Source organism: Hypanus sabinus, chromosome X2 (assembly GCF_030144855.1).
Source record: "Hypanus sabinus isolate sHypSab1 chromosome X2, sHypSab1.hap1, whole genome shotgun sequence".
In the NCBI taxonomy this organism is placed as follows: Eukaryota; Metazoa; Chordata; class Chondrichthyes; order Myliobatiformes; family Dasyatidae; genus Hypanus; species Hypanus sabinus.
In genome coordinates, this window is record NC_082739.1 from 26,991,924 (window position 1) to 27,280,281 (window position 288,358).

The following is a 288,358-nucleotide window of genomic DNA, read 5'->3' on the forward strand; positions in this document are numbered from 1 at the left end:
CGGGCTACAGCGACAGCCTTCTGTGCCCCACCGCTGGTGGTAGAAGCACTATTGTTCATTGGTCTCCTCACCCCTGCCTCTGGGGTTAGTGGGCTTTGTGACCGGGCCTGGTCTGGTTTGCTGCTGGGAGCGTGGCCTGGTGATCTGTGCAATGGACGCCCCACTCTCCTTCTTGGCTTTCCACAGCACGTCTGCCCGGGCCGCCACCTTCTGGGGGTCGCTGAAATCCACGTCGGACAGCAGCAGGAGTATGTCCTTGGGCAGCTGCCCCAGGAATGCCTGCTCAAACATGAGGCAGAGTGTGTGTCCGCCGGCCAGAGACAACATCTCATTCATTAAAGCCGATGGAGGTCTGTCCCCCAAACCATCCAGGTGCAGTAAACGGGCAGCCCGCTCGCGCTGTGAGAGTCCGAAAGTCCGTATGAGCAGGGCTTTGAATTCTGTGTATTTGTCATCCTCCGGGGGCGACTGTATGAACTCCTCAACCTGGGCGGCTGTCTCCTGGTCGAGGGAGCTCACCACGTAGTAGTAACGTGTGGCATCCGAGGTTATCTGCCGAATGTGGAATTGGGCTTCTGCTTGCTGGAACCACAGGTGAGGTCGCAGCGTCCAGAAGCCTGGCAGTTTTAACGAAACTGCATGAACAGATGCGGCGTCGTTGTTTGGGCCGTCGGGGTCACCAATTGTAGCGGTGTGCTACATGCAGCGTTAAAATAACGACACATAGTCGGTGAGCTGCAGTTGCGAAAGAGGTTTATTCAAATTTCGCGGCCTCGCTTTAAAGCCTTCCTGATCCCGCCCTCCCCGGAGGGCGTATTCACAGTCCTGTCCCGCGTGCGGGCTTTTCCCATTGCTGGTGAAGCAGGCTTGGCGCCCTCTTTGGGACCGGCCTCAATGCCGGCGCGCGCCAATTTGTGAGCCAGTTCGAGTGCGCTGGGAAGTGGGTCGCCACATATAAACCAATTGTTTGGAATCAAATGATCTTGCCTGGTGTCTCAGGGCTGGGTGTGTCTATACCCACGCCACCCCCTGCCCCTGGCACTCCTTCCCTGCTACTTGACCCGTAACTGCATCACCCTCGCCTTTCCCAACATCCTTTGCTCCCGCCAGAGTTACAAACTTGCTTTCTGCTCTATGTTGACAAATACAGTACTGTGCATATTGATTTTGAAAAACCATCCAGGATTCTTAAGTCAAGAAAAAATTCTGATCCTTGTTCATCTCCCTTACTGATGATAGCATTGAAACACACACAATTCAAACCATCTGTCCCATTATGCCTGACCCCATTCCCTGCAGGGCCTCAGAACTGGTCACAGTCCACTGACCTGGATGCTGACCCTGAATGGTCATCTCCCCACCCCCCACCCTAGCCGTTACAAAAGTGGCCTTCTCTGAGGATCGTCACCTTGTCATGGTGCAGAGGCTTGTGAGTTACTGAGATCCTGAGAGCTATCGATACCATCTGGAGTTTATCCATCTTGCACTTTGCTCCTGGCAGGTGCTAAATTCAGTAGAAGTTTCCAGAGCAATCCAGCCAAGGTGTCAGTGGCGGAGCTGGCAGAAGGCGATGACACGTCACAACGATAGTGAAGACGGAAGAAAGCTGCGGCAGTGAAAGGTTACCAGTTATCTTGCATTGCTGACTCTGACCTGGTCTGTCAAGGGCTGCCCATGCACAGTCACACACAGGCATTCCTCATTAAAGGAATGCACCCTAACATCGCGGTTATGTGGATCCAAATCCTCCTCTATAGGTGGCTGAGGATCCAGTAATAGACAGCCTCTTTGGAGAATATCATACTTGACTCAAGTGGTTGCACTACTAATACTGTCTGCTAATACAGGAACTTTGTTGCTGGGTTACAGGCTACAGGCAGTGGAGAGGAAGAGAAGACTGGCTGACTTGCAGAAGGAGTAAGAGGAGCCCTTTCTGGTTGGCTGCTGGTGGCTAATGATGATCCGCAAGGGACCGCTACTTTTCAGGTTATATGTTTGCTCCGTGGCAAGATGACAATGGAGCAGTACGATTGAATGTTTTTGCTGAGTCACGTTAGCCATGGGGCACGCTGGGCAATGGACGGGGGGGGGGGGGGGAGCAATGAATCAGGCCTAAAACATGCATACTGTACTCAAAAGCCCGCGTGAAAAGAGGGAGCCCTCCCTGCATCGGAGGCCCAATCGATTCACTGTTCGACCAATCAATTGGCCGCATGAGCATCGGCCATGTCCTCACTATTGATCTGATACGGCTCACAGTTTGTGACCTGGATGGCAGAATTAATAGCCAAGTTTGTGGATGATAAAAAGCTGAGTGGAGGGGCAGGTATTGTGAGGAAACAGGGTGTCTGCAGAAGGATTTGAACAAGTTAAGAAAACGAGCAAAGAAATGGCAGATGAATATAGTTCAATGAAGTGTATGGTGACACGCTTTTGGAGAAGGAATAAAGATGTAGACTCTTTACTAAATGGGGAGTGAATTCAGAAATCACAATTTCTTGTGCAGGATTCCCAAAAGGTTAACTTGCAAATTGAGCTGGTGGTAAGGAAGGCAAGTGTAATTCACTTGCAGAGGATGAGAATATGAAAGCAAGGATGTAATGCTGAGGCTTTATAAGGCATCTATCAGACAGTATTTGGAGTACTGTGAGCAGTGTCGGGTCCCATATCTAAGAGGGGATGGACTGGCATTGGAGAGGGGCCCAGAGGAGGTTGACGAGAATGATACTGGGAATGAAAGAGTTAATGTATGAGCAGCATTTGATGACTCTGAGCCTGTACTTGCTGGTGATTAGAAGAACGCAGGGGAATCTCATTGAAATCTGCTAATTGTCAAAAGATTCTGAATTTCTTTAGCCTCCTGAGGAAGTAGAAATGTTGACGAACTTTCTTGCCTGCAATAGGTGGCAAGAACATGCAGGTGGGTAAAAGACAGCTAAGGAGAATGGAATTCCTGGATCCATCCCATGTCTTGGTGGCTTTAAGGATGAAGGAACAGGAAACTTGGCTTTGCAGGATTCCGCAGCAGACAAAATGAGCTCCTTGTGGATAGGTGGCCAAGCCAGGCGTGTGTGGGCGGGGTGGGGAGGGGGGGGTTGAGTGTGTTGGGGAGAGCAGGTGGACACATGATAGTTTCGTGTTCACGTATCACCTTCAACCTTATCCTCTCCACTCCACCTTTTTATTCTGTCATCTTATCCAGACCCAAAGAAAGGCCTTGGGCAGAAATACTGATTTTGTAGACACTGTCTCATCTGTTGTTCCTCCACATTAATGAGGCTGTCCATTGGTCAGGGTCGACCACGGATGTTGCATTCCAGCAAGTCAGGGCAGTACGATATGGAGAGCAAGCTTTCTCCCCCTCTACATGTCTCTGAGGGATCCAAGGGAATGGCAGACACCGATACAGTTTTACCCCAGCAGCATTGCAGGAGTTGCCAAAAAATATTGAACTCAGTGTAAGACTGCTTAGGGGCCCCAGCTCCGGGTTTTGCTTCACAGTTTACTCCCAAAGCCTTTCTCATGAGTAGGTATGGCCGCAAGGCACCAGAGAGTTGAGATGAGAGTTTTCCTTCTCCTCGATGAGCTGCCAACCACGGCTGATGATCCCCAATTGCCCAAAGTGACTGGTTTTAAGGCACCAGCAGCCTGCCTTTGCCACTTCTCCTGTCAGTAGAAATGGTTCCACTGGGCTTAGTAACCAAGTCACACATGAATGCCAGGAGCTGGACTTGGTTGTCAGAGGCTATTTGAGGTGCATGCCATTGGGAGCATTTAATAGGCAGTGGGAGCTTATCCACACTGCCAGCCCTGGCAACGTAGGTGACAACAGAGCTTCCAGATGAGCTCAATGACCTCTATTCTCACTTTGACCGTCAAAACATGGAGGAAATGTCACAAACTCTCACAGCCTCTGATGAACCTGTGATTTCAGTCTCTGAGGCTGATGTGAAAGCATCCTTTAAGACGATGACCCTACAGAAAGCCCAGGTGGAATACCTGGCTGAATACTTTGACCTGTGCTGCAGTGCTCACTGAGATCTTCAACCTCTCACTTCAGCAGTCTGAGGCACCCACCTGCTTCAAACAGCCTTCAATTACACCAGTGTCTAAAAACAACGTGGTAAACTCCCTCATTGCTTATCATCAAGTAGCACTTACATCCACTGAGATGAAGTGTTTTGAGAGGTTAGTGATGAAACATATCAACTCCCGCCTGAGAACTGACTTGGATCTGCCTGAACTTGCCTACCAAGACAACAGTTCCACAGCAGATGCCATCTCATTGGCTCTTCACTCAGCCCTGAAGCATTAAGATAGCAAAGACACATACATCAGGATGACAGCTCAGCATTTAATACCATCATCCCCTCAAAACTAATCGATAAGCTCCACTACCAGGGCCTCAGTGCCCCCTTGTGCAATTGGATCCTGGATATCCTCACTTGCAGACCCATTTAGTTTGGAATGGCAACATCTCCTCCATAATCTCCATAGCACAGGTGCACCACAAGGCTGTGTGTTTAGTCTCTGCTCTACTTGCTTTACACCTATGACTGTGTGGGTAAGCACAGCTCCAATGCCATATTCAAGTTCAATAAAGACACTACTGTTGTCGGCTGAATCAAAGGTGATGATGATCAGGACAGAGGAGGGAGATTGAAAATCTGGCTGAGTGGTGCCACAACAACAACCTCTCACCCAATGTCATCAACACCAAAAAGCTTTTGACTTCCAAAGGAGGAAACCAAAGCCCTCATTGGAGGATTAGATGTGAAGAGGGTCAGCAACTTTAAATTCCTCGGTGTTATCACTTCAGAGGACCTGTCCTGGGTCCAGCATGTAAGTTCAATGACGAAGAAATCACGCAAGTGCCTCTATTCCTTAGGAGTTTGTGAAGATTCATCATGACCTCTAAAACTTTGACAAAATTCTATAGATGTATGGTGGAGAGTATATTGACTGTCTGCATCACAACCTGGTATGGAAACACTAATGCCCTTGCATGGAAAAGCCCACGATAAGTAGTGGATATGGCCCTGTCCATCATGGGCAAAGCCCTTCTCACCATTGAGTGAAGTCCTCCCCACTGGAGTGCTATCGCAGGAAAGCAGCGCCCATCATCGATAACCCCCACCACACAGGCCATGCTCTCTTTTCGCTGCTACCATTGGGATGGAGACACAGACCCTCAGGATTAACACCACCTTGTTCAGGAATAGTTTACCAACCATCAGGTTCATGAACCAAAGGAGATAACTTCACTTGCTCCATTACTGAAATTTTCCCACAAACTTTGGACTCACTTTCAAGGACTCTTCATCTCATGGTCTCAATATTTATTGCTTATTTATTCATTATATTTCTTTCTTCTTGTCTTCTTTTGTATTTGCACAGTTTTTGTTGTCTTTTGCACAATCATTGTATTTTCTGCTCTGTTGGGTGCAGTCTTTCATTAATTCTATCATATTTCTTGGATTTACTCAGAATGCCTGCAAGAAAATTAATCTCAGCACTGTATATAGTGACATACATGTACTTTGATAATAAATGTTACTTTGAACTTTGAACTCTAACCTGGGCTTTCAGTATTTGATTGGTTTCAATATGATCCTCCCTTATTCTTCTAAACTCCTGCGAGTACGAGCTATCAAAAGCTCCTCATACATTAACACTTTCATTCCCAGAATTGTTCTCCTGATAAGATCTGTGACTAGGTCTGTAAAATACTGCAACTGGTCTTCCTTGTTGAGCTTTTGTTTGACTTTTCATTTGTCTCGGTGGATTGCATTAAACACTTCCCTATCAATTCTTCTGAACAGCCAACTGAAGGGACGAACTCATTGGCTTGGTCCAGTGATTTTCTGCCCAAAGTGCAGATTCCACAGGATGTGGTTAAAAAGCTGCAGCCAAACTGGCGCCAGACCAGCGCACTGTGTTGGGTATAAGGCTTCAGAAGGGGTATGATTCAGAAGCAGCCATTCCAAACAAGGCTCTGCTACCCTCCAGTAACATAGGGCCAACGATTTAACAGGAATTTTCGAAAGGACGCAGATCACTACTTGTGCCAAGTCCATGTTTCGAATGCGAGTCTGTTCCATCTGCTTGAATCCGAACAATTTTCCAGCCAAGTTCAGCAAACACAGCTCTGTAAATTCTCCTCCTCCCCTGAGTAAAACATATTGTTTCCGGTCAGTATGGCAGAGTACCGCCTGTGTGTGGCATAGCATGACAGGAGAAACTCCTGGGTGAGAATGAGAGTTGTCACCTCACTGTGACTCGGGTAACAGAAATAAATACCAGGGTGATTTCTCATCTTACGAGAACAATTAACACCAGGAGTCACACATTCTCCCCAGTTGGCAGTGAATCCCACCACCCCCCAACCCAGTTGGGGGTTCAAGAGTAACAGTTTATTGATACTTGTAACTGACTGAGTGGGCTAAAACAGGGTGTTTCAGGAAACCATGAATGAAGGTGATGCTGAGAAAGATTTGCAGAGGGCTAGAAGGATCCTAGGGGTCAGCCTGGAGAATTAGGCCAAATGCTCTGATTCTGAGCTATACATTTTTATTTATTGATTTGGAGTTACAGCATGGTAACAGGTTCTTCCAGCCCAACGAGCCCGCGCCGCCCAATTACACCCAAATAATCAATAAACCTGCTGGCCTGTACGTCTTTGGAACGTGGGAGGAAACCAGAGCATCCGGGGGAAATCCACGCAGTTATGGAGAGAATGTACAAACTCCTCACAGACAGAGATGGGAATAGAACCCTGGTCGCTGGTGCTATTGTGCTGCCTTGCACAATAATGGATACACCAGGTCTTTTCCTTTGTCTTGTTCAGAAGACATAACAGTGCCAAGAATACCCAACCTATCATCTCTCCTAGGTAGCAGCACAGCCCCCATGCTGGCCGCACATCGTCCAACACCCCATGCCTGTGAGCCTGGAGGCCCAGAGGCCTGTCCTGCGGTTGGAGGCCTTTCTGTGTGTGTGAATGGTAGGTGGATGGGAGGGAGGAAAAGGCTGAACATGGTGGACATGCTATGTTGGCATCGGAATCTGTGGTGACACTTGTGGACTGGCCCCAGCAAATCCTTAGGTTATGTCAGTTATTAACACAAACAAGGTATTTCACTGCATGTTTCAATGTACATGCAGTACATGAATCTGAATCTGCACCTCCAAAAGCCATTTTGTGGCTTGAAGGAAATGGATTTTAGAAGCAGATTCAATGCAGGGACACATACATGTTTAGCCCTACATTCTGGGAATAAATTTCAAGGCAAGGTTCTCAACTTTAGTTAGATCAATCAAGCTGTTAAGGACTAGTATCAATGACCCCAACATGTTCAATTTTAATTTTGAAGTTTGAACTTTGACTTTTTCCTCAGTCTACTGCAACTGTTTTGTATACACAACAAATCAACAGTTAAACACAATTGCATTTGATAACTTAACTTCATACTTGTAAGTCACAAGTAATGGAAGAACTGCAATTTGGGTTCGGAAGAAAGCAGTTTTCTTGGAGGTTGTATGGCTGGAGATCAAAGAGAAGTCAAAGGCATGTTCAGATACAGATTCTGATTCATTTAGTTATCACATGTACAAGTCTTAGGCACATGGATATAGCTAAGGTACCTAAGACCTTTGCACGTTACCGTAGTAATTTAATGTATTGCATTGTAATGCTGCAAAGAAAATTCATGACATATGTGAGTTATGATAAACCTGATTCTGATATGGGTCTGTATTGTGGAATGAGAGTGGGAAGGGGGCAGGGAAACCATAAGTCTGTAAGACATAGGAGCAGAATTAGGCCATTCAGCCCATCACATCTGCTCTGCCATTTCATTGTGACTAATCCCACTCAACCCCATACACCTGCCTTCTCACCATATCCTTTGACGCCCTGACCGACCAGGAAACTACCAACTTCCTCCCACAGACTTGGCCTCCACCGCGGTCTGTGGCAGAGCATTACACAGATTCACTATTCTCTGGCTAAAAAGTCCCTCCTTACCTCTGTTCTAAAAGGTGCCCTTCAATTTTGAGGCTGTGCCCTCTAGTTCTGGATACATCCACCAGAGGGAAACATCCTCTCCACATCCACCCTATCTAGTCCTTTCAACATTCAGTAGGTTTCAACGAAATCCCCGTGCATTTTTCTAAATTCCGGTGAGTATAGACCCAAAGTTGCCAAATGCTCCTCATATGTTAAGTCTTTCATTCCCAGAATCATGCTCGTGAACGTCTTCTGGACTCTCTCCAATGACAACACATCCTTTCTGAGATATGGAGCCCAAAACAGTTGACGATTCTCCAAGCGTGGCCAGACTAGTGTCTTATAAAGCTTCATCATTATCTCTTTGTTTTTATATTCTATTTCCCTTGAAATAAATGCCAACATTGCATTTGCCTTCTTTACCACAGACTCTACCTGTAAATTAACCTTCTAGGAGTCTTGCACGAGGACTCCTAAGTCCCTCTGCACTTCTAATGTTTGAACCTTCTTCCCATTTAGATAATACTCTGCACTATTGTTCCTTTCACCAAAATGCAATATCATACATTTCCCAACACTGTATTTCATCTGCCATATTTTTGCCTATTCTTCCAATTTGTGTAAGTCCTGCTGCAATCACATTGCCTCCTCAGCACTACCTACCCCTCCACCTATCTTCATATCATCCACAAACTTTGCCACAAAGTCATCAATTCCATTAATTAAATCATTGACAAACAATGTGAAAAGTAATGGTCCCAATACTGACCCCTGAGGAACACCAGTAGTCACAACAGTCAACCACAAAAGGCCCCCTTTATTCCCACTCACTGCCACCTGGCTGTCATCCATTTCACTATCTATGCCAGTATCTTTCCTGTAATGCCATGGGATTTTATCTTGTTAAGCAGCCTCATGTGTGGCACCTTATCAAATAATTTCTAAAAATCCAAGGAAGTGATATTCACTGCCTCTCCTTTGTCCACCCTGCTTATTGCTTCCTCAAAGAACTCTAACAGATTTGTCAGGCAAGATTTCCCTTCACAGAAACCATGCTGACTTTGACTTATTTTATCATTAGTCTTCAAGTGCCCTGAAACCTCAACCTTAATGATAGACCCCAACACTTTCCCAACCACTGAGATTAGGCTAACTGGCCTATAATTTCCTTTCTTTTGCCTTCCTCCCTTCTGAAAGAGTGGAGTGACATTTGCAATCTTCCAGACCATGCCAGAATCAAGTGATTCTTGAAAGATCATGACCAATGCATCCGTTCTCTCTTCAGAACTCTGGGATGTCATCTATCTGGCCTATGTGACATTCACCTGAAGACCTTTGAGTTTGCCTAGCACTTTTTCCTTTGTAATAGCAATGACACTCACTCCTGCTCCCTGACACTTATGGACCTCTGGCACACTGCTAGTTTCTTCCACAATGAAGATTGATACAAAGTACCCATTACGTTCATTTGCCTTTCTTTGTCCCCCATTACTACCTCACCAGCATCATTTTCTAGTGGTCCAATATCAACCCTCACCTCCCTTTTACAGTTTATAGGACTGAAAAAGCTTTTAGCATCCTGCTTTGTATTATTGGCTAGTTTGCCCTCATATTTCATTGTTTCCCTTTGTATAACTTTTTAGTTACCTTCTGTTGGATTTTAAAAGCTTCCCAATCATCCAACTTCCCGCTCACTTTTACTGTTTCATATGCTCTCTCCTTGGCTTTTATGCAGTCCTTAACTTCAGCCACTGTTTCCTACCGCTGCCATTTGAAGAATTTCTTCCTCTGTGGGATATATCTATCCTGCACCTTGTGAAATATTCCCAGAAACTTCAGCCACCTCTACTCTGCCATCGTCCCCACCAGTATCCCCTTCAAATCCACCTGGCAAGCTCCTCTCTCATGCCCCTGTAATTCCCTTTATTCCATTGTGATACTGATACATATGACTTATGCTTCTCCCTCTCAAATTGAGAGGGGAATCATGGGGGTTGGGAAAAGGGGAAGGGAGAGCAGAGGGAGCAGGATGCACCAGTGAGACATACTGTAATGATCAATAAACCAAATGGTGTCTCAGGGCTGAGTGTGTCTGTACCCGCTTCACACTCCTCTGTCCCTGGCACTCCTTCTCTGCCACCTGTCCCATACCCTCCCACGGTGCTCCACCTTCATCATTCCCAACATACTTTGCTCCCGCCAGATTTACAAACTCGCTCTCCACTCCACATTGACAAATACAGTATTCTGCAAAAGTCTTCGGGACCTTAGCTATACATACAAGTCTAAGACTTTTGCACAGTACTGTACGTTGAAACACAGTTACCAACACAACCTAGGGTGTGCTGGGGCAGTTCGCAAGTGATATTGTGGAATAATGGAGTCCTGCCTGATGTTAGTAGCAAGAAGACAGCATAGTGTGGATGATGGAAAGAAGAATAGTTTTCTATGTTGAAAAGCTTTAAGACATTGAAAACCAGCAAAACTGTTTGAAAGTGTTGCAGGAAAGATACACAGCAGACGATATGTAAACAACAAGCTCCCAGAAGCAGCACCTTGAGAAAATCCAGAAAACAGTCTTGCTTGAGGAATGAAAATTGGCTTAAATCATGAAAACAGCAAAATAAATATAAATTTTTAGAGTACAGATAAAGTCCACAGGGACTATACAATCAAGTAGATAATGAGAGTGAATGCATTTCAAAATTCTGCTTCTTTATTAAATTATGGCTAATTTTTAAACAGACAAGTAGAGGAATGATGTTAATGGATTAACACAGTTAATCGTTGTTATGAATGAGACTCCAAGGACACGCAATTTAGCTGAAAGATGTTCTCCAAACCATGAGCAGAAGCCAGATTGCAGAGCAGTGTAACTGCACGGACATCCAGTTCAATCAGATACATTTCTCTGGCAGTAGCAAAGAAAATGACAACATATATAATTGCTAAACTGTCTGGGGGTGGGGGTGGGGGAAGGATGATCTAAATGCAAGGTTGAGACCTGTCTACAAGTTTAGTACATTTTGTATCAGATCATGTGCGTGCTTCCAAACTGCAGTGCAGCCAAGACATGTACAAGTTGTCCATGATGTGCCATAATTGACCCCATTATCCCACAGCCATTCTGTTAGACTCTGTGTTGACATACATTTTCAGCCACCCAGATGTGCATTCAGGGGAATGAGAAGCAGAAGCAAACGAAGTTTAATTTGCCTGGTCATATGCAGAGCCGAGATTAAAGCACATCTATTATTCAGATTCATTTTTTCATTTATTTATGAAACTTGCAGTGAAATCCTCCAGGCTCGGAGGTTTAGCTCAGTGCTAACAACCCTGACTGGTAAACAATGTTCCCCCTAATTTATAATGACCAGTGTGCGCAAAAATCTTGCGCTGTGCAATCTTGTGCCCAGTGGCGACAATATGTGTGCTCTGAATAATTTCTTCAATAAAAGCAGCCTAAGTAAGCCAGTTGTAAAATCTGCAGACAAGTCATCACAAACTCCACATCGTTAATACCACCTGCATCAGAAACTGGAAAAATAAATGTAATTGTGTACGATCGTGAAATATACTTAACATGCCAATGAGGTAGAGGGTGACAACCTTTTGTGCGCAGTTTAAATTCCTTTGCGTGCCAGCAGCAAAAGATGTGTGCGTGTGCAAACCTTAGAAGGAACACTGCTGGTAAAACAAAATTGTTACTGAAACAGCAATGGAGAATCCTTCTGTATTTGAGTGTGACGGTATTCCTGAGTTTCCGCTTGGATTTGCATGACTGACAGTAGTGAAAACTGAGAGGAAGCTACTGACACGATGAAGGAAGCCAGGAACACTGTCAGAAATGGAGGACCTTCATTGCTGCCCTAAATGCCAATGACATGATGGGCAGAAAGTTGGTATACAATGAAATGTGTCATTTGTGTAATCAACCAACACAATCTAAGGACAGACAAAGTACACTGCAGATGCTGTGGTCAAATCAACACGTACAAACGCAGACTGGGGACCGCTTCGTTGAGCACCTCCACTCCATCCGCCACAACAGACCGGATCTCCCGGTTGCCACCCACTTCAACTCTGCTTCACGTTCCCATTCAGATATGTCCAAACATGGCCTCATCATGGTTGGAGGAGCAACACCTCATATACCGTCTGGGTAGTCTCCAGCCCCTTGGCATGAACATCGAATTCTCCAACTTCCGGTAATTCCCCCTCTCTCTCCCTTCCACCATCCCACTTTCACTCTGCCTCCTCATCCAGCTGCTTATTACCTCCCTCATGATTCTTTCCTCCCCCCCCCGCCCCCCCCACACACAGACATTCCTCCAACTCCAGAATAGTCCTCCAGTCTCCAGTCTTCAGCCTTTGGGATTTGACTTTCCAACTTTGGGCTTTGGTGTTCCTACAGTGAACATCTCCAGATTCTGGATGTTCACCCAGTACTTTGTATCTCAGTAGGGTAGTGCTGTTTCAGAACTGGTCACACATCATCGCACAGCACAGCACTTCAGCACTCCTTCAACGTTACAGTTTTATACTGGACTACAATTCGGTCATAGCAGTATTTCGAAGGGGCTTGTTATGTTTTGTAATTCGAAAACATAAAAACTAATTGAAAGGAAAACATGTTAGGAGCCGAGAGTTGTGAGTCTTTGGTCATGTTTTTACTTTAAGTGAGGTACTTACATATGATGTGGTGGTGAGATAATGTAAGCCATTCATGTACTTTTACATATAACCCATAATGAATTATTTAAATTAACAAGATTGCTTAATCAAACAGTATATTTACAATATTACTGAAATGTTAGATACACAACAGGGCTGATAATGTGAGACAAGAGGGGGTGTGTCAGTATTTGGGAAGGATTGGGATATTTTCCCTCAATGGGAAGCTATTATTTCCCTCAAATGCTGTCACTATAAATCCACAGTAACACCTCAATGTTCTGGCTCACTGTTTAGCTATAGCTGTATTTAAACAGTATTAACAGAACTGTCAACTCAGGATCCTGCAAGAGGACCACAATCTTATCATGGTTTGGAGGTTTGTGTGCCTCAGTGACCCAGAGAGCTATACTGGCTGGAGTCAGGGATTTATGTTTTGGCTCTTGGTAGGCTCACCCATGCTCAACAGGTCAAAGGGTAGAGGCCAGACTATAAGTGATCCAGGTTCAAGGTGCAAACAAAATTATTATGGAAACAGCAATGAAGAATCCTTCTACATCTGAGTGTGACGGTATTCCTGAGTCTCCATCTGGGACTTGCATGACTGACAGTAGTGAAAACCGAGAGGAAGCCACTGACATGATGAAAGGACCTTAATTGCTGCCCTAAACACCAGCAGCATAATGGGCAGAATGTCAATTGAGGATGCAAACTCTTCAGGTAAACTTTGACACCGAACCACACCACATGATTTTAAGGCAGCTGACCAAAAGCCTTGCTAAAATTGGACTGGCTCAGTAGGTTCTACAGATATTATGGAGAGCATTTTAATCGGATGCATCACAATCTAGTATGCTGGCGCCATTGCACAGGATTAGGCAAAGCTGAAGAGGGTTGTAGCTCAGCCAGCTCCATCATGGGCACTAGGCTCCCCAGGATCGAGGATATTTTGAATAGGTGCTGCTTCCAGAATGTAGCATCCACCATTAAGAACCCTGACCATCCAGGTCATGCCCTCTTCTCATTATGACCATCAGAGCCTAAAAACCACACACTCATGTTTTAGGAACAGCTTCGTCCTCTCCATCATCAGCTTTCTGAACAAACAATGAATCTATGAACACTACTTCACTTTTTGCTCTCCTTATTTACTTGTTATATTTCTTATTGGAACTTCAATAAAATTTTAGATATTGCACTGTACTGCTACTGCAAAACAAAAAAATTCACAACATGTGTCAGTGATAATAAACCTGTTTCTAAGGTAGTGTACAGGAAAATTTGCATTTCATTGAACATAGAACATAGAATATAGACCATAGATAAGTATAGCCCTTTGGTTGATGATGTTGTGCTGACCTGCTAACCTACTCTAAGGTCAATCTAACCCTTCCTTCCCAAAGCTGGAGGAACTCAGCAGGTGAGGCAGCATCTATGGAGAGGAATAACCAGTCGATGTTTCAGTCTGAGATCCTTCATCAGGACTGGAAAGGAAGAGGGGAGAAGCCAGAATAAGAAGGAGGAGGGTGGGGAAGAAGGTCTAGCTGGAAGGCGATAGGTGTAGCCAGCTGGGTGGGAAAGGTAAAGGGCTTGAGAAGAAGGTAATTGATAGAAGAGGAGAATGGACTATGGGAGAAAGAATGAGGGGCACTAGAGGGAGGTGATAGGCAGGTGAGGAGAAGAAATCTCCTTACCTGCTTATCTCCCAAATAGCCTGCCATTTTTCTATCATCCATGTGTCTATTTAAGAGTCTCTTAAATGTCCCTAATGTATCTGCCTCTAACACCCTCCTTAGCAGTATGTTCCATAACCCACCACTCTCTGTGTAGAAAAACCTACCTCCACCATCCCTCCTATACTTTCCTCCAATTACTTTAAAATTATGCCCTCTCATATTAGCCATTTCCACCCAAGGAAAAAAGTGCTGACTGTCCACTCTATCTCTGCCTCTTCTGATCTTATACACCTCGATCAAGTCACCTCTCATCCTTCTTCGCTTCAAACAAAAAAGCCTGAGCTCGCTCAACCTATCTTCATAACACATGACATCTAATTCAGGCAACATCCTGGTAAATCTCCTTTACACCCTCACTAAATCTTCTACATCCTTCCCATAACGAGGTGACCAGAACTGAACACAATACTCCAAGTACTGTCTCGCCAGAGTTTTATAGAATTGCCACATTACCTCGCAGCTCTTGAATTCAATCCCCGACTAATGAGAGACAACACATCATACACATTCTTAACCATCTGATTGACCTGTGAGCAACTTTGAGGGATCTGTGGACATGGATCCCAAGATCCCTCTGTTCCTCCTCACCGCTGCAAACCCAACCAATAACCCTGAACTTTGCTTTCAAGCTTGACCTTCCAAAGAGAACCACTTTACACTGAACACCTACGCTCTGTCCGCCAGAGAAAGCAGGATCTCCCAGCGGCCACACATTTTAATTCCACGTCCCATTCCCATTCTGATATGTCTATCCATGGCCTCCTCTACTGTCAAGATGAAGCTACACTCAGTTTGGAGGAACAACACTTTATATATTGGCTGGGTAGCCTCCAACCTGATGGCATGAACATTGACTTCTCTAACTTCTGTTAATGCCCCTCCTCCCCTTCTTACCCCATCCCTGATATATTTAGTTTTTTCCCCCCTCCCCTTTTCTCTCTTTCTCTCTCACTGCCCATCACCCTGCCTGTTCTCCTTCTCCCTCTGGTGCTCCCCTCCTGCTTTCTTTCTCCCTAGGCCTCCCGTCCCATGATCCTTTCACTTCTCCAGCTCTGTATCCCTTTTGCCAATCACTTTTCCAGCTCTCAGCTTCACCCCACCTCCTCCAGTCTTCTACTATCATTTCACATTTCCCCTCCCCCTCCTACTTTCAAATCTCTTACTATCTTTCCTTTCAGTTAGTCCTGACGAAGGGTCTCGGCCCGAAACGTCAACAGTGCTTCTCCCTATAGATGCTGCCTGGCCCTGCTGCGTTCCACCAGCATTTTGTGTGTGTTGCTTGAATTTCTAGCATATGCAGATTTCCTCATGTTCACTTTACACTTTTCTGGATTGAACTCCATCTGCCGCTTCTCAGCCCAACTCTGCACCTTGTCAATATCATGTTGTACCAAAAAAACCTTAAATGCTATCCACAACTCCACCAATCTTTATGTCATCAGTAAACTTACCAACCCACCCTTCCACTTCCTCATCCAAGTCATTTATAAAAATCACAAAGAGCAGAGGTTCCTGAACAGATCGCTGTGAAACACCACTGCTCACCAGTTATAATAATGCCACCCTCTGCTCCATCTACTACCACCTTCTTTCACTTCTATTTTCTGTCCTGCTACAACCTCTCTGACCTTGACCTCCTGCAGCTCAAGAGAAACAGAGCAAATGTGTGTGTTACAGCTTCTGGTTTCCAAACTAATCTCAACAACCAATGATCCTGCAGTTTCCATTTGCACCTTCTCTTCTTACTAACACCTCCAGCCCCCCTTATGGCCCCACATTTGTCTTCCTCCGTCACCTGCTCCATCAATTAACCTCTTCTGCTTTCCACCCAAGCAGCAGACCTGTCTGTTTCTCCCATACTCCCTTTTCCTACAACTGATACTGGCTTTATGAAGAAGAAAGATTAACTTTATTTGTCACATGTACATAGAAATATCAAAACATACAGTGAAATGCATCGTTTGTGTCAACAGCCGACACAGTCCGAGGATGCATTGGGGGCAGCCCGCAAGTGTCACCATGCTCCTGGCACCAACATAACATGCCTACAATCTACTAACCCTCACCAGTATGTTGAAGGAAAGCTGAACACCTGGAGGAAACTCACACAGTCATAGGGACAACATACAGAATTGTTACAGGTAGCAGCAGGAATTGAACTCTGATCGCTGGTGCTGTAAACTGTAATGCTATGCTACCGTCCCACCCAATCTCTAACCTTTCCTCTGTTTTCTCTCAACTCAATGTATAAAAGCATGTAGACATGGTCAAGAAGATCAGTTGTTGTTCAAACCTAACATCAGAATGGGGTAGAAATGTGATCTAAGTGACTTTGATCACGGAATGATTGTTGGTGCCAGATGGGGTGGTTTGAATATCTCAGAAACTGCTGATCTCCTGGGATTTTCACACACAATGGTCTCTAGAGGTCATAGAGAATAGTGCAACAAACAAAAAGCATCCAGTGAGTGGTAATTCTGTGGGTGAACACCTTGTTAATGAGAGAGGTCAGAGAAGAATGGCCAGACTGGTTCAAGTTGTCAGGAGGGTAACAGTAACTCGGATAACCACGTGAAGAAGAGAATCTCTGAATGCACAACACATCGAACCTTGAAGTGGATGGGCTACAGCAGCAGAAGACCATGACCATACACTCAGTGGCCACTTTATTAGGTACCTAATGAATTGGACACTGAGTGTAAAGCAGCATCAGCTAATCCAGTGTATCTGTGACCTTTCGCAGCTTCTGGTTTACAGTTCAAAGGTCAACATAGCCGAATGCCATCAACCCGAGTTGTCACAAGCAGAGTTTTCAGGACAGAACTCAAAAGGGATTTACAAGCCAAGACATGATGAACCACAATGCAAAATAGCAAAATGCATGATTAAAAAAAAATCCCAGATGGAATGTCACACAGGCCTTATTAAGTAAATCACTTCTGGACGATTTGCTTGGCTCGAGCAGCTTGCTTATATCAGTGCCATTGCTAGACACAGAACTCCAGACTAAAGAGTCCCTTGATGATCATGAAATCCAACTGACACCTGCGGTCTGAATTAATTGAAGCAAAATGCGCAGTTTGTAAGAAGAGGAAAAAAACTGATCGAAAGCATCTGCTAACATTCCTACATTCCAACTCAGTCACATTGAGTGAGCAAAAACCGTTCCCTTGCTACTAAATGTCAGAAGATCTGCAAAGCATATCTACTTAAACGCTAGCATATGTTAGTAAACACTCCACATTCTTAGCTGTCCATATTTTATATTTGCACTATGTAAAACAAGATGTAATAGCTTAATTGTCAAATATCATGAGTGTTTTTTTCCCTCTATGGACCGGGTTCCATGCAGGAATTATTTGCTGTGTTTTGGTTCTTTCACAAGTAAGAGCATTCATAGTTTTCCCCTCATTGTTCTAAGATAGTGCTGGGCCTCTGACTTGATTGGCTGATGGGTTTTGAACTAGTGATGTACACTCAGTGACCAATTCATTAGATACGTCCTGTAGCTAATAAAGTGGCCGCGAAGTGTCTGTCTGTGGTCTTCTGTTGCTGTAGCCCATACACAACAAGGTTCTAAGTGTTGTGCTTTCAGAGATGCTCTTCTGCAGACCACTGTTGTAATACGTGGTTATTTGAGTTACTGTTACCCTCCTGTCAGCTTGAACCAGTCTGGCCATTCCCCTCTGACCTCTCTCATTAACAACGCTTTTCACCCGCAGAACTGCTGCTCACTGTACATTTTTTTTTGTTTCGCGCACCTTTCTCTGTAAATTCTAGAGACTGTTGTGCATTAAAATCCCAGCAGATCAGCATCTTCTGAGATACTCAAACCACCCCGCCTGGCACCAATGATCAATCCACAGTCAAAGTCACTTAGATCACATTTCTTCCCATTCTGTTTGATTTGAACAACAACTGAAGCTCTTGACCATGTCTGCATGCTTTTATGCAGAGTTGCTGCCACGTAATAGGTTGATTAGCTATTTGCATTAACAAACAGGTGTAAAGTCATACTTAATAAAGTGGATAGTGAGTGTCTGTTAGTAGGCACAAAATGTCAACTGGACACAGGTTGACCACACAGGAAAAGGAGAACATACTTCTGCTGAAAAGTCACAAAATGAGGCTATTTACCCAATCAGTTAGACTATGGTTAATCAAACTGCCCTTGTGAAATATTCGTTGTCCTGTGCTAAGGAAAAATATCTATCAGTTTGAGCTGAAAAATCATACCTAGCTCCACAGCTATTATAAGACCTTAAGGTATATGAGCAGAATTAGGCCAGTTGGCCCATCGATGCTGCTCTGCCATTTCATTGTGGATGTTCCAATTTTACTCTCAGCCCCAAATCTCCTGCCTTCTCCCTGTATCCCTTCATGCCCTGACTAATCAAGAACCTAACAACCTCAGCCTGAAATATACATAAATCAGCCGACTGTGGCCAAGAATTCCACAGATCCACCACTCTTTGTTGAAAGACATTCCTCCTCATTTCTCTTCTAAAAGGACACCCCTCTATTCTTAGGCTGTGTCCTCTGGTCTTAGACTCTCCCACCATAGGAAACATCCTTTCCACATCCACTCTATCAAGGCTTTTCGCCATTCACCATGTTTCAATGAGATCACCCCTCATTATTTTGAATTCTCGTGAATGTAGGCCCAGAGCCATCAAATGCTCCTCATACATCAAGCCTTTCAATCCTGGAAACATTTTTGTGAACGTTCTTTGAATCCACTCCAGTTTCAGCACATCCTTTCTAAGATGAGGGGCTCACAATACTCCAAGTGAGACCTCACCAGTGCTTTATAAATCTCACCATTACATTCTTGCTTTTATATTCTAATCCTCTTGAAATGAATACTAACATTGCATTACCTTCCTCACCACAGACTCAACCTGCAAATTAACCTTTAGGGAATCCTGCACAAGGACTCCTAAGTCTCTTTGCATGTCAGCTTTTTGCATTTTCTCTCCATTTAGAACACAATCAAACCTTTAATTTCTTCTACCAAAGTGCATGGCCAGACACTTCCTGACACTGTATTCCATCTGCCATTTATTTGCCCCTCCTAATTTGTCTAAATCCTTCAGTAACTTCTCTACTTCTTCAAACCTAGCTTTTTAATCTGCAAACTTTCCATTATCCAAATCATTGACATACAGCATAAAAAGAGGTGGTCCCAACACAGACCCCTATGGAACATCACTAGTCACTGGCAGCCAACCAGAAAAGGCTCTCTTTATTCCCACTCTTTGTCTCCTGCCAATCAGCTTTATCCGTGCTAGCACCTTTCCTGTAATACCATTGGCTTGTGGCTTGTTGAGCAGCCTCATGTGTGGCACCTTGTTAAAGGCCCTCTGAAAATCCAAGTACACCACATCCACTGCATCCCCTTTGTCTATCCTGCTTGTTATTTCTCCAAAGAATTCCAACAGATTTGTCTGGCAAGATTTTCCCTTGAGGAAAACATGATAACTATGACCTATTTTATCATGTGTCTTCAAGTACTTTGAGACCTCATCCTTAATAATTGACTCCAACATCTTCCCAACCACTGAGGTCAGACTGACTGGCCTATCATTTCTTTTTTTCTGGCTCTCTCTCTTCTTGAAGAGTGGAGCGACATTTGTAATTTTCCAGTCTTCTGGAGCCACTCCAGAATCTAGTGATTCTTGAAAGGTCGTTACTTATGCCTCCACAATCTCTTCAGCCTCCTCTTTGAGAACCCTGGGTGTATACCATCTGGTCCAGGTGACTTGTCTACCTTCCGATGTTTCAGCTTCCCAATAACCATCTTTCTGGTAATGGTAACTTCACACATTTCATGATCCCTGACACCTGGAACTTCCACCATACTGCTAGTGTCTTCCACTGTGAATACTGATGTAAAGTTCTTATTTAGTCAGTCCACCATGTCATTGTTCCCCTTTACTACCTCTCCAGCATTGTTTTTCAGTGGTCTGATATACACTCCTGCCACTCTTTTACACTTTATGTATTAAAGTACCTTTCAGTATCTCCTTCAATATTATTAGCTAGCTTCCTTTCATATTCTACCTTTATCTTAAGACTTTTTTTGTTGCCTTTGCTTGATTTTTAAAAGCTTCCCAATCCTCTAACTTCCCATTAATATTTGTTCTATTATATGCCCTCTCTTTGGCTTTTATGTTGACTTTGACTTCTCTTGTTAGCCACGGTTGTGTCATCTTGCCTTTAGAATACTTCCTCTTTGGGATGTATATATCCCATGGCTTCCAAATTGCTTCCAGAAATTCCAGTTATAGACTCCATACAGCACAGAATTAGGCACTTCGGCCCCACTACCCTATGCTAACCAAGGTTCCATCAGGCCATAAGACACAGGAGCAGAATTAGGCCATTTGGTCCTTTGAGTCTGCTCCTCTGTTCCATCAAGGCTGATTTATTATCCTTCTCAATCCCATTCTCCTGCCTTCTCCCCACAATCTAGGACATCTAAGCGAGTCCCATTTGCCTGCATTTGGCCCACATCCTATCCATGTACAGCTCCAGGCACCTGTTAATGTACCTGCCTCAAACACTTGCTCTGGCAGCTCATTCCAAATATTGACCACCATCTGGATGGAAAAGGTACCGCTCAGGTTCTTATTAGATCTCTTGCTTCTCACCTTAAACCTGTGCCTTCTAGTTCTTGATTGCCCAGTCCTACGTAAAAGACAGTGCACATTCACAATGACCATCATAATTTTAAGTCTGTTGAGAGGAAATTTTAGAATATAGAAGTTCTGCCTATAATTTCTCCACTGAGTAAGCTGGCAATGCAAACTAAGATTCAGAATCAGATTTAATATCACTGGCAAATACCTTGAAATTTGATGTATTGTGGCAGCAGTATATTGGAATATACAATAAAAACTATAAATGACAGTAAGAAATTTAGATATTAAAATAAATAATTAATGCAAACAGAGTTTAAAAGAAAGTAGTGAGATAGTGAGGTTCATTGTCCATTCAGGAATCTGATGGTGGAGGGGAAGAAGCTGTTCCTGAATCACTGAGTGTGTGTCTTCAGGCTCCTGTACCTCCTCCCTGATGGCGGAGGGGAAGAAGCTGTTCCTGAAATGTTGAGTGTGTGTCTTCAAGCTTCTGTACCTCCTCTCTCATGGGATCTTGAATGAGAACATTTCAAAGTTCAAAGTAAATTTTATTTTCAAAGTACGTAATGTAAATGTCACCATATACAACCCTGAGATTCATTTTCTTGCAAACGTAATCAAAAAATCCATAATAGAATCAATGAAAGACCATACCAACTTGTGCATTCAACCAGTGTGCAACAACCTCTGCAAATACAAAAAAAAATTAAGAAAAAAAGCAATAAATATTGAGAACATGAGATGACGAGTCCTTGAAAGTGAGTCCACAGGTTAAGGGAATATTTCAGAGATGGGGTGAGTGAAGTTGAATGAATTTATCCTCTCTGGTTCAAGAGCCTGATAGTTGAGGGGTAATTATTGTCCTTGAACCTGGTGGTGTGAGTCCTGATGCTCCAGTACCTTTTTCCTGATTGCAGCAGCAAGAGGAGAGCATGTCCTGGGTGGTGGGGTCCCTGATAATAGAGCTGCTTTCCTACAACAGCACTTTATGTAAATATGTTCAATGGTGGGGAGTGCTTTACCTCTGATAGACTGGGTCGAATCCACTACTTTTTGCAGGATTTTCTGTTCAAGGGTATTGGTATTTCCATACCAGGCTCTGATGCAGCCAGTCAATATACTCTCCATCACACGTCTATAGAAGTTTGTCAAAGTTTTAGGTGACATATTGAATCTTTGCAAACTCTTAGGAAGGCGCTGTGAGATTTCTTCGTAATTGAATTTGCATGCTGTGCCCAGGATGGTCCTCTGAAATGATAACAACTCTGACCCCCCCCCCCCCCCCCCCCCACCGATGAGGACTGGCTCATGGGCTTCTGGTTTCCTTCTCCTTAAGTCAATAATCAGGTCCTGGTCTTACTGACATTGAGTGAGAGGTTGTTGTTATGGAACCACTTTGCCAGATTCACAGTCTATGAAAAGGGCATGTTCTGGTTAATGGGGGTCCTCAATGATTGAAGATGTCCTCAATGTTGTGGAGGCTAATGACATGATGCAACTGGCTGAGCCTGCAATGTCCTGCAGGTTTTTGCCAGCTCATATATCTGTCTAAATGCCTTATAAACAATTTTGTCTTGTGTGTTTCCACCTCAACCACCGGCAGCAAGTTCCAGGCGCCAACCACCCTCTGCATTCAACACCTGCCTTGTAAGTGCCCTTTAAACTTTCTCCCTCTCACCTTAAATGTGTGCCTTCCACCTTGGGAAATAGGCTCAGATGCTCTTGCTGTCTAGTGGACCTCTTAAATGTGAACAATCCATGGCCTCCTCTACTGTCGCAATGAGGCCACACTCAGGTTGAAGGAGCATCTGGTCTGGGTAGCATCCAACCTGACAGCATGAACATCGATTTCTCAAATCTCCGGTAATGCGATCCCTACACCCCCACCCCCCTCCACCTTCACCATTCCCCATCCCCTTTCCCTCTCTCACTTTATCTCCTTACCTGCCCACTGCCTCCCTCTGGTGCTTCTTCCCCCTTTCTTCTATGACTTTCTGTTCTTTCCTATCAGATCCCCCCTTTTCCAGCCCTATATCTCGTTTACCAATCAACTTCCCAGCTCTTTCTTTCCCCTCCCCCTCCCAGTTTCACCTATCACCTTGTGTTTCTCCCTCCCTCCCCCACCTTTTAAAACTACTCATCTTTTTTTCTGCAGTCAACTGAAGGGTCTCCACCTGAAACGTTGACTGTATTTTTTTCCATTGATGCTGCCTGGCATGCTGAGTTCCTCCAACATTTTCTGTGAGTTGTTTTGGATTTTCAGCATCTGCAGATTTTCTCTTGTTTATGATTGGTTTACACCAGATGACTTGTTACAACCCAGATGTCATCCTCTGCCAACAGAGCAAATACTTTTGTAAAGAACTCCGACTCAAATTCAGATTTATTTATTATGTACATCAAAGCCGGAATCAGAATCAAGTTTAATATCATTGGCATCTGTCGTGAAATTTGTTATTTTGCAGCAGCAAGCAGAGTGCATTACATAATAAGAGCTATAATTTAGACCAGAAGACCATAAGACATAGGAGCAAAATTAGTCTGCTCCACCATTCCATCATGGCTGATTTTATTATCCCTCTCAACCCCGTTCTTTTGCCTTCTCCTTGTAACCTTTGTCACCCTGATTAATCAAGAACCTATCAACTGCCGCTTTAAATATATCCAATGACTTGGTCTGTGGCAATGGATTCGACAGATTCACCACCCTCTAAGTAAAGAAATCTTCCTCATCTCTGTTCTAAATGGATGTCCATCAATTCTGAGGCTGTGCCCGCTGGTCCTAGACACCCCACTCTAAATAACCTCTTTCCACATCTACTTTATCCAGACCTTTCAATATTAAATAGGTTGCAATGCAATTCCCCTCATTCAAAAGCAGGATGTAATGTTGAGACTTTATAAAGCACTGGAGAAGCCTAGGTTGGATTATTATGAACAGGTTTGGGCTCCTTGTTTTACAAAGGATGTGATGAAACTGGAGAGTGTTCAAAGGACGTTCACAAAAATGATTCCAGGATTGAATGACTTGTCATATGAAGAGTGTTTGATGGCTCTGGATCTGTATTCACTAGAATTCAGAAGAATGAGGGGTGACCTCATTGAAACCTATTGGATGGTGAAAGGTCATGATAAAGTGGATGTGGAGAGGATGTTTCCTATGGTGGGAGATTCTAAGACCAGAGGACACAGCCTCAAAATAGAGGGTGTCCTTTTAGAATAAAGAGGTATTTCTTTAGCCAGAGAGTGGAGAATCTGTGGAATTCATTGCTACAGGCATCTGTGGAAGCCAAGGCTTTATGTATATTTAAGGAAGAGATTGATAGATTCTTGATTGGTCAGGGTATGAAGGGATATGGGGAAAAGGCAGGAGATTGGGGTTGAGAGGAAAATTGAATCAGTAATGATGAAATGGCAGAGCAGACTCAATAGGCCAAATGGCTTAGTTCTGCTCTTTTATCTTATGGTTTTATTCTTCTAAGGTCCAGCAAGTAGAGGCCCGGAGACATCAAATGCTCCTCGTATGTCAACTCTTTCATTCGTGGGATCGTTCTCATGAACACCCTTTCCAAAGCCAGCGCATCCTTTCTTAGATAAGGAGCCCAAAACTGCTCACAACACACCAAGTGCCATCTGACCACTGCCTTATCAAGCTTCAGCTTTACATCCTTGCTTTTGTATTCTAGTGTCTTGAAATGAATGCTAACATTTCATTTGCCTTCCTTACTACTGGCTTAACCTGCAATTTAACCTTCAGGGAATCCTGCATGAGGACTCCCAAGTCCATCTGCAGGACTACGGGATATTACAAGAAGAAATATAAATAAAATTAAATAAGTAATATAAAATAAGAGCAAAGAAAAAGAAAAAAAATACATAATGAAATGTGTCGTTTGCATTTACAACCAGCCACATGTTCTATTGCCAACATATCATGCCCCCAATGCTCGGCAGAACAACACAGAACACAACAAGCAACAAAACAACACAATGAACCAAGTTATTTTCCACACATGTCAGATAACTTCATGGCCACTCATTTACTGATGTTGTTTTAATTCTACCTCCAGAATTTTGGATCCAGTTTAAATTCTCAAAATGCCATGCTGGGATACGAACTCACATTCCTAGGCCTATTAGTCCTGGCCTTTGGGTTATTCATTTAGTAACTTTAGCTCTCACTCCCTTACACTAGTGTTCAGATTCAAACCGCAGGAGTGTTGGCTTTCTTAGTGTTTGTAGAGCCAGGATTCTCATATTTTCTTGTTTCCTCCAGGGGACATTAAAGAGTGTATAACATTACAGAAATATGCTATTCACTCTTCCTGTGAGTAGAAAATGCTTCCCTCTTATGTCCAGTTATAATACGATTGACGTATGTGAAATTAATGTAAGTTTGCATAAGAGAAAAGGCTAAAGAGATGCCAAGTTCTTTCCAAATTGTGCTAAGAATTTTACTTTTCAATTCTTAGATAGAAAGGACAAGATTGCGAGCAGATCATTGGAATGTATCAAGATAGCAGATGTTTTTCAAAAGAAAAGTAATTTAAATATATCAAAAAGGTCAGAACACAAATAATGAATCATTGGGTCATTCAGCATGGAAACATGCCCTTCAGTCCAACTCATCCAAGCTGACTTTGAGGCATGGTGCATTGGTCCCATCTGCCCCAAGGCCTTCCAAACCCTCCTAATGATGTTTTAAAAATGGGAATAACTTCATAGTGATAGATTTGATAGAGACACATTACTGTCCAAAACTCTTAGGCACATATACATAGCTAGGGTGCCTAAGACTTTTGCATAGTACTGTAGTACTGCACTGTACTGCTGCCACAAAAAACAAATTTCATGACCAATGTGAGTGACGATAAACCTGATTCTGATATGGGTCTCTTTTGTGGACTGAGAGTAGGAAGGGGGCAGGGAGAAGGGAATCAAGGTTGGGAAAAGGGGAAGAGAGAGGGGAGGGAGCAGGAAGCACCAGAGAGAAATTGGTTAATAAACCAGTTACTTGGAATCAGATGACCTTGCCTGCTGTCTCAGGGCTGGGAGTGCAAGACTGGAGAATAAAGATGAGGAGTCCATCAGGACTGGAGAAAAAAATGCTAAGTCAGAGTCTGAGTCTCAATCCACATCATCTTTTCTGCTGAAGGGTCTCAGCCTGAAACATAAATTGTACTCTTTTCCATAGATGCTGCCTGGCTTGCTGAGTTCCTCCAGCATTTTGTGGAAATTGCTTGGATTTCCAGCATCTGCAGATTTTCTCTTGTTTGTGATCCTTTGCTCCTGCCAGATTTACAAACTTGGTCTCCGCTCCACGTTGACCAATACAGTACTGAATTGTGCAAAAGTCTCAGGCACCCTAGTTATATATACGTGCTTATGACTTTTGCACAGTACTGATTATAAAATTGTGATAGGTAGAGATAAGGTAAATGCAAGCTGTCTTTTTACACTGAGATTGAGTGAGACCGGAACTAGAGGTCATGGGTTAGAGTGAAAGGTGAAAAGTTTACTAGGAACTTCTTCCCTCAGGCGGTCGTGAGAGTGTGGAATGAGCTGCCAGCAGAGGTGAAGTCTGTGAGCTTGATTTTAACACTTAAAAAAGGTTTGGATAGGTACGTGGATGGGATGGGTATGGAGGGCTGTGGTCCAGGACTAGGCAGAAGGAACATGTTTCTGTGCTGTAGTGCTCTATGACTCTATGGTTCAAAAAATGTAGCAATTTAGCTGGCAGCTGCAAACAACTTCAATTAATTAATTAATATTTGAATATTGCTCATTGCATCAGCCTGAATGCTGTGTTTTCAGTGTTCTATGTAATACAGAGAAAACTTCCAACTATATTCATTGACATTACACAATATCGGTAACTTTGATCTATATCTTTTCAAATCTAATCTATCACTTTTGAAATATTCATACTGGAAAGAAAGATGCTATTTTAAGATGTTTTATCATTTGTGGTGAAAGGAATCGGCGATTGGATTTTTTTTTATTTAGAGATACAACATGCTAAATGGCCATAACTGGCCTGACAAACTACACCCATGTGACCAATTAACCTACTAACCTATACCCCTTTGGAATGTGGAGCGAAAATCACACAGACATAGGGAGAATGTACAAATTGCTAATAGACAGCAGCAGGAATTGGACCCAGATCACTGGTGCTGTAAAGCATAATACTAGCTGCTACATGGCTGAGCTTTGCAAGGGGAAGGTCTTAATCAGAAATATTTTGTCTCAACGTTTCAGAGAAGTTTGGATGGGTATATAGATGGTAGAGGTGTGGAGGGCTATGGTCTGGGTGCAGGTCAAAGGGAGTAGGCAAGGACAGCAGGGACTAGATGGGCTGAAGGGCCTGCTTCTGTGCTGTACTTTTCTATTACTCTATGACATAGAAGGAACCAATAATCATGCCACACAGCATAACCAATGTGTTAGAGATTAAATGATCTACTTTGCACCAACCCAAAAAGCATCAGACCGAAAGCTGGACACAGATCTTCAGGGTGTTTTTAGCCTACAACCTTGAGGCTCCTGAATCAATGTGGATAACTTCATTCACCTCAACTCTGAACAGATTCCACAACCTATGAACTCACTTTCAAGGACTCTACAACTCATGTTCTCAGTATTATTTATTTTCACAGTTGGTCTTCTTTGCACACTTGTCATTGATTCTATTGTATTTCTTTGATCTACTGTGAATGCCTGCAAGAAAATAAATCACAAGGTTGTATGCACAGCACTTTGATAATAAAATGACTTTGAACTTTAATTTTAGACATTTAGAACTTTAGACATTGAATGCTTAACATTAAAATGCTTGGAATTGAGGCAATGATACATTTCCTTGTGGAGTATTTCTCCACACCATCTAAAATACAGTACTAAACAACTAATGAACATCATATTATCAGAATGCCACACAAGATTTTGCTTCTGTATATAACTTGCAGCCAACATGGAGAGGTAAGTGAGTTTGTGAATCTGTTGGGAATGCTGCAGGTGGAAGAGAAGGAGTGCCAGGAGTGGGGAGGAGGGGAGTGGCATGGATAGATTCATCCAGCTCTGAGACACCAGGTAAGGTAATTTGGTTTATTGATCAATACAGAATGTCTCTCTGGTGCTTCCCACTCCCTCCCCTCTCCCTTCCCCTTTTCCTAATCACAATTCCCCTCTCCCTGCCCCCTTCCCACTCTCAGTCCACAATATAGACCCATATTAGAATCAGGTTTATCATCACTCACACTTCATGAGATTTATTTTTTGTTGTGGTGGCAGTACAATGCAATAGAATGCAATTGCAGTACTGTGCAAAAGTCTTAGGCATCCTAGCTATATACAGTGCCTATAAAAAGTATTCACCCCTCCCTCTTGGAAGTTTTCATGTTTTATTGTTTTACAACATTAACTCACAGCGTATTTAATATGTTTTTTTTTGACACTGATCAACAGAAAAAGACTCTTTCATGTTAAAGTGAAAACAGATCTCTACAAAGTGATCTAAATTAATTACAAATATAAAACACAAAATAATTGATTGCATAAGTATTCACCCTCTTTGAGTCAGTTATTTAGTAGATGCACCTTTGGCAGCAATTACAGTCTTGAGTCTGTATGGATAGGTCTCTATCAGCTTTGCACATATGGACACTGCAAATTTTCCCCATTCTTCTTTACAAAACTGCTCACACTTTCAGATTGCACGGGGATCATGAACGAACAGCCCTTTTCAAGTCCAGCCACAAATTCTCAATTGGATTGTGGCCTGGTCTCTGATTTGACCACCCCAGGGCATTAACTTTGTTGTTTTTAAGCCATCGCTGTGTAGATTTGGCTTTTTGGTTGCGGGTCTCTGTCTTGCTGGAAAACAAATCTTCTCCCAAGTCACAGTTCTCTTGTAGACTGCATCAGGTTTTCCTCCAGGATTTCCCTGTATTTTGCTGAATTCATTTTACCTTCTACCTTCACAAGCCTTCCAGGGTCTGCTGCAGTGAAGCATCCCCACAAAATGATGCAGCCACCACCGTGCTTCACGGTAGGGATGGTGTGTTTTTGATGATGTGCAGTGTTTGGCTTATGCCAAACATGGCATTTAGTCTGATGACAAAAAGCTCAATTTTGGTTTCATCAGACCATAGAATCTTAATCCAGCTGACCTCAGTCTTTCACATGCCTTCTGCCAAACTCTAGCCAAGATTTCATGTTAGTTTTTTCCCCAACAGTGACTTTCTCTTTGCAACTCTCCCATAAAGCTGTGACTGGTGAAGCACTCGGGCAACAGTTGTTGTATGCGCAGTCTCTCCTATCTCAGCCACTGGAGCTTGTAACTCCTCCAGAGTTGTCATAGGTCTCTTGGTGGCTTCCCTCACTAGTCTTCTTGCACAGTCACTCAGTTTTTGAGAACAGCTGCTCTGGGCAGATTTACAACTGTACCATATTCTTTCCATTTCTTGATGATTGACTTCACTGTACTCCAAGGGATATTCAGTGACTTGGAAATTTTCTTGTATCCATCTCCTGACATTTCTGTGGAGTTGCTTAGAGTGTTCTTTTGTCTTCATGGTGTAGTTTTTGCCAGGATACTGACTCACCAGCAGTTGAACCTTCCTAATACAGGTATATTTTTGCTACAATGTATTGAAACAGCTTGATTGTTCACGTAATCTCCATTTAACGAATTATGTGACTTTGAAAGACAATTGATTGCACCAGTAATGACTTGGTGTGTCATATTAAAGGGTGTAAATACTTGTGCAACCAATTATTTTGTGTTTTATATTCGTAATTAAATTAGATCACTTGTAGAGATCTGTTCTTACTTTGACATGAGTCTTTTTCTGTTAAATCAGTAAAAAAAAAGCCAAATTAAATCCATTGTAACTGAATGTTGCAAAACAATTAAACATGAAAACATCCGGGAGTGAGGGAGGGAGTGTGTGTGTGACTTTTGCACAGTACCGTATGTAAAATTATTCAATGCATTTCATTGGTCAGAAACGCTTTTTGTGATGGTGTTAGGCAAAAGCTGAAAATAACACTAACCAGAGGATTTGATATTTACATTCATCTTCAAAGCTTTATTCTACAAACTTTAGTGCACAATCAACATCATAAACTATAGCTCTTTTACAAAACCGAGCACATTGTTCTCCATACATTTTCACTATCAAGTACAATACAAACCGAGCTGACTGGAACAGCTGTTCACCCATGTAGCACTCTGCATCATTTTCCTTCCAACCAACATTAGCCCGTCAAGTTTGCTCCATCACATCTGATTTATTATCCCTCTGAACCCCATTCTCCTGCCTTCTCCCTGTAACCTTTGACACCCAAATTAATCAAGAACCTATCAACCTCTGCTTCAAATATACCCAATGACATGACCTCTACAGTTGCCTGTGGCAACAAATTACACAGATTCACCACCCTCTGGCTAAAGAAATTCCTCCTCATCTCCATTCTAAATGAAACCTCTAATCTGAGATTGTGTCTCTGGTTCTAGACTTCCCCTCAACAGGAATATCCTCTCCACATTCACACCATCCAGACCTTTCAATATTTGATAGGTTTCAATTAGATCCTCCTTCATTCTCCTAAAATCCATTGAGTACAGACCCAGAGCCATTAAACACTTCTCATATATTAACCCAAACAAGAGAAAATCTGCAGATGCTAGCAATTCAAGCAACACACACAAAATGCTGGAGGAACTCAGTAGGTCAGGCAGCATCTATAGAAAAAAGTACAGTCTACATTTTGGGCTGAGGCCCTTCATCAGCACTGGGGGGGGGGGGTGGAAATAGATGAGTCAGAGTAAGAAAGTGGGGGGAGGGATGAAGTAAAGAGCTGGGAAGTTGATTGTGAAAGAGATACTGGGCTAGAGAAGGGGGAATCTAATAGGAGAGGTCCAAAAGCTATGGAAGCAAGAAAAAGGGGAGGAGCACCAGAGGGAGATGATAGACAGAGAAGGACATATGAGGGAAATGGGAATGGTAAATGGTGAGGGGGGGGGGGCATTACCAGAAGTTTGAGAAATTGACATTCATACCATCAGGTTGGAGGCTATCCAGACAGAAAATAAGGTGTTGCTCCTCCAACCTGAGTCTGGCTTGATCATGACAGTAGAGGAGGCCATGGACCGACTTGTCGGAATTGGAATAGGAAGTGGAATTAAAATGGGTGGCTACTGACAGATCCCACTTTTTCTGACAGACGGAACGTGCTCAGTGAAGTGGTCTCCCAATCTATGTCAGGTCTCACCGATATACAGGAGGACACATCAGGAGCACCAGATACGATAGATGACCTCAAAAGGCTTAAAGGTGAAGTGTCGCCTCACCTAGAAAGACTGTTTGGGGGCCTGAATGGTAGTGAGGGAGGAGGTGGAGGGGCAGGTGTAGCATTTGTTGCGCTTGCGAGGATAAGTGCCAGGAGGATAATCAGTGGGGAGGGATGAATGGACAAGGGAGTCTCGTAGGTCACGATCCCAGCAGAAAGTAGAAAGTAGAAAGTGGGGAGGTGGGAAACATGCTTGGAGGCAGCGGAAGTTAGGTTGAATTACGTGCTGGACGCAGAGGTTGGTGGGATGGTAGATGAGGACAAGAGGAACCCTATCCCTAGTGGGGTGGCGGGAGGATGGGGTTAGAGCAGATGTGACCAAAAGAGATGGTAGAGGAAGGGAAGCCCCTTTCTTTGAAGGAGGAGATCTTCGTTCCAGAATGAAAAGCCTCATCCTGAGAGCAGATGCGGCTGAGACAGAGGAATTGAGAGAAGAGGATGGCGTTTTTACAGGGTGGGAATAAGTGTAAGACCTTTTCATTCCTGGAATTAATCTCGTGAATCTTCTCTGGACCCTCTCCAATGCCAGCACACCTTTTCTTAGATAAGGAACCCAAATCTGCTTACAATACCCCAAATGCAGTCTGACCAGTGCTTTATAAAGGCCTCAGCATCACATCCTTGCTTGTATATTCTAGACCTCTTGAAATGAATGTTAATATTACATTTGCCTTCCTTAGCATCAACTCAACCTGCAAGTTAGCCTTTCGGGAATCCTGCACAAGGACTTCCAAGTCCCTTTGCACCTCTGAATTTTCAGTTTTCTCTCAATTAGAAAATAGTCTGTGCCTTTTACCTCTCATCCCTTCACTTCTCAGCTGCTCATCACCTCCCCTTCCCTTTCTCTCATCCCTTATCAGATTTCTTCTTCTTCGGCCCTGCACCTCTTCCATCTATCACCTCTCAGTTCCTTACTTCATCTACTCTGCTCCTACCCATCCAACTTCCCCCTTATCCAGTCTTACCTATCATCTGCCAGCTTGTACTCCTCCCCTCGCCCACTTTCTTTTCCTGGCTTCTGTCCCCCTTCCTTTCCAATCAAGGTAAAGGTTCTCGGTCTGAAACATTAGCTGTTTATTCATTTCCATAGATGCTGCCTGACCTGCTGAGTACCACCAGTATTTTGTGAGTGTTGTCCATGGGAATATGATGTTTTATGTTTGATGAGTTCAGAGTTCTTCAGAAGCCGCAGGTTTCAGTTTTGCAACTGGGAACGCCCACTGAACACTTAACATTGGAGACAAATAATAACACAACATCCGAGACTAAAAATTGAGCAGGCACTGCATATTTATGCATACACACACTATAATCCATGCTTACCCAACAATATTCTGACACAGAACAACGGCACTGAACGTAAGTGTCATTTTGGAACAACAGAAGTGCTTAAAATAGCACCTTGTGTATCTGCCAGTATGGGTTTTCATTGTATTCAACCGGGGTCGTGCCAGTGGGCTCTATGACAAAGCATTTCAGCTTCTCAGAAATGGCAATGCACTTCAGCAACAGCATTGAATCTTTAAGTGTATTTAAAATGTATTTTAACCAGGGCATGGAAGTGAATGTCCCAAAATTGTGATGCAATGAACAAAAGCACAAAAAAAGATAAGGTGAAAGAGAATGAAGAGAGGGCAGATAGCACGCTTCACAGCATCAGTGATCCGTGGTCAATTCCTGCCGCTGTCTGTAAGGAGTTTGTACGCTGTCCCCATGACTGTCTAGGTTTCTTACAGGTACTCCAGTTTCCTCCCACAGTCCAAAGACGTACACATGGGTTATGATCAGTAAGCTGTGGGCACCAGAAACACAATGACTCTCACAGACTGCCCCCAGCACATCCTTGCACTGCATGTACAAGAGATAAATAAAATAATCTTTAACATTCAACAAATAATTCTGTTTATTATTTGGGCCAATCCTCCTCATGACCTAATTACATCTGGTCCTTGCTTTTTTTCATATCCATCATCTAAAATTTATGATCAGTTTCCCTGATATGAAACTAGCTGTGTTAAGATCAGCTTTAGGGACTTTATATATAGTATAAAGAATAACAACTCTTTCGCACCTTCATGGGGTGGCGGGGTGAGATACATCGCTCTCCTTCCCTCCACTAGCCTGCAGGTCATCCTTGGGTAGGTGTAGCACCTGCTAAGCCCACCTGATCAGGGTCATGTGAAGCCATGGAAGCAGGAGGTGGATGGTCATGTGAGCAGCCAGTGCAGATCACAAGTCCTGGTTATGCAACCACTGATAACCAGCAGGCAATCTCTGAACAGTATTGATAATGGCTGTGGTCACCTATCTTGTAAAGACACTGCCCAGAAGAAGGCAATGGCAAACCACCTCTGCAGAAAAATTTGCCAAGAACAATCATGGTCCATATCATAGGGCACGGCACGTAACATATGAGCAAAACAGCCTCAATAGCTGAAGAAAGATCACTCCCTGAAAGAGAGATTTAGACATTTAGTCTTCTTATAATAATTAATTGTCCAGATCAGGAAACTTAAGAGGCAGAACCTCGACACTATATGGACCAAAGAAAGTCGGGAAAAGGCTGGCAATTAGGAAAAGCAGCTGGTGAGATTCTGAGGACAACTGGATCAACTTGAATTTCCAGAGTATGACCGCATGGTTCTATTATACATGGGAGGGCTACTAAACAGGGCTCTGGTTTTTGAGAGTTAGTGTTTATATAAACTAAAGACTTGAACTGATCAACTGGCAGGAGTGTTCACTGATATCGTTAACCTCTCACTTTGGCAGTCTTAAGTACCCACGCTGTCACAGGCCGAATCAAAGGTGGTGATGAAAGAGCATCTAGGAAGGAGACTGAAAATCTGGCTTTACCTATCATTCCGAAGCCTGGGTATGGATGCTACTAGTTTCACACCTGTTTGATACCTCTACTGAATACTTAAACCAAACAGCATTCCGAAAGTTAGTTCCACTTCTATATCTAACAGCAGGCTCAAAAAGTTAGAACAGAATGGCTCTTAGTGAATTCAGTGAATGGTTTAACCTTGCATTTGAGTTTTGATACTCTTCTTTATTTCACTCTGTCCACAGAAGACAGATTTCTATATAGATGATTCTTAAAACTTAACGTAGAATGATTTGATACATTTGGGCACCTACTTCTATCTTCAAGGTGTGGCCTTAAAATAAATATTTAATGAAATAAGCAACCAACACCAGCTCACTGTAATTACAGATACGCAGAAGAGTAGATGGAAAAGAGGAACAAGACCAAGTGGTTGAGCACAATACTTCAACCAGACAGGAAGCATATTTCACTCTCCATCAGTTATAAATTACAAATGACAACTGAGGTAAATGAAAAACTGTAACACAGGTAATAGAGATATTTAACCTTCACCCAAACTACGTCTAAGTGAGATGAAAATATAACATCTCAAACATTTTAAGGTGCTATAAATATCAAATTCACAGAAACATAAAATACTGCACTTGCTGGAAATGTAAAATGAAAATAAATACTCAACAGGTCACAGTTTGAAGAAGGGCCACTGAACTATTTGTTAGTTATGTTTCTTTCTCCAATGACGCTGCTCATACTGCCGAGCATAGTGTCATTTAACATCACAGACTCACGTCTAGTCAAAATAATGAAGGAGTAACGTCTTGTACAGCAGCTTCTCCAGATAGTCCAACTTGCACATAGCAGTTAAATTAACAAAGCACTTTTGTCAATTAGGTCTTAAAAAAAATTGATTTTGATGACTTCTGCTCCATTCCAGGACATATTGTGACAAACACAGGGATGGGCTCTCAAACAGCATATTGGACCAAGGATATACTGCAGCTTGACTGTTTACCTGAGAAATTCCTCAAAGCTGTTCCTCTGATGAAAAGGCAGAGGACGAACCATCTAACACTTCTACAGAACTTCCTCCACTCTTATACAGTGCTCCTTCCACACTTATAGAGAAGGTCCTCCACACTTAGAATCCATAAAAGGTGAAATGAAATGATTCAGAAGAATTTCATGATCTTGGTGCCCAGGAAGTATTGAACAGTAGGTGCTCATTGTGCTATTCAGTGCCAGTATTTCTGATTCAGGAATGTTCAAATAAATATATCTTAATTAGTGCATTTGTGGATACTGGCCTTGATAGGTCAACCATCAGTCATTAATTGTTGAGAAGGAATGATTTAGAAGCCTATTATATAAACCTGCCTCAGAAGTAATGAATTTAAAACCATTTAAAACTCACATTTATGTGAAGTACTTGTTAAATATCAAACATGACAATCATCTTGATTTCCTTGCGCACATTTGTGGCACTGAAGAGGGCCAGTACAGTGTAAAATACTCATTCAAATCATCTCCGATCGGCAAAGTTAAATAAGGCGCAAGATAATTTCTAACATGCATTAACATTTTCAATAAATAGCTGATTAGTGCTGCCATTATACTATGAATGTGAAGCTGAAATCTACAGGATTTAGGCTAAGCCTTTATCTCGCATCCATTTTGGTTATCTGATCTCTTTTAGCAATGTCCCAGTAATGTTCTTGAGATATGCTTCCTTTAATATTCAGTTGATGGTTCTTGGCTATACAAGAAAGAAAAAGTACAAGTCAATCCAAAGGTAAACCTTGTTTCAACTGTGAAGAAACAAACAATTCTTTACAACTGTAGAAGGAGTTTCAAGTTCAAGTTTAATTGCCATTCAACCAAATGAAACTGTGTTCCTCTAGGACTAAAGTGCAAAACACAATACTAACAGCTCACAGCACATTATAGTTACAATAGCAGAAATACATACAGTCACACAAAGCATACAGTCCAAGTCCCTGAGTGGCATTGATGGTGTGTGGGATGTTGTCCTGGTCCAGCTTGTCTTCCGCTGGTCACAGTCTTTAAAGTTAAATAGACTTTAATGTGGAGAATTTGGCCTGTAAATTCAGATGATTAGACCCTTTGATTCTTTGCTATGCAAGAACAAAATTGCTTATTCTGATTGGTATGTGACAGTGTCTCTGCTATGCAGGCACAATTGGAATTCCTACCAACAGGTTTGTGGCTGAAACAAGTACTAATATGCCACTGTTGATCTGAGAAAATTAAACAAAAACAGAATAGACATTTGGAGTTTATTACACAATGGAACAAATTTTAGATTGAAAGGCAGGCAGGATTTCTTTTAAGTGGCTTATGACTTAAAGTTAAACTTTAGTCATTTAAGAGTTAAGGAGAATCATTCTGGATGTCATTGTTGATTCACAAGTGCTGAACTGAGCTGGACTGCTAACTACAGAAAGGAGTTGGTATATTGATTACAATGTTTGTTTCTTGGGATTGGTTGCTTTATCATAATGGAGGACTGAGGACTGTGTGCCGCCATGACAATCAAAGTAAATGGGTGCTGGCCATCAACATCACAGCACATTAAATTTCATTCAGAGATACAGCACGGTAACAGCCCCTCTGGCCCAATGAGCATGTGTCACCCAATTACATCCATGCAATAATTTAGTGGCTAGCACAACGCAGTGATTGGGTTCAATTCCTGTCGCTGTGTCTAAGCAGTTTGGCACTCCCCCATGACCGAGTGGATTGCCTTCGGGTGCCCCAGTTTCCTCCCACATTCTAAAAGACATACAGGTTAGGGTTAGTGAGTAGTGAGTTGTGGATATGCGATGCTGGTGGCTGGAGGTGTGGTGACACTTTAGGGCTGCCCTCAGCACATCCTCAGACTGTGTTGATCATTGACACCAACAATGCATTTGACTGCGTGTTACGATGTACATGTGACAAATAAAGCTAATCTAATCTGTGGGAGGGAACGTACAAACTCCTTATGGACAGTGATGATATTGAATCCGGGTCCCTGGTGCTGTAATAGCATAACACTAACTGCTATGCCACCATGCTGGCCAAGAGGAACTGCACAGAAGAGAAAACGCCATCGAAAATTTCTGCAAATCAACTGCTTACCTCATCCCAGCACTTTCTCTGAGCTTCCTGAAGCCAAGGTTAACAGAGATTTTTGGAACTCCTCATTAGAAGCTTCAGGGATTAGGAACTCTAGCAGCAGATCCCATATGCAGTACACAAGATGTCTGCCGAGAAATTTCAAACACAGCAGAGTTACAGCAGAAATAAAACAATGCGATCAGAAAGGAAGACAGATTTTCAAGAACGGTTTTAGGGTATAAGTATTGTAAAGACAGAGCTACAGGCAACAAGTGCCTGAGTACAAAAGCAAGCTGGTGTCAATAGAACACTACAGCAGAACACTACAGCTTAGTACAGGCACTTCAGTCCACGATGTTGTACTGACCCTTTAACTGACTCCATGATCAATCTAACTCTTCCCTCGTACATAGTCGTCCATTTCTCTTTCAGCCATGTGCCTATCCAAGAGTTTTTAAATGCCCCTAATATATTTGCCTTTACAACTACCCTGGAAGGGCGTTCCATACACTCACAACTCTCTATGTAAAGAACTTATCTGTAACATCCCCCTATACTTTCCTCCAATCACCTTAAATAATGCCCCCCTGCCACTTCCACCCTGGAAAAAAATCTCTGGCTTGCCACTTGATCTATGCTTCTTATCATCTCGTATACTTCTATCTCTGCTCCAAAGATAAAAAGCAAAGCTCACTCAACCTATCCTCATAAGACGTGCTCTCTAACTGGCAAATATCCTTTGCATTCTCTCTAAGGTTTCTACATCCTTCCTATAATGAGGCGACCAGAACAGAACACAATATTCCAAGTGAGAAATGGCTGGAAAATCTCAAAAATTTTATGAATTGACATCTATAAGCAAATATTTAATACATATGAAGCTCAGAGAAAAGGAGAACTGCGGAATTAAATTTGCCCAAATTGTCCATTTCCACCGGAATGAGATATGTCCTCCAATTAACCTCCCTTTGAGATTCCAGACACACAGATGTCCACTACAATATTTCAGCAAATTATTTCACTGTTTGGACTTCAGCAGCTCACTGTTGCCTTCTCCGGGCAATGGGGGATTGGCCAAAAATGCCAGCCTTGCCGACAGTACTTGGTCCATAAATCAATGAACTATATCTATTACCAAAAAAAACAGATGTCAACATTATTAAATTGCACAAATAAAAATCGCCATTCAGAATTGAGAAAATGAGGTGGGGAAGGATTGATTCATGTGGGGTACCCAGAATTAATGGAACAGGCTCAGGAGAATAAGCCATTGATAATGGAAGTTATTAATGACTGGATACATTACAATCTGGAAGTCTGACACAGGTAAAGCCCTCCCCACCATTGAGCACATCGACAAGGAGCACTGCTGCAGAAAAGCAGCATCCATCATCAAGGATCCCACCATCTAGGCCATGCTGTCCACTCACTGTTGCCGTTAGGAAGGAGGTACAGGAGCCTCACGACTCATACCACCAGGTTCAGGAGCAGGCTCTTGAACAGGTGGATGATAAAAATCTATCACATCATAGACTGCAGACAGATTCAGCATGGATAGATTACCATATTTTGGAACTTAAATTGGAATATTATTGTTGTGTCCTTTGTGCTGCACTGGATCCAGAGTAACAAATATTTTGTTCTCCTTTACACTTGGGTACTGTACATGACATTAAACAATCTTGAATCTTGAAACATGTACCAAGATACAGTGAAAAGCTTGTCTCATATGCTGTTCATACAGATCAATACACAGTGCATTGAGGTAAAACCATAACAGAATGCAGAAAAAAGTGTAACAGAGAAACTGCAGTGCAAGTAGATAGAGAGGTCGATAATAATAGACATAAGGAGTTAGATTGTGAGGTCAAGAGTCCATCTGACTGTACAAGAGATCCAATGAGATACAAGCTGTCAACGAACCTGGTGGTCCATGCTTTCAGGCTTTGTATCATCTGCCTGATGGGAGAGGGGAGAAGATAAAAAAGAAAAGAAAGCCATTCACATTGGCCTTCATAAATCAAAGTATTGTTTAAGACTTTGGGGAGGCCTCATTTGGAGTATTATGTGTAGTTTTAGTCATCTACCTACAGGAAAGATGTACCCAAGGTTGAAAGTGTACAGAGAAAATTTATAAGGATGCTGCCGGGTCCAGAGGACCTGAGTTTGAATAGGTTAGGACTTTATTCCTGGAACATAGAAGATTGAGGGGAGATTTCATCGAGGTATACAAAATTATGAGGGGCATAGATAGAGCAAAGGCAAGCAGGCTTTTTCCACTGAGGTTGGATGGGACTTCAACTAGAGGTCTGTATGAGTTAATGGTGAAAGGTGAAAAATTTAAGGGGAAACTTCTTCTCTCAGAGGTTCCTGAGAGTGTGGAATGAGCTGCCAGCACAAGTGGTCCATGAAGCTTAATTTCAACATTTAAGAGAAAATTAGATAGGTGCACAGATGGTAGAGCCGTGATCTCAGTGCAGGTCAGTGGGAATAAGCAGTTTAAGTTGCTAGATGGGCCGAGGGGCCTACTTCTGTGCTGTACTTTTCTATGACTCGAAGAGAGAATGTCCATGGTGGGAAGAGTCTTTGATTATGTTGACTGCATTATTGCGGCAGCGGGAAGTATAGACAGAGCCCATAGAGAGACAGCTGGCTTCCTTGACATGCTGAGCTGTGTCTACAAGTCTCTGCAGTTTCTTGTGGTCATGGGCAGATCAGTTACTGCATACCATGACGCATCTAGATAGGATGCTATGGTGTATCGATAAATTTGATAAAGGTCAACTGGGACATGCTAGATTTCTTTAGCTTCCTGACGAAGTAGAGACAGTGGTGAGCTCTCTAAGCCACGGCATCTACGTGGTTGGACCAGGAGGAGCTATTGGTGATGTTCACTCCTAGGAATATAGTACACAGAAAAGGGTAGCTTATACAGTCAAACAAGATGACGTTAGCGATTTTAATCAGGGCCCCTTTTCAACACAGCAGCAACAACAAATATCTGACTGAGGGATTCATACAAACAAGGAAATTTGGAGAAGAAAAATCAGCTTGCAAGGGCTAAGACTTGTGTGAACTGGTTTTTTGAGAAAAGGGCTGATGACAGGAAATTTGAAACAGAGCAGAAGATAAAGATTAATTTTATTTGACACATGGACGTCAGAGAACCTGGAGGAAACCCATGCGGGAAAGGGAGAACCATGAACGACATCAGCCACCGTGGTGAAGATGGGTTGAGTGAGGGCCTTAGTAAAGACAGGAGAGAACCAAGGGAAATATACAAGCGGGAACTCTTGGCAGACAATAGCAGGATCCAACTGCACTAGATATAGTTAAACCAGAACTCATATCTCTTGTTTTGTCATGACAAGGACATCTGCCTAAGACACCTACGCTAGCTCTCAGAAAACTCCCAGCAGTCTATTCACCCACTTATTTCCTGAAAACCTACAGTACTGTGCAAAAGTCTTAGGCACATATATATAGCTAGAGTGCTTAACATTTTTGTACACTACTGTATGTTGGTTAAAACAGGAAGGTGGTTGGGAAACAGAAATAAGAGTATTTAGCTTTGTATTAGCTCAGCAATATGAAGTACTGGTAACTGGAAAGACATTATATATGGTACTGTGCAAGTCTTAGGCAACCTAGCTATATACTGTGTATGTGTCTAAGACTTTGGCAGAGCACTGTTTCTTCATTCACATGCCCAACAACTCCCCTCACCCCAACAATTCTCCTGGCGCTATAAAGCTGATAATTATCTGTTGCCACCTCTGGGGGGAAAAAAAGATTAGCTTTGTTTGTCACACATACATTGAAACACACAGTGAAATGCGCCGTTTGTGTTAATGCAGTCCGAGGATGGGGTGGGGGGCAGCCTGCAAGTGTTGCCATATTTCAGGTACCAACATAACAAGCTCACAATTTAGTAAACCTTAGCCTAACCCGAACATCTTTGGAATGTGAGAGGAAACCGGTGCACCTGGACAGAAGGCATGTCTTATGAGGATAGGCTGAGTGAGCTGGGGGTTTTCTTTTTAGAGTGAAGGAGGATGAGAGATGACTTGACTGAGGAGTACAGAATGACAGGAGGTATGGATCGAGCGGACAGTTCAAAGTCTATTTCCCAGAGTAGAAATAGCAAATACACAGAGGTATTATTTTAAGGTGATTGTTGAAAAATAGAGGGGGAATATCAGAGGTAGTTTTTTTTTTGAACACAGATAGTGGTAAGTGCATAGATGATATTCGAAGCAGATGCATTAAGGAGATTTAAGAGACATCTACTGTTGATAGGCACATAGATGACAGAATCTTGGAGGGCTATATTGGATGGAAAGGTTAAATTCGATTCAATTCAATTTTAATTGTCATTCATCCATTCATGAATACTCATGAATACAGCCAAATGAAACAGTGTTACTCTGGAGCCAAGGTGCAAAACACAGTACCAACAGTCACACACAACACAAAGCACGTACAAGATATCAACACATAAATGTATCAGTAAGATACAGCCACGCAATAAAAGAGTCCAAACTCGAGCCATAATGCCACAGAAATCTGCAATGGACCACAAAAGAGTTTGTCTTCTGCCGAGTGAACACTGGGGGAGGCAGCACCGACTCCAGCCTGGACGCTGCACCACACTGCCCCTGGTGGAGCATACCGGCTCTGACACCTCTAGAGTAGGTTAAAATATTTTATGTTCTTTGTTCAACTTGGGGAAACTCACCTGGTCAGTGCAAAAATGTATAAATCCTACACAGACAGCTCCCTATGTCAGGAATGACCCTGGGCACTGGAGCTATGAGGTAACAGCAATAAATATTGCACTAATGTGCTGGTACTTAAGCATTGAGCCGAGTCAGTTACGACAGTTGTGTTGTTTCATCCTGGATCCAGTGAGTCTAAGCTGTGGTTGAACATGATATACAGAGATTGAGGAAAGTACTCTAGCCCACAGCACTACATCTTAATTTAGTAGAATCAGAGACTTTTCTCAGGCACTGGGTCAAAATTTGAAAAATCCAGCAATACCCAAAGAGACTCTTGAAATGTGTTTGTCTTTGAGGACTCTCAAAAAAAATAAAAAGAAACATCATTATTTCTGAACACTGTATACATTGTCCTCAAAGGGTTAGGAACAAAAGGCAGCTTTCCACCATGTGGTACAGAGTGACTGGAGGCTGAGGTGAGTGTGAAATCTTGACAGTTCTTTGAATGCAGCTGAATTTCAATTTTAGTCCAAATGAAAGTTTGAGGTATTTTTGATTAAAAATGCTTTACGGTGACTGGAATCTTGCGCCAAATACATGCTGTAAATGGTGTCCAGTTCCTAAATAATTGGCATTTGGATCAAACTTCCAGGAGGTAGTGGATGCGATCCAATCAAATTTTAAAATGACTTTAAATATGAGCACAATCGATATACAGATCATAGCATTTACTTGTGTGGAAAAGCTACCTCATCTTCCATTGATTTAGACATAAGCTGATATCAAACCAATGTGCAACGTGATATTGAATCCGGGTCCCTGGCGCTGTAATAGCATAACACTAACTGCTATGCCACCATGCTGGCCAATGTGGAACATTGCCCAGGTACATGATATTCAGAAAAATCAACACATATCAAATCCAGGTAATTACCATTTAATCAGCTTCTTCTCAGTCATGTGTAAAATGATATATGATGTCATCATCATGTATCAGCTAGCACAGACCCACACCAAACCCCAAATCCAACGCCCTATTCAAAGCACAGTCACAGAATACCAGGCAGACAGTGGGCAAGATCCAACCACGTGCTCAAACATTCCCAGCTGAACACTGGGATTCTTTGGGCCACGAACACACAAGTGATGGAAGGGATGGACCATCTCACGACCATCTATCCAGCCCAAAGCACCTCCTGCCTCATTTGTGTCAATCAGTGCCTAGAGGACCAGAGGTGGAAGCAAGTTCCCAAGGAACAGTTCAAGATAATAACATGCTCATGAAGTCCAGTTCTAGGTTTTTGCTAATTCACATCACAACTTGGTCCAAACAGCTGAATTTCAAAGGTGAGGTGTGAATGACTGCCCTTGACCAACGAGTACCTAACAAAATGTGATATCAGGAGGCCTTAATAACACTGACATTAATTGGTAACAAGGAGAAAACACTCCAATACAGTCGGCCCTCCTTATCCGCGGGGGATTTGGTTCTGGGACCCCCCATGGATACCAACATTCGCGGATGTTCAAGTCCAGTATTTAACATGTATCAGCGAGGTGGTCTTTAAGACCCAGTGGAACCCCAGACTTGATTTAACAAGTCTCCATACGGTGGACATTAGGACCTGGCGGCACAGCTCTGAATCTGCAGTGTGAATGAAAATAAGGTGGGAAGTAATACCGTGATTGGTAAGAGGTGAACTGCCATCAGTAACTGGAATAGCGTTAGGTTACAGTCGGTCAACGATTGGAAAAATTTTAATAGAGAATGTGAAAGGCCCTGCCCCAATGAAAGCTACAATTATTACTAAGCAACACAGTGGTTAAATTATTAAGTGTTTTATATGCATAGAAAGGTAAAATATGTACTGTATACTAAGAAAAATGTTTGACTAACTGACGCTAAATAATACCGGATGTACCCGTTCCAACTTCAAATCCGACTTAAAGATGGACTCAGGAATGGAACTCATTCATAACCCGGGGACTGCCCGCACTTTTAAGACATTTCTGGATTACTTATAATACCTAATACAACGTAAATGCTATGTAAATAGTTATTATACTGTATTGTTTAGGGAATAATGACAAGAAAAAACAGTTTGTACATGCTCCAGCAACGAGTGCTGGAGAGAGAACTTCCGGGTTTTCCCGATCTGCGGTTGGTTGAATCCGCGCATACGGAACCCGCAGATAAGGAGGGCCAACTGTACTTGGAGTTAGGCAGAGAACAGAGAGCAGTACAATACAGTACAGGCCCTTCACCCCACTATGTTGTGCCACCTTCTCAACCAACTCCAAGATCAATCTAATGCTTCCCTCCTGTACTGCCCTCTAGTTTCCTTTCATCCATGTGCCTAAGGGTTTCTTAAACATGTCTCACGTATCTGCCTCTACCACCATTCCTAGCAGTGTACTCCACATTCCCAACACTCTGTGTAAAAGACATATGCTGCATAAAATGAAGGTGAAAGTTAATCATCTATATTATAAAGACACCTAACCCTTTCAGGAGAAAGGTTTACACTGCAAGTGTAGTAAATAATTTTCCCAGAGTTGATTTCACTGTGTTCTGCCTCAAGAGGCATTGTTCATTCTATATGGCAATTTGTTTTATACAAACATCACTTCCTGTTCGTAAGTTTTTTTTACATCATTTCCTATGTGGGTTAATATTAAACCATATTTGGCAATGAAAGCATATATTTGGTATGCTTTTCCTACTAACCTTTTGAAAGGGACCCTAAAAATCTAATGCTTGAAGACATATCCTGCCCAAGAAATGCTCTACTTAAAGCAACATAATCACAGCCATGGTTTATTGGTTTACTTAAATGCAATCCTGCATGCAACATCTGTCCACAATAACAAATACTTAATTTCTAATCAATTTTTTAACATAATACAGTACTGTACAAAAGTCTTAGGCACGTATATAAAGCTAGGGTGCCAATGGCTTTTGCACAGTAGTGCAGTAATACAGACGGCCCTCCATATCCATAGGATCCGCATCTGCGGATTCAATCAACCGCGGATCAAAAATATTCAAAAAAAAATTCCAGTAAGTTCCAAAAAGCAAAACTTGAATTTGCCGCGTGCCGAACATTACGCTGAATCCAAGCGAATAAAGTGATGTGTAGGCATACTCTACTGTAGCCTCCCACCATTTCACAGATTCTCAGTCTCTCTCCAGCACTCATTTGAGCATTGTTTGCCTCGCGTCTCGTTCGTTCGCTACTTGTGTTGTGAGCAAGAGGAAGGAGTTTAAGGCTAGCAAGGGATGGCTGGCTAGCTTTGTAAAGTCCTCAGGAACTTAAAGATCACGGGAGAATCAGCATCGGCTGAAGCTGAGGCAGCATCAGTGTTCCCAGAAGAGCTATGATGGTTGCGTCTGTACCGAACATGTACAGACTTTCTTTCCTTGTCATTATTCCCTAAACAATAGCATTTACATTGTATTAGGTATTATAAGTAATCTAGAGGTGATTTAAAGTATACAGGAGGATGTGTGTAAGTTATATGCAAATACTACGTCATTTTATATAAGGGACTTCAGCATCTGTGGATTTTGGTATCCGCAGGGGGTCCTGGAACCAATCCCCCATGGATACCGGGGGACGACTGTATTATGTTTTGCACTGTACTGCTGCCGCAAACAAAAAAAAAAACAAATTTCATGACATATGTGAGCGATGATAAACTTGATTCTGAAATGGGTCTCTGTTGTGGACTGAGAGTGGGAAGGGGGCAGGGAGAGGGGAATCATGGTTGGAAAAGGGGAAGGGAGAGAGGAGGGAGCAAGAAGCACCAGAGAGACATCTTGCAATGATCAATAAACCAATTGTTTGGAATCAAATGACCTTGCCTGGTGTCTCAGGACTGGGCGTGTATGTACCCACGTCACACCCTGCCTTTGGCATTCTTCCTCTGCTACCTCACTCATACCCCTCCTCATCATCCTTTGTTCCTATCAGATTTACAAACTCACTCTCCGCTCCACATTGAGAAATACAGTACTGTGCAAAAGCCTTAGGCACCCTAGCTATATATATGTGCTTAAGAGTTTTGCACAGTATTGTATCAACTAAAGCTTTCCAATAAAAAAACTGACAAATAAATGGCTCCAGGTCCTTTCCTATGAATGAGATTTTTTAAAATGTTTAATGAGCTATGGGTCACCTGAAAACTATATCCTACAGAGCTTTCCAAGGCAGAGCTACAAAGCTAGACTTTTCCTCTGCACCACGAGATGTCTCCAGAGTCCTGTAACACCTATGGGCAGCCAAGAATACCACACAAAAAAAATTAACTGCAGATTTCATTTGGTCTCAGGAAGATTGGCAAAGTAGACAATACTGCTACCAAACATTTGGTTCAACTTAGGTACAGTAATTTCATACAATTTGATATGAACTGAATTTTAATTTACAGTTGAGGCCAGATTTTCTCAGGACTTCTGTACTGAGAGGTTCTGCAGTCAATTTTCACCATAAACTTTCTAATGAGAACATCCGTCCGAGAGCACTAGTGAGAAATACAAATCATTTTTGACTGTCACGCCTCAGTATGCTCTATTGGAGAGTCACTGTGCATCTGCAACATGGTTGGGGAGTTTGTGCCTTGAAAAGTTGGGAAACTGACAACACTTGCACAGCTCACGTGCCCGCATGGTCAGCTAAGCAAAACTGGAGAAGCTGAGAGCATTCGCAAAAAATGAGAGGATTATCAGTAAGATGCCACCAATTAGACAAATGAAATTGTAAAGCAGCCAAACCTTTAATTTTATTGTTTCTTTAATGATCACTGGCAAATATATCAGTGTTTCTGCTTGTTGTTTCACTCAGTAGATAAATGCAGTGCTCAACTTGCTTAAATTGAATCAGAAACAGGTTTAATATAACTGACATATATCTTATTGCATTGAAATAAGAAATGTGTTGATTTGCAGCAACAGTCCAGTGCAATACATAAAACTATAATAAATTACGATAAGAAATGTTTATTAAAATTTTAAATCAATTAAGTAGTGCAAAAAGAGAGTAAAAACAGTGAAGCAGTGTTCAAGAAGATTCATTATCCATTCAGATATCTGATGTTGATAGGGAAGAAGCTGTTCCTAAAACGTTAAATGTATGTCTTTAGGCTCCTGTACCTTTTCCCTGGTGATAGCAATGAAGCATGTCCTGGGTGATGGGGGTCCTTAATGATGGATGCCACCTTTTTGAGGCATTGCATTTTGAAGATGTCATCAATGCTGATCAGTTCGACCCAGTTGACCGTCTAATCCATCTTTGGAAAGTGGGAGGAAACCGAAGCAAATCCACATGGTCATGGGACAAATGTACAAATTCCTTATTACAAAGAGCTTCGGGAATTGAACCCGTGTCACTGGCACTGTACAGTAATAACATTATGCTAACTGCTACACTACAGTGTTGCCACAAATGTTGAGACCCGAGTGAGATTTGAACTCACGACCCCTGGTTTACAAGACCACGCTCTACATCCTGACCTATGGAATTATGTCGATGGTAATTTATTACATTGCAACAGTGACCATACTTCTAAAGTTCTAAATGCTATTTATTTAGGAAAAACATGCAGATGCCAGAAACTAGAAATAAAATGCTGGAAATATTCACAAGATCAGGCAGCTCCTCAGGAGCGAAACAGAGCTGATGTTTCAGGTTGATTGTCTTCCATTAGGTCAGATGAAAAGTCATTAAACTGAACATATAACTGTTTTCCTTTCTCCAAAGATGCTGCCTGACCTGTTCAGCACCTCCAGTATTCTTTGCATTTACCTTTTTTTTCATTTATATACAGGAAATTCATCCTGGGATTGATGCCAAGGATCAAGGCCTGAGGATGAATTGGAAGTCGAGGCCCGTTGTTCAGAGCAGAGTCAGCAAATCTCTGCGAGTCCACGGGGAGGTTGAATCATGATGTCTGCAGGCCCAAGACCATGTCTGCTGGAGGCCCGTCCTGGCGTTAAAGGACTATATATATATATATAAATGGGTGGGAGGGAGGAATGAGGCTTATTTTTGCTGTTGTTGTTGTGTTCTGTGTTGTTCTGCCGAGCATTGTGGGCATGCTATGTTGGCACCAAAGTTCAAAGAAAATCTATTATCAAAGTACATATATGCCATCATGCACAACCCTGGGATTCACTTCCTTGTAAATCCAAGAAAAACAATAGAATCAATAAAAGACCATACCCAACAAGATGACCAATGTGCAAAAAAAACCCAAACTGAGCAAATAGAAAAAAAATAAGCAATAAATATTGAGAACATGAGAGGGAGAGTTCTTGAAAGTGATAAATGAAAAAGGTGAATAAATAGGAAGGATGTTGAACCTTTTACTCAATGTCAGCAAGACCAAGGAGCTAATTAGTGACTTCAGGTGGAGGAAACAGGTGATTAATGAGCCAATCCTCATTGGAAGATAAGAAGTGGAGAGGCTCAACAGCTTTAAATTTCTTGTTGTTACTTTGGAGGACCTGTCCTGGGCCCAGCACACAAGTTCAATTCCTAAGAAAGCATGGCAGCACCTCTACTTCCTTAGAAGTTTGCAAAGATTTGGTATCACATCCAAAAATTTGACAGAATTCTATAGATGTGTGGTGGAGAGTATATTAACTCTCACAGCCTGGTATGGAAACACCAAGGGCCTTGAACAGATAGTGGATATGGCCCTGTCCATCACGGGCAAAGTCCTTTCCACTGTTGAGCACATCTACGCAGAGCGTTATTACAGGAAAGCAACATCCATCATCAGGGACCCCCACCACCCAGGTCATGCTCTCCTCTCACTGCTGCCATCTGGAAGGAGGTATAGGAGCCTCAGGGCTCACACCACCAGGTTCAGGAACAATTATTACTCCTCAACCATCAGGCTCTTAATCCAAAGGGAATAACTTCATTCACCTTCACTTGCCCCATCATTGAAATGTTCTCACAACCTATGGATTCACTTTCAAGGACTCTTCCTCTCATGTTCTTGGTATGTTTTTTTTTATTATTTCTTTCTTTTTGTATCTGAATAGCTTAGTGTCTTTTGCACACTGGTTGCATGTCCAAGTTGGTGCAGTCTGTCATTGATTCTATTATGGTTATTATTGATTTATTGAACATGCATGCCTGCAAGAAAATGAATCTCAGGGTTGTATATGGTGGCATATATGTACCTTGATAATAAATTTACCTTGAACTTTAAATAAGCACTAAATTATTGAGAAGAGTCGGTGAAAGTGACAAATGAAAATACATCCTTGGAAACAACTGACTTTTTATTTTACAAGTTGAACTGAGTAAGAAAATTTCCAATTTTATGTAATATTAAGCCTAAAGATATCCATATCATTTTGGCTGCATCATATAAAGAATAAAATACAAGAACAGGCATTTACTAACATGAAAATAAACATGTTTAGAATCTCAATATCCAAATAAAGCACTGCAAATTTCATTGGAACCAGATGGAAAATCAATTTTCTAATTGGCATTGCTGATGGGGGAATTATTTTTTCCAGTTTTATAGTCTATGGGACTCATTTTTTAAAGTTTAATGGTACAATGTTGTAGTGTAGGTGGCTTGTGGTGAGGTTAAATGAATCACCTGAATCTTCACTGTAAAGTAACTTTATCCAATAACGGCTACTCTCTGCTCTAATGAAGGACTATCAAATATATTTTTGGACCTGACTTCTCAGGGAATATTGGGAAAAGCAACTTTCCCATATGGAAACCATCCTCCTTTCTTTCTCCTATGATTATAGGTCCCTAAACATTTTCAAATAAATTTTCACCATTTTGGAGGATGCGACACTCAACCAAAAAGAATTTTTTTTCTCAACTATTGAACTCTCAGCAGTTTGAAAATCTTTCTAATAGTCACTTACTATATTTTTAAGTTGTGTTAAAATACGAGGGGTGATTGATAAGTTCGTGGCCAAAGGTAGAAGGAGTCAATTTTAGAAAACCTAGCACATTTATTTTTCAACATAGTCCCCTCCTACATTTACACTCTTAAGTCCAGCGATTGTGGAGCATACAGATCTTGGACCACCAGAAAGTGTCTGCAGCAGGGGTGATTGATAAGTTCATGGCCTAAGGTAGAGGGAGATGAGTGATACAGCTCTTGTTACATGCACGTGCAGTTCAACAGTTAGAGTGATTATGCATAAAGTTTGAAGTTAATAGCTCATCATGGATGATTGATAAGTTTGTGGCCTAAGGTAGAAGGAGATGAGTTATTAACTTCAAACTTTCTGCATAATCACTCAAAGAGCTGACCTGCATGTGCATGTAACGAGAGCTGTATAACTCATCTCCCTCTACCTTAGGCCATGAACTTGTCAATCACCCATCTGTGGACACTTTCTGGAGGTCCAAGATCCGTATGCTGCACGACTGCTATACTTAGTGTGTAAATGTAGGAGGGGACTATATTGAAATATAAATGTGCTAGGTTTTCTAAAATTGACTCCTTCTACCTTAGGCCACAAACTTATCAATCACCCCTCATATTTAGACCATTAAGACCATAAGATACAGCAGCAGAATCAAGCCATTTGGTCCATCGAATCTGCTTCACCATTTCATCAAGGCTGATCCATATCCATCTCTGCCCTAATCTCCTGCCTTCTCCCTAATATCCCTTCATGCCTTGACCAATCAAGAAGCTATCAACTTTTGCCTTAAATATACCCAATGACTTGGCCTCCACAGCCACTTATGGCAACGAATTCCACAGATTCACCACTCTCTGGCTAAAGAAACCATTCCTCATTTCCATTCTAAAAGGATGCCCCTCTATTCTGAGACAGTGTTCTCTAGTCTTAGACTCCCCACCATAGGAAACATCCTCTCCACATCAAGGCCTTTTAACATTTGACAGGTTTCAATGAGATCCTGTGCTTATTCTTCTGAATTTCAGTGAATACAGTCCCAGAGCCATTAAAAGCTCCTCACATGATAAGCTTTTAAATTGTGAAATCATTTTTGTGAACCTTCTTTGAATCCTCTCCAATGTCAGCTAATCCTTTCTGAGATATGCGGCCTAAAACTACTAATGATACTCCAAGTGAGAACTCACTAGTTCTTTATGTTATATCCTAGTTTTTAAAAGTTTTTTTAATCAGCTTTACTATATCATTCTATTTATTTATTGCTTGTTTGATGAATTTGCACAGTTTGTCTTTTTCCGTCTGATACAGGAATTGCAAGGCATCTGGCTGCAAGACTCTACAGAGTATTGCCAGAACTGCTGAGAGGATCATTGCAGTCTCAATTCCACCCATCAGAGATGTTTATCAGGAGCACGGCACATGTAAGACCTTAACATTATCAAGGATCCCTCCATCCCACCATCTCTTTGATCCCTTATCATCAGGCAGGAAGTACCGTAGCATCAGGACAAGAACGGTTAGGATGGGAAACAGCTTCTCCCCCCAGGCTGTGAGATTACTGAATTCTCTGCCACCATCCAGATTTCATCATTTATGAAGTGCCAGTAGCATTATACTGTTTACTTTTGACTTGTGTTGTAATGTACCTTATGCTAAATGTCAATCTGCTGGAATATTATTTGTCAATTTATTTGTGGTAATATTACTTTATGTGTTATGTGAGAGTTATATGCACCATGCTGTGCACCTTGGTCCAGAGGAACAAGGTTTCGTTGTGACGATATACATACGAATGGTTGAATAACAGTATACTTGAACTTAAAACTTAACTTCTGCACGTTGGTTGTTGGTTGGTTGTATGTAGTTTTTCACTAATTCTATTGGATTTCTTTGTTCTACCATGAATGCCCACAAGCAAATGAATTTCAGATTTGTGCATGGTGACATATATGTACTTTGATAATAATTTTACTTTGAACTTTAATCAGTTGTGATTTTAATAAGAGCTACATAATGTGGCTATTGTGGCTTGATGATTTGAATTATTTTGCCTCGAGCATAAAATCAAAATTCCAGCATGTTTCCATAAAGTCTTTAAACCACCTTGCCTTACAGTTGAATTTCTGTACCTGAAGTAAATCATTGCCTTGGGTTAAACTAGTCTGAGTTATAGGGAAAGGATGAACAGGTTATGGACTTTATTCACTGGAGTGTAGGAGAATGACGAGAAACTTGAGAGAGGTATACAAAGTTATTGATAGGGTAAATACAAGCAGGCTTTTTCCATTGAGATCGGTGAAACTAGAACTCAGTGTCATAGGTTAAGGGTGAAAGGTGAGCTATTTAAGGGGAATCTGAGGGATCTTCAATCAGAGGGTAGTGAGTGTGTGGAACACACTGCCAGCACACGTGGTGGATCTGGGTTCGATTTCAACACTTAAGAGAAGTTTGGATAAGTACATGGATGGGAGGGGTTTGGAGGGCTAAGGTCAATGGGACTAGGGAGAATAGTAGTTTGGCATGGACCAGAGGCACCAAGAGCCTGGTTCTGTGCCATAGTCAGCGCCACGGTAGCATAGCAGTTAGCGCAACGCTATTACAACTCGGGGCATTGGAGTTCGCAGTTCAACTCCGGTGTCCTCTGTAAGGAGTCTCTATGTCCTCCCTGTGAATGCATGGGCTTCCTCCCACAATCCAGAGACAAATCAGTTAATAGTTTAATTGGTGATTGTAAATTGTTCCTTGATTAAGCTGGGTGGGTTGCTGGTGGTGTGGCTAGAAGGGCCTATTTTGTGCTAGATTTCTAAAGAAAATAAATGACTCCATGACTGTAATGATGTAAATATGATTCAAACATATGAAACTACATTTTAATAAATGTGAGCTATGAGGAGGCGAAGGGGCTCCAATGTTAGGTGTTACAGACATGTCAGATGAGTGGAGAAATGCAACTCAATATGGATAAATATGAGATAAATACTTCAAACATTTATACAAAAAAACATACCAATCTAAGAATCTTGCTCCTTGTAAAGCTGAATAGGTTATTTCAATTCCAAGTGGATTTTTCTGTGTGCCAACCTGTTTCTAAATACAGAAATGAACATTACAATTCTCAAATTCTGTGTTGGACCCACCTGTTTATCAGCGGATCTTGCAGTGACTCCAGCACTAACTGCCAACTTTTCTCATAACCCTCCTCACCAAGAACTTCAGGAATCAGAGCTGTCAAAACAAAAGAACATTTGTTTAATTAAAAGATACAAAACTAATCATTATTTAAGTTAGAGCAAGAAACAATTTTGCTGGAGGAAATCAACTGGTTACCTATGGAGAGAAAGGAGCTGTTGATATTGTGGGTTTAAATCCTGCACCAGGAGTGCACAGTATTACTAAGTTATTTATCACATATTATATATGGGACCCTTACCTAAGAAAAGATGTGCTGGCATTGGAGAGGGTCCAGATGAGATTACAAGAATGATCATGAGATCAAAAGAGTTAACATATTAGGAGTGTTTGATGGCTCTGGGCCTGTACTTGCTGGAATTTAGAAAACTAAGGGGGTGGAATCTCATTGAAACACCGAAAGGTCTAGGTAGAGTGAACAGGGAGAGGGCGTTTCCTAAAGTAAGGGAGTCTAGGATCAGAGGGAACAGCCTCAGAATCAAAGAACATCTCTTTAGAACAGAGATGAGGAGTAATTTCTTCAGGCAAAGGGTAGTGAATCTGTGGGATTACCACGAGCAGCTGTGGAGGCCAAATCATTCAGTATATTTTAAGCAAAGTTGATGGGTCTTGATCAGTCAAAGGATACAGGGAGAAGGAAAGAGAATGGGGTTGAGAGAGATAATAAACCAGCCATGATGAAAATTTTAACTAACTTACTTCCTATCTTATTTTTACTACAATCACTTCAGCAACCCACCCAGTACTCACCTTTAAGCACTCTTCATCTAATGTTCTCGACATTTATTGCCTATTAATTTATTATTATTTATTTTTGTATTTGCAGTTTATTCTCTTCTGCACTCTGGTTGAACACCCAAATTGGACAGTCTTTCACTGATTCTGTCATGGTTATCTTTCTGTTGATTTGTGGAGTATTATGCCTGCAAGAAAATGAATCTCCGAGTAGTTTATGGTGACACATATGTACTTTCATAACAAATTTACTTTGAACTTTGAAAGGCAAAGTGAAAGTCAAAACAATTTTTTAATAAAACTATACTTACCCTGAGATTCATTTTCTTACAGACATTTGCAGGAAAATAGAGAAATACAATAGAATTTATGAAAATGTGCTAAAGAAGACAAAGTGCAAATAATAAAAGAAGATAAATCAATAATATTGAGAACATGAATTGTTGAGTCTCTGAATGAGAGTCTTGGCCAATGGTGCCTACGGCATCATTAACAACTCGCATACGCATGATGCAATTACCCAGAACTGCATTGGACCACTTCCAGGTACTCCACCAAATCAAACAGCATCCGGATCAAGACCCTAGAACGGCATTGTGACACCTCCCCACTCACTTACTACAGTAGGTTATCAGGGCAGTGCACAACCCCTTTCCAAAAGGAAAATGACCTCACCACAGATGCCCAAACTCTGTAAAGGTATAAAACAACTTGTTCATAGTAAATGAATGTACACAGCTGAATCTAAAATTTCAATGCCTGCATCAATATCACAAGGAATATGATTGCAATAAGTGTGGAACCATCCAAACCTTGCCAAGGCATCAATGATGTTACTGTATGTACACAAGTACCCTTGTCTCAAAGAAACAGTCCAAATGTTAAAAGGCCTGAATAGGTTAGATATGGCAAAGTTATTTCCTGTGGTACGGGAGTCCAAGACAAGAGGGAACAACTTCAGGAAAAAAGGACATCGTTTTAGAACTCAGATGCAGAGAACTTACTTTATTCAGAGGGTGGTAAATCTATGGAATTTGTTGCCACGAATGGCTGTGGAGGCCAAGTCATTGGGTTTATTTTAGGCAGAGATAGATAGGTTTTTGATTAGCCAGGGTATGGGGTGAAGGCAGGGGAGTGGGGATGACTGGAAGAATTGGATCAGCCCGTGATTGAATGGTGGACCAGACTTGATGGGCCGAATGGCCTACTTCTGTTCCTATATCTTATGGTCTTTCCAAGGTGGATCAGAGTAATGTGTTTAGTACACGAGTAACCTTGTCTTTCCAGGAGGGGCAGAGGAATGTGGTTTAGAAACATAGAAAACCTACAGCACAATACAGGCCCTTCGGCCCACAAAGCTGTGCTGAACTTGTCCTGACCTTAGAAATTACCTAGGGTTACCCATAGTCCTCTATTTTTCTAAGCTCCATGTACCTATCCAGGAGTCTCTTAAAATACCCTATTGTATTCGCCTCCACCACTATTGCCAGCAACCCATTCCATGCACTCACCACTCTGTGTAAAAAACTTACCCCTGACATCTCCTCTGTATCTACTCCCCAGCACCTTAAAACTCTGGCCTCTCGTGCTAGCCATTTCAGCACTGGGGAAAAAGCCTCTGACTATCTACACAATCAATGCCTCTCATCATCTTATACACCCTTATCAGGTCACCTCTCATCCTCCGTCACTCCAAGGAGAAAAGGCCAAGTTCACTCAACCATGTTTGTAGACTAGTATCTTGTCTTTCCAAGGTGGGATAGACAAATGTGGTTTGCACACGAGTACTATTATCCTACTGAGTTGATCACAGAAATATGGTTTGTACACGAGTTCCCTTGCTTTTTCTGAGGTGGGGCAGAGAAATGTTTGCACACGAGTACCTTTGTCTTTTAGAGTTGGATCAGAGAAATGAGATCTGTGCATGAGCACCTAGTCTTTCCAATGTGGATTCTAGAAACGTGATTTTTACCCGAGTACTGTTGCCCTTCCGAGGTGGTGCAGAAAAATGTGGTTTGTGCATGAGTACCCTTCTCTCTCCAAGATGGGGCAGAGAAATGTGGCTTGCACATAAGTACTATTACCCTTCTGAGGTGATTAGAGAAATGCAGTTTGTACATGAGTTCCCTTGCTTTTTCTGAGGTGGGGCAGAGAAATATGGTTTGCACACGAGCACCCTTGTCTTTCCAAGATGGATCAAGAAATGTGATTTGTACACGAGCACCCTTGTCTTTCCAAGATCATGCCGAGAAATGTGGTTTGTACACAAGTACTGTTGGCCTTGGGGTGGGGCAGAAAATGTGGCTTGCACACCAGTACAATTGCTCAGAAGGCGATCAGTAAAAGGTAGTTTGTAAACAAGAACCTTTGTCTTTCCACAGTGGATCAGAGAAATGTGGTTTGTACAGAGTATTATTGCCCTTCTGAGGTGAACAGAGAAATGTGGTTTGTTCATGAGTACCCTTCACCTTTCCAAGGTGAGGTAGAGAGATGTGGTTTGCACACAAGTACCCTTGTCTTTCCAAGGTGGATCAGAGAAATATGGTTTGTACACGAGTACTGTTGCCCTTCTGAAATGCAGTAGGATCATTTTATGATTCTCTATAAAATATGATCAAGTAGTAACTGCAATAATTAACCTCCTTTAAGAAATAAAAACCCAGCAAACCCCTGACATGAGAAGGTGCCAACACTTGTCCCTTAGATTCATTTATTTACTAAAATGTACAGTAAAATGTGTAATCTGCGCTAAAACAACCAGCACAAACTAAGGATGAGCTGGGGGCAGCCCTCATGTTGCCATACATTCCAGTGCCAACACAGCATGTCCACCATTTTTGGAGAACAACACAAGCAGCAATAGCAACAGCAACAAAAAAAAACCCCACTCACCCACTTCCTTCTTACCCACCCAAACACCGACAATTCTCCAAAACCAGGACAGGCCTTCTCCATGTCTTCGGCCTCGTTCATCAATCTACTAAGCACACATCTATCGTTGAGGAAAAGCTCCTTAAAGAGACCATATGATCTCAAGGCCATTGGCAATGTTCTGTGGATTAGAGGGATTTTTGACATCAATCCTGCAACATGCAGAGCCAAAACTAACACTGGCTGCAGATACACTAGCAACAATATTTTTTTCAGAAGTTGAATGTCCAACTCAGCCGCAACGAGCTCACGCTGCCCAGCAACCCACCTACTTAACCCTATCCTAATCATAGGACAACTTACAATGGCCAATTAACCTATTAACTGGTACTTCTTTGGTCTGTAGGAGGAAACCACAGCACTCAGAGGAAACCCGTGTGCTTACAGGAAAGATGGACAAACTTCTTACAGAGAACACTGTAATTGAACTTCGAACTCCAATGCTCCGAAATGTAATAGTGTTACGTTAACCACCGGGCTATTGTGGCACCCTCGTTTGATTTATTTTGCTAGACAGTTTAAGACAGCCTTTTTCACACAAGATACACATTCAAAGTAATTCAAAGTAAATAATAATATTTACTTGTTGTTACTTTTCATGCCTTGAGGCACACTGAGCGGCATTTTTGCCGTTTCCATAGCATCTGTCTTTTCGAGGCCCATGTTGTTAGCTGGATGCTCAACCCAGCACAGATGGAAAATGTACAAGGAGCCGGCCAGATTCAAACCCAGGACCACTCACTTCGAAGTCCAGTGCAGATGCCACTACACCATTGGCCCGCATAGTGTTTACTTGCACGAGGATCATTTATTATATAAATACTTTACATGTGTATATCTACATAAATACAACTGTACAATAATGAGGCATTTAGTGTAAGGCTTTACAGCACCAGTAATCTTTCTTCTTTAACTGCAGTACAACAAACTTGTTAAAAACCTTTTTCCAGACATTTAGAAATATGTAATCAGGAACATTGAAAACCAATTAAAATTGTGAGAAAAAAACAAAAAATTATAAATGCAATTTAAACAGATTTTGTTGTTAAACAGTTAACTAATAATTAGGATGCTAATCAACGTCCCCTACTCTCCTTCAAATAGGGGTTACTACAGGGTAAATAGGGCGACACGTAGTGGTTAGTGTTACAGTTTGCACATTTTACTCATGACTGCATGGGTTTCTCTAGGTGCTCTGGCTTCCTCCCGTATTCCAAAGAGGTACAAGTTAGGGTTAAATAAGTTGTGTGCATGCTATGTTGGTGCTGGAACATGGTGACACTTGCAGGCTGCCCTCAGGACATTCTTGGACCCATGTTGGTCATTGACAAAAATGATATATTTCACTGGACCTATGTTTCAATTTACAGTACTGTGCAAAAATCTTTTTAGTTCCTCTCTGCGCCTTCTTGGTGCATCAGGTGGCAACCTTGCTGTTTCTTTAGCATCTGTCTGTTTATTTACGAGGTCAATTTGCTAGCTCAACGCCCAACCCAGCACAGATGGAAAGCATGCCAGGAGCCAGAAGGATTCAAACCCAGGACCACTCGTCTCCATGTCCAGTGCAGATGCCACTACACCACCAGTCGGCTAATGTGCAAAAGTCTTAAGCACGTGTATATATATTAGCTAAGCTGCCTAAGACTTTTGCACAGTACTGTAGTAATTTTACGCATTGCACTCTATTGCTGCCACAAAAAAAAACAAATTTCATGACCAATGTGAGTGATGATAAATCTGATTCTGATATGGGTCTCTAATGTGGACTGAGAGTGGGAAGAGGGCAGGGGGAGGAATCATGGTTTAGAAAAGGGGAACGGAGAGGGACATCCAGAGAGACATCCTGTAATGATAAATAAACCAATTGTTTGGAATCAAATAATCTTACCTGGTGTTTCAAGTCTGGGTGTGCCTACATTTGTGCCACCCCTCCACCCCGGCATTGCTTCTCTGCCAGCTGTTCCACACCCCTCCTGTGGCGCTCCACTCTTGCCATTCCCAATATCCTTTGTTCCCGCCAAATTTACATACTCGCTCTCCGCTCCACGTTGACTAATACAGTACTCTTGTTTTATATATTTGCCTCAGACCTTTGCACAGTATGGTACACGTGACAAATAAAGCTCATCTTTAATCTCCACACATCAGGCTGATCAGCCCTTGTTTTAACTTCCTCTCCAAGAAGCAGGATTACATGCTCAGTTCCCAAAGAGGATCAGCATGTGTAATTTTATGGTTCAGAAGCTCGACTCCTGTCATAGCATCACACTGACCTTTCACATCGGATGGGAGAGTTAGTCAGAATGTTTATTGGCTCACCATACGCATTTTGCCAGCATTCCTCAAGGATCATACAAGATTAAATTATCTGAGAAAATGCAAGAACTATAAAAAAGCCATAAACATTACAGTCAATACAGGAACAGGCGAGTGCATTACATCAGTTACTCCGTCAAATTAATTCAATTTGCAGTATCTTAAATTTTCCTTCCTTGGGAAACAGATATACTATATTTTACCTTATTGTCTTTTCAAAATGACATGTCAGTATAACATGAGGAAAGCAATCCTATAATGAAGAGAAAGTTTTTTAGAAAATCACAGGATACAGGGGGCTTCAGATTTCTGCTTCAGAAATAAAAGACTAATCTTAAACTGATATTTTTAAAACGTTTCTAAAGTTTTTAATTTCATTTTAAGACTTAAGAAATTTTAAAAAATCAACAAAGTATTTTGCCCTCAGGTTTTATGCTGGGAAATATTCTGTTGCATTTAGTGATGCAGAGCGCCACTGTAAACTGTTATACTAAAGTGGCCATTTTATTCGGTACATCCGTACTCCTGCTCTTTAATGCCAGTATCTAATCAGCCAATCATGTGACAGCAATTCAATGCATTAAAGCATGCAGACATGGTCAAGAGGTTCAGTTATTGTTCAAATCAAATATCAGAATAGGGAAGAAATGTAATTTAAGTGACTTTTACCATGGAACAATGGTGTCAGATGGGGTGGTATGAATATCTCAGAAACAGCTGATTTACAGGGACTTTCATGCACAGCAGTTTCTAGAGTGTATAGAGAATGGTGCGGAAAACAGAAAACATCCAGTGAGCAGCAGTTCAGTGGGTGAAAATGCCTTGTTAATGAGAAAGTACAGAAGAGATTGGCCTGAATAGCTCAAGCTAACAGGAAGGTGACAGTCACTCAAGTAAGCACGCGTCACAATGGTGGTGTGCAGAAGAGTACCTCTGAGCATAAATGTTGAACCTTATAGAGGATGGGCAACAGCAGCAGACTACGAACATACACTCGGTGGCCTCTTTATTAGGCACCTCCTATAGTTAATAAATTGGCCATTGAGTGTATATATTCCTTATTGATCAGTGAAATTGATAAAGGTTTTGTCAACATGAAGGTGATAGATAAAATTTTTGAATATATGTCATATAAAGCAAACAACCCCTGTCAACATTGTCAGTTGGTTAGCCACTGGATGAATGTAGAGCTGGAGAAAGTTTCTCAATCTGGTTAGTGACTTTTTGATTTTAATGACCTTTAGGGTGGTCACAAAGATGAAAGATTAGCTTTATTTGTCACATGTACAGTACATTAAAATATCGAAACATACACTGAAATACAATGTTTGTGTCAAGTCAAATCAGCGAGGATTGTGCTGTACAGCCCTCAAATGTTGAAACACTTCCAGTGCCAACGCAGCATACCTAGAACTCACTAACCATAACCATATGTGTTTTGAATATGGGAGGAAACTGGAGCACCCGGAGGAAATCCACACGGTCATGAGGAACACATATAAACAATGATGGGAATCAAAACCTGATCGGTGATCACTGCCATCTTAAGGCAACTGCAGTCCCATGCCACCCCTATTAATAATACCTGTCGTATTTTGCTGGTGAAGTCAGTCGATACCAACACAACACAAAGTTGGTAATAAACAGATAGCGCTTTTACGCAGCCTAGAACTAGTAACTGCAAGGAAATATGTCAGAAGTTAGGTCTTGACGATAAAATAAAAATCTGGCAATTAACAAACTTGTTGCTGTAAATGTGAAGTCTCTCTTTCAAAGAGAAAAATGGATTAAATTTACATCAAATTGTATTGGAGTTGACAGGAACATATTAATAAAATTCAAAATGCTGAAGGAACTCAGCAAGTTAGGTGGTATCTATGGAGAGGAATAAAGAGCCACTTTTTTGGACCAGGACACTTTATCATGAAAGGTCTCAGCATGGAATGACAGCTCTTTACAAGTGGCCCGTTTCCAAACATTCGCTTTACAACACCTCGCTTTTACCAAAGACCTACATTAGTTACCTGTTTTCACTAACCAAAGAGTTTTTGCTTTTACAAAAAAAGGCAGCTTGCGCTCCGAGCAGCCAATGTCCTACCTCGGAACTGCATTCAGCATCAAGCCGCCATAGCTTAAACATGTGCCTGTGAGCATCTGTGCTTTATCTGAATTTATTTTGTGCATCCGTTAGCAAGAAGCGTCCTAAGGTATTGAAAAAGCCTAAGAGAGCTCATAAGGGTGTTATGCTTAACGTAAAACTGGATGTAATTAAGCGTTTTCATTGTGGTTTGCCAGTACCAGCATAATCTCTTACATTTATGCTAACAAAATTATTGATTTAAATTGAACAAAATCTGACAAAATTATCAGCTGATTATGGTCTACAGAGCTCCTTCTGTTCTTTCAAAGACTTGCATTTTTTCTCCTTGTGCACCACAGTTGTTTAGGCAGATGCTCTTCTACAATCTTCCTTCTGAGAAAACAAAACTTACTGATACCAGCCAGTCAACTTCAACTACTGAAAGCAGAAGTGGAGAAACGTACAGAAGACTCAGCTACATATATCCTTTGCTCCCACCAGATTTACAAAGTCACTCTCTGCACCACAATGACAAATACAGTACTGTGCAAAAGTTCTAGGCACCTGAGCGATATATGTATGTATAATGTTTATATACTCTATGTTTCAGAAACAGGTAAACAACAACGTTATCAAATTGCCAACTGTCTATCAGTACTCTGCGCAGCAAATTAATTGCCAAATGTGCAGAGAAACTCTGTCAGGTCAGCAGAAAAGGTTGCAGTCTACCATCACTGCAGGACTTGTACCTGTATGTGTCCAGGACAAAGAAGCAGGCAGGAAAAGTCACTGTGGACATTACCCACCCGACAAACTGCCTGTCCAAATGTTCCCTTCTAGAAAGTGCAATAAGGCTATTAAAACATAGCCTTCATGCTATTTTATAAGTTCTTCCCCAGGCAGTTAATCTGATCAACTATTCTAGTTACATCCTCCACCCCTCTCTATTACCCCGTCACTGCACTGTAAACATTTTAAACCACTATTATGCTGCTGTTTACATTGTAAATACATATTGGTATTTATGTATTTATGCACATTTTATTCCATGTCTGTACTTTAACCTCATTTTATATGCTTCTTTATTTTATATATTTCTTTAGGCAGTAATGGGTTGATACAGTGAAAAAGAGCTTTAACCAGCGATCACTCAGGACATCGGAAGTTTTGAGAGGAGGGGACTTCAGTCAGGTCCACTGCCCAAGTACAAAAGGCAGCAGAGGGTTGGTACAGTGAGAAAGAGTTTTGACCAGCGACCAATTGGCATTTGCGATTGATTAGCAAGAGCAAATTAAAGGAAGGCAGGGGCAAGTGCTGTGGCCGTCATCTGGGTGGACAGAGTCAGAATGGTGATCTTGAGGCTTTAGCTCTTCGAGGCTTCAACAAAGAGAGGCTTCAATCAGTGAAGGCAAAACAAAAGAAAAGCTCAATGTTAAGTTTTTTTTCCTTCCTTTCTTTACATTTGCTCAGCAAGGACAGTAGAGACACCAGACAGGATAGAGGAATACTCTTGCAGACTATGGGAAGGCAAGGAGACTCCCAGTGTCCCCAACAACTACTGCGAGATGTGCATCCAGCTGCAACTTCTAACAATCCGTGTTAATGAGTTGGAGCTGGAAATGGATGTACTCAGGATTCCCTGAAAGTTAATTTGCCCTTTGAGTCAGTGGTGAGGGAGGCAAATGCAATGTTAGCATTCATTTCAAGAGGACTAGAATATAAAAGCAAGGATGTAATGTTGAGGCTTTATAAAGCACTGGTGAGGCCTCACTTGGAGTATTGTGAGCAGTTTTGGACCCCTTATCTTAGAAAGGATGTGCTGACACTGGACAGGGCTCAAAGGAGGTTCACGAGGATTGAATGGCTTGTCATATGAAGAGCACTTGACAGCTCTGGGCCTGTATTCACTAGAATTCAGAAGAATGAGGGGTGACCTCATCGAATGGTGAAAGCCCTTAATAAAGTGGATGTGAAGAGAATGTTTCCTATGGTTGGAGAGCCTAGGATCTGAGGACACAAGCTCAGAACAGAGGGGCATCCTTTTAGAACGGAGATGAGGATGAATTTCTTTAGCCAGAGAGTGGTAAGTCTGTAGAATTCTTTGCCACAGGCAGCTGTAGTGACCAAGTCTTTATGTATATTTTGGGCAGAGGTTGACAGATTCTTGATTAGTCAGGGCATGAGGGGATACAGGGAGAAGGCAGGAGATTGGGGCGGAGAGGAAAACTGGATCAGCCATGATGAAATGGTGGAGCAGACTCGATGGACCGAATAGCCAAATTCTGCTCTTATGGTCTTTTTTTTCTGTATAATTCTTGATTACTGTTTTCGTTGTATAACATTATCGGGCACCACAGTGGCATAGCAGTTAGTACGACACTATTACAGCTCGGGGCGTCGGAGTTCAGAGTCAAATTCTGACGTTGTCTGTGAGAAATATGTCTGCTCTCTCCATGAACGCATGGGTTTCCTCCAGGTGTTCTGTTTTCTACCCACCTTCCAAAGGTGTACCAGTTAGTAGGCTAGTTGGTCACTGTAAATTGTCCTGTGATTAGGCTAGGGTTAAATTGGTGGGTTGCTGGACGGTGTGGCTCATTGGACAGAGGTGCCTGTTCTGTGATGTTTCTCTAAATAAAATAAATTCCTAATACATGTAAATGTACACGGTGAATAAAGTTGTTCCTAGAAATAAAGCAGACTTCAGAAAACAAATTGATATTACAGAGATGAAAACACTTTGGATCAGTTACAGAAGTTTCAGAAAAACATTTACTTTGGCATCAGATAAAGGATTATAAGTTTCATCATTTAATGACAGAGGTGAAAGATTGATACGTACATTGTTAAATCATGGTTGAATTTGAGAGTCTGGGACCAAATTAATACTTTGCAGAAGTGAATCAAAACATTCAAGGTGTTGGGGAAATACATTAGTATTATAACCAAAGGCTTTTGTCAGGAAATGCTGGAATTATATATCAATATGAATGGAAAGCAAAGGTCGCTACTGCATGCAATTTCAGAATTAGCACAAACACAATAAAATCTGCAGATGCTGGAGGAACTCAGCAGGTCAAGCAGCATCTATGGAAAAGAGTAAACAGTTGATGTTTCGGGCTGAGACCCTTCTTCAGGACTGTTGCTCCAGAATCATCAGTTTCAGTTCAGATTTAGAAATTACTTTTTTTTTTGGCTTGTCTCAGAATCAGGTTTACTATCACTGACATGTCATGAAATTTGTTGTCTATGCAGCAACAGTACAGTGCAATGCATAAATAATTTTTATCAGTTACAGTAAGAGATATATAAAATATAAATAATAGTGCAAAAAGAGAGCAAAACAGTGAGGTAGTGCTCATGGACCATTGAGAAATCTGATGGCGGAGGGGAAGAAGCTAATGGTAATAATGAGAAGACAGCATATCCTGGATCTGAGACTCTTTAATGATGGATGCCACCTTCTTGAGGCACTGCCTTTTAAAGATGTTCTCGATGGTGGAAAGGCCAGTGCCATGATGAAGTTGGCTGAGTCTGCAATTCTATGCAGCTTGTTCCGATCCTGTGCATTGGAGCCTTCATACCAGGCTGTGCAACCAGTCAGAATGCTCTCTGTAGAAATGTGCTAGAGTCTTTGGTGGCCTACGTAATCTTTTCAAATCCCTAATAAATTATAGCTGGTGGTGTCTAAATTATTTAAAAGAACCTTAACAAAAACTAAAGCCAAATGCAGAAAGTACCTGCTGTCAGGAAGGACATAGAATCTATTGGACAACCATCTCCACAGACCCAAGACAACATTATTGCTTCATAGGTCAACCAGAGCAGATAGAGTGAGACCCTTCACCTGCCTTGGAGTTCACCAAATTATTTGAAACATTCCATTCAGAAAAGCCTGCTTCAAATGACAGGCCATTTATTCCTCAACCTATAAATCAAAATCATCTGACTGACTTACATGTAGGAACTAGTGTGCAAATGCAACAACTCTGATTGTAGTTCAGTTGCTGTGAAACAATGAGGTGTGCTAGGGAAGAAGCAAAACGGAGTAAAAGAAACAAGGCAACTAGAATGAAAGAAAGATTAAATTATGCACAGATCCCTAAACAAGCAGTGAAAAAATGACTATGCCCTAGAGTTAGAGAGAGAAATGTTGGGGAAGTTCTCTAATTCTTTTTAAAATTAGCTTTCCAGCATTTTAGAAGGGATGTCAGAGGTAAGCTTTTTCACATAGAGTAGCGACCGCTTGGACCGTGCTTTCCAGGGGTGGTGTTAGAGGCAGATATATTAGAGCAGCAGTTCCCAACCTGGGGACCACAAACCCCTTGTGTAATGGTATTGGTCCATGGCATAAAAAAGGTTGGGAGCTCCTGCATTAGGGGCATTTACAGGACTCTTAGGTAGGCCACATGGATGATAGACAAATGGAGGGCTATGCAAGAGTTAAGTGTTAGACTGAACTTGGAGTAGGTTAAAAGGTCGGCAAAATATTGTGGGCTGCAGGGCTTGTACTGTGCTATGTTTTATAAACCTTGAAACAGAAAACAATACCTTAGAAATGTTACAAATTACATACACTTTTATGATCCTAAAAGAGATTTATTGTATCAGCTTTAGAAAGACAGACCTTCCAAAGCAAATGATGAGAAGAGCTTGGAACTCAAGTAATGTTTAGCTTAATTGTAAAAGTGCCTCCACAGCAAAATGAGGCAAACAATATCCTTGAAGTAGAAGTACAGTTTCCACAACTGGAAACCAGAAGAGATATTAAGTTAACCATAAAAGTGCATCTTGGCAGTTTTAATAGAAGGGATGCAGAGCTAACAAAGCAGCAACAAACAGAACATTGGGTCAAACTGTAATTAAATTTATAACCAATTAACATTTTGAAGATCACAGTAAAATTGCTTTACATTGTCCAAATATATTTAATATATTTATTCTACTCATAGTATACTGTGGGAACATGCTAAGGAGGTCCGACAACTAATTACTACAGCTGAATGTCATCTTGTACAAATGGAGAAGTAGTTGCAATGTTCAATTAACTGAGTGTCAAACAACATCTTCAATATTAGACCTTACGACAGAGGAGCAGAATTGGACCATTCAGTCCATCACATTTGCTCTGCCATTCTATCATGGCTAATTTAATTTTCCCTCTCAACGCCTTCTCCCCAGAAACTTTCATACCTTTTCTAATTAAATACCTATCAACGTCTGCTTGAAATTACTCAATGACTTGGCCCCACAGCAGTCTGGGGCAATGAATTCCACAGATACACCACCTTCTGGCTGAAGAAGTTTCTCCTCATCTCTGTTCTAAAGGGACACCACTCTACTCTGATGCTGTGCCCTCAGGTCCTAGGCTCTCCCACTATAGGAAACATCCCTCAAAGTCCACTCAATTTCTGTTAAAGATAGAGCTCTATACTTAATACAGTACCAGAAGTATAGTTTTCTCCACACTTCTGCAAATATTTTGTTACGCCATTATTATAAGATCAAATGTACGAAGGTGACAGATGAGGGAGCAATTTCTGAAGCATCTTGGTTAATGAACAATGTCCTTACTTGGAGCCTATCATTAATCAACAACACTCCACAATTACATCAGAAGTTTCCCATGCCAAACACGGCCATAAAGATATCAATCTGAGCAAATATTCAAACCTACCCAGGTCATAAAAGTAGTGGATAAACTGAAATATTTTACAGTTAATCAAATATTCCAAAATCATTGAGTTAAAGAATGGGCTACTGTGAGAAATGGATTTCAAACAAAAGATAATTTCAAGATGCATAGACACAGGCATATAAACAGGTTCATCATCCCAGCTTGTCCATGTTAATGAAGATGCCCATATAAGCTAATCCCATATGCCTGCATTTGGTCCATATCCCTCTGAATCAGGGGTTCCCAATCTCTTTTATGCCAAGGACCTCTACCATCAACTGAGGGGTCTGTGGACTGCAGGTTGGGACTCTCTGCTCTAAATGTTACCTATCCATGTACAAGTCCAAATGCGTTTTACGGTTTGTAAATGCACCTCCTCCACCACTCCTGGCAGCTCAATCAACACCTTCTGTGTGTAAAAGCTTGTCCCCAAGGTGCTCTTTAAATAATCTATGCTCTCTTTAGGCTTTCCTACTGTGGGAAAAATTACACTGTCTATGCTCCTTATAATTTAATTTGCAAATTATCCCCAGTGCAAGTGAGTGGTTTGAGAATCAGGGTTAGTGTGTTGGGAACTTGAGAAAGAATCCTTACAGGGATACAAATGGATGTAGATTAGCGTAGTTTCTTACACGTACATCAAAACATGCAGTGAAATGTGTCAATGACCAGCACAGTCTGGGGACGCACTGGGGGCAGCCCACATGCTGCTGCTGCCAACATGTCATGCCCACAACTTACTAACCCGAACTGTACATCTTTGGAATGTGAGAGGAAACCCAAGCAGACATGGAGAAAACGTAAAAAATCCTTACAGATAGTGGTGGGAATTGAATCCAGGTCATTAGTGCCGTAAAACGTTACATGCCCACCAGGTCGAAGGGAACTGACATGACAGCTCTGAAAGTTGGCATGGACTCAATGAAATATCAAAGACTTCTAAAATTGTAAGGAAATCTGGAAAATGTTAAAAATGATGAAGAAAATCACCATCTTGCCCTTTGAGTATGGCTTCATTCTGATTAAGGAAAAATATTTCACCATTAAGGAATGGAGGGTTATGGGCTGAGTGCAGGTCGGTGGGACTAGGTAAGAGTAAGTATTCAGCACGGACTAGAAGGGCCGAGATGGCCTGTTTCCATACTGTAATTGTTATATGTTACATGGTTATATTCAGATTTGGAAAATTTTAATTGGATAGACATGCTGCAAAGTACAACTTGAACAAATGAGTGTTCCACTGGCCCTGCGTCCAGCAATCAATGGCTCTGGAGTCACAATGGCTGAGTAAAAAGGTTAATCAAATCTTCCTTGGTCATTAACCAAAATATACTTCAAGATCTTTGGGTCATTACTCCTTTCAACCTAAGATACAAAACTACATCTTGCTTCTGTCCCATCTGGCTGTCATTTGATTCCCCATTACCCTTCACAGTTCACTTGGACCCATAGAGCCCACCTGGAATCAGGGAGTCAAAAGGTGAGAGACCCAGACAGGTGTTGTACACAAGTCTGCTTTTCCACACCCCCTATCCAGATCCAGATTCAGCTGGGTACTGTACTGAGGGCACTGATCCATCGCTGCAAAACACTGGTCCACTGGTCCACCATAATATCTTAAACAGAGCTGGAACAGCCACACTGGCGGTAAGATTCATCCTCCCAGATTTTCTACTTGTTATAGAATGGCACATGTATGTACCTAAACTTCGAGGTAAAACTATTATTAGGAATCAAAATGACTATTGATCTTGGACAGATAGGAAGGATCTGCCCATAAGAGGAAGGCGAAACATGGTAAACATTTCAAATTGTAGAACTGAGAAGGAAAGACTCTCATTGGCTCTGATATCTAATGCCAGATTTAGAACATAGAACAAAGTTCAAAGTAAATTTTACTATCGAAGTTCATATGTCACCATATACAATCCTGAGATTCATTTTCTTGTGGACATATCAAATCTGTAGAACAATAACTATAACAGGATCAATGAAAGACCGCCCTACTAAGGCATTCCACCAGTGTGCAGAAGACAACAAACTGTGTAAGTGCAAAAAGAAGAAACAATAATAATAAATAAAAAAGCAAAAAATATCGAGAACATAAGACGAAGAGTGTTTGGAAGTGAGTCCGTTGGCTGTGGGAACATCTCAATGGATGGGCAAGTGAGTGTAGTTATCCCCTTTTGTTCAAGAGCCTGATGGCTGAGGGATAATAACTGTTCCTGAACCTGGTGGTATGGGTCTTGAGGCTCCTGTACCTTCTTCCTGATGGCAGCAGCAAGAAGAGAACATGTTCTGGGTGGTGGAGTTCCTGATGATGGATGCTGCTGTCCTGTGACAGCACTTCATGTAGATGTGCTCAATGGTGGGGAGGGCTTTACCTGTGATGGACTGGGCCATATCCACTACCTTTTGTATGATTTTCCGTACAAGGGCATTGGTGTTTCCATACCAGGCCATAATGCAAACAGTTAATATAGTCTCCACTACACATGTATAGAAGTCTGTCAAAGTTTTACATGTCATGCCCAATCTCCACAAACTCTTATGGAAGTAGAGGCACTGCCGTGCTTTCTTCATAATTGCACTTTCAAGCTGGGCCCAGGGCAGGTCTTCTGAACTAATAACACCTAGAAATTTAAAGTTGCTAACCCTTTACACTTCTAATCCACTGATAAGAACTGTCTTGTGGACCTTTGGTTTCCTTTTCCTGAAGTCTACAATCAGTTCCTTGGTCATGCTGACATTGAATGAGAGGTGGTTATTATGACACCACTCAGCCAGATTTTCAATCTCCCACTATATGCTGTTTAATCACCACCATTGATTTGGACTATGACAGTAATATCATCAGCAAACTTGAATATGGCATTTGAGGTCTGTTTAGCCTCACAGTTATAAGTGTAAAGCGAGAGCCATGACGTTGTGTCGACCTTTCAACCTACTCCAAAATCTATCAAACCATTCCCTTCCACATAACCCTCCATTCTTCTGTCATCCATGTGCCTATCTAAGAGTCTCTTAAATGTCCCTCATGTACCTGCCCCTACCACCAGCTCTGGCAGAGAGTTGCAAGCACCCACCACTCTCTGTGTAAAATAATCTACCTCTTACAGCCTCCTCTATACTTTCCTCCAAATACCTTAAAAGTATGTCCTTTCATATTAGCTATTTCTATCCTATTTCTACTCTGTCAATGTCTCTTATACACCTCCATCAAGTCACCTCTCATCTTCCTTTGTTCTAAAGGGAAAAGCCCGAGCTCACTCCATCTTTCCTCATCAGACATGCTCTCCAATCCAGGCAGCAACCTGGTAAATCTCTGCATCCTCAATAAACCTTCAATGCTTTTGTTAAAGATCCTTCAACCTTTAAAACAGACTCCTTTACTGATGTTTTCTGTTTGCTAAATATTTCCAGCATTTATATTTTTATTTCAGATTTCTAGAACTGCAGTCTTATGTTCATTAACTTTTGTGTACTCTGCTGAGAGGTTTGGAGTTTTCGCTTCAGAATTTACTGACATGTTAGGGGTTCCACAGGGTATTAGCACCGGTATGGCTTTTCATTGCACCCTGGTAAACATGGTAATGAACTAATCTAAATCTGAAGATTAGCTAAAACCAGTCCCTCCTGAGTGGTCTCTGAAACTGGTCTCTATGAAAATGATATGCGGTATTGACTTAGAAAATAGTACATTTTCATCCTGTTATTTAGTTAGGGAGATTGAAGTTACAATGTATTATGGCTCTTCAGCAGATGCATTTTTTTTCTTTTCAATTTAATCAAAAAATCATGTAATATAGGTTGCTGAATCTTGCAGTAATCTTTTCTTTCACCTTAACAAGCATATTCAATTTTGCCTTAGGACATATTATTGCCTCTTCTCAGCCACATATTCAGCATTAGAAAATTATTCTTAATGTGAGACAGCAATCAACTCTTTCAATTATTAAAAATAAAATTATACTAACCTGGGAGCATCCTCATCAGGCATTGTAAAGCCAGTTCCTGGGTCTGGATTTTCTGCTCTTGAGTTCTAGCAGGTTTTGGCCATTTCGGTAAAGTTCCTCCAGGCCAGATTGCCTCCTGTAAAAGCTTGAGGTATGCAACCCAGTACTGAGTGCTTGTCAGGTTAATAATCTGAACTTCAAGCCACCTGTAATGAAGAAATATACAATCATATACCACAGGCATCACGAATAAAATCTGTCCAATTATACCAATTACAAATAAAAATAAAGAAACAGATTTTGGTAGATATTACTACCTGTAAGTTAAACAATCCAACACCCCAGAATGAAGCAAGTTCTATCAAAGCTCAAAGTAAATTTCTTATCAAAGTATATATACCTCACCCGATGGTACCTTGAGATTCATTTCCTTGCAGGCATTTACAGATAAATAAACAAATACAATAGAATTTATTGGAAACCATAAATAAAGACTGAGAAACAACCAATGTGGAAAAGACATTGTGCAAATAGCAAAAAAGTAAATACCGATAACTCGAGTTGTAGAATCCTTGAAAGTGAGTCTATAGGTTGTGGAATCAGTTCATTGTTGAGGTGAGTGAACTTATCCATGATGGTTGTAGGGTAATAACTGTTCCTGAACTTGGTGGTATGGGACCTCTTTCCCAATGGCATAGCGAGAAGAGAGTATGGCCTGGATGGTGGGGCTACCTGATGACGGATGCTGCTTTCTTGTGGCAGTGCTCCTTATAGATGTGCTAAAATGGTGGGGAAGGCCTTGCCTGTGATGGACTAGGCTGTATTCACCAAGTTTTTGTCACTTTTTCCATTCCTGGGCATTGGTGTTTCTATACCAGGCTGTGATGTGACGTAACCAGTCAGGATAATCTCCAGTGTACATTTATAGAACTTTGTCAAAGTTTGAAGTGTTAAAGGTTTCCTTCCCTATCTAAATTAGGAAAGTAATATATTGAGCTTCACAGAGAATATAGGTTAGGCATCTATGGGCGAGAGCCTGCAATGTAAAAGCAGCCATATAAGAGAATAAAAGAGTAAGGATGTAATACTGAGACTTTATAAGGCATTGGTCAGACCGCACGGAGTATTGTGAACAGTTTTGGGCTGCTGATCTAAGAAAAGATGTACTGGCATTGGAGAGGTCCAGAGGAGGTACATGAACCATAGAACATTACAGCACAGAAACAGGCCTTTTGGCCCTTCTTGGCTGTGCCGAACCATTTTTCTGCCTAGTCCCACTGACCTGCACCTGGCCCATATCCCTCCATACACCTCTCATCCATGTACCTGTCCAATTTTTTTTTGAATGTTAAAAGTGAGCCTGCATTCAGCACTTCATCTGGCAGCTCATTCCACACTCCCACCACTCTCTGTGTGAAGAAGCCCCCCCTAATGTTCCCTTTAAACTTTTCCCCCTTCACCCTTAACCCATGTCCTCTGGTTTTTTTCTCCTCTAGCCTCAGTGGAAAAAGCCTGCTTGCATTCACTCTATCTATACCCATCATAATTTTATATGCCTCTATCAAATCTCCCCTCATTCTTCTACACTCCAGGGAATAAAGTCCTAACCTATTCAACCTTTCTCTGTTACCCAGTTTCTCAAGCCCTGGCAACATCCTTGTAAACCTTCTCTGCACTCTTTCAACCTTATTAATATCCTTCCTGTAATTCGGTGACCAAAACTGCACACAATATTCCAAATTCTGCTCCATTAATGCCTTATACAACCTCACCATAACATTCCTACTCTTATACTCCATACTTTGATTTATAAAGGCAATGTACCAAAAGTTCTCTTTACTACCCTATCTACCTGTGATGCCACTTTTAGGGAATTTTGTATCTGTACTCTCAGATCCCTCTGTTCTACCGCTCTCCTCAGTGCCCTACCATTTACCTTGTATGATCTACCTTGGTTTTTCCTTCCAAGGAGCAATACCTCACACTTGTCTGTATTAAACTCCATCTGCTTTTTTTCAGCCCATTTTTCCAGCTGGTCCAGATCCCTCTGCAAGCTTTGAAAACCTTCCTCACTGTCCACTGCACCTCTAATCTCCAATGAGGATGATTCCAGGAATGAAAGTGTTTGATGACTCTGGGTCTGTACTTTGCTGGAGTTTAGAACAATGAAAAGGGATCTCATTGAAACCTATTGAATATTGAAAGACCTAGATAGAGTGGATGTGGAGAGGATGTTTCCCACAATGGGGAAGTCCAGGACCAGAGGGCACAGCCTCAGAATAAAGGGATGTCCACTTAGAATAGAGGTGAGGAGTTTATTTTTATCACATGGTTGGTAATGCTTCTCAAACCAGCTTCAAAATATTAGGTTTATTTAATGCAAAATTATATCTTGAAGTTCAACAATATCAGAATTGAAACTAGAACTAATTATGAAGAAGTTTTGAAGGTGGCTTACAGGTTCCCACAAAAATTATCTAAATAAACTGATTAAAAATTCAACATAAACACAAGACATTCAGCAGATCATAAACACAAAATATTCTGCAGACGCTGGAAATTCAAGCATACATAGAAAATACTGGAGGAACTCAGCAGGCCAGACAGCATCAATGAAAATGAATTAACAGTTGATATTTCGGACTGAGACCCATTTTCAGGACTGGAGAGGAAGGGGGAAGATGCCAGAATAAAAACACAACATCCTCCAAATGACGGTGTAAAAATATTAAAATTCATTAAAATAGGGCTCTAAGTTTAAATTCTGACAGCAAAATTAATTTATTGCTCACTAATTTTGATTAAAGACTTCCTCTTTAAACTAATAGTCACATAACGCAAAGTAGACTAACTGTACTCACCACTAATGGTTGGCAATAGAATGAAAATGTTTCATCATGTGCTACTTATTTCAGCTGCAGGACGTCATATTGATGTTAGCAATCCATGTAATCTTGGATTCCCGGTGGTACTTACATCACCAATGAAGTTAACTGATGTGCAAGCCACATTAATATAAATATACCAACAACATAGAATATTACAGCACAGAACAGGCCCTTAGACCCACGATATTGTGCCAACCTTAACCTACTTTAAGATCAACCTAACCCTTCCCTCTCACATAGTCCTCCATTTTTATTTCATCATGTGCCTATCTAAGACTCTCTTAAATGTCCCTAATGCATCTGCCTCCACCACCACCCCTGGCAGAACGATCCACACACCTACCACTCCCAGTGTAAAAACCTACCTCTGTCATACACCTTATATTTTCCTCCAATAACCTTAAAATTATGCCTGCTTGAAATAGCCATTTCCACCCTGGGAAAAAGCCTCTGCCTGTCCATTCTATCTATGTTTCTTATCATCTTGTACAACTCTGTCAAGTCACTTCTCATCCTCATTTGCTCCAAAGAGAATAGCGCTAGTATGCTCAACGCAACCTCATAAGGCTCTCCAATCCAGATAGCATTCTGGTAAATTTCCCTTGTACCCTCTCTAAAGCTTCCACATCCTTCCTATATTGAAGCCATCAGAACTAAACACTTGAAGTGTGGGTCTAACCAGGGTTTTATAGAGTTCTAACTTATTTCGGATATGGGCTACACATATTAACAACATTATCTACTAAAACAGCAAACACTGTTCATAGTATCAACTGACTAGCTTTTCAAAATGAGGACTTGGGATGGTTTTATAGATTTAAGATTTTTTAAAAAATCACTGAAAGTTACATAAAATTGTTGAAAGAATCAGTGAAATAAAAATCTAAAGGGGAGAAATGGATACTGATTCAGTACAAGGATACTGTACCCCATTTCTCAAATTTGTTCCATTATGCTGAGGGAACTGAATTTCAGAAACAGAGCTAATATTGCCGGCACAACAGAAATGCACATTTAGCGCACGTAATTCGGGAAGAACAATCACTCTTCTGAAATTACAGACTTCAGTCTGAAAAAAGACAATTTAACAAAAGAAACTCTGATCCATTTTTTAAATTAATAATATAGAAATGTGACCAGTGATTAAAGCCAGCAGAATCTTCGGCCTTTACCTCAGCAACAATGAAGATCAACTCATAAAAGCGAGTGTGAAGAGGGATATTCAGAACTTCCACACTGCTGTTGTTGTCAAGCCCAATGCTTTCCAATACTAGACCACTTAAGTGTTCAGTGCCAGACAGATCATAATTGGTGTTACCATTCTACAAATAAGAATCTCTATTCTTATAATGACTTTATTAAAATGTTTTAAAGTCCATGTTCCCCGTCTAAACATTTGGAGTGTTGTGAAAATTGTATTCAGGTTTGGAATTTAAAGAGGTCATATTCCTTCCCTTTCCTCTCTGCTGTATTGTTTTTGTGGACATGTTATCTATTACCGTAAATTCCGGACTATAAGCCGCTACTTTTTTCCCACGCTTTGAACACTGCGGCCTATACTACGGTGCGGCTAATGCATGTTTTTTTATCATGCCGCCAAAAACATTTTGCCTCGTAACAGTAGACCAATAAAATTGATGAGTAGTTCACAGAGGTCCAATGAAATTGTACGATAAATCAAGTGCACTTTCACAATTAAATTATTGTAAATCAGTCATTTGTACTCACCCTCATCAACATGGAAAACACTCGAAGAAAAGCATATGATGCAGCTTTTAAGTTAAAGGCGATCAATCTGGCGGTTGAAGAAGGAAATCGAGCTGCTGCACATAATCTTGGCATAAATGAACCGATGTTGAGACGGTGGAGACGCCAGCGTGAAGAACTGAGTCAATGCAAAAAGACGACAAAAGCTTTCAGAGGTAATCATAGCAGATGGCCCGAACTTGAAAACTTTCTTGAAGACTGGGTTAACACACAGAGAGCAGGCGGCCGCGGTGTTTCCACCGTGCAGATCAGACTGAAGGCTAAAGCAATCGCCACCAAAATGAAAATCGAAGATTTTAGAGGTGGGCAATCGTGGTGTTTTAGATTTATGAGATGAAAAGGCCTGTCCGTCAGGGTACGCATGACTCTGTGTCAGCAGCTCCCTCCCGACCATGAGGAAAAGCTTGCTAACTTCCGCACATTCACTCAAACAAAGATAGCGGAGAATTCCATCGGGCCAGATGATATCATAAATATGGATGAAGTACCTTTGACGTTTGACCTGCCTCTCACTCGGACTGTTAATAAAAAAGGTGACTCGTCCATCACTCTGAAAACAAGTGGCCATGAGAGAACGCATTTTACTTGTGTTCTGAGCTGCACAGCATCCGGACTAAACTTCCACTGATGGTGATTTTTTAAGCGGCTGACAATGAAAGTTCAGTGAAAGCTGCCATCAAGAGTACAAACTCAATTCCAGCTGTGATTCCTGGGGGCACCACAAAGTATTTGCAGCACTGGACATCAGCGTGAACCGGGCATTTAAAGTGGCGCTGCGCGTTGAGTGGGAGGCTTGGATGACGAGCGGCGAGAAATCCTTTACCAAAACAGGATGCACGCGAAGAGCATCTTTAACTCAAGTCTGCCAGTGGATCCTAAATGCGTGGAGCCGTGTCACAACATCCACCATCACCAGCGGGTTTCGAAAGGCTGGACTGCTGCGTGATGAAGAGGACCACATGCGCTCAAGTGAGAGCAACAACGAAGAGACTGAAGTGAATGACGAGATCCTGAGGTTTTATTCAATTCGGACACTGAAGAAGAGGACTTTGATGGTTTTAGTGCGCAGGAGGAAGATGAAGAAGGCGATCAATAACTTTTCCTGGTAGGTTGCAGTATATATATTTTTTTTACCAGTCGTTAGGAGATATTGGAATGTTGTTCGTGCACTGTTCAGTAAAAAAGTATACGCAACGTAATTTGTGTGTTACCGATACGTATGTATATTTAAAAGTAGCTGTGTTACAGGCACTGTTCGAAAAAAAGCATTTGCAATATATATTTATGTTACCATACGGATTTAATTAAAAGTTAAAAAATCCTCACGTGTAATAACTTTCTGTGTAAATATCTCATATTACAACGTGGGACACCTGTGGCTTAAAATCCGGTGCGGCCTGTACAAGTACAAAATTGATTTTCTTTCTAAAATTAGAGCGTGCGGCTTTTAATCAGGTGCGCTCTGTAGTCCGGAATCTACGGTACTTAAAGAGGACAAATAATGTTCTCTGTAAGAAAGCTTATACGTTCTTCCCATGTACACATGGGCTTCCTCTGGGTACTCTAGCTTTTCCCCTCACAGTTCAAAGACATACTGGTTAGCAGATTAATTAGTCATTGTAAATTATCCCATGATTAGGCTAGTGTTTAGGTGGGTTGCTGGGTGACGCAGGGTGATGGGCTGGAAGGGCCTGTTCTGCACTATACCTCTAAATAAGTAAATAAATAAATTTCTTTAAGTGCATGTGGCAAAGACAGAATTACATCACTGAAAGCTGTATACTGTTAACTGTTATTAATGCCTTATTGCACTCCTGAAATCATGTTAATATATAACCGACCTCAGTTACTTTACTGGATCTTCCCCTGGGTAGTGTGATGTTGTAAAAAAAAATAGCAGTCTTACATAGATATCACATCTACAAGAAATATCACACAGTACTTGACTTTTTCGGAAAGTACAAGCAGCCTTTTGGGCATGGGAAAGAGGCAATGACATTTGACAATGGGCTGGAGGTAGTGGGAGGACTCAAGGATTACAAGGGCATGCAAACTGGAAAGGATAAAGAGTAATTGTCCACAAAATGCTGAAGGAATTCAGCAGGCCAGGCAGCATCTATGGAAAAGTGTGAACAGTTGATGTTTTGGGCCAAGACCCTTCATCAGGACCTTGTGAAATGTCATTATCTCTTTCCCATGCCTGAAAGGCTGTTTATGGTTTCCAAAAAAAAACACCACTTTGTGGTGTTTCTTACAGATATGATATCTATGTAAGTTTTTCATTCTTTGCATGTCTCGGCCTAAAACACCAACTGTGTACTCTTTTCCATAGATGCTGCCTAGCTAGCCTGTTGCGTTCCTCCAGTATTTTGTATGTGTTGCTTTGGATTTCCAACATCTGCAGATTTTCTCATGTTTATAAACAGTAATTGGACTGGGAAATACTCAGGGAAGAGAGATGGGTTTTGATCCTGAAGGTCCTAAAGTGAAGATCGGCAATCAACAATCAAGATGAAGGTGGCTGGGTCATTGATAAAGGTGGTCAGCAGATCCACAGTTCGGATGCTGGCGGGTCAGCCATTAGGGGACCAACAGCACTGCAGCATAATTATGTTCATGTAGTCTCTGCTTTTGGAAATCAGTATAATATTAGCCAGCACATGCTACTGCCTTTCCTTCGCTGGGAATGACTGAATAATAATAAAAACTGGTAAACAAATATCTGTTGAATACTACTGTGTTTGATAATGACATACTGTATCTTGTAAAAACTCCAGGGCCAGCATCTTAAAATTCAAGCATACATGTAAAATAAGAAAACTACAACGTTTTAAAGTATCTTCACCTTTGATCTAATAAAGCTGCAATGGTAGAAATCCACTGTTTTAATTTCAACAGAAAATGTACAAAAACCACTTAAAAACAGACAGGAATGCTGCTAATCTCTACTTGCTAGAAAGGTGCATAGGCCCTAAATCAATTGTTGTTCAATTCTCTTAGCAACCTGCAGACTACATCCTGAAGTCCAGACATTCAACATGACTGGTTATTGAATTAAATATTGCATCACTTAAACACCACATTGTACGCAATTGGGAAACAGACAGCAAGTGTCAGATTTTATATGCTGGTTTATAAACTTGGGGATTATTAAGTTTCAGCATTACACTTCAAACAATGTTTTTGGTGAAATTCCTTATTTGAGAAGTTACACAATGCTGTCTTATAAAGCCCTAATGTGCTTGTCAGTTACACTCTCAAAACATAAACTAGTTGTTCTGAACCTTTGCCACCTTCATTTAACAGATGAGGAGCACAAAAATAATATTTATTAATTGGCACAATCAGAAGAACGTAAGTGATGGTAATATAAGCTAAACAGAAATTATTTCTTTGGCTCAACTAAATGCCAAGATACTACTTCTAGCTGTTCAAAAGCCTACTTCAGAAAATGTTCATTATATCATGAGCACCATTGTTATCTTGAAATGTCATTCAACAAAATCTAATACAGAGTAAAACAAAGCTTCAGCTTTTTTTGAGCCTGTACATACAGTACTGTGCAGAAGTCTTAGGCACACACACACACACACAGACATATATATAGCTAGAGTGCTCAAGACATTTACACAGTTTTGTATTTATCAACGTGGAATGGAGGGCGAGTTCGTAAATATGGTGGGAGCAAAGGATTTTGAGAGTGGCAAAGGTTGTGTGCTGTGGGACAGGTGGCAGAGGAGGAGTGCCGGAGCGGGGAGGGATGTGGGTACAGACACACCCAGCCCTGAAACTCCAGGTAAAGTCATTTGATTCTAAGCAATTGGTTTATTAATCATTATAGAATGTCTCTCTGGTACTTCCCACTCCCTCCCTTCTCCGTTCCCCTTTTCCCAACCATGATTCTCCTCTCCCTGCCTCCTTCCCACTCTCAGTCACAATAGACACCCATATCAGAATCAGATTTATCATCACTCACATATGTCATGAAATTTGTTTTTTGCAGCAGCAGTATAGTGCAATACATAAAATTACTACAATACCCTAACTATATAGGTATATGTGCTACCACACAGTACTGTAAGCAAAAATACACCATTCCCCAGTCAGTGTAAAATAATGCTTTTACACGAGATCTTTTAGATTTTAACCCGTGCAACTGTGTTCTACAATTAAAATGCATTTTTCTTTAAAATCAAAATCACTATGCGCACTTTCCAGTCAGGTACCAGCATCATTTCCAAAGGGTGAATTTACTGATTGTCTTGCATCTCATTTTTCTTAAGACAATAGGAGGCCATTTTGCACATCAAACCATGCTAGCTCTCAGCGTAATTCCACCCCCCCCCCCACACACACATACCCCCATTTTGTTTCTTGTACCTTTTCTTTCACATGTTCACCAATTACTCTTTATATTCTCCTATCCCAAACCTATTCTAGGAGCAGTTTGCATTCCATTCTTTGGATCAATATGTGATACATGACAGAGATGGCTGTCTTAGCACGCAGAATCAACTCCAGCAGACGAGGCAGATGAGATCAACAGTGAGATCTAATGGACAGGGAGACAATTCTACGTAGCTTTGTGAAGAGCGAAGGGCATGACAAGGCCGTGACCGTGTGGGTTTCCTCCGGTTGCCTCCCACAGTACAAGATGTATTGGTCGATTGGTCATTGTAAAATGCCCCTTGATTCAGCTAGCATTAAATTGGGGGTTGCTGGGCAGCACAGCTCAAAGGACCTATTGTGCACTGCATCTCAATCTTCTGGTCAAGATGGCGCCAGCGAATGATGATTCCTCGAGTGTCATCTTCCAGATAGCAAACCTCTCCAACTATTTTGCTTTTTCTACACCTTCTAGTTCTTCTTTTTGTCTTGTTTGTGTTACAGAAACTCTTGGTGCCTGTGATGTACAGTTTGGAACTTAATTGAGAGCTGCTTCATGGAGATCAGAGATCAGAGAGGAGAACCCAAAAAGGACTGGGAACAGGAGCCAACTCATGGAAAAGACCACAGATGAGACGCAGAGTCATGAACAACTCTATCTCGAAGCGGCGAGGAAGACTGAAGCATCAAGGTGAATGCGGAGAGGTCAGCGATGGTTCCCAATGGCAAAGGTCAACAGCCGGATTGGCGCGCTGGGCCCCGGATAGACAGTCTTTGGAGCCGGGTTGGCAGTAACTCTTTGTGGAAGGACTGAGTTTTTGCAGCTGCTCTCCTCGTATGCAGACAAAAAGATACTTCCGATATTCTGAGATGTATGTGATTATTGGACTGTATTCCTTCACTTTTTCGGTGTTTTTTTTTCTTGTGGATGATTGGTGGGAGGGAGTTGGGGGGTTTGGTGCTACCATCGCTGTTTTTTCCTGCGAGTGAGGGGATCGGTGACTGTTATTGTTGCTGTTCTTTGCTCCAGGGGAGGGGGATTTTGGGGTCTGTGAATTTTGTTTCTTTTCTTTTTCGTGCCGGGGAGGGGGGGTGAGTTGGTGGCTTTTCTTTCATCAACACCCATGGTCTTTCTGTATTTCATGACTATTTGGATAAGAGAGAATATCAGAGTTGTATTGTACATGCATACTTTGACAATAAAATGAACCTTTGAACCTTTAGACAGACAGATAAAGAGATAAATAAAAGTCATAGTCATTCACTGCAACTAAGGAAGACTCCAGCTATGCCAACTACTTGTACAACTGGACCCAGACTCCCCAGATCGAGAGTGGAACTGTCCCAGTGCAATGGCCTTTCCACTTTAAAAACTTCTCACTGCTGTCATTGTTGAATACGAAGGACAACCAATATGTGACATGCGGGAGGTGGGGGCGAGGGACAAGCAGAGCACCAGGAGGAAGAAGCCCATGCAGTAGCAAAGAGAACATGAAAACTGCACACAGACAGTATCAGATATCAGGAATGAATCTAAGGCTACATCCACACTAGACCGGATAATTTTGAAAACGCCGGTTTTGCATAAAAACGATAAGCGTCCACACTAGGCGTTTTAAAAAATATCTCTGGCCACATTAAAACGGGTATTTGGGCAAATCTCCTCCTACTGCGCATGCGCAGTGCACATCTACCAAAAACGAGACACATTTAGTGTCGAAACTCGCCCTGAAAAAGTTGGTGTGCGTTTGTTCAGTTACAGACTAGAAAAACTTTAAACGGTGGACAGCTGTTGGCTCTTGCACAGGAGAAGTAAAAAAAAACACAAATACTGGAGTGTACGGAGGCAACCGACAGGGAGTTCACAAACAGTATGACCCGGCTGATGACAAACATTGAAAAACTGACGAACTCTGTTGCATTAATAAAGCCCCTTGTTAAATGTATAAAACAAGTCTGCATCAGTATTATCTTGTATTTCCATACAATGTTACATTAGGCTGTTACACATCTATTGTCAGAGAAGTACTTGCATAAATAGGTAAACCACCTTCATACGAGCAAGGACAGAAAACATGGCAAAGTGAGTATACTTATTTATTCAGTAAGTTATGGGTCAAAGTATTTGGTGAGAGTACATTTCTAACTCTTCTGGCTTCAGTCTCATTGCCGTCTGTTCTGAAATTGTTAGGTTGCGTTCAAGAAAACAATGAAATGGCGCGCTGCCGTCAGAATCTGTCCCAGCATGTCATGACGGTGTTTTTAGATTTCACTGGTTACCCTGTCCACTCTGATTTGCCCAAGAGGCGTTTTCAAAATTACACACTCTGGAGAGCGTTTCTGAAAAGCTCCGTTTTCAGGGGAGGAAAATGCTGTTTTAGTGTGGACGGAGGGTAAAAACGAAGAGAAAAAGCTTTGGTTACAGGTTTATCTGGTGCAGTGTTCACAGCGCCTAAGTCGTTGGAGCTGTGAGGAAGCATTAGCAGGCTACACAGCACTACCAGTTGTACCACACTGCCAACTCGCAGAGAATTCAGCTCTGAAAGTTTAAATGAGGAGCTTAATGCTGAATGGAACACAAAGTTAAAAGCCTGAGCTATTTGACTGAACTCTTGAATCTATATTGAATACAGGAGTTTCATGCAGATGCTGGAAATCCAAAGCAACATGTACAAAATGCTTGAGGAACTCAGCAGGTCAGGCAGCATAAGACCATAAGACAGAATAGCAGAATTAGGACCCATTTGGTCTTTCCAGTCTACTCCACCCTTTCATCATGGTTGATCCATTTCTTTCTCTACCGCACTCTCCTGCCTTCTCCCCATAACTTTTCATGCCCCGACTAATCAAGAAGCTATCAACCTCCGCTCTATATACACCCAAGGATGTAGCCTCCACAGACACCTATAGCAATAAATTCCCACAGATTCACCATGCTTTGACTAATGTAATTCCACCTCATTTTCCTTCTAAATGGATGTCCCTCTATTCTGAGGTTGTGCACTCTGGTCCTAGACTCTGCCACTATGGGAAACATCCTCTCCACATCCACTCTATTTAGGCCTTTCAACATTTGATAGATTTCAAAGAGATGCCCCCTCATTCTTCTAAGTTCCAGTGAGTAAAGGCCCAGAACCATCAAACACTCCCTTCTAGTCCCAGAATCATAGTTTGAACATCCTTCAATGCCAGCACATCCTTTCTTAGATAAGGAGCCCAAAACTGCTCACAATACTCCAAGTGAGGCCTCACCAGTGTCTTATAAAGCCTCAGCATTACACTCTTGTTTTTATATTCCAGTTCTCTCAAAATGAATGCCAACATTGCATTTGCCTTCCTTACCACTGACTCAACCTGCAAATTAACCTTCAAGGAATCCTGCATGAGGACTCCCAAGTTCCTTTGCACCTCAGATTTTGGAATTTTATCCCCTTTTAGAAAATAGTCTACACTTTTATTCCTTTTACCAAGATGCATGACCATACACTTTCTGACACTATTCCATCTGCCATTTCTTTACCCATTCTCCTAATCTGTCCAAGTCCTCCTGTAGCTTTCTTGCTTTCTTCAAACTACCTGCCTCAAAGCCATCAATTTGGTCACTTAAATCATTGATATATAATGTAAATTTGTTGTACAGCATATAACTATAATTAGTATTAAAACTAGTTTATTTTTCTAAATCCTTGATGCACTAATTATTGACTTAATTACTTGAATTTCTGAAAATTATATAATATTCTTGTTTTATTATCACTTTCAAAACATTAATATCATATTCTCAGAACAGTCTCACCAAATACTACTTGCACAATATTTTGCTCAAAATTATACTTTAAGTGCTAAAAGATCTTAAGTCCATCATTGAGCACATCTACAAGGAGCGCTGCCACAGGAAAGCAGCATCAACCCTCAATGACTCCCACCATCAGTCCATGCTCTCTTCTCAGCACTACCATTGGGAAGGAGGTGCAGGAGCCTTAGGTCCCACACCACAAGGCTCAGGAACAATTATTACCCTACAACTGTCTCCTGAATCAGTGTGAATAACTTCACTCTCCAGAACTGATTCCACAAACTATAAACTAACTTTCAAGGACTCTACAATTTGGTATTATATATTTATTTTATTATCTGCGTGACTTGTCTTCTTTTGCACATTGGCAGGGCTCAGGTCCAAGAGCGAGGAATGACCCAAGGGTGTTCCAGGCTAGATTGAAAAGGTTAAAGTGTCAGGGTTGGAGGTAGATCATGAAAGCATATATTCACTTCTTTTATGACTTTTATATTTGTTTTTCATCTTGAATGTTTCTGGAACTGTTGAAGCTTTTGATTTGCAGTTTGGAGATCGTTTGTGTGTTTCAGTGTTCTGTAGTCCCTGAGAGGATTCCGGGAGTCAGAAGCAGTGTATGTGAACCTTGTGGCGAGAAGCTTCCATTGTCCGTCGACTAAAGCAATGAGGGAGATTGAAACATCAAGGCGACTGTGGAAGGTGAGTGTCAGCTACCTGCCTTTTGATCGCTGGTGAGATCGCTCTGCTGCCAGAGAGGGGAGAGGCTGCCGCAGTGCCCGGTGAATGTTACCCAGGTTTTCTGCATTTTGGATATGGGCTTGGACTATGGACTTCCTTAATTCAGTCTTATCGTTTTTTTTATATTCTGTGTTTTTCGCCTGATCTTTCTTGGTTTGTGTGGGGGAGAGGGATTTGGAGGTTGATGTGCCTGTTCTGTTTTTGTTTTTGTGTATGAGGAGGGGGACTTGGGGGGGTTGATAATCATACTGCTGTTCTTTTCTTTCTTGATTTCGTGGCTATCTGGAGAAGACTTTCAGAGTTGTATACTTCAATAATAAATGAACAACCTTTGAACCTTGAACATACTTTGATAATAAATACTTTGGACTTTGATTGTTTATCAGTCTGTTGTAGATTTTCATTGATTTTATTGCATTTCTTTACTTTCCTGTGAACACTCGAAAGAAAATGAATCTCAGGATAGTATATGGCACATTGGTAATAAATTTATATTGAACTTCGAGCTTTGAAGATAAATCACAGGTTTAGAATCAGAATCAGAATCAGGTTTATTATCACCAGCATGTGTCGTGAAATTTGTTAACTTAGCAGCAGCAGTTCAATGGTACATAATATAGAAGAACAAAAGTAAATAAAAAAAAATAATAATAGTAAATAAATAAGTAAATCATTTACAGTATATGTATAATGAATAGATTAAAAATCATGCAGAAACAGAAATAGTATATATTAAAAAAGTGAGGTAGTGTTCATGGAATCAATGTCCATTTAGGAATCGGATGGCAGAGGGGAGAAGCTGTTTCTGTTTTGTGCCCGTAAGTTTGTGCATATGTGTCGGCGCAAACAATCTGAAACACTGATTATGCAAAGCCAGCACCATAATTTACCCATATAGAACATAGAAAACCTACAGCACAATACAGGACCTTCGGCTCACAAAGCTGTGCCGAGCATGTCCTTACCTTAGAAGTTACCTAGGGTTAAATACAGCCCTCTATTTTTCTGAGCTCCATGTACCTGTCCAGACCTTATCATATCCACCTCTACCACCATCGCTGGCAGCCCATTCTACGCACTCACCACTCTGTGTAAAAAACATACCCCTGACATCTCTGTACCGACTTCCAAGCACCTTAAAACTGTGCCCTCTCATGCTAGCCATCTAAGCCCTGGGAAAAAGTCTCTGACTATCCATACGATCAATGCCTCTCATCATCTTATACACTTTTATCAGGTCACCTCTCATCCTTCGTCACTCTATATTTTCTTTATGCCCTTGAGGATTTGAACTCAGACTTATAAGTTTTGAACTGCCTGAAATAAAAGCATAAAATGGCAGAACTATTCAGCAGGTTGGGCAACATCTGTGGATAAGACACCAGAAATAATATTTCAAGCTGAAGAGCATTTAACAAAATTAGTTAAAGATTCAAGATTGCTTATTCTCATTCTACAGTACACGAGTGTAAAAGAGAACGATAAGATTGTTGCTCTGGGAGGTCTCAAGATGGCGCTTATGGAGTGAGACTGTTTTAGGCTTCGCTCCAATCCTTTAATTTTTACTTATAAAATCTTTTTCAACTGTTTGAATCATTTTCAACTCGTTAAAATGTCTAAACCACGAGAACCTAAGGAATCGAAACAGATGAAAGAACCGTTAACTTTGGAAGCAATGGCAAAACTTATCGACGAGAGACTTGAAAAGCTGGAGAATAAATTAACCCCAAAGCTTTTTGCGCTCGATGAAATTTTAAAGACAGTCGATGCAAAACTTCAATCACTTACACTGGATTTACAACAACAAGAAGAATTTTAGTTCTTTAAGATGCCGCTCGCCAGAGAGATCGCAAAATTGAAATTCTGCAACAACAGCAAGCTTCGACTTTCCAACTGCTGGATCATTATAAATCTAAGATCACTGGTCGAGAAAATCGGTCTTGAAGACAAAATCTCCAGATAATTGGGCTTCCGGAAAATTTTGAGAACGGCGATCTGACTGTACTTTTCTCTAAATTTTTAATGGACGTCTTCGGCTCAGAAGTACTGGATACCCCTCCAATAATCGACCGTGCACATCACATTTCTTGTTTTCAACCAGCTTCAGGTACAAAACCACAACCAGTGATCCTCCAGATTCATTATCCTCATACCAAAGAACGTTTGATTCGGGCTGCCCGGAAAAAGGGTATGATTAGCTTTAAAAATTTTACATTTCATATTCTGGAAGACTATAGTCCCATAGTTTTAAGGGCAAGAATGGCTTTTAAATCGGTTATGTCGGAAATTCATCAGAAAGGCTACAAACAAGTGCTGTTACTTCCAGCACAATTGAAAGTTACTCTCCAAGATGGGACTCATCGGCTGTTCAAATCTCCAGCGGATACTCAAAGATTCCTTGAAGAATAGTTCTTTTTTTACTACGAGTTGACTAATGTATTGTAATTTTACTATTTGTATTAAATTTTCTTTTCTTTTCTTCATGCTAATAATTAGCCTATAGATTTGGATCTTTTATAATTTGATGATTTTTGTGTGATGGCTAACAATGTATTTCTTACACACGGTAAAGGACCGTTTTTTTTGGTTTATCCTGGGTTCATTTTTTTTATAGATTATTATTTTGTTAGTTTTGAAAGTAACTCATTAGGTTCTTCCTTTAAGTTCATATACATTTTTTTATATTTTTAATGCTTAAATATTAAGGTTTTTTAAATAAAAAACTTTTCTAAGATGTCATTTCTTTTCCCCAAAAGACCTTAGTGCTTAGATACATCACATCTGTTCGGATGTGTCTGAGTAAGTTTAAGGACTTTCTTTTAAAATATTAATACAATTTTATCCATTTATGGATTTTAAGGTTTTAGTTTTTTTCTTTTAATCCTTTTGTTTTATATATATAACACTAATTTTATAGTTTAATCTTTGTTATATTAACCCTTTCTTAAAATATGGGTGGTTTGTATTCGTTTTTTTTACTTTTTTGTTTGAGTTGCCGTCTTGAGACATGGGGGTAAATTTAGTTTTAGATTGCCTGCTTGCCTCTTTTCAGCTTTTTTCCTGGGGTTTTGAGGGAGGGGGACTTTTCTTTTTGCTTGCTTCACACTTAGTTTTACTTCATGGGCTGACTTAAAACTACAAAAATGGTTGCAGTGTTATGACTTCCGGTTCCTCCTTGAACCTACTTCACTCTTCCGGATTCATGAGGTTATCTTTTGTTTAACCTTATATGTTAATTGTAATAAATGTTGGCCATATGGATAAGATTATTAATTTTGTTTCTTGGAATACTAATGGTTTAAATCATCAAATCAAACGGAAAAAAGTATTCAAAGTATTCCACAGAATGAATGCTAATATTATCTTTGTACAAGAGACTCATGTGAGGAAGGTGGATAGTCAATGTTTTTTTTAGGTTTTGGAAAGACCAACAGTATCACTCGAATTCCAAAGCCAAAGTAAGAGGCGTTTTCATTTTTATATAGATTCTTCAACCTTTTTTATACACTATGAAACAATTTCAGACCCACAAGGTAGATTTTTGCTTATTACTGGTTCACTTTTTAATCAAAAAGTTGTTTTAGTTCATGTTTTTGCTCTGAATATTGACTATCCTGAATTTTTAAAGTGTTTATTTACATCCTTTCCTAATTTGAATCAGTACATGCTGATAATGGGTGGGGATTTTAACTGTTGCTTAAACCCTTCGATGGATAGATCTAAGCCCACCCAAGCTCTTCTGAATAAATCGGCCTCTCTTATTAATTCCTTTATGGTTGATTCTGGAATTTCCGAAATTTGGCATTTTTACATCCCAACGACAAAGAACTTTCATATTTTCCCATGTTTATCATAATTACTCAAGAATTGACTACTTCTTTATTGATCATCATTTACTTACAGATGTTAGTGATTGTAAATATGATTCTATTACCATTTCCGATCATGCACCTTTGAAGCTATCTATTAAGACAATGGATTCATCTTCTAATGCTAAATCTTGGAAATTCAACTCTATTTTATTGCAGGACCCAGACTTTCTTATTTTATTACACAACAAATTGATTTGTTTTTCTCAACAAATTTTACAGACGAGATCTCTAGTGGAACATTATGGGACACTTTTAAAGCATTTATTCATGGACAGATTATTTCATACTCTGCTGGAGTTAGGAAATGAACTGATTCGGAAATATTACCATTGGTTGATAAAATTAAAGCAATTGATAAGATTTATTCAGTGACCCCTAGCAAAGAACTTTATAAAGAAACAGTTGAAATGCAAATGGAGCAGTCTGTTATTATCCTCTTCGATTGAAAATCAGTTAATTAAATCTAGAACCCATTTTTATATACATGGAGATAAATCTGGCAAATTATTGGCTAATCAATTGAAAACTGCTTTGGTTAGATGACAAATTACTAAGATTCATAAACGAGATGATGCTTTGATGATTGATCATAAAAAATAAATAAAGCCTTTCAAGATTTTTATAATTCTTTATATCAATCAGAATTTGTTCAGGATTCTTCTATAATGGATGAATTTTTAAGAAAATTGAATATCCCAAAATTAACTACAGAAGATAGTGTACTTTTAGACGCATCTATTACGGAAACCGAAATAAAAGAACCTATTTTTTTCAATGAATTCAGGCAAAGCCCCTGGTCCGGATGGTTATACTGCGGAATTTTTAAAATCCTTTTCCTCTATACTCTCTCCTTGGCTTTGTAAAATTTTTAAAGATGTGTTAACTGTAGGTAAATTGCCACAATCTTTTTATGATGCCTCTATTTCTCTAATTCTTAAAAAAGATAAAGACCCCACTGAATGTGCATCCTATCCGCCTATATCTTCGCTGAATACGGACTTTAAGATTTTTAGTAAAATTTTGGCCACTAGATTAGAAAATATATGACCTCAAACTATCTCTGAAGATCAGAGTGGATTTTTAAAAAATCGTTATTCATCTTTTAACATCAGAAAATTGATTAATATTATTTAACCAGAATAGGACCAGAACCAGAATTTAACCTTCATCCAAAATACCAGAATGTGTCATTTCTTTAGATGCCGAAAAAGCATTTGATAGAGTTGAATGGCCATATTTATTTAATATGTTGCAGCATTTTAATTTTAGTTCGAAATTTATATCATGGATTAAGTTAATATATTATAAACCTCTGGCTTCGGTTTTCACCAATAATCAAAGATCTCCTTTTTTTCAGTTATTCCGTGGTATGAGGCAAGTCCTTTACTACTTGACATTGCTCTAGAACCTTTAGCTATCACCATTCGTGAATGACCTAATATTTTGGGTATTACCCATGGGGAGGGGACTTATAAGTTATCATTATATGCTGATGATTTGTTACTATACATACCTGACCCTGAGAGATCTATTCCTGCTATTTCGTCCTTGTTAGCTCAGTTTAGTAGCTTTTCTGGTTACAAACTGCATTTTAATAAGAGTGAATTATTTCCATTAAATATGCAAGTTCCAATTTATAAACAATTACCATTTAAAGTTGTCACAGATCATTTTACTTATTTGGGTATTAAAATTACCAAGAAAAATAAGGATTTGTTTAAAGTTAATTTCTTACCTTTAATTGACCAAATTAAGCAACTTGTTACCAGGTGGTCCCCATTATCTTTGTCATTGGTTGGTCGAATTAATGCTATTAAGATGATAGTGTTACCCAAAATTTTATATTTATTCCAAGCACTACCAATTTTTATTCCTAAATCTTTTTTTGATATTATTGATTCTAAAATATCTTCGTATCTGTGGTAGAATAAAAATCCTAGACTAAGCAAAAAATATTTACAGAAGCCTAAGAAAGAGGCTTTGCCAAACCTGAGATTTTACTATTGGGCAGTCAATATTCGATATTTAATATTTTGGACACAAGAATTGATTATAGCATCTTGTCCACAATGGGTAAATTTGGAATATAAATCTGTACAAGACTTTTCACTGTTTTCAATTTTAGGATCTTCACTTCCTTTTTCTTTATCTAAATTGAATAAACAAATAACAAATCCCATAGTTAAACATACATTGCGAATATGGTTTCAATTTCGTAAATTTTTTGGCTTGAATAAGTTTATCTTATCAAGCCCTATTATATCTAACTTTTTTTTCCAACCCTCTTTTATGGATCAAGCCTTTGTATTATGGAAAACAAAAGGTATAACATGTTTTCGTGATCTATTTTTAGATAATAGTTTTATGTTCTTTAAACAGCTATCTAATAAATATAATTTACCTCAAACTCATTTTTTTAGATATTTGCAAGTTAGAAATTTCTTGAATAATATGTTAGTCTTTTCCGAAATGATGTCCAATGGACATTACGGAAATTTTTTTAGCTCCGAATCCTTGCCAGAAGGGTTTAGTAGCCATCATTTATAATATGATCATGAAAATACAGCCAGACGTATCAGAAAAAATTAAGAAGGAACGGGAAAAAGAACTTCATTGTCTTATACCCACTGAGCAGTGGGAGAAAATTTTACAATTAGTCAATTCCTTTTCTATTTGTGCTAAACATGTCCTAATACAATTTAAGGTTGTACACAGGGCTCACATGTCCAAGGATAAACTTGCTCGATTTTACTCTCATGTTAATCCAACCTGTGACAGATGTCATTCTGAAGTAGCTTCATTGACCCACATGTTTTGGTCTTCCCCTTGTTTGCAAAATTATTGGAAAGATATTTTCGGTATTATTTTAACAGTTCTGAATATCAAATTGCAACCGCATCTCATCACTGCAATTTTCGGTTTACCAATGGTGGATAATATTTGTTTATCCCCCTCAGCTCGGCGGATGATTGCATTTGTTACATTAATGGCTAGAAGATCTATCCTATTGAACTGGAAAGAAATTAATCCTCCAACTATATTTCAGTGGTTTATTCAAACTATCTCTTGTTTGAGCTTAGAAAAAATTAGAAGTGTTGTCTTTGATTCTTCAGTTAAATTTGAAGAAACTTGGAGACCATTTATCCAACATTTTCATATCAGTTAAACTGACTTTTCCTAAACCCTGCTTCTATTACCCTTAATTATTTGGATGGAGGTGCAGAGTGATTGACGCTACTGTTTATATTTGACATAATGAAATGGCCCATGTTGTTTAGGTTTTTTTTTCTTTTCTTCTTTTTTGGGGATTTTTTTTTCTTTTTTTACTCCCTTTTTTCATAATTGCTATGAGTTTGGGAGGTTATTATATATGGATTATCATCTATATGAATGTATACTTAACCTATTAATTACGTACTTTCAAACTCTCTGTATTCATGTTTCATTTACGTTTGTTTAAAATTAATAAAAAAATTTAAAAAAGAAAAAGATTGTTACTCTGGATCTGATGCAGCATACAAAAAAAACCATAAAAAGCAAAAAGGACACTATAAATATAACTATAAAAGTATCCTATAAAACAAATTTACAAGTAACTGCTCTCTCCAGACCTTTGTCTATCAAAAACTGGAGAAAATTCATAAATAACCCTTATGTAAATGTATGCAAACATTTTTGGGAATCTTTTCAAGAGAAGAAAATAAGTTGGTGAAAATTGCATTTATCAAATAAGCAGGTCCCTATCAGGATAGTATTTCATTGGCTGTAAAATACTTTATGGCTTGTGGCTATGAAAACCTAATTAATTGCAAATCTTTGTTTCTTTCTGATAACTTCTCCTGCTTTGGTTTCTTTCTTGCAGAGAGTGAGTTTTCCTGGTGGAAAGATATCAGAAGCCTAGTACCATACATCATCACAATGATGTGCTGTGTCATATGACACAGGCAATTATAGTCTATCCATGACCATGCTTGTTCTTGGCAAGTTTTTCCTATAGAAGTGGTTTGCCACTGTCTTCTTCTGGGCAGCATCTTTACACAACAGGTGACTCCAGCCATCATCAATACTCTTCAGAGATTGTCTGCCTGGTATCAGTGGTCACATAACCAGGACTTGTGATACGTACCAGCTGCTCATATGACCATCTACCACCTGCTCCCGTGGCTTCACATGACCCTGATTTTGGGGAGTGGTGTGGGGGGAAGCAGGTGCTACACCTTGCCCAAAAGTAACCTGCAGGCTAGCAGAGGGAAGGAGCGCCTTACACCTCTGGTAGAGACTCATCTCCACCCCGACACCCACACACACACTGGCAAGCTGTGAACTTTCAGACACTGAGATCAATAGACTTTTGAAATCCAAGGGATCTCAGTGGCTCCTTTACAATTGTACAATTGCTTGATAATGCAAATATCTAATCAGCCAATCATGTGGTAGCAGTTCAATGCATGAAAGCATGCAGAGATGGTCAAGAGGTTCAGTTGTTGTTCATTTCAACGATCAGAATGGGGAAGAAATGTGATCTAAGTAACTCTTACAGTGGAATGATTGTTGGTGCCAGATGGGATGGTTTGAGTATTTCAGAAACTGCTGATCTAACAACAGTCTCTAAAGTTTACAGAGAATGGTACAAAAAACAAAAATAATATGTCCAGTGAATGGCAGTCTGTGAGTAAAAAAATACCTTGTTAATGAGAAAGGTCAGAGGAGAAAGGCCTGACTGGAACAAGCTGACAGGAAGGTGACTGTAACTCAAATAGTCACGCATTACAACAATGGTGTGCAGAAGAGCATCTCTGAATGCACAACACATCAAACTTTGAAGCAGATGGGCTACAGCAGCTGAAGACCACAGAGACTTCCTGGTACCTAATAGAGTGACCACTGAGTGTATATAGGTTATAGAAGTGTTGTTCACATAGAAGTTTTAACTTGATGTCATAAAATGCTGGAGCGCACTCAACTCCAAAACGGTTATGCAAGAACCAAGCCTAAATCACCTCGCATATTCTACTTGGATAGCCTAAATATTTCAGTTTCAGGTAACCCTCAGCTCCTATTTTTGTCCAGCCTCTGTCTAAACTCCTCTCTCTCTCCTCCAGACACCCCAGCATCCCCCTCAACCCCTCTCCAGATTCCACCTAACACTCACCAGCATCTCTCTCAGCCCTACCTTTCACCTTTCTACACTGACTACGTTCCGCCTACATGCAGCCAGCCCTGATGGTCATCCCCTGATGCCTCCAAAGATGCTGCTTGAACATTATGTTCCCTCTGGCAGTTTGTTGTTATCCCCGTGCCAGCATCTACAGTCTCTTGTGTCTCCAAAGGCAAAGAATGCTTTCTAAAACATAAATATACTTAGATCAGATACACAGCAGCTCCACAGTGAAATCATCAACTATTATTCTAAAGCTCTCCAATAAAATAATGCAGTTTCATAGCTTATTAAGGCTGAATTTACTCTACAAATACATTTATTGCATGCATGGAAACAAACTTAGATCAGATACACAGCAGCTCCACAATGAAATCATCAACTATTATTCTAAAGCTCTCTAATAAAATAATGTAGTTTTGTAGCTTATTAAGGCTGAATTTACTCTACAAATACATTTATTGCATGCATGGAAACAAACTGACCTGCAGCCAAGCCTTTTATTAAACACGCAAAACACGTTTATTACTTTGAAAGCTTGGCAGCATCACTATACATTGCTTAATCATTTAAAAAGTCTACCACTCTGTCCTGAATAGAGTTTGAAAGGCAAATTAAACAGTTTTAAACTGAGGTAAAGTATTAAACCCAGTACATTCAAAAGCACTGGTTTTTCACTTGGTTAATCAATGTTTTGGAGTTTTGGATTCTGGAGAACTAACTCTTCATATTATTTTAAAGGGATTTACTTTAAAAGTAAACATTTAGCAAAGTGGTAAATTGAAACATACTGGTTTTATGGAACTTCATTGGGGATTTCAAAGTACATTTATTATCTTAGTATGTATACTTTATACAACCTTGAGATACGTTTCCTTACAGGTAGCCACAAAACAAAGAAACCCAATAGAACCCATTAAAGACTGAACACCCAAGGTGCCGAGAAAGTAATTTGGCAATGCTATAAATGAACAGCACATGTAGAACTGAATTCCAGAAATGAGATGACAGTAATTGGCCTGTTACATCAAGGCATCTCTGAGGCATCTACCTTCTCCAAGGATCATCAGCTTGTCATGGTGTAGAGGCTTGTGAGTTCCTAAGATCTTGACATCAATGCAGTCTGGAGTTTTAGCCATCTGACCCTTAGCTCTTGGTAGGGTCATTATGGTGGTAAGGTCAAGAAGGAGATTCCAAACAAAGAATGATTCAACTAAGACCTCAATGGTGGTGCTGGCAAACAATGATGACACATTACAACAGCAGAGAAGGCAGAGGAAGGCTGCAGCAGTGAAGGGTCCCCAGTCATCTTTAATTCCATGCCACTTGAGCCTGACTCCAATCTGTTGAGGACAGTGTGGTGAGTACCCAAATATCAGCCTCCCCACATGAAATAAAGTCACATACAGGCATTCCCCATTGAGGGAATCCATATTCTCCACATCAAGGCAACAGATGACTGAGAGTGACATCAAACAGAAATGTAAATGGATCTGGAAATTGAAAATTTTGTTACACTCAGCAAACAAAAAAATAGCCAGGAGTCTAACCCATACAATTTAAGACACTGGTGATAGTTGGAAGCATCCTTCAAGGAGTCCCACAGGGCTCTGTCCTAGACTCAGCCATCTTCGCTGGACACAGACTGTGGGACTCCTTCAAGGATGCTCCCACAATGTATCCTTCTTTCCTTGTTATGTCAATTTGTAGAGTCAGGCAGTGGTCATTGAAGAAGGTTTAGTTTCCTTGCAACTTCTTGGGTAATGAGGTAACCCTTGCCACATTCAGCTGACGTAGACAATATTAGCATTAGGGTAATTTAGACCATAAGTTGCTGTTTCCAGCAACAGCGTTTCATGTAGATGTGCTCAATGTTTGGGAGGGCTTTACCCATAATGGACTGGGCCATATCCATTACTTTTTGCAGGATTTTCAGTTCAAAAGCATTGCTGTTTCCATACAAGGCTGATTTCTCCCTTATTCTTTGAATATCAGCAACACACACAAAATGCTGGAGGAACTCAGCAGGCCAGGCAGCATCCATGGAAAACAGTGCAGTCGACATTTTGGGCTGAGACCCTTCAGCAGGACTGAACTCTTTTCCATACATGCTGCCTGGCCTGCTGAGTTCCAGCATCTGCAGATTTTCTCATGTTTTGATTCTTCTAATATTAATCTGATTTTGTGTTTTTAAGAAGACTAAATAAAGATTCAGGTAGGTGACATACCAGAAATGTTCAGCATCAATAGGAGAGGGTGGAGATGATATTTACTGGATTGGAGGACTTTAGTTATGGGGAAAGAATGGATTGGCTTAGTTTGTTTTGCCTGATCTGTAAATAATTTGCACGTCACACATACTGGGCAATAACCTCCTTCAACAACAGAGACTTTAACCATCTCCTTCTGAAATCCAGTGTCACAGTGTCATTAACATCCTTGCAGATATTATTAACTAGAAACAACATGGGGAATAAAACAAACAAAATCAGAAACCTCCTAACTTCTCACATCATACCCATTCACCTTTCCCCCCCCCCCCCCACTCATCTACCTTGAGTGACAGGATAATACTCTACAGCGGTAGCTTAACACTGGAGTTCAATTCCCATCACCTCCACCCCCCCCCCCCACCCTGTAAGGAGTTTCTATGTTTTCACCGTGAACTGCATGGATTTCCTCCAGGTGCTCCAGTTTCCTCCCATATTCCAAAGACATACAGGTTAGGGTTAGTAACTTGTGCACGTGCTCCATTGGCACCGGAAGTATGGAACATCCACAGGCTTCCCCAGAACATCTTCAGATTGTGTTGCTCATTGACACAAATGATGCATGTTTTGATATACAAGTGACAAATAAAGTTAATCTTTAAATTACAGCGTGGAACAGGCCCTTTCAGCCATGCCACCCAGCAAACCCCTAATCTAATCCTAGCCTAATTTACAATCCCAATGACCAACTAACCTACCAACTGGTATGTCTTTGGAGTGTGGGAGGAAACCAGAGTGCCCTGAGGAAACCTATGTGGTCACAGGGAGAACGTACCAACTCCTTACAAGCAGCAGTGGGAATTGAACTCAGGTCACTGGTACTGTAAAGTGCTGTGCTAACCACTATGCTACCGTGCCAACCTTCTCCCTCTCACCTGGACTCACCCATTTCCTGCCAGCTTGTGCTCCTCTCCTTACCCTTTTATTCTGGCTTTGAGCCCCTTCCATTTCAGTCCTGATGAAGGGCCTTGGCCTGAAATGTTAATGGTTCATTTCTCATAGTTCATAGACGCTGCCTGACCTGCTGAGTCATTTTGTGTGTGCTGCTAAAAATAGAAAATGCTAGAGACATTCAATGGGCCAGGCAGCATTCTGTGGAAAGAGAAACAGAGTTAAAGTTTCAGGGTCAAGTCCCTTTGTCCAGATTAGGAAAGGGAGAAATCGAGTTCGACATAAACTGCTTTTCACTTGGAAGACACATCAGTCCTCATCGAGGGATCAAAAGTGAAGTTTCAAGTCCACTGATGTCAACATCTCTGAAGATCTATCCTGACCCTAACTTATTGATGCAATTACAAAGAAAGCACCACTGTGGCTATATTTCATTAGGAGTTTGAAGAGGTTTGGTCTGTCACCAAAGACTCTAAACATCTGTAGAGTACATCTGGTACTCTACAGATGTACCATGGAGAGCATTCTAACTGGCTGTATCACTGTTTGGTTTGGAAGGGTCACTCAACAGGATTGGAAAAAGCTGCAGAAAGTTGCAAACTCAGCGATCTCCATCATGGGCACTTGCCTCCCCAGCATCAAGGATATGTTCAAAAGGCATTGCCTCGAAAGGGTGACATCCAACATTAAAGACCCCATCACCCAAAACATATCCTCTTCTCAGTGCTACCATAAAGTTAGAGGTACAGAAGTCTGAAGCCACACACTCAACATTTCAGGAACAGCTTCTTCCCCTCTGCCATCATTTTCCTGTAAATGCCTGCAAGAAAATGAATCTCAAGGCTGTATATGATGACATATACATATTTCGATAATAGATTTACTTAAAATTTACATTTACATTAGGCATTGGGAGTGAAATTGCTGCCACTCTATCTGTGTGAGCATTGACCTCTGGCTGCACACAGCTCAATACAATATTGCTATGGGTTAAGAGAAAGGGCTGCAAATCCTGTTCTTGGAAAAGTTGATATGACAGTAGTAATAACTATTCATAGTAGTGTGTCCTACAATCATCATGGTAGCAGTATAAGGAAGCATTTCTCAGTTCTGAACATTCTGACAATTTCTTTGGAATGGCTCCGATTCAGCAATGATGCACAGGAGTCAAAACACAAGGTCCAATTTTGAAAATACATGATGACTCTACCAGGCGTTTAAAAATTTATTGTAAATTATTGCACCCTACAAAATGCTTCAAAAGCCCTTAGAAGTTCTTCCAAAGTCTGTTACTTGGCATAATGGCTGTGGATATACAAGTTCATAACATAACATAAATATACAGGTATATATATGTATATAATATAAATATACATAAATAAATAAATATTAAAAAAGCAATCTCTTGCAGAGATAAATCAAGCTTTGGTTACTGAAACTGCTTACAGTTGCATATTTTAGCTGGCCCACTATACATAACAGATTATTCTATACTATCGCACTTTTACTTACCAGTAACTAATTCCTGCTTGCATAAATTAGCATTATTTGTCACAGGTACATCAAAATATACCTGGTGGTGTGCGTCAATGATCAACGAAGTCCAAGTATGTGCTGGGACAGACCACAAGTGTCACCACTCTTCTGACGCCAACATAGCATACCTGCAACTTTCTAACATTGAGCAGTACATCTTTAGAATGTGAGAGGAAAATCATGTAGTCATGGAGAGAACATACAAACTGCTTAAAGATAACGGCGGGAGTTTGATCTCTGGTGCTGTAAAAGATAACACTAGCCGTTATGCTACTATGTCGCACGGTACTGTACCGTGCCTGTAGTGTCAATCTGTTCTTAATCTGTGATGATCTCCATATAAAGGGATTAATGATTCCAGTAACTGTACAAAACCAGAATCACATTTAATATCACCAGCATATGTCATGAAACTTGTTGCTTTGCTGCAGCAGTATATTACAATATACAAAAGTATAAATTATATAAATTACACTACTTATAGCATATACTTATACAAGTGTTGATTGTTAGCGAGGAGACATTATTTCTGATCTGCACTGACTGTCATCTCCCGATGAGGAAGTCAAGGGTCCAGTTGCAGAGGGAGGGACAGAGGCCCAGGCTTTGGAGCTTGTTGATTAGAACTCAGGGTATGATTGTGTTGAACATTAAGCTGTAGTCAATAGACAGCAGCCTGATGTAAGTGTTATTATTGTCCATATGATCCAAGGCTGAGTGGAGAACCAGTGAGATTTCATGGCGAAAGACAAATTACAGATGGTCCAGGTCCTTGCTTAGGCAGTTTATTCTGGCCATGACCAACAGTCGTTGAGGCTGCTCACCCTGCTCTTCTTGAGCACTGGTATGATTGTCACCCTTCTGACATAGAGGAACCTCTGACTGCAGCAGTGAGAGATTGAAGATGTCCTTGAAAATCCTGCCAAACTGATGTGTATCATATTCAGCCTCTAAACTCAATTGGAATGTTTCTCTCACTCTTAAAATAGCCTTCTATAGGTCATACCTGGACTTCCTGGATAGTTCTGGATCACTGGTCTTAAATGCTACATATCTAGCCCTCATCAGGCTACCGATCTCCTGGGTCATCCACGGTTTTTGGTTTGGGTACGGACAATGTGTTCTCTACGGCACACACACATCCACACGTTTTGATGAAGTCAGCTACAGCTGTGGTATATTCATTTAGATTGGAAGATGAATCCCCGAATATTGTCAAGTCTATCAACTCAAAGCAATTCTGTAAGTGCTCCTCTGTCTTCATTGACCACACCTTCTTGGTCCTCACTACTGGAACTGCGGATTTCTGGACACACCAAACTGTTCTGGTTCAGTAATATATATTCACCGGTTGACACTGGGAAACATTGCAAGACCCTACAGAGGATAGTAAAAACTACCAAGAGGATCATCGGGATCTCTCTCCCCCCTATTTATGACATTTACCAGGAGCACTGTATTCAGAGGGCTCAAAGTATTGTTAAGGATCCCCACCACCCATCCCACAAACTTGTTGACCCACTACCATCAGGGAAGTATCAGAACTAGGACTGCCAGACTGGGTAACAGCTTTTTTCTCAGGCTGAGTATCTAATGAATACCCCGCCACCACTGAGGTCTTGTCACTAGGACTGCAAGCTATTTACTGTTTACCTGTGCGCTTTCACATGCATTTTGAATTTTAACTTATTAACTTATTGATGCCAATATTTTGTTTTATGTGCTGTGTAAGATATATGTAGTGTGAGTGCACCATGGTCCAAAGGAACATTGTTTCATTTGGTTGTATACGTGTACAATTAGATGACTGCACACGAACTGATGTATGTTAAAAAGTTAGCTTGCATCAAACTTAAATGTAAAGGTTATAATAATAGGCATTGTTAGTCTCGAGAGACCATGGATTTGAGCCTTCGAAAGTTTCCAGGGCGCAGGCCTGGGCAGGGTTGTATGGGAGACGGACAGTTGCCCATGCTGCAAGTCTCTCCTCTCCACGCCACTGATGTTGTCCAAGGGAAGGGCAAAGGCCGATACAGCTTGGCACCGGTGTCATTGCAGAGCAAAGTATGGGTAAGTGCCTTGTTCTGCCTTAGCTGAGGCTCGAACTAGCGACCTTCAAATCACTAGACCAATGCTTTAACCATTTGGCAACGTGTAAAGGCTATACTGATGTACAAATCAATTAACAATAGTGGGTCAATATCATTATTTCCAATTGTGCGAAGCTTCATTCACCCACATACCTAATACCAAGTTTTACTTTGACAAATATTCTAATTTTTTTTAGTGGCATTGCAAGAACCTGCACTACTGGAAAATAGGTAACAATTTGAACCCAAAGTCAATGTCAAAAGTCAGAGTAAATAACAATCAAAATCACCACATACCACCTTCAGATTCATTTTTGCAGGCATTTTACAAAGAAATACAATAGAACCAATGGAAAACTAGATACAAATAAAGACAAGCAAATAGCCAACGTACAAAAGAGGGCAAATTCTGCAAATAAAAAATAAATAATACTATGAATTGTGGAGTCCTTGAAAGTGAGTCTGTAGTTTGTTGAATCAGCTCAAAGTTGTGGTGAGTGAAGTTATCTAAGCCAGTTTAGGACCCTGTTGGTTGAAGGGTAAGAACATTTCCTGAACTTGGTGGGTGTGGGACCTAAGGTTCATGTACCTTCAGGTTGATGGCAGCAGCAAGCAAAGAGCATGCCTTATTTACTAGAATGTTTTGTGACTGTAGAATTTATGCATAAAACTCTAGGAATAGAATTAGATCTCATTCAGATGGATTTAATTTAAAATTGCCTTGCGAACCAAGTAAAACAAAGAGAAACAGAATGAATGTTGTTGATGTCACATGCAGTGATATAGGGGTTCCCTGACCTTTGCCCTAACCACAATAGTAATAAGACTCAAATAAATTTCATCATTCTCAGGACCTTCTTTACTTTCTGGTGTAAAGGTGTAAAGTCTTAATACAATTATCAACCTTCTATTATGAAACAAACTAAAAAAGTCTAGGGTCAAGCAACCATTAAACGATTTGCTTGTCAGATAGAACAAGGAGGTTATCAACCCTACACGTGTAGATGAGTCCCTGTGCAAAGACTCATCCTTCATTGTTCTTGAATGTTCCTTGGTATTGAAGGTTTGATTGCAGTCCTCAACAGTGCCAGGAAAAATATTTCTAAGTGCTTTACTGGCATTGTTGAAAAGCAATTCTCTAACAACAAAACTTCTAATTGGAAAGGTATTCCAGCAGTATCTCTGCAACACATCAAGAAACTTGGGATGTCTAGCAATTTCAATAGATAAGTGATTTAGGAGTTGGCCATGAAGAATTAGTAGGGTCAGTTTTGTACAGCTCCTCTGTTCTGCTTTCCCAAGAAAAATGTGAAGATAAACCATAATTTTCACAGGATCCATGTCATTCTTTTCAGATGAGCATTTACAGTTCCTTGAAGGCCAATATCTTTAATTTATATTATTTACATAATTCACTGTGCTTTTCTATGTTCAGATTATTTTCTTTTGCTGCAAAGGGTTTCAGATTACTGCATTTTATGAACTGAAGCTGTGCGTTCACAAACAGCAGCAATTTATCTCTTTCACTTCTATTTTTCTGGTGGTATCACCCATCAGGAATACCATGTTATACCATGTTACTATATTATCATTTTAGACAATCAACAATAGTGCCATAAGCAAATTTCAAGAGATATGTGACTGATTATAAACCTGATTTTGATATGGGTCTCTTGTGGACTGAGAGTGGAAAGGGGTCAAAGAGGGGGGAATCATGGTTGCGAAAAGGGGAAGGGAGAGGGAAGGGAGCAGGAAGCACCACAGAGACATTCTGTAATGATCAATAAATCAATTTTTTGGAATCAAATGACCTTGCCTGGTGTCTCAGGGCTGGGTGTGTCTGTACTCACGGTACCTCCCGCAACTGGCTCTCCCTTTCTGCCACCTGATCTGCACCCTTCCTGTGGCACTCCACCCTCGCCATTTCCAACATCCTTTGCTGCCACCAGATTTACAAACTCGCTCTCCACTCCACGTTGACAAATACAGTACTGTGCAAAAGTCTTAGGCACCCAAGTTGTTTCCTTCATCTCTGACAAATTTTGCTTCCCATTACACTACTCACTGATTCCTTCTCTGAGGACCGTCACTTTGTTGTGACAGAGAACCTTGAGTTCTTGAGATCCAGAAAGCAACACTGCTTAGAGTTTAGCTCCTGGTAGGGTCACCCATGGCAGTAAGGTCAAGGGGGAATTCCAGGCAAACAGCGATCCAACCACGACCTCAATCTACCCTAACATCTGGTTATGTGGATCACATATCAGACTCTGCAGTCACCTGCGGACCCACCAATAGACAACCCCTTAGGATAAAACCATACTCAACTCTACATCACACTATTATTCACTGATTGTATGATTCCTTCTGATACAATAGGTTCAGATGGATGTGTGAGTCTCTATGTCAGCTCTTGATCATGTTCCCTCAAGCTTGAAAACACACATAAGTTCTCCCCTTTATCCATGAATACTACAGTGCTCAAGTGATGGGTTAACAGTGAAATCTTATATGGAATACTTAGCTAGATTTGAGTGTTGGCAATTGAACTTGTAATCGTAGGAGCATAAAGTAAGCACTCAGACATGGTCTACAAGCGCTCAGGAGTGTGAAGTAAAATTTCAATCTGTTACACTGTCTATTCCATTATCATTTCTTGAATTTGATTTTCACCTCTTCATCTGACTTCTGATTGTCAAAAGGGGTGGAAACCAAAGTGAACATGGGTATAAATGAAATTTTTCTCATTTCTATTCCCTCAGTTATGTAGAGATATTGGCAGTGGAAATGTTAATGATACAATGAAACCATCGTAAGATACACATGGTGCAGAATAACCAAATGGTGAGATAGGAAGCTCATCAATCCAGATTAACAACTAGTCATTTTATTATGTTAATTACAGCTGGACACAGTCTTTTCCATTCCCTCTGTGCTTGTGCTGGTAGTGTGTTTTCCGAAGATTTTCAGAATTCTGAGTTCCCAGTTTTTGTCAGAATGTTCGGATACAGAACAAGTGTGGAGGGAGAGACACACACATTGAAGTGGCCCGTTAGTTCACTGACTTTAAAGAGAACTGTTGCAGAATTTAAAGGAAAAGGAGTATAGGCCAACAGAGCCATTACACAAAACTCCCAAACTGAAAGTAAATTGCCAACACTGTGGCTGAAAGCAATATCTAAAAACTAAACAAATACCACTCTCTTCCAGCATCAGTTGAAATGGAAGTCCTCTTTCCCAGACAACACGAGGGGTAAGCAGGGGTAAGCGTAACATTGCTGTGCTTTGGGTCAAGTCTCGACAAGACTAGAATGAAAAGAAGGGAGTTAAATACTGCCATAATGGAACAGTAATTAGATGGAATGTGCACGCCGATCAGCGTAATTGCCAAACCTGCTGCGCGGTCTATGTGTAGACCCATCAGCAGAGTCTGTGGTTGTGACAGTTCTTCTTGCATTTAGTACCTATAAAATGATATCCATGTGTAATTTTTGATGTTTTATGTGGTCCAGTTTTGGTGTTTGATCTGTTTATTACAACTTCATTTATAACCAAATTTTGGCAACCAAAACCGTTAATCAGTAGGTTTTGATCACTTGCACCCAGTTCTACTAATTTCCTAATACAAAGTTAAATACTCTAAATATTAGCAAAATGGTAGACATTTGAAAGGTAAAGAATAAAACTATTAAAGATAACATATTGATGAGAAGAATTTTGAGCAAGGATCCTACATAACAATCAAGGTCAAATAATTCCATTGAAAAGCATGCAGAGTGATCTATTTGAAACATTTCGAATGATACAAATTGTTGATAGTCAAACAATCTTGATAGGGTTTTTCAGAAGGTGTATGGTGTGTTGGCCTTCATTAGTCGCGGGACTGAATTCAAGAGCCATGAGGTGATATCACAGCTCTCTAAAATCCCGGTTAGACCACACTTGGAGTATTGTGTTCAGTTCTGGTCACCTCATTATAGGAATGATGTAGAAACTTCATGAAGTATGCAGATCAGATCTACCAGGATGCTGCTTGGATTAGAAAGCACATCTTATTAAAATGGGCTGAACGAGCTACAGCTTTTCTCTTTGGAATGAAGGAGAATGAAAGGTGATTTAATACAGCGGTCCCCAACCACTGGGCCGCAAAGCATGTGCTACCGGGCCGCGAGGGAACGATATGATTTGGCAATATGAAACGATATGAGCCAGCTGCACCTTTCCTCATTAACTGTCACGCCCACTGTTGAACTTGAACGCACGTGAGGTCATCAATTGGTCATTAAACTACAACTACTCAATGAGTAAAAAACAAATGTCACTTGAGACTTTCTTTAGAAGAGGTGGTAGGGGACATAAAAGGCCTAACGATGATGATAATGCAGAAGCAGCTGAGGCCAAGACTGCAAAAAAAAAGAAAGCTTCCTTCAACAAAAAATGCGACGAGTTGTACATTAAATATGGTTTTAATGAGACCGGTAACTCGCACGCTCCAAGCCCCCTGTGTGTGATATGTGGAGACAAGCTGTCTAATGAGGCAACGAAGCCCTCAAAACTGCTTCAGCACCTTGAGTCCAAGCACCCTGCACTTAAAGACAAACCCGTTGAGTTTTTTGAGCGGAAAAACATGAGCATGCAGGTGTTATGCCTGCAGCCCCCTCCTTTGTGAGAATCGCAAGATCACTGTTGAGTTGGGTCAGGGGGCCCAGGAGAATGAGAGAGAGATGTGCGGAATGTCTCGTTTCCCCGGCGATGTAAAGCTACGGGACATGGCCATTGTCTCCGGAAGGTGAATTTTGTGGATTGGAGACTGTACTACGTGGACGCCGTCAGGCAAAGTGGGCTGGTTGAGGGAGAGATTGCATCACCCCCAACCTGACTGACATCTACGACCCGGCGAGTCTAAAAAAGAGGGTCTGGGGGAACAGCCCCTCAGACGCGCCAGAAGAAACGCTAGCACTCCCGTGATAACGGGAAGCCATTTGAAGGAGGCCATGTGCGTTCAGTTCCGTTGCCTGGGACTGGTGGCTTGTAACACGGAAAACAGCTTTTAGCTAACAACGGGGAAACCAACTCCCCGACTCAAAGGATTGGCATCATAAAAGACCTGGGCAAGTTAAACTGTCTCTCTCTTAAACCCAAAACGCTGCAGCTTGAATAAACTAACAGTGACTTTTATATTTCCATCGGACAATACATTATCCCCTAGACAACGATAGAGCTATTTCTTATTGGTTATTATTATACCCGCGCTTTAGATTTAGTATTGACGACGTATATTATCTGTATGTTTGCATTAATCTTATTTTTGTGCCTCTTTATCAATAAATACTTTTAAAAATAGTACCATCAGACTTCAATGGACCTCTCTATCTTTGCTGGTAAGTGACCCAGTTACGGGGTTCGTAACACAGGACAGAAGCAAGTGCTGAGAGCCACCACCTCCACAAATGCTGCTGCTCTGAGAGCATCATACTTGTGGCTAGCCGTATTACTAAGGCTTTCACTGTTGGTGAAGAACTGATTCTGCCTGCTGCCAAGGACATGTGCCGTGAACTGTTGTGAGAAGCTGCAGCTAACAAGATGGCATAGATTTCTCTTTCAGCTACCACAGTTTCAAGGAGAATCGATGACATTCGAAGTACAGCTGTTGGAACAGCTTAACGAGTCACCACATGACTAGCAAAACTCGCTTATCTGTGTGACAGCTTCAACCTGCTCAATGAACTCAATTTGTCACTTCAGGGGAGAATGACAACTGTCTTCAAGTTGGCAGATAAAGTATGATCGAAAATTTCCCCTCCCCCCCATTACTTTCAAATCTTTTACCATCATTCCTTTCGGTTAGTCCTGACGAAGGGTCTCGGCCCGAAACGTCGACAGCGCTTCTCCCTATAGATGCTACCTAGCCTGCTGTGTTCTACCAGCATTTTGTGTGTGTTGTTGGCAGATAAAGTGTCTGCTTTCAAAGCCAAACTAGAACTCAGGGGACAGTGAGTGGACAGGGGCATATTTGAAATGTTCCCAACATTAGCTGGGATTTTGGGAGAGACTGAGACTGCACCGTCCTTCTCACAGCTGGTGCGTGATCACCTATCTTAGCTGTCAACAGATTTCGAGCGTTATTTCCCAACCGTAAATAACCCAAGATGTGCAAAGGAATGGGTCCGTGACCCATTTGTGAATGTCCCCGGTGAATCATCCATGTCAGCGCAGGAAGATCAACTCCTCGAGCTTGCAAATGATGGTGGGCTGAAAAGTATGTTTGACATAACATCTCTGCCGGCATTCTGGATCAAAGTCAAAACTGAATATCCTGAGATAGCCACCAAAGCACTGAAAACGTTGCTTCCATTTTCCAACATCACATCTCTGCGAAGCAGTGTTTTCTGCAATGAAAACTAAATTGCGGAATAGACTGGACATAAGGAACCCTCTTCGAGTATCGTTGTCTCCCATCATCCCTCAATGGGACCATCTTGTTGCAGGGCAACAAGCCCAGGGCTCCCACTGATTCACCGATATCGGTGTGTTGCAATGACTTTATATGTTCATATGAGGAAAATATGTGCTGTGCATTTAATATCCAAACGTTACTTAAAATGTTATGATGCTATTGACTTATAAGTGACGTATAATTGACTTAACACTATATTCATGTGAGGAAAATACGCGCAGTGTGTTTAACATTAAATTCGTTAGATAAACCCTTTTAGAAAAGAAATTGAGTGTATTAGCCACTTGTAAGTGACTTATAGTTGACTTATCACCTGTATTCCCCAGCCCCCATCAGCCAGTCCACAAGAATATTGTCAATATTAAACCGGTCCACGGTGCAAAAAATGTTGGGGACTCCTGACTTAATAAAAGTGTACAAGATGTTAAAAGGCATATATCGAGTGAAAGCCGAGACATTTTCCCAAGATGGAAATGGCTAATACAAGGGGGCATAATGTTAAGGTGACTAGAAAGTGTAAGGGGGATGTCAGAAGTAAGTTTAAATACAGAAAGTGATAGGTGTGTAGAACGCACTGCTAGGGGTGGTTGTAAAGGCAGATACATTAAGGATATTTAAGAAACTTTTATGTAGGTACATGGATGATAGAAAAACAAAGGTCTACATGGAAGAGAAGTGTAAAGGGAAATGAAATAATTGTTACTGGAAAAATACACACACAAGATAAAGAACACAATAATAATTTTAAAAAACAATAAATATAAATATATACGATTTCCTCCACCATCAGATTTCTGAGCAACCCATGAACACCACATTGCTCTTCCTCCTTTGCAGTATTTATCTATTTATTTATTTATTATGACTTACAGTAATTTTTATGTCTTGCACTGTATTGCAGCCATGAAACAACAAATTTCACGACATAAGTCAGTGACAGTAAACCTGATTTTGACACAGAAACAAAATACTATTGGCTGCTGAAAATCAGAAATCAAACCAGAAAATTCTAGAAATATTCAATTACTCAGACAATAAACATAAACAGGATAAACAGTTAAAAGCCTGATGCCTTTCCATCAGGTTGGTGTTCTGTTATTTCACTTTCCTATTTTTATTATCTACTGGGACATTTAGTGTCCATTTCTAAATGTTTATGACTTTCCAAGCTACAGCAAGAAGCAGATTACAGTTACCCAGCATGCGGGAAGCCTGAAGTCACAAGATGGCATATTTCCTTCCTTGAGCAACACTGGTGAATCAGATGAGTTTCTAATGACACTCTCATTGTTTCATGGCCTCCGTTATTGGCAGTACCTTTTAATTCAAGATGTCAACAGCCATGACAAAATTCAAATGTGGGTGTTGAACCAACAGTCATCTGGAGTACTAGTCCAATAATTCATGTTACCGTACAGTCTGATTATCAAAGCTGATAATCATTGTATTTTAAACTCATTTCCTCAAAAAGACTTAAAAGGTTTTGAAGGAATATATGAAGCATCAGTGAAACTTCTGTCCATTTTACATTGGAATCAGGCGAGTCACTCATATAACACGTACATATACAAATGCGTTTGTACATGCATTGCAATTTATACACTGAGTAGCCACTTTATTAGGCACACCTGTTCTTTAACGCAAATATCAAATCAACCAATTATATCACAGTAACTCAATGCATAAAACCATGTAGACATGGTTAAGAGGTTCAGTTGAATAGGGAAGAAACTTTGACCGTGGAATGATTGTTGGTGCCAGACAAGGTGGTTTGAGTATCTCAAACTGTTGATCTCCAGGGATTTTCATGCACAGTAATCTCCAGAATTTATAGAAAATGGTGTGAAGAACAAAAAAAAGTGAGCAGTAGTTTTGTGTGCGAAAACACCTTATTAATGAGAGAGGTCAGAGGAGAATGGCCAGATTGGTTCAAGCTGACAGGAAAGTGACAATAATTCAAGAAATCACAACAGCGATATGCAGAATAGCATCGCCCAACACACAACATATCGAACATAGGCTAAGCAAAAGACCATGAATATACACTCAGTGTCCAATTCATTGGGTACAGGAGGCACCTAATAAAGTGGCCACTGAGTGTATATAGAGAAATTCTAAGATTATAATCCGTACTCCTCTTTTTCCATTAGCTACTCAAAGAACTTTAGGTTACTCTGCCTTTTATTAAAAATACAACAGTCTCAATTACGAGCCAAGTCCATTAAATTTACTGTTTGTATAATGTCGCTACCTTGTGGATGAAGAGAGTTGAGGTTTTTAGTGGAAAAGCATAATAACTTGTCATCTTGAGAATTTGGAACAACATTGGAATCGTTAATCTATATGCTCTGCTTCATTGTCTTTTTGTGTTTTATTTATAGTGAGGGGCTGTAGTTTAAAAGACAGCACATTAGAACCTGAATAGGTCGATAGAGGATCTCAGCAATATTCTATTTCACCTTGTTCCCGCCAAGAAGTAAATCATATGAGGCTTACTCCCCTGCAGGGTTTAAGTCAACATTAACGTCAGTTCCCTTGACATCTGACAGGCATTAAATTACGAATAAACTCTTCTCGGGCTTCCAGCTGGGTACAGATATCACTTTTACCCAACATTTCAATGACAAACTCTACCATCTTCGTCAGGGATGATGTCTGGGCATGTCCAGTCCAGTGGTATTCATACCCATCTTCCATCCCTGCTGATTGGTTAGTCCTCATTCAATCAAGTTTCTGCTGTCCCACCTTGTTTACAATCGAATTCCAGTTCTTACTTAGAGCGAGGCCTTCATCTTTATTAAAATTCTTTTCCTCTAGTTTTGTTTCAATGGCTTCCTTCACCAGGCAGTTCCAAAACATTGGTGCAGCACAGTAGCCCACACTGGATGCATGGTGGAAACCAGCATCAAGGAGCACAGGAGATGTATTCATTCAGGTTACCCAGAGAAATCGGCAGTAACAGAACATTGCATTTACAATGACCATAGGATTGACTTCAACAGCAGCAAACCTCACAGAAGCTGTGAGGTGTCCTTCCCCTCCCCCCCCCCACTTTATTCTGGCTTCTCCCATACACCTTTGGGCTGTGGGTGGAAACCACAGCACCCAAAGGAAACTCACACAATCATGGCAAGACTGTACAAACTTGATACCTGTACTTGATACAAAATTGATACCTGTACTCGGCTAGAAGCCCAAGAAGAGTTTGTAGTCATATACGCCGGGAAAGCACTATATACTTTTTCAGACATTAAATTGTTAAACCATAGAACATTACAGCACAGAAACAGACCCTTTTGGCCCTTCTTGGCTGTGCCGAACCATTTTTCTGCCTAGTCCCACTGACCTGCACCTGGCCCATATCCCTCCATACACCTCTCATCCATGTACCTGTCCAAGTCTTTCTTAAATGTTAAAAATGAGCCTGCATTTACCACTTCATCTGGCAGCTCATTTCACACTCCCACCACTCTCTCTGTGAAGAAGTCCCCCCCCCAATGTTCCCTTTAAACTTTTCCCTCTTCACCCTTAACCCATGTCTTCTGGTTTTTTTTCTCCCCTAGCCTCAGTGGAAAAAGCCTGCTTGCATTCACTCTATCTATACCCATCATAATTTTATACGCCTCTATCAAATCTCCCCTCATTCTTCTACACTCCAGGGAATAAAGTCCTAACCTATTCAACCTTTCTCTGTTACTCAGTTTCTCAAGCCCTGGCAACATCCTTGTAAACCTTCTCTGCACTCTTTCAACCTTATTAATATCCTTCCTGTAATTAGGTGACCAAAACTGCACACAATACTCCAAATTCGGCCTCACCAATGCCTTATACAACCTCACCATTACACTCCAACTCTTATACTCAGTACTTTGATTTATAAAGGCCAATGTACCAAAAGCTCTCTTTACTACCCTTATCTGCCTGTGACGCCACTTTTAGGGAATTTTGTATCTGTATTCCCAGATCCCTCTGTTCTACTGCACTCCTCAGTGCCCTACCACTTACCTTGTATGTTCTATCTTGGTTTTTCCTTCCAAAGTGCAACACCTCACACTTGTCTGTATTAAACGTCATCTGCCATTTTTCAGCCCATTTGTCCTGCTGGTCCAAAGCCCTCTGCAAGCTTTGAAAACCTTCCTCACTGTCCACTACACCTCCAATTTTTGTATCATCAGCAAATTTGCTGATCCAATTTACCACATTATCATCCAGATCATTGATATAGATGACAAATAACAATGGACCCAACACTGATCCCTGTCTACCACTCTCTGACTTCTCTCATTGAGCCAATGTCTAATTCAATTTACTACCTCACCATGGATACCTAGCGAATGAATCTTCCTAACTAACCTCCCATGTGGAACCTCATCAAAGGCCTTACTGAAGTCCACATAGACACCATCCACTTGCCTTGTAACCTCCTCGAAAACTCTAATAGATTGTTAAACATGATCTACAACGCACAAAGCCATGTTGACTCTCCCTAATAAGTCCCTGTCTATCTAAATACTTGTAGATCCTTTCTCTTAGTACTCCTTCCAATAATTTACCTACCACCGACGTCAAACTTACTGGCCTATAATTTCCCAGCTTACTTTTAGAGCCTTTTTTAAAGAATGGAACAACATGAGCTATCCTCCAATCCACCGGCACCTCACCCGTAGATACCAACATTTTAAATATATCTGCCAGGGCCCCTGCAATTTCAACACTAGTCTCCTTCAAGGTCCGAGGGAATACCCTGTCAGGTCCTGGGGATTTATCTACTCTGATTTGCCTCAAGATAGCAAGCACCTCCTCTTCTTCAATCTGTAAAGGTTCCATGACCTCACTACTTGTTTGCCTTATTTCCATTGACTCTATGCCAGTTTCCTTAGTAAATACAAAAACCCATTTAAGATCTTCCCCATTTCTTTTGGGTCCATATATAGCCGACCACTCTGATCTTTTTATCAGGACCAATTTTATCCCTTACTATCCTTTTGCTCTTAAAATACCTGGAGAAGCTCTTTGGATTATCCTTCACCTTGACTGCCAAAGCTACCTCATGTCTTCTTTTAGCCCTCCTGATATCTTTCTTAAGTATTTTTTTGCACTTTTTATACTCAAGTACCTTATTTGCTCCCTGTTGCCTATACATCTCTCTCTTCTTCTTATCAGAGTTCCAATATCCCTAGAGAACCAAGGTTCTTTATTCTTATTCACTTTGCCTTTAATCCTGACAGGAATGTACAAACTCTGCACTCTCAAAATTTCTCCTTTGAAGGCCTCCCACTTACCAACTACATCCTTGCCAGAGAACAACCGTCCCAATCCACGCTTTTTAGATCCTTTCTCATTTCTTCAAATTTGGCCTTTTTCCAGTTTAGAACTTCAACCCGAGGCCCAGATCTATCTTTATCCATGATCAAGTTGAAACTCATGGTGTTATGATCACTGGAACCAAAATGTTCTCCTACACCAACTTCCATCACCTGTCCTAACTCGTTTCCTAATAGGAGATCTAATATTGCATCCTCTCTAGTCGGTACCTCTATGTATTGATTTAGAAAACTTTCTAAACACATTTTACAAACTCTAACCCGTCTAGACCTTTAACAGTATGGGAGTCCCAATCAATATGTGGAAAATTAAAATCCCCTGCTATCATAACTTTATGTTTCCTGCAGTTGTCTGCTATCTCTCTGCAGATATGCTCCTCCAATTCTCGCTGCAAGATTGTTTGCCGTGCATTTTCTGATGTTAATTTTTGCCTGGACTGACGGTACTTTGCATTACAACTTGCCAGGAATCTACCATGTTAAAGCTGAGAAAGTAGAGAATAGGTTCAGAATGTGTAACAGCAGTTTACTCTTTTCACACAGCACTATAAAGAGTAAATGGCCATCCATCGCCTGCAGTTTCCTTCAGTTCCGACTAAAGTAACCTGCTAAAAAGTTGCTGTGAAATATTATATAAAGTAGCAATTTAAATGAGGAAGAAAAAATTCCAATGGGAAATAAAATGCTTTAGAATTGATCCTACATTTCACTTCCCTAATTTATTTGTATTTCCAGACAGTCTTTATTACAAAAATATGAAAAATGAAGAACACACACAAAATGCTGGAGGAGTTCAGCAAGTCAAGCAGCATTTATGAAAATGAATAACAGCTGACATTTTGGGACGAGATCCTTCATCAGGAATGGGGAGGAAGAGGGGAACACACTAGAATAAGGTGGTGGGGGGGAGGGGGAAATACAAGCTCAGAGGTGTTAGGTGAGACGAGATGAAGGGGAAGGTGGATGGGTGGGGGAAGTGAGGATGAAGTAAGAAGCCGTGAGGTGTCCTTCCCCTCCCCTCCACCTTATTCTGACTTCTTCCCATACACCTTTGGGCTATGGGTGGAAACCCACACAATCATGGGGAGACTGTACAAACTCCTTACAGGCAGCAGCAGCAATTGAAACACAATTTGTGAATGCTAACCACTACATTACCATGCTCTCTTAAGGCTGGCATATCACCTGTTAAGTCTGAAGAAAGGAAGAATGTGCTGCAGTGCATGAAGGCTGTTCACATGGCAGCTCAGTCCACTTTGACAGCACAGTGTCTGTTTGCGTAATGCGCTGCAGCCTTACACCGAAGCATCAGTATGACCAGGTACTGTACTGCCCAACAGTACCATAGTCTAATGATGTTCAGCGCAGGTATACAAAGCAAAGTAATTCTTCATTCTTCATTCAAGAAAATATTATTTCAAAACTCTTTTAAATAAGAATTTATACATTTTATATATCTTGGTCAATGGAATAAATCAGTGAGAGCCAAGAAGCGTTTATTTCACGATCCTCCAATTTTACTCATGTTTCGAAAGAACTGTCAGGTGCTGAGACATGATTCCGTGTACACTGAAAGTCTTTTCAGTACCCGGCCTGTGTAGTCATTTTTCAGGGATGTACTGTGTGATGAAGAAAAGGAACTAACTCTCTTCCTTTTGTCCAGTGATTTTGAGCTAATCTAGCATAGGCTGTTTAAACAGAGAGTGGTGTAGTGCCAGAGATGGTGGTAGAGACAGATTCATTATGGATATTTAAGAGATTCGTAGATAGTCACATGGGTGATTGAACAGCGGAAGGTTATGTGGGAGGGTAGGATTACATTGATCTTAGAGTAGGTTAAAAGGTCAACACAACAGTGGGCTGAAGGGCCTATACTGTCCTATGCTCTAAAATCTCCCAAAGACAAATTTTCATATTTTCATTGTAATTCTAATGCCCAACAGAATAAACAAAAAATATACTTAGAAGGTAATCCACAACTGTGATGCTCTACTGCCATCTAAAGTATATTATTAGGAACAACAAGCTGTAAGCCAAATGACGGTTTTAATTTTTCAAGAACATTTGAGCAAAATCCAACAACACTCTTTCATACTAATAGCACTCAAATGTTTAAACACTTAGCTAATGATCCATAGTTTTCTAAGTATGAAACTATCATTTTCAATAACTGCCACACTGTGAAATCCTGTTGAACATGAATATGCGTGCTCTTGTGAATTCTAACAGTCGACTCTTTCTCACTGCCATCTGCTTTATTAAAAACTCATCGATCTTGTCTTTGGAACACCTCATGCACTCCAACTTCACTGATTAATGGGAACAGTGCCTCAGGGGCTGTTCTAAATCAGAGGAGCTCAGCCTGTCAATGACTGTGAACTCACTTTCGTGAACTTCAGTTCTGAATATTATTGTTTACTTTTAATGTTTGGACCATTTTTTTCTGCACATTGGGTGTTTGACAGCCTTCTTTTTTTAATGAGTTCCATTGGGTTTCTTTGTTTTGTGGCTGCCTGTAAGGAGACGAATCTCAAGGTTAAATAATGTATACATACTTTGATAGTAAATGTACTTTCAACTTTGATGCTGCTACAAGTATATTTTTCATTACACCTAGTGCATGTGGCAGTAAACATGTATTTGACTCATGGCATTAAGTGAGACATGAAAATGTTTGCAATCTATCATGGGCCAAAGGGCCTTTATCTGTGCTGTCTCTCTTTGTGACTCTACACTCAGTGCCCACATATTAGATACACCTGTACCTAATAAAGTAGCCACTGAGTGTAAGTTCATGGTCTTCTGCTGCTGTAGCTGATCCACTTCAAGGTTCGACGATTTGTGCATTCAGAGATGCTCTTCTGTACGCCACTGTTGTAATGTGTGATTATTTGAGTTACTGCTGCCTTCTTGTTAGCTTGAACCAGTCAGGCCACTCTCATTAACAAGGCATTTTCACCCCCAGAACTGCCACTCACTGGATGTTGTTTTCAGTGAGAGTGAAATACCCTTTCAAATTTCCTGGGATACAAGAGCAAATATCCTCAGCCATGATTTTCCACGTGAAAATTATCACTGTTAATTATCATGTAAGTGACATTTCTAGGAAAAATATCTTCTTTTGCAAATGATTTCATTTCCTTCAGCCAAAATTTCAAACAAAACTTATGGTTTTAATATAAAACACGCAATGAAGTTCTTTTAAGCCAGGATATGACAAGTATCAATTTCATTGTGATTTTAATTGCATGCTCGATAAAAAATAGTTTAAAAGACAACGGAAAGAGCACTGCTAATCAAACGTTGGAACTGACATTAAGATAGGCTAATGTGCTGCAAATTTCCTGCAAATCTTCATCTAGGTATTGTTTCTTCCTACTTACATCACCATTGAGATATATTTGACGACGGCAAGAAAGGCAATCACTGAGATCCCATGGGTTTCTTTTGGGTGCGCCAGTTTCCTCCCATGTCACAAACATGTACAGGTTGGGGGTAGTGAGTTGTGTGCGTGTTAGTTGGCACCAGAAAAGTGGTAACACTTGTAAGCTGTCTCCAGCATATCCTCAGACTGTGTTGGTGGTTGACACAAACAACATATTTCAATGTACATGTGACTAATAAAGTTAATCTTTCATCTGTAATCTTTGCAATTTGTGTACAGGGAAAATAAGTCTAACAGAGGATGCCATCTCCCAGGCACTATGTTTAGTTCTGGATCACTTCAACAACAATACCTATGTCAGGACACTATATTGACTAGGTCAGCCTTCAAAACCACAAAACCAAATAAGGTCATTTGTAAACACCTGGACCTTGGACATGGGGTCTCATCAGTAACTGGCCTCTACACTTCCCTATTGACAGTCAGTCCGAAATGGTCATCCATTCTGACCCTCAACATTGGAGAAGATATGGTATATCCATCATCATGAAGTATTTCGAGAGGCTCGTCATGAGGCATATCAAGATCCTGCTGCCCCCCTCACTGGACCCCCTGCAATTTGCGTACCGTCCCAACTGCTCAACAGATGATGCTATTGCCACCACCCTCCACCTAGCCCTAACCCACCTGGACAAAAAAGACACATGCGTTCAGATGCTGTTCATAGACTTCAGTTCAGCATTCAACACAATCATCCCTCAGAAACTGATTGGAAAGCTGAGCCTACTGGGCCTGAACACCTCCCTCTGCAACTGGATCCTAGACTTCCTGACTGGGAGACCTCAGTCAGTCCGGATCGGGAGCAGCATCTCCAACACCATCACACTGAGCATGGGGGCTCCCCAGGGCTGCGTGCTCAGTCCACTGCTGTCCACTCTGCTGACCCACAACTGTGCTGCAACACACAGCTCGAACCATATCATCAAGTTCACCGATGACATGACTGTGGTGGGTCTCATCAGCAAGAACAACTAGTCAGCTTACAGAGAGGAGGTGCAGCGGCTAACGGACTGGTGCAGAGCCAACAACCTGTCTCTTAATGTGAACAAAACAGAAGAGATGGTTGTTGACTTCAGGGCACAGAGCAACCACTCCCCACTGAACACCGACGGCTCCTCAGTAGAGATCGTTAAGAGCACCAAATTTCTTGGTGTTCACCTGGCGGAGAATCTCACCTGGTCCCTCAACACAAGCTCCATAGCAAAGAAACCCAGCAGCGTCTCTACTTTCTGCGAAGGCTGGGGAAAGTCCATCTCCCACCCCCCATCCTCATCACATTCTACAGAGGTTGTATTGAGAGCATCCTGAGCAGCTGCATCATTGCCTGGTTTGGAAATTGCACCATCTCGGATCGCAAGACCCTGCAGCGGATAGTGAGGTCAGCTGAGATCATCCCGCCATCACGGTCATTTACACTACACGCTGCATCCGCAAAGGAAACAGCATTATGAAGGACCCCATGCACCCCTCATACAACCTCTTCTCCCTCCTGCCGTCTGGGAAAAGGCTCCGAAGCATTCAGGCTCTGACAGCCAGACTATGTGACAGTTTCTTTCCCCAAGCTATCAGACTCCTCAATGCCCGAAGCTTGGACTGACACCTTGCCCTACTGTCCTGTTTATTATTTATTGTAATGCCTGCACTGTTTTTGTGCACTTTATGTAGTCCTGTGTTGGTCTGTAGTCTAGTGTAGCTTTCTCTGTGTTGTTTTTTTACATAGTTCAGTCTAGTTTTTGTACTGTGTCATGTAACACCATGGTCCTGAAAAACGTTGTCTCATTTTTACTATGTATTGTACCAGCAGTTATGGTCGAAATGATAATAAAAGTGAATTGACTTGACTTGACCAAAGATTCTAGCAAATTTCTACAGATGTACCGTGGAGAACATTTTGACTGGTTGCATCACTGTCTGGTATGGGGGCACCAACGCAAAGGATCGGAGAAAGTTGCAGAGGGTTGTAAACTCAGCCAGCTTCATAATGGACACTAGCCTCCCAGGATCGAGGACATCTTTAAAAGGTGATGCCTCAAGGGGCAACATTCATCATGAAGGGCTCTCAGCACCATCTACAACACGCCTTCTTCTTATTACTACCATCAGGGAGGACATATAGAATCTGAAGACACAGGTCAAGTTGCTTTTTATTGTCATTTCAACCATAAACTGCTGGTACAGTACACAATAAAAATGAAACAATGTTCGTCCAGGACCATGGTGCTACATGAAACAACACAAAACTACACTAGACTATGTGAAACAGCACAAGGCTACACTAGACTATGTAAAAGAACATAAAAAACTGCACTAGACTACAGACCTGCACAGGACTACATAAAGTGCACAAACCAGTGCAGGGCAGTACAATAATTAATAAACAAGAAAATAGGCACAGTACAGGACAAATTACAATATAATAATAAATGATGTAAATGTCAGTCTAGACTCTGGGTATTGAGGAGTCTGATGGCTTGGGGGAAGAAACTGTTGCACAGTCTGGTCGTGAGAGCCCGAATGCTTCAGTGCCTTTTCCCAGACGGAAGGAGAGAGAAGAGTTTGTCTGAGGGGTGCATGGGGTCCTTCATAATGCTGTTTGCTTTGTGAATGCAGCGTGTAGTGTAAATGTCTGTAATGGCGGGAAGAGACCCCGATAATCTTCTCAGCTGACCTCACTATCTGCTGCAGGGTCTTGTGATCCGAGATGATGCAATTTCCGAACCAGGCAGTGATGCAGCTGCTCAGGATGCTCTCGATACATCCTCTGTAGAATGTGGTGAGGATAGGGGATGGGAGATAGACTTTTCTCAAGCTTCACGAAAAGTAGAGACTCTGCTGGGCTTTCTTTGCTATGGAGCTGGTGTTGAGGGACCAGGTGAGATTCTCCGCCAGGGGAACACCACGAAATTTGGTGCTCTTAAAGATCTCTACGGAGGAGCTGTCAATATCCAGCAGAGAGTGGTCACTCTGTGCTCTCCTGAAGTCAACAACCACCTCTTTGTTTTGTTCACATTCAGAGACAGGTTATTGGCTCTGCACCAATCCATTAGCCACTGCACCTCCTCTCTGTAAGCTGACTCATCACTCTTGCTGATGAGACCCACCATGGTCGTGTCCTTGGCGAACTTGATGATGTGATTCAAGCTCAATGTTTTAGGAACAGATTCTTCTCCTCTGTCATCAGATTTCTGAATGGTCCATGAACACTACTCTCACTATTCTGCTCTATTAATTTACATTTTATATATTCCTATTGTATTTAATAATAATGTTTAGGCATTGCACTGTACTGCTGTCACCAAACAACAAATTTCGGGACATAGGACAGTGATTTAAAAAAACCTGATTCTGCTTTCTTCTACCTTCTGGGAGAAGATACAGGAGATATAGGAAGAAGATACAGGAGTGGCACTACAGCGTAGTGGTTAGCACAACATTTCGCAGTAGCAACGACCAGGGTTCAATTCTCACCAGTCTCTGTAAGGAGTTTGTACGTTCTCCATATGACTATATGGGGGATGTAATGGCTTGAATTTTAATTGATCACTGTGATCTGGCTAGAATTGAATTGGAGGATTGCTGAGCGGCACAGTTTGAGAAGGTCAGAGGGCCCACTCCACACTGTATCTCAATAAATCAATAAGTAAATAAAACAACTTGAAAGCTCAGACAACTAGAATTAAGAAGAGCGTCCTCCCCACTGCCATCATACTGTTGAACCAATCACTTCTTATATTCCCTTAGTGCTGCCAAATTCTTGTACTCTTAATTCTACCTCTCTCAGTTATTTTGTTATGGTCACATTAGCACTTCTTCTTGCATGACTTCAGATTGCCCTATATTCTTTCCACCATTCTGCTGCTTTGTGCTCATCACTGTACTTATTGCTGTATTTATAATAACTATGACATGGTAGCTTGGCAGCTAATGTAATGCTTTACAGCGACAGAGATAGGGGTTCAATTCCCTCCACCATCTGTAAAGAGTTTGCACATTCTTCCCTTGACCACATGGGTTGGCTCCAGGTGCTCCGGTTTCCTGCCACATTCCAAAGATGCACTGCATATATTAGTAAATAGTGGACATACTACGTTGGTGCCAGAAGCATGGCAGCTCCTGCGATCTGCCCCCAACACACACTCAGACTGTGTTGGTTGTAGATACAAACAATGCATTTCACTGTACGCTTTGACGTACATGCAAAAAGTAAAACTAATCTTGATTAATCTTTAATGTATAACTGCTTACTCTGGGAGCTTCATGGGAACAAGCAATTTCACTGCATGCTGGTGTATATGATGATAAACTAATCTGATTTGATCTAATCTAATCTAAATCATCTGCAGTGCTGAAGTAAACTGTATGTTAGTTTGCTGGAGCTCCAATTGTCTAAATTGTTTCTTTTCCCAGCTGTTTCCAACATTGTGCAAAGAATTGAGCAAAGAGCTGTCATCCACGATAATGGAAGCATGAAAGAAAACACATATTTATATTAATCCATTGAAATCAAATAAGAATGACCTTTAATGGTTGTTTTTACTTGCAACATGAACAGAACTCTATTTCCAAGAACCATTAAATCATTAGTTGTGCAATTTTGAGCATTCAGAAAAAAAAATCTTCAGTTATCCAGCATGAAAATTCCACTTGTTTCTCCAAGTAAGAAATTAACATTATTCTCACATATACAGTACTGTGCAAAAGTCTTAGGCATGTATCAATCTGGTGGGAGCAAAGGGTGTTGGGAATGGTGAGAGTGGAGCGCCGCAGGAGCGGTGTGGGATAGGCGGCAGAGAAGAAGTGCCAGGGGTGGGGGCGGCACAGGTGCAGACACGCCCACCCCAGGCAAGGTCATTTCATTCCAAACAATTGTTTTATTGATCATTACAGAATGTCCCTTTGGTGCTTCCTGCTCCCTTCCCCTTTCACCCTGCCCCTTCCCACTCTCAGTCCACAATGGAAACTCATATCAGATCAGGTTTGTAATCACTCACATTTGCCATAAAATTTGCTTTTTTTTTTGAGGCAGTCCAGTGCAATACATAGAATTACTACAGTACTGTGCAAAAGTATTAGGCAACTTAGCTACATGTATGTGCCTAAGACTTTTGCATGATACTGTACATAAAAGAAATTCTTTCAAGTTTATTTAGGAATAAAAATGATGTCATCTCGATGGACAAGACAAGATGCAGTAAAATCAGCACCTCAGCTCTATCCACAAAAAAGGGGAATTTCCCGGAGACCAATCATTTTAATTCCTATCCCCATTCCCGTTCCAACATATCGGTCTGTGGCTTCCTCTTCTGTCAAAATGAAGCCACTCTCAGGTTGGAGAAGTAACACCTCATACTCTGTCTTGGTAGCTAGCCTACATCCTGATGGCATGAATATTGACACCCCCCCCCCCCACTTCAATTCCCCACTCTGACCTCTTATCTCTTCTCGCCTGCCTATCACCCCCCCCGCCCCCGGATCCCCTCCTCCTTCCCTTTCTCCCATGGACCACTCTCCTCTCCTATCAGATTCCTCCTCTCCAGTCCTTTGCCTTTTCCAGTTTTCAACCTTCAGCTTCCTATTTCATTGACACCTCACCCACCCACCTGGCTTCATCTATCACCATCTAGCTGGACCTCCTTCCCCTCCCCCACTTCTGATTCGAGGATCTTTTCCCTCCCTTTCCAGCGTGATAAAGGGTCTCAGCCTGAAACGTAGATTGTTTATTGATTTCCATAGATGCTGCCTGACCTGCTGTTCATCCAGCACTTAGTGTGCGTTGCTGTGGATTTCCAGCATCTGCAGAATCCCTTGTATTTATAATCCACTACAATGGCTCCTCGAGGTCATAGCCAGGGGAGGTAGTGGCGATAAGCTCCCACTATTTATTAAATACTCTCAATGGCGTGTGTCTCAAATACCCTCTGACAAACAAGTCCAGCTCCTGGTTTCTCTTTAGCCATTATGCCTGGCAGAAAAGTTTTAACTGACAGAAGGGGCAAATGTGGATTACTGGCACCTTAAAATCAGTTGCTTTGGGCAGATAGCGCTCATCAGCCATGGTTGGCAGCTCATCTAGGGAAAAGGAAAACTCTGATCTCAAATCCCCACTGCCTTGTGGTTTACCCTCTCATGGGAAGGCTTTGGGAGTAAACTTCAAGTAAAATTCTGCAGCTGGAGTTCCTAAGGCAGACCTATGTTGAGTTCAACATTGATTGGCAACTCTTGTGACATTGCTGGCACCAAACTGTATCGGTCTCTGCTGTTCCTTTGGATTTATCAACTACGTGGAGAGGGGGAGCCTGCTGCACGGGGAACAGATTGTTCTCCATATTGTACTTCCCTGGATTGTGTACTGGCTTGTGTACCATGTAGACAACTAGGACACAACACCCAAGGTTGACCACCAAGTAAAAGGAGGGCCTCATAATCCACTACACAACTATTTGGAAACCCTAATGGATTTCCATCTTCTCACTAGGAGATGTCTGCAATTTCTCCTCACATGGATGCTGCGACTCTCTTCCACTTACCAAATCCCTGCTTCCCACACTCCCCATGGCCCCAGTTACCTCGCTCTGACCATTCACCATGACCTAGTTTCCTGCACCTCCAATCACTAGCCAGGACTCTGGTATCAGTAATTTCCATCATTGAACTGTTCACACACCTATGGACTCACTTCCAAGAACTCTTCATCTCCCTGTTCTCAATATTTATTGCTTATTTATTATTTTTTACTTCTTTCTGTATTTGCACAGATTGTTAACTTTTGTATATTGGTTGCCAGTCTGTCCTGTTGTGTATGGCTTTTCACCGATTCTATTGTGTTTCAATTCAGTGGTTTCAATAGTTACATATCAGAGAATATATACAATATATATAGTGCTTAATTCTTTTGCACCATACTGCAGTAATTTTATGTATTACACTGTATTGCTGCAGCAAAAGAAAACTAATTTCACAACCTATGTAAGTGACTATAAACCTGATTCTGATATGGGTCTCTATTCTGGACTGGGAGTGGGGAAGGGGGCAGGGAGAGGGGAATCATGGTTGGGAAAAAGGGAAAGGAGAGAGAAGGAAGCCAATTGTTTGGAATCAAATTACCTTGCCTGGTGTTTCAGAGCTGTGTGCACCTACACACATGCTGCACCCCCCACCCATGGCACTCCTCTTCTACCACCTGTCTCACACCCCTCCCATTCCCAATATCACTTGCTCCCACCAGATTTATAAACTTGCTCTCCACTCCATGTTGACAAATACAGTACCGTGCAAACATCTTAAGCACCCTAGCTACGTATATGTGACTGAGACTTTTGTACATTACTGTATTTTAGAGTGCTTTATGCTAATACACTCTAGATTTTAGAACCAGTAATGATTTTCTGTAAAAGTTAAGCTGCACAACAAATCTGGTTATCTCATGAAGAACTGCAGTACATCAAACACAAACAGTTCAGGACATTACAATATGTGCTGCGAGCAAGTCATGAGAGATTTATAAACTATAACGTCCTGACAGACCTATCACATGCCACTATAAAGGGACTGAAGCCAGTTCAGAACACTGTGATCTCAAACTGATATACTCTGGAATTCTAATATTAGAGTTATCTTAATGTCAATCAGAAGTACCAATAACTCTTAAATATACCAAGGTTAGCACCCTTGAAAAGGCTGCAATTAAAGACAAAATTGTATCTGATTTTTCAGGAATGACTGTGTAATTGATTGGGGTTGGACAACAAAAGTTGCATCTGTGTACTGAGGTAATTTTGTGGTATACCTAATTACAGGTAAAAAGTGCAACTTATGGTACTTTGGCATAAATTCTTTGTCTAAAATTAAAACTCCGAAACTGCCAAAAAGATTGTAGGATTTTTAGTTATTTATTGACATAAGCCCTCCCAGCCCTTTAAGACACAGGGCTCAGCAATCCCCTAATTTAATCCTATCCTAATCACTGGACAACTTGTAACGACCAATTAACCTACTAACTGGTACATCTTGGACTGTGGGAGGAAACCAAAGCACCCACACAGTCACGGGGAGAACATACAAGCTCCTTATAGATAGCGGCAAGAATTGAACCTGAATCACCTGTACCATAAAGCATTGTGCTAACCACTACACTACCATGCCACCCCATTTTAATCCTGTCATTGAGATTCAAACTCATTGATGTTCAGTATGGAAGACTCAACAAGGACTGTGAAGCACACTGTTTCAACCACACTGGTTAGGATTACTGGGTAGGTCCTGAGGAAGGGTCTTGTCTTGAAACATCGACTGTTTGTTCATTTCCATAGAGGCTACCTGACCTGCTGAGTTCCCTCAGCATTTTGTGTTGTGTTGCTGTGGGCATGCTACATTGGCATCAGAAGCATGAAGACATTTGCGGGCTGGCCCCAGAACAATCCTCAAAGATTTGATTTGATGTTAGTGCTGAATTTCTCTGTGTGTTTCCATGTACATGTGACAAATAAAACTAATCTTTAAAGACAGCGGCATTGATGCTATCAATCTGACTTACATTTACCCTAAACCAGGGTTTCCCAGCCTTTTTTATGCCACAGAACAATATCATTAAGCAAGGGGTCCACAGACCCCAGGTTGGAAACTCTTACCTTAAACTGTCAGAAACAAGATCTGGTTGGTCAACACAAAGAACAATAAACAGCAATAAATGAAGTCAATGGAAAGAAAAGCTGGAAAAGTATAGAACATGCACACACAATTACATGCTGTTCTGCATTTACCAATATCTACCCAGGAAAATTTTCTAACCACATCAATTTCAAAACCATTTAATTCCCTGGAATTTCCTTCTTGGTCAATAGTGTTGTTCATTTTATGCCTGCACTTTTTTCATAAACTCTACCATGCACGGTCCCGAGCCCAGTTACGAAAGGAGGAAGGTTGAGCATGGGATGACAGAAGCTACAAAAATGCCAGCAGTAGCTCCATAGACCTCATCCCTGGGAGAGGAAGGATCCTTGCCTAGAAGAGTTCAGATGGGCTATACCTGGAGACAACTTGAAAGGTTGGTCCAGCACAGAAGACTCTGGTGAAGTGCTTTCAGTGGCCTATACCCCAGCAGGGGTGATCGGCTTAAGAAGAACTTTAGTCATACCTCACACAAAGAACAACATACATTCACAATCTTAGACAGAGATTGTGACCTAGTACTTAAGCTTTCAAAAACGATTAATTACATAATTTCAAGTGAAAATTCAAGCTTCTGGTTTAAGGCGCTACTGAACGCATGTGACAGCTCACTGGTAATTCAAAAGGCAAGAAATTCAACTAAAAACATTACTAATAACACTTCTCTGATGTAAATTGCAGTAAATTATCACCATAAAAAATGAAGAGGCAAGCGAAGGCAAAGTGAATCCAAGGGATGAACCGTGTTGGTATGTTGCAGAATCGACACAGATGAAGTGAGCCATTCGGAGAGGAAAAGTCGGAGGCAGAGGAGTTCTGATGCCAGTACAACTGGCCCGGGTGTGAGAATGGATCACTCTGGGCACCGAGCTGATTTGGAGAAATCAAGAATGGCTTCAGGCTGGGCAGCAAATTTGGGCCCAGAGCAAGTTGCCAAGCTCCGCATTTGGGTATTAGCCTTTTTTTTAAATTGGGTTTATTTGGGTTCCTTGCTTTGTGGCTGCCTGTAAGGAAATGAATCTCAAGGTTGTACAATTTATACGTTCTTTGATAATAAATGTACTTTGAATATTTTTATTGATTGGCTGGGAAAGGTTGTAAGCAGTGGACCCGGTAAATAATCACAGATTTTTTTGTGAGTAACTTTGGGCTTTCCATGGTCATAGAATTTGTCAGCAGTATCTCAGGGTGACAACATCAAATGCTGGCAGTTTTACTATAGTAAAATCTCAGCCTCCTTATCAATCCATCTGCAGATTCAAGGTAGACCACAGCCAGCTCCCCTGGGTAGGTAAGTATGGATAATTAACTTCAGAGGACTTACATTAAATTAACAAGAAATCTCTGTAATGGGTAGAGGAAAATGCCCAATGCGTCACTGGCACCAGCCTACCCACCATCAAGAACGTATATATAGATAGGTACTGGAAAAAGGCCATTAAAACCATCCTGCTTATGGACTGTTTGTCCCATTCCCATCATGGAGGAGGCTACATAACATCCACACCAAGGCTACCAAACTCAAAAACAAAACTCAAAAACTGATTAACATCTCCACCCATTAACCCCACCCCTCCACACACATCGCCTGGTGCCATTTTATGTATAATAAGTGCTCATCATGTCTGCTCCGCCATTTCATCATGGCTGATCCTTTATTCTGCTCAGCCAGCACCAATCTCTTGCTTTCTCCCCATATCAGACAGACAGACATACTTCATTGATCCCAAGGGAAATTGGGTTTCCTTACAGTCATAATAGTGTAGAGATATAGACAATAGACAATAGGTGCAGAAGTAGACCATTCGGCCCCTCGAGTCTGCACCGCCATTCTGAGATCATGGCTGATCATTCACTATCAATACCCAGTCCCTGCCTTGTCCCCATATCCCTTGATTTCCCTATCCATCAGATATCTATCCAGCTCCTATTTGAAGGCATCCAGAGAATTGGCCTCCACCGTCTTCCGAGGCAGTGCATTCCACACCTCCACAACTCTCTGGGAGAAGAAGCTCTTCCTCAACTCTGTTTTAAATAACTGACCTCTTATTCTCAATCCATGCCCTCTGGTACTGGACTCTCCCAACATCTGGAACATATTTCCTGCCTCAATCCTATCAAATCCTTTAATTATCTTAAACGTTTCAATCAGATCCCCTCTCAATCTCCTCAATTCCAGCGTGTACAAGCCCAATCTCTCTGCGTAAGACAGCCCTGCCATCCCAGGAATCAACCTAGTGAATCTACGCTGCACTTCCTCAATTGCCAGAATGTCCTTCCTTAAACCTGGAGACCAAAACTGTACACAATATTCCAGGTGTGGTCTCACCAGGGCCCTGTACAAATGCAAAAGAACATCCTTGCTCTTGTATTCAATTCCCCTTGTAACAAAGGCCAACATTCCATTTGCCCTCTTCACTGCCTGTTGCACTTGCTCATTCACCTTCATTGACTGGTGAACTAGGACTCCTAGGTCTCTTTGCATTTCTCCCTTACCTAACTCGACACCGTTCAGACAATACTCTGCCCTCTTGTTCCAGCTTCCAAAGTGGATAACTTCACATTGAATGACATCTGCCAAGTATCTGCCCACTCACTCAGCCTATCCAAGTCTCCCTGTATTCTCCTAACATCCTCTTCGCATGTCACACTGCCACCCAGTTTAGTATCGTCAGCAAACTTGCTGATATAGTTTTCAATGCCCTCATCTAAATCATTGACATAAATCGTAAAGAGCTGTGGTCCCAATACAGAGCCCTATGGTACCCCACTAGTCACCTCCAGCCAGTCTGAGAAACACCCATTCACTGCTACCCTTTGCTTTCTATCTGCCAACCAGTTTTCTATCCATGTTGAAACCCTGCCCCCAATGCCATGAGCTCTGATTTTACTCACCAATCTCCTATGTGGCACCTTATCGAATGCCTTCTGAAAATCTAGGTACACAACATCTACTGGCTTACCCTCATCTAACATCCTTGTTACACCCTCAAAAAACTCCAACAGATTAGTCAAGCACACCCTCAAAAAACTCCAACAGATTAGTCAAGCTGTTTTATAGCAATATAAAACCATAAATAATAATAAGTAAATTATGCCAAGTGGAAATAAGTCCAGAACCAGCCTATTGGCTCAGGGTATCTGACACTCCAAGGGAAGAGTTGTAAAGTTTGATGGCCACAGGCAGGAACGACTTCTTATGACGCTCAGTGTTGCATCTCGGTGGAATGAGTCTCTGGCTGAATGAACTCCTGTGCCTCACCAGTACATTATGGAGTGGATGGGAGCCATTGGCCAAGATGGCATGCAACTTGGACAGCATCCTCTTTTCAGACACCACCGTCAGAGAGTCCAGTTCCACCCCCACAACATCACTGGCCTTCGGAATGAGTTTGTAGATTCTGTTGGTGTCTGCTACCCTCAGCCTGCTGCCCCAGCACACAACAGCAAACATGATAGCACTGGCTACCACAGACTCATAGAACATCCTCAGCATCGTCCAGCAGATGTTAAAGGACCTCAGTCAGTAGAGATTTCCTTTATGCCATTATCCCTTTATGCCATGACCAATCAAGAATCTATAAACCTCTGCCTTAAATATACTCAATGACTTAACCACCTATGACAATGAATTCACCACTCTTGTGTTCTTTCTGCTTATTGTGTTATTTTATGCCACGTCAAATCCAGAGTAACAATCATTTCATTCTCCTTTCCACTCCTGTGCTACAAATGACAACTATCTCAAATCTAAAGCCACAACATTTACATTCAGTGACTGAACTTAAAAACTCAGATAAAAGACGATAAATTAAACAAAAGGTTTAAAGCCTATACACAAGCTTGCATTTTATTTATGACAATTAAATTGTTATTGTTGTTCCTCTCTGAGCCTTGTGGTGTATCAGGTGGCAATCTTGCTGTTTCTTTAGCATTTTGATCAGCCCATGATTGAATGCCGGAGCAGATCTGACAGGCCAAATGGCCTACTCCTGCTCCTGTTTCTGGACTTTTTTTGTATGTGGCTGATTTGCTAGCTCGATGCTCAGCCCAGCATGGATGGAAAGAGTACAAAGAGCCTGCCAAACTCGAACCCAGGACCACTCCCCTCAAAGTCTGGTGTGGATGCCACTACACCATTGGCCGGCTTTGACAACTAAATGGAGCTTTATAAAATTAACATCCCCTACCTTGGTAACATTTAATTAACCCTGCAGCTTTTGAATTTTGTTGCATTTGCTTCACTTTATATGGCGAGATATTTTTGAAAGTTTTGAAAAATATAGAACTCAAAACAGAATTCCATGATGAATCTTGACATAGAATTATTTTATGAGTTATGAGTATGTCCTGTCAAACATTCAAAATGCCTTTCATCTTTCTGACTTGTAAATCAGTCCGCGGAGCTCACTGCTGTTGTTCAACTGGAGGTGGGACCCACATCAAACTGCAGGTGAATTAACAGGGCATCAGTTTCAGGTGAACTTCACTTTAAGAGTATCGGGTTGCTATGAACTCTTAATGACCTTATAAAAATAACAAGGCTCTTGTCAAAACCACAATACTGCATAAAGCTACTTAGGAAGCACGTCATCCAAATCTAAATGCTTCTTTTGTGCCAGTCAAAGGGATAGAAGGGAGATATACGTAATCTCATCTGCCTGCAAGTGGAATGGAGCTAAGAGTTTTCTTTAACCACCATTCTTACAGCCAAATGTCAACTAAAAATTATAATACTGAAAGAAATTATTTTCCATTCCTTAAGAGGCTAGAAATGCCTAAACGTTGCGTATTGTCAGAAATAGTTGGGCTGACCTTGCAATGGTCTAAGTTGTCAAAGCACACGTACACAAAAGCACACCCAGCATGTATAGATTCTGCTTTAGAGAGGAGAAAAAGACCCACAATCAAATAAAATTCTTGGCCTTCCACCAAGGAGCCCTTTTTAAGCTGAAAGAAATCAGACATTATATGTAGCTTATCTTTGCCCTGTTGGCTGGGGTCCCTTCAGCATACAATAAATGACAGTTCACATACCTCCTTCACAAAACAATACCATTTTCGGTCAACAGATTACCCGAGCAACACCAGGACTAAAAATACACACAAGATTAATAGAAATAGCCTCATGGCAGAACTGTTTCTGTAGTAACTCTCCCTGGGAAGAAATCAGCAGAGGCCCATGTGTGCTGTTATCTGCTGAAAAAGTATGCCTGATGTTAAGGAGCATGACTGTGCTGTATTAACTGATGACTTCATATCAGCTAAAGCTTGAGGCCACTCAGTTGACTTTGAGCTAATGTTACACACGCCAGATCATGTTGCCAATTGCAGGCTCCAGATTCCAGCAATATCCAATCTCAATTTCATCTTTTCTTATAACTGTAAATCATAAATAGCATTTTATTTTAGTTGAGTAGATTTGACTCATACTGCTATCAATGTGTGTTCTTTTCCTAAGATATTTCTTAAAATATCAGGTACATTAACTATAATTGTCTATGATGCAGCAAGTATAATGCAGGGGTGGTGAACTTTCTGAAGAGTGTGCCCAAATTGGCAATAATCTCCGAAAAAATATTCTCACATGCCGGTAACTTTGATCAGAGATTATCTCTAATTAATAACCTTATATCTACAATGGCACAATCTCTGTTCTAAGGTGTTTTCATAAGCCCTGCTGCTACACAGAAGAGTTCCTCTTGCTTTATCACTTTATCATCTCCTGTCAGAGTCACCTTATCTAGAGACACTCCTGCACCTAGCATCACTTTATAGACATACATTCAATCTATGTTATGTATACTGCCACACTACAAGTTATTTTGTACATTGTGCTTTAGGGGACTGATATTTATATTTATTATAACCTTTTTGTTTTTTTTATTGTCTAGTTTATTCATTATGCTTCCAATTTAAGATGGCGCTACAGAAGATCAGCGAGAGCTTACCGGTAGTTCAAAAGGAAAGAAAATAGACTAAAAACATTATTAACACCTTTTCTGAAGTAAACTGAATTGTGTTACTGTTTGTTTTTTAATGCTGCACGAGACTCAGAGTAACCATTAATTTGTTCTTCTTCATACTTATACAAGATGAAGTCTTGAATCTTAAAGTAGTAATAATAATTATAAACACAAGAGATTCTGCAGATGCTAGATATCAAGAATAACAAACACAAAATTCTTGAGGAACTCAGCAAGTCAGGCCGAGACCCTTCTTCAGGATTCAGGAATAATAATTGTGGTCTTTTTTTAAGGAAAGGAGATGAGTCCTGTTACTTATTGACATGTATTCATGTATTTGATAAAAGTTTAACAGAAACAGATTGAAATAAATTAAGTATTTTGGAAAACCTGTTTAAAAATTACGAATATTTAAAGAATCGATATGTTGCACTGCGTGCCATGTGCCAACAAAAGTTTTGCCTGTGCCATCTTGGGGATAGTCAGCTGGTGGTGTAGTGGATCAGCACCAGACCTTGAGGCCAAAGGCCCCAGGTTCAAATCCAGCTAGCCCCTTGCATGTGCTGGATTGAGCAATGAGCTGGGACCTCGACCTCGTAGAAAACAGCAAAAAAATGCTGCCTAATGTGTGAAAAGGAATGACGTCACCTTGGGTATGTGTGCCATAGGTTCATCACCCCTGTCGTGAAATAATTTCTTTACAACAATGCCAGCCAACCAGAAGCAGGAGATTTATTTCAGGAAGATGACTTGCTTTGCACACACAATATCAGTGAAGTTCATTCCATGTTCTGTGCACTGCATCCCTACACAAGGGATGTTCTGAAATTTGATTCTTGAATTTTAGATATTACATGCTTAATGCAGACAACAGAGGGCAAATTTCTACCTAACGTTGCAAAGATTGTGTATACAGTACTGTGCAAAAGTCTCACGCACACACACACACACACACACACACGCACACACACACATATATATATAGCGAGGGTGCTGAAGACTTTTGAACAGTACTGTATTTATCAATGTGGAAGGGAGAGAGAGCTTGTAAATCTGGTGGGAGCAAAGGATGTTGGGAACGCTATGTGAGGGGTGTGGGACAGGAGTAGGGGATTGGTGCAGGTGCAGACAAACCCAGCCCTGAGACACCAGGCAAGGTAATACGATTCCAAACAATTGATTTGTTGATTATTTCAGAATGTTTCTCTAGTGCTTCTCACTCCCTCTCCTTCTCTCCCTTCCCCCTTTTTCCAACCATGATTCCTCTCTCCCTGCCCCCTTCCCATTCTCAGTCCACAATAGAGACTCATATCAGAATCAGGTTTATCATCACTCACAGTTGTCATGAAGTTTTTTTTTGCAGCAACAGTACAGTGCAATACATAAACTTACTACAGTACAGCACAAAATCCTACGCGCGTGTGTGTGCATGCATGCCTAAGACTTTTGTACAGTACTATGTTTACAGGCTTTCATATTTTAAATCCAACTATTTTAAGTTTTAGAACTAGATAAAACATTTTAATACTACACAGAACATCGAACATTACAGCACCATACATGCCCTTTGGTCCACGATGCTGTGCTGACCTCTTAACCTACTCTAAAATCAATCTAATCCTTCCTTCCTGCATAGCCCTCCATTTCTTTATTATTTATGTGCCTATCCATGAGCTTCTTAAATGTTTATAATGCATCTTTTGGCATGTGTTATGTATTTTTATGTATACATTATGTATTTTTTTTTAAAGGTTATCTGCCTCCACCACTACTCTCGGCAGGGCGTTACATGCACCCACCACTCTGTGTTAAAAAAAACTTAACTCTGACATCCCCCCTATACTTTCCTCCCATCACCTTAAAGTTGTGCCCCCTCGTATTAGCCATCAGTCAACCAGCAGTTGGTAAATAGTAATGCTTGTTGACCGACTTGGATTTCGATACTAAAATCAAAAGGAGGCCATTTATTAAAAAATTTTACAAGAAATAAATTAGAAAAGCAACTTAGATGGACCATGCATTTGAATTCAATTAACATTGCATAAGCTGTTAAAATCTACAGGCCTATCAAATTCACACTAGTTCCACACCATTTGCATTAATTATAAAATTTCAATAAAATTTTATCATCATAAAACAATAATGAGGGTTATCAGTGTTTTCCTGGGTGGTACATTTAATATCACTGGCTGCATCACTGAGAAATTGCTCAATATAATTTCTTCCAGATTTAGAGAGAGATTAAGATCTTCCCTTTCTGCAGTGGTATGACTGCGCTCTCTGCTGGCGGCAAAATGAGAGAAGATCTTTCCTCCATTTGGGGAATTTCATCACTTGGTGCTTAAACACAACTAACCATTGCAATATTAGCATTAGATAAAAAGAGCATAAGCAATATAGCAAAATAGCAACGTAGTGCACACAGAATACAGTTGAATGAATTCACAATTTATGAAGTAAGCTGTGGAATGCTGTTAGTAGTATTTAGTACTATTGGCTGGACAAAGATGCAGACAGGCAAAATCATTGCAGACGTTACCCACCCTGCAAACTGCCTTTTCCAAAAGCTCCCTTCTGGAAAGGGCTATCGGGCTATTAAAACAAAAATTTCATGCCAGTTTAAAAGTTTCTTCCCCATGCAGATAATGTGATCAACCATTCTAGGTAACACCACCTACACCCACATCTATTAATCCCTGTCAATGCACTGTTAAAACTTTTAAAAAGGGATTCACAATTTCTCCAGCAAACAGGGAGGTTACTATCATAATGGGATTTCTGAGAGGGTGTAATAAAATATACAATGTCTGAAATACATCTTATGGAAATGTTTGTTTGATGATGAACTTCAATAAAAAATAAATTACAAAAAAAAAATAAAAAAGGGGTTCACAACCTTATTTATGCCATGGAATAAACCCCTGCTTTAAACTATTTTTTATAATGCTATTTACATTGTAAATACATGCTAGTATTTATCTATTTATGCAAATTTTATTCCATATCTGTACTTCTAATGTTATTTATATATAATTCTTTATAACTGTTGAATGTTGTTTTATGCTGCATGTCGTGCCCTGATCAATACACCACAGTAAATTCCTAATACATGCAAATATATATGGAGAATAAAGTTTATCTTCGATCCTTGATCCTAAAGCTAGATTTTGCACCACTTTATCACGCAGAAGGAAGCAGTTTGGCTGCATAAAAACTGAAGGAAAATGAAGCAAAAAATGCTGCAGAAACAATCTCCCTACCAATGCCAATGAAAAGTTTCCCTCAGTTGCCACTATTTCTCCTTCCCCCACAATTAAATTACACCAATGTGCTCACTGCCAGAGAACAAACAAGTTCAACTTCACAACACCAGGGAACAACCAAAGTCAAAATTCAAAGTTCAAAGTAAAATTTATTATCAGAGTACATACACATCATCATGTACAACCCTGAGATTCTTTTTCTGCAGGCATACTTAGCAAATCTATAGAACAGTACCTGTAAACAGGATCAATGAACAAACTGTGCAAATGCAGATAGAAATTGATAGCAATAAATAATTAGCTTTAAATAACAAGATAAAGGAGTCCTTAATTGAGTATAGTTGTCCTCTTTTGTTCAAGAATCTGATGGTTGAGGGGTAGTAACTGTTCTTCAACCTGTTGGTGTGAGTCCTGAGGCTCTTGTACCTTTTACCTGATGGCAGCAGCAAAAAGAGAGCATGGCCTGGGTGATAATGGATTCCTACGACATGGCTTCATGTAGATGTGTTCAGTGAAGCCATGGTATACTGAGACAGCTGATGAAGCCCACCACTGCAAGTGATGGAAAATACAACTTCAAAGAGCAACACCTCCTCTTCAGGTATCCTTATTTTTAGTTCATACTCACGGCAACTATGAATAGGCAATACAGGACTGTGCAAAAGTCTTAACCACATATATATGTAAATAGCTAGGGAACCTAAGACTTTTGCACAGTATTGTAGTAATTTTATGTATCGCCATGTACTGCTGCCACAAAACAAAATTCATGACATATGTGAGTGATGATAAATCTGATTCTGATATTGGTCTCTATTGTGGACTGAGAGTGGGAAGGGGGCAGGGAGAGGGGAATCATGATTTAGAAAAGGGGAACGGAGAGTAGAGGAAGCAGGAAGCACCAGAGATGGTGTAATCTCTGTAATGAGATTCTGTAATTCATTAATTACAGAATTAATTAATTCTGTAATGATTAATAAAACAATTGTTTGGAATCAAATGTCCTTGTCTGGTGTTTCAGGGCAGGCTGTGTCTGAACCCATGCCACCTCCCCCGCCCCGGCACACCTGCTCTACCACCCCTCCCACAGCACCCCACCCTCGCCATTCCCAACATCCTTTGCTCCCACCAGATTTACAAACTTGCTCTCTGCTCCATTGTATTGACAAATACAGTACTGTGCAAAAGTCTTAGGCATCATAGCTATATACATGTGCCTAAGACATTTGCACAATACTGTAATCACAAATAAGACAAAAATCTGCAGATGCTGGAAATCCAAGCAATACACACAACATGCTGGCAGAAAAGATAGGAAAAAACAATGAGGAGTCAGACTCATTTTTTTTCTCCAGTCCTGATGAACGGTCTCGGCCCAAAGTGTTAACTGTATTCTTTTCCATAGATGCTGCCTGGTTGACTCCAGCAGTTTGTCTGTGTTGTTTGCACAATATGTAAATCCTGTTTCAAGGACTATCCATATTCCTGAACACAAGTAAACAGCCCAGCACTTTCTCTGTAAATGCATTCTGTTTTTGTTTTGCCTTTTACTACCTCAAAGAACAGTTGGAATGAAGTGATCTAAGTTGACGATATGCAATACCAGCTTTTCACTCTACCTCAGTACACATGACAATGATAAACCAATTTTCTATCCCAGGCTGCCACAGGAGGCAAGGGAAGAAACTGCTAGACTCTGTCTGAGACTTGTAAATCTTTGCTGAATACAAGCAAGGTGCCAGATGGCCAAAAGACAGCAAATGTAGTAGTGAGGATACTGGAAAGCTATGAGGACCAGGATTAATGATAGGGTAAGGGGGAAGAGATTTAGAGGGGTTATGAGGGGGGTGCCTTCTTCACCCACAGAGAGGAAAGTACCTGGAATGCAGAGGAAATGGTTGAAGCTGGGCTGCTGACAACATATATGAAGTGTTTCAATAAGCCCATGAAATGCTTAGGCAAGGAGTTCAATGGATGAACAACTGACTCAGGGGATTAATACAGAATTGTGCCCACTGGTCATCATGCACAAGATGAGCCAAATGACGGACTTCCATGCTGTACAATTCAGATTTAGATTTAATTATCGCATGTACATCAAAACCCTCCAAGAGGACCACAACCTTGTCAAGGTTTGGAGGCTTGCGGGCCTCATTAAACGGGACAGCTATGCTGACTGGAGTCAGGGTCTTGTGCTTTGGCTCTTGGTAGGGTCATGCACGGCAAACAGATCAAAGGGCAGAGGCCAGATTAAGAGTGGTCCTCTGGTTCTCCAGATTCAGGGAGTTCAGCTCAGGGCCAACAACCTTGACTGGTCATAAGACAATTGCTACAGAAACAGTAATGAAAAATCCTTCTACACAGATAGAGCTGGAGGATCTTCATTGTTGCTCTAAATGCCAGCGATGTAACAGAAGTCAAGGAAAGTAAGTACATTGAAACATACAGTAAGATGCGTCATTTGCGTTAACAACCAACACACCCAAGAATGTGCCCACAAGTGTCCCCACACATTCTGGCACCAACGTAGCCTGTCCACAGTCCTCAGCAGAATAACGCAAGCAGCAACATCATCAGCACAAAACAAAATAACAACAGCAGGAAATCTAAGGATTAGGTAGCATGGTTTGTACAAGCTCTTGTATAAAAGAAAGCATTTTACTTTAGGGCAAACAGGCTTCTACAAATGCTGCTTTTATCTGTTGGAGATTAAGAAAATGTGTGCAAAGTAATGAATTCATCATGAAAACACATAACGACCCAGTTTCTGAACACTGTGTGCTTTGTAATAAAATATGTGAGTGCTGAATTTACATATTTGATTAACTGCTGTTAATTAAATCAATGAATCACAAACAATAACAAACACATGAAAACATTGAACAGTGGTAAAGAAAATCCAAAACCATGCAGGAAGCATTGAGAGATTTTGGGTCCATTTATAAATAATTTTTGTGACCATAATGTCTAAAGAAATTAAATATTTTCTCTACTAAATATATTGTATCAAGAAGTAACAGGATTAATTTAGACATATTTGACAGCTAAGTTATGAACAAACTTTTGCTTAATCCTCGACTGGCCAACATATTGTTGCCAAGTGTATTTTTAAAGAGGATGGATTAAATGTTCCTGTCAATTCTCAGATCAACTGAATTAAAAACATACCCCCACTCCTGCAGTTAGCTCAAACAAATAAAAGCAACTGAATCTGTCTACTTTCCAAAATTATCTATACGATACTCTTGATGAAATTATTGGGAACATCAGCTATCTCTACAAGGCACTGTTAAAATTCTAAGTGGCATTGGTCTGAGCACAAGGCCCTTATCACAAAGTCAGACTCGGTGCACACTACAGCACAGAAACAGGCTCTTCGGCCTATCTAGTCCATATCAAACTATTCCCTTTGACCTGCACTCAGACTTTAACACCTCTAAACCCCTCCCTATCCTTGTACTTATCCAAATTTCTCTTAAATGTTGAAATTGAACCTCTGTATCCAGCACTTTCCACTGGTAGTTCATTCCACACTCACACCACCCACTGAGTGAAGAAGTTCCCTCTCTGGTTCCCCTTAAACTTTTCACCTTTCATTCTTAACCTATGACCTCCAATTCTAGTCTCACCCAACCTCAGTGGAAAACGCCTGCTTGCATTGACCCTATCTACACCCTCCACATATACCTCCATTAAATCAAGTCTTTGCATTAAATTACCTCTCCAGGACTATTCATGGAATCTTCCTATTTCTTATTCTCCGTCATCTTTCTAATCAGCATCATTCAAAAATACAGGGGTCCCCAACCTTTCTTAATGCCATGGACCCTTACCATTAACTGAGGGGTCCGTGGACCCCAATTTGGGAACCCCTGATCTACAGTGTCAATATCCAGGTCCACTTATTTCCAGCATCTGCAGAATGTCATGTTCATAAAGCACAAACTCGCAGTTTTCTCAGTGCACTGTTAAAGCTAACACTTCTTTAGATCTTCAAACACTTTGCTGCAATCAAAAGTATTTTCTAATGGCCACTTCAGACATAACAACTCTTCTAATAAATGGCATGGGCAAACAAAACACAGCTCCTACCACAACCATTACTCTCGCTCTCAACTTCCTTGTCTCAAGATAACTCCAGTCTGAAACTACTGATGTGTGGTGTATCAGTAGGCTTGCTACATTAGAGGGCTCATTGACACACTCTATTCCACAACACTGGGTTTCAATTGCTCTGTATCCCTTTTGTCAATCACCTTTCCAGCTCTTAGCTTCACCCCACCCCCTCCTGTCTTCTCCTATCATTTCAGATTTTCCCTTCCCCCTCCCACTTTCATATCTCTTACTATCTTTTCTTTCAGTTAGTCCTGACGAAGAGTCTCAGCCTGAAATGTCGACTGTACTTCTTCCTATAGATGCTGCCTGGCCTGCTGCGTTCCACCAGCATTTGAATTGATTGACTGATTGATTGAATGTCCGTTTATTGTCATTTAGAAACCACAAATGCAATGCAGTTAAAAAATGAGACAACATTCCTCCAGAATGATATCACAAAAGCACACGACAAAACAGACTACACCAGAAAATCCACATAACATTGGCAATCCCCAATCCAGAGTCCGGAGAGGCTGCTGTGTATTAATATCGCGCTACCATCTTAGCGCATTTCCCGGAAAGCAGCTCCAAACCCACCAGACAAAACAAGACTACCCAGACACACCAAATCAGGAGACCAACTATACCACCCAACAAACCAAAAACTAAAGCTACAAGACCTACACAAACCACATAGTTACAATAGTACAAACAATACCATAATTGATAAAAAAAAAGACCATGGGCACAGTAAAAATAGTCCAAAGATGTTAAAAGACTATAAGTTCGAAAGAAACCACCACACAGTTTCCACAAGTCCTCAGAGTCCTGAGAGACTTGCCATCCCATGCAGGCGACAGAAGGGAATACCCCCGCTATGGACTTCCACGGCGCCGCCCAATTCAGCCTCGCAGACACATCACACAATGAAAGCACCCTGACCGCAGTGGACTCCGAGTCCGTCGAACCTCCGAGCCTCCGACCACGCACTCCGCCACAGCCTCTCCGAGCACCATCCTCTGTCGAGCGCACTACGATGCTCTCGTCACCGGCCACGCGACCCCGAAGACTGAAGGCCTGTTCTTCCCGGCAGAGACCTGGACCTCACAACAGCAGCAGCAGCAACAAAGGCCTTCCTGGAGATTTCCAGATGTTCCTCCGTGCTCCCACGTCCGTTTTTCATCAGATTAGGATTGTGCACGGCACCCCGCTTCACAAATAACAGATATCAACACCGGAGAGGTCGTTGCAAACTGCGTTGTGCCACCATCTTGAATATGTCATTTTGTGTGTGTTACTGGGACAGTGGGCTGTTTTACTGTACTGCATAGTGTGCATTACATGCATGCTTTATTAGTTTATTTCTGGTATTATTTTGTTTTATGTACAGTGTGTGATATGTTTTTGAGGGTGCACTGTGGTCCGGTGGAACATTGATTCATTTGGTTGTATGAATGTAAAGTCAAATGACAATAAACTTGAAAAATTGGTACTTCACTTGGAATTGGTTTATTATTGGCACATGTACCAAGGTACAGTGAAAAACTTTTCTTGCATACTGTTTATACAGATCAAATCATTTACATAGTAGAAGGTAAAACAATAACAATGCAAAAAGTGTTATAGCTACAGAGAAAGTACACTGCAGGTAAACAATAAGGTGTAAGAACATAATGAGGCAAATTGTGATATCTAGAGTCCAACCTATAGTACTAAAAAACTATTTAATAGTCTTACAACAGTGGAAAGAAGCTGTCCTTGACCTAGTGGTAGATGCTTTCAGAACTTCTGCCTGATGGAAAAAGGGTGGGTGGGGTCTTTGATCATGGTGGCTGTTTTCACTAAGGCAGCGAGGAGTACAGACAGAGTCAATGGAGACAAATCATTTACAATCTGGAGTGGACTGACTGGATATAAATCCCTACAAGTTCAAATTTGTAACATGCTTACCAAGTCCCCTTGTAACTCCCAAGTAACATGACAATTCCAAACCCACGAACTTGAATTTGACAGCTTCACCATGTGTGTAAAACTCATCCACAGTCAAATAATAACATGGCATTTAAGAATATGAAAGTAGGCCAAACTTTACTGGACAACATTATATCAATGCATAAATCTATCTGAATTTTGTGATTTGGAAGTATCTACTGAGTTGTAACTCATCACGTTTCTGACTGATTCACACCATTCTCTCATTTGCTTAATGAAAACATCATTTTGCAATTAGTCCTATTATTTTTTTAAGACACTGTAGCAATTTCATGGTAATTTCCCATTGAATTTAACACCGTAATTTGTCATAATCATCAGAATCCTCAACACGGGGATCATTTATCACACTGACAATCAATCTCTCCCATAACCAATTACAAGGGTGTGGTCTCCAGCTTGAAGACTGTGAATACGTTTGATTAATTTAGAAACACCAAGTTTAAACTCTTTTTACAGTTTTGCCTCCCCTTTTGTTACCCTCACTTCTTAATTCAATCTTACTTTGTCTCTTTGTATGTAGACTGGAGTTTACCAAATCCATTTTCAGAATTCAAGGCAAAGATTCAAAGCAGATTTATGATCAAAGAATGTATAAGTGATACAACCTTGAAATGTATCTGTTTACAGACAGCCACAAAGCAAGAAACCCAAATAACCCAATTTAAAAAAAGAAAGAACAAAATCCACTGCACAGAGAAGTGGATGAACAGCTTTTCCTTAAGCTGTTCATATACATATAAGAATTAGGGCCCAGGGGAGTGTTGTAGAACAGGGAGTCCTTGGAGTACAAGTCCACAGTTCCTTCAAAGTGCAGGCACAGGTAGACAGGGTAGTCAAGAATGCTTCTGGCACACTGGCCTTCACCAATCAGGGCACTGAGTATAAAATTTGGGAGGTCATAGTGTGATTGTACACAATGGTGATGGGGCCACACTTGGAGTACTGTGTTCAGATTTGCTGCAGGAGAAAAATTATTAAACTGGAACATGTACAGAAAAGATCTGCAAGGATGTTGCCAGGACTTGAGGGACTGAGTTATAGAGTCAGGATGGAACTTTTAGAACACAAGAGATTGAGTGGTAATTTGGAGGAATACATTGGGTGAATGTACTCTGTCTTACTCTCCCCAGAGTTGAGGCATCAGAAACCCAAGGGCATAGATTTAAGGTGAGTGGGGACAGATATAAGCAAATCTTGAGGGGTAACTTTTTTTTAAACAAAAAAGGTGGTATCTATGTGGAATTCTCTGTCAGAGGAAGTGGTTGAGGCAAGAACAGGAACAACTTTTAAAAGACAGTTGGACAGGTATATGGATTAGAAAGGTTTAGAAGGTTATGGGCCAAATGTTGGCAAATGCAACCAGCCTGGATGGGCCACCTTGGTCACCGTGGTTTCTGTGCTGTCTGACACGATAACTCTATTGCATGTATGCTCTGTCATTTAATTACCTCGTGGCTAATTTTCCTTCTTCAGGTAGGGAGACCAGGACAAGTATACAAAATTATTGGTGTATATAAATGTTGCAAGGTTTGTTTGTTTTTGCTTTATGTTTGTATTTATTTACTTAGATTAGTGGCTCTCAACCTTTTTCTGCTTTTGGCCCACTTGTGACTTTCATTTATCTGCATGACCCCACCCTCCATAGTTAATTACTAAAGATTGTTTTTGGTCAACTGTTCTAATTATTCTAATAGTCAATATTTATGTTTTAACAGGTTTATATGTAATATTATATGTTAAATATAATGTTACATGTGTATATGAAAAATTATTTCAAAGCTCTGAATAGGATACTTTATAATATAGAATGCTCTTCCAACCAGCAACAAAAAGCACTTAATAATGTTACTTTGGGTATTTACTGAGATCTTTGCAACCGATGCAAACTAGTGAGCTTTTGACTATCTGGTTGCAACGTGGTTAAAGGTAATTGAAAAGCACCTCTTTACAGAACATCAAGACAGTTTTGAGCTTTCGAAAGTAGGTGATGAACTTGACTAAAACCACATTTAACAAGAGGTGGGAAATCCAATTAAAAACAATTTTGCTTTCTCCCAGAGTTGTGGCAACTTATCAAGACCATAAGACATAGGAACAGAATTAGGCCATTTGGCTCATCGAGTCTGCAACACCATTTGATCATAGCAGATTAATTTCCCTCTCAACCCCATTCTCCTGCCTTCTTCCATATCTTTTCATGCCATGACTAATCAAGAACATTAACCTCCACCTTAAATGTGGTCTCCACAGCCACCTGGGGCAAGGAATTCCACAGATTCACCAATGTCTGGCCAAAGAAATTTCTCCTCACCTCTTTTCTAAATGGATATCCCTCTATTCCGATGGTGTGCCCGCTGGTCTCAGACTCCCACTACAAGAAGCATCTTGTCCACATCCACTTTAGGCCTTTCAACATTCAATAGCTTTCAATGAGATCCCCCCTCATCCTTCTAATCTACAAGTACAGGCCCAGAGCCATCAAACGCTCCTCATATGTTAACCCTTTCATTCCTGGAATCATTCTCAGGAACTCATTTTGAACTTTCTCCAATGTCAGCAAATCTTTTCTTAAATAAGGGGCCCAAAACAGCTCACAGTACTCCAAAGTGAGGCCTCTTAATTCCCTTATAAAGCCTCCTTGCTTTTATATTCTAGTCCTCTCAAAATGAATGCTAGCATTGCATTTGTCTTCCTCACCACTGACTCAAACTATAAATTAACCTTTAGGAATCTGGCACAAGGACTCCCAAGTTGCTTTGCACCTCGGTTTTTAAAATTTTCTCCCCGTTTAGAAAATAGTCAACATTTTTATTCCTTCTACCAAAATGCATGACCATACACTTCCCAACACTATATTCCATCTGCCACTTCTTTGCTCATTTTCCTAATCTGGTATAGTTCTTCTGCAGCCTCCCTGCTTCCTCAATGTATCTTCGTATCGTCCACGAACTTGGCCACAAAGACATCAATTCTATCACCCAAATCTTTTGACATAATGTTAAAAGAAGCAGTCCCAGCCACCAAAACCTGGTGAACACCACTATTTGCTGGTGGAACACAGCAGGTCAGGCAGCATCTATAAAGAGAAGCACTGTCGACATTTCGGGCCGACACCCTTCGTCAGGTCTCAGCCTGAAACATCGACAGTGCTTCTCCTTATAGATGCTGCCTGACCTGCTGTATTCCACCAGCATTTTGTGTGTGTTGTTTGAACTTCCAGCATCTGCAGATTTCCTCGTTTGCTCTTTAAGAACACCACTCTTTGTCTCCTGCCAATCAGCCAATCTGCTCTATCCATGCTTAATATTTTTTCTATAATTCCATAGGCTCTTATCTTATTAAGCAGCCTCATGTCAAAGGCCTTGTCAAAGGCCTTCTGAAAATACAAATAATTAACATCCACTGACTCTTCTTTGTCTATCTTATTTATTATTTTCCCGAAGAATTCCAACAGATTTGTCAGGCAAGATTTTTCCTTCAGGAAACCGTGCTGACTTTGGCTTATTTTATCATGTGCCTCCAAGTACTCTGAAACCTCATCCTAACAGTCTTCCCACCACTGAAATCAGGCTAACTATCTTATATTTTCCTTTCTTCTGCCTCCCCTCCCTTCTTAAAGAGTGGAGCGTCACTTGCAATTTTCCAGGCCCCCAGGACCATGCCAGGATCTATTGATTCTTGAAAGATCATTCTAATGCCCCCACAATCTCTTCAGCCACCTCTTTCAGAACCCTAGGTTGTAGTCCATCTGGTCCATATGACTTACCTGCCTTCAGACCTTTTAGCTTCCTAAGCACATTCTCCCTAGTAATAGCAACTGCACTAACTTCTGCTCCCTGACACTCTTGTACTCCATTTACATCGTCTTTGATACTATTGGCTAGCTTACTTTCATATTTCATCTTTTACTTCCTTTTGGTTTTTTTTAGATGCCTTCTGTTTCTAAATTCTTCCCAATCCTCAAACTTCCCACTAAATTTTGCTCCATTATATGCCCTTTCTTTGGCTTTTATGTTGGCTTTGACTTTCCTTGTCAGCCAGTTACATCATCCTGCCTTTAGAATACAACTTCTTCTTTTTGATGTATCTATCCTGTGCCTGCCTTCCGAATTGCTCCGAGAATCTCCAGCCATTGCTGCTTTGCTGTCATCCCTGCTGGAGTCTGCTTCCAAACAAGTTTGGCCAGGTCCTCTCATGTGCCTCCGTAATTCCCTTTACTCCTTTCTAATATTGATACATCTGACTTTAGTTTCTCCCTCTCAAATTGCACAGGTATATTATGATATATATTATGATCATTGCCTCCTAAGGGTTCTTTTACCTTAAGCTCCCTATTCAAATCCAGTTCATTACACAAAACCCAATCCAGAATAGCTGATCCTCTGGTTTCTCAACCAGGGTTCCACGAGAGGTCACTAGGGGTTCAGCAAGAGAATCCTAATTTGAACAAAATAAACAGAGTTTTTGAACTTTGTGCAACATCCAATGCTTGTGCTTGCAGTGGTGGGCAGTTTCTTGGCAGCACAGTTAGCAACCTCATTAGAGGTCTCTCAGCCCAGCATGGCAGTGCACAATAAGAACGGGTTTATTTGGTTTAAGTCCATTCTCAGTTTTTGAAATGAGATAGTGAGTGCTGTATTGCAAGGAGGGGAGGACAGTAAGTTGATGAGGAGTTTTCACAGCATTGAATGGAATCGTCCATCTTGGGCTGTGATGTCAGCCTCTCCCTCCTGAATTATCCTCTTTTATTAACCCGTGTTTTACAGACATGACTGACGGTCCAGTGTGGTGATTTTTGAAGAGGAAGTGTGTGATGGAAGAGGAGGATGCTACACTTAGGCCTACGGACGATTCTGATAAGGCTAATGATAACAAATTACAATCTTCTGAGTCATTTCACTGCACCAATGCAACAACGGTCACAAAAAATTCTGTCTTTACAATGACAGCTACTTATCATTGGTTTTTACATGGACTGGTGATCCAAGTTATCCTATTCCATTGTACCAAGTCTGTAGCAAACACCTTACAAATGCAGCAATGGCTCCAGCAAAATTGAGAAGACACTTAAATACAAATTACAGCCATACGACACATTAAAGTGCTGATTTCTTTAAACTGCTATTGGAATCTCAAAACAAACAGTAAAGTCAGTCAGTAAAAAAGTTCAGGAAGCAAGTTATTTAGTAGCAGAACTTATTGCGGAGAAAAGGAAAAGTCACACAGTTTGTGAGAACCTAATAATGCCAGCATGTAAAATTATAGTGGGTAAAATGCAAAGATAAGTTGCAGTACGAGAAATTGAAAAGGTTTCACTTTCAAACAGTGTACAATAAGTCAACGTATTGATGACATGTCACATGATGCAGAAGAGGTTTTGTGTGATAAACTGAAATATAACAGCTTCTCTATCCAGGTTGATGAGTCAACTGATTTCACCAATAAATGTCATGTTGTAGCATTTGTAAGATTTGTAAGTGGTGGTGAAATTCAAGAAAGTTTTTTCTGTTGCGAAGAGCTGCCCAAAACAAGCAAAGGCCAAGATATATTTAATGGTTTGTCTTGATATCTGTAAACAGAAGGTCTGTCTTGGAGGAACTGTGTTGGCATCTGTACTGATGGCATCCCATCAATGGTTAGCTCCATGAGAGGTTTTGTTTCTCTTGTATAAAATCCTGATGTTGTCACAACACACTGCTTTCTTCAAAGAGAAGTGCTGATGTCAAAAACTCTTGGAGATGAAATAGAAACAAGTTCTGGATGATGCTACAAAAATAGTTAATTTTATTCAACAAAGACCAGATCACTTGAGAATGTTTAAAAAACCGTATGAAAACTTGGACAAAGAGCACACCAATCTCCTGCTACATACAGTAATCCAGTGGCTTAGCATAGAAAGAGTTCTCAACAGGGTGTTTGAGTTGAAAGGTGAATTGCAGGAGTACTTTCAAGAAAATAGTAGGCCAGATTTAGCTGAGTGCTTTTAAAATGAAGAATGGCTGCAGAAACTAGCCTGCTTAACAAACATTTTTTCATCATGTTGTACATAGCATTAATTAAAATCAATCTACAACCTTCATTTAAATTAAATCTACCAAGCCCACCTTTAGAAAAAATAAATCTCATTTTGGCTTAAGCCAGTTATTTAACAGAAATTTATTATGTTTACCTTATGAGTTTTTAAAATTTATGAAAGGGAAATAAAGAGATTAATTTCAAGAAAGGTAAGCTAAACTTAACTAGCTGTTTTTTTCAAGAAAGTTTGGCTAAAAATTCACTTTCTACTCAAAAGAGTATTGACAATTATTTTTGGATTATTATATCTACAACTTATTGATCACGCTAATGTACTGTGAGCTGTAAATATAATAATTTTACGCATGGAGTTCCCTGAGACCTGAAAATTTTTTCAAGTGTTCCTCCAGAGCAAAAAGGTTGAGAAAGGCTTCTCTAGTGGCTCAACCACAAGCTGCTCTAAAAAGTCATCTTGTGGGTACACCCTATCCTTGTTATATGCGTCTTCAGACAATGCAGATTCACAGTTATGGGAGGAACCTATTTCTAACAATGTCTCCTTATATGTGTCCAAAACTCACAGTTATGCAAGAAGCAATGCTTCCCCCACAAGTCACATGCGCACCCCTCACAGTCTCACTCCCGCCAGTCTTGCATTGGTTTTGGCAAGGTGTGGATGTGCGATCTTGCACTCTTAAACTTTTGCTGGTTTTACCTACGGTACAGTGATTTTGTGCTTGAAATATTTAACTATGCCTCCTAAGCGTCCAATGTCATGTCCTGGGCCATCAGCTGAGCGGCAGAGAACCGCTTTAACACTTGAAAAAAAAGTTGGAAATTATAAGCAGCGCGGCATCAGGTGAAGGTAACACAGCTCTGGGACGCTGCTGGCAGGAACAGAATCTTGCTTTTAAAGTTCTTCTGTTGCTTGACAATGCACCAGCCCATCCTAAACATTTGGACAGTATTCATCCTAACATAACAGTGCGTTTCCTGCCGCCTAACACAACATCGCTGATTCAGCTACTTGACCAAGGTGTGATCCACATTCAAGGTATATTTCTTTTTTACAGCGAACTATCTCTCAGATACTGCAAGCAACAGACGATTTTGAAAATCTCTGGAGTTTGCCAACGGTGAGGGAATGTTGGAAGTCGGAACACTTGGCACAAATGGCGATAGACAAGGACCCAAGTTTAGAACAGAGTCAGCATTTCAGTTGTTCCCTGCCTTTAACCCTTCTTCCCTTCAAGCAAATTTATGCTGAAAAACAAAACACTGCCAAGCAAACAACCCTCACCATTTCCTCAAACTGGTGTCATCTCCTGCTTCCGGCAGATCTAAGAGTTCCGTGAGTCTTCCTTCACCCCTTGCTGTGCTTGATATGATCCTGACGACCACAACCATCCACCTTATCCATGTAAAACTGCCTGACACCATAACAACCACTCATCTCCCAGAGCGAACACACCTGCCACTGTTGGTGAGTACTGTACACCCTAGTATGTTAACTTTCTATGATTTATTACATTGAATATTACTTTAAATTGATGAACTATAATACGAATATTGCCTTGTGGTACTGCTTTTGTGTCGTATTGGTATGAAAATGTGAATAATTACTGATAAAACATATTTAGGAAACCCTCTGGAATGTATCCTCATTTTCTCTATTTAAATAATTATTCACATTACACGTTTTCACATTATGCATCGACTGCGAGGAACTTATCCCCCGCATATAATGAGGATAGGGTGTATTCTGCAAACTCCCTGTTTGCTATCCAGCACCAACATAATTTTCCCAACCTTCCTACATATTGAAATCCCCCATGACTATCATAACATTGTCCTTTTGACATTCCTTTTCGATATCCCACATCCTGGCTACTATTCAGAGGCCTGTACATAACTCCCATCAGGGTCTTTTTACCCTTGCAGTTTCTTAACTCTACCCACAATCTTCCAATTCTATGTCATCTCTTTCTGAGGATTTGATTTCATTTTTTTTAACCAACAGAGCCACGCCAACTAAGGGTTAATTTACAGAACCAATTGGATGGTATGGAAGAGCAGCATTTAGCATACTTGCTTAACAGTGTCAGCAATCATCGATCAGGGTTTGATTTCTTCACTGTAAGGAGTTTGTACATTCCCTCAGTGATAGTGTGGGTTTCCTCTGTGTGCTCTGGTTTCCTACCCAATACTAAAGATGTGCAGTTAGGCTCAGGGTTAGTGGGTTGTGGCCATGCTATGCTGAGCGCAGAAAGCATGGTGACACTTGTGGGCTGCCTCCCCCCCCCCCCCCCCGTGCACAATCCATGGACTCTGTTGGTCATTGATGTAAATGACGCATTTCACCGAATCGTTCAATGAGCGGGAAGGTGGGTGGGTAGCCTCCAACATGATGGCATGAACATCAATTTCTCCAACTTCAAATAATTTCTACACCCCCCCCCCCATTTCTCTCTTTTTCCATTCAGGTTCCACTCTCACCTTTTCTCTTCTCCTCACCAGTATCACCTCTTCCTTGTGCCTCTCCTCCTTCTCTTTCTTTTATGGTTCACTGTGCTTTCCTATTAAATTTCTTCATCCGCCCTATACCTCTTCCACCTATCATCTCACAGCTTCTTACTTCATCTCCTCTCCCCCACCCATCCACCTTCTGCCTCACTTAGTCTCACCTATCACCTGCCAGTTTGTACTTCCCCTCCTCCCATTTTCTTATTCTGGTTTCTCACCCCCTCATTTCTAAGCCTGATGTTGACTGCTAATTTCTCTTCATGGATGCTACCTGACCTACTGAATTCCTCCAGTATTTTGTATGTTTTGCTCAGGATTTCCAGTATCTACAGAATCATTTGTGTTTTTTTTATTGGCTGAGCTGTCACACACTTAGCCAATCACAGGCTTTAAAAAAAGAAGCTGCTGGCTCCTTCCTCAGCTGCTGCTAAACTGGAGAAAAACAAGCTCCCAACAAGAACCTCAGTTTGGAGTGGCTTAAGATTCAATGTTGCCAGCAAGGCTCATAAAACTGACGGCCACTTGGGCAAAGCACCAGGAATCAGCAGTAACAAATGAATCCCAGCTGGAAGATAACAGCCGCAGGAGACAGGAAGGAAAACTTTTCACTTTCTCAATCTGTAAGATTCCAAGGGCAGTAAATAAACTCCTGACCCTAAGATTTGGGTACCAACTTATTGCTCTAAAGATAAGCATGCTTCACATACTACAAAAATAAATATTATTATTAATAATACAGAATAAACATCAAGGATAAACAAGCAAGAACAACTTATTTAATAGATATAACCATTCCAAACATACATAATTTGCAGAAGTCAATTAGTGAAAAACACCGGAGATATGCCGAATTAAAAGAGGAAGTTGAAAGGCTTTGGAACATGAACAGGGTTATACACTGTCCCAATAGCAATATCTACAACAATATCTGATGTCATCCCAAAGTCACTACACAATAGTATTAAACAATTAGGGCTACACAGCAATATCTATGTAAATCTTCAGAAAGTCACAATACTAAACATCACTAGAATAATCTGAAGGTTGCTAGCAATTGAGAAATGAGTGGGCTTGGCTGTGCCTGTACCTCAGGTTTTACCAGCTTGAGCTAGAAAAAAAATAATAATAATGACTTTTCACACAGACAATGTAGTTCAAAGTGTGTTCCAATGAGATAAAGTGCAAATATAAAAAAAATAAAAAATAAAAATAAACATGAAAATAAAAGACAAAAAGTTGTTAACTAAGGTTAAATAAATAGGTTTTCAGCTGGTGTTTAAAAATGTCAGCTGAGTCTACATCTCTTATAGCTTTAGGTACTGAATTCCACAGTTCAGGAGTATAGTCCAAAAAAAGCTGACCTACCAATAATCTTTTAAAGATAAAGATGGAATGACATACTTTTAAGACCTACCAGAAGGCCTGCAAAATTACTGCAATACGAACAATCTCACAAGCTGATCAAGTGTTGCAAGGAAATCAAGAGTATTTAAGAATTAACTTTGCCGAGTTGTACTTTGTCAGTTGCCCTTCACAGATATTCCAGAAGCTGGACTGAACAGAGGAAACAGGTGGACCATTTCCTGAACAAAGAACATCTGCAGATGGTGAGCCCTGAGGAGGTCTTTGCTGATGAACTGGTGTTGCATCAACAGGGAGCTGTGTTACACAAGACTGACCTCCGTGGTGCTGCAGAGAACAAGCAGCAGCTGTGAGAGGAGAGACTGAGCAACCAAAAGACCCAACCTCTAACCATATCCACACTGTACCAGAAGATGTGGAATCCGGATCAACCTCTGCAGCCACCCGAAGACCCATCAATAGACTTCAATATTCTTAGGAGAACATCATACTCGACTCGAGTGATCACACTACTAATGCATCATGAGAGGAAGAAAAAAACAATTCTAGCTCAGCTCTCAAAAGCTGAAAAAGTGTGGAGCAGAGACTTAATAAACCCAGTATAAACATCACTGTAAGGAAAAAAAAATGTCTGATTAACTGGCGAGGCAACCTTCAGTGATTTGCCAAAGAAAAGGCTGCCTCTACTACTGCCAAACTGATCAGTCCTCAGATGGTCCTGGTCTACTTATGATTGGTTAAGTTTTGTATGTGAAGTAAAACTTAACATGATTACTATCATGAGTTTAAAGATTTGTGTATGGTGCTCGGGGTAAAAGGAGTGTACCCTCTATCACGAAATTCTTGTTAAATTAAATGGAGACCAACTTATACAATTCTAGTGATTCCTAGAAAAGCAATGACTATTATGTTTAGTCTTCGAATCTATTTTGCCTACTCAATGTCTGAATTCTACGCCCTTCTGACCAGTAGCTGAAAGAAGGGCTTCCAACAAAGTTTATTAAGACCCAATTAAATGTCGTGAACCAAATTAATGAAAACACTGAAATAATATGTCAAATCAAAGATAAGATTCAAATTATTAAGAGCACAAGAGATACTACAGATGCTGAACACACAGCAACACACACAAAATGCTGGAGGAACTCAGCAGGTCAGACAGCATCTATGGAAATAAATCAACAGTCAATATTTCAGGCCAAGACCCTTCACCCTATAGAAAGGAAGGGGGAAGAAGCCAGATTAAGATGGTGGGAGAGGGAGACAGACATGTCAGGCTATAACAGTTCATAAATTATTCGGAATTATCAATAGTCTGACATGACCATCATATGCTGTACCTTACATAGCTTTATCTCATGACTGCAATTCCAAGACTCTATCTACCTATATACACATAGTTGGTCAATCCTATATGCAGTTTCAGGGGTTCAGACTTGCATAAACAAATACTTCAGGGTTTATTTTCCAGGTTACTGTCTCTAATATTCCCAACAAATGATAAGACTGGAAATGCAGTATTTATTTGTTGATATTTTTGCATTTAGTGTGAGTTGAGCATTCTTGCAGATGGCACCTGACTCCAAACTCATTGTTGAATTGAATGGCCTTCACACCATTCTTCAATAACAAATTTATAAAGCACCCTCAATAACTAGCACCAAAGTCAAAATATTATTAGTTTTATTATTATATTATAATATTTCACTTAAATCAAATAACTTATTAAATCGTCCCTAAATACCTAATGTGCAGTAATAGAACATCCTCAAATTACAAAAATGTATTTCAGAATAAACAGAGCAATTAATCGGAATCAGATGGCAGAGGGGAAGAAGCTGTTCCTGAATCACTGAGTGTGTGCCTTCAGGCTTCTGTACCTCCTACCTGATGGTAACAGTGAGAAAAGGGCATGCCCTGGGTGCTGGAGGTCCTTAATAATGGACGCTGTCTTTCTGAGACACCGCTCCCTGAAGATGTCCTGGGTACTTCGTAGGCTAGTACCCAAGATGGAGCTGACTAGATTTACAACCTTCTGCAGCTTCTTTCGGTTCTGTGCAGTGGCCCATCCACATCAGACAGTGATGCAGCCTGTCAGAATGCTCTCCATGGTATATCTATAGAAGTTTTTGAGTGTATTTGCTGACATGCAAAATCTCCTCAGACTCCTAATGAAGTATAGCCGTTGTCTTGCCTTCTTTATGACTACGTTGATATGTTGGGGCCAGGTTAGATCCTCAGAGATCTTGACATCCAGGAACTTGAAGCTGCTCACTCTCTCCACTTCTGATCCCTCTATGGTTGTATATGGTAACAGACATGAACTTTAATAATAAATTTACTTTGAACACTCAACGATTCCCTTTCATCATCGGATTTCTAAATGGCCCATTGACCCGTGGACCTTGTTATTCCTTCTTTCTGCCTTATTTATTTATTTTTGCAATTTATAGTAATTTTTGTCTCTGCTCTGTACTACTGCCACACTACAAATTTACTTCATTTAATTCAGTGATAATAAAACAGATTCATACTCTGATCTAATAAATATAATTTTACGCTATAACATTCAATATATAATGATGCAGTAAGTGTTATGATTCAACTGCAGAAAAATAGCTATTCCCTGCATATATAGAAATAGTAATGGTAAAAAGCATTATGTACAGTCTAAGGCCATAAGCAGGTTTAATATCACCAGATGTCATGAAATTTGGTGTCTTTGTGGCAGCTGGACAATGCAATATATAATAATAGAGGGGGTAAAAACAAAATCATGAATTACAGTAGTGTAATTGTACTGCTACCGCAAAGACAACAAATTTCATGACATACGCCAGTGACATTAAACTTGATTCAGATTGATTCCGATTCTGAATAGGAGCAAGATGGATCTCCTTTCTATATTAACAATGAGATTAAACCCAGAATTAATACAGCTCCTGGTAACCTGTATTTTCATGCAATGTGCAACTCTAGGAACTTTGAAAGAGGGCAAGGTTTAGCACAAGATATTACAAAAATTGTAAGAACACAATAAATAGCAGAAGTAAGCAAGCTGAAGAGACCCTTGAGGCTGCCCTGCCAATCCGACTAGATTATGGTTGATCCTTACATTAAGTCTACATAGGAACTTTCCTGCTCAAACCACATATTCCTTGTCAAACATTACATTGTAAATATCACATGATATTGCTAATTCATTCAATCTGCCCTTCAGCTGGGGCTGAAATATAACTGATTGGTAACATATGCAGTTTAAAGGTCAACATGCTAGTCAACAACAGTCAACACTGGACTTCAATATTTACTCATGAGCTGTGGCTATTATATTAAGGTGCTGTTAATACTTAGCAATACCATGTCTAATACTATTAACACATAAGGAATTGTTTAACTTAATTTTGTCAAAGTAATAAAAAAACAAAAACATATTTAAAGCCTCACAGGTCAATAAGCCACCACAGAATAATTATTTTGCTATAAACCTGAATATTTTGAAATGCTGCTTAGTTAAATTCTCAGAATTCTGCGTGATACCACATTAATATTTTGCTGAGGGAATTAACACAGTTGTGAGCAAAACTAAGTATAACCAAATTAGTTTAATTACTAAATTATTAAAATGAAGACTTGCCCCGTGACTCTTTCTGCCAATTAGAATGAAAGGTTAACCAAGAAATATTGTACCCTTCACAAAACGAATTTCAAATCCATGGATTTTGAAATGCCTGGAAGATGCGTCTTGCAAGAATAATTATTAGGTTCTGACCGGATTTCTTGAAGTAAATTAGTTCCAGGTTAAAAATAATAAAATGCAGACATTATCCAAAAAGAAATAATAAGAGTAACAGTGGCACAGTTGTAACAACAGCACAGATTGAAAGATTGACAATTAATAAAAATTTAATTTCCACCATTATAGTATTAATACATCTAGCGAGAATGTCATCACACAACCCAGCCTGGCAATTAGATTTCCAACAAACCACCTTCATCTCTTCAGAAAGGAGAAATCATGGCTCTTTTCTTTCTGTATTTTTTTTTCTAGATTATTTTGTTGATCAGATTTATGTTAAAGAAACTGGGGTAGAGAATCATAAAATCTTTTTTTCTGAAATAGAGCTCGAGTGACTTTAGGCACAAGAGCAGAATTACGCCATTTGTCCTATTGAGTCTGCTCTGCCATTCCATCATGGCTGATTTATTATCGCTCTCAACCCCATTCTCCTGCCTTCACCCCATAACCTTTGGCCCCCTGACTGGTCAAGAACCAGCTTTGAAAGCATAGTACAAAGCATGGTGACTACTATGAAACTACCAAACAAAAATGTAGATGCTGTAAATCTAAAACAGAAAATACTAGAAAGGTCACATCGACCAGAATCAGCATTCGGACTGAAGAGATGCTTTGTTATAATTGAAAAGGAGACAGAAGAAGCTTATATAGCTGCAGAAGGAGTGGAGGAGGAGGATACCCCTGAAAGAGTAAAACTTCAATATCCATGGCAAAAAAGTTGTAAATACGTTGATTTGGTCAATGAGTGAATAGGAACAGTTAGACCAGGGGTTCCCACCCTGGGGTCTACGGACTTCTTGCTTAACTGCATTGGTCCGTGGTATAAAAAAGGTTGGAAGCCTGTGAGTTAGAGACTGAAAACATAAACAACAGTGTTTATAGGGAACAGCCTCTATCCAGCCGTAAAAAGTCCCCCAATATGATACAATCTACCTTGTTATGTCCTTACACCTTATTCCACCGCACCTTCTCTTTAACGATACCAATATATTCTGCATTCTGTTATTGTTTTTCCCTTGTTCTACCTCAATACATTGCCGTATTGAAATTATCTGTACGGAGAACATGCAAAAAAAAAAATTTGGGACGGCACAATAGTGTAGTGGTTAGCGTAATGCTATTACAGTGCCAGGGACATGGATTCAAGTTTGCTGCTGTCTGTAAGGAGTTTGTACATTCTCCCTATGATCATGTGGGTCACCTCTGGGTGCTCTGGCTTTCTCCACACTTTAAAGACCTATGGCACATTAGGTTAACGGGTCACATAGGTTAACTGGGCAGTGTGGACTTGTTGGGCCAGAATGGCCTGTTATTGTGCTGTATCTCTAAATAAAAAATACTAAACACAACCAGATTGTTATGGGGTGACGTGTTGTCATACTGCTCAAAACAGAGATAGAAGAATGCCACACTTGTGATTATCAAGGAACAAATCATTCCATGTGGAATCATTGCTCACTTGGAAGGCATTATGTGGCTTTGAGTGAGAACTCTATGATCTGAAAGATCATGTACAAAATCAGAAGTTCAATAACCCCAATAAAGTCAGCACAGGCAAATATGATGAAATCAGTGAAGTGAAATTCACAAGGTGTACTAATATTCTGTGGCAAGATGCTTGGGTTACTTTTTTAAAAATCTGTTTTGTCTGTTTTGCGGACCTGCCATTTTTGTCCATCTTTACATGCCCTTCAGGTGGCGGTAGTGAGACATTTTCCAAACCAGTGCAGTCCTGGTGAACATTCCACACACACTGAACCCAAGGTCCAGGAATCACACCCAGACTCTAAGCCTAATCTCCTGCACAACTCCAGCCCCATCCTCATGACAGCTTGGCAGCTTGTGCAATTACCTTATAGATTGGCGTTTGACTCATACTGCTAAACATTGAGTGCATGCCTTTACACTTGTTGAAGGCAGTGCGGTAGCATAGTGGTCAGCGTAACAATTTATGGTGCCGTTGATCGGAAAATAGGGCTTCAATTCCCTCCACCATCTGTAAAGAGTTTGTATATTCTCCCTGCTGATTGCTTGGGTTATCTCCAGTTGCTCCTGATTCCTCCCACATTCCAAAGCCATATGAGTTAGGGTCAGTAAATTGTGCTCCTGCTGTGATTGTGGACTTCAGGAAGGGAAAGTCAAGAGAACACACCACAGTCCTCATCAAGGGGTCAGCAGTGGAAAGGGTGAGCAACTCCAAGTTCATAGGTGTCAACATCTTTGAAAATCTATACTGGGGCCAAATACACTCAGTGGCCACTTTATTAGGTATACCTGTACACCTGCTTGCTAATGCAAATACCTAATCTGCCAATCATGTGGCAGCAACTCAATGCACAAAAGCATGCAAGCAGGGTCGAGGTTCAATTGCCGTTCAGACCAAACATTAGAATGGGGATATTAGATACAAGTAACTTTGACCATGGAATGATTGTTGGTGCTAGACAAGGTGGTTTGAGTATCTCAGAAACTGCAGATTTCCTCAGATTTCCACATTCAACAGTCTCTAGAGTTCACAGAGAGTGGTGCAAAAACAAAAAAAAAATCCAGACAGCAGCAGTTCTGTGGGCAAAAACACCTTGTTAATCAGAAAGGTCAGAGCAGAATACCCAGACTGGCTTAGCATCACAACAAATCAAACCTTGAAGTGGATGGGTTGCAGCAGAAGATGACCACGAACATTCACTTTTCACAGTCACAAGCGGTACCGAATAGATTGGCCAGTGAGTGCATTGATGCAATTACAAAGAAGGCATGCCAGTGGCTATACTTCATTAGGAGTTAGAGGAGATTTGATATGTCACCAAAGACTAGCAAATTTCTACAGATGTAACATGGAGAGCATTCTAACTGGTTGCATCACCATCTGGTATGGAGGGGCCACTGCACAGGATCAGAAAAAGCTGTAGAGGGTTGTAAACTGAGCCAGTTACATCATGGGCAACAGCCACCTTAGCATCCAGGTCGCCTTCAAAAGGCAATGCCACAAAGAGGCGGCATCCAACGTCAAGAACATGCCTGCTTCTCATTATTACCGTAAAGGACGTAGTACAGAAGCCTGAAGACTCACACTCAACAATTTTTAGGAAAAGCTTCCTCTCCTACGCCATCAGATTTCTTAATGGACATTGAATCCATCAACACTACCTCACTACTTTTGCTCTCGTTTGCAATACCTATTTATATTTTTATGTATAGTTTTTCTTGTAATGTATAGTATATTTTATGTATTGCATTGCACTGCTGCCACAAAACAATAAATTTCGCAACATTCTATATACTATATCTTCCCATAAGATATAGGAGAAGAATTAGGCCATCTGGCCTATCGAGTCTCCTCAGCCATTTCAACATGGCTGATCCATTTTCTCTCTCAGCCACAAGCTCCTGCCTTCTCCCCATATCCCTTCATGCCCTGGCCAAATAATAATCTATCAACTTCTCCCTTGAACGTACATAAAGACTTGGCCTCCACAGCTGCCTGTGGCAACAAATTCCACAGATTCACTACTCTCTGGCTAAGTAAATTTCTCATCTGCATTTTAAAAGGATGCCCCTCTATACTGATGCTGTGTCTTCTGGTTTTAGACTCTCCCATTATAGGAAACATCCTCTCCACATCCATTTTTTCCAAGGCCTTTTGTCATTTGAAAGGTTCCAATGAAGTTACCCCACATTCTTCTGAATGCCAGTGAATATAGACCCAGAGCCATCAAACGCTCTTGATATGACAAGCCGTTCAAACCTGGAATCATTTTCATGAACCTCCTTTGAACACTCTCCAATTTCAGCACATCCTTTTGAACATAAGGGAAGATAAGGGGCCCAAACCTGCTCATGGTACTCCAAGTGAGGCCTCAGTAGTGCTTTAGAAAGTCTCAACATTACATCCTTACTTTTATATTCTAGTCCTCTCGAAATTAATGCTAATATTGCATTTGCCTTCCTCACCACAGATCCAACCTGCAAATTAATCTTTAGGGAATCCTGCATGAGGGCTTCCAAGTCCCTTTGCACCTCAGATTTTCGTATTTTCTCTCCATTAAGAAAATAGCCAACCCTTTCATTTCTTCTACCAAAGTGCAAGACCATATTCTTTCTGACAGTGTGATCGTGGGACCGTTGCAGCAGGAGGAAGAGCGAGGGGCTCAGGAGAGTGCTGAATGCTGGGAAGCAGCTGAAGTGATTGTGCTTTAAAAGGAGGGTGGAGGGTAATTGAAGGGTTAAACAGAGTGTTGATTAGTTGATTAGAGGGAGTGAGTACTTGAGATAATTGGCAGGGACAAATAAAAGGAAGGGTATCTCAAGAGGAGTGGCCAGTGTGTGAGTGACTCAGGGTAGGAGTGGAGCATTGAAGCTTTGGCTCAAGAGGCTTTGGCAAGCAGGGCTGAGGATGAGCTTGTTCTCAGTGAGGAAAGACTGGGTAAGTTCCTTTAACTAATTTAATTACCTTAGGAGTAGGTAATGGAGGTAGCAGTTAGGGCAGTCCAGTGCTCTGTAGCAGTATGTGGGAAGTCAGGGACAGCACAATTGTCCCTGATGACTACACCTGTAAAAGGTGCATCCAGCTACAGCTCCTGACTAACCAAGTTAGGGAACTGGAGCTGGATGAACTTTGGCTCATTCGTGAGGCAGAATTAGACAGTACACCCTTAAAAGTCAGGAGGCAGGTAGGTGGGTGACTGTCATGAGAGGGAAGGGAAATAGATAGAAAGAGCACAGCACCCCTGTGGCTGTTCCCATCAACAATAAGTACACTGTTTTGGATACTGTTGGTGGGACAACCTACCAGGGATAAGTTGTAGTGGTCATGTCTCTGGCACCGAGACTGAATCCTCAGCTCAGAAAGGAAGGTGGGAAGAGAGGAGAGCAGCAGTGATAGTGGATTCGATAGTTAGGGGGACAGATAGGAGGTTATGTAGGAGAGATCGAGAATCTTGGATGGTTTGTTGCCTCCCTGGTGCCAGGGTCTGTGATATCTCAGATCAAGTTCTCGGTATTCTCAGGAGAGAGGGTGAGCAGCCAGATGTTGTGGTCCATGTTGGGACCAATGATGTGGATAGGAAGGAGGAGCAGGAGGTCCTGCAAAGGGAGTTTAGGGAGTTAGGTGCAAAGTTGAAGGACAGGACCTCCAGGGTTGCAATCTCAGGATTGCTACCAGTGCCACGTGCTAGTGAGGCTAGAAATATGAAGATAATGCAGCTAAATAAGTGGCTAAGAGATGGTGCAGGACGGAAGGCTTCATGTTTCTGGACAATTGGGCTTTGTTTTTTCCAGGGAAGGTGGGACCTGTTCCGATGGGACAGTTTGCACCTGAACAGCAGGGGGACTAACATCCTTGTGGGTAGGTTTGCTAGTGCTGCTCTGGGGAGGTGGGGGGGTTTAAACTAGATTTGCAGAGGGAGGGGAACCAGAGTGTTAGAGCAGATAGTGAGGTGGGGGAGGATAAAGGTCATGCGAGAACTGCATGTACAGACAGAAATCAAAGGTTTGTACGTGATAGAAATGTTCTCAGGTGCATCTATGTCAATGCAAGGAGTATTGTAGGTAAGGCAGATGAGTTTAGAGTGTGGATTGGCACGTGGGATTACGACATTATTGCTATTAGTGAAACTTGGCTACAGGAGGGGCAGGACTGGCAGCTTCATGTTCCGGGGTTCCGTTGTTTCAGATGTGATAGAGGGGGAGGGATGAAAGGGGGAGGAGTGGCATTACTAGTCAGGGAAAATATCACAGCTGTGCGTAGACAGGACAGCCCGGAGGGCTTGTCTACAGAGGCCATATGGGTGGAGCTGAGGAACGGGAAAAGTGTGATCACACTAATAAGGTTGTGTTATAAATCGCCCAGTAGTCAGAGAATTGGAGGAGCAGATCTGTAGAGAGAGATAGCAGGCCGTTGTAAGAAACCAAGTTGTAATAGTAGGGGATTTTAACTTTCCACATATTGACTGGGACTCCCACACTGTGAAAGGGCTAGATGGCTTAGAGTTTGTCAAATATGTTCAAGAAAGTTTTCTAAATCAATCTATAGAGGTACCAATGAGAGAGGATGCAATACTTGATCTCCCAATAGGGAACCAGACAGGTCAGGTGACAGAAGTATGTGTAGGCGAACATTTTGGGTCTAGTGACCATAATGTCATTAGTTTCAAGTTAATTATGGATAATGATAGGTCTGGTCGAGTTGAGGTTCTAAACTGGAGAAGGGCCAATTCTGTGGAAATGAGAAAGGATCTGGGAAGAGTGGATTGGGATAAGTTGTTTTCTGGCAAGGACGTGTTCAGTAAGTGGAAGGCCTTCAAAGGCAAAATTGAGAGTGCAGTGTTTGCATGTTCCTGCCAGGATTAAAGGCAAAGTCAACAGGCATAGGGAACTTTGGTTTTCAATGGATATTGGTGATCTGGTTAAGAAAGAGAGGTGTATAGCAGGTATAGGCAACAAGGAACAAATGAGGTTGAAGAATATAGAAAATATAAGGAAATCAGGAAGGCAGAAAGGAGACATGAGGTTGCTTTGGCAGATAATGTGAAGGTAAACTGAACGGGTTCCTACAAGTATATTGGGTAAAAGGATAGTAAAGGACAAAATTGGTCCTCTCAAAGATCAGAGTAATTTCTATGTGTGGACCCTCACGAGATGGGGGAGATCTTAAACAGTTTTTTTAGTATCAGTATTTACTCAGGAAACTGACATAGTGTATATGGAAGGAAGGGAAACAAGCAGTAGTGTCATGGAACCTAAAGAGATTAAAGAGGAGGAGATGCTTGCTGCCTTACAGCGAATAAAGGTAGATAAATCCCCTGGGCCTGACATGATATTTCCCTCAGACCTTGAGAGAGACTAGTGTAGAAATTACAGGGGCTCTGGCAGAAATATTTAAAATGTCCTTAGCCATGAGTGCAGTGCCGGAGAATTGGAGGGTAGCTCATGTTGTTCTGTTGTTTAAAAAAAGACTCCAAAAGTAAACCAGGTAAATACAGGCTGGTGAGCCTGACATCAGTAGTAGGTATAATTATTGGAAGGTGTTCTGAGAGATTGGATATACAAGTATTTGGACAGTCAAGGGCTGATTAAGGATAGTTAGCATGGCTTTGTGCATGGTAGATCGTGTTTAACGAATCTTGTAGAGTTTTTTGAGGAGGTTACCAAGAAAGTGGATGAAGGAAAGGCTGTGGATGGTTGTATACATGGACTTTAGCAAGGCCTTTGACAAGGTCCCACATGGGAGGTTAGTTCAGAAGGTTCAGACACTAGGTATCCATGGAGAGGTTGTAAACTGAATTCGAAATTGGCTGTGTGGGAGAAAGAAGACAGAGTGGTAGTGAATGTTTGCTGGAGGAGGCCTGTGACTGGTGGTGTGCCTCAGGGATCTGTGCTGGAACCATCATTGTTTGTTGTCTATATCAATGATCTAGAGGATAATGTGGTAAATTGGATCTGCAAGTTTGCTGATGACACTAAAATTGGAGGCATTGTGGATAGTGAGGAAGGCTTTCAAAGCTTGCAGAGAGATCTGGACCAACTGGAAAATGAGCCAGAAAATGGCAGATGGAATTTAATGCAGACAAGAGTGAGGCGTTGCATTTTGGAAGTACAAAACAAGGTAGGACATAAGCAGTAAATAGTAGGGCACTGAGGAGTGTGGAGGAACAAAGGGATCTGGGAGTTCAGATACATGAAAGTGGCATCACAGGTAGGCAGGGTTGTAAAGAAGGCTTTTGGCATCCTGGCATTCATAAATCAAAGTACTGAGTGTAAGAGTTGGGATGTTATGGGGAGGTTGTATTGGTGAGGCCAAATTTGGAGTATTGTGTCCAGTTCTGGTCACCTAACTACAGGAAGGATATCAGTAAGAATTAGAGTGCAGAGAAGATTTACTAGGATGTTGCTGGGTCTTCAGGAGTTGAGTTACAGGGAAAGATTGAACAGGTTAGGACTTTATTACTTGGAGTGTAGAAGAATGAGGGGAGATTTGATAGGTTTACAAAATTGAGGGGTATAGACATAGTAAATGTGAGTAGGCTCTTTCCACTTGGATTAGGAAAGATAAATACGAGAGGACATAGGTTTAAGGGGAAAGGCTTAGAGGGAACTTCTTCACTCAGAATGGTGGGAGTGTGGAATGAGCAGTCATCTGATGTGGTAAATATGGGCTCATTCTTAAGTTTTAAGAATAAATTGGATAGATACATGGATGGGAGAGGTCTGGAGGGTTATGGACTGGGTGCCGGTCAATAGGACTAGTGGAATAAAGTTTTGGCACAGATGAGAAGGGCCAAATGGCCTGTTTTCTGTGGTGTATGGTTCTATTGTATTTCATCTGCCACTTCTTTGCACATCTCCTAATCTGTCCAAGTCCTTCTGTGACCTCTCTACTTCCTCAAAACTACGGGCTCCTCCACCTATCTTTGTCTCATCTGCAAACTTTGCCACAAAGCCAAGTGTTCTATCATCCAAATCATTAATATACATGTAAAAAGATTCCGTCCTAACACAGACCCCTGTGGAACACCACCAGTCAACCAGAAAGGGCTCCCTTTCTTTTCACTCTTTGCCTCCAGCCATTCAGCCACTGCTTTATCCATGCTAAAATCTTTCCTGTAAGACCACAGGCTTGTAGCTCTTCATGCATTCTCATATGTGGCACGTTGTCAAAGGCCCTCTAAAAATCCAAATACAGATCAACTGATTCTCCTTTGTCTATCCTGCTTGTTATTCCAAAGCTGTGCCGAACATGTCCTTAACTTCTGACCTCCATTTACCTGTCCAGGAGTCTCTTAAAAGACCGTATCATATCTGCCTCCATCACCATCACTGGCAGCCCATTCTATGCACTCACTGCTCTGTTTTTTTTTAAAAAACTTAACCCTGTACCTACTTCCAAGCACCTTAAAACTGTGCCCTCTCATGTTAGCCATTTCAGCCCTGGGAAAAAGCCTCTGACTATCCACATGATCAATGCCTCTCATCATCTTGTACACCTCTATCATGTCACCTCTCATCCTCCATTGCTCCAAGGAAAAAAGGCCAAGTTCACTCAACCTATTCTCATAAGGCATGCTCCCCAATCTAGGCAACATCCTTGTAAATCTCCTCCGCACCCTTTCTATGGTTTTATACTATATTCTGTCATCATATTTGACCTACCAAAATGAACAACCTCACTTATCTTGGTTGAACTCCATCTGCTACTTCTCAGCTCAATTTTGCATCCTATCAATGTCCCGCTGTAACCTCTGACAGTCCTCCCACTATCCACAACACCACCAACCTTTGTGTCATCACTTCCCTCCACTTCCTCATCAGGTCATTAATAAAAATCACAAAGAGTAGGGGTCCCTAAACAGATCCCTGAGGCACCCCACTGGTCACCGATCTCCATGCAGAATATGACCCGTCTACAACTATTCTTTGCTTTCTATGGGCAAGCCAGTTCTGGATCCACAAAGTAATGTCTCCTTGGATCCCATGCTTCCTTAGTTTCTCAATAAGCCTTGCATGGGGTACCTTATCAAATGCCTTGCTGAAATCCATATACACTACATCTGCTCTACCTTCATCAATATGTTCAGTCACATCCTCAAAAAAACTTCAATCAGGCTTGCAAAGCACGACCTGCCTTTCACAAAGCCATGCTGACTATTCCTAATCATATTATGCCTCTCCAAATGTTCATAAATCCTGGCTCTCAGGATCTTCTCCATCAACTTACCAACCACTAAAGTAAAGCTCACTGGTCTATAACCTCCTGGGCTATCTCTACTCCCTTTCTTGAATAAGGGAACATTCACAACCCTCCGATCCTCTGAAACCTCTCCCGTCCCCATTGATGATGCAAAGATCATCGCCAAAGTCTCAGCAATCTCCTCCCTCGCCTCCCACAGTCACCTGGGGTACATCTCATCCAGTCCCGGTGACTTATCCAACTTGATGCTTTCCAAAAGCTCCAGCATATCCTCTTTCTTAATATCAATTTGCTCAAGCTATTCAGTCTGCTGTAAGTCATCCCTACAATCACCAAGATCCTTTTCCATAGTGAATACTGAAGTAAAGTATTCATTAAGTACCTCCGCTATCTCCTCCAGTTCCATACACACTTTTCCACTGTCACACTTGATTGGACCTATTCTCTCACGTCTTATCCCCTTGCTCTTCACATACTTGTAGAATGCCTTGGGGGTTTTCTTTAATCCTGTCCACCAAGACCTTCTCATGGCCCCTTCTGGCTCTCCTAATTTCTTTCTTAAGCTCCTTCCTGCTAGCCTTACAATCTTCTCGATCTCTATCATTACCTAGTTTTTTGAACCTTTCGTAAGCACTTCTTCCTTCTTGACTAGATTTACAACAGCCTTTGCACACCACGGTTCCTGTACCCTACCATCCTTTCCCTGTCTCATTAGAACATACCTATGCATAACTCCATGCAAATATCCCCTGAACATCTGCCACATTTCTTCTGTACATTTCCCTGAGAACATCTGTTTCCAATTTGTGGTTCCAAGTTCCTGCCTGAGCCTCATATTTCTCCTTACTCCAATCAAGTGCTTTTCTAACTTGTCTGTTCCTATCCCTCTCCAATACTCTGGTAAAGGAGATAGTGATCACAATTCTATCTCAAAAATGTGCTCCCACTGACAGATCTGACACCTGACCAGGTTCATTTCCCAATACTAGATCAAGTACAGCCTCTCCTCTTGTAGGCTTATCTACATATTGTGTCAAGAAAACTTTTTGAACACTCCTAACAAACTCCACCCCATCTAAACCCCTCACTCTAGGGACATGCCAATCAATATTTGGGAAATTAAAACCTCCCATCACAACAACCCTGTTATTATCACACCTATCCAGAATCTGCCTCCCTATCTGCTCCTCGATGTCCTTGTTACTATTAGGTGGTCTATTTAATAATAATAAAAAAAAACACCCAGTAAAGTTATTGACCCCTTTCTGTTCCAAACTTCCACCCACAGGGAGTCTGTAGACAACTCCTTCATGCCTTTCTCCTTTTCTTCAGCCATTGACACTATCTCTGATCAACAGTGCCATGCAATATCCATATCCTTTCCCTACCCTTCTGAGCCACAAGGCCAGACTCTGTGTCAGAGGAGTGGCCACTGTTGCTTCCCCCAGGTAGGCTGTCCCCCCCACCAACAGTACTCAAAAAGGAGTACTTATTGTCAAGGGGTACAGCCACAGTGCTGCTCTCTAGTACCTGATTCCTGCCCTTCCCTCTCCTGACTGTTACCCACTTATCTGTCTTCCCAGGCCCCAGTGTGACTACCTGCCTATAGCTCCTATCTATCACCTCCTCACTTGCTTTAACCAGACAAAGGTCATCGAGCTGCATCTCCAGTTCCCTAACACGGTCCCTAAGGAGCTGTAGCTCGATGCACCTGGTGCAGATGTGGCCATCCAGGAGGCTGGGAGTCTCTCGGACTTCCCACATCTGACACTGAGCACAGAACACTGGACTCTCACACTCTTCCTGTCTGTATTCTTCAAAGAATTCCAACAGATTTGAAAGGCAAGATTTCCTCTTGAGGAAACCATGCTGAATTAAGTCTATTTTATCATGTGCCTCTAAGTACCTCAAAAGCACAATAGACTCCAACATCTTCCCAGCCACTGAGGTCAGCTTAACTGGCCTATAATTTCCTTTCTTCTGCCTCTCTCCCTTTTTGAAGAGCAGAGTGAGATGTGAGATTTCACACTGATGTGCTCAATGGGTGGGAGGGCTTTACCTATGATGTAAAAAATCCCAACTGTAGAAAAATCTTTTCAATTGCTGAATGACAAAAATTATTTTGGAATCTGAAAGGCACATTTGTGCTAAAGAATGTGATTTTTGTGACTATTTGAACTGCATCCAACTGAGTTGTATTTAATATCAAAGTAGTATTTCTCAATACCAATTTTGCATTATGCTATTTTATTAGTAATATGTTTGATCGATGAATTTCTTGATGAAAGAAATCATGGCATGTGTGTTAGTGTGAAAGCATACGGAGGCAAAACAATCCCATTAAGTGACAAGGCAGATTCAGGGGTTCAACCAGCCCACATCTGTTTCTATTTATCTTGTTATACAAGTGTATCAGTTAATTCAATGGTTACCACCTGCACTCTTAAAGGCATCTAACAAGCGGCTCTTTAGAGGGTGATACAGTAGCATAACGCTATTACAGCACCAGCTGTAGAATCATTATTTATTTCCCAATACTGTCAGTAAGAAGTTTGCATGTTCTCTCCTTGACCATGTAGGGTTCCAACAGGCCTCCAGTTTCCTCCCACATTCCAAAGATGCACAAGTGAGTTGTGGGCATGCTATGTTGGTGCGAAACATGGCGACAGTACAATTCTCACGGATTTGATTTGAAAAATTTCCCTCCAAGTTTTGATGTTCATGTGACAAACAAAGCTAATCTTATCTTATAAACCACTTGACCCTGATAATTTTGAAAAGTATGAGCATTCAGCTGTGAGATCTAAAATATGCTCAATGCTGAAAAGCAAAGTCAATTTTTTTAATATATATACCACATGCACTGAAATAAAGTAATAAAAACATTTTGTATTTCTATGTTCTTTCCAAGCTGGAAGAGCTTTGGAGTTTGGGAAGTATTTCTGAAGTACAGTCAGAGGTAGAGATGCTCCATTCTGCAGAGTCCAATCCAGACTAAACTCCTGGTCTGGCCACCTATGTGTAAAATTTGGACACTGACTGGAGTGCTTGTGCTTGCTTCCATTGAGGTTTTTGGGTAACAACCTGTGCAGCGACTTTGTTTGATGTTGTGGCAGCATCATGTTCCCTGTCTGCTACCCAGTGGACTTCAGCATTTCTGGGAGGCAAAAAATAGAAGAAAAGGGCTTCCTAATGTGGAGTGCTTAGCTACTGTACACTGAATGTGACAGAATGTTCAAGAATATGGTTATTTCACACTGCAATTCAGAATCAGGTTCATTATCACTGATATGAAATTTGTTGATTTACGGCAGCAGTACAATACAATATAAAATTGAGATATGTTAAAATAGTAATATAAAAATAGTGCATGATGGTGGAGATGGTGAAGTGCCTTTAAAGTACAGGGCTCAGTCCACTACTCTCTGTAGCTTCGTATATTCCTGCATATTGGAATTAATACCAGATAAACAGTGCAAAAAGAGCAAACGGTAAGATTCTGCTCAGTGAAGCAACCAGTCAGAATACTCTCCAAAGCACAGCTGTAGAAATTTGCTAGTTTTCAATGACATACTAAATCTCTTCAAGCTCCTGATGAAATATAGCCACTGGCATGCCTTCTTTGTAATTGCATCAATATGTTGGGCTCAGGATAGATTCTCTGATATGTTGACACCCAGGAACATCTGCTCACCCTTTCCACTGCTGACCCCTCAATGAGGACTGCTGTGTGTTCCCCTGACTTCCCCCTCCTGAAATCCACAATCAGTTCCTCGGTCTTACTGACATAAATTATATCTGAAGCATAGCTTTCATTATTCTAATTTTCTATACTGGGCAAACCCTGACTTACCCTGAGAGGGCAAAAACAAGATGCTGGAAATGCAAGCAACACACACAAAATGGTGGAGGAACTTAGCAGGCCAGGCAGCATCTATGGAAAAGAGTAACAGTTGATATTTTGAACGAAGATCCTTCATTAGGATTCAGCCCGAAACATCAACTGCTTACTCATTTCCATAGATGCTGTCTGACCTGCTGAGCTCCTCCAACATTTTGTGTGTGTTGCTTATCATGAGAGGACACAGGCTACAATTTTTATCAGTACTGCCTGCCTGCGGAAGTGAGGAAGCAAGAGAAGATTAAAATAACTCTTGAAGCAGTCACTAAAGTTTCAGCCTAGATTTTTGTGGTCAAGTCTTTGGAATGAGATTTGAATACAACTTTCTGACCTAGAATCAAGAATCTTGCCTGTCGAGGCACTGCTGACACTGAATGATCAAAAGCACTGCTGTATAGTGCAAGTTGAACCTTATTTCCCTTAAACTAACTTACTCACTACCATTATCTGCAGGAGCCTTCGGTTCCACACCAGCAAGTTCAGGAACAATTATTACCCTACCACCATCACACTCCTGAATTGGCATGGGTAATTTCAGTTCAACAGGTTTCAATTACTGTGTTTGTCACCTACTACAGCTTGGATATTTCTAACCTCTCGTTTTTTTTCAGTGAGCAGTTCATCAATGACGGTAAGTTATTTACTCTGAAGAGCCAAAGAGTGCTTTGAGTTGATTCTCCTTCATCAGTTATTAGATGATGGACCCCCTCTTTTTCCCATTGCTCAGGTTTGACTGAGTGGACTTTCTCATGGAGCAGCAAATTATAAACACGAGATGCAGGAAATCCAGAGCAATACACAAAATGTGGAGAAACTCAGAAGGTCAGACAGCATCTCAAGAGAGAAATAAAGAATCGATGATTCTCAGCCTGAAACGTCGACTGTTTATTCCTCTCCACAGATGCTGCCTGACCAAAGTTCCTCCAGTATTTTGTGTACGTGTTCACAAGTAGTACAGTTACAGTCTCAACCAGCTGCAACAACGGACCTCAAATACAGGACAAATGAGATTAGATTAACAGGTTACTACTGAATTTAAATAGAATATTACCTATCATGAAGTCATCCAACAATGAAGCTAGAGTGTAATTACCTTTGGAAAAATTCATCTCATGTTCTTGTTATTTAATGCTTATACTCTTTTTTTTCATTCTGTATCTGCAGAGTTTGTCATCTTTTGCACATTGGTTGTTTCTCTGTCTTGTCATGTGTGGTCTTTCATTGGTCCTATTTTGTTTCTTCGAATTTACTGTGAATACCCACAAAAAATGAATCTCAGGTTTGTATGTGGTGACATTTATGTACATTGATAACAAATTTACTATGAACTTTGAAACTGATACAACTATTTTAATTATACAATTTCATAACTTTACAATGTGGCAGCTACAGCAACTCCTTTGCCAACAAATTATTTTTTTAAATATTGAAATGCCAATTGATGGAAGAACCTACATAGGGTAAAGAATCAGAAGTAAAAAAATCTAAATCATCCAGTGGGTTTCATTTTCTTGTGAGCATTCAAAGTAGATACAAAGAAATAAAATGCAATCAATGAAAAATGACAATGATAGAAAAACAATCAATGTGCAAAAGACAAACTGTGCAAATACAAAAATAACAAATAATAATTATTATTAAATAAATAAATATTGACACATGAATTAGAGTCCTTGAATCCAAGCTAGAGAGCAAGGCAGCCACAAGCAAGATTAGACACAGTATGGGAAGCAGTCAATTGGACCAAAGGAAAATCTGGGTCTAATACTTTCAGTGGGGGTTATTGAGGGGCTGTGGGTCCCACAGATTAGTGCATCCAGGATTAATGGTGGGATGCTTGTGACCCAGTAAGAAACCTAATGCTCAGGGACAATACAAGGCACATGTAGCATAGATCATTACAATAGCAATAAAACATAACAGTCACAAAAAATAATATAGGGCAATACCAGTCTTAACATACTGGGTTGGGTGCTGCCCTCCAATGTTCGCTTGGGGAAGGACAAGCTGGATTGCGTTCATCTGCAGCTGCGCTAGTGTGTGATGAGGAAATGCTGCTTGCTTGTTCTTATAGAAACGTGGCTCCAGGACAAAATCTCATGCACCATCAATCTACAGGGCATAACACTCAGAGAATTCAGCAATTTTTTTGTGTCACTATATGCTTTACTGCTATCATAATCATGTGCCATATGTACTGCATGTGACTGTTGGTTCTGTGCTTTACACCTTGGCCCCATACGAAAACTGCTTCGTTTGGCTGTATTGATGTGCATGGTTGAAATTAAACTTGAACTTGAAAAACAATTTTGCCTCGATTGACCAAAGACCAGCTTCCCGCAGCGATGTGATCCAAGTCCTCCATCAGTATCACATTAGACTATTCTTCAGTAACAACATCATGCCCTTTCCTCAGTGCTACAATCAAGGAGGTGGTACAAGATCTTGAAACACTTAACGTTTCAGTAACAGCTTCTTCCCCTTCAGCATCTGATTTCTGAATGGACATTGAACCCATGAGCACTTCGTCAGTAATTTTTCCTCTCTTTTTGCACTACTTATATACTTCTTATTGTAATTTATTGGTTTTATTACTATGTATTACAACGATATTAAACCTGCTTCAATAATTTCAACGGTTTCATTTGCTATCAGAGAATGCATACAATATACATTCTTTGCAGACATCCATGAAAACAGAAGAGTGCCCCAAAGAACGTGAGACAGTAAAAACCTTCCACACACAAGCAGCACAAAACAGCGACCCTCCTGTACCCACTTCCCCAAAAAAGCATCAGCACCCTCCACCCACCAAGCAAATAATAGCAAAGCCCCCAAGAGAGAACACTGTCTACAGTCCAACAAAAACTAATCATTCACCCGACCTGATATACCACAGGCTTTCTCTCTCCCCTAATAAAGGGAAAATGGTGTCCCCCTTTCACAATGACAAAACAACTCGTTGATTTATGATAAAGTCTGTTGTGCCACCTTTTTATCCCCTCCCCTACCGAGTTCTCTGACCCAAGAATCAGCAAAAACCTCCCTCCCACCACCTAGAGAGACAGAGAGGGAGTGGGAGAGAACGCGATTCACAGCCTCCAACAGCTGATCAGCTGCTCCCAATGTTCCGTTTTCTCCCGTGACGCTTCAGTCAGCAGTACAGGTGCAGAACTAGCTAATTCATAGGGCTGCGAAATCTCAGAACCCTGAAGGTGCACTCGTCTTCTAGGCCATGCCCATGGGATCTCAAAAAGTGGCCGGTCATGAACTCCCTGGGGAGCAGGTCCCACAACCACAAAGAGCCTAAGTCTGATTCTGATTCTGTTACAGCCCTGATGTGGAAATAGTGTTTGGGGTGGGAGGGTGATTGATGCCAGGAAACACCTGGTCAAATTTCTAAAGCAATGCAAAGTGACTCAGAAATGGCCGTTATAGCATTTGACTTTGAAGGAAAGAGATCATTTTCACTTGGATAATGCCCTGAAATCCACCATTATGCTATTGAATTTCTAGTCAACAATTCCCAGCTCTAAACAATCAGTCACAAGAGAAAAAGAAAATTAAACATGGAAATTAAATCCCAAGGTTTAAACTATAGAATCCAGAACGAATTAACATTTCTATTAAATTAAACAGATTCATACCAGATGTTTGAAAATCATTCTTCAGTAAAGCACTTATTCAATATATGGAACCAATATTAAGAGATTTATTTTACACCTCAATGCAATAATATCCCATTAATATTCACATTAACATTTCTGCACCACAGTGTGGATTACAAAAGCTGGATCCAATCTCTGACCTCAACAGCAGCCAAGGTTCCCTCATTCAATCAGCCGGCATACACAACCACTGGGCTTTACGCAAAATAGTCAGGGGTTCAATACCTTTTCTTCATTTTTCTTGTCTAATCACACTTTGATCAGCCAGCCTTGTACAGTGAACATAGAACAGTACAAGCCCTTCACTCCACAATATTGTACTGGCCTTTTTAAGATCAATCTTACACTTCCCTCCGACATAGTCCTCCATTTTTCTTTCATCCGTGTGCCTATCCAAGAGTCTCTTGTCTCCCCAGTGCATCTGCCTCCACACTACCCTCAGTGGCACATTCCATATGCTTCCCACGCTCAGTGTAAAAATAAACTTCAAACTTACCTCTGACTCTCCCCCCCCCCACAATACTTTCCTCAAAACAGCTTAAAATTATGCTGCAGCTGGAGCAGATCACAGTCTCAGTTCATCACAGAGCCGAGTAAACATCACAGGATCACAGACGCAAAGCCAGGCGTCACTGCAGCTGAAGCAGGCCACAGCCTCAGTTCAGCACAGAGCTGAGCAGCGAGCAGAACCAGCCCTTACCTCACCTCCAGTTCCGGCAGCCTGACCTTTTCAATCCGTACACCTCTATCAAGTCATTTCTCATGTTCCTTCGCTCCGAAGAGAAAAGCCTTAGCTCTCTCAACCTATCCCCCTAAGACATCTCTCTAATCCAAGCAGCAGCCTGGTAAATCTCCTCTGCACTCTCTCTAAAGCTTCCACATCCTTCCTGTAGTGAGGTGACCAGAACTGAACGCAATATTCCAAGTTAATATTCCAGTGCTTACACTTTCACTTCATGTAGAGGACTTTGTGTTGGGATGCAAAATACTTTTAGTAATAAGTCCACCCATACGAATTAAAATCAAATACTCAAATTAAAGAATTGCTTCAGTTTAGGTTCTCAACTACTGTAACTCACTTGTGTTACTGAATAATTGTTTAGTAGTAGCATATATACAAGATAAATTATGACAGATTAGTAGTAGTATTTATACAAGATAAATTATAAATTATTTTTCAATAAGCTTATGCACTTCCCAGGAGACATTTACTGTAAATAAAGCACTTTATCAAATTACCATTTCTAAAGACCAATTGTAAAAGAGACACCTTGGTTAGCTAGGGGGGAAAAAAACTGTGCTTCTTTGTGGTTTTGAATTAAACATCACAAAAATAAATGCATACATTTTAAAAACAAACTTTTTTTCTAATAGTTTAATTGTATTTGAGCTTCATGCTTGGAGAAAAAATGTACTCACCTCTGTCTCAATGCCTTCTCTCTCCAAAGGCACTTTATATTTGCATCTTTATCATAATATAATTGAAAGGCAGCAGCCAGCTTCACTCTATTCTTGATTTTTATTGGTGTTTCAATATTTGCAACATAATTATCTAGACCAAATAACAATCACTGCCAATTTTGGAGCTGCTGTATTTATTCAATTTAAATTATCTTCTGCAAAATTACTAATTCTCATATTTAGTTAATACACTGAGAAAATATCCTAATATGAGGGACATGAGATTCTGCAGATGCTGGAAATCCAGAGCAACACACACACAATAGTGAAGGAACTCAGTAGGTCAGACAGCTTCAATGGAGGGGAATAAACAGACCAGAGACCCTTCATCAGGACTGGGAAGGAAGGGGTAAGATGCAAGAATAAGGAGGAGAGGAGCAGATGATAGGTGAAACCAGATGAGGAGGAAGGTGGACGGGTTGAATTGAGGTGAGAGGTGGAAAAAGCCTGAAGAGGAAGGAATCTGATAGGACAGGAGAGTTGGCCTCAGGAGGAAGGGAAGAAGGTGGGGCACCAGAGGCAGGTGAGAAGAGGAGGAGGAAAAGGGGAGCCAGAATGGAAAAAAGAGAAGGCAGGATGGAAAGTTACTAGAAGTTGGAGAAATCGATATTCAGATAGGAGGGAGATTCACACATTTCATTTGTTTTGTCACTCCATTCACCATCATGTTTGTTCAGGAATTCTTTTGAAAAGTCCCATTAGTTGGTTTGCTTAATCACTAGTCTTTTTGGTGCATAATTGTCAAACCATTTTCCCTGTGAGTTACTGAGACAATAGTCTTGATTTACTTAACATCAGGTCAACAGGAGATGGCATGGAACTTCAGATATAAACAAGTAGTGAGGTCATGGAACCGATACAGATTGAAGGGGAGGAGGTGCTTGCTCTCTTGAGGCAAATCAGAGTAGATAAATCCCCAGGACCTGACAGGGTATTCCCTCGGACCTTGAAGGAGACTAGTGCTGAAACTGCAGGGGCCCTGGCAGATATATTTAAAATGTCGGCATCTACGGGTGAGATGCCAGAGGATTGGAGGATAGCTCATGTTGTTCCATTCTTTAAAAAAGGCTCTAAAAGTAATTCCGGAAACTATAGGCCAGTAAGTTTGATGTCGGTGGTAGGTAAATTATTGGAAGGAGTACTAAGAGAAAGGATCTACAAGTGTTTAGATAGACAGGGACTTATTAGGGAGAGTTAACATGGCTTTGTACGTTGTAGATCATGTTTAACAATCTATTAGAGTTTTCGAGGAGGTTACAAGGCAAGTGGATGGTGTCTATGTGGACTTCAGTAAGGCCTTTGATGAGGTTCCGCATGGGAGGTTAGTTAGGAAGATTCATTCGCTAGGTATCCATGGTGAGGTAGTAAATTGAATTAGATATTGGCTCAATGAGAGAAGTCAGAGAGTGGTAGACAGGGATCAGTGTTGGGTCCATTGTTATTTGTCATCTATATCAATGATCTGGATGATAATGTGGTAAATTGGATCAGCAAATTTGCTGATGATACAAAGATTGGAGGTGTAGTGGACAGTGAGGAAGGTTTTCAAAGCTTGCAGAGGGCTTTGGACCAGCAGGACAAATGGGCTGAAAAATGGCAGATGACGTTTAATACAGACAAGTGTGAGGTGTTGCACTTTGGAAGGAAAAACCAAGATAGAACATACAAGGTAAATGGTAGGGCACTGAGGAGTGCAGTAGAACAGAGGGATCTGGGAATACAGATACAAAATTCCCTAAAAGTGGCGTCACAGGTAGATAAGGGTAGTAAAGAGAGCTTTTGGTATGTTGGCCTTTATAAATCAAAGTACTGAGTATAAGAGTTGGAATGTAATGGTGAGGTTGTATAAGGCATTGGTGAGGCCGAATTTGGAGTATTGTGTGCAGTTTTGGTCACCTAATTACAGGAAGGATATTAATAAGGTTGAAAGAGTGCAGAGAAGGTTTACAAGGACGTTGCCAGGATTTGAGAAACTGAGTTACAGAGAAAGGTTGAATAGGTAAGGACTTTATTCCCTGGAGTGTAGAAGAATGAGGGGAGATTTGATAGAGGTGTATAAAATTATGATGAGTATAGATAGAGTGAATGCAAACAGGCTTTTTCCAGTGAGGCTAGGGGAGAAAAAAACATGGGTTAAGGGTGAAGGGGGAAAAGTTTAAAGGGAACATTGGGGGGGGGGGGCTTCTTCACACAGAGAGTGGTGGGAGTGTGGAATGAGCTGCCAGATGAAGTGGTAAATGCGGGCTCACTTTTAACATTTAAGAAAAACTTGGACAGGTACATGGATGAGAGGGATATGGGCCAGGTGCAGGTCAGTGGGACTCGGCAGAAAAATGGTTCAGCACAGCCAAGAAGGGTCAAAAGGGTGTTTCTGTGCTGTAATGTTCTATGGTCATCTTCTGTATCCAGTGTTCTTGGTGCGGTCACTTCTATGTCAATGAGACCCAACACAGATAGAGGGACTGCTTTGTTGAGCATCTTCACATTGTCTGCAACAGGCAACATTTTCCAGTGAGTAAACGTAGCCTCCCATACTGCCACGATGAGGCCATATTCCAGCTGGAGGAGCAACATCTCATATTCCATCCCGGTAGCCTCCAACCTGACGGCATGAACATCGATTTCTGTAACTTCTGCCAAATTCTCCCCCTCTTCTCTTTTTCCATTCCCCATTCTGGCTCCCCTCCTAACCCCTTCTCTTCTCCTCACCAGCCAAACACCACCCTCCTCGCCTCTCATCCTTCCCCTTCTCCCATGATCTACTGCCCTCTCCTATTAGATTCCTCTTCTTCAGACTTTTGCCTCTTCCACTTATCACCTCCCAGCTTCTTACATCTTTGTAGCAATGAGACCAATGTTGCCTTTGCTCAAGCAGCTCTCAGCTTTACACCCTGACCCTGTGATACAAGAGCTGGTGTCAGACCTGCATGTTGCCATCGCTATTCATAGAGTTCCACTCCCCACCCACTCACCTTCTCCCTCAGCTAGTCTCACCTATCAACTGCCAGGCTGTACTCCTTCCCCTTCCCTCCACCTTCTTATTCTGGAATCTTCCTCCTTGCTTTCCATTCCTGGTGAAGGGTCTCGTCTTAGCCTATCTCCATCGACGCTGCCTGACCTGCTGAACTCCTCTAGCATTTTGTGTGTGTTGCTTTGGTAATTTTTCTGATTCATGAATTATGGAAGAGTTTGGCATAAAGTTAGTCATTAAATATTAAACCCTGCATTCAGCAATACACATATTCCACTGTATAGACAAAGGTTTTAAGCATGATTGAGACTTTGCCTCTCCCCTTAGACACAAATGCTTCACACTTGCATAAAATGTGATTCATTTCGTACATTGTCCTGGTTGATTTACAAAATCTGCAGAATCTCCTGTGTTCGTATTTCAGCTATGAACTGGTTCACTGACCTTTCTATCAGGGTCCCACACAGCAGCCGAATGAGCTTCTGCATGTTCTCAGTACACAGCCAGTTCCAGTGGTTCTTCATCAACAAGCAGACAAGATCAAGTGCAACATCTGCCAAGACTGTTTCAGACCCCTCTGTCATAATGGAAATAGAAACAAGCACCATGTTCAATAAAAAAAAATCCAAAATTCAGATTTTTCACTATAATGTGCGCCTCAGGAAGCATTCATAGCCTATATATAATAATCACATTTAATGACTTTGTAGCAACAAACAAGCTACTGGAGGAACTCGGTGGTTGAACAGCATTGAGAGTTCTTCCTGCAGATTGCTTGTTGTTCCAGACTCTAGCATCATCAGTTTTTTGAATTTCTGCTTTAGTAATTTTGAGGTCTGTTTGTAGGGTGGCATGGTAGCATAGTAGTTAGCGCAATGCTTTACGCCAGCAATTACTGATCGGGGTTCAATTCCCACCCTGTACATTTTCCCTGTGACCACATGGGTTTCCTCCCACATTAGGATTAGTGAGATGCAGGCATGCTAAGTTGGCTCTGGAAGCATGGTGACGTTTGTGGACTGTGTGAAAATGTACTTCATTTGTAGTACGCTGTTCCAAAGAGCACTATGAGGTCATTCTTACCCTCGCCCTTGGGCTCTAAAAGGAGTCAACCTATAGCCTGGGAAGTGATGAACCCCTCTCCTGTTAGACTGTTTGAGGTAACTAATTTTTTATTCTTTCTTACTGCTCTTCTAATATTTGCATATCTGTGCACTCGTAATGCTACTGTGACACTATAATTTCCCTTGGGATCAATAAATTATCTATCTATCTAGTAAAGAATTGCATTTTTGTCAGCAATAAAATGGAATGTGGATCGCACCAGAGTGCTTTGCTAATGGTGTTCGTGCAACATGATGCAGATTGACCTTGAGTATATGACAAACTGTAGAAAGACAAGCAGATGCATTTCCAGAAGAATGCCAAGTATACTGATTAAGCAGGCAAATGGAATACACCCTGACCTTGAACTGATGCACAGTAGCATTCACTTGAGTATAAAGGAGTGACTGCTGTCTGTTTTCCTGAAGCTATCACCAGCTCACGTGGTGCTAGTCTTCCTTTGCAGCAAGTAAAATGAATGCGCATATGATTGATCCACTCAAGAGGTAAATATTGTTCGTTATAAAGACATAGCGAAAAGTTACTCGAAAACTGTCTCTAGCTCAATTCTTGAACTTTGCTGGTCCTTGGCACAGGGCGGTACTGTTCACTGTATGTTTCAATGTACAGTCGACCCTCCTTATCCGCAAGGGATTGGTTCTGGGACCCCTCGCGGATACCAAAAAACGAGGATGCTCAAGTCCCTTATTCAATATGTTGCAATGCGGTGGATCTTAGGACACAGCGGAACCCCAGACCTTATTTAATTTGTCTCAGTGCCGTGGACATTAGGATCCGCAGTGTTTCTGTTCACAAAAATAATCACGATCGAAAATAAAGTGGAAATAATAAAGCAATTGGAAAGAGGTGAAACGCTATCGGTCACTGGAAAAGCGTTAGGCTGCAGTTGGTCAACAGCCGGAACAATTTTTTTTGAATCTTTTTATTAGTTTTAAACAAACATAAATGAAACATGAATACAAAATGTTTGAGAGTACATAATAGTTTAAATAGACATTCAGATATGTAATAATAAAAATATATAACCTCTCAAACCCAGAACAATAATGAACAAAGAAGTAAAAAGAGAAAAAAAAGAAAAACCCCCAAAGAAAAGAGAAAAAAAAACAAAAAAAAACACTAACCAACATGGGCCATTGAATAATATTAAGTACATATACAGTAGTGCCAATAACTCCGAACCTCCATCCAATTGATTAAGGATAATATAAGTAAGGTTTAGGAAAAGACAATTCAACTCATGTGAAAATGTTGAATAAAAGGTCTCCAAATTTCACTAAAGGTTCAAAAACCACACTTCTAATTTTTTCTAAACTCAAACAAGAAATAGTTTGAGAAAACCACTGAAATACAGTTGGAGGATTAATTTCTTTCCAATTCAATAAAATAGATCTTCTAGCCATTAATGTAACAAATGCAATCATTCGTTGAGATGAAGCAGATAAACGATTATTATCCGTTATTGGTAAACCGAAAATTGCAGTAAAAGGATGCGGTTGAAAATTAATATTTAAGACTTTTGAAATAATACTGAAGATATCTTTCCAATAATTTTGTAAACAAGGACAAGACCAGAACATATGAGTCAATGAAGCAACATCAGAATGACATCTATCACAGGTTGAGTTAAGATGAGAATAAAATCGAGCCAGTTTATCCTTAGACATATGAGCTCTATGTACAACCTTAAATTGTATTAGGGCATGTTTAGCACAAATAGAGGACGAATTTACCAATAATAAAATTTTTTCCCATTGCTCAGTAGATATAGGACAATGCAACTCTTCTTGCCATTCCTTCTTAATTTTTTCTGATACATCTAACTGTAAATTCATGATCACCTTATAAATGATGGCTACTAAACCCTTTTGATAAGGATTAAGAGCTAAAATTCTATCTGTAATGTCCAATGGACATTCTTTCGAAAAAGACTGTAACTCATTATACAAAAAATTTCTAACTTGCAAATATCTAAAAAAAATGGATTTTAGGTAAATTATATTTATTAGATAGCTGTTCAAAGGACATAATGTTATCGTCCAGAAACAGATCACGAAAACATGTTATACCTTTTGTTTTCCATAAAAGAAAAGCTTGATCCATAGATGAAGGCCGAAAAAAATAATCAGATGTTATAGGACATGATAAAATAAATTTATTCAAATCAAAAAATTTACGAAATTGAAACCAAATTCGTAATGTATATCTGACTATAGGATTAGTTATCTGTTTATTCAATTTGAATAAAGAAAAAGGAAGTGAAGATCCTAAGATTGAAATCAATGAAAAATCTTGCACAGATTTACATTCCAAATTTACCCATTGTGGGCAAGTAGCTATAGTCCATTCTTGTGTCCAGAATATTAAATACCGTATATTGACTGCCCAATAGTAAAATCTTAAGTTTGGTAAAGCCAAGCCACCCTCCTTCTTAGGCTTCTGTAAATATTTTTTACCCCATCTAGGATTTTTGTTCTGCCACAAGTAAAAAGATATTTTAGAGTCAATAGTATCAAAAAAAGCTTTAGGAATAAAAATTGGTAATGTTTGAAATAAATATAAGAATTTAGGTAGTATCATCATCTTAATAGCATTAACTCTACCAACCAATGACAAAGATAGTGGAGACCACCTAATAGCAAGTTGCTTAATTTGATCAATTAAAGGTAAAAAGTTAACTTTAAATAGATCTTTATGTTTTTTTAGTAATTTTAATACCTAGGTAAGTAAAATGATCTGTAACAATTTTATATGGTAAATGTTTATAAATTGGAACTTACATATTTAATGGAAATAGTTCACTCTTGTTAAAATTCAATTTATAACCAGAAAAATTACTAAATTGAGCAAGCAAAGACGAAATAGCAGGGATAGATTTTTCAGGGTCAGATATATATAATAACAAATCATCAGCGTACAATGATACTTTATACGTCCTCTCCCCACGGGTAATACCCAGAATATTAGGTGATTCACGAATAGCTATAGCCAACGGTTCTAAAGCAATGTCAAATAGTAAAGGACTTAAAGGGCAACCTTGCCTTGTACCACGAAATAGCTGAAAAAAAGGGGATCTTTGATTATTGGTAAAAACCGAAGCTAAAGGTTTATGGTATATTAATTTAATCCATGATATAAATTTTGAACTAAAATTAAATTGTTGCATTGTAGTAAATAAATATGGCCATTCAACTCTGTCAAATGCTTTTTCAGCATCTAAAGAAATAACACATTCTGGTATTTTAGATGAAGAAGTATAAATAATATTAATTAATTTTCTAATGTTAAAAGATGAATAGCGATTTTTAATAAATCCAGTCTGATCTTCAGAAATAATTCGAGGTAATATATTTTCTAATCTAATAGCCAAAATTTTACTGAAAATCTTAAAATCCGTATTTAGTAAGGATATAGGTCGATAGGATGCACATTCAGTAGGGTCTTTATCTTTTTTAAGAATTAAAGAAATAGAAGCTTCATAAAAAGATTGTGGTAGTTTACCTACACTTAATACATCCTCAAAAATTTTACAAAGCCAAGGAGAAAGTATAGAAGAAAAAGATTTAAAAAATTCTACAGGAAAACCATCTGGACCAGAAACTTTACCAGAATTCATTAAAGAAATAGCCTTTTCTATTTCAGATTCCGTAATAGGTGTATCTAAAATTACATTATCCTCAACAGTTACTTTTGGAATATTCAATTTCCTTAAAAATTCATTTATTATAGAAGAGTCCTTAGTGAATTCTGATTGATATAAGGAGTTATAAAAACCTTCAAAGGCTCTATTTATCTCTTTGTGATCGATCGTCAGAGTACCATCTTGTTTACGAATTCTAGTAATCTGTCGTTTATCCGAAACAATTTTCAATTGGTTAGCCAATAATTTACCAGACTTATCTCCATGCATATAGAATTGAGTTTTTGATTTAATTAACTGACTTTCAATCGAAGAGGATAATAATAAACTATGTTCCATTTGAAGTTCCACTCTTTCTTTATAAAGTTCTTTACTAGGAGTCATTGAATAAATTTTATCAATTGCTTTGATTTTATCAACTAATGTTAATATTTTAGAATTAGTTCGTTTCCTAACTCCAGCAGAGTATGAAATAATCTGTCCACGAATATATGCTTTAAAAGTATCCCACAAAATTCCACTAGAGATCTCTACTGTAGAATTTGTTGCAAAAAACAAATCAATTTGTTGTTTAATAAAGTTAACAAAGTCTAAATCCTGCAATAAAATAGGATTAAACCTCCAAAATTTACTATTGATATACGAATCTGTTATTTTAATAGATAACTTCAGAGGTGCATGATCAGATATGGTAATACAGTCATATTTACAATCAGTAACATCTGTGAGTAAATGGTGATCAATGAAAAAGTAATCAATTCTTGAGTAATTATAATAAACATGGGAAAAGTATGAAAACTCTTTATCATTAGGGTGTAGAAAACGCCAAATTTCACAAATAGCTGAATCAATCATAAAAGAGTTAATAAGAGAAGCCGATTTATTCGGAAGAGTTTGGGTAGGCTTGGATCTATCCATCACAGGGTTTAAACAACAGTTAAAATCCCCACCCATTATCAGTCTATATTGATTCAGATTAGGAAAGGACGTAAATAAGCATTTAAAAAATTCAGGACAATCAGTATTTGGAGCATAAACGTTAACTAAAACAACTTTTTGATTGAAAAGTAGACCAGTAATAATCAAAAATCTACCTTGTGGATCTGAAATTGTTTCATGATGTATAAAAGAAGTTGATGAGTCTATAAAAATAGAAACACCTCTTACTTTGGCTTGCGAATTTGCGTGATACTGTTGGCCCTTCCAAAACCTAAAAAAACGTTGACTATCCACCTTCCTTACATGAGTCTCCTGCACAAAAATAACATTAGCATTCATTCTATGGAATACTTTGAATATTTTTTTCCGTTTGATCGGATGATTTAAACCATTAGTATTCCAAGAAACAAAATTAATAATCCTATCCATATTGACAATATTTATTGCAGTTAACACATAAGTTTAAAAAAAAAGTGAACTCATGGACCCGGAAGAAGGAAGTGAGTTCAAGGAGAAACCGGAAGTCACAGCACTGCAACCATTTTTGTAGTTTCATATAGGCCCATGAAATAAAACTATGCAAAAAGCAAGCAAATAGAAAAAAAAGAAAAAGAAAAATCCCCCTCCCTCCACCCTTGAAACCCCAGAAAAAAGCCAAAAAAAGGCAAGCAGGCAATCTAATACTAAAATTACCCCCGTGTCTCAAGACGGCAACTCAGACAAAAAAAATTGAAAAAAATACAAACAACCCATATTATAAGAAAGGATTAATATAACAAAAGTTAAAATATAAAATTAGTATTATATATATAACAAAAGGGTTAAAAAAATTAAATTGATAAAACCCATAAATAAATACTACTAAATTAGTATTTTAAATGAGAGTTTAAAATTTTCAAACTCATCAAAACGGATATGACGTTCCAAGAACTAAAGTCTGTCGGGAAGAAGAAACGCCATTTTATTATTTTTTTTTTAAAAATCTTACTTTTTAAATGTTAAAAATATAAAAAAAACTTATACAAACTTTAAAAAAGGAACCTTAATCAGTTATTTTCAAGGTTAATAGATTAGTATAATATAAAAAAATAATAAAATCAGAATTTTACAATATATAAAAAATACATGTCAGCCATACCTAAAAAAAAACATCATTCTGTAAGAGATCGAAATTTATAGACTAATTATTACATTAGTCACTGCGATAGAGTGTCATTGATCCAAAAAACTTTGAGCATCCGCTGGAGATTTAAACAGCCGAATAGCCCCGTCTTCAGAAGTAACTCTCAAATGTGCTGGAAATAACAGCGCTTGCTTGTAGCCTTCCTGGTGAAATTTAGACATAACCGGTCTAAAAGCCATTCTTGCCCTTAAAACTTCAGGGCTATAATCTTCCAAAATATGAAATTTGAATTCTTGAAAGTTAATCGTACCCTTTTTCCGAGCGGCTTGAATCAGTCGCTCTTTGATATGAGGGTAATGGATCTGGAGAATTACATGCCATGGTTTGTCTGAATCAGAATGATAGCGAGAGACACAGTGCACGATCGATTATTGGAGGAGAGTCCAGAACTTCTGAACCGAAAACATCCATTAGAAGTTTAGAAAAGATAGCGGTAAGATCACCGCTCTCAAACTTTTCCGGAATCCCAATTAGCCGAAGATGTTGTCTTCGAGAGCGATTTTCAAGATCAATAATTTTAGATTTATAACGATCCATCCGTTGAGAAGTCGAAGCTTGCTCTTGTTTCAAAGTTTCGATAATATGTTCTTTCTTCCAAGCGGCTTCTTCAAGTACCAAAATACTTGCTTGTTATTTTTGTAGTTCCAGTGAAAGCGTTTTAAGTTCTCCTTCGAATGATTTTAAACGCTCATCAAACGCAAAAAGCTGTTCGGTAATTTTTCTCTCCAGACCCGCAAATTTATCTTCTATAAGCTTTACAATAGTTTCTAAAGTTATCGGTTCTTTCCTCTGTTTCGATTCTTTTGCTTTAGACATTTCAGCGAGTTGAAAATAGATCGAATAGTTAAAAAGAAAAATTCTATATATTTAAACCCCTTTAGAATAAGTAAAAAAAGATCATTTAAGGGGTGTTTGTAGGTTAAAAAGACGTAAAAGGTTTGGAGCAAAGCCAAAAGCGGTTTACTCCATAAGCGCCATCTTGAGACCTCCAACAGTCGGAATAATTTTAAAGGATAAAGTGAGAAAGGCCCTGCCCCGATGAAAGCTACAATTATTACTAAGCAATGCAGTGGTTTAAGTATTGCGTTTTGGGGTTTTGAGTTTTTGATCCTCCACATCAACCAGACACAGATGGAGAGCGGGCTCGGGAGCGACCTGTCACTGGATCGAACTCAGGAACTTCTGTTGCTAAGCCCGGCGCTGAAACATATGTTCTTAAGTGTTTTATATGCATAGAAAGGTAAGATATATACTATATACTAAGACAAACGTTTGACTAACTGATGCTAAATAACACCGGATGTACCTGTTCCGACTTGTTTAGTAAGAGAACTTCCAATTTTTTTTTGGATCCTGATCCACGATAACTTACGCACATCCTCCCGTATACTTTAAATCATCTCCAGGTTACTTATAATACCTAATACAATGTAAATGCTATGTAAAATAGTTGTTATATTGCATTGTTTAGGGAATAATGACAAGAAAAAAAGTCTCTATATGCTCGAACAACAAGTGCTGGAAGAGCACTTCTGGGTTTTCTCAATTCGTGGTTGGTTGAATTCACGCATATGGAACTCGCAGATAAGGAGGGCTGACTGTACATAGAAACCTAGAAAACCTACAGCACAATACAGGCACTTCGGCCCACAAAGTTGTGCCAAACATGTCCCTATCTTAGAAATTACTAGGCTTACCTATAGCCCTCTATTTTTCTAAGCTCCATGTACCTATCTAAAAGTCTCTTAAGAGACCCTATTGTATCTGCCTCCACCACCGTTGCCGGCAGCCCATTCTACGCACTCACCACTCTCTGAGTAAAAAACTTACCCCTGACATTTCCTCTGTACCTACTCTCCAGCACCTTAAACCTGTGTCCTCTTGTAACAACCATTTCAGCCCTGGGAAAAAGTCTGGACTATCTGCACGATCACTGCCTCTCATGTGACAAATAAAGTTAATCTAATCTAATGAAATACTGAATTTACTTGTGAAGGATGTAATGCAAAGTTATTGTGTAATATAGGCACAAATAACCAATATATTTCAAAGTTGGGACTTGATTTGCCAATGACATCATGAGGAACTCACAGCACAGAAAGAACAGAGGATCAACAAAAGGAATATCTTAGAAACAAAGTTATTGACAGACCTTTCCTAATTTATGACTTTCAGACAAACTCATGCTCTCATAGATGACCAGTTGGTTTAGCATGAATAAACAGAAAAGGATTAAAATAAAAGAGTACAAAACTCTGATTGGCTTTATGCTTCTTGTGAGTTAAAGGATCAGCTGGCTCACCCGAAACCAATGGAAATTGTAAAAATGCAGCAACAGTTATAGAGATGCACTTGGAATGTATTTTATGGTCCTTGTCCAGATTAGGATTTATTAAAGTTATGAAAGTGTAAAGTGTCATGTGTCGAAATCAGAATTTCTTTCATGTCAGGTTACATTTTGTAGAGTAGTCAAGTTAAACTGTTCTTGGTTCTAATTAAGAAATGTGTTAGTCAAATCCCTGTGTGGAACAGGGCACAATGCTCTCTTCTTGCTGCTGTCATCAGGAATTAGAGTCAGAATCACCTTTAATATCACCGGCATTAATCATGAAATGTTTTTTTTTTCCCCCCCGACAGCAGTACATTGCAAAACATAATCATGAAAAAATATAAAAGTATATATAAAAATAAATTAAATAAGTAGCGCAAAAAGAGAGAAAGAAAAAAAATTGTCAAGTAGTGTTCTTGAATTCATTGTCCATTCAGAAATCTGAAGGTGGAGAGGAAGAAGCTGTTCCTGAATCATTAAGTATGTATCTTCAGGCTCTTGTACCTCCTCCTGGATGGTAGCAATGAGAAGAGAACATGTCCTGGGTGATGGGGATCCTTCATGACCGTTGTCACCTTTTTAAGGCATCACCTTTTGAAGGTCTCTTCGATACTGGTACAGGAGCCTCAGGTTCAGGAACAGCTATTACACCAGGCTCCTACACCAGAGCGGATAACCTCACTCAACTTAATACTGAACTGATTCCACAACCTATAAATTCACTTTCAAGGTCATTATAATTTAAGTACGTAATATTTATTACTTATTTTTTATCATCTTGATTTTTTTTCTTATATGTATTTACACACTGTCCATCTTTGTTTTGTGCAATTTTTCATTGTTTCTACAGTGTTTATTTGTATTAAGTGTGAATTGTTTGTTCATTATGTGCCTGTCAAATAACGTAGGCAATCATCATCCTTTCTTGACCATGATTGTTATTGGCAATTTTTTTTTATTATAAAAACAGAAGTGGTTTGCTATTTCCTTCTTCTGGTCAGTGTCTTTACAAGATGGGTGACCACAGCCATTATCAATACTCTTCAGAGATCATCTGCCAGGTAACAGTGGCCACTTAACCAGGACTTGTCATTTGCACCAGCTACTCATACGACTTCATGTCCCACCTGCTTGGCCGCCCGATGGGTCACAACTTACAAAGGTGACCTCAGACTTGTGGAGGAAAGGAGCATCTTACACTTCCTTTGGTAGAAACCTATCTCCACCCTGCCACCAATTAGTGTGAATGCTTGCAAGAAAATGAATTTCAGGGCAGTATATGGTGACATGCAAGTACTTTGAACTTTGAGCACATCCTCTCCACTGATTCTTACTGCAACTTTCAGATGGAATATTAAACAGATATTTAAAAATCACAGACTGATACAGCAGGCTATAAAGTAACTTTTTGTTACCAAATCCTTACTTTCTCTGACTTCGATAAACTTTAAAAGCACCCTCCCCCCCACCCCCGTTTCCGCTCATTCTTTCAGGTTTCTTGTTTTGTGAGAAACAAGAAAAAGAAAAATTAAATTAAGAAAATTACCATTAAGAAAAAGAATCTCAAGGTTGTATAATCTATACATACTTTGACAATAAAATGTACTTTGTACTTTGTCTTTAAAAAGCGGAGGTCACTTCAAATGCAGGTACACTTTGCATCTCATCTCTCATATTTTTTTACATCAGGGAGTGTTGGCATAAACAGTACAAACCATTTTACTTTAACACACAAAAATTCTGGAGGAACTCAGCAAGTCAGACAGCATCTACGGAGGGGAATAAACTACCCACACATTGGGCTGAGAAACATTAACTATTTGATGCTACCTGACCTGCTGAGTTTCTCCAGCATTTTGTGTGTGTTGCCCTGGATTTCCAGCATCTGCAAAATGTCTGGTGTACCTGACTTATTTTATTGGGTCACATACCTTAACCAAAAAAGAGTTAATGTAAGTGATTTGTCTTTCTTTACTTCAGTCTAACATGGTAATTAATTTCTTGTATTTTAAAATTTGAACCTTATAATTTGGTAAGATTTTTTTTTATCTACTCCAGTCTATTTGAACTATTTATAAATGTCTTCATGGGGGGGAATTTTTACATATTTCGAAAATCTTAGCCACAAAAAGGCAATCGGCGATGTGAGATCAGGGTAAAAAGGATCCACCTCCTGAGGTTTCTTCACCACTTACAGCACAGACAGCCTCTTCAGAGGATGCAGTTGACCCTCTCCATGTGGCTCAAGGTAACAATGGTAAATTGGATCCAATACAGTCCAGCCCATTGTAAAACTATTTGGAACCCAAGATCATGATGAAGAACTATAAAATACATGTTTTTTTTATAGAAATTTTCTAAATCTAACTCTAGATACAATAAACATATTGTTCTAATAATACATTTATGACCAATGAATTAAAACAGTAAGTTTAATTATCATTCAACCATGTATACCTAAATGAAACATAATTCCTCCGGGTGCCAAGGTGCAAAACACAGTACCTACAGTCACAAAAAGCACATATAGTTACAATAGCACATACAGTCACAACAGGATATAATCTGATTGCTTTCAGGCAGTAGTGTGGTGATCTTCAAAAATTTCAAATAAATTTATTATCAAAGTACATGCATGTCACCATATCCAACCCTGAGATTCATTTTCTTGGAGGCACATTCACTAAATAACCATAATAGAATCAATGAAAGACCACACCAACAGGGTGGACAAAAAGTGTGCAAAAGACAACAAATTGCACAAATACAAAAATGAAAAAATAATAAATAAATAAACAAATAGACAAGCAACCAATAAATACTGAGAACATGAGATAACGAGTCCTTTAAACTGAGCCCATAGGCTGTGAGGCAAGTGAAGTTATCCTCTCTGGTTCAAGAACCTGATGGTTGAGGGGTAACAACTGTTCCTGAACCTGGTGGTGTGAGTCCTGATGCTCCTTCCTGATGGCAGCAGCAAGAGAAGAGCATGGTGAGGATTCCTGATGATGGATGCTGCTTTCCAACAACAGCATTTCATGTAGATGTGCTCAATACTGGGGAGGGCTTTACCTGTGATAGACCGGACCATATCCACTACATTTTGAAGGATTTTCCATGCAAGCACATTGATGTTTTAAACTGACTAGTAACAAATTAAACAAATTCACTGGGTGTAGTCCGCATTAATTTTTATTACCAGTTTCCTGCTACCTCTCATATTGGTGATAAATTTTAAAGTCACAGCCGTCATCTGTGAACTCCGTACCTCTCTCAGGGGGCTCATAAATTCTACAAATGAATCACCAAAAAATGAAGATGGAGGAAAATTTCAAGTAGATTTTGTCAGCAAAACACTTTACTCTAAATGTTTTTACAAGCAGTAACAACCTAAACTTAGTGGCCACTTTATTAGGTACACTTGCTCATTAATGCAAGTATTTGATCAACCAATCATGTAGCAGCAACTCAATGCATTAAAAACATGCAGCCATGGTCAAGAGGTTCAGTTGCTGTTCAGACCAAACATCAGAATGGGAAAGAAATGTATTCTAAGTGTTTTTGACCGTGGAATGATTGTTGGTGCCAGATGGAGTGGTTTAAGCATCTCAGAAACTGTTGATCTCCTGGGATTCTCACAGACAAGTCTCCAAAGTTACAGAGAATGGTTCAAATAAAATCTAGAGAGTGACAGTTCTGTGAGCAAAATCACCTTCTTAATTAGAGAGGTTAGAGGAGAATGGCCAGACTGGTTCAAGCTGACGGGGAGGCAACAGTAAATCAAGTAGCCACATATTACAACCGTGGTGTGCAGGAGAGCCTCTCTGAACACTCAAAACTTTGAAAAGGATAGGCTACAGCAGCTGACGACCATGAACATACACTCAGTGACCACTTTACTAGGTACAGGAAGTACCTAATAAAAGTGTCCTCCGAGTGTAGTTACCATTGGACAGTGGAAACAAAAAGTGTTAAAACAAGTTTTTTTTTAAATAAAGACCAATTTTAATCTTTCTTTAGCTTTGAAAATACTTATTAAACTCCCTGTATAATAACTAACAATGGAGGAAATTTCATGACTACACTTATTTTAATTAGATCATTCTGTGTCAACACAGAATTTGGTATGGACAGTGCTGTACTTCCACCTAGTGGAGATCTGTATATTATGGGTACTCCCGAAGGCAACCTGAAAAAATAATTCTAGGCTTTAACAGGGTGATTTTTGTTTTTTTTTATTGTGTTTTTCTAGCTCAAATCTAGCAGTGACATCCAATTTTATGAGGCTGCCCCCTACAAATAGCAATATGCTAACATTACATAAATTGATGAAAACTTGCGACATTATTAACAACGAAACACAAGATTCTGTGGATCAAAGTTCAAAATTCAAAGTTAATTTATTATCAAAGTACATATATGTCACTGTATACAACCCTGAGATTCATTTTCTTATAGGAATACTCAATAAATCCAATAACAATAACAGAATCAGTGAATGACTGCACCAACTGGGCAGACAACCAGTGTGCAAAAGACAGCAAACTGTACAAATACATAAAAGAAAGAAAGATAGAAATAAGCAATAAATAGAGATCATGACATGAAGAGTCCTTGAACGTGAGTTTTTAAGGTGGTGGGAACAGTTCAGTGATGGGGAAAGAGAAGGTGAGTGAAGTTATCCCCTTTGGTTCAAGAGCCTGATGGTTGAGGGGTAATAACAGTTCCTGAACCTGGTGATGTGAGTCCTGAAGCTCCTGTACCTTCTTCCTAATTTCAGCAGTGAGAAGAGAGCATGGCTTCTTCCTAGCATGATGCTAGAAATCCATGTACTTATTAATGCAGCACACACAAAACGCTGGAGGAACTCAACGGGTCAGGCAGCATCTATGCAAATAAATAAACAGCTAATGTTTCGAACCAAGACCCTTCATCAGGTCCTGATCAAGGGTTTCTGCCCAAAATGTCGACTGTTTATTCATCTTCACAGCTGATGAGCTCCTCTAACATTTTGTGTGTACTGCATTAATCAAAGAGCTGGGTTACACAAGATACCTCCTTGCTCTTCTTTGAAACAGTTCCCAAAGATCTTCAACATCAATGTTCAACAGAGGTTTAAAATTTCATTTTAAAGTTGACAGCTTAACGAGCACAACATATCCTGTGCAATGCACCATAACGTCAACTAAACCAGCACACCGCTGGCATCACAAAGAAAGAATGACAGCACATCTACTCTCTTGCATAGATTCAGCATGCCAGTAAAACTTTGACAAACCTCTACAGATGCACTCTTCTGTGCATCCTAACTGGTTGCATCCATTGAATGCAGGCAAACGGGATTAATGTAAATGGGCAAAAAAAATGTCAACTTGGAGTTACTGAGCTGAAGGGTCTGTTTCTGCACTATACAGCTTCAAGACAATGAGTCAAAGACCTGTTTTGTAACAGTCAGTTATGGACCATGTGGAGGATATGTAGAAATAAAACCAAAATCCTTCTCAATAATGCAGCTGGAGGAGAAAGAATGTGTTGGCATTTCATGTAGCAAGCAAACGAGATTGTTAAGAATGATCACGAAATAGTAACACACAATGTTTTCCTTATTAATGAGCTGTCACATGTTTAACCTCAAAAACAAGAAACACCCAGATTTCTGGAAGATCCACAATGGGACACTATCCTTTCCCCAATTAATTTTAATGGTTCATGTGTTGATGTGTGCAGAGCTGGATCTCTGAACAGAACATATCAACAGACTCATTGTACAGCATAGAAACTGGCCCTTTGGCCCTCTACGTCAATGACCTTTTGCCCAAGTACACTAATCCTGTCTGTCCACATTAAATCTATACCCTTCTATGCCTTGCCCGTTAGAATACCTTTCTAAGTGTCTCATAGACGTAATCATAGAGCACTACAGCACAGAAACAGGCCCTTCAGCTTATCTGGTCCATGCCAAAACTATTAACTTAGGTTCCTATAAGAGAAAGCATACAGTATACATACTGATCTTCGTACTCTTCACAGACATCCACAAAACAAGGGACCCCCATAGAATGAATGATAGAACATAAATGTCCCAAACACCCCCTCACCCTACAAAGAAGCAGCAGCAAAAGTATCAAACCCCCCACTCGTGCCAGTAAAAGCACTGACCACGCCCCCCACCATACAAGCAATAGCAAAAGCCCCCAGAGACCTTGATCCAAAACCCATCAAAACTACAGTCCCTAATCTGCTTAGTCCCATCGACCTGCAACTGGACCATACTCCTCCCTTCCCCGTACTTAGCCAAATTTCTCTTAAATAATGAAATTGAATCTTCATCCACCACTTCTGCTGGTGTTGTATAAACATCACCAACTTCTTTGGTGGCAAGTTCCTGATAACAATCTCTCTTCAAATACTTTTTGAAACTCCCTCCTCCCACTTTAAACCTGTGCCCTTTTGGTTTTGGGATCCTCACCACAGAAGGAAAAAAATCCTGATGTATCTACTCTACCTAAGCCCCTAATAATTTTCTATACTTCTATCAGGACAGATCTCAGCTTCCTACACTCCAGGGAACACAAACCCATCCTTTCCCCATAATTCACAAAGGACATAGAACAATACAGCACAACACAGTGCAGGTATTTTGGGGCAAATTTTAACCTATTCCAAGATCAAATTAACATCCTTCAATCAAGGCAATATTATGCTGAATCTCCTCTGCACTCTCTCCAGTATAAGCACTTCAGTCTAGAATGTGGCAACCAGACAAAAGTTCAAACTAAATTTATTATCAAGGTACGCATATGTCACCATATACAACCCTGAGATTTATTTTCTTGCAGGCATTTACAATAGGACAAAGAAATACAACAGAATCAATGAAAAGTGATTAATGCGCAAAATAAATAAATAACACTGAGGACAGGATAAAGTTGTAAAGTTGCTAAAATAAATAAATAGTAGATAGATAGGCAGACAGATACTGAGAACATGCGTTGCTGAGTCCTTGGAAAGCAAGTCTGTAGCATGTGGTATCAGTTCAGAGTTGAGGTGAGTGAAGTTACCCACACTGGTTCAGAAGTCTGATGATTGAAGGGTAATAATTGTGTCTGAACATGGTGGTGTGAAGCCTGAAGCTCCTGTACCTCCTTCCTGGCGTTAGCAGCGATTAAAGAGCATGGTCTGGTGGGGTTCTTGATGATGGATGCTGCTTTTTTATTGCAACACTCCTTGTAGATTTGCTCAGTAGTGGGGAGGGTTAAGTGCAGTCTAACCAACCTTTTATAAAGTTGCATCATAGTCTCCCAACTTTTGTACTCTGTGTTCTGACCTATAAAAAGCAAAGCAGCCCTTCTTCACCACTTGGCACTTTCAGTGAAATAGCAGGTTCCAGTCTTGACACCAGTCAAGGGAAACAAAGCAAAATATCGAAATAGCAAACACGAGGAAATCTGCAGATGCTGAAAATTCAAACAACACACATAAAAAGCTGGTAGAACACAGCAGGCTAGGCAGCATCTACAGGGAGAAATGCTGTCGACGTTTCGGGCCGAGACCCTTCGTCAGGACTAACCGAAAGGAAAGATAGTAAGAGATTTGAAAGTAGTGGGGGGAAGGGGGAAATGCGAAATGATAAGAGAAGACTGGAGGGAGTGGGATGAAGTTAAGAGCTGGAAAGGTGATTGGTGAAAGTGATACAGAGCTGGAGAAGGGAAAGGATCATGGGACGGGAGGCCTCAGGAGAAAGAAAGTGGGGAGAAGCACCAGAGGGAGATGGAGAGCAGGCAAACAACTAAATATGTCAGGGATGGGGTAAGAAGGGGAGGAGGGGCATTAACGGAAGTTGGAGAAGTCAATGTTCATGCCATCAGGTTGCAGGCTACCCAGCCGGTATATAAGGTGTTGTTTCTCCAACCTGAGTTTGGATTCATTTTGACAATAGAAGAGGCCTTGGATAGACATATCAGAATGGGAATGGGACGTGGAATTAAAATCTGTGGCCACTGGGAAATCCTGCTTTTTCTGGCGGACCGAGCGTAGGTGTTCCGCGAAACGGTCTCCCAGTCTGCGTCAGGTCTCACCAATATATAAAAGGCCACACCGGGAGCACCGGTCACAGTATACCACACCAGCCGACTCACAGGTGAAGTGTCGCCTCACCTGGAAGGACATCCCACTCTGGTCTTCTACCTGCTCTGGATCTCTTTATTGCTAATTGCCAATGGGACATCAACTATCTCGACTTCACCACACCCTGTTCCAATTCCAACCTCACTCCTTCCGAACGCTCTGCTCTCCGCTCCCTCCACACCAATCCCAACCTCACTATAAAACCTGCTGATAAGGGGGGAGCTGCTATTGTCTGGCGTACTGACCTCTACCTGGCCGAGGCACAGCGTCAACTCTCTGATACCTCATCTTATTCACCCGTTGATCATGACCCCACGAAGGAGCACCAAGCCATTGTCTCTTATACCATTACCAACCTTATTAGCTCTGGGGATCTCCCACCCACTGCCACAAACCTCATAGTTCCCACACCCCGCACTTCCCATTTCTACCTCCTACCCAAGATCCACAAACCTGCTTGTCCAGGTAGACCTATTGTCTCAGTTTGCTCCTGCCCCACTGAACTCATTTCTGCATACCTTGACACTGTCTTATCCACCCTTGTTCAATCTCTTCCCACCTATGTTCATGACACTTCTCATGCTTTGAATTTTTTCAATGATTTTAAGGTCCCTGGCCCCCTCCGTCTTATTTTCACCATGGACGTCCAGTCCCTATACACCTCCATCCCCCACCGAGATGGTCTCGAAGCTCTTCGGTTTTTTTTGGATTCCAGACCTAACCAAATCCCCTCTACCATCACTCTCCTCCGTCTAGCGGAATTAGTTCTTACTCTCAATCATTTCTCCTTTGGCTCCTCCCACTTCCTCCAAACCAAGGGTGTAGCCACAGGCACCTGTTTGGGTCCCAGTTATGCCTGCCTTTTTGTTGGCTTTGTGGAACAGTCCATGTTCCAAGGCTATACTAGAATCCATCTCCCTCTTTTCCTTCGCTACATCAACGACTGCATTGGCGCTGCCTCTTGCACGCATGCTGAGCTCGTCGACTTCATTAACTTTGCCTCCAACTTTCACCCTGCCCTCAAATTTACCTGGTCCATTTCCGACACCTCCTTCCCCTTTCTTGATCTTTCTGTCTCCATCTCTGGAGAAGGCCTATCTACTGATATCTACTATAAGCCTACAGACTCTCACAGCTACCTGGACTATTCCTCTTCCCGCCCTGTCACTTGCAAAAAAGCTATCCCCTTCTCACAATTCCTCAGTCTCCGCCGCATCTGCTCTCAGGATGAGGCTTTTCTTTCCAGGACGAAGGAGATGTCTTCCTTTTTTAAACAAAGGGGCTTCCCTTCGTCCACCATCAACTCTGCTCTCAAACGCATCTCTCCCATTTCCCGCACATCTGCCCTCACCCCATCCACCCGCCACCCCACTCGGGATAGGGTTCCCCTTGTCCTTACCTACCACCCCACCAGCCTCCAGGTCCAACATATAATTCTCTGTAACTTCCACCACCTCCAACGGGATCCCACTACCAAAAACATTTTTCCCTCTCCCCCCCACGCGACTCCCTTGTCCACTCGTTCCCCCCCATCCCTTCCCACCGATCTCCCTCCTGGCACTTATCCTTGTAAACGGAACAAGTGCTACACCTGCCCTTACACTTCCTCCCTCACCACCATTCAGGGCCCCAGACAGTCCTTCCAGGTGAGGCGACACTTCACCTGTGAGTCGGCTGGTGTGGTATACTGTGACCGGTGCTCCCGGTGTGGCCTTTTATATATTGGTGAGACCCGACGCAGACTGGGAGACCGTTTCGCGGAACACCTACGCTCGGTCCGCCAGAAAAAGCAGGATTTCCCAGTGGCCACAGATTTTAATTCCACGTCCCATTCCCATTCTGATATGTCTATCCAAGGCCTCTTCTATTGTCAAAATGAATCCAAACTCAGGTTGGAGAAACAACACCTTATATACCGGCTGGGTAGCCTGCAACCTGATGGCATGAACATTGACTTCTCCAACTTCCGTTAATGCCCCTCCTCCCCTTCTTACCCCATCCCTGACATATTTAGTTGTTTGCCTGCTCTCCATCTCCCTCTGGTGCTTCTCCCCACTTTCTTTCTCCTGAGGCCTCCCGTCCCATGATCCTTTCCCTTCTCCAGCTCTGTATCACTTTCACCAATCACCTTTCCAGCTCTTAGCTTCATCCCACTCCCTCCAGTCTTCTCTTACCATTTCGCATTTCCCCCTTCCCCCCACTACTTTCAAATCTCTTACTATCTTTCCTTTCGGTTAGTCCTGACAAAGGGTCTCAGCCCGAAACGTCGACAGCATTTCTCCCTATAGATGTTGCCTAGCCTGCTGTGTTCTACCAGCACGTTGAGTGTTGTTTAAAGTATCGAAATGTTGGCTTGGCAATTTCAGTGTACTAAATAATCTGCATCAGTGCAAAGCCAAAAACATTATAACAATAATGTAATTGCAAAACTTAAGTATTGAAAATTGCAGTAGTGGTGCATCTGCTTGAGACAAGTATGACATTAATGTGGAAAGGCAGATGCACAGGTAGCCACTACACAGTCTGTGACATATCAGGGTCAGGGTCTAATGACATGGAATGCAAGATGACTGGGGACCCCACACTGCTGCAGCCTTCCTCACTATGATTTTGATGTGTCATCATCTTTTGCCAGCTCCACCACTGAGGTCTTGGTTGGATCACTCTTTGTCTGATTCAAAATAACTCTACAGAAGGGTTCTAAAAAGTCAGCTACTATGTGTGTTTCTCATTTGGAATACACCCTTCATCAAGACTGGTAAAGTGGGAAACAAATTTTGTTCAGTCATAAAAGGGAGGAGGGGAGGTGGTTGAGGAAACTAAGAAAATGGTTGTGATAGGGTGGAGACCAAGACTGCCCAAATGACACAGGACCTTAAGAGATTCTGCAGATGCTGGAAGTCTAGAGCAACACACAGAAAATGTTAAGAGGAATTCAGCAGGTTAGGGAGCATCTTTTGAGAGGAATAAAGAGCCGACATTTGGGGCCAAGACTTGATCTCGGCCCAAAATGTCAACTCTTTAATCCTCTCCATAGATGCTGTCTAACCTATTGAGTTCCTCCCAGCATTTTGTGCATGTTGAACAGTACCTTTGATCTTTCAAGTTAATTGAGCAGTTAAAGAAAAAAAATATTTCCGAACTAGTTGCAGAACAGAGCAATTGCTGGAGAAACTTTGGACCAAAGAGAATTTTGAAAAAACCATAGAAACATAGAAAATAGGTGCAGGAGTAGGCCATTCGACCCTTCGAGTCTGCATCGCCATTCAGTATGATCATGGCTGATCATCCAACTCAGAACCCTGTACCTGCTTTCTCTCCATACCCCCTGATCCCTTTAGCCACAAGGGCCATATATAACTTTTTGTTAGGGATTGGGTATCATTGAAGAAGTGAAAAATACCGAGTTAATGTTTCGGGCAATCCTTTTATTTTATTTTGAGATGCAGCACAGAACAGGCCCTTCCGATTTAACCCTAGCCTAATCATGTGACAATTTACAATCACCAATAACCTAACCAGTATGTCTTTGGACTGTGGGAGGAAACCAGAACATCTGGTGGAAACCCACATTGTCACCCACCAGAAGGAAAGTACAAACTTGTTTATAGAATTGAACTCTGAACTCCGATACCCCGAGCTATAATAACATTATGCTAACCATAGTGCCCTAATCCTAAGGTCAGCACTGATATAAACAGCAAAGGATGTTTTTTGAGCTGTTCCACATTGCACCCCAAAGCTACAACATTCATAAACAGAAGATGAAAAATCCATCTGCTGATGAAGGGCTTTGGGCACAAATGTCAACTGTTTATTCATTTCCATAGATGCTGCCTGACATGATGAGTTCCTCCAGCGTTTTGTGTATGTTGCTCTGGATTTCCAGCGTTCACAGAATCTCATGCTTAAGATGAATAATATTCCTTCTATTTATAGTGGATTTTGTTAACAGTGCAGGAACCAGACAGAGAGGCTATAAATGATGGAATTCTCTCCATAAAGCTCTCCACTGCTTTAACTTCCTTACTACATTCAGGATGCTTCCTAAAGCCCATCTCTTGGTCTAGCTTTTGATCATCCAGACTAACATTTATTTATGTATAATCCAGAGTAATACACACAAAATGTTGGAGGAACACAGCAGGCCAGGCAGCATCGATGGAAAGGAATAAAGATTCAATGTTTTGAGCATGATGAAGGGTCTCGTACTGAAACGTCAACTATTTATTCTTTTCCATAAGTGCTGCCTGGTTTACTGTGTTCCTCCAGCACTTTGTGTGTGTTGCTCTGCATTTCCGGAATCCCTTGCATTTGTTTTTGTATCTCCGTTTCACATGCTTGTTGGAATTGTCTTTGGATGGTTTGCTATTTTAAAGGTGCGGTATAACAATTGTTGTCAAGTAAATACAAAGCAACACCAAGTGAGTAGTCAGGGTCAAATGCTTACCAGAACTTAGGTACTGGTTGGAAGATGGCTCACTGCTTTGCAGCCTCTTGTCCAAGGAACCATATTCTTTAGCTGCTTCACCTTTTGTCGCTCTTCCCTTCAAGTTCTGTTGTGTTCTTCCCAGCAGCTTTTCTTGTTCAGAAATAAAGTCCTCCATGCTTGCTATGGAAAGGCCTTCTGATAACTGCATAAAAACAAACGATCACTTAGTAACAAGATCAAGTAGTCTTTTGGATACGTCTTTATATTAGCTTTGCATAACGAGATGGAGCAAGATTTGGTTTGGTCAGTTGAAAATCTACCATAGTGCTGGACCTTACAGGGAGAGGGAGTATTTATTCCTATGAATTAATTGAAAGCAGGTGATCCTCCAATTTTCTACATCAACAAATTAGGTGAGTTAGTAAGGCAATACAGTATGATGCATTTGAGGAAAGTTAGCGTAGTAATTATAAAGAAGATGAATACCTTTTCAACCTCAATTTTGTTTTTTTATTTTTAGTAAATTGTTAACAGGTTTTGAAATTTTTCTTGAATTTTTCTTTTGATTTGACATGATGCACACAATATTGTAGATTAGCTCAAAAAGTCCTATTTCAATATATTTTTAATTTAGAAAATGAGACGGCAAAATACAAAAACAGTTGTGAGGGCTGAATACTTTTTCAAGGCACTGTATTGTTCCTGCGCTGAGGGCAGGAACGGGGTACTGATTGTGTATGATCAGCCATGATCACAGTGAATGGCGGTGCTGGCTAGAAGGGCCAAATGGCCTACTCCTGCATCTACTGTCTATTGTATATGTTTTACATAGAACTTAAGAGATCTACAGCACATTACAGGCTCTTCGGCCCACAATGTTGTGCTGACCATGTAACCTACTCTAGAAACTGCCTAGAATTTCCCCACTGCATAGCCCTGTTTTTCTACGCTCCGTGTACCTATCTAAGGGTCTCTTAAAAGACCCTATTGTATATACCTTTACCACCGCTGCTAAAAGCGCATCCACGCACCCACCACTCTCTGTGTGAAAAACTTACCTCTGATATCACCCCTGTACCTACTTCTAAGCACCTTAAAACTATGCTTCCTCATGTTAGCCATTTCAGCCTTGGGGAAAAAGCCTCTGGCTATCCACATAATCAATGCCTCTCATCATCATATACACCTCTAACAGTCCACCTCTCATCCTCTACCGCTCCAGGGAGAAAAGGCCAAGTTCACTCAACCTATTCTCATAAGGCATGCTCTCCAATCCAGGCAACAGCCTTGTAAATCTCCTCTGCACACTCTCTATAGTATCATTGCAAAATATAAGATATAACAGTTCTACATAATTTTGCTGAATATTTCCCCTCCCAAATTAATTTCCTTCTTCTGAAAAATTTGTAATGCCACCTGTGTTAAAATACAGAAATTAATTTTTAAAAAATACTAATGAGCTGCTTTATTATATTTCCACAAACTCACCATACAAAAAGAAAACAACATTATAACTAGTCCATTAAGACATGATATTATGGGCTACATATTCACAAGATAGCAGTTAAAAACTAGAACTCTCCTATGGGTGAATTAAGTTGATCTTTGATTTCACATACTCTCTTTAAACTCACTGGGCACATATTTCCCACATTCCCTTTAAAAACATCATGGTGCCATATATTGCACTCCTTTTAAACTCAGAGCCCTATTTTAAACACTACACTGAAACAAGAGTGCCATTGTAGCAAACTGTTTACTAAAATGCTATTACAGTTTAGGGAGTCAGGGTTCAGAGTTCAATTTTTGGTGCTGCCTTAACAAGATAAGAGTTTGTGGTATTACAGGAACAATACAAGCATGGATAGAGTATTGACTGACTGTCAGGAGGCAACAGTGGGAAGAAAGGGAGTCTTTTCTGATTGGCTGCCAGTGACTAGTGGTGTCCTGCAGGGGTCAGTGTTCAGACTGCTTCCTTAAATATTACAGTCGGCCCTCCTTATCCGCAAATTCAACCAACCGTGAATTGCGAAAACCCATAAGTGCTCTTCCAGCACTTGTTGTTCGAACATGTAGAGACTTTTTTCTTGTCATTATTCCCTAAACAATGCAGTATAACAACTATTTTACACAGCATTTACTTTGTATTAGGTATTATAAGTAATCTACAGATGATTTAAAGTATACAGGAGGATGTGTGTGGGTTATTGGAAGTTCTTTTACTAAGTCGGAACAGGTACATCCAGTATTATTTAGCGTCAATTAGTCAAACATTTGCATTCATATATAGTATATATTTTACCTTTCTATGCATTAAGACACTTAAGAACGCATGTTTCAGTGCTGGGCTCGGGAAGTTCCTGAGTTCGATCTAGTGACAGATTGCTATCGAGGGTGCTCTCCACCGTGCCAGGTTGACATGGAGGATCAATATCCCAAACCCACCAAACCCAATAATTAAACCACTGTGTTGCTTAGTAATAATTGTAGCTTTCTCACTTTATCCCTTAAAATTGTTCCAATCGTTGACCGACGAAGCCTAACGCTTTTCCAATGACTGATGGTGTTTCACCTCTTTCCGATCGCTTTATTATTTCCACTTTATTTTCAATCGTTATTGTGATTATTTTCATGAACAGAAACACTGTGGATTCAGATCTCTGCTGTTGGGTCCACTGCACTGAGACAGGTTAAATAAGGTCTTGGGTTCCACTGGGTCCTAAGATCCACTGCATTGAGCCAGGCTGAATAAGGGACTTAAGCATCCGTGAATTTTGTTATCTGCAAGGGGTCCCAGAACCAATCCCTCGCAGATAAGGAGGGCCGACTGTATATGCCAATGATTTGGATAATGGAATTGATGGTTTTGTGGCCAAGTTTGTAGATGATACAAAGACAGGTGAAAGGGCAGGTAGTGCTGAGGAAACAGGGAGGCTACAGGAGGACTTAGATTAGGAGAATGGGCAAATAAGTGGCAGAGAACAATAAGAGGGAGCATATGGTCATGCACTTTGGTAGAAGTAACAAAAATGTAGACTATTTTCTAAATGGGCAGAATATTCAAAAGTCCAAGGTGCAAAGGGACTTTGAACTCCTCATGCAGGATTCCCTAAAGGTTACTTTAAAGTTTGAGTCAGTAGTGAGGAAGGTTAGCATTCATTTCAAGAGAACCAGAATATAAAAGCAAGAATGTAATTCTGAGGCTTTATAAGGCACTGGTGAGGCCTCACTTATGAATATTGTGAGCAGCTTTTGGAGCGGGTTCAGAAGGAATTTACGAGAATGATTCCGGAATTAAAAGGGTTATGGTATGAAGAGCATTTGATATCTCTAGGCCTTTACTCACTGGAATTCAGAAGAATGAGAAGGGATTTCATTGAAACCTATCAAATGTTCAGAGGCCTGGATAAAGTGGATGTGGAGAGGATGTTTCCTGCAGTAGGTGAGTCAAGGACAGAGGGCACAGCCTCAGAATGGACATCCATTTAGAAAGAAGACTCTTTAGCCAGAAGGTGTTGAACTGTGGAGACCATGTCACTGGGGGCATTTAAGGTGGAGTTTGATAGGATCTTGATTAGACAGGGCATGATAGGTTATGGGGAGAAGGCAGGAGAATGGGGGTTGACAGGGAAAATGTATCAGCTGTAATAAAATGGAGGAGCAGACTTGATGGGCCAAATGGCCTAATTCTGTTCCTCTATTTTATAGTCTTCTTTTCGATACATCATATGTTTGAAGTACACTCAGAATCCCAAAGAGAACATTATTGGGAGATAAAATCAGTGTCAGAAAGGTCTTGCTAATTAGTTCTTTCATGGACCACACATGGCGATAATGAACGACTTTCAATGTTTGGCTTTTATTGCAGGAATAAAGCAAGATAATTGCAGACTTACAGCATTTTCATTGTAGCAGTATGTGATTTTTGCTTGAATGTCTCCAACGTTTAGTGCTGGAGCAATCTTACTGGAAGCAAACCTTAGGCGAGATCTGGAAAAAATAAAGTCAGTGGGAAGCAAAGCATCAATATGTGTGGCCTGTACACTCCTTTTCCAATATCTGTCGACAGCAGCCTTCAGTTCTAAGGACTGCCCGGCGTTCAACCTGATATTCAGTTGGACTTTAAGAGAAAGCTCACATTTAACCAGGATGTAAAAACCACTGTTCATAACCAGAGGCACAAAAGAGGACAGACAGTGGAATACAAAGTGCTGAAGGAACTCAGAATGGCATGCAGCTCCATGTCAACGTTTCAGGTTGATACCCCATCCAGATGAAGAATCTTGACCCAAAGAGTCATTAATCTATTTCCCTCGGTAGACAATTCAAAACTAATAATAATTTAACAGAGCACTAAGATTGGAACATGCGCACAAAATCAATACAGAAATTACTAACACAAAATGGTAGCGTAGCAGTTAGTGCAATCGCATTTAAGTGATCATCAACCGGGTTCGATCCCCATCGCTGACTGGAAAGAGTTTGTATGTTCTCCCCGTGACCGCTAACTCCAGCCACCTCCATCATGAGCACTTGCCTCCCTAATAACGAGGACCTCTTCACAAGTCAATGCCTCAAAAAGACATGCACCATTAAGGACTCCAATTACCCAGGACACACCCTCTTCTCATTGCTACCATCAAGAAGGAGGTGTGGGAGCTTGAAGACCCACGCTTAGCACTTTAGGAACAGCTTCTTCCCTCATCATCCGATCTCTGAATGGACAATAAACCAACCCACAAACACTACCTCACTATTTTTGCACTACTTATTTATTTAATTATATGTATTTCTTACTGTAATTTATAGATACTGTATTGCACTGTACTGCTACCACAATACAGCAAACTTCTCAACAGGCGTCAGTGATATTAAACCTGATTCTGGTTTCCCCTGGGTGCTCCAGGTTCCTCCCACATTCCAAAGACGTACATTTAGGATTAGTGAGTTGTGGACATGCTATGTTGGTGCCACAAACATGGTGACACTTGCAGGCTGTCCCCAGCACTATCCTTGGATGCAAAATGATGCATTTCACTGTATGTTTTGATGTACATGTGACAAATAAAGCTAATCTTTATGCCCATCTTTAGAAATTGAGATGTCAAAAAGAGATTTTATACTTTCAAATATATATGAAAAAATTATAAGATACAATTTCTTAAACACAAAGGATTCTGCAGATACTAGAAATCCAAATTAACACACACAAAATGCTGGAAGAACTCAGCAGGTCAGGCAGCATCTGTGGAGAGGAATAAAGAGTTGATGTTTCAGTTTGAGACCCTTCCCAGATCTGGAAAGAAAGGGGGTAGAAGCCAGAATACAGTGGGGTTAAGGGAAGGAGTACAAACTGGAAGATGAAGCCAAGAGCAGGGGAAGGTAGGTGGGTGGGAGAGGAGGGGATGAATTGAAAAGCTGGCAGTCATAAACACAAGAGATTCTACAGATGCTGGAAATCCAGAGTAACACACACAAAAAAGCTAGAGGAACTCAGCAGGTGAGGCAGCATCTATGAAAAATAAGGAGTCAATGTTTCGGGCTGTGACCCTTCTTCAAGACTGAAAAGAGAAGGAAAAGCTCCAGGATAAAAAGGTGGGGGAGGGGGAAGTAGGACTAGCGAGATGATAGGTGAAGTCAGGTGGGTATAGGGCTGGAAAAGAAGGAATCTGATAGGAGAGAAGAGTGGACCATAGGAGAAAGGGAAGGAGAGGCACCAGGGGGAAGTGAAAGACAGGTGAGGAGAGGCTAGAGTAGGGAATAGAAGAAGAGGGAAGGAGAAAGGATATTTTTTAAACTGGAAGAAAAAATCAATGTTCATGCCATAAGGTTGGAGGACCCCCAAACAGAATATGAACTGTTGCTGCATTGACCTAAGAGTGGACTCACCATGGCAATAGAGGAGGCCATAGACCAACATGTTGAATTGGGAATGGAATTAGAATGGCTGGCCACCGGGAAACCCTCATGTTACAGATAGAGATGAGATGTTTGATAAAGCAGTCCTACAATCTACTTCGGGTCTCATAATTCAGGGGAGGCCACACCAGGAACGCCAGGTAGAATAGATGATCCCTAAAGATTCACCGGTGAAGTATTACCTCACTTGGAAAGATTGTTTGTGGCCCTGAACAGTGCTGTGGGTAAGGTGAATGGGCAGGTATACTACTTGTGCTTATTGCAGGGAGTGGGGACAAACGGACAAGGGAATCACAGAGAAAGTGATTGATCCTTGGAGTTGTGAAGTGTCAAATGGAAATTCACTTGTACCTCATGTATTAAAGTCGCACGTACAAACAAGCTGGATGAACTCAGCAGGTCGGGCAGCATCCATTGACTGCTCATTTCAATGGAGGCTGCCCGACCTGCTGAGTTCATCCAGCTTGTTTGTATGTGTTGATTTGACCACAGCATCTGCAGTGTACTTTGTGGTTATGTATTAAATAGAACGGTCTCTTGAGCGGTCATCAACAGAGTGGTCTGACTCAGAGTGGTACAGCTTTGGCTCATTTGGGCTTCGGCAAGGTAAGTGGATTCCATTTTTTTTCTTGAATTTTTTGAGGAATAGAGAGCAAGTCTGTAGGGTTAGTACTCTGCTCTGGGTATCGGATGTGGAAATCCCGGGAATCTTCCAGTCTCCAAAATGGCCACATCTGCACCAGGTGCAACGAGATGCAGCTCCTCAGAGACCGTGTCAGGGATCTGGAGCTGCAGCTTGATAGCCTACAGCTTATTAGGGAGAATGAACAGGAGATAGAGAGGGGCTACAGGGAGTTAGTCACCCGTAGACTGCAGGAGTTAAACAAGTGGGTGACTGTCAGGGAAGGGAAGAGCTCAGATAGTAGAGTAGAGAGCACCCTGTGGCCATCCCCCTCAGTAATCATTACCTCGTTTTGGATGCAGTTGGGGGGGGGGGGGTGACCCGACAGAGGATGACCATGGCAATCGGGTCTCTGGGACTGAGCCTAGTTCCGTGGAGCAGAAAGGACAGAAGATGAGGAATGCGGTAGTCATAGGGGATTCCATAGTGAGGGGAACAGACAGGAGGTTCTGTCAGCCTGATAGAGATACCCGCATGGTGTGTTGCCTCCCAGGTGCCAGGGTAAGAGATGTCTTGGATCAGATGCAGAGTATTCTGAAGGGAGAGGGTGAACAGCCGTAAGTCTTGGTACACGTTGGTACCAATGACATAGGTAAAAGGGAGGAGGTCTTGAAGAGAGTATTCAGGGACTTGGGTTGGAAGCTGAAAAGCAGGACCTCCAGGGTAGTAATCTCAGGATTGCTGCCTGTGCCACATGCTAGCAAATGCAAGAATGGCATGATCAGGCATGTGTGGCTGAGACACTGGTGTAGGGGGCAGGGCTACGTGTTCCTGGATCATTGGGGCCTCTTCTGGGGCAGGAACAACCTGTACAAAAAGGACGGGTTACAACTGAACCCAAAGGGGTCCAATATCCAAGCAGGCAGATTTAATAGAGCTGTTAGGGAGGGTTTAAACTAATTTGGCAGGGGGATGGGAACTGGAGTGATAGGGCTGAGGAAGGGGAAAACAGAAATAAATCAAAGATAGCGTGCAACAGAGATGATAGAAAGGACAAGCAGGGGATAGGGAATAATCACAGCCAGTGGAATGATTTACAGGGCAATAGAGGCATTGCGCAATTAAAACAGAAAGCAACAAATAGTGTTATATTTGAATGCATGCAGCACAAAGTGAATGATCTTGAAATTCAGCAACAGATTGGCTTGTATGACCTTGTGTCATCTCTGAATCTTGGCTAAAGCATGGTTGACATTGGGAGCTGAACATCCAAGGATATGTGGTGTATCGGAAAGATAGGTTAGTAGGCAGAGGGGGTGGTGTGGCCCTGTATATAAGAAATAATATTAAATCATTAGAAAGGGATGACAGGATGGGAAGGTGTAGAATCTCTATGATGGGTTGAGTTAAGAAATGGCAAGGTGAAAAGGATCCTAATGGTAGTTGTGTACAGGCCACCAAACAGCAGACGGGACGTGGATTACAAATTACAGCAGAAGACAGAAAAGGCATGTCAGAAGGACAATGTCATGATAATCGTTGGGGATTTTAACATGAAACTGGATTGGGAAAACCAGGCCAGTGCTGGACCTCAAGATAGAGAATTTGTAGGGATGGCTTTTTGGAACAGCTTGTTGTTGAGCCCACTAAGGGATCCACTGTGTTGGATTGGGTATTGTGCAATGATCCGTAGGTGATAAGAGAGCTTAAGGTTAAGGAACCCTTAGGGAACAGTAATCACAATATGACTGAATTCACTTTGAAATTTGAGAAGGAGAAGCAAAATTCCAATGTGTCTGTATTTCAGTGGAATAAAGGAAATTACAATGGCTTGAGGGGGGAACTGACCAAAGTTGACAGGAAAGGGACACGAGCAGGAAGGACAGCAGAGCAGCAATGGCTGAAGTTTCTGCGAAAAATGAGAGAAGTGTAAAATATTCCAAGTAAGAAGAAATTTTCAAATGGAAGAAAGACACTACCGTGGCTGACAAGTGAAGTCACAGCCAAAGTAAAAGCAAAAGAGAGGGCATACAAGGAAGCCGAAGCTAGTGGGAAGATAGAGGATTGGGAAGCTTTTAAAAACTTGCAGAAAGAAACTAACAAGGTTATTAGGAAGGAAAAGATGAATTATGAAAGGAAGCTGGCAACCAATATCAAAGAAGATACTAAAAGCTTTTTTAAATATTTAAGGGGTAAAAGAGAGTTGAGGGTAGATACAGGACCGATAGAAAATGACGCTGAAGATATTGTAATGAGAGATGCAGAGATGGCAGAGGAACTGAATGTGTATTTTGCATCAGTCTTCACAGTGGAAGACATCTGCAGTATACCCGACATTCAAGAGTGTCAGGGAAGTGAAGTATGTGCAGTAAAAATTACAACTAAGAAGATGCTCAGGAAGCTTAATGGTCTGAGGGTGGATAAATCTCCTGGACCTGAAGGAATGCGCCCTCGGGTTCTGAAAGAAGTAGCTGGAGAGACTGCGGAGGCATTAACGATGATCTTTCAAGAATCAATAGATATAGCACTGTACCGGATGACTAGTAAATTGCAAATGTTGCTGTGCTATTTAAGAAGGGTGGGAGGTAGGAGAAAGGAAACTATAGACCTGTTAGCCTGACATCAGTGGTTGGGAAGTTGTTGGAATCGATTGTTAGGGATGAAATTACGAAGTACCTGGAGGCACATGACAAGATAGGCCAAAGCCAGCATGGCTTCCTGAAAGGAAAATCCTGCCTGACAAACCTACTGCAATTCTTTGACAAAATTACAAGCAGGGTAGACAAAGGAGATGCAGTAGATGTGGTGTACTTGGGATCTGTGGGATTTTCAGAAGGATTTAACAAGGTGCCGCACATGAGGCTGCTTAGCAAGATAAGAGCCCATGGAATTACAGGGAAGTTACAAGCATGGATGCAGCATTAGCTAATTGGCAGAAAACAGAGTGGAAATAAAGGGATCCTATTCTGCCAGTTACCAGTGGTGTTCCACAGGGATCAGTGTTGGGACTGCTGCTTTTTACAATGTATGTCAATGATTTGGACCATGGCATTAATGGATTTGTGGTTAAATTTGCCGATGATACAAAGATAAGTGGATGAGCAGGTAGTGTTGAGGAAACAGAGAGCTTGCAGAGAGACTTCGATAGTTTAGGGGAATGGGCAAAGAAGTGGCAAATGAAATACAATGTTGGAAAGTGCATGGTCATGCACTTTGCTGGAAGAAATAAACAGGCAGACTATTATTTAGATGGGGAGAGAATTCAAAATGCACAGATGCAAAGGGACTTGGGAGTCCTGGTGCAGGATACCCTGAAGGTTTTAACCTCCGGGTTGAGTTGGTGGTGAAGAAGGCAAATGCAATGTAGGCATTCATTTCTAGAAGTACAGAATATAAAAGCAGCAATGTGATGTTGAGGCTCTAAAGGCATTCATGACACCACACTTGTGTGCAGTTTTGGGTTCCTTATTTTAGAAAGGATATACTGAAATTGGAGAGGGTTCAGACAAGATTCACGGGAATCATTCCAGGAATGAAAGGGTTACTATATGAACAACATCTGACAGCTCTTGGGCTGTATTCCCTGGAGTTCAGGAGAATGAGGGAGGGATCTCATAGAAATGTTCCAAACGTTACAAGGCCTGAACAGATCAGATATGGCAAAGTTATTTCCCATGGTAGGAGGGAGTCTCGGACGAGAAGGCACGATTTCAGTATTGAAGGACGTCCATTTATAACAGAGATGCGGAGAAATTACTTTAGTCAGAGGGCGGTAAATCTGTGGAATTTGTAGCCACGAATGGCTGTGGAGGCCAAGACATTGGATGCATTTAAGGCAGTGATAGATAGGTTCTTGATTAGCCAGGGCATCAAAGAGTATAGGGTGGAGACAGGGGAGTAGGGATGACTGGAAGAATTGAAATATAAATATATATATATATATATATATATACATAAAAACAAACAAGAAAAAAAAGTGAGGTAGTGTTCATAGGATCATTGTTCATTCAGAATCATCGAGTGTGTGTCATCAGGCTCCTGTACCTCTTCCTTCTCCTCCTTGATGGGAGTAATGAGAAGAGGGCCCTTCATCTTTATGTAATAAAAGATTTCAAAGACTAAAAAGCCTTTATTGTGTTGTACAGGTACCTACTTGGTAGCTTTCTTTCCATCTCCTTGAGACTTCCCATCTACATCACATTCTCCCAGTTCTTCCGTCGGACTTTGGGGTTCTATTCGAGGGAATGCGGTCTTCAATGTATCTACAATTGCACCAACAACAATCTGTAGGAAAGGCAGCTCACGTTACCACAATCTCCTTACAACTGGTGGAATAGCATCGATAAAATGAATCCCTCAAAGTTCAAAAAAAGATATTATTAAAGTACATTTATGTCACCATATACAACTGAGATTAATTTTCTTGCTGCATTCACAGTAAATACAAAAGAAATGAAATAATAATAATATACTACGAAAGGAGCTTTTGATAGGTCTGGGCCTGTACTTACTGGAGTTTAGTAAAATGAGGGGGTATCCCATTGAAACCTATTGAATATTGAAAGGACTACATGAAGTGGATGTGGAGAGGATGTTTCCTATACTGGGGAACTCCAGGATGAGAAGGCACAGCCTTAAAATAGATGAATGTCCCTTTAGAACAGAGATGAGGAAAAATTACTTAAGCCAGTGGGTACATTGAATGATCTTTATTGTCATTATACATGGGTACAATGAAACTCTGTTTGGCTTCCTCTCAGGCAATCAAACAAAGTGGTAGATAAAAACAAGACAGTAATAGAAAAACGGTATTAAATAGATCAGTAGCAGAAAATAAGTTGCAGCAGCACCAGAATATCACAGTAATGCACAAAGTGCCATTAGCTCAAGTATTTGAGTGTTTGCGTGTGCTCACAGTTTCAGTCATTGTTCTGTGAGAGTGGTGTGATGGAGGCCACAGCTCTGGGGTAGAAGCTGTTCCTCAGTCTCTTTGTTCTGGCTTTTAGTGTCCTGAACCTTTTGCTGGACAGCAGTGGGTCAAACAGGGAGTGGCCGGGGTGTGTGGTCTCTGGTTATGCTAATTGCTTTCCTCCTGAGTCTGCTGGAATAGATGGTGTCCAGTCCTGGGAGCTCCATCCTGACAATTCGCTGGGCCACCTTCACCAATGCAGGTCTTGTCGCTCAGTGGCTGTGCAGCTAGCATACCACACTGTGGCACTGTTGGTCAGGATGGTTTCAACTGTGCTTCTGTAGAAGTTAAGCAACAGCTTTTGTGAGAGTCTGGCCTGTTTCAGCTTTCTGAGGAAGAAGAGTCTTTCTTGAGCCTTTTTTACAAGCAGCAAGGTATTGACGGTCCATGTCAGCTGTTTTGACAACGTAACTCCTAGGAACTTTAGGTTTTCTACACTTTCCACTACATGTATATGGAAGGGGGTGTGTACTCTTTTCTTTGATCTCCTGAAGTCAATGACCATCTCTCTTGTTTTTAAGTGTTAAGGACCAGGTCGTTGTCCTTTCACCACTCCGTCAGATGATCCACCTCGAGCCTGTAGGCTGTTTCATCCTCGTCTGAGATCAGGCCAACCACTGTGGTATCATCCGCAAATTTAATTATGGAGTTGGAGGTGTAGCTGGGGTTGCAGTCATGTATGAAGAGTGTGTAGAGCATAGGGCTCAGCACACAGCCCTGAGGGATGCCTATTTTTAAGATGAGGGTGGTGGAGGTGTGCTTACCAACTCTGACTTGCTGTGGTCGGTCTGTGAGAAAGTCCATGACCCATGAGGATAGGGAGGAACCAAGGCCAAAAGTGTTCAGCTTGCTGACCAGTTTATGGGGGATGACTGTATTAAATGGAGAACTGAAGTCCACAAATAACATCCTCACATAAGTGTTCGGCTCCTCTAAGTGTGTCAGAGCAACATGGAGGGCTGTTGTGATTGCATCCTCTGTGGAGCTATTTGTTCAGTAGGCAAATTGGTGTTTGTCCAGATCAGGTGGGATTATGATGGAAAAGCATGGTCTGGATGGTGGGGGTCCTCAATGATAGAAGGCTGTGGTCTGGATGGAGGGAGTCCTCGATGATGGAAGAGCATAGCCTGAATGGTGGGGACCCTCGATGATGGAAGAGCATAGCCTGAATGGTGGGGACCCTCAATGATGGAAGAGTATGGTCTGGATGGTGGGAGTCCTCGATGATGGAAGAGTATGGTCTGGATGGTGGGAGTCCTCGATGATCGAAGAGCATAGCATTGATGATGGGGGTCCTTGCTGATGGAAGAGCATGACCTGGATTGAGATTAGCCCACCCACCCCAGTGCCTGTTTCTTTGTGTTTCCATTGCCACGTTTACTTTGTAGTCTTGCGGGACTGATCAAGTGGGATGCTTGGCTGAAGGAGACTACTCGCGAGATGCAGTCATACCCAACCCACAACTACTCCTCAGCCTGCAGATCCTGATGTTCCATCTATGGAAATCCCTGATGGCCCTTTGACAGACTGTCAATGGTCTTTGTACAGTTCTTATCTGAGAATAAGTGTTCAATGCCTTGTAACAGCATGAAAAGACAGCTGACGGGAGGGAATAGACGCCAATGGGACAGTCATGGGCTAGCTACACATGGTGACCATCCTCAATGCTGTTTCATCATGTTGGAGGCACCCTTTAACAGCTATGAAAAGGCGGCAAAGGAAGATACAGTACCCCTAGAGCTTACAAGACCGTGGGCACAAATTGGATGAACGACTGATAACATGGCTACAGACCTAGTAACAGAATCTACCATGAAGAAAGAGAGCACTGCACACAAGAGACCACCAAAACACCAGCAGCAGTAGTCAGGTGTGCATCTGTGGGTAGGAGAAAGTTACATCAGAAAAAGGGTTGAAGATCCATCAAGCGAGGAAAGGGTGCTTGAGGGAGCAGGGCCAGAGGCCTCGCGTTGACCAGTACTTCTTGTGAAGTCAATCAACTATGTTGAGTGAAGTGCAACGATCGGTCACAAATCAAAGTTCGCAGAGCATCAGCATCCTTGTCACTGAGTAGGTTAGCACAGAAATCCGAGCTAAGGGACCCACCCAAACACCAAGGAGAGAAGGATCAAAGGGCACAGACCAGTCGCTAAGTTGCCCAAAACTGCAGTTAAAAAAAGTGGGAAACCATCAACAATGACGATGAAAATTTTGCAGCAATTAAAAGGAACAACAGAAAAGAAGTTGGATGCGATGGTAGATATCATCTACTGCTACGGGAAAGAGCAGTTTGGAGTCAGCACAAGAAAGACATCACCACCAATAAAGTCCAGGAGGCAGCAGGACATTGAGCAACTGGTTCGAGAAATGAGACAGCTCAGGAAACAGTGGAAGAAAGCCCAGGATAGTAAGAGGGAAGGCCTCAGCCAACTTCAAGTGGACATCTAGAGCTGGCTGACAAAGTTGTGAAGAGCTGAGAATCTAAGGAAGCTGTGCAGAAAGAAAGAAAGAACAAACAAGAACACAGGTCTACAAACACAAACAAGAGACAACCTGCAGATGCTGGAAATCCAAGTGCCACACACAAAATGCTGGAGGAACTCAGCAGGCCAGGCAGCATCTATGGAGAAGAGTACAGTCAATGACTTGGGCCTAACCCCTTCAGCAGGACCTACATCAGCATGCCTGCAACTTAGCAATTCTTATTAACCCATACATTTTTGGAACGCGGGAGGAGACCAAAGCGCCCAGAGGAAACTTATGCAGTCACAGGGAGAACATATGAACTCCTTACAGACCCAAGCTGGAATCGAACTTCAACTGTTGGTGCTACAAAGTGTTACGCTAACTACTGCACTACCTAAACTAAAACATAAATAAAGTAAGGAAAACTATGTAAACCAATCGAGGTCTGTGATGACATTCACATGAGGCTGTTATACATGTCTGCCATCCTCAGTGTAAATCTGCAGCTCAGTGCTCCACCCCTGATACACAAGGAGATCCACAGGCAGGGCAGCATTTGACTTCCAACACACTTGTTATTTCCATATGATATAGAAGGCCATTTGGTTCATCAAATCTATGCTAACTCACACTGCAATCCTATTCCCCTCACTTATTTCCCTGTAAGCTATTTTCTCACATCCAACTCTCCATTCATAAGACATAGGGGCAGAATTAAGCCATTCAGTCTATAGAGTCTCATCTACCTCTCCATCATGGCTGATTTATTAACCCTCTCAACCCCATTCTCCTGCTTTCTTCCCATAAACTCTGATACCCCTACTAATCAACAACCTATCAACCTCTGCTTTAAATATATCCAATGACTTGGCCTACTATAAACCAGCATAACTCTGGGATGTGGGGAAAAAATGGGGCACGGGGTGAAACCACACATCCATAGGGAGAAAATACAAAAATCACTAGAGAACACCAGATGAAACCTGGATCACTGAAGCTGTACTACAGCGCTACTCTTGATCTTGCTTCTATTCCTTCTGTGTGCTGGTAGCAAAGTTCTAACCTCAACAGTGAACGCAGCAGAAAAAAATAAGTGCATTTCAACCCTTAACTCCCATTTTTTAGCTAAAGGAATATGTATAGCTCTCTCTAGGTAGTATCAGCTTTGAATATGAGCAGCAAGACGGCGCACTTGGACACAGTGGCTTCCACAGAGCCAACCAAAAGGGCTACTGTCTATTTCAAATGTATTTTTTTTATGATTACAAGACTCTGCTGGACATTACAAACTTAAAGGTCAGAGTCAAAGGTGGTGAGCAGTTTCACGGCTATTGATTGTCTTAGTCACTTTTCTTGTGATCGCAGGACCCTGTTGGACACTGGTAAGGTGGAATGCTGCAAGTCCAGTTGGCATACAGCAGGGGAACTGAGTGGCCTCAGTCACGAGGACTAAGCCTCAAGCTGTGGTGTTGCCTGTTCGCTCTCATCCAGGACAGAGGTGGAGTCGGTGACATGGTGCTGCAGCATTCATGGACCCAAGGAGTATATTTTCTTCTGACTGTATTTTACTGTTACCTTATACGTGCCTTGTGATGTGTATGACTTGGTACTACATTTTGCACCTTGGCCCAGGTGTAACACTGTATTCATGGGTTTTCATATATGTTTGAATGACTATTAAATCTGAGCTTAACCTTAAATTTAAGGGAGGCTGATTAATCAAAACTTTCCCGGAAAGTATAACCAACGCTACCTTATCAATCCTGGAAACAAAGGACTTCTTCACAAAAGCAATTCTGGCATCAGTGTTTAAGGCCAGAAACTCCTGCATCTCCTCAGAGTACGCACTTTCAGGAATGGCGCACAGTTGCTGCATTAGAATATGAGAACGTTGTTAGTCCACAAAGAAAACAAAATAATGATGTCAAATTAATGTTCAGAATTAGAAAGTTAGCCTTTAAGTTTCAATTCCAAAACTGAAAGCATATAGAAGTAAACTGCGATAAGCCATTTGATTATACCTGGAAACAGTACTTACCCGATACAAAATTAGAAGCAGGAACCCCAGCAAGAATAATCAGCTTTATTTGTCACATATATATCATTTGTGTCAACAACTTCGGTCCAAGGGTGTGTTGGGTGCAACCCACAAGTGTTGCCATGCTTCTGGTACTGGCCCACAACTTACCAATTCTTATTAACCCATATATTTTTGGAATGTCAGAAGAAAACAGAGCACCCATGCAGTCATGAAGAAAATGTCAAAATTCTTTAAAGCAGCGGTGGGAATTGAACCTGCATTGCAAGGACTGCAAACTATTAGCAGCTACACTACAGTGCTGCCCCTGCCATTCAATATAATAGTTTAATAAGCTCGATAAATCTACTTTTCAATCCTCTCCCATATCCTTTGTTACACTGAGAGAAAAACACATGTACTACAAAAACTCAGCCATTCATGGAAAGATAAACCAGTTTCTATTTCAGGTCAAACACCCTGCATAAGATCTGAAATACTAATTGGAAGAAGTGATCTCCCTGTTAATGGGGTCAATGTAAAAGTTTCAAATTATCTCCTATTATTGCTCAAAATCAGTATCAGGTTTATCATCACTGACCGGAAATTTGTTGTTTTGCAACAGATGGGCTGAAGGGCCTGTTTCTGTGCAGTACTTATTTATGACTATGACCATTTATAATAAATTTAATGGCTTTGTCATAGAGTCATATAAAGGACACAGAAACAGGCCCTTCAGCCCATCTAGTCTGCGCTGAACCATTTACACTGTCTACTCTCATCGACCTGCACCTGGACCACAACCCTCCATACCCCTACCTTCCATGCACCTATCCAACCTTTTTTCAAACGTTGCAATCGAGCTCGTATGCACTACTTGTGTTGGCAGCTCATTCTACACTCTCACCACCCTCTGAGTAAAGAAGTTTCCCCTCATGTTCCCCTTAAGCTTTTCATCCTGCACCCTTAACCCCTGACCTCTAGTTGTAGTCCAACCCAACCTCAGTGGAAAACTCCTGCTTGCATTCACCTTATCTGTACCCCTCATAATTTTGTATACCTCTATCAAACCTTCTCTCAATCTTCTACATTCTAAGGAATAAAGTCCGAACCTATTCAGTGTTCCCTTATAACTAAAGTCCTCGAGACTCAATTACAAAATAGTTTAAAACAAGGGAATAATGAGCTCATAAGTTTGTGGACTGTTCAGAGATCTGATGATGGAGGGGAAGATGATGTTCCTGAATCATTGAGGTTTGGGCTCCTGTACCTCCCTGATGGTCATATTGAAAAGAGGGCACATCCTGGATGGTGAGGGTCCCTAACATTGAATGCTGTCCTCTTAAAACACTGCCTCTTGAAGATGTCCTTGATAATGGGTGGCATTCTGCTTGTGATGGAGCTGGATGAGTCTACAACACTTTGCAGCCTCTTGCAATCTTGTGAATTGGAGGGTGTGATGCAACCAGTCAGAACACTGGACATCCAGAGGTATTTGTAAAAGTCCTTGGTGGCAAATAGATCTCCTCAAACACCGAGGGAGCAGAGTCATTGGTATGCCTTCTTCATGATTGTGTCCACGGGTTGCACCCAGGTCAGATCCTCGAAGATGTTGATCCCCAGAAACTTGAAGCTGCTCTCCCTTTCCACCGCTGACTCCTCCCTCGACTTCCCCTTCCTGAAGGCCCAAATCAATTCTTTGGTCTCAGCGACTCTAAGTGTGAGGTTGTGGTGATGACATCAGCTTTCTGCAGTTTTCAGCTTTCTGCAGTTTTTTTCCTGATTCTGTGCAGCAGAATCCCTACACCCCAGATGGTGATGCAACCAGTTTAATGCTCTCCACGGTACATCTGTAGAATTTTACTCAGCTTCATTGCGAGTCAGCTGGTTGGAATGGACATTTTCAAGTGCTCCTGAATCCCAACTTAGAGCCTCAGTGCAAGTTCTCGTGAAGAGGAGGAGAAGGCAAATCCTACACATACATCATTACTGTTGTACTCAGATCCCAAGGAACATGAGGAATTGTTTTGAGAGACTGGGTATAGGGCTTCAATAGAGACTGATAGTCAAATCAGAAACAACTCTTGGACAGAGACAAAACACGACTGTGCAGTAACTTGTTCCTACCTTCAGAAATGTCTCAAGGAGGCTTTTACGAGCCTCAACTTTGTCACTGTCCATATTTCCAAACGGCAGATCAGGAAAGAGCTTCTTTGGTCCTTTTACATCTGAAAAACAGCAAAAATCTGTTATTGGGACAAACTGAATCAAGCTCCAATAAAAGTAATGTCAATAATTTTGCAAGTTGTAGTTCAGGCTGAATCTACCATCAGCAAAAAACAAGTTGCCGGAGAAACTCAGCAGGTCAGGCAGTATTTGTGGAGGCAGACAGTACTGAAATTAGTTTATTATTGTCACATGTAACACGATAGAGTGAAAAGCTTGTCTTGCATACCATTCATGCAAGTCAAATCATTACACAGGGTATCGAGTTAGAATGGGGTAAAATAGTAACAATAGAGAATAAAGTGTGAAAGCTAATGAAGAAGTACAAAATCATAATGAGTAATTTAACCTGTTGCATCACCGTCTGATATGGGATTGCCACTGCACAGGATCAGGAAAAGCTGCAGAGGGTTGCAAACTCAGCCGGCTCCATCATGGGCACTAGCTTCCCCACCACCCAGGACATCTTCAAAAGGTCATGCCTCAAAAGGCAGCATCCATCATTAAGGAACCCCACCATCCAGGACATGCCCCCTTCCCATTACTACCATCTGGGAGGATGTACAGGAGCTCAAAAACGCACACTCAACATTTTAGGAACAGCTTCCTCCCCTCTGGGAATTTATAGCATATTTTGTGTATTGCGCTGTACTGTTGCTGCAAGACAAGAAATCTTACAACATACATGTGAGGTTCAACCTGATTCTGAGGCGGATTGTGAGGCCAGGAGTCCACTTTATTGTACAGGAGTCTGATGACAGTGGGATAGGAGCTGTCTTTGAGCCTGGAGGGACGTGCTTTCAGACTTTCGTATCTTCTGCCTGATGGGAGAGGGGAGAAGAGAGAATGTCCTGGGGTCTTTGATTGTTCTGGCTGCTTTACTGAGGCAACAAGAAGAATTGACAGAGACCATAAGGGGAGGCTGGTTCCTGTGATGCCCACAACTCCCTTCAGGGCTGTCGACATTTCAGCTCAAGTCCCTACATCAACATTGATGCTGCCTGACCCGCTGAGTTCTTCCAGCCAATTGTTTGTTGCTCCATATTCCATCATCAACAGGCTCTAGTGTGCCACTCAGTAACATTAAAAAGCATTAACATCTCATTGCTTAAATCCAGAGAGATCCACACAAATTACAGAAATGAAAACCAGATTTGTACACCTATAGCACCGATCAAGTTCCATTTTAAATTTACTAAAGTGTTTCCTCTACAAATCCTTTGCTTATAAAATAGAAGATAAGAACACAGAACAGTACAGCACAGGAACAGGCCATTCATAAAGGCCAAATCAATTAAATTAGTCATCAAATGGTCAACTGAACTAATCCCTTCTGCCTACACAATGTCCATATCCATCCATTTTCCTCACATTCATGTGCCTATCTAAACATCTCTTGAAAGTCCCCAATACATTTGCCTTTACTACCACCCCAGGCAGCACATTCCAGGAACCCACCACTCTCTGTGTAAAATAAAACCTCTGCTTCTATTCCATACTCTGTTCTCTTACCTCATCTCCTCACTTGCCTCTCTCCTCCCTCTGGATCCCCTCCCTCTTCTGTCTCTCCTGTGGTCCACTCTCCTCTCCTCTCAGATTCCTTCCTCACCAGCCCTTTATTTTTCCTCCCTACCTTCACCTATCACCTTCCAGCCATCCTCCTTCCCCTCCCATCCCCCACCTTTTTATTCTGGCATCTTCCCCCTTCCTTCCCAGTTCTGAAAAAGCCTCTCCACCTGAAACATTGACTGTTTATTCCATTCCATAGATGTTATAGATGCTACCTGACCTGTTGAGTTCCTCCAGCGTTTTATGTGTATTGCTGAGTATGTACAACGTTATTTATGCAATTTGACTTTTGCACATTGTTGTTCTTTGCCATGTATAGTTATTTTTCATATATTCTGTTGTATTTCTTTATTTTCCTGCAAATGCCATAAGATAGTATATAGTGAAGATGGACATACTTGAATCTTTGAACTTTGAAAATGTCCCCTTCCATGTTGAGGAAATGTGAAAAATGGAAGGTTTTCTTTTCCCTTCCCCCCACCAAGCCAGTCAGACACGCCGTTGCATTGTTGTGCTCCTTACTTTTCATGAGCTTACGAAGCTCTGCCTTTTCCTCCAGCCTGGTTTGCAAATTCAGGAATTCACTGTACCGCCGATTAACGGTGTGATAGGCCACTTGCTGTAGCGTTCCGGGATTGTCGGTGTCCAGTGCTGTTTCGTACTGTGAACAAATAAGCATTAAATATTAAATATCTGTCAGTGCAAAGCAAGCGATTCACTATGCTAACACCAAAACTTTTCAATATTTACTTTCTGCAAAGCTGCCGGAAATTTCCTGCGTCTTTACACTGACTGCATTTAAAGATTAGCTCCAGTTGTCAAATCAAATCAAATCAGCAAGGATTGTGCTGGGTAGCCTGCAAATGTTGCCACCTTTCTGGCACCTACGTAGCATGCCCACAAGTCACTGATTCCAACTAATGTTTTCAGAAGAAGCAAGAAAAATCACGTGGTCAAGGGAAGAGTTTACAAACTCTTGAAAGACAACAGCGGTAAATGAACCCCAATCTTAAAGTCGGTGTGTTAAAAGTGTTGGGCTGTACACACAGCTGGGTAGATAATAGCAATGTTTAAAAAAACATAATTAAAACTTAATGATGCAAGATTAAAGATGAGCCTTATTTATCAAATGTCAATCAAAATGTACAGTGAAATGCATCGTTTGCATTGAGAAAGTTCTATGGGCAGCTCAAATGCCGTCAGACTTCCAAAGTAACACACACGCCCATAATTCACTGTCCCTGACTCCTGACCAGACAGACTTTTCCTCCAGCTTTGTACTTCTCCACTCCAACATTCTTTTGTCCAGTTAGATTTGTGCTTTCCAACTCTGATAATATGATGTGAGAGTTAATGAAAGTCTCATAAAATAAAGAGACAAGAGATTCTGCAGACGCTGGAAATCTTGAGCAACACATACAAAATGCTGGGAGAACCAGCAGGTCAGGCAGCATTTATGAAGGGAAATAGGCAGTCGATGTTTCAGGCCAAGACCCTTCGTCGGGACTGCCTTCTAGAATAAGGTCTTTATCTAGCTTGGTCTATTTATTTAATTCTGTCACTGTTATATCAGGATATTGTTGACATTAGTGGGACTTGGTTGCAAGAGGGTCAGGACTGTCAGCTCAATGTTCCCTGGTCCCATTGTTTTAGACATGATAGAGGGGGAGGTATAGTATGACCAGTCAGAGAAAATATCATGCCAGTACTCAGACAGGACAGGCTGGAGCGCTCATCTACTGATTCAGAATTAGAATTAATATCACACGTGTATGTCATGAAATTTGTTGTTCTTGCATCAGTAGGGCAAAACAATACATCACAATAGAAAAAAGTCTGTGAATTGAAATATACAACAGTTAAGTTAAATAGGTAGTGCAAAATAGAAATTAAAAAAAGTGAGGTAGTGTTCATGGGATGAAAATCCATTCAGAAATTGGACAGCAGAGGGAAGAAGCTGTTCCTGAATCCTTCAGTCTCCTGTTCCTCCTTCCTGATGGTAACAACGAGAAAAGGGCATGTCCTGGGTGATGGGGGTCATTAATGATGGGTAGAACCGAGGAATAAGAAAGGGATGACCACATTAATGTAATTATATTATACACCACCAGGCAATCCACAGGATTCAAAGGAGCAAATTTGTAAAGGGGGAGCAAACTTTTGTGAGAAACACAAAGTTGTGATAGTAGGTGATTTTAACTTTCCACATATTAACTAGGACTTTCATACTATAAAAGGACTGGATGGCATAGAGTTTATCAAATGTACTCAGGAAAGTTTTCTTAGTCAGTATGTAGGGGATCCAACTAGAGAGAGCACAATACTGGATCTCCTCTTTCGGAATGAGACAGGGCAGGTAACAGAAGTGTGCGTTGGGCAATATTTTGGATCTAATGATTATAATTCCATTCATTTCAGGACAATGATGGAGGACAGGCTGATCCTCTGGTTGAGATTCTAAGTTGGAGAAAGGCCAATTTTGATGGTATCAGAAAAGATCTGGCAAGTGTGTATTGGTTGTTTTCCGAAAAGGGATGTTTGGTAAGTGGGAGGCCAATATACCCAATGACTTGGCCTCCACAGCCACCTGTGACAACAAATTCCACAGACTCACCACTCCCTGGTTAAAGAACTCACTAATCTCCATTCTAAATGATGCCCCTCTATTCTGAGGCTGAGCTCTCTGATGTTATACACCCCCATCATAGGAAACATCCTCTCCACATCCACTATATAGAGACATTCCAGCATTCAATAGGTTTCAATGAGGTCACCCTCATGCTTCTAATTCCAGCGAGTAGAGGCCCACTCACTGATCCGGATCACAGCTTGCACAGTGTGATCTGGACCAACTGAAAAAATAGGCCAAAAATGACAGATGGGATTTAATACAGACAAGTGTCACTTTGCCAGGCCTTAATTGGTGAATGGTAGAGCACTCATGTACATGGACGAGAAAAGCGATTGGTGAATATCTCTTTATTTTTGTGTTCGGTTCCTGTAGTGATAAACCATCATATTCTATAAGCTTTCTTTATTATCTGCTGTCACTGCAGTCTGGCAGTTAGTGACTAGGCATGCTCAGCACATCATTGGGATTCAACTACCAACCCTGGAGACAATCTACAATTCTCAATAGCTACGATGCGCTCATAACATCATTAAGGGCCCATCCCATCCCGGACACTGTCTGTTCAATCTCCTGCCATCTGGTAGGAGATACAGTAACATCTTACCCAAGGCAAGGCAGTAAGACTGATAAACAGCTTCTTCCTGAGGGCTGTTATGCAGCTAAATAACGCGACACCCCAGCTTTCCAATGGCCTTGGAGTGTTATGGACTACTGAAGTCACTTGTTGCATGTAAATATGGGATCATTTTTAAAATAAAGCATTGCAAATATCTGTTTTACATGGACCAGAGAAGCACCTGAACAATAACAATAAAGTTCTATTTTACTCTGCACCAACCCTTCTGCATCCCACTGCATCGCAATCTCTCAAGACGAGATAACGTGCTGGTTTTTCATTCCTTCTCCTTTGACCCCACTGTTCAGTATTGAACAGTCCCCTTGTACAGTAACACGGACTCTTGGCTTCACAATCTATCTTCTTATGCATTTTAATTTCTGCCTACATTGCACTTTCTCTGTAACTGTAACACTTTATTCTGCATTCTGTCTTTGATTTTCATCTTTACTAGTTCAACATAAAAAGCAAGAGCTGAAAATACAAAAGCCAGAAAGCACAGACCACCAGGCTCATAGACAGCCTCTATCCCACTGTGACTAAAGCATGGAACATTCCCCGAGAACACGAAGGAGGTTCGAGCTTACAGTCTTCCTTGTCTTGGCCATAATCTCACTGTCTACCTGTGCTCACCTTCTCTGTAAGTCTAACACCTTATTCTGCATTCTGTTATTGTTTTCCATTGTACTCCCTCAATGCATTGTTGAAGTGAAATGATCTGTATGGATTGTATGGAAATTAAAGATTTTTACTGTACCTTGCTAATGTGACAATAATAAGCCAATTCCAATCATTTTCCATTTGCCAGATCGTTTCATCCACCTTTTTGTCACCTTGATGGTGGCTGTTCACCACCATCCATTTCATGGAAATTAGGCATTGATCATAGACCCTATCCTTGTTATATGCGTCTTCAGACTATGCAGATTCACAGGAACCTATTTCTACCAATGTCTCCTTATATTCGTCTAAGACTCACAGTTAAGTGAGGAGCACCGCTTTCCTGCTAATACAAGTCAGGTGTGCACACCTCACAGACTCACTCCCGCGTCTCGTGTTGGTTTTGGCAAGATGTGGATGTACGATCTTGCGCTCTTAAACTTTTGTTGGTTTTACCTACAGTGCAGTGATTTTGTGCTTGAAATATTTAACTATGCCTCCTAAGCGTCCAATGTCATGTCCTGGGCCATCAGCCGAGCGACAGAGAACCGCTTTAACACTTGAAAAAAAAGTTGGAAATTATAAACAGCGCGGCATCAGGTGAAGGTAACACAGTTCTGGGACGCTGCTGGCAGGAACAGAATCTTGCCTTTAAAGTTCTTCTGTTGCTTGACAATGCACCAGCCCATTCTAAACATTTGGACAGCATTCATTGTAATATAACAGTGCATTTCCTGCCACCTAACACAACATCGCTGATTCAACCACTCAACTAAGGTGTGATCCACATTCAAGGTGTATTTCTTTTTTACGGCAAACTATCTCTCAGATGCTGCAAGCAACAGATGATTTTGAAAATCCGGGGAGTTTGCCAACAGTGAGGGAATGTTGGAAGTCGGAACACTTGGCACAAATGGCGATGGACAAGGACCCAAGTTTAAAACGGAGTCAGTATTTCAGTTGTTCCCTGCCATCAACCCTTCTTCCCGACAAGCAAATTTATGCTGAAAAACAAAATACTGCCAAGCAAACAACCCTCACCACTTTCTTCAAACTGGTGCTGGCAGTTCTAAGAGTTCTGAGTCTTCCTTCACCCCTTGCTGTGCTTCATATGATCCTGACGACCCACAACCATCCACCTTATCTGTGTAAAGCTGCCCGACACCACAACCACTCATCTCCCAGAGCGAACACGCCTGCCACTGTTGGTGAGTACTGTACACCCTAGTATGTTAACTTTCTATGATTTATTACATTGAATATTACCTTAAATTGATTAAATATAATACAAATGCACCTTGTGGTACTGCTTTTGTGTCGTATTGGTATGAAAATGTGAATAAATTACTGATAAAATGTATTTAGGAAGCCCTCTGGAATGTATCCCTATTTTCTCCATTTAAACAATTATTCACATTATGTGCCGACTGCGAGGAACGTATCCCCCGCATATAGTGAGGATAGGGTGTACCAGTCGTTAGGTTAATTGGTCAATGTAATTTGTTCTGTGATTAGGCTAGGGTTAAGTCAGGGGTGCTGGGTGGTGTGACACATTGGGCTAGAAGGGTCTATTCCACACTGTGCAGATATAGATAGATATTTATTTTATTGCAATATGGGGTGAAATACGCCTTTCTGTCACTATGAGCCACACCGCCCACCAATCCACATTTAATCACAGTCTAATCACTGGATAATTTCCAATAACCTACCAACTGGTACGCCCTTGGACCGTGGGAGAAAACCAGAGGACCCAGAGGAACCCCACGTGATCATAGGGAGAACATACCAACTCCTCACAAACAGCAGCAGAAATTGAACCCAGGTTACTGGTACTATAAAGCATTGTGCTAACCACTACGCCACCGTTCCTCCCTCTGACCTGGATGGATAGATGGATAAATTAATGAATGAATGAATACTGGCTTAACTGGAGCCATAAGCAACACATAAAGGAGTAAAAGGAAATTACTTGCCCAGTCACACAACTACTTTGTGACCATATTGAATTAAGCTCAGACACTTTATCAGAGGAGTCACAAACTCTCAAAACCCAGCAACTTGGTATTTACCAGTAATTTAAAACCATAAGACACAGGAGCACAATTAGGCCATTTAGCTCATCAAGTCTGTTCCGCCATTCCATCATGGCTGATTTATTATCTCTCCCAACCTCCTTCTCCCTGTAACCCTTGATGCCCTGATATTGATTCATCGTTTTCCAGTGACTTGCCTTAATAGTGTACAAGGTGTAAGGATGAAATCCACCTGCTCTGTGTTCTTTTGCTGTGATTGTTCCACTGATTCTCAGATTGTGAATTACCACTGGGGTATCCGGACTGCAAATTGGTTCGAAACTGTAGGTGGGCACACTGACTGACGTCGGGGACGATGCAAGCGCGGGTCCTGCAGGTACAACCTCTAAAGAGTTACAGGTTGAACCATCTGCTGGAATCGATTCTTTCTCCTGAAATGACTGCCGCCTGGAGAGAATTCGGATAGTCTCATGAGCCAGAGCTGATGTGGAGTTGACTAACTTAGCTGGAGTGTCATCTTTCTCATTGGTATCTTCAAGAACATGCTCAGGCCCCAGAGAAACTGGATTTTGGTCAAACGATGGCAAGGTAACATCTGCCTTCGGAAGTGCCGATTCGCCAATAATTAGTTCATCATCGCTTGCACCTTCTGCCCCATAGGAAGCATTAGTTAATTCTGCTGGAGATAACCTGTCCACAGCCAGTTCATCAGCCATTGAAAACATTAAAGACTCAGTGGACTCTCTTCCCACAGCAGAATGCGGAGATTCAGGTTCAAATTCCTCACACGAATAGAAAAGGTTTAATTTATCTGGCCTCTCGTGATCAAAGCGATTGGTTATAGTTTCTGAGGATTGATCAATTCTATCATTTGGTTTAATCACTTCTACTGATGCATCAGCCTCCTCCATATTCAGCTCCAAACCATCAACATCATTACTAAGAGAATCAGCAGTTCTGGGAGTTGGTAACTTATCATTTGTCTCCGTTTGGGGGTTCAAGTGTAAAGAAGTTGGTACTTCCAGACGCAAAGGCTGCTCCACCACATTAACAGTCTTCTTGCTTGCCTTCATGACTATGTCTATTATGATACCATTTATCCAGTCTGGGTCTGACATTTTTCTTATCAGGGGTAGAAGCACATTGCACATGATAAGTTCCCTCACAACAAACCTCCCTGTCCTAGTTTCCAAGTTGGGAAAGGGCACCAATACGTACAGCAGCAAATCAACAATGCCCCGTGCATAATTTGTTTCAGTGGCAGGGCTCTGCAGGGCAATGTGGGGCTTGCTCAGTTTGCAATATGTTTTCCACACAGAATCCAACCCTCGCTGATGGGCGATCTTCTCACACTTTGTCCTCTTTACCTTCATGTAAACCTCCAGGTGGGAGCCACATAAGAGGAGCACCTTCCGCGCCAGTGCCTTCCTGTCCACCCCCTCCATCCTTCTCTGGAGCTCCATCGCCATGGCCTGCATGGCTTTCTGAACCTCGTCCACAAACTCTGGCTCCTGGCTCACGGTTTTGTACCAGCAGCTGACGAAGTCCCTGATGATTTTGCTGATAGTGTCTTCAACCTCTCGGGCCAGCAGCACCTTGGAGTCTGCCTGGCTGGGCCAGGGCTCCAGGCTGATGAACCTCTCCAGGTGCACCAGGCTGGTGGGGCTGAGCACCAACTGCGAACCCAGCCAGCCCCCTAACAACAGTAGCAGCACCCAGGCACATAGCAACCAGATGTTGAGAAGCAGCTGGAGGAAGAGGCAGACCAGCAGCAGGAGCCCGAGACCCAGCCACCTCCTAGGCCCCACCAGCAGCTCACTCTGCTGCTGGTCCTGGCCCGGCATCGCGCCTCTGTTACCGGAACCCCGTAGTCTGCTGCCTGGGTCTGGGCACCCGGCGGGCGGAAGAACCGCAGACCCTCACGTCAAATATGGGCCGAGGACTAACGCGCCGTTGCGTAACCCCTCTCTTCTAGCCTCCCTAGATGATCTCGACAGCAGCGCCACCAATAGCCCTGGAGTACCTCGTACACAGTCCTGCTGGGCTCCTAACGCAGCGACACTCGCAGTCCTGGAGGACCTGTTCGGCAGCCCAATCAGCTGTCTCGAAGTACGAGTTCACAGTGCCACCTAATGTCCTGGAGGACCCCGTCCGTAGCGACACTCGACAACCTGGAGGACCCTCTCCGTAGCGACATCTGCTGTCTTGGAGGACCCTCTCCGTAGCGACATCTGCTGTCTTGGAGGACCTCGGTGGCAGCGAACCCGCAGCCTTGGAAGATTTCTTTCACAGTGGTGCCTTCCATTGCTTCACCTGACATCTTAGAGGACCTCTTTCACAGCGATATTCGCAGTCCTGAAGAACCTTGTCCTCCTCCCCATCGGCTGCACTGGAGGACCTTATCCTCCTCCCCATCGGCTATCCTGGAGGACCTCGCCCGCAGCGCCACCTGCAATCTCGGAAGACCTTATCCTCTGTCCCATCGGCCGCGTCGACATCTACAGCACACACGAACTGTTGGAGGAACTCAGCAGAATAGGCAGCATTTATGGATTTTGGAGTGAATCGCCGACTTTTTTTTCCCATACATGCTGCCTGGCCTGCTGAGTTCCTCCAGCATTTTGTGTGTGTTGCTTGGATTTCCAGCATTTGCAGAACTCCCTCCTGTTTCTGATTCAACACCAGCAGCACTGGAGGACCTCCTCGTCTCTGAACAGCTCCAGGTTACACAGTAGTTGGTGAGGCCTCCACCACCATCCCTGGCAAGGCATTCCAGGCACCTACAACCCTCTGTGTAAAAAACCTACCCCTGATCTCTCCCCTAAACTTCCCTCCCTTAACTTTGTACATCCGCCCTCTGGTATTTGCTATTGGTGCCCTGGGAAACAGGTACTGACTATCCACCCTATCTATGCCTCTCATAATCTTGTAGACCTCTATCAAGTCCCCTCTCATTCTTCTACGCTCCAAAGAGAAAAGTCCCAGCTCTGCTAACCTTGTCTCATAAGACCTGTTTTCCAATCCAGGCAACATCCTGATAAATCTCCTCTGCATGCTCTCCATAGCTTCCACATCCTTCCTATAGTGAGGTGACCAGAAATGAACACAATACTCAAAGTGTGGTCTCACCAGAGGTTTGTCGAGTTGCAACATGACCTCTCTACTCTTGAACTCAATCCTATTAATGAAGCCTAGCATAAGCTTAGGAGGCTTTCCTAACTATCCTATCAACCTGTGCAGTAACCTTGAGGGATGTATGGATTTGAACCCCAAGGTCCTCCTGCTCATCCACTGTCTTAAGTAACTGACCATTAACCCTGTACTCAGCCTTCTGATTTGTCCTTCCAAAATGCATCACCTCACAGATGGAGATTGAACTCCATCTGCCATTTTTCTGCCCAACTCTGCATCCTGTCTATATCCTCTTGTAACCTTCAACAACCTACAGCTCCATCCACAATTCCTCCAATCTTCGGGTCATTCGCAAACTTACCCATCCATCCTTCCGCCTCTTCGTCCAGGTCATTTATAAAAATCACAAAGAGCAGGGGATCCTTGCAGCACTCCACTAGTCACCGACCTCGAGGCAGAATACTTTCCTTCCACAACTACCCTCTGTTTTCTTCCTGTAAGCCAATTTTTTTATCCAAACAGCCAAGGTTCCACTGATCCCATGCCTCATGACTTTCTGGATGAGTCTCTCGTGGAGGACCTTGTCAAATGCCTAGCTAAAATCCTTGTAGACCACATCTACTGTCCTACCCTCACCCATTTCTTTTGTTACCTCTTCAAAAAACTCAATTAGGCTCGTGAGGCATGACCTTCCCTGCACAAAGCCATGTTGACTATCCATGAGTAGACTATACTTCTCCAAATGCTAATAGATCCTATACTTAAGAATCCTTTCCAATAGTTTGCAGACCACCAACGTAAGACTCACCGGTCTATAGTTCCCAGGATTCTCCCTATTACCTTTTTTAAACAAGGGAACTACATTTGCCATTCTCCAATCCTCTGGCACCTCCCCTGCAGCTAAAGAGGATTCAAAGATCATAGCTGCTGCTCCAGCGATCTCTTCTCTCACTTCCCACAGCAACCTGGGGTATATCATGTCTGGCCCTGAAGACTTATCAATCTTGATGATTTTAAGAAGATTCAACACTTCTTCCTTAATCTCCACATTGTCCAGCACACAGGCCTGTTCTGTTTCGATCTCACCCTGATCAAGGTCCTTTTCACTTGTGAATACTGAAGCATAGTATTCATTTAGGACCTCCCCAACCTCGTCCGCCTCCAGGCACATGTTGCCTTCTTTATCCTTTAGCGGCCCCACCTTCATTCTTGTCATCCTTCTGTTCTTCGCGTATGCATGGAACGTCTTGGGGTTCTCCTTAATCCTACATGCCAAGGCCTTCTCATGCCCCCTTCGAGCTCTCCTAAGTCCTTTCTTAACCTCCTTCCTGGCTACCCTATATTTCTCATAAGCCCCACCTGCTACCTGCTTCTTATTTCGAACATATGCTTCCTTCTTCCTCTTGACGAGTTGCTTCACGTGTTTCATCAGCCACTGTTCCCTTTTCCTACCATTTTTCCTTGCCTCAGTGGGACATACCTATCCTGACCCAGCACAAGTGGTCCCCAAACTTCCTCCACATTACTTTTGTGCTTTCACCCTTGAACATCTGTTTCCAATTTACTCTCGCTAGTTCCTGCCTCATCCCTTCACAGTTAGCCCTTCCCCAGTTAAGCACTTTCCCATTTTATCTGTTTTTATCCTTTTCCATAGCTATGCTGAAGCTAAGGGAGTTGTGGTCACTTTCACCAAAATGCTTCCCCACCGATAGGTCTGTCACCTGACCAGGTTCATTACCCAGAACTAGATCCAGTATGGCCTCTCCTCTCGTTGGCCGGTCCACATACTGTGTCAGGAATCCTTCTTGAACACACCTGACAAATTCAGCCCCATCTATCCCCCTTGCACTCAGGAGGTGCCAGTCAATATGAGGGAAGTTGAAATCACCCATAATTACAACCCTGTATTTCCTGCATCATTCTAAAATCTGCCTGCTTATCTGGTCCTCGGTGTCCCAAGAGCTTTTTGGGGGCCTATAGACTACTCCCAGCACAGTGATTGATCCCTTCCTATTTCTGACTTCCACCCACACCGACTCAGTGGACACTCCCTCTGCCCCTCTCAATGTCCTCCCTTCCTATAGCCGTGATACTATCCCTGAGCAGCAATGCCACTCCCCCCACCTTTTCTACCTCACTTCCTATTGCTTTTAAAACACCTGAACCCTGGTACCTGCATCAGCCAATTCTGCCCTTCCTCCAACCAAGTTTCAGTAATGGCCACAACATCGTAGTCCCACATACTGATCCGTGCTCTAAGTTCATCCCCTTTATTCCTAATACTCCTAACATTGGAATAGACACATCTCAACCCCTCTAAATGGCTACATTTATGTTTTGTCCCCTGGCTGTCATTCCTCACCAACTCAAAACACATAGCATCATGCCCTTGTCCTTCTACCCTAATCTCTGCTCTCATATTCTGATTCCCACCCTCTTGCCAAACTAGTTTAAACCCTCACCAACAGCTCTATCAAATCTGCCCCCCAGGATAGTAACATAGAAACATAGAAAATAGGTGCAGGAGTAGGCCATTTGGCCCTTCGAGCCTGCACCGCCATTCAGTATGATCATGGCTGATCACCCAACTCAGAACCCTGTACCTGCTTTCTCTCCATACCCCCGATACCTTTAGCCACAAGGGCCATATCTAACTTACTCTTAGATATAGCCAATGAACCAGCCTCAACTGTTTCCTGTGGCAGAGAATTCCACAGATTCACCACTTTCTGTGTGAAGAAGATTTTCCTCATCTCGGTCCTAAAAGGCTTCCCCTTATCCTTAAATTGTGACCCCTCATTCTGGACTTCCACAACATCGAAACAATCTTCCTGCATCTAGCCTGTCCAATCCCTTTAGAATTTTATACATTTCAATACGATCCCTCCTCAATCTTCTAAATTCCAGCGAATATAAGCCTAGTCGATCCAGTCTTTCTTCATATGAAAGTCCTGCCATTCCAGGAATCAATCTGGTGGACCTTCTTTGTACTCCCGCTATGGCAAGAATGTCTTTCCTCAGATTAGGGGACCAAAACTGCACACAATACTCTAGGTGCGGTCTCACCAAGGCCTTGTACAACTGCAGTAGAACCTCCCTGCTCCTGTACTCAAATCCTTTTACTATGAATGCCAACATACCATTTGCCTTTTTCACCACCTGCAGTACCTGCATGCCCACCTTCAATGACTGGTGTACAATGACCCCCAGGTCTTGTTGCACCTCCCCTTTTCCTAGTTCAGATAATAATCAGTCCCTTTCGAGTTCAAGTGCAGCCCATCCTTTTTGTACAGGTCAGACCTTCCCCAGAAGAGATCCCAATGATCCAGAAATCTGAACCCCTGTCCCCTTCACCAACTCTTCAGCCACACATTCATCTGCCATAACATAGAAAACCTGCAGCACAGTACAGGCCCTTTGGCCCTTAAAGATGTGCCGAACACGTCCCTACCTTAGACATTACTAGGCTTACCCATAGCCCTCTATTTTACTAAGCTCCATGTACCTGTCCAAAAGTCTCTTAAAGGACCCAATCGTATCCACCTCCACCACTGTTGCTGGCAGCCCATTCCACAAACTCAACACTCTCTGAGTAAAATACTTACCCCTATACCTACTCCCCAACACCTTAAACCTGTGTCCTCTTGTGGCAACCATTTCATCCCTGGGAAAAAGCCTCTGACTACCCACATGATCAATGCTTCTCATCATCTTATACTTATCATCTCTGTCAGGTCACCTCTCATCCTCCTTTGCTCCAAGGAGAAAAGGCCGGGTTCACTCAATCTATTCTCATAAGGCATGCTCCCCAATCCAGGCAACATCCTTGTAAATTTCCTCTGCACCCTTTCTATGGCTTCCACATCCTTCCTGTAGTGACGTAACCAGAACTGAGCATAGTATTCCAAGTGGGGTCTGACCAGGGTCCTATATAGCTGCAGCATTACCTCTCAGCTCCTAAATTTGATTCCACGATCGATGAAGGCCAATACATCGTACACCTTCTTAACCACAGAGTCAACCTGCGCAGCTGCTTTGAGCATCCTATGGACTCAGACCCCAAGATCCCTCTGATCCTCGACACTGCCAAGAGTCTTACCTTTAATACTATAGTCTGCCATCATACTTGACCTACCAAAATGAACCACTTCACTGTTACCTGGGTTGAACTCCATCTGCCACTTCTTAGCCCAGTTTTGCATCCTATCAATGTCCCGCTGTAACCTCTGACAGGCCTCCACACTATCCACAACACCTCCAACCTTTGTGTCATCAGCAAACTTACTAACCCATCCCTCCACTTCCTCAACCAGGTCATTTATAACAATCACGAAGAGTAAGGGTCCCAGGACAGATCCCTGAGGCACACCACTGGTGATCGACCTCCATGCAGAATATGACCCGTCTACAACCACTCTTTGCCTTCTGTGGGCAAGCCAGTTCTGGATCCACAAAGCAATGTCCCCTTGGATCCCATGCCTCTTTACTTTCTCAATAAGCCTTGCATGGATTACCTAATCAAATGCCTTGCTGAAATCCATATAAACTACATCTCCTGCTCTTCCTTCATCAATGTGTTTAGTCACATCCTCAAAAAATTCAATCAGGCTCATAAGGCACGACCTGCCTTTTACAAAGCCATGCTGACTTCTCCTAATCATATTATACCACTCCAAATGTTCATAAATCCTGCCTCTCAGGATCTTCTCCATCAACTTACCAACCACTGAGGTAAGACTCACTGGTCTATAATTTCCTGGGCTATCTCTACTCCCTTTCTTGAAGAAAGGAACAACATCCGCAACCCTCCAATCCTCAGGAACCTCTCCCGTCCTCATTGATGATGCAAAGATCATCGCCAGAGGCTCAGCAATCTCCTCCCTCACCTCCCACAGTAGCCTGGGGTACATGTCATCCGGTCCCAGTGACTTATCCAACTTGATGCTTTCCAAAAGCTCCAGCACATCCTTTTTCTTAATATCTACATGCTCAAGCTTATCAGTCTGCTGCAAGTCATCATTACAATCACTAAGATCTTTTTCCATAGTGAATACTGAAGTAAAGTATTCATTAAGTACCTCTGCTTTTTCCTCTGGTTCCATACACACTTTTACACATAACCTCCTGTTCCTATCCTCTCTGTCTTGTGGCACAGACAGCAATCCCGAGATTACCTTGGTCCTGATTTTTAACTTTTTTCCTACCTTCCTATATTTCTTCTTCAGGACCTCATCCCTACTTCTTTCTATGTCATTGGTCCCAACATGGACCATGACATCTGGCTGCTCACCCTCTCTCCTGAGAATACTGAGAACTCGATCTGAGATATCGCAGACCCTGGCACCAGGGAGGCAACAGACCATCCAGGATTCTCGATCTCTCTCACAGAATTTCTTACTTGTCCCCCAAACTATTGAATCCCCTGTCACTACTGCTCTCCTCTTTTCCCTCCTTCCTTCCTGAGCTGAGGGTCCAGTCTCAGTGCCAGAGATGTGACCACTACAACTTATCCCTGGTAGGTCGTCACCACGAACAGTATCCAAAACAGTATACTTATTGTTGATGGGAACGGCCAGAGGGGTGCTCTGCTCTTTCTATCTATTCCCCTTCCCTCTCCTGACGGTCACCCAGTTACCTATCTCCTGACTTTTAGGGGTGACTGTCTCCCTGAAACTCCATTCTATTACTGCCTCTGCCTCCCGAATGATCCGAAATTCATCCAGTTCCCTAACTCGGTTTGTCAGGAGCTGCAGCTGGATGCACCTTTTACAGGTGTAGTCACCAGGGACAGTTGTGCTGTCCCTGACTTCCCACATCCTACAATCAGAGCACTGGATGGCCCTATCTACTGCCTCCATTACCAACTCCTAAGTTATTAAATTAATTAAAGAGACTTAACTGGCCTTACCTCACTGGGAGCAAGCTTGTCCTCCACCTCTTCTCAAAGCCACTGGAGCCAAATCCTGAAAGCTCCACTCCTTCACAGGCCCACTCACTCACTGGCCACTCTCCCATACCTCTATTCTATATTCTATACCTCTAGAAATGAATGCCAACATTGCATTCACCTTCTTCACAAATGACTCACCTGGAGGATAACCTTTAGGGTATCTTGCACAAGGACTCCCAAGTTCCTTTGCATTTCTGCATTTTGAATTCTCTCCCCATCTAAATAATAGTCTGCCTGTTTATTTCTTCCACAAAGAGCATGGCCATACACTTTCCAACATTGTATTTCATTTGCTTTCTTTGACTATTCCCCTAAACTATCTAAGTCTATCTGCAGGCTCTTTGCTTTCTCAACACTACCTACTCCTCCACCTATCTTTGTACCATCAGCAAATTTAGCCAGAAATCCATTAATCCCATAGTCCAAATCATTGATATACATTGTAAAAAGCAGCAGTCCCAACACCAACTCCTGTGGAACTCCAATGGTAACCAGCAGCCAGCCAGAATAGGATCCCTTTATTCCCACTCTCTGTTTTCTGCCGACCAGCCAATGTTCCACCCATGCTAGTAACTTCCCTGTAATTCCACGGGCTCTTATCTTGCTAAGCATCCTCATGTGTTGCACCTTGTCAAAGGCCTTCTGAAAATCCAAGTACACCACATCTACTGCATCTCCTTTGTCCACCCTGCTTGTAATTCCCTCAAAGAATTGCAGTAGGTTTGTCAGGCAAGATTTTCCTTTCAGGAAACCATGCTGGTTTTGGCTTATCTTGTCATGGGCCACTAGGTACTTCGTAATTTCATCCCTAACAATCGATTCCAACAACTTCCCAACAACTAATGTCAGGCAAGCAGGTCTATAGTTTCCATTCTGCTACCTCCCACCCTTCTTATTTAGCAGAGTAACACTTGCAATTTTCCAGTCATCCGGTACAATGCCAGAATCTATTGATTCTTGACAGATCATTGTTCCGCAATCTCTCCAGCTACTTCCTTCAGAATCCAAGGGTGCATTTGATTAGGTCCAGGAGATTTTTCCACTCTCAGACCATTAAGCTTCCTGAGCACCTTCTCAGTCGTAATTTTCACTGCACAAACTTCACTTCCCGGACACTCTTGAATGTCCAGTATACTGCAATGTCTCCCACTTTAAAGACTGATGCTAATACGCATTCAGTTCCTCTGCCATCTCTGCATCTCTCATTACAATGTCATCATTTTGTATTGGTCCTATATCTACCCTCGACTTTCTTTTACCCTTCATATTCCTGTACTTAGAAAAGCTTTTAGTATCTTCTTTAATATTAGTCACTAGCTTCCTTGCATAATTTATCTTTTCCTTCCTAATAACCTTGTTAGTTTCTGTCTGCAAGTATTTAAAAGCTTCCCAATCCTTTATCTTCTCACTAGCTTTGGCTTCCTTGTATGCCCTCTCTTTTGCTTTTACTTTGGCTCTGACTTCACTTGTCAGCTACGGTAGTGTCCTTCTTCCATTCAAAAATTTCTTCTTATTTAGTATATATCTGTCTTGTGCTTCCCTCGTTTTTTACAGAAACTCCAGACATTGCTGCTCTGCTGTCCTTCCTGCTAGTGTCTCTTTCCAGTCAACCTTGGCCAGTTCCTCTCTCGTGTCATTGTAATTTGCTTTATTCCATTGGAATATCGACACATTGGAACTTAGCTTTGCCTCCTCAAATTTCAAAGTGAACTCAAACATATTGTGATCACTGTTCCCCAAGGGTTCGTTTAACCTGAAGCTCTCTCATCACCTTGGGATCATTGCACAACACCCAATCCAGCACAGCCGATCCCCTAGTAGGCTCAACAAGCTGTTTTAAAAAGCCGTCACTGAGACATTTCACAAATTTTACTTTTGAGGTCAAGTGTATCTTATCATGTTATAATGATAATCACTTATTTATAGAGCATTTTCAATACAACATAGTTCAAAGTAGTTTACAATGGGATAAAGAGAAATTATGAAAATCAAAATCTATTAAACATAAAAATAATCATGAAAATAAAAGACAAAAAGATTAAGCGAGATTAAAGAAATACGTTTTGAGCTGGTGTTTAAAAGTTTCAACTGAGTCAGTTTCCCTCACAGGTTTAGATATTGAATCCCACAGTTTATGAGTGTAGTTCAAATAAAGGTGACCTGCCAATTGTCTTCAGTGAGGGATTGATCAAACTGCAGAGTCTGATGGAAGAAGCCATGAGAGCAAAAGCAGTATTATAAAACAAAAACAATTCAGTGATGTACTGTTTCCAGAACAATATGGGATTTAAAACCAAGAATGAGAACTTTAAAATCAATTCAAAGAGAAACAGGAAGATTTGCAGAGTGCCAAGCACAGGAGTAACACGTTTCCTTCATTCTGGTTTAAGTTAAAAGTCTAGCTGCGGCATTCTCAATGAGTTGAAGTTTGTCGATAGGTTGGTTTGGAAGGCCAGAGAAAAGTGTGGGACCTATAGTAAGGTGGAGCATATTAATGGACACTGGATACCCCCCTAATTTTCTTACATGATGGTCATATTATTTTATTGCTTTGGTTTGTTATTTTGTTTATTCACAATTTGATTAACATTCAGTTGCACTAGCAACAGTAATATTTTAGTAGGTTAATTGATGGTTACGAGGAGCAAAGCTTATACAGGCACTTGGGGACAGTTGAGGGGTCCTGTGGGATGGCAGTGCGCATGTGATGGAGTATTTGAGAACGGTCCCGCAGCATGTATGGTAAGCTGATGCGCTGGTGTTCTGGTATTTCCAGAAAGGTAAATCAAGACGTTATTTTAAACCTCTGCACACCTGGAAGTCCCTTTTGTGTCCAAGTGTGTAACAAATATTGGAGGCACCACTGAGATTATTAACGTTGTGCTCAGTGGGGCAACAATGAGAACATGGATTGCCATTGATTGATCGCGGGACCACGCAGCTTCGGAGCGCGGCTATAACACACATAATGGATTCGGAGGAGTTGGCAGAGGCCTTGTCCCAGAGACTATGGCTTTTGCAACTTGATCAGCTCAAAGAGGTGTGTGTGGAAGCTAAGATCCCATGTGAAAATGTTACCACAAGACGAACATTAATTAGACTAATTAGTGAATCTATGGACAATGTAATTAATGATGAAGGGGAGGAGGTTGTGAAGTACTATCTAAGGACAATGTTGGAATCAGTTGATCAAATGAGAGGAAATACCGGATACACTGGTAATGGAAAAAAAGCAGACAACACAGCACAAACCAGCCAGAGAGAACAGCTGAAGAAATGAGCTTGGCAGAAAAATACTTACAGCTCCAGCTAAACAGTCAAGCTCTGCAGGATGAGGTTAGGAGGCTGAATGAAAGAGTGAACAGTGCATGTGTTGCCTACAGCTGCAAACCGGCTCCCGGAAGTGACAATAAGGAGGGAATTCAAGATCTGGGGTCAGATCGGGGAAAAGGGACAGAAGGACAAACTCTGATACACAAACGTAATGCATCAGATTGACAGAGGCCTGAATAGGGGACACAGTGAGGCGGAGGTCATGGAAGCGGTGATCAAGTCGATTAGTCCAGGTTTGAGTATTCATGATATGCTAGAGATAAAAAGTGACCTTATCCTTCCTCTACTGAAGACAATATTAAAGGGACATTTCAACAAGGACAGCTCTATAGATTTATATCACAGACTGGTAAGCATAACAAAAGACAGTCATGAGTCTCCCCAAAATTTCCTCTTTAGAGCAATTGAGTTAAAAGAGAGGCTGTTACTTGCTTCAAAAGAAGTAGGATCAGACGAGCTGTACAGTCCCGAGCTCATTCAGTAGAGGTTCTTGAGGTCAGTTAGTACTGGGCTGTCAAGTGACCATATCAAGTTTCAGCTTAAGCCTTATCTCGAGAATTAGAGAGTGACAGATGAAATACTCATCGACAGGATGAATGAAGCAGCCAGTGTTGAATCAGAAAGACAGTCCCAAAGAAAGAACACAAGCAGTAGAGTCCCAAAAATAAATGAGTTACAGACAGAAATGCAGAGCAGTCAGCAGAGTCAGGGTGCAACCGAAGCCAGAGTGGGGGTTCTAGAGCAGTCAGAATAAGTTGTAAAGCCTAAGAGCAGTAAAGCACCTGTTGTAACTAGTTCAAGAGACACAGAGCTTTATAAAACAGTCAGGCTGCTGAGAGAAGAAATGGCTGAAATAAGGAAAAGTATAGCTAACTCTGAAGGACCCACCGGCCAAGTAAGAATGTGTGTTAGGAGAGGATGTAAAGCATGTCAGGAGCAGGGAACAGGTGACCAGTGTGATCACTGCTTTCAGGTGCACCTCTCAAGAGGTTGTAGAGGACAAAGAAGGCTGGCAGGGAAATCTGATGGCAATGTGACAATTCGGCCTGTCACAATCCCAGAATCATCACTCCAAGCCCAGCTGGACCAAATGCGAGAGAATCAGGCAGCTGGAGGTGGAGTTCGAGAAAATTGGGAAGGCTGAACAACAGATGGTGGATGCTACCTACGCCAGTCATCTTTCTTTATGTCACCAAGCCAAGCTGACAGCTCTCATTGGGAAGAAGTGCATGGTGGATTGTTTCTTTGAGGGAGTAGCAACACAAGCAGTATGGGATACCGGCTCACAGGTCACTATTATTAATGAAAAGTGAACAGAGTCCTGTTTTCCACACATCGGGGTACGGAACACAGATGAGCTCCTGTGTGAGAATGAGAAACTTGTGGGCAAAGCAGCAAACCAGACACCCATACCCTTTGCAGGATGGGTTGAGCTGAAGCTCAAGTTGGGATCAAATAGGGGCCCCCCCACCAGAGCTGCTTATGCCAGTGCTTGTCTCTAATGAGCCAGGAGTAGCAGAGCCACTGATCATCGGCTACAATGTAATTGAGCGGCTGGTGATGAATGGAATGGAGCAACATCCAGAAGTTACACCTGCTGTGTTAAGAGACGCTTTTTCCATTGACTGCAAAAAAGCAAATGAGTTGATCCACATAGTGCAGAGCAGTGACCGTCTCCGGCTGGTGGTAGGCCGTTACCTGAGTTTGAAGATGTTGGGAAATTCCAGCGATTGAGAATCATCCGGAGAGTTGGACCATAATTAATCAAGAAGCAACTGAAGAAGCAGAAGCAGGAAACATAAATGATGATGAATTGAACTTGAGTTCACCCTCCAGCAGCCAGCATACTTTTGCCCCTCCCAAAACTGTATCTGCAATTGAAGGAAGCATTGTTGAAACAAATAGTGATGATGCCAGTGGCAAATCCAGCCCTAATCTGAGGATACGATGTATTCAAGAGAGAACTCTATCTACCGAATCAGAAGAAAAACCAAGGGATGATGTTACAAATGGTGAACAGCAGCAGCGGCAGCAACACTGGTTCAATACCACTCTGAATAAATGCATTTTACTTGCACTGGTTGTTGCTTTCAGCATGGGATTTGGGCACTTTTATGGAACAACTCAAATACAAGAACAGCAGAAGATGGTAAAAAAATTCATTAAGATGAATTGAATGATGTAAAGGATGACCTCCTTCAGTGTCAAAAGGATCAAGAGGCAAATGTAGACAATAAGACTGGAACTGAGGAGTTTTTGGAAGACGAAAGGGAAGATCCTGACATGCTACTTGCACTGACAGAATAAATAGATAATATGAGAAAAGAGAATCAACAACTGAGAGAAAAACAAGCAGAGCTTCAGTCACAAGGACAAAACTCGTTTGAAGCAACTGTGGATGAGAAACTTTCTGTTGAGTCACAGCAGCAAATGCTTGCCAAGGAAAACCAGCGTATGCAGGAGTCTCTGGAACATGAAGAGAAAGCATTGTCTTTGTTGTAGAATGAGCTTCAGAAGCTGAGGGAACACATCCGGACATTAGAAGGAAAAGGAACAGATGCTGAAATAATCATCACAGAAAACCAGAAACTAAAGGATCATCTTGAGGAGGAAAAGCAACAGGTATACAGTTTTCTTCAACAGAAGGGGACCCTCGTGACTGAGGCTTGACTGTTGAGGAAGGAATTGGACAAAGAAAGACAAATAACGGACGTGTTGCGTAAGGAACTGGATTTTTTGAGCCACTTTCAAACCTCAGCTAATACTGACCAAGATGGTAAAAATACAGAAGGTATACCAACGAGACTTGCAGAGCTCCAGAAGAAGCTGAATTTTCAGCAGCAGTCAGCTCCCATAAGAAAGTATCCTTTCCGAAAAAGAAACCCACCTAAGATACTCGCATATAACACATTAGGCCAACCATCAGTCGAACACAGGCCACTGATACATAGAAGGAGACTAGAACAGATGTGAGGCTTACAGTAGCACGTGTGGGTCTGTGTAATGGGTTATGGCATAGACATAGGGTTAAAACCTTCAGTCCGAGATACATAGCCCACACAAGTAGCGGAGTAGCACTTGAGGTATCATCTGGCCAGTGAGGCCAGTTGCTGACACTTGACATAAAGAGGGAGATGCATGTCATGTCAAAGACTGTTGCTGTACAGAGCGTATCTCAAAAGACTGACTCCTTTATAACCAACCACTATAACTCACCAGTTGAAGACATGAGTATCCTGGGAAATCTATAATGTCGGAACGACATTCATTTTGAAGGGGAGAGTGTGGGACTTATAGTAATGTGGAGCATATTAATGGACACTGGATACCCCCTAATTTTCTTATATGATGGTCATATAATTTTATTGGTTTGGTTTGTTATTTTGTTTATTCACAATTTGACTAATGTTCAGTTGCACTAGTAACGGTAATATTTTAGTAGGTTAATTGATGGTTACGAGGAGCAAAGCGTATACAGGTATTTGGGGGCAGCTGAGGGGTCCTGGGAGAGGGCAGTGCATGTGTGATGGAGTATTCGAGAATGGCCCCACAGCATGTTTGGTAAGCCGATGCACTTGTGTTCTGGTATTTCCAGAAAGGTAAATAAAGATGTTATTTTAAACTTCTGCATGCCTGGAAGTCCCTTTTGGGTCCAAGTGTGCAACGAAAGTGCATTCTTGTAATCTGATCTGTTCAATGTAAAGGTGTGAATGTGAGAATGTAAAAGTGAGAAGCAGATAGATGGTGAGGTCTAGTGCATCTTGCTGTGTTATAACAGTAGGGTAGAGACTGTCATTGAGCCTGATATGATGTGATTTTAGGGTTTTGGATTCCGACCCTTGGGGGGGGGGGGGAGAAGAGAGAATGATGTGCTTCGTCCTGTGCAGAGTAGGGTGGAGGGGAGCAAAGGGCAGGGTCAGACAGGGACAGGGGTTTGGGACTCAGGTGAGCTCACAAAGGGACATCTACATCACAGACAGAGCTATAGGCAATGAGGTAATGTGTGGTACAGACACTGGCTGAGTGGGTGAGTACCTCACACTCTCTCTTCAGCAATCGAACCTGCAAATCACACGTTGTTCAGCATTCAAACTCGACTTGCATCAGTGTGACCTGCCTTCGAGGTAATTGAAGTAAGGTGAGGGAGATGGCGAGAAGAGGGGGTGGTGAATTACTGGGGGTGGGCGGGGTTGGAGTGTCGGAGTGTTGTGAGGGCCACTGACAAGCATTGTACAACAGGGGGGCATGGATGTTGAAGTGAAGGCGGCCACACAAGATGATAAGGAGGTGAAGTAGGTGTTTATCATGCTGGTCTTCATCAGTCAGGGCACTGAGTTTAGAAGCAGCGACGTGAAATTGCGTTTTTTTTTCAGTTATTGGCGAGCCTGCACGGAGTTTACAGCTTTGGTCACCCTGTTTTTGGAGAAACATTGTCAAGCTGGAGACAGTGCAGAAGAGTTTTACAAGGATGCTGTCTGAGTTATATTGGGTGACGCTGGTCATGCTGGACCTTTATTCCCTGGAGCGCTGGAGAATGAGGGGTGACTTCATGAAAATTTATAAAATATGAGGAGGATGGATACGGTGGACAGTCACATTTATGAACATGCATTTGCAAAGTATATTCAATAAAATTGTATCTATTATCATCCTATCAACGGAAAAGATAGGGAATTAGAAGTCAATAACTCAGTAAATATGGTTTCTTTCTTACCTTCTGTGTTTCGGTAGTAAACTAAACTTTGTTATTTCTTAATCCTCCGAATTTACTGGCTTCACAAACGTAATTCCACGCAACGTCATTATATGATTCAGCACAATTCAGAGTGACTGTGATCTCTCCAGGTTAGTCAGCCCCTTGTTCCGAGACCCCACCCACTTAAGTTTCTTCCGAAATGATTTGGCCAGTGAAAGAGGAAGCTCTGGTTCAGTGCGACTTGCCTCCTATCAGAGACTCATCTTTGGTCACAGATCAAAGCATCGTTTCTTTTTCAGCAGAATCATTTTTACTCCAGCAGTTCTGCTAAACACTGGGTTTAATGACTGTAACTATGTGCCTAACCAGCACCAAACCCATCTGTCCAATCCCATCCTGTCTGAAAGAGCTGGGTTTAATTTGAGTCTGCCTGCTGAATCTCTGTTGACTCTGAAGTTTGGATCAATAACCTAGCCCATCCATGTATTGTTAAATTGATCTGAATGCTAATATAGTGTAAAGTGGCTTTTAAATGTCCTGAACAACCAAAATATATAAAATCAGTAGAAATTTTAGCTACTGACCCTCCATAGGTGGGGAAATATTTTAGTGATTTGACATCAATCATTTTCATTTTATTTTCATTTTGTTTCTGTGACCATGTTTTTGACATTAGTACCCTCTCAGCCTGTATCAATCCTGTCAGTCACTGGGGAAAGACTGAGGCAAGTGGCCCCACAATGCAAAACACCAGAAAGATTAAAAATGCCTCAAACTTTTCATCTTTGATTTACTCCATAATCCAAAAATATAAGGCCTCTTTTGTCATTCCACCTTCCTGTCTTTACCCTGGGTGACAATATATTTCACTCTCTGTTATCTCCATTTCAAGTGAAGTAACTATTTTTTTTTGTTTGAAACACAGAAAACATCTTCGTGCATGTTAGGACCTCACAACAGCAAAAAAGTGACACGTCTGTTTTTGGCAACCATCGGAAAGGAATGATTCAACCCAAAGATCCAAGATTTCTGTAATTCGACAAACCCCTCGCATTCTTTTTCCTAGTTCAACAAGCACACCATCCAACAAACTCCCTCTGCCCATGAATGGGCATCCTAGCCATGCCCAGGGTTTGGTCTCCAACCTGATGTATTCACCTGGATGCCACCTCCTGTGTCGACACACGTATCCAAGCAGCACTCTATCTCCTCACTATACCAGACATGCATTGCCTAAATATTCCCCTGGATCCAATGGCCTTCATCCGCTCAGCAGCCCAGCTACTTTGAACAACACGAACAACCTCAGGCTGTTTGGTAAGATGCCTCCAGTTTGCGGTGGCTTCATAGTGGAAAGCTGCCTCTCCGATACCACGATGAGTCGGATGTTGTTGCCTCCAGAAGAAAGGCACGTTTCAGAGCAGCCAAAAGGCATTCCTATCCCTGCTCCCACCAGAGCCTACTTGCCCATGGCTCCGGGGGTGGGCCTGAAGGAGATGCCCCTCACCCAGCCGTCAACTTCCGGTGCCTCAATAAGCTCAACAAATGTGTGTTCGAAGCCCTTCGGTCATCCATCTAACCTAAAAGTACGTATTTTGTTTACAATCTTTCTACTTGTAGTACTTGCACAGGCTTGTACTCCCAGCTTGGCGACTCTTTGCATTGGAACCCCATGTGCTTCCTCATTGTTGACATGGGTGGGACATGCAGGAGCACATAACCACTTGTGTGAAGGGCATTGTTCCCACCTTCCCTCTTCCAAGAAAGGGATTATTTGTGGCAGATGCACTTAAATACCCTCAGAAACTGGGGATTTCCGACCGATATTTAAAACAGGTAGACAGCTTCTTTGGTGAAGTCGACTGTTCCTTTGAGGTTTGACAGGATAGAGAGGGATTAATGATTTGGAACAAGCGGTCACTTTCAAAATAAGGGGCTGTTAGTCTGGTAAAATGAATTTGTTTATGTTCTCCCATAAACTGTTGTGACCAGGTTGCTGGCAGCTCATAATATAAAAGAGAAAATACTGTTATACTGTTATGTTTTGTGAATTCAAAACATTGAAGTGAATTGAAAGGAAGAGAAGGGAGCTGGGAGATGACTCATGTATGTTTGTTTTTACTTTAAGCAAGGATCACAAGTGATGCGGTGGCGTGATGCCAATCATGCCCTTTTACATATAACCCAGAATTAATTATTCTAACAACAAAAGATGCTTAATCGAACAATATATTTACAGTAGTACACAAGCATTACTGAAATATTAAACACACAACTGTAACCTGAGGAGAAAGTTTTGGAAATACTGGGTAGGTCAAGGAAAGGAGAGAGAAGCAAAGTTCAGAGTTCAGCTCACTGATGTATCAGAAGAGGCAATGGTTACAGACACAGAAGAAGAGGAAGACTATGATCTAACACGAAATCTGCAAAAGTGGCCATACACTTTTGTGTTATCTCAAGTCATAGATCACTGCAGAACAGGAAGAAGCTCTTCGGCCCATCGACTGTGTGTGAGACGTACAGGAAATTTTAAATGAATGACTCATCTCCCATTGAAGAGAGTTAATATCTGGTGTAGCTATAACTAATGTATTATTAATGGAACATAGGACCCAACCTCCAGCAGACTATGATCTAACTCCATTCCTTTCCTTGCAGATGCATTTAAGGGTCCACAGTGGAGAGAGACCTTTCTCCTGCCACACTTTTTTTTTGATTAGATTATGAGGACACTCAGTCCTTGTTTATTGTCATTTAGAAATGCATGCATGCATTAAGAAATGATACAATGTTCCTCCAGAGTGATATCACAAAAAAAAACAAGCCGAAGACTCACACTGACAAAACCACATAATTATAACATATAGTTACAGCAATGCAAAGCAAAACCGTAATTCAATAAAAGCAGACCATGGGCACAGTTAAAAAAAAGTCTCAAGTCCTGATCAACTCCAATCGTTCTGATATCAGGCAGCAAAAAGGGAGAAACTCTCCCTGCCATAAACTTCCAGGCACTGACAACTAATGCCTCGGAAGCACCCGACGACAGCGTCCGAAAACTTCGAGCCTCTGACCAGCCCCTCCGATACCCCCTCCCGAGCGCTATCCTCTCGGAGGACTCGGAGGCCTTCTCCTACGGAGATTCCGGACCACACAGTAGCAGGGGCAGCGAAGCGGGCATTTCAGAAGTTTCTCCAGATGTTCCCCCATGTTCAAGTCTGTCTCCATCAAATCAGGATTATGCATGGATCCCAACTTAACAAGTAACAAAGAGGCCGCGTGCACTGTGTCGCGCCGCCATCTTCTCCTCCCCCTATTTGCAGTAAGACATTTACACAACGGACCTATCTGCAGAAACATTACCTTGTACATACTGGGGAAACGCCTCACTAGTGTCAGGTAAGAGAGTGCATGCAAGGCAACTTGGGAAATAAACTGAGGTGATTAAAAGAGAGCCAGCCATGGTTCCTGACCTTAATTGCACATACAATATTGATGCACCCCGCAATTGAATACCATCACTCCTCTCACGGATGGGGTGACTTTGACAGACTTCTGTGGTGATGCAGTGGAAAATGCATTGACTGGCTGTATCTCATTCTGGCATGGAAACACCAATGTCCTTGAACCGAAAATCCCAAAAAAAGAAGTGGATGCAGCCCAGTCCATCACAGGTAAAGGCCTTCCAACTATTGAGCACATCTACATGAAACACTGCTGTAGGAAAGCAGCACCCATTTTCAGGGACACTCCAACTGATGGGAGAGTGGAAATTTGTCCTTCTGCTTCTGATTGGCTGCCTTGGAGTGATCCAGGCAAAATTAGTAGCAGCCTAACTGGCCAAACTCATTGAGTCCAGTCTGGCACCATTGCAGACAGTACCTCAGAACTTTTCCAATGAATTGATCCTGAGATTTTACAAACAGGCTCTGAGGGGCCAAGGCCAGTGTCATTGGTTTCATCAATTGGAACCTGGGTGCACAAGTAGAGAGCTCACTTGGCCTTCACACCTAGAATATTTCACACATTACTGACAAATCTGCATCAAACCCAGAGTTCACTGGTGTACTATGAGATTGTTCACATGATGTGCTTTTTGTATGCAGAATTGTCTTGGTTGCCACTTCTCACTATGGAGACGCTCAAAGGGCTGGTTTAGTTGAATGAGGCTTTAGATCATAGATGGCATCTGAAGAGCCCGTGGCTCATTCAGGAAAGCAGAATGGATGGGGGTGGTAGTGGATGTGAGGAAAGGAAAGAATGTTAATGAAATTCAGGTATTTGTATATGAATATATGAAATACATATAACATTTAGAGAAAAAGTAGAATAGGATTATGTAACATGGACATTGGCTTCCATTTTAACCCACATACCCCATGGGTCAGGAATGAAACTCATTTTAATGTGGCACAGTTTTGCTTTTCTTCTAGTGCTTGACTAATCTTTCCTTCTTTTGCTCGGGCAGGCATGTGACAAGCGTTTCACTCACGCTGGTAACCTGAAGACCCTGCACACCGGAGAGCGGCCATATCACTGCAAGCAATGCTCAGCCAAATTCACCCAACTCACTCACCTCAAGTTGCATGGGCGCGTACACAAGACAGAGCGGCCACACAAGTGTCACCTCTGCTCCAGGAGCTACAACCACCTACGCAGCCTGAAGAGGCACCAGAAAGGCCACTGCTGCATGGTGCCAGACACCAAACGGTCCAAGGAGGATGACTCCAAGGTCAATGATGAAATCGACATGAGTGAACGGCAGAAAGATTGGACAAGGCTGCCCCAGTAACAGACAAGGAGGTGGTAACCGAGCAACTTCCAATGCCTGGCCTTGACTAAGACCACAAAGAAAATCAACTCAGAGCAGAATACCACAAGAACAATGGAGGCAACCATTCACCCTCTGACCTCCATGACAGGGCCAAGACTTCCAACCATGGTCCAGCAACCCTGGGACCCATCAGGGTCAAGCAAGAAGCTAGTCTATAACTGTACAATGATCATTATCATGTGTGGGACTCATCACCATCAACCGTGCATAAGAAGAGGAATGTATTTGGATAAACTCGCAGGATAGTTCATCATGTTCAACAAAAGTGACTGCAGGGGGAAAGAAATAGACTCAGACTATTTCCAAACTCTTTTGTCTCGTTTTCCCAGAGGGAGTAGTCTCTCTCAATGCCATCTGACAAATTGCGAATGTGTCCCTTCATTATTTAATGAGGTTTTCATTCAATCAGACCAAAAAGGATATATATGGCCATTCTTGGGTAATGATAATGTACAGACCGAGTTGTGCTTTCTGTGCTTTTTCTCAGGGTGTGTTACATATATTTATGCAATAGATAATGGTATGTATCTTTTATCAGTTAAAAGATAATCGGATATCAATTTGTTCTTCTGAGATCCATCTATTAGTTATTAAGAAACAGAATATTCTCTTTTTAAATAAAGTTCACAATGACAAAATCTTGATTGATATCTCCAGTACCTGATGAGAAAATAATTTAATTATTTAAAATTTCTTCTTGTCAATGAACATGATAAAGACTGATAGTTGTTAATGCTTGGCATCCTTGTCAGTGATGTTGTACTTTTCAGATTCTGCATGTTGTTTGTGGAAAATTATGTAATGTAGTGTTAGTGAGCTGGTGAGATCAAATGTTATATCAATTGAATCCAACCAGAAACTTGTACTCATAAATTCCCAGAAGTTGTTCTCCTGAAGTCTGGATCGGAAGGAGACCTTTGGCAATTGGGAATAAGGAGGATAACGATGAATTTCTGGGTCAGGGGTTTTGGGATTTATGATACAGTACTGTGCTAATATTTTAGGCACATACATATAGCAGGGGGATAAAAGGCGATTTGCACAGATTTTCCCAACCATGATTCCACTCTCCCTGCCACCTTTCCACTCTCGGTCCACAATAGAGACCCGTTTCAGAATCATGTTTATCATCACTCACACACGTCTCGAGATTTGCTCAATTTCAGCAGTATCAGTACAGTGCAATACATAAAATTACTACAGTACTGAGCAAAGTCAGGCACCCTAGATATATCTTTGTGCCCAAAACTTTTGCACAGTACAATATCTGTTCAGAATGTGGAATGGAGGACAGGTCTTTGTTCAGGAAGAGTTAAGACAGCATTTCTTCACTCTATAGTTCTGGAGAAGAGGCCCTTTCACTTTGTATTTACCCGCGACACCCTCCATCACTTTTCTTCCCTTTTGACTGGGTGTAATTCAGGGATAAAGTGTAAAATAAAGATGAACCTTCCTCAACTTTGAAGCTTTTTGCGCCATTGATGGTTGAATATGCTGCCCCTCCACAACATTCATAATCAAACTCCTTCAGTTGGCTGGAATTGAAGTGAACTTTCCTTTCAGCATCCAACTTCCAATCAGAGCTGCTAAACTAATCTGACCTTGTGTCATGGATGTTTAACACTGTTAAAATAGTTTGATTCAGGACCGGACTGCACACTACGGAAGGTGCACTAGAGAGGCAATGGCCATTTTGCTGCTGGCATTTATGGCAAAACTGAATGTCCTCCATCTCTTGTGGCGTTCTGGGTTTCCTTCATCATGTCAGTAGCTTTCTCTTGGTTTTCCCAGCTGTTGTCCTCTTGGAGGTCTTTGCACTGGAACAAGTAATCTATTGTGAGGGCCAACAGTCTATTTTGTGTTCAAACAGAAAGTGTGTATTGGAGTGAGTTATCGTTTACTGAATTGAATCAAATTGAATTCATTTTATTTCTTACATCCTTGACGTACATGAGGAGTAAACATCCTTAAGTTGTGTCTCCATCTGAATGTGCAATGTGATTATTGTGATGAGAACTAGCAACAAGCTGCTCAGGGGAAAATTCTTTCTGGAAATAATAAAAAAAAGATTTTAAAAATTTGTATGAGTAAATGGGGAAAAACAGTGACATGTGGAAGAGGTGGACTATTCTTAGGAATCTCCCCTTGTGCATGGGCCCTGCGCATTGATTCACTGATGAATTGGCTCTGCCATCTTGGCTGGCAAAATGGTGGTAGGCTGCTCCTCTTGTTCTGCTTCATCAAACTGACAAGACAAAGCATCGGTTTCTGGTTCTTTGACCCTGGTCAACAGGTCAGGATGAAGCTAAAGTGGTTGAAGAACAAAGACCACCTGGCCTGCCTGGAATTCAGCCTCTTGGCCTTGAACCAGGTTCTTTTTGTCTGTCCAAACTATAAAAGGGGACTTGGCCCCCTTTGGCCAGTGATGATTGTCATGGATGAGAACTGGATCCAAGATGTCTCTTTCAGGCATCAGCACCTCTCCTTGTGTCCGAATCATTCCTAGTCCACGAGGAATTGCCAAACACCACGAACAGTACCTGAGTCCCAAAGTCTGCACACCATGAAGACCTGTTCACCCTCGATAAACCTGGGTAGCAACAGGGCTGATGGTGGTGGGCCTTCACCGGTTTAAAGTTCCTACACCAGGTGAACTTACCCTTCAGCATGAAACCAGAATCATTAGGATTGGGAATAGTGGCCCCTACCACCACCGTCCTCCCATCACTGGACAATCTTAGCAGTTCCCCCGACGGTTGCAGTCTGCGACGTTCGGCCTGCAGGAGATCTGCTTTCTCACAGTCACGCAGAGGCCTTGACTCTGATGGAGGGATCTCTCATTGGCGGAGAGTCTCGTACAGCTGACCTGCATGGGATGGACAGGATCTTGAGCAGGAGACTGGCTGGTCATGGTCCGAGGTTGGGGAGCGGAACTGTGATGTGTAGGGACCGTCTCCCTTCGACCTCCTGAAGTGGTCACACATTTGCTCTGCCAGATAATTATTGAGATGGATGGACTGGTCAGTCAGAATCGTTAAAATCTCCGCTGGCTCTCCCAAGGTGAGAGCATCCTTCAGTTCATCTCGGAGTCTGTGGCAGTATAGAGTGGCCAAGGCCTTCCCATTCCAAACAATCCAACCTTTCCTTAAATGTTGAAATCCGAGCTCGCATGCACCACTTGTGCTGGAACTCATTCTACATTCACACAACCCTGAGTGAAAAAGTTTTCCCTCATGTTTCCCTAAAGCTTTTCACTTTGCACTCTGAACCCCTGACCTCTAGTTGTAGTCCAACCCAACCTCAGTGGAAAAAGCCTGCTTGCATTCACTTATCTGTACCCCTCATAATTTTGTATACCTCTATCAAACCTTCTCTCAGTCTTCCATCAGAGCTCCCTCATCAGGGTGTGATGTAAGCAGTCAGAACACTCTCCGCTGGACATCCAGAGGAATTTGTAAAAGTCCTTGGTAGCAAATAAATCTCCTCAAACACTGAGGGAGCAGAGCCATTGGCATGCCTTCTTCATACCATTCATGCAGGTCAAATCATTACACAGGGTATCGAGTTAGAATGGGGTAAAATAGTAACAATAGAGAATAAAGTGTGAAAGCTAATGAAGTACAAAATCATAATGAGTAATTTAACTTGTTGCATCACCGTCTGGCATGGGATTGCCACTGCACAGGATCAGGAAAAGCTGCAGAGGGTTGCAAACTCAGCCGGCTCCATCATGGGCACTAGCTTCCCCACCACCCAGGACATCTTCAAAAGGTCATGCCTCAAAAGGCAGCATCCATCATTAAGGAACCCCACCATCCAGGACATGCCCCCTTCCCATTACTACCATCTGGGAGGATGTACAGGAGCTCAAAAACGCACACTCAACATTTTAGGAACAGCTTCCTCCCCTCTGGGAATTTATAGCATATTTTGTGTATTGCGCTGTACTGTTGCTGCAAGACAAGAAATCTTACAACATACATGTGAGGTTCAACCTGATTCTGAGGCGGATTGTGAGGCCAGGAGTCCACTTTATTGTACAGGAGTCTGATGACAGTGGGATAGGAGCTGTCTTTGAGCCTGGAGGGACGTGCTTTCAGACTTTCGTATCTTCTGCCTGATGGGAGAGGGGAGAAGAGAGAATGTCCTGGGGTCTTTGATTGTTCTGGCTGCTTTACTGAGGCAACAAGAAGAATTGACAGAGACCATAAGGGGAGGCTGGTTCCTGTGATGCCCACAACTCCCTTCAGGGCTGTCGACATTTCAGCTCAAGTCCCTACATCAACATTGATGCTGCCTGACCCGCTGAGTTCTTCCAGCCAATTGTTTGTTGCTCCATATTCCATCATCAACAGGCTCTAGTGTGCCACTCAGTAACATTAAAAAGCATTAACATCTCATTGCTTAAATCCAGAGAGATCCACACAAATTACAGAAATGAAAACCAGATTTGTACACCTATAGCACCGATCAAGTTCCATTTTAAATTTACTAAAGTGTTTCCTCTACAAATCCTTTGCTTATAAAATAGAAGATGAGAACACAGAACAGTACAGCACAGGAACAGGCCATTCATAAAGGCCAAATCAATTAAATTAGTCATCAAATGGTCAACTGAACTAATCCCTTCTGCCTACACAATGTCCATATCCATCCATTTTCCTCACATTCATGTGCCTATCTAAACATCTCTTGAAAGTCCCCAATACATTTGCCTTTACTACCACCCCAGGCAGCACATTCCAGGAACCCACCACTCTCTGTGTAAAATAAAACCTCTGCTTCTATTCCATACTCTGTTCTCTTACCTCATCTCCTCACTTGCCTCTCTCCTCCCTCTGGATCCCCTCCCTCTTCTGTCTCTCCTGTGGTCCACTCTCCTCTCCTCTCAGATTCCTTCCTCACCAGCCCTTTATTTTTCCTCCCTACCTTCACCTATCACCTTCCAGCCATCCTCCTTCCCCTCCCATCCCCCACCTTTTTATTCTGGCATCTTCCCCCTTCCTTCCCAGTTCTGAAAAAACCTCTCGACCTGAAACATCGATTCCATAGATGTTATTGATGCTACCTGACCTGTTGAGTTCTCCAGCATTTTGTGAGTGTTCCTGAAACACAGAAAACGTAGAGCACAATACAGGCCCTTCGACTCACAAAGCTGTGCAGAACATGCCCTTATCTTGGAAGTTACCAAGGGTTACCCATAGCCCTCTATTTTTCTGAGCTCCATGTACCTGTCCACGAGTATCTTCAAGGACCCTATCATATCTGCCTCCAACACCATTGCTGGGAGCCCATTCCACGCACTCACTACTCTCTGCATAAAATACTTACCCCCTGACATCTCCTCTGTACCTACTTCCAAGCACCTTAAAACTCTCCCCTCTCATGCTAGCCATTTCAGCCTTGGGAAAAACCCTCTGACTATCTACCTCAGATTCACCCCCTATACTTCCCTCCAAAGATCTTAAGATAATGCCCACCCCCCCCCCCCGATGTATGTTGGCTGCAGACTCTGCCAGCTCATCATGGGCACTTTCCTCCCCAGCAGTGTGTCGTAGAGTGCTTGGCAGTGCTTGACGGTGAGAGTATACGTTGTGGAATCAGTTTCGTGTTGAGTGAGTGAAATTGTTCACTCTGGTTATCCAGTGAACCTCAGCTCTTGTTCGCCACCCAGTGGCAGCTGCCATTTGCTGCATTGCATTAACTGAGTGAGGGACCAGACTGGGCCCACACGGAGTGTGGCTGTAGTACTGTGATACAGTACCGTTAACAGCACAGTTCCAAAGCCCAGCAGTAGTTTTATATTAGAGGGAGAGTCTGAAACATAGCCATTCTACCTTGGTACATGATGCACACCACCATCCGACTGTGGGGTTGAATCTCCAACCTCACTCTCGGGCTTGGCCGCAAATTTTATCACAAGGATTTTTGTTGTGGGAAAATAGAGAAGTTTATCACCACAGAGTGAACAACATTGCTGTGGGTTTGGAGTCTCATCGAGACCGCAGCAGATCAGTGACAGCATTTTAATCACAACCGAACAGTCAGGCAGATCATACGTATCCAACACAAGAGATTGTGCAGATGCTGGAAATCTTGGGAAACACACACAAAAGGCTGGAGGGTCCGGCAGGTCAGGAAGCCTTTCTGGAATAGGAAGAGTTTTGACCCGAAACATCAACTGTTTGTTCCCCTCCAAAGATGCACAACTTCATTAATTTAATGTTTTAAACATACTGTATTTCTTACTGTAATTTAACTATTTTATTATTACATATTGCAGGGTACTGCTGCTGCAAAACAGCAAATTCCACGACCTATGCTGGTGATATTTAGCTCTCGTTCACCATGGAGTGGCAACAATCATCAATCAGGATTCAATTCCCTCCGCTGTCTATAAGGTGGGTGGTGAAGTGGAGATCAGTCTCTACCAAAGGAGCTGTAAGGTGCTCCTCCCCTCCACGAGCCAGCAAGTCACCCTTTGGCGAAGTCTAACCCCCCCAACCCCCCCCCCCCCCGATCAGGGTCACGTGAATCCATGGGAGCAGGTGGTGGATGGTCGGATCGGCAGCTGGGACATATCACAAGTCCTGGTTATATGACCACCAACACCAGGCAGAGAACTTCTGAAGAGCGTTGAGAATGGCTGGGGTCACCCGTCCTGTAAAGACGCGACCCAGAAGAAGGCAATGGCAAACCACTTCTGTGCAAAAATTTGCCAAGGACCACCATGGTCATGAGGCGCCCAGTTCAGCATGTAATGACGGTGATGATATCTACATTTCTTAGTCAGCTCCATCATGGGTACCTGCCTCCATCATATCCAAGACATCTTCAAGGAGCGGTGCCTCAGAAAAGCAGTTTCCATCATCAAGCACCCTCACCACCCAGGGCATGCAGATGCTGGAAATCACCAGCTCAGTGATTCAGCAACAGCTTCTTCCCCTCTGCCATCCAATTTCTAAGTGGACATTGAACCCATGAACACTACCTCACTACTTTTTTAAATTTGTTTTTCCCTCACTACTTACTACTTTAATATATATTTATCATCTATTGCAAATACTGCTGCTGTAAAGCTAAGAAGGTTCACGACATATGCCAGTGATATTAAACCTGATTCCGATTCTGCCGTTGAAGCGGTTGAAGGCCCTCCATCTCCGAATAGTCTCGGCGGGGTTCAGGGCTTCCTTCATCATGTCAGTAGCTTCCGCTTGGTTTTCACTTTGGCCACTCACTTTGGCAGAAGGAATAAAGACATGAACTATTTTCCAAATGGGGAGAAAGTTCATAAATCGGAGGACTTGGGAGTCATTGTGCAAGATTTCCAGAAGGTTAAATTTCAGTTTGAGTCAGTGGTGAGGAAAGCAAATGCAATGTTAGCATTCATTTTGAGAAGACGAGAATTTAAAAGCAAGGATGTAATGTTGAGGCTTTGTAATGCACTGAGTTGCCACACTTCGAGTATTGTGAGCATATTGCGAAATTTGCCTATTCCCACAAAACGTCAATTGCAGATGCAATCTCAATGGCTCTTCACCTGGCCTTAGACCAGCTTGACAATACAAACACACGATTATAGCTCAGCATTTCATACCATCATTCCCTCAAACCTGATTAAAAAGCTACTGAACTTGAGCCTCTCTACCTCCCTCTGCAATTGGATACTCAACCTCCGAACGGGAAGACAACAATCCGTGCAGAGATACGCCAACTAGTGGAGTGGTGTCGCAGCAACAACCTGGTACTCAATGTCAGTAAAATGAAAGAGCTGATTGTGGAACTTCAGGAAGGGTAGGACAAAGGAACACATACCAATCCTCTTGAAGAGACCAGAAGGGGAGAGAGTGATCAGTTTCAGGTTCCTGGGTGTCCAAATCTCTCAGGAACTAACCTTCAATGCAGCTATACAGAAGGCAAGACAGTGACTATACTTCTCTAGAATTTTGAAGAGATTTGGTATGACAACAAAAATACACAAAAATATCGTTCAATCTACCGTGGAGAGCATTCAGACAGGCTGCATTCTGACTGCCTGGTATGGTGAGGTGGGGTTACAGAAACGGCAGAGCATTGTAAATTTAGTCTGCTCCATCTTGGATACGAGCCAACAAAGTACCCCAGACATCTCCAAGAAGCAGCAGCAAGAAGTAAGTCAGTGTCCATTATGAAAGACCTCCAGCACTCAGGTAGGGGTCCCATCCTAATAAATGGACATGGGAATAATGCATGGTGATCCCCGTGTGACTGTGATGGATGGATACAGAGATGGGAACTGTACATGGTGATCCCAGTGTTGGTGTGATGGATGGATACAGAGATGTGAACTGTACATGGTGCTTTCAGTGTTGGTCTGACAGATGGATACAGAGACGGGAACGGGACATGGTGCTCCCAGTGTTGGTGTGACTGAGGGATACAGAGATGTGAACTGTACTGTGTGCTACCAATCCTGGTGTGACAGATGGATACAGAGATGGGAACTAAATGGTGTTCCCAGTGTTGGTGTGAAGGATGGATACAGGGATGTGAACTGTACATGCTGCTCCCAGGGTTGGTGTGACGGATGGATACTGAGATGGGAGCTGTACATGGTGATCCCAGTGTTGGTGTGATGGATGGATACAGGGATGGGAACTGTACGTGGTAATAACAGTGTTCGTGTGACTGATGGATAGAGAGATGGGAACTGTACATGGTGCTCCCAGTGTTCGTGTGACCGATGGATAAAGGGATTGGAACATTAAATGGTGCTCCCAGTGATGGTGTGATGGATGGATACAGAGATGGGAACTGTATATGGTGATCCCAGTTTTGGTAGACTGAGGGATACAGAGATGGGAACTGATCATCCTGCTTTCAGTGTTGGTGTGACGGATGGATACAGAGATGGGAAGTGTACATGGTAATCCCAGTGTTGGTCTGACGGATCGATACAGAGATGGGAACTGTATATGGTGATCCCAGTTTTGGTAGACTGAGGGATACAGAGATGGGAACTGATCATCCTGCTTTCAGTGTTGGTGTGACGGATGGATACAGAGATGGGAAGTGTACATGGTGCTCCCAGCGTTGGTGTGACTGTGACAGATGGATACAGAGATGGGAACTGTACATGGAGATCCCAGTGTTGGTGTGACTGATGGATACAGAAATGGGAACTGATCATGTTGCTCCCAGTGTTGCTGTGAAAGACTGATACAGAGCTGGGAACTGTACACTGTGAGCCCATTGTCGGTGCGACAGATGGATACAGAGATGGGAATTGTACATGGTGAGCCAGTGTTGGTGTGACAGATGGATACAAAAATGCGAACTGTACATGGTGCTCCCAGTGTTGGTGTGACTGATCGATACAGAGATGGGAACAGTACATGTTGCTCCCAGTGTTGATGTGACGGATGAATACAGGGATGTCAAATGTACGTGCTGCAGCCCAGTATTGGTGTGACTGATGGATACAGAGATGGGAACTGTACATGGTGCTCCCAGTGTTGGTGTGACGGAGGGATACAGAGATGTGAACTGTACTGTGTGCTACAAATGCTGGTGTGACAGATGGATACAGAGATAGGAACTAAATGGTGTTCCCAGTGTTGGTGTGAAGGATGGATACAGGGATGTGAACTGTACATGCTGCTCCCAGTGTGGGTGTGATGGATGGATACAGAGATGTGACATATACATGGTGCTCCCAGTGTTGGTGTGACGGAGTGATACAGAGATGTGAACTGTACTGTGTGCTACCAATGCTGGTGTGACAGATGGATATAGAGATGGGAATTGTACATGGTGATCCCAGTGTTGGTAGACTGAGGGATACAGAAATGGGAACTGATGATTCAGATGCCGGTTTTGGTGTTACTGATAGATACAGAGATGGGAAATGTACAAGGTAATCGCAGTGTTCGTGTGACCGATGGACTCAGAGTGGCACTGTACCTGGTGCTCCCAGTGCTGGTGTGACTGATCGATACAGAGATGGGAACAGTAAATGGACATCCCAGTGTTGGTGTGATGGATAGATACAGGGATGGGAACTTTAAATGGTGCTCCCAGTGTTGGTGTGACTGATGCATATGGAGATGGGAAATGTATATGGTAATCCCAGTGTTGGGAGACTGAGGAACACAGCGATGGGAACTGATCATGCTGATGCCAGTGTTAGTGTTACTGATGGATACAGAGTGGAACTGTACATTGTGATCCCAGTGTCAGTGTGATGGATGGATACAGAGATCGGAACAGTATGCTGCCAATGTGTCTGTGATGCATGGAAACAGAGATGGGAACTGTATATGGTAATCCCAGTGTTGGGAGACTGAGGAATACAGTGATGGGAACACATTGTGGTGAAGCCAGTGTTAGTGTTATTGACGGATACAGAGATAGGAACAGTACATGGTGATCTCATTGTTGGTGTGACTGATGGGTAGAGAGATGGGAACTGTACATGGTGCTCCCAGGGTTGATGTGACGGATGGGTAGAGAGTTGGGAACTGTACATGGTGCTCCCAGTGTTGGTGTGACTGATGGATATGGAGATGGGAACTGTACATTGTGCTTTCAGTGTTGGTGTGACGGATGGATAAAGAGATGGGAACTGTATATGGTGATCCCAGTGTTGGTGTGACTGAGGGATACAGAGATGTCAACTGTACTCTGTGCTACCAATGCTGGTGTGACAGATTGATACAGAGATGGGAATTGTACATGGTGCTTCCAGTTTTGGTAGACTGATGTATACAGAAATGCGAACTGATCAAATTGCTCCCAGTGTTGCTGTGAATGACTGATACAGAGCTGGGAGCTGTACACTGTGAGCCCATTGTCGGAGCGACAGATGGATACAGAGATGGGAATTGTACATGGTAAGCCAGTGTTTGTGTGACCAATGGATACAGAGATGTGAACTGGACATGGTGCGACCAGTGCTGGTGTGAGAGATCGATATAGAGATGGGAACAGTACATGTTGATCCCAGTGTTGGTGTGAGAGAGAGATACAGAGATCGGAAATGATCAAGTTGATAGAAGTGTTGGTGTGACAGATGGATAGAGGGATGGGAACTGTACATGGTGCTACCAGTGCTGGAGTGACAGATGGATACAAAAATGCAAACTGAACATGGTGCTCCCAGTGTTGGTGTGACTGATCGATACAGAGATGGGAACAGTACATGCTGATCCCAGTGTTGGTGTGACTGATGGATACGGAGATGGGAACTGTACATGCTGCAGCCCAGTGCTGTTGTGCCTGATGGAAACAGAGATGAGAACTGTATATGGTGCTCCCAGTGTTGGTGTAACAGTGACAGATGGATACAGAGATGGGAACGGTACATGGTGCTCACAGTGTTGGTGTGACTGAGGGAGACAGAGATGTGAACTGTACTGTGTGCTACCAATGCTGGTGTGACAGATGGATATAGAGATGGGAATTGTACATGGTGCTTCCAGCGTTGGTGTGACGGATGGAGACAGAGATGGGAACTGTACATGGTTATCCAAGTGTAGGTCTGACAGATGGATACAGGGATGGGAACTGTACATGGTGCTCCCAGTGTTGGTGTGATGGATGGATACAGAGATGTGAACTGGACATGGTGCAACCAGTGCTGGAGTGACAGATGGATACAAAAATGCAAACTGAACATGGTGCTCCCAGTGTTGGTGTGACTGATCGATACAGAGATGGGAACAGTACATGTTGATCCCAGTGTTGGTGTGAGAGAGAGATACAGAGATCGGAAATGATCAAGTTGATAGAAGTGTTGGTGTGACAGATGGATATAGGGATGGGAACTGTACATGGTGCTACCAGTGCTGGAGTGACAGATGGATACAAAAATGCAAACTGAACATGGTGCCCCAGTGTTGGTGTGACTGATCGATACAGAGATGGGAACAGTACATGCTGATCCCAGTGTTGGTGTGACTGATGGATACGGAGATGGGAACTGTACATGCTGCAGCCCAGTGCTGTTGTGCCTGATGGAAACAGAGATGAGAACTGTATATGGTGCTCCCAGTGTTGGTGTAACAGTGACAGATGGATACAGAGATGGGAACGGTACATGGTGCTCACAGTGTTGGTGTGACTGAGGGAGACAGAGATGTGAACTGTACTGTGTGCTACCAATGCTGGTGTGACAGATGGATATAGAGATGGGAATTGTACATGGTGCTTCCAGCGTTGGTGTGACGGATGGAGACAGAGATGGGAACTGTACATGGTGCTCCCAGTGTTGGTCTGACGGATCGATACAGAGATGGGAACTGTATATGGTGATCCCAGTTTTGGTAGACTGAGGGATACAGAGATGGGAACTGATCATTCTGATGCTGGTTTTGGTGTTACTGATGGATACAGAGATGGGAACTGTACATGGTAATCCCAGTGTTCGTGTGACCGATGGATACAGAGTGGAACTGTACATGGAGATCCCAGTGTTGGTGTGACCGATCGATACAGAGATAGGAACTGTACATGGTGATCACAGTGTTGGTGTGATGAATGGGTACAGATATGGGAACTGTACATGGAGTTCCCAGTGTTGGTGTGCCAATGAATACAGAGATGGGAACTGTACATGGTGCTCCCAGTGTTGGTGTGACTATGACGGATGGATACAGAGATGGGAACTGTATATGGTGATCCCAGTGTTGGGAGACTGATGAATACAATGATGGGAACTGATCGTGGTGATGCCTGTGTTAGAGTTACTGCTGGATACAGAGATGGGAACGGTACATGGTGCTCCCAGAGTTGGTGTGACTGATGGATACAGAGATGGGAACTGTACATGGTGATCTCACTGTTGGTGTGATGGATGGATACAGAAATGGAAACTATATGATAATCCCAGTGTTGGGAGACTGAGGAATACAGCAATGGGAACTGATCGTGGTGATGCCAGTGTTAGTGTTACTAATGGATATGGAGATGGGAATGGTACATGGTGATCTCAGTGTTGGTGTGACAGATGGATACAGCAATGGGAACTGTACATGGTGATCTCAGTGTTGGTGTGACTGATGGATACAGAAACAGGAACTGATCATGTTGCTCCCAGTTTTGCTGTGAATGACTGATAAAGAGCTGGGAACTGTACAATGTGAGCCCATTGTCGGTACGACAGATGGATACAGAGATGAGAATTGTACATGGTGCTCCCAGTGTTGGTGTGACTGATCGATACAGAGATGGGAACTGTACATGGTGAACCCAGTATTGGTGTGACTGATGGATACAGAAATGGGAACTGATCATGTTGCTCCCAGTGTTGCTGTGAATGACTGATACAGAGCTGGGAACTGTACACTGTGAGCCAATTGTCGGTGCGACAGATGGGTACAGAGATGGGAATTGTACATAGTGAGCCAGTGTTGGTGTGACAGATGGATACAGAGATGGGAACTGTACATGGTGATCCCAGTTCTGGTGTGACTGAGGGAGACAGAGATGTGAACTGTACATGGTGATCTCAGTTCTGGTGTGACTGAGGGAGACAGAGATGTGAACTGTACATGGTGTTCCCAGTGTTGGTGTGACTCTGACAGATGGATACAGAGATGGGAACTGTACATGGTGATCACAGTATTGGTGTGACTGATGGATACAGAGATGGGAACTGTACATGGTGCTCCCAGTGTTGGTGTGACAGATCGATACAGAGATGGGAACAGTAAATTGAGATCCCAGTGTTGGTGTGCTGGATAGATACCGCAATGGGAAGTTTAAATGGTGCTCCCAGTGTTGGTGTGAGTGATGGATACGGAAATGGGAACTGTATATGGTAATTCCAGTGTTGGGAGACTGAGGAATACAGCGATGGGAACTGATCATGGTGATTCCAGTGTTAGTGTCACTGATGGATTTAGAGTGGAACTGTACATTGTGATCCCAGTGTTGGTGTGACGGATGGATACAGAGAAGGGAACTGTACATGGTGCTTCCAGAGTTGGTCTGATGGATCGATACAGCGATGGGTACTGTACATTGTGGTTTCAGTGTTGGTGTGACGGATGGATACAGAGATGGGAACTGTACATGGTGATGACAGTATTGGTGTGACTGATGGATACAGAGATGGTAACTGTACATGATGCTCCCAGTGTTGGTGTGACTCTGACAGATGGATACAGAGATGGGAACTGATCATTCAGATGCCAGTTTTGCTGTTACTGATGGATACAGAGATGGGAACTGTAAATGGTTATCCAAGTGCAGGACTGACAGATGTATACAGAGATGGGAACTGTACATGATGCTTCCAGTGTTGGTGTGGTAAATGGATACAGAGATGTGCAAAGTACATGGTGCTCCCAGAGTTGGTGTGACGGATCGATACAGAGAAGGGAACTGTACGTGGTGCTTCCAGAGTTGGTCTGATGGAAAGATACAGAGATGGGAACTGTACATGGTGATCCCAGTGTTGGTGTGACTGATGGATACAAAAATGCGAACTGTACATGGTGCTGTCAGTGTTGGTGTGACTGATCGATACAGAGATGGGAACAGTGGATGCTGATCTCAGTGGTGGTGTGACGGATAGATACAGGGATTGGAACATTAAATGGTGCTCCCGGTGTTGTTGTCCCTGATGGATACAGAGATGGGAACTGTACATTGTGATTTCAGTGTTGGTGTGACAGATGAATACAGGGATGTGAACTGTACGTGCTGCAGCCCAGTGTTGTTGTGCCTGATGGATACAGAGATGGGAACTGTACATGGTGCTCCCAGTGTTGGTGTGACAGATCGATACAGAGATGGGAACAGTAAATTGAGATCCCAGTGTTGGTGTGCTGGATAGATACCGCAATGGGAAGTTTAAATGGTGCTCCCAGTGTTGGTGTGAGTGATGGATACGGAAATGGGAACTGTATATGGTAATTCCAGTGTTGGGAGACTGAGGAATACAGCGATGGGAACTGATCATGGTGATTCCAGTGTTAGTGTCACTGATGGATTTAGAGTGGAACTGTACATTGTGATCCCAGTGTTGGTGTGACGGATGGATACAGAGAAGGGAACTGTACATGGTGCTTCCAGAGTTGGTCTGATGGATCGATACAGCGATGGGTACTGTACATTGTGGTTTCAGTGTTGGTGTGACGGATGGATACAGAGATGGGAACTGTACATGGTGATCACAGTATTGGTGTGACTGATGGATACAGAGATGCGAACTGTACATGGTGCTCCCAGTGTTGGTGTGACTGAGGGAGACAGAGATGTGAACTGTACATGGTGTTCCCAGTGTTGGTGTGATGGATGGATACAGAGATGGGAACTGTACATGGTGCTCCCAGTGTTGGTGTGACTGAGGGAGGCAGAGATGTGAACTGTACTGTGTGCTACCAATGCTGGTGTGACAGATGGATACAGAGATGAGAATTGTACATGGTGCTTCCAGTGTTCTGACAGATCGATACAGAAATGGGAATTCTATATGGAAACACAGTGTTGGTAGACTGCGGGATACAGAGATGGGTACTGATCATTCAGATGCCAGTTTTGGTGTTACTGATGGATACAGAGATGGGAACTGTACATGGTTATCCAAGTGCAGGTCTGACAGATGTGTACAGGGATGGGAACTGTACATGATGCTTCCAGTGTTGGTGTGGTAAATGGATATTGAGATGTGCAAAGTACATGGTGCTCCCAGTGTTAGTGTGACGGATCGATACAGAGAAGGGAACTGTACATGGTGCTTCCAGAGTTGGTCTGATGGATCAATACAGAGATGGGAACTGATCATTCAGATGCCAGTTTTGGTGTTACTGATGGATACAGAGATGGGAACTGTACATGGTGATCCCAGTGTTGGTGTGACAGATGGATACAGAGAAGGGAACTGTACATGATGCTCCCAGTGTTGGTGTGACTCTGACAGATGGATACAGAGATGGGAACTGTACATGGTGCTCCCAGTGTTGGTGTGACTGAGGGAGGCAGAGATGTGAACTGTACTGTGTGCTACCAATGCTGGTGTGACAGATGGATACAGAGATGAGAATTGTACATGGTGCTTCCAGTGTTGTTCTGACAGATCGATACAGAAATGGGAATTCTATAAGGAGAACACAGTGTTGGTAGACTGCGGGATACAGAGATGGGTACTGATCATTCAGATGCCAGTTTTGGTTTCACTGATGGATACAGAGATGGGAACTGTACATGGTTATCCAACTGCAGGTCTGACAGATGTGTACAGGGATGGGAACTGTACATGATGCTTCCAGTGTTGGTGTGACTCTGACAGATGGATACAGAGATGGGAACTGATCATTCAGATGCCAGTTTTGGTGTTACTGATGGATACAGAGATGGGAACTGTACATGATGATCCCAGTGTTGGTGTGACTCTGACAGATGGATACAGAGATGGGAACTGATCATTCAGATGCCAGTTTTGGTGTTACTGATGGATACAGAGATGGGAACTGTACATGGTGATCCCAGTGTTGGTGTGACTGATGGATACAGAGATGGGAACTGTACATGATGCTCCCAGTGTTGGTGTGACTCTGACAGATGGATACAGAGATGGGAACTGATCATTCAGATGCCAGTTTTGGTGTTACTGATGGATACAGAGATGGGAACTGTACATGGTTATCCAAGTGCAGGACTGACAGATGTGTACAGGGATGGGAACTGTACATGATGCTTCCAGAGTTGGTCTGATGGATCGATACAGAGATGGGAACTGTACATGGTGATCCCAGTGTTGGTGTGACTGATGGATACAAAAATGCTAACTGTACATGGTGCTGTCAGTGTTGGTGTGACTGATCGATACAGAGATGGGAACAGTGGATGCTGATGTCAGTGGTGGTGTGACGGATAGATACAGGGATTGGAACATTAAATGGTGCTCCCGGTGTTGTTGTCCCTGATGGATACAGAGATGGGAACTGTACATTGTGATTTCAGTGTTGGTGTGACAGATGAATACAGGGATGTGAACTGTACGCGCTGCAGCCCAGTGTTGTTGTGCCTGATGGATACAGAGATGGGAACTGTACATGGTGCTCCCAGTGTTGGTGTGACTGAGGGAGACAGAGATGTGAACTGTACATTGTCCTCCCAGTGTTGGTGTGATGGATGGATACAGAGATGGGAACTGTACATGGTGCTCCCAGTGTTGGTGTGACAGATCGATATAGAGATGGGAACAGTAAATTGAGATCCCAGTGTTGGTGTGCTGGATAGATACCGCAATGGGAAGTTTAAATGGTGCTCCCAGTGTTGGTGTGAGTGATGGATACGGAAATGGGAACTGTATATGGTAATTCCAGTGTTGGGAGACTGAGGAATACAGCGATGGGAACTGATCATGGTGATTCCAGTGTTAGTGTCACTGATGGATTTAGAGTGGAACTGTACATTGTGATCCCAGTGTTGGTGTGACGGATGGATACAGAGAAGGGAACTGTACATGGTGCTTCCAGAGTTGGTCTGATGGATCGATACAGCGATGGGTACTGTACATTGTGGTTTCAGTGTTGGTGTGACGGATGGATACAGAGATGGGAACTGTACATGGTGATCACAGTATTGGTGTGACTGATGGATACAGAGATGCGAACTGTACATGGTGCTCCCAGTGTTGGTGTGACTGAGGGAGACAGAGATGTGAACTGTACATGGTGTTCCCAGTGTTGGTGTGATGGATGGATACAGAGATGGGAACTGTACATGGTGCTCCCAGTGTTGGTGTGACTGAGGGAGGCAGAGATGTGAACTGTACTGTGTGCTACCAATGCTGGTGTGACAGATGGATACAGAGATGAGAATTGTACATGGTGCTTCCAGTGTTCTGACAGATCGATACAGAAATGGGAATTCTATATGGAAACACAGTGTTGGTAGACTGCGGGATACAGAGATGGGTACTGATCATTCAGATGCCAGTTTTGGTGTTACTGATGGATACAGAGATGGGAACTGTACATGGTTATCCAAGTGCAGGTCTGACAGATGTGTACAGGGATGGGAACTGTACATGATGCTTCCAGTGTTGGTGTGGTAAATGGATATTGAGATGTGCAAAGTACATGGTGCTCCCAGTGTTAGTGTGACGGATCGATACAGAGAAGGGAACTGTACATGGTGCTTCCAGAGTTGGTCTGATGGATCAATACAGAGATGGGAACTGATCATTCAGATGCCAGTTTTGGTGTTACTGATGGATACAGAGATGGGAACTGTACATGGTGATCCCAGTGTTGGTGTGACAGATGGATACAGAGAAGGGAACTGTACATGATGCTCCCAGTGTTGGTGTGACTCTGACAGATGGATACAGAGATGGGAACTGTACATGGTGCTCCCAGTGTTGGTGTGACAGATCGATACAGAGATGGGAACAGTAAATTGAGATCCCAGTGTTGGTGTGCTGGATAGATACCACAATGGGAAGTTTAAATGGTGCTCCCAGTGTTGGTGTGAGTGATGGATACGGAAATGGGAACTGTATATGGTAATTCCAGTGTTGGGAGACTGAGGAATACAGCGATGGGAACTGATCATGGTGATTCCAGTGTTAGTGGCACTGATGGATTTAGAGTGGAACTGTACATTGTGATCCCAGTGTTGGTGTGACGGATGGATACAGAGAAGGGAACTGTACATGGTGCTTCCAGAGTTGGTCTGATGGATCGATACAGTGATGGGTACTGTACATTGTGGTTTCAGTGTTGGTGTGACAGATGGATACAGAGATGGGAACTGTACATGGTGATCACCGTATTGGTGTGACTGATGGATACAGAGATGCGAACTGTACATGGTGCTCCCAGTGTTGGTGTGACTGAGGGAGACAGAGATGTGAACTGTACATGGTGTTCCCAGTGTTGGTGTGATGGATGGATACAGAGATGGGAACTGTACATGGTACTCCCAGTGTTGGTGTGACTGAGGGAGGCAGAGATGTGAACTGTACTGTGTGCTACCAATGCTGGTGTGACAGATGGATACAGAGATGAGAATTGTACATGGTGCTTCCAGTGTTGTTCTGACAGATCGATACAGAAATGGGAATTCTATAAGGAGAACACAGTGTTGGTAGACTGCGGGATACAGAGATGGGTACTGATCATTCAGATGCCAGTTTTGGTTTCACTGATGGATACAGAGATGGGAACTGTACATGGTTATCCAACTTCAGGTCTGACAGATGTGTACAGGGATGGGAACTGTACATGATGCTTCCAGTGTTGGTGTGACTCTGACAGATGGATACAGAGATGGGAACTGATCATTCAGATGCCAGTTTTGGTGTTACTGATGGATACAGAGATGGGAACTGTACATGGTTATCCAAGTGCAGGACTGACAGATGTGTACAGGGATGGGAACTGTACATGATGCTTCCAGTGTTGGTGTGGTAAATGGATACAGAGATGTGCAAAGTACATGGTGCTCCCAGTGTTAGTGTGACGGATCGATACAGAGAAGGGAACTGTACATGGTGCTTCCAGAGTTGGTCTGATGGATCGATACAGAGATGGGAACTGTACATGGTGATCCCAGTGTTGGTGTGACTGATGGATACAAAAATGCTAACTGTACATGGTGCTGTCAGTGTTGGTGTGACTGATCGATACAGAGATGGGAACAGTGGATGCTGATGTCAGTGGTGGTGTGACGGATAGATACAGGGATTGGAACATTAAATGGTGCTCCCGGTGTTGTTGTCCCTGATGGATACAGAGATGGGAACTGTACATTGTGATTTCAGTGTTGGTGTGACAGATGAATACAGGGATGTGAACTGTACGCGCTGCAGCCCAGTGTTGTTGTGCCTGATGGATACAGAGATGGGAACTGTACATGGTGCTCCCAGTGTTGGTGTGACTGAGGGAGACAGAGATGTGAACTGTACATTGTCCTCCCAGTGTTGGTGTGATGGATGGATACAGAGATAGGAACTGTACATGGTGCTCCCAGTGTTGGTGTGACTGAGGGAGACAGAGATGTGAACTGTACATGGTGATCACAGTATTGGTGTGACTGATGGATACAGAGATGTGAACTGTACATGGTGTTCCCAGTGTTGGTGTGATGGATGGATACAGAGATGAGAACTGTACATGGTGCTCCCAGTGTTGGTGTGACTGAGGGAGGCAGAGATGTGAACTGTACTGTGTGCTACCAATGCTGGTGTGACAGATGGATACAGAGATGAGAATTGTACATGGTGCTTCCAGTGTTCTGACAGATCGATACAGAAATGGGAATTCTATATGGAGAACACAGTGTTGGTAGACTGCGGGATACAGAGATGGGTACTGATCATTCAGATGCCAGTTTTGGTGTTACTGATGGATACAGAGATGGGAACTGTACATGATGCTCCCAGTGTTGGTGTGACTCTGACAGATGGATACAGAGATGGGAACTGATCATTCAGATGCCAGTTTTGGTGTTACTGATGGATACAGAGATGGGAACTGTACATGGTTATCCAAGTGCAGGACTGACAGATGTGTACAGGGATGGGAACTGTACATGATGCTTCCAGTGTTGGTGTGGTAAATGGATACAGAGATGTGCAAAGTACATGGTGCTCCCAGTGTTGGTGTGACGGATCGATACAGAGAAGGGAACTGTACATGGTGCTTCCAGAGTTGGTCTGATGGATCGATACAGAGATGGGAACTGTACATGGTGATCCCAGTGTTGGTGTGACTGATGGATACAAAAATGCGAATTGTACATGGTGCTGTCAGTGTTGGTGTGACTGATCGATACAGAGATGGGAACTGTACATTGTGATTTCAGTGTTGGTGTGACAGATGAATACAGGGATGTGAACTGTACGTGCTGCAGCCCAGTGTTGTTGTGCCTGATGGATACAGAATGGGAACTGTACATGGTGCTCCCAGTGTTGGCGTGACTGAGGGAGACAGAGATGTGAACTGTACATGGTGTTCCCAGTGTTGGTGTGATGGATGGATACAGAGATGAGAACTGTACATGGAGCTCCCAGTGTTGGTGTGATTGAGGGAGGCAGAGATGTGAACTGTACTGTGTGCTCCCAATGCTGGTGTGACAGATGGATACAGAGATGAGAATTGTACATGGTGCTTCCAGTGTTGTTCTGACAGATCAATACAGAAATGGGAATTCTATATGGAGAACACAGTGTTGGTAGACTGCGGGATACAGAGATGGGTACTGATCATTCAGATGCCAGTTTTGGTGTTACTGATGGATATAGAGATGGGAACTGTTCATGGTTATCCAAGTGCATGTCTGACAGATGTGTACAGGGATGGGAACTGTACATGGTGCTCCCAGTGTTGGTGTGACGGATCGATACAGAGAAGGGAACTGTACATGGTGCTTCCAGAGTTGGCCTGATGGATCAATACAGAGATGGGAACTGTACATGGTGATCCCAGTGTTGGTGTGACAGATGGATACAGAGATGGGAACTGTACATGATGCTCTTAGTGTTGGTGTGACTCTGACAGATGGATACAGAGATGGGAACTGTACATGGTGATCACAGTATTGGTGTGACTGATGGATACAGAGATGGGAACTGTACATGGTGCTCCCAGTGTTGGTGTGACAGATCGATACAGAGATGGGAACAGTAAATTGAGATCCCAGTGTTGGTGTGCTGGATAGATACCGCAATGGGAAGTTTAAATGGTGCTCCCAGTGTTGGTGTGAGTGATGGATACGGAAATGGGAACTGTATATGGTAATTCCAGTGTTGGGAGACTGAGGAATACAGCGATGGGAACTGATCATGGTGATTCCAGTGTTAGTGTCACTGATGGATTTAGAGTGGAACTGTACATTGTGATCCCAGTGTTGGTGTGACGGATGGATACAGAGAAGGGAACTGTACATGGTGCTTCCAGAGTTGGTCTGATGGATCGATACAGCGATGGGTACTGTACATTGTGGTTTCAGTGTTGGTGTGACGGATGGATACAGAGATGGGAACTGTACATGGTGATCACCGTATTGGTGTGACTGATGGACACAGAGATGCGAACTGTACATGGTGCTCCCAGTGTTGGTGTGACTGAGGGAGACAGAGATGTGAACTGTACATGGTGTTCCCAGTGTTGGTGTGATGGATGGATACAGAGATGGGAACTGTACATGGTGCTCCCAGTGTTGGTGTGACGGATCGATACAGAGAAGGGAACTGTACATGGTGCTTCCAGAGTTGGTCTGATGGATCGATACAGAGATGGGAACTGTACATGGTGATCCCAGTGTTGGTGTGACTGATGGATACAGAGATGGTAACTGTACATGATGCTCCCAGTGTTGGTGTGACTCTGACAGATGGATACAGAGATGGGAACTGATCATTCAGATGCCAGTTTTGGTGTTACTGATGGGTACAGAGATGGGAACTGTACATGGTTATCCAAGTGCAGGACTGACAGATGTGTACAGGGATGGGAACTGTACATGATAATCCCAGTGTTGGGAGGCTGATGAATACAGCGATGGGAACTGATCGTGGTGATGCCAGTGTTAGTGTTACTGATGGATACAGAGATGGGAATGGTACATGGTGATCCCAGTGTTGGTGTGACTGATGGATACAGAAATCGGAACTGATCATTTTGCTCCCAGTGTTGCTGTTAATGACTGATACAGAGCTGGAAGCTGTACACTGTGTCGGAGCGACAGAGGGATACAGAGATGGGAATTGTACATGGTGAGCCAGTGTTGGTGTGACTGATGGATACAGAGATGTGAACTGTACATGGAGATCCCAGTGCTGGTGTGACAGATGGATACAGAGATGGGAACTGTACATGGTGATCCCAGTGCTGGTGTGACTGATGGATACAGAGATGTGAACTGTACATGGGGCTACCAGTGCTGGTGTGACAGATGGATACAAAAATGCGAACTGAACATGGTGCTCCCAGTGTTCGTGTGACTGATGGATACAGAGATGGGAACTGTACATGGTGCTTCCAGTGTTGGTCTGACAGATCGATTTAGAGATGGGAATTCTATATGGTGATCCCAGTGTTGGTGTGACGGATGGATACAGAGATGGGAAATGTACATTGTGGTTTCAGTGTTGGTGTGACGGATGGATACAGAGATGCGAACTGTGCATGGTGCTTCCAGTGTTGGTCTGACAGATCGATTTAGAGATGGGAATTCTATATGGTGATCCCAGTGTTGGTAGACTGAGGGATACAGAGATGGGAACTGATCACTCAGATGCCAGTTTTGGTGTTATTGATGGATAGAGAGATGGGAACTGTACATGATGCTTCCAGTGTTGGTGTGGTAAATGGATACAGAGATGTGCGATGTACATGGTGCTCCCAGTACTGATGTGACGTGTGGATACAGCGAAGGGAACTGTACATGGTGCTTCCAGAGTTGGTCTGATGGATCGATACAGCGATGGGAACTGTACATTGTGCTTTCAGTGTTGGTGTGACGGATGGATACAGAGATGGGAACTGTACATGGTGCTCCCAGTGTTGGTGTGACTGTGACAGATGGATACAGAGATGGGAACTGTACATGGTGATCACAGTATTGGTGTGACTGATGGATACAGAGATGGGAACTGTATATGGAGAACTCAGTGTTGGTGTGACTGAGGGATACAGAGATGTGAACTGTACATGGTGCTCCCAGCGTTGGTGTGATGAATGGACACAGAGATGGGAACTGATCATTCAGATGCCGGTTTTGCTGTTACTGATGGATACAGAGAAGGGAACTGTACATGGTATTCGCAGTGTTCGTGTGACTGATGGATACAGAGATGTGAACTGTACATGGTGCTACCAGTGCTGGTGTGACAGATGGATACAAAAATGCGAACTGAACATGGTGCTCCCAGTGTTCGTGTGACTGATGGATACAGAGATGGGAACTGTACATGGTGCTTCCAGTGTTGGTCTGACAGATCGATATAGAGATGGGAACTGTATATGGTGATCCCAGTGTTGTTAGACTGAGGGATACAGAGATGAGAACTGATCATTCAGATGCCAGTTTTGGTGTTACTGATGGATACAGAGATGGGAACTGTATATGGTGATCCCAGTGTTGGTGTGACTGAGGGATACAGAGATGTGAACTGTACTGTGTGCAACCAATGCTGCTGTGACAGATGGATACAGAGATGGGAATTGTACATGGTGCTTCCAGTGTTGGTGTCACGGATGGATGCAGAGATGGAAACTGTTAATGGTGCTCCCAGCGTTGGTGTGATGAATGGATACAGAGATGGGAAATGTACATGGTACTCCCAGTGATGGTGTGATGGATGGATACAGAGATGAGAACTTAACATCGTGCTCCTAGTGTTGATATGACATGTGAATACAGAGATGGGAAATGTACATGGTACTCCCAGTGATGGTGTGATGGATGGATACAGAGAAGGGAACTGTACATGGTGCACACAGTGTTGGTCTGACAGATCATTACTGAGATGGGAACTGTACATGGTGATCCCAGTGTTGGTGTGACCCACTGATAACGGGATTGGAACATTAAATGGTGCTCCCAGTGTTGGTGTGACTGATGGATACGGAGATGGGAACTGTACATTGTGCTTTCAGTGTTGGTGTGACTGTGATGGATGGATACAGAGTTGGGAACTGTACATGGTGATCCCAATATCAGTGTAACTGAGGGATACAGAGATGTGAACTGTACTGTGTGCTACCAATGCTGGTGTGACAGATGGATACAGAGATGGGAACGATAAATGGTGTTCCCATTGTTGATATGATGGATGGATACAGGGATGTGAACTGTACATGGTGCTCCCAGTGTGCTGTCACGGATTGATACAGAGATGTCAACTATACATGGTGCTTCCAGTGCTGGTCTGAAGGATCGATACAGAAATGGGATCCGTATATGGTGATCCCAGTTTTGGTGGACTGAGGGATACAGAGATGGGAACTGATCATTCTGATGCTGGTTTTGGTGTTACTGATGGATACAGAGATGGAAAATGTACATGGTAATCCCAGTGTTCGTGTGACCAATGGATACAGAGTGGAACTGTACATGGAGATCCCAGTGTTGGTGTGACAGTTGGATACAGAGATCGGAACTGTACATGGTGCTCCCAGTGTTGGTGTCACGGATGGATACAGAGATGGAAACCATACATGGTGATCCCAGTGCTGGTGTGACAGATGGATACAGAGATGGGAACTGTACATGGTGCTCCCAATGTTGGTGTGATTGGGAGATACAGCGATGGGAACTGTCCATGGTGATCTCAGTTCTGGTGTGACAGATGGATAAAGAGATGGGAACTGTCCATGGTGATCCCAGTGTTCGTGTGACCAATGGATATAGAGTGGCACTGTACATGGTGCTCCCAGTGTTGGTGTGACTGATCGATACAGAGACGGGAACTGTATATGGTGATCCCAGTGCTGGTGTGACAGATCGATATAGAGATGGGAACTGTACATGGTAATCCCAGTGTTGGTGTGACAGATGGATACAGATATGGGAACTGTACATGGTGATCCCACAGTTGGTGTCATGGATGGATACAGAAATGGGAACTGTACATGGTAATCCAGTGTTGGGAGGCTGATGAATACAGCGATGGGAACTGATCGTGGTGATGCCAGTGTTAGTGTTACTGATGGATACAGAGATGGGAACGGTACATGGTGATCCCAGTGTTGGTGTGACTGATGGATACAGAAATGGTAACTGATCATGTTGCTCCCAGTGTTGCTGTGAATGACTGATACAGAGCTGGGAGCTGTACACTGTGAGCCCAATGTCGGAGCGACAGAGGGATACAGAGATGGGAATTGTACATGGTGAGCCAGTGTTGGTGTGACTGATGGATACAGAGATGTGAACTGTACATGGGGCTACCAGTGCTGGTGTGACAGATGGATACAAAAATGCGAACTGAACATGGTGCTCCCAGTGTTCGTGTGACTGATGGATACAGAGATGGGAACTGTACGTGGTGCTTCCAGTGTTGGTCTGACAGATCGATATAGAGATGAGAACTGTATATGGTGATCCCAGTGTTGTTAGACTGAGGGATACAGAGATGAGAACTGATCATTCAGATGCCAGTTTTGGTGTTACTGATGGATACAGAGATGGGAACTCTACATGATGCTTCCTGCGTTGGTGTGGTAAATTGATTCAGAGGCATGCAATGTATATGGTGCTCCCAGCACTGACGTGACAAATGGATACAGCGATGGGAACTGTACATGGTGATCCCAGTGTTGGTGTGATGGATAGATACAGCAATGGGAACTTTAAATGGTGCTCCCAGTGTTGGTGTGAGTGTTGGATACGGAGATGGGAACTGTATATGTTAATTCCAGTGTTGGTCTGACGGATCAATACAGAGATGGGAGCTGTATATGGTGATCCCAGTGCTGGTGTGATGGATGGATACACAGATGGGAACTGTACATGGTGCTCCCAGTGCTGGTGTGACAGATCGATATAGAGATGGGAACTGTACATGGTGATCTCAGTTCTGGTGTGACAGATGGATACAGAGATGGGAGCTGTATATGGTGATCCCAGTGTTGGTGTGACTGATGGATACAGAGATGGGAAATGTACATGGTAATCCCAGTGTTGGTGTGACAGATGGATACAGATATGGGAACTGTACATGGTGATCCCACAGTTGGTGTCATGGATGGATACAGAAATGGGAACTGTACATGGTAATCCAGTGTTTGGAGGCTGATGAATACAGCGATGGGAACTGATCGTGGTGATGCCAGTGTTAGTGTTACTGATGGATACAGAGATGGGAACGGTACATGGTGATCCCAGTGTTGGTGTGACTGATGGATACAGAAATGGGAACTGATCATGTTGCTCCCAGTGTTGCTGTGAATGACTGATACAGAGATGGGAACTGTACATGGTGCTCTCAGTGTTGGTGTCACGGATGGATGCAGAGATGGAAACTGTTAATGGTGCTCCCAGCGTTGGTGTGATGAATGGATACAGGGATGGGAACTGATCATTCAGATGCCGGTTTTGGTGTTACTGATGGAAACAGAGATGGGAACTGTACCTGGTGCTCCCAGTGTTGGTGTGACCGATGGATACAGAGTGGCATTGTACATGGTGCTCCCAGTGTAGGTGTCACAGATGGATACAGAGATGGAAACTGTACATGGTGCTCCCAGCGTTGGTGTGATGAATGCATACAGAGATGGGAAATGATCATTCAGATGCCGGTTTTGGTGTACATACCAGTTTTGGCACTGTACATGGCACTCCCAGTGCTGGTGTGACGCATCGATACAGAGATGGGAACAGTAAATGGAGATCCCAGTGTTGGTGTGATGGATAGATACAGCAATGGGAACTTTAAATGGTGCTCCCAGTGTTGGTGTGAGTGATGGATACGGAGATGGGAACTGTATATAGTAATTCCAGTGTTGGGAGACTGAGGAATACAGCGATGGGAACTGATCATGGTAATGCCTGTGTTAGTGTCACTGATGGATTCAGAGTGGAACTGTACATTCTGATCCCAGTGTTGGTGTGACGGATGGATACAGAGATGGGTACTGTATATGTTGCTCCCAGTGTTTGTGTGAGAGAGAGATACAGAGATGGGAACTGATCAGAGTGTTAGAAGTGTTGGTGTGATAGATGGATACAGAGATGGAAACTGTACATGGTTATCCAAGTGTAGGTCTGACAGATGGATACAGGGATGGGAACTGTACATGACGCTTCCAGTGTTGGTGTGGTAAGTGGATATTGAGATGCGCAATGTACATGGTGCTCCCAGTACTGATGTGACGTGTGGATACAGAGAAGGGAACTGTACATGGTGCTTCCAGAGTTGGTCTGATGGATCGATACAGAGATGAGAACTTAACATCGTGCTCCTAGTGTTGATATGACATGTGAATACAGAGATGGGAAATGTACATGGTACTCCCAGTGTTGGTGTCACGGATCGATACAGAGATGGAAACCGTACATCGTGCTCCCAGCGATGGTGTGATGAATGGATACAGAGATGCGAACTGTACATGGTGCTCCCAGTGTTGGTGTGATTGGGAGATACAGCGATGGGAACTGTCCATGGTGATCCCAGTGTTCGAGTGACCGATGTTTAATGGGATTGGAACATTAAATGGTGCTCCCAGTGTTGGTGTGACTGATGGATACGGAGATGGGAATTGTACTATGTGCTACCAATGCTGGTGTGACAGATGGATACAGAGATGGGACCTGTAAATGGTGCTCCCAGTGTTGGTGTGACAGTGACTAATGGATACAGAGATGGGAACTGTACATGGTGATCCCAGTGTTGGTGTGACTGAGGGATACAGAGATGTGAACTGTACTGTGTGCTACCAATGCTGGTGTGATGGATGGATACAGAGAAGGGAACAGTACATGGTGCACCCAGTATTGGTCTGACGGATCAATACAGAGATGGGAGCTGTATATGGTGATCCCAGTGTTGGGAGACTGAGGGATACAGCAATGAGAACTGATCATGTTGATGCCAGTGTTATTGTTACTGATGGATACAGAGATGGAAACTGCACATGCTAATCCCAGTGTTCGTGTAACTGATGGATACAGTGTGGAACTATACATGGTGATCCCAATGTCGGTGTGATGCATGGGTACAGAGATGGGAACTGTACATGGTGATCCCAGTGTTGGTGTCACAGATGGATACAGAGATATGAACTGTCCATGGTGATCCGAGTTTTCGTGTGACCGATGGTTAAAGGGATTGGTACATTAAACGGTGCACCCAGTGTTGGTGTGACTGATGGATACGGAGATGGGAACTGTACATTGTGCTTTTAGTGTTGGTGTGACGGATGGATACAGGGATGTGAACTGTACATGGTGCTCCCAGTGTTGATGTGACTGAGACTGATGGATACCAAGATGGGAACTGTAAATGGTGCTCACATTATTGATGTGATGGATGGATACAGAGACGTGAAGTGTACATGCAGCTTCCAGTGTTGGTGTAAGAGAGAGATACAGAGATGGGAACTGATCAGGGTAGTAGAAGTGTTGGTGTGACAGATGGGTACAGAGATGGGAACTGTACATGGTTATCCAAGTGTTGGTGTGACAGATGGATACAGAGATGGGAACTGTACATGATGCTTCCAGTGTTGGTGTGGTAAATGTATACAGAGATGTGCACTGTACACGGAGCTCACAGTGTTGATGTGACATGTGAATACAGAGATGGGACCATACATGGTACTCCTAGTGTTGGTGTGATGGATGGATACAGAGAAGGGAAGTGTACGTGGTGATCCCAGTGTTGGACTGACGTATCAATACAGAGATGGGAGCTGTATATGGTGATCCCAGTGTTGGGAGACTGAGGGATACAGTAATGGGAACTGATCATGATGATGCCAGTGTTCGTGTTACTGATGGATACAGAGATGGGAACTGCACAAGCTAATCCCAGTGATCGTGTTACTGATGGATACAGAGTGGAACTGTACATGGTGATCCCGGTGTTGGTGTGATGGATGGATACAGAGAAGGGAACTGTATATGGTGCTTCCAGAATTGGTCTGACGGATCGATACAGAGATGGGAACTTTACACGGTGCTCCCAGTGTTGATGTGACGTGTGAATACAGAGATGGGACTGTACATGGTACTCCTAGTGTTGGTGTGATGGATGGATACAGAGAAGGGAACTGTATATGGTGCTCCCAGTGTTGGTCTGACGGATCAATACAGAGATGGGAGCTGTATATGGTGATCCCAGTGTTGGGAGACTAAGGGATACAGCAATGGGAACTGATCATGGTGATGCCAGTGTTAGTGTTACTGATGGATACAGAGATGGGAACTGCACATGCTAATCCCAGTGTTCGTGTTAATGATGGATATAGAGTGGTGATCCCAGTATTGGTGTGACTGATGGATACAGAGATCGGAAATGTACATCGTACTCCCAGTGTTGGTGTGACTGAGGGATACAGAGATGTGAACTGTACATGGTGCTTCCAGTGTTGGTCTAACGGACCGATACACAGATGGGAACGGTAAATGGTGTAAATGGTAGACTGAGGGATACAGAGATGGGAACTGATCATTCTGATGCTGGTTTTGGTGTTACTGATGGATGCAGAGATGGGAACTGTACATGGTAATCCCAGTGTTCATGTGACCGATGGATACAGAGTGGAACTGTACCTGGAGATCCCAGTGTTGGTGTGACAGATGGATACAGAGATGGGAACTGTAGATGGTGCTCCCAGAGTTGGTGTGACGGATGGATACAGAGTTGGGAACTGTACATGGTGCTCCCAGTGTTGATGTCACGGATGGATACAGAGATAGGAATTGTACATGATGCTCCCAGTGTTGGTCTGACGGATCAATACAGAGATGGGAGCTGTATATGGTGATCCCAGTGTTGGGAGACTGAGCGATACAGTAATGGGAACTGATCATGTTGATACCAGTGTTCGTGTTACTGATGGATACAGAGATGGGAACTGTACAAGGTAATCCCAGTGTTGGTGTGACTGATTGATACAGAGATGCGAACTGTGCAAGGTAATCCCAGTGTTGGTGTGACTGATGGATACAGAGATGCGAACTGTACATGGTGCTCGCAGTGTTGGTTTGATTGAGGGATACAGAGATGGGAACTGTCCATGGTGATCCCAGTGTTCGTGTGACCGATGGTTAAAGGGATTGGAACATTAAATGGTGCTCCCAGTGTTGGTGTGACTGATGGATACCGAGATGGGAACTGTACATTGCGCTTTTAATGTTGGTGTGACGGATGGATATAGGGATGTGAACTGTACATGGTGCTCCCAGTGTTGGTGGGACTGTGACTCATGGATACAGAGATGGGAACTGTAAATGGTGTTCCCATTGTTGATGTGATGGATGGATACAGAGAAGTCAAGTGTACATGGTGCTTCCAGTGTTGGTGTAAGAGAGAGAGAGATATAGAGATGGGAACTGATCAGGGTGATAGAAGTGTTGGTGCGACAGATGGATACAGAGATGTGAACTGTACCTGCTGCGTTCAGTGTTGGTCTGAAGGATCGATACAGAGATGGGATCTGTATATGAAGATCCCAGTGTTGGTAGACTGAGGGATACAGAGATGGGAACTGTACAAGGTAATCCGAGTGTTGGTGTGACTTATGGATACAGAGATGCGAACTGAACATGGTGCTCCCAGTGTTGGTGTGACTGTGACGGATGGATACAGAGATGGGAACTGTATATGGTATTCCCAGTGTTGGGAAACAGAGGAATACAGCGATGGGAACTGATCGTGGTGATGCCAGTGTTAGTGTTGCTGATGGATACAGAGATGGGAATGTTACATGGTACTCCAAGTGTTGGTGTGACCGATGGATACAGAGTGGCATTGTACATGGTGCTCCCAGTGTTGGTGTCACGGATGGATACAGAGATGGAAACTGTACATGGTGCTCCCAGCGTTGGTGTGATGAATGCATACAGAGATGGGAAATGATCATTCAGATGCCGGTTTTGGTGTACAAACCAGTTTTGGCGCTGTACATGGCACTCCCAGTGCTGGTGTGATGCATCGATAGAGATGGGAACAGTAAATGGAGATCCCAGTGTTGGTGTGATGGATAGATACAGCAATGGGAACTTTAAATGGTGCTCCCAGTGTTGGTGTGAGTGATGGATACGGAGATGGGAACTGTATATGGTAATTCCAGTGTTGGGAGACTGAGGAATACAGCGATGGGAACTGATCATGGTAATGCCTGTGTTAGTGTCACTGATGGATTCAGAGTGGAACTGTACATTCTGATCCCAGTGTTGGTGTGACGGATGGATACAGAGATGGGTACTGTATATGTTGCTCCCAGTGTTGGTGTGAGAGAGAGATACAGAGATGGGAACTGATCAGGGTAGTAGAAGTGTTGGTGTGACAGATGGATACAGAGATGGAAACTGTACATGGTTATCCAAGTGTAGGTCTGACAGATGGATACAGAGATGGGAACTGTACATGATGCTTCCAGTGTTGGTGTGGTAAATGTATACAGAGATGTGCACTGTACACGGAGCTCACAGTATTGGTGTGACTCATGGATACAGAGATGGGAACTGTATATGGTATTCCCAGTGTTGGGAAACAGAGGAATACAGCAATGGGAACTGATCGTGGTGATGCCAGTGTTAGTGTTGCTGATGGATACAGAGATGGGAATGTTACATGGTACTCCAAGTGTCGGTGTGATGGATGGATACAGAGAAGGGAACTGTACATGGTGCTACCAGAGCTGGTGCGACAGATAGATACAAAAATGTGAACTGTACATGGTGCTTCCAGTGTTGGTCTAACGGACCGATACACAGATGGGAACTGTATATGGTGATCGCAGTGTTGGTAGACTGATGGATACAGAGATGGGAAATAATCATTCTGATGCTGCTTTTGGTGTTACTGAAGGATACAGAGATGGGAACTGTACATGGTAATCCCAGTGTTCGTGTGACCGATGGATACAGAGTGGAACTGCACATGGAGATCCCAGAGTTGGTGTGACGGATGGATACAGAGTTGGGAACTGTACATGGTGCTCCCAGTGTTGATGTTACGGATGGATACAGAGATAGGAATTGTACATGGTGCTCCCAATGTTGGTCTGACGGATCAATACAGAGATGGAAGCTGTATATTGTGATCCCAGTGTTGGGAGACTGAGCGATACAGTAATGGGAACTGATCATGTTGATGCCAGTGTTAGAGTTACTGATGGATACAGAGATGGGAACTGTCCAAGGTAATCCCAGTGTTGGTGTGACTGATGGATACAGAGATGCGAACTGTACAAGGTAATCCCAGTGTTGGTGTGACTGATGGATACAGAGATGCGAACTGTACATGGTGCTCGCAGTGTTGGTGTGATTGAGGGCTACAGGGGTGGGAACTGTCCATGGTGATCCCAGTGTTCGTGTGACCGATGGTTAAAGGGATTGGAACATTGAATGGTGCTCGCAGTGTTGGTGTGACTGATGGATACGGAGATGGGAACTGTACATTGCGCTTTTAATGTTGGTGTGACGGATGGATACAGGGATGTGAACTGTACATGGTGCTCCCAGTGTTGGTGAGACTGTGACGGATGGATACAGAGATGGGAACTGTAAATGGTGATCACAGTATTGGTGTGACTCATGGATACAGAGATGGGAACTGTATATGGTATTCCCAGTGTTGGGAAACAGAGGAATACAGCGATGGGAACTGATCATGGTGATGCCAGTGTTAGTGTTACTGATGGATACAGAGATGGGAACGTTACATGGTACTCCAAGTGTTGGTGTGATGGATGGATACAGAGAAGGGAACTGTACATGGTGCTACCAGAGCTGGTGCAACAGATAGATATAAAAATGTGAACTGTACATGGTGCTTCCAGTGTTGGTCTAACGGACCGATACACAGATGGGAACTGTATATGGTGATCCCAGTGTTCGTGTGACCGATGGTTAAAGGGATTGGAACATTGAATGGTGCTCCCAGTGCTGGTGCGACAGATGGATACAGAGATGTGAACTGTACATGCTGCGTCCAGTGTTGGTCTGAAGGATCGATACAGAGATGGGATCTGTATATGAAGATCCCAGTGTTGGTAGACTGAGGGATACAGAGATGGGAACTGATCATTCTATGCCGGTTTTGGAGTTACTGATGGATACACAGATGGGAACTGTACATGGTAATCCCAATGATCGTGAGACAGATGGATACAGAGTGGAACTGTACATGTTGCTCCCAGTGTTGGTGTCACAGATGGATACAGAGATACGAATTGTACATGGTGCTCCCACTGTAGGTGTCACGGATGGATACAGAGATAAGAACTGTACGTGGTGCTCCCAGTGTTGGTCTGACAGATCAATACAGAGATGGGAGCTGTATATGGTGATCGCAGTGTTTGGAGACTGATGGATACAGAGATGGGAAATAATCATTCTGATGCTGCTTTTGGTGTTACTGAAGGATACAGAGATGGGAACTGTACATGGTAATCCCAGTGTTCGTGTGACCGATGGATACAGAGTGGAACTGTACATGGAGATCCCAGAGTTGGTGTGATGAATGGATACAGAGTTGGGAACTGTACATGGTGCTCCCAGTGTTGATGTTACGGATGGATACCGAGATAGGAATTGTACATGGTGCTCCCAATGTTGGTCTGACGGATCAATACAGAGATGGAAGCTGTATATTGTGATCCCAGTGTTGGGAGACTGAGCGATACAGTAATGGGAACTGATCATGTTGATGCCAGTGTTAGAGTTACTGATGGATACAGAGATGGGAACTGTCCAAGGTAATCCCAGTGTTGGTGTGACTGATGGATACAGAGATGCGAACTGTACAAGGTAATCCCAGTGTTGGTGTGACTGATGGATACAGAGATGCGAACTGTACATAGTGCTCGCAGTGTTGGTGTGATTGAGGGCTACAGAGATGGGAACTGTCCATGGTGATCCCAGTGTTCGTGTGACCAATGGTTAAAGGGATTGGAACATTGAATGGTGCTCCCAGTGCTGGTGTGACAGATGGATACAGAGATGTGAACTGTACATGCTGCGTCCAGTGTTGGTCTGAAGGATCGATACAGAGATGGGATCTGTATATGAAGATCCCAGTGTTGGTAGACTGAGGGATACAGAGATGGGAACTGATCATTCTATGCCAGTTTTGGAGATACTGATGGATACACAGATGGGAATTGTACATGGTAATCCCAATGTTCGTGAGACCGATGGATACAGAGTGGAACTGTACATGGTGCTCCCACTGTAGGTGTCACGGATGGATACAGAGATAAGAACTGTACGTGGTGCTCCCAGTGTTGGTCTGACGGATCAATGCAGTGATGGGAGCTGTATATAGTGATCCCAGTGTTGGGAGACTGAGCGATACAGTCATGGGAACTGTTCATGTTGATCCCAGTGTTAGTGTTACTGATGGATACAGAGATGCGAACTGTACAAGGTGCTCCCACTGTTGGTGTGACTGTGACGGATGGATACAGAGATGGGAACGTTACATGGTACTCCCAGTGTTGGTGTGATGGATGGATACAGAGAAGGGAACTGTACATGGTGCTACCAGAGCTGGTGCGACAGATAGATACAAAAATGTGAACTGTACATAGTGCAGCCCAGTGTTGTTGTGCCTGATGGATACACAGTTGGGAACTTTACATGGTGCTCCTAGTGTTGGTGTGATGGATGGATACAGAGAAGGGAACTGTACATGGTGCTCCCAGTGCTGGGAGACTGAGGGATACAGCAATGGGAACTGATCATGGTGATGCCAGTATTAGTGTTACTGATGGATACAGAGATGGGAACTGCACATGCTAATCCCAGTGTTCGTGTTACTGATGGATACAGAGTGGAACTGTACATGGTGATCCCAGTATTAGCGTGATGGATGGATACAGAGATCGGAACTGTACAGGCTGCTCCCAGTGTCGGTGTGATGCATAGATACAGAGATGGGAACTGTACATGGTGATCCCACTGTTGGTGTGATGGATGGATACAAAAATGGGAACTGTATATGGTGCTCCCAGTGTTGGTGTCACTGAAGGATTCAGAGATGAGAACTGTACATGGTAATTGCAGTGTTGATGTGACTGATCAACACAGCGATGGGAACTGTATATGGTGATCCCATTGTCAGTGTGACGGATGGATAAAGGGATTGGAACTTTACATGCTGCTCCCAGAGTTGGTGTGACGGATGGATACAGAGATTGGAACTGTAAATGGTGCTTTCAGTGTTTGTGTAACGGATGGATACAGAGATGGGTACTGTATATGTTGCTCCCAGTGTTGGTGTGAGAGAGAGATAGGGAGATGGGAACTGTACATCGTGCTCCCAGTGTTGGTGTGACTGAGGGATACAGAGATGTGAACTGTACTGTGTGCTACCAATGCTGGTGTGACAGATGGATACAGACATGGGAATTGTACATGGTGCTTCCAGTGTTGGTCTGACGGATTGATACAGAGATGGGATCTGTATATGGTGATCCCGGTATTGGTAGAATGAGGGATACAGAGATGGGAACTGATCTGGCGATGCCAGTTCTGGTGTTACTGATGGATGCAGAGATGGGAACTGTACGTGGTAATCCCAGTGTTGGTCTGACGGATCAATACAGAAATGGGAGCTGTATATGGTGATCCCAGTGTTGGGAGACTGAGGGATACAGCAATGGGAACTGGTCATGGTGATGCCGGTGTTAGTGTTACTGATGGATACAGAGATGGGAACTGCACATGCTAATCCCAGTGTTCGTGTTACTGATGGATACAGAGTGGACCTGTACATGGTGATCCCAGTGTTGGCGTGACGGATGGATACAGAGATCAGAACTGTACACGCTGCTCCCAGTGTTGGGGTGATGCATGGATACAGAGATGGGAAGTGTATATGGTGCTCCCAGTGTTGGTGTGACTGAGGGTTACAGAGATGGGAAGTAATCAGGGTGAACCCAGTGTTGGTGTCACTGATGGATTCAGAGATGGGAATTGTACATGGTAATTGCAGTGTTGGTGTGACTGATCGACACAGAGATGGGAACTGTATGTGGTGATCCCATTGTCAGTGTGACAGATGGATAAAGGGATTGGAACTTTACATGCTGCTCCCAGAGTTGGTGTGACAGATGGATACAGAGTTGGGAACTGTATATGTTGCTCACAGTGTTGGTGTGACAGATGGATACAGAGTTGGGAACTGTATATGTTTCTCCCAGTGTTGGTGTGATTGAGGGATACAGAGATGGGAACTGATCAGGGTGATAGCAGTGCTGGTCTGACAGATGGAGACAGAGATGGGAACTGTACATGGTGCTTTCAGTGTTGGTCTGATAGATGGATACAGAGATGTGAACTGTACATGGTGCTCCCAGTGTTGGTGTGATGGATGGATACAGAGTTGCAAACTGTACATGGTGCTCACATTGTTGGTGTGATGGATGGATGCAGAGATCGCAAGTGTACATGGTGATCCCAGTGTTGTTGTGACTGATGGATACAGAGGTGGGAACTGTACATGGTGCTCCCACTGTTGGTGTGACAGATGGATACAGAGATTGGAACTGTTCTTGGTGCTACCAGTGTTGGTGTGATGGATGGTTGCAGGGATGGGTGTTATAGAGTGCCCAAGGCATTCCCATTCCAACTAATCTCTTGAGCCAATGTGTGAAATTCAATTGTGTAGTCAGCCACTGACCGTCCCACCTATTGAATCTTCATCAGGTGGTCCGAGGCCCGGCAAGCTCCAGCAGGGTGATGAAACACCTTCCTCATGTTGGCTGTGAATTCCTCTAAATCCAGGCAGAACTTTGACCTACGTTCCCAATGCACAATGACCCAGGCCAGGGTTCTTCCAGTCAGGAGAAAGATAAAGGAGAACACTTTTCCAAGCTCTGAAGGGAACCGGGGCGGCTGGAGTTCAAACACTAATGAGCATTGTGTGAGGAACCTGAGGCAAGAACCTGGGTCATCATCGAATCTCTCCGGAGTTGAAAGATGTGCCGGCTCCACAGAGCAAATGACTGGCTCCCCGGAGCAAATCTAGCTTCCTCCATGTGAAAGTTGATAAACAGCTGCCCGGAAGTTGTAACTCATGTAACAGCCTCCTTCAGTCTCACTCTTTGCCTCCTGGCAGTCAGCCAATCTTCTATCCATGCTAGTACCTTTCCTGTAATGCCATGGTCTCCTATTTTGTTTTGCTGCCTCATTTGTTGTATTTTGTCAAAGTCCTTCTGAAAATCCAAATCCAAATAAACATGATCCACTGACTCTCTGTTGTCTAACTTGTCTGTTATTTCCTCAAAGAATTCCAGCAGATTTTTCAGGCAAGATTTGCCCTTTAGAAAACCATGCTGATGTTGGCCTATTTTATTATGTGCCTCCAAATACCCTGAAACCTCAACCTTAATAATAGGCTCTAACATTTTGCCAATCACTGTTTTCAGGGTAACTGGCCAATAATTTTCTTTCATCTGCCTCTCCCCTTTTAATGAATGGAGTGACATTTACAATGTTCCAGTCCAGAATCTGGTGCATCTTGAATGATCATCACTGATGGTTCCGCAATCTCTTTACCCACCTCTTTCAGAAATCTGGGATGTGGTCTATCTGATCCAAGTGGTTCATCTACCTCAGGCTTTTCAACTTTGCAAGCACCTTCTCCTTAGTGATAGCAACAACACTTGCCTCTGTCCACTGGCACTCTCACAGTTGTTGCATTCTGCTAGTCTCTTCCAGAGTGAAGACTGACGCAAAGTAGTTATTAGGTTCATCAACCATCCCCATTACTACCTCTCCAGCATCATTCTCCAGCAGTCTGATATCCACTCGTCTCTCTCCTACTCTTTCTATATCTGCAAAAACTTTTTGTATCCTCTTTGATATTATTCACTGGCTTCCCTTCATATTTCATCTTTTCTCTCTTCATGGCTTTTATAGTTGTCTTCTGTTAGTTTTCAAAAGCTTCCAAATCCTCTACTTTCCTACTAATTTCTGCTATATTATATGCCCTCTCTTTTGCTTTTATGCTGGCTTTGAATTCCCTTGTCAGCCATGGTTGTCTCATGTTCTCTTTAGAATACTTCCAGGTAACATTCTCTGGATTGCTGCCTGTGCCATGTGCCAGTGAGGACATGACTAGGCTAATTTGGCAGATGAATGCATGGCTGAGGAACTGGTGCAGGGGATAAGGTTTGTGATATACGATCATTAGGATCTTTTTTGGAAGGTATGAACTGTACAAAACAGATGAACTATACCTGACCACCAGGGGTACCAATATCCTTGTGGGCAGGTTTGCTGGAACCATTGGGGAGGATTTAAACAAATTTCACTGGGGGATGGGAGCTGGAGTGATAGGGCTGAGGATAGTGTGTGAGACTGTCAGGAAAGACAAGCAGATGACGGTAAAATTACAGTCAGTGGGACGGGTTGCAGTGTAACAAGAGGGCAAAATTGCAAATACAGGACTGAAGATGTTATGTTTTAATGCATGCAGTATACGAAGTAAGGTAGATGATCTTGCCGCTCAGTTAGAGACTGACAGCTGTGATGTTGTGGGTACCATGGAAGCATGGCTGAAATATGAATGCAGTTGGGAGCTTAATATCCCAGGATCAAATCTTTAGAAAGAATTGACCTAGGATCAGAAAATGTAGACTCCTTGTGGGTAGAGTTCTGAAACAGCAAGGGTAAAAAGTCCCTGACGGGAGTTATACGCAGGACTCCAAACAGTAGCCAGGATGTGGTCTACAAATTACAGAGGGAGATACATAGAAAAAAGCATGTCAAAAAGGCAATGTTATGTTCATCCTGCAGATGGATAGGGAAAATCAACTTGATAGAAACACAGAAAACCTACAGCACAATACGGGCCCTTCAGCCCACAATACTCTGCCAAACATGTCCTTACCTTAGAAATTACCTCAGGTTACCCATAGCCCTGTAGTTTTCTCAATTCCATGTGCCTATCCAGGAGTCTCTTAAAAGACCCAATTGTATCCACCTCCATCGCCGGCAGCCGATTCCACACACTCACTACTCGGTGTAAAAAACTGACCCCTGGCATCTCCTCTGTACCTATTTCCAAGCACCTTAAAACTGTGCCCTCTCATGCAAGCCATTTCAGCCCTGGGGAAAAGCCTCTGACTATCCACACGATCAATGCCTCATGATCGACTGATGCTGGATACCGAGAAAGAGAACATGTGGAATGCCTTTCCAAGTGGATTTTTGGAGCTGCCTGTGGTTGAGCCCACTAGGGGATCAGCAATTCTGGATCGGGGGTTGTGTAATGAACCAGATATGATTAGGAAGATCAAGGTAACGGGACTTTAGGAAACAGGGATCATAATATGATAGAACTCACCCTGCCGTTTGAGAAGAAGAAGCTAAAGTCATGGAGTAATGGGAATTACAGAGGCATAAGAGAGGAAAATCTCAGAGCTGTATGTGGTGACGTGTATGTACTTTGATAGTAAATTTTTCTGTGAACTTTGATGAAGAGAGGGAAGTAGAAGAAGGGAAATTATAGTTCAGTTAGCCTGACCTCAGTGGTTGGGAAGATATTGGAGTCGATTTTTAAGGATGTGGTTTTGGAGTACTTGAAGGCACATGATAAAATAGGCCAGAGTCAGCATGCTTTCCTTGAGGGGAAAACCATTGGAATTATTTGAAGAAATACAAACAGGATTGGTGGGTGTTGTGTACTTGGATTTTCACACATAAGGCTACTGAAAAGAGTATTACAGAAAAGATTCTATCATGGATAGAAATGATTGAGAGGAGGCAAAGAGAGGGAATAAAGGGATACCTTTTGGATTGGCCGCCAGTGACGAGTGGTATTCCACAGGAGTCTTTTTAAAGTCTATGTCAACGACTTGGATGATGGAATTGATGACTTTGTGGCCAAGTTTGCAGATGATACGAAGATAAGTGGAGGGGCAGGTAGTGTTGAGGAAGCAGAGTGGCTGCAAGAAGGACTTAGACAGATTAAGAGAATGGGCAAAATGGTGAAAGGTCATTTAAATCGTACTGTTCCTGACTTCAGGCTTCTCAGTTTAACACTAAGAAGAGAAATGGCGAGAACACAAAGAACTTTTCAAGTGCCCGTCACCATGGTAATGCAGTGGTCAGAATGTCCCTGCCTTCCCCCCGCCCCCCCGCACTTGTGAACGAGTGCAAGAGGAAATTTTACATGAATATGTTATGTGAGATGAGAAAACCATGGGGAGATGGGGTCCAAAGTTGACCCCCCCCTCCCCCGTGAGCTATGCTGTTAATGAGAGAGTGATAGAGGGGGAGAGGTGCCACGCTGCACATGCTGATAATGAGAGAGACACAAGGATTTAAAATTATGGCTTCTTCACTGATTGTTGACTTTTCTTCCAAGGACTTTTGCCACTTTGCTTGCTTGTGTGAATCCTTGCTGACACAGCAGAGTGATGCCAGGTGCTTGCTGAGACAGCAGGGAGTGGCCCAGTTTGATGGACATGGACATGGTCAGTTGATGGATGGCTGGTACCCCGGCAGGGGAGATAAAAGACGAGTCTGCTGAGACACAGGCAGACACGCCACTGGACACTGAAAGAGTGTTGTGCACCCACAGTAAGGTGGGGGCTTGGAGGATCGATTCGGGGGAAATCGGTTAGAGGCTCAGTGTGTGAAGGCAGGCCGGTGGGGGCTTGTGTGTGTGTGTGTGTCCACCCTCGCCTGGGTGACAAGTTCATCACTGAAGAACAGTCTGGCTTGGAACGGAAGGGTCATAATCGGTGACCACAACAGTACAACGGACCAAGAAGACAACAGAAGGTTTGCCTGCTGCAGCTGCTCATCTCTCGCTCGCTCTCTCTTGGTTTTGATTCTTATTCCTACACTTCTGTATTTATCATTGCTAACCTGTTTTATATGTATATTTGCATTTTTGATACTGTATTACTTAGTTTACTAATAAACACCCTTAGTTACAGTATCACCAGACTCCAACGTATCATTCCACTTCTGCTGATTTGGTAACCCGGTCACGGGGTACGTGACAAATACAAGATAAGCAGCACTGTCATGTAGTAGTTAGCGCATCACTTTACAGTGCCACTGACCAGGGTTCCGTTCCTGACGCTGTCTGTAAGGAGTTTGGATGTTCTTGCCACTACCACATGCATTTCCTTCAGGTGCTCTGGTTTCCTCCCATTTTCCAAGGACGTAGGGGTTGGTCAGGTAATTGGTCTCACAGATCTAATGGGGCAGCACGGGCTCGGTGGGCCAGAAGGCTGTATCTCCAAGTAAATAAATTTAAAGAATAAATAAGATGGGTTTGAAAACACATCTGACAGTGCAGGCAGTAGTCGTTCATCTCTGTACTGGAGAGTTCAGCCAATCTTTGTGTAGAATATCAAACTAAAGTGCTGCTGATAATCTCTAAAAGAATGCAGAATATAGATCAGTAAAGAGAGCAGTGTGTGAAGGAAGGTCTTTGACCTGAGGCATCCCATCCCCATTAATGCTGATTGGCTGGCTCAGCATTTTCAACCTACTTGCTATATTTGGCGTTACGTTTTGTAATTTCTAAACATTAAACTAATTCAAAGGAAGACACAGGAATCCGAAATGTGAGTCTAACATTGTGTTCACTTTAAGCGAGGCATGCACGTGTCATGTGTTAGCTTGATGACGTATGTAATTCACGTATATATATATATATATATATATACACACACATACACATATCCACACATATAACCCGTAATGAAATACTTAAACAAGAATGCTTAATCAACCTATATATTTACAAGATTACTCAAATATTACTGAAATATTAAATACTCAATGTGAGATACGGTAGATAAACTGATGGGAGGTGAAAGGAGAGGAGGCGGCTTTGGGTTTTACAATTAACGACAGTCTAGTCCTGTCCTGACATGAATTCTACCCCCACTATCAAATGTCAGGCCTGCACAGGCAGGCGCCTCCCAATCTCCACCCAGCTAACAGGACTGAACAGCCACTGATCTCCAACTCATCACCTGCAGCCTATTTCAACCCAGCTCTCACCCTCAGCGCTTGTTCATTCATTGAACCAAGCAGCCTTAAGCAGTTGTTTCCAGCTTCAGTTATCTTGCTGCTTGTGGTGTTTAGTACCTGTTATCTCTTGTTTACTGTCTTGTTATTTTGCAGTTTATTAGTACAGCTATTGCTCACCGCTCAATCGTTTCCACTACTCTGCTTTTGGGGTCAAGCCTCCTGACACACACCAGACTTTCATCCCAAACACCCAACTTGCTTGGTATTGATAAGAGTTTCTTAATGTCAAACTTATCAAGATACAGAGCAACTTTTTGTGTGCGTGCATTTCATCCAGACAGACTATTCTGACATAAGTACATTGAGGCTATAAAAGGAAAACAAACTGTAGTATATGTGAAAGCGCAGTGTGGGCAGACAAATCAAGAGGAGGGGCCACACCAATGTAGATAGGCAGGTCAAGAGTCGATAGACCCTTTTGCATATTAGGGGTCTATTCAATAGTCTGATAATAGTGTTCAAAGCTGCCTGAACTTGGTGACACTTGCTCCCAGACTTTCATATCTTCTGCCTAATAGGAGAAGGAAAAAGGGAGAAAGTATTGGCCCTTGATTAGGTTGATGCTTTCCCAAGGTAATGGGAAATGGAAGTGGAGTCAATGAAGGGAAGGCTTATTTGCATGATAGACTGGGCTGCGTTCACAGTTCTTGGCAATTTCCTGTGCTCCTGGGCAGAGCAGTTGCCAGACCAAGCTGCAGTATATTTACATAGGATTCCTTCTGTAGTGGATTGATAAAAAATGCTAGTAACAGTCAGAGTGGACATGGTGAATTTCCTTAGATTTCTGTGGATGTAGAGGCATTGGTATGCTTTCTAGCATCCACATGCTTGGACCACATTAAACTGCTGGTGATAGTTACAGCTGGGGACTTGGAGTTCCCAACCATGTCCACTCAGCACCAGGACATGTCCTCCCCCTCACTTTCTGAAGTCACTTTCATTTTGCTGAAAATGAAGGACAAGTTCTTGCTGTAACACTATGCCACTGGGCTCCCTTTTCCTTCCTGTACTCTGTCTTGTCATGGTTTGAGATCCAGCCCACTGTGGAGGTGTCATCTCCCACAAAGCTGTTACTCTTCTGTTTCCCCTACTCTCACTCCATTGCCCACTCCACCCCCAACCACCCTCCGCCATTCTGGGAAGATCTTTCTGAATCATGGTCTTTCTTTCTTCCCTAAATAAAAATTGAGAATTGAAACAAGGATTACCTGAGGTGCTTCCTCAACTATCACCGTTCACACATCATCTGCACGATTATTTATTGATCCACAAAACAAACAACTCACTGTCTGACAGAGAACAAGAAGAGGAAGCAGGTCGAATGGAGATGAGGCTGAGTACAGGGCTACGGTGGGAAACTCTGTCA

General features: G+C 42.1%; 2 protein-coding genes and 1 pseudogene across 2 annotated transcripts; 2 read left to right on the forward strand and 1 right to left on the reverse strand.

The window, feature by feature from the left end:
- Window positions 1-27,667: 27,667 nt before the first annotated feature.
- LOC132385210 (sorting nexin-19-like) lies at window positions 27,668-224,408 on the reverse strand. The gene is made up of 12 exons (XM_059957124.1): window positions 222,570-224,408; window positions 216,951-217,089; window positions 214,761-214,861; window positions 212,370-212,486; window positions 207,335-207,465; window positions 200,537-200,630; window positions 196,659-196,842; window positions 175,310-175,442; window positions 70,904-71,088; window positions 53,139-53,226; window positions 37,387-37,511; window positions 27,668-36,001 (listed from the first exon to the last, which is right to left on the reverse strand). The coding sequence occupies exons 1-11, from the start codon at window positions 224,214-224,216 to the stop codon at window positions 37,388-37,390; spliced, it is 2,943 nt and encodes a 980-aa protein (XP_059813107.1). The 5' UTR covers window positions 224,217-224,408; the 3' UTR covers window positions 27,668-36,001; window position 37,387.
- A 10,322-nt stretch (window positions 224,409-234,730) lies between these two features.
- Window positions 234,731-237,760, forward strand: LOC132385052 (cell cycle progression protein 1-like; annotated as a pseudogene).
- A 2,813-nt stretch (window positions 237,761-240,573) lies between these two features.
- Window positions 240,574-244,433, forward strand: LOC132385304 (PR domain zinc finger protein 1-like). Its single transcript, XM_059957323.1, has 2 exons — window positions 240,574-241,069; window positions 243,952-244,433. The coding sequence occupies exons 1-2, from the start codon at window positions 240,587-240,589 to the stop codon at window positions 244,273-244,275; spliced, it is 807 nt and encodes a 268-aa protein (XP_059813306.1). The 5' UTR covers window positions 240,574-240,586; the 3' UTR covers window positions 244,276-244,433.
- Window positions 244,434-288,358: the final 43,925 nt, after the last annotated feature.

Bases quoted from the DNA above. Each gene is read 5' to 3' on its own strand.
- LOC132385210 (XM_059957124.1), bottom strand. From the start codon at position 224,216: ATGCCGGGCCAGGACCAGCAGCAGAGTGAGCTGCTGGTGGGGCCTAGG. The intron at 200,631-207,334 runs GTAGGTACCTGT...TATTTTTTCCAG, and splicing joins GATGGAAAGAAAGCTACCAA to ATCTCGCCTAAGGTTTGCTT. The intron at 53,227-70,903 runs GTTAGTATAATT...TTGTTTTGACAG, and splicing joins CCTGATGAGGATGCTCCCAG to CTCTGATTCCTGAAGTTCTT.
- LOC132385304 (XM_059957323.1), top strand. From the start codon at position 240,587: ATGAATGGGCATCCTAGCCATGCCCAGGGTTTGGTCTCCAACCTGATG. The intron at 241,070-243,951 runs GTACGTATTTTG...TTGCTCGGGCAG, and splicing joins GTCATCCATCTAACCTAAAA to GCATGTGACAAGCGTTTCAC.